This window comes from Crotalus tigris, unplaced genomic scaffold (genome assembly GCF_016545835.1).
Source record: "Crotalus tigris isolate CLP2741 ecotype Arizona unplaced genomic scaffold, ASM1654583v1 scf7180000017744.3724543626:3957646, whole genome shotgun sequence".
Taxonomy (NCBI): Eukaryota; Metazoa; Chordata; class Lepidosauria; order Squamata; family Viperidae; genus Crotalus; species Crotalus tigris.
The window spans coordinates 1,425,243-1,708,232 of NW_024096611.1; the positions used below are offsets into that span (position 1 = coordinate 1,425,243).

The 282,990-nt window shown below is 38.6% G+C and overlaps 2 protein-coding genes across 11 annotated transcripts; both read left to right on the top strand.

The window, feature by feature from the left end:
• The first annotated feature begins 1,445 nt into the window (after positions 1-1,445).
• TEAD1 (TEA domain transcription factor 1) lies at positions 1,446-242,345 on the top strand. Of its 9 annotated transcripts, none has more exons than XM_039340342.1 (15): positions 1,446-1,878; positions 2,571-2,746; positions 111,247-111,500; positions 184,555-184,619; positions 191,485-191,547; positions 191,638-191,700; positions 200,483-200,494; positions 203,850-203,984; positions 204,189-204,235; positions 206,530-206,591; positions 209,363-209,487; positions 219,160-219,333; positions 230,070-230,210; positions 231,858-232,010; positions 234,022-242,345. In XM_039340342.1, exons 3-15 carry the CDS (start codon positions 111,353-111,355, stop codon positions 234,133-234,135), a joined length of 1,302 nt encoding a protein of 433 aa, XP_039196276.1. In that variant the 5' UTR covers positions 1,446-1,878; positions 2,571-2,746; positions 111,247-111,352; the 3' UTR covers positions 234,136-242,345. The 9 variants fall into 9 exon arrangements, with proteins under 9 accessions (XP_039196276.1, XP_039196275.1, XP_039196279.1 ...); XM_039340341.1 differs by having other exon boundaries at positions 2,617-2,746; XM_039340345.1 differs by lacking the exon at positions 200,483-200,494 and having other exon boundaries at positions 1,447-1,878; positions 2,617-2,746.
• A 17,756-nt stretch (positions 242,346-260,101) lies between these two features.
• Positions 260,102-272,329, top strand: LOC120306691 (alpha-1,3-mannosyl-glycoprotein 4-beta-N-acetylglucosaminyltransferase C-like). Of its 2 annotated transcripts, none has more exons than XM_039340339.1 (4): positions 260,102-260,174; positions 265,660-265,824; positions 268,962-269,106; positions 271,081-272,329. In XM_039340339.1, exons 2-4 carry the CDS (start codon positions 265,675-265,677, stop codon positions 272,217-272,219), a joined length of 1,434 nt encoding a protein of 477 aa, XP_039196273.1. In that variant the 5' UTR covers positions 260,102-260,174; positions 265,660-265,674; the 3' UTR covers positions 272,220-272,329. The 2 variants fall into 2 exon arrangements, with proteins under 2 accessions (XP_039196273.1, XP_039196274.1); XM_039340340.1 differs by having other exon boundaries at positions 260,113-260,174; positions 265,748-265,824.
• Positions 272,330-282,990: the final 10,661 nt, after the last annotated feature.

A 282,990-nucleotide genomic window follows, 5' to 3' on the forward strand; every position in this document is an offset into this window, starting at 1 on the left:
TGGAAAATGTTGTATGGAATCTGTTTCCTACCTACCTAACAAAATGGAGGGCAATGACAGCCTCAACCAGCGAATAGGTACTCACAAGATATATCATGTGGATGCCAAGATAGAAATCCCTGCTATAAAATGAGAAGAGCTCAAGGTGAATTTCGGCTGCATTTGTGGGTGGGCTGGAGATGAGCCAAAGGCTGCAGCACAGGGCTGTATCTTCTAAATATAACCAGCATATTTAACATAGTTTATGGCTAGGTGAATGTGAGAAAGAACCTTATGATGGTTAGATGACTTCAGTAATAAGTTACTACAGGAAAAAAAATCACAATTGGAAGAAAAGCATTTTTTAAAAAAACAAAACAAAACATGAGATTTCAGTGTCACAATTACATAAGATAGCCTGTGTTTGCAGGAACCCTAACTTACCCATAGCAACTTTGATTTATTTAACTATTTTTCTGCGTTCTCAGGACTCATAGAATCATAAGCTAAACCCAGGATTATGCCAAGTTTACACACAAATGATTGCCTAGTTTGTGGTGAAGAGCGACTCCGGTGACCCACCCTTGCTCCGGCTCCCTTTCCCCAAAGCAGGATCCCACCGCTCCCGATTTTACAACGTGGCTTCCTTTGCATCCAGATCTCAAATGGTTAAATGAGATAGTTCGCTACCGAAAATCCCTAAGGAGCCCATTTCTGCAAGGGGGAAATGACATCGATTTCACCCCGGGAAGAGAAACAAGCGATGTGGAATCACACAACCGCAGCCGTTGAAACAAATTCAAAAGTGGAGGAGTTGCCGCGCTTGAGATTTTTTTTTTTTTTTTGTAAATCACACCCTGAGCAAACAAACAAATGCCAACAAACTCTCGCCCATCCTACTTTCCCTAGCGCAATTAAGGCATCCTTAACTATGATTTGTTCCCCAAGACACGCTTTCTTCCCCCATCGACCCTAAAAGAGTTATGTTGTGTTTCACTGAAACTCGGCGGCATTTTTTTGCTTCTTTCCTCCTCCTCCTCGTTGCTGCGATTGATTCGAGACAAATTCCACCTCTCGCCAGCGCGCACTCCAAGGAGCTCCAGAAAGTTTGCATCAGCCAGCCTTTTCCCCCAAGGGCGCTGAAATCCTCGCTCTCCGCCGCCTGTACCGGAGCCGCAGCTGCAGCGATCCCGGCTCAGCCGAGTGGCCTCGGCTCCGCCCTCGCGATTGTGCCTCGGCATGTGAGCAAGATCCCATTTCAAGAGGCTCCTCCGCTGCGCCTGCGACTAAGGTGGCTCGCGAGGACACCTATCTTCCCACCCCCCCTCCAACTTTTCCCCTCCCCATGTGATCTGATTTCTCTCTCCCCCCCCCCTCCTTTCCCCTCGCTCGCTGCCTCCTCCCCTGGACTTTCCTATGAGGTCACCAGCTGCTTCCTGGCTCCTCCCCTCCGCATCCCCTGGCTGTTGCGGGCCGTGGCTCCGCCTCCCCTGTAGAGAGTCCGCTCCTCGCGTTCATTTCATTCCTCTTCTCATTCCGAACATTCTTAGCATCGCTCGCGCTGCACAAGCCCATTCGAAAGCCCAGCCCGCCCTGCCGCCACCGGTTTGGGGGCAGTAACTAATCACTTGAAGGGCTTCAATAATCCCGCAAGCCAACAAGCTGTAGAGCCCAAGACGCACACACACCGTAATTTTTTAAGAGGGGAAAAAAAATTAACATCCCCCCCCAAAAAAAAACAATACAACAACAAGCAAAACACGAAGGCTAGACCATTAAAGCAAGCCAAAAGTCCCCAGGGGAAGCTGGAAGAAGTTTGAAATTGATTTGCAAAAAAAAAAAAAAAAAAAAAAAAAAGAAAGGCTGGTGGTGTTTGCAAAGGTGGGGAGTGGAGTGGAGGTAAGTTTTGTGCGTGTGCGTGGAGGGGCGAGTGGAGGCTGGAGGGAGCCGCTTCTCTTTACGGTTCGCTTTGCTTTGTGTGGCAGGGAACGGTGGAGGGGGGGAGGCGGTCCTCTGTTATTTACTTGGGAGAATCGTGTCGATTGCCCCCCCCTCTTTTCACGCCCCCCCCTTTCTCAGTCTCCGCAGGTGAACAGTGGAGAGAGGAGTTGGGGGGAAAGAGAAAATCAGGGAAAGTAGCTTTGGGAGACAGGGGAGGGGGAGGCAAAGCTGTTTGCAGCGGAGTTTAGTCTGATTTGGGTATTTAGCCAGAGCTGCAACAGGCGGCCGCCGTTCCTCTCGCCCTCTGCGCCTTATTGCTGTTGCTGCTTTAATTTAGTTGCCTGAGTCACTGCTTTGCAGCCTGGCGCGCGCGCGCGCACTCTCTCTCACACTCAACACGCGCGCGCGCGCACACACACAAATCTTTGGCATTTTTCACATTTTTCGTCGAGAAGAAATAACTTGGGAGCAGATCAGGCCTTGCATAGTAAAATGAACCCATCCCTTGAGTTCCTCGTCCTAGCGCTGAGCTTTGTAAAGTGACTGGATCAGAGATTTAACTGCCTGTTAGAGCTTTAAGATTTTGTTTTTTTTTTCCTATTTTCGTTTCTCCCCTTTCTCCACCCCCCCTTTTTTATCCCTCCTTAAAGATGAAAGAAGGAATGTTCTCTTTCGTTGCTTCTTTGCTTTCTCCAGAACTGCTGCTGCTTAATTGCACATTCAAGTGGAAAATTTTCCGGAGTCAGCAGAAACATTGTATCCCAAAAAGACAACAAAGTCACAGTTCCAACAAAGCGAAGAGATTGTCCCTGGAAAACTTCCTTCGGTAGGAGCCCGATGTTTATTTATTTTCCTCTAACCTTTTACAGGAACCTTGTGCATCCCCTCCCTACATGTTAATAGTGCTACTGGCCAAAAGAGACTCTTTTGTTTCACAATTCACACTGTCAAAGAAAAGTCCACTTACATGGGGGGGAGGGGGGAGAATTAAGTTTATCTAAATCCAAAACAAAAAATGGAAAGTGAGGAATAGCTCACTAGCCAAACTCTTGTTTTTTATTCCAATCTCTTGGGAGAGATGGACGAACAAGAAATGTTTATAATTCTGGATGGTTTTCTTTTTTTTAAAGCACCCAGCGTTATCACTGTATTAAAATATTGTTGAAACACTAAAAAATCAGTGTCACCTGTGTTTCTCAGAATAGTTAAGAGATTAGAAGTAACTACCTGCTCTGGATATGGGGATATGTTTCCATATCAAATGGCCTTCAATAAATGTCTCCAAAGTTGATGGGCACCTATCTTTCTTTATTTCTAAATGTAAATGATTGTATGTTTTAATTTCAGGTGTGAAAATCTCTGTCTTGTTATATATTTTCTATTTTTTAAAAAAACCTGGTGTTTTTAAATGATTATGTGACTTCTGGCATGATGTATCTCTGTTCTGATTTAAAATAGCCAATGAATAAAAGTAGCTCAGCTAAAACTCTTTATCAGGAACACTAAACATTCTAATCTGTAAGTTAATCAAGTTGAAGAAACATCCTTAGTTGTTGTTTTGCAAGGCAAATCTAGATAAGTATCAGTATTGAAAGCAGTTAAGTAAAAAGATCACCTTTAGCTAAACTTGCATTTTATCTGGATGTAGAAATTGTACTGAAGGACAGAAGCCCACAAAAGAAAAAGAGCATTATGTACAGTGCACTAGGAACACAAATTGTAAATAGAAATCTGGTCTTATTTCATGCAAGATTTAAAGAAATGTGCTCCTAAATTTGGAACGGTTGTCCTGAGGTACATAGTGCATTGCCATCTCTATAAATAGTTGTGGAATACCACTGCAAGGACATTAGACTATACTGCCAGTGTTAAAAAGATTCCAGATAATTCAGAGGCTGTTTTACACTACCTTACATCTGTGTCTGTACGGACAGCAGCTCCTGCTATTTTTCAAATAGAATGCTGAGAATTCATATTCTTCTTCAGAAGGTCAGGACAACAAACTTGAGGCCTAGCTGAGTTTTAGAAATGATTCCTGTGTTGGAGGAGTACTCTGTTAGTATTTTTCACAGCTCTCCACAATCTATTTTAGATTTCTTCATATTTTATTTTAATTCATGTTTGTACCGTGATGATTTGTTAATAAAGTTAGCCTTAACTCTAATTGCATTAAATATTTTCAACATTTATGGATGCATTGTTTAGCAACATAGCTCAGTCCTTATTCTCCTCTTTTGCTAAATGAAAGTAATGGAATGATACCTGAATAGATATATCATGGCTGTTAAAAATGATTATTGATGTTCAGTTCTGCTGAAAACATGTAAAGTTGTCAAAAGCAACTGCACAGGCTGTTAGGATATATGATTAATATTATTCTTGGGTCCAAACTATATTCATTAAAGTTATCACAAGGAAGAAACTAGAGTGAAGTGTTGGTTTTGAAAGAAAGTTTTGTAAACAGTGGAAAAGAACAGTTTTAGCACAACTGAGAACTTGGCCCTCAGCGAATTGCAGCTGGAAGTTTTTTAGTGTTGGAAGAATGTGGCTCTTTATGTATGATGGTTGAAAAGCTACTTTAATAATTTGAAAGTAACTTTTTTTTTTCCTTTTGCCTAGATGGTGAATACATTTTTGAAAGAGGTAGCCTTTTATGGTAGTTCTCCATTGCTAATGAAAGTTAAGATTAGAAACATGAACACAGTAAGCCCTAACACGTTTGTAAAAAGTAAAAAAACATTGCTAGAGTTCAGCAATTAAATTATATTAAAAAAACTTTTTAAAATGGATATATCTAGAGGCATTAAAACAAGAAGGGGGTGGAATTAGTATTCTAGTTGTTAACATGAAAGTGTTATGTAGAACTGCCCAAAGGTGTACCAGAACTAAATTGCAAAAACTTCTAAGCAATGGAAAGTTGAAGGAAATAAAATACAAATGTTTTTGTGTATGTATATAATAAAAAGTAGTAATTGGGTAGTCATTATCCTACTATAATTCTATATGATCTGTACTTTTTGTAAAAATAATGTATTATATTTTAAAATAATTTGGCTTATTATGAAACTTAGTATGCCACTTGTAACGTGTATTTAAGTAAGGAATGGATATCTTATAAGGGTATTTTTAAGTTTTTAATCCAGCAGGTTTTCTGGCACAGTTATGAGTTTCACACTGTTTATCTGAAATGGCTTGATACCTTGTTTCCTAAAGCTGCTTCATTAGTTTAGGATTTAAATATTTGTTGCTCCAAAGCCCTCATATTAACATAGGATGTGTGTTTATTTATGCTGTTGTGCAATTAATTTTTTGCTGATTTGATCTTTAGGATTGTTATGTTTTGTGAATTTTGAGAATTGTAATCCAGACAGTAATTTGAAAATGAGAATATACCTAAACATACAATGTGGATATATGAATTGTGAGCAAGGCTTATAATATATTTTTTTCTCATTATGGTTCTGCATAGAGATAGAGATATATTTAAACAGAAATTCATTCATACCTGCATGGTTTACTTGTAGTGGACTTTTTTTTTTTTAAAAAAAGTTGCCTACTAAATACAAGTAAATAACTCTAATATGGGTGGATTTCAATTGCAAATATGTTTGTGCTAGGAAAATTACAACACTTTATGTGGAAGCTATTGCTTTTTGTGGCTGCACATTATCTTCACTACATTTCTACAGGATAATGTAGAAATCAGAAACTTAGAAATGCAACAGTTAAATACTTTCTAGTAAAGTCTTATGGTTTTGTTAACAGTGTCCTGTTGTAACTCTAGTTCTGTGTAATTACCAATTGATCCCCAAGTCTGTAAACATCCTTTCAGATATCAAAGTCACATCAAGTTAACCGATCACTGGAATCTTCTTGACCAGAGGGTATGTGGGGGAGGGGAGATGGAAATAAGCTTGTTCAAAAGTGAATCTACTACATTCAGAAACTGATTTCTCCTTGAAGTTCTTGCTTGAAAATGAGAAGAGATCTTAATACAATACATGCGCCCACTCTTTAAAATATTCCACAACGAGGGCAAAGTGATCTCAAGCTGATGTTTTATGATAATGAGAATTGGAATTGGGAACAAATGTACCTTTTTTTTTATTTTGAAGCTTCAAAGTCACTTTGTAAGCCTTGCATGCCACTTTGGTAGACTTAACATTCTTACATCACAACAGCAATATCACAACTTGTAGTGTTGGCATGTATTATCGCGATTGGCTTGAAACTCTGGATTTATGATTGGGCTCCCAGGATCCTATCTCATAATGCTGCTCGGAGTGGAAAGACTTAATTGGGGATTTCTAGAGTAGATCATATTGTGTGTGTCCGCGGTACAGTATTACAAAATCCTGATTAGTTGTTATAGGAGGATTTTTAGATGATGAGTAGTCTGTGCTGGAAAATAATCTTCAGTGTTAAACAGATGCTTTCCTGTGAATGCTTACTCACAAATAACTGTCTCTAGGATCACAGACAGACTATATTGTAGTCCTTTTTCATAAGAAGCAGTTCCCCATCTCCAAAGAAATTTGCTATTTTATAAAACCTCAAATGGAAATTTATTGAAAGCAAGTATCGTTAATTTGAAGCTTAAAACAATTGAATGAAATGATGTGATTATGTTCTGTACAAGGTATGTTATTCTGTAGCCTTTGCTCTTAAAGCAATTATAACGTACATTTCAACAGTAATGGGTAACCAGAATACTTGGGAGCAAAAGTTTGCACCTCAGTTTTGTATTAATTGAAGAAAGATATTAGGGTAAGAATGGAGCCCTATAACACCTACTAATACCTGCCTGATATAATACCAATAAGGCCTCCTATTATATGGAGCCCTATAACACCTACTAATACCTCCTCCTATAATACCAATAAGGCCTACAGAGCAGGTTTTACAGGAAAGGTAGGGAGAAGAATTTAAAGAAACAGAGAAAAGGATATTGTGAAAATCACTGACTTCTCTTTACTTTCAAATTAGAAATTACAATAGGATTGTTTTAAAATGGCTCAATTCTTTATTATATTAGGATGCTAATAGTTCTGAGTTTTTCTTTTGTTTCAGCAAAAGATACAAAGCAATCTAATGTTTTGGCAATTTGACAACAATTTCTTTTACCAAGACCAAAACTTAAAAAACTATTAGTCAAATGATTATAATTTCATTCCCATTGATCTCTACTATCAGTGCATTCTATTATTTTATCAGTACATAAACTGAAAGCTACTATTAACAATGGGAAATGTTAATTATGTGAGAACATATTGAACTTACATTCTCTGCAGCAAACTCTTTAGTGCATCTGTTGCATTGCTTTATCCACAGAATTTCCTAATTATCATAATTCGATGTACTAGCTTTTGGAAGGAGTTCAAGATGGTATTTTAACTTAGTATAAACAGCATCCTAAAGATAATCCAAAGTGTTAATATGTTCAGTTCAATAAGAAATTCATGTTAAAAATTCTGTTATTGGCACATCAGATGATAGCAGAGATTCTTTAATTCTCTTAATTCTTTTTTGTGTGTTGTACGTTCGCTCTTACCATCCGAACATAGCTAAATTGAATTTATTTGAAAATATGTGAAATCCAGCTCATAATGTCAAATTAAATATTATAAAGGACTGTTCCATATATTAATACGTGTTTTGTGGTGAAGGTATTTGAACAATTGAATGGTTGTCCTTAAAGTGTGCTTTTAAGAACATCATGAAAACAACAACAATAAATTACTGAATGGGGGAAAAAAAATCCTTACACTCCTTCATTGTAAATCAAATGTGAATCTATGACTTCTACAGAAGGCCAGTTGTAATTCACTTTTCTCTACTACTTCTGGCACCTTACTTTTATGACGTTGGTTAAGACTATAATTCTTATTTGCTCTTAATGTTCTCAAAGTTCTTGCAGAACACAATAATGATTTCCGGTTTGCTAAAATGACATAATATATTTACAGGATTTGTCAGCATTATATAAGATCAGAGAATTAATTTCATTTACACATGGGCTTTTGTAGTTGCAAATGAAGGCTCCCCCACCCCAAAAAAAGTGTTTTGTTCTCAAAATGACTTCATTGGAGTTGGCACATAAGAGCAAGCAGAATCCACTTCGGCCATGCTGAAATAAAGGAAGCCAAGTGTTTTAAATAGCCACTCCCCTTGGCCAGAATGTTTTGAGAGAAGCTCATTGTCTCTCCCTCTGAGCTTTAGCAGTTTGTCTGCCTCTGTTAACTCTCCCAAACCAGACAGCTAGCTTTTGAAAGTTGACATCTGGTTTACTCTTTGTTCACCTGTTTTTGTTTTTGTTTTAAATGCAAATAGATGTGCATGCAATTGCCTTAGAGATTTTTTTTATTTTATTTTATTTTTCCGTTTCTTTCTCTCTTGTGCCTGGGCTGGGAAGAATGCCACCGAGGGTTCTGTCACATAATGCTTCCAGTAGAACTGTACTATACCCTGTTGTTACATTAGTAGACAAAAAAAAAAAAAAAAGTTTTGGCACCATATGGCTAGTTTGTTTTAGATAAGTTATTAATGAATTTAGCTGATCCAATAGTAATTTTATGCATTTCATGTTTGGATTTCCAAGGAGCTTGGCTATTCCAGGTGAAAATATTCCTTGAATGCTACAGATTATCCTTTCATTGGAATAGTTTATTTGCTGAAATGTTATGTAGTAACAGGCATATTACTCTACACGCAGTGTTTCTCAACCTTGACAATTTTAAGGCATGTGGACTTCAACTCCCAGAATTCCACAGCCAGCATTGCTGGCTGTGGAATTCTGGGGGTTGAAGTCCACATGCCTTAAAATTGTCAAGGTTGAAAAACACTGCTCTACAGTATAGATTTCAGTTGTTGAACTGAGTTTGCAGAGTTATAGAACCCTGGCATTTTTTTTCTTATAGCAAATTCTGGCTATAGCTTAGCTGGTAACTATGGATAGGTGCAATGCTCAGATAAATTTGGGCCCTATGGATTCTTTTGATTCTCCTGGGGGAGAGACAACTTTCTTCTCAAATCTTGGACCTGATCTGATCATCTTTTTCAAAGATCACCCCAGAGCAGGGGTAGGCAACCTTGGCTCTTTTATGACTCGTGGACTTCAACTCCCAGAATTCCTGAGCCAGCCGGCTCAGGAGTTCTGGGAGTTGAAGTCCACGAGTCATAAAAGAGCCAAGGTTGCCTACCCCTGCCCCAGAGGAACTGTTTTTGAAATTGCATGGGTTACTTAGAAGTAAAGTACTTTAGATTCTAGATGCTAAATTCATTGCTGATGAAGGGATATTCATCTAGGGAGCATATTGATTTTATATCCAATTCCTAAACTTGGGAATTGGGTATAAAATCAATATGCTCCCTTTTCAGCCCAGCAAAACAATTTAAAAACTTTTGTCATCTATTGGTAAAATACTGAAAGGATATTTAAAACTGGCCAAGGACCCACCTGCACGCAAGCAACCTAAACATACAGTGTCTAAATGTTTCTGTTTAATAGATCAAAACAGTAAATATAATTTATAACACATTTTGAGAATTCTTATGACATAAAAAACTCTTATGGAGTCAATGTTAGAATATAACTACAATAATTGAAAACAGTGCAGTGACGTGACTAATACAACCCTTTAAGACATTGGGTTAATTATGTCATTAATTTGATTTGTTTCTAGACTTCTGAAGAATTGAGAGATTTTAGAATAGGCACAGAATGCAATGGGATTTTTTTTTTCTTTGTCTATTCTGTGTTTTTGGTGTAGAAAATATTGGTTGCAACAACCTTCCGTTTTTTTAATTGAATGGTTTTAGAGTAAGACCATCCTCTGTTGCCTTCTGACTCTGCCAAACATTGATTGTCCCCGGGATTCTCTTACTTGACCCATCATGTTTTTTTGTTTAAGATTGTACACTGTACTCTTTTGTCTCTTTTCCATCCAACTTGCCTGTATTACATTCTCAAGGGTATTTTTTCTATTGTAGTTTTCTTCTTTTTTAGGGATCACTATTATTTTGATATTTCCATTTCAATTTCCCCTTAGCAGTGAATGTGCCCCCTTCAACTTCCCTTTTCTAATCTTTTTTTAATATGTCACCTGTTGCTACCTTTCTTGTTTTCAGCAGATTTGTAATTCAAATATTAGTTCTTTATGCAAAATAGATTGTTTAGTATGAGCTCTTTCTTTCTCATTTTATGAGTTGCACGGCAACATTTCCCAAATATTTAGTTTTATTTAAATAGTCCATTGAAGAAAACCTGGTCAGCTTAATATGTTTATCATTCCTAAGATCTTAATATCTTAGTATCTCTGTATCTAAGAAAAAGATATAAAACTTTTGAACCATCTTTAGATTATTAATCTGAGAAAGAAATATTTAGAGAGACAACATGTTTGAGAATGTTAATACCATGAATATAAATCTTCTATTTAGTGCGTTGACTTTTTAGAAACTACCATTATTTTTTCTTACCTTGAAAATGATCAGAACAATAATTTTTATGCATCTCCTCAAAAACTGAGTTTTAAAAATAGCCAAATAATCTGGTTTTTTTGTTCTTGAAGCCCATACTTTCTGTACTTTAATCCCATGGAATATATATTTCCATAATCTTCCAATTTATATTCTTTTAAAAGAAGTCCAGCATTCTCTTGGGCTCAATCTGATCCATGTGGTCAAATGAATATTGGATATAAGTTTCTTATGTCAGAAGCTCTTCTATGTAGGGTTAACAAGTCTCACTAGAAAGTACAATATTTGTAACCCAATGAAATGTATTTATTTATTTATTTATTTATTTATTTATTTATTTATTTATGAGACTTATATACCGCTTTAAGTGCAAGCACTCTCTAAGCGGTGTATACCAGTAAGCAATGTATATATATATTTACATTGCCCCCAACGATCTGGGTCCTCATTTTACCTACCCTGGAAGGATGGAAGGCTGAGTCAACCTTGAGCCGGTGAGATTTGAACCGGCTGACCTGCTGAACACAGTCAGCTAAAGTGGCCTGCAGTACTACACTCTAACTGCTGTGCCACCTCGGCTCATGGCAATGATATGAGATAATGCTCCTGATGGGTAAAAGTTGGTATTCAAGGTCTTGGAAAATATGTTAGCATTTTAGAGAAAGTTTCTTAGAATACCATTAAGCTTTTAGGTGAAGCCACTCAAAAGACGCAAAAATGCTACTTATTCAGTATTCTTGGTTATCAGAAGTGAGGATCTGGCACATTTGAAGCAGCTTTCACCTATTAATATAAGAACTGAGCATACCAAATCTTTAAAAGCACATGGGTACATGTACAATAAATGTTGATGGAAATTCCTCTCCTCTCTCTGATACAGTGACATTAAATTAATTTTATCTCTACATATAGAGTCATAGTTAGGAGGTCTCTTCTTCAGGCATTCAAAAACCCTAGGAAAGAACTAGCTTTTAATTACTTAGTCCTCTTCACTTATACCAGGAGTAGGCTCTTTTATGACTTGTGGACTTCAACTCCAGGAGTAGGAGTAGGAGGAGTAGGCAACCTTGGAGTAGGCAACCTTGGCTCTTTTATGACTCGTGGACTTCAACTCCCAGAATTCCTGAGCCAGCCATGAAATTGAAGTCCATGAGTTGCTTACCCCTGAGCTATACGAATAAGTGTTTTCAATCTAATACTATAAAACAGTGATCCCCAAACTTTCTGCTCTGCGGACTGGCTGGTGGCGATGGGGGAAGGGGAGAGGGGATGGTTCCATGCAAGCGAAGTGCATGCCAGCTTGTATGTGAAACTCTATTTGCACAAGTGGTGGGCATGGGCACAAATGGAGCTTTGTGCGTTCACCCAACACATGTATTGGAAAGATTCTGCTGCTAATCTTAACAATTTAATTAAAGTAGTTCCAAGACTGAAGTCATACATATCAAGATTTTCTCATCTAACAGTGGCTCAGCATTGTGACATCTATATAGATGAATCCCCAGGTCTCTTCCTAATTTTTCTGCTATATGCAGTATTGTCATTGTAAAGTCATTCCATCTCCTTCCCTGAATATGTCATCTTCTCCATCAGAATCTAAAGCTAGTTAGGAAGATTGTGTTTTAGCAGGGGTCCCCAACTCCTGGTCCATGGACCCGTACCAAGCCGTGGCATACCAGCAACCGGTCTGCACAAACAAGTAAAGCCCCATCCATGGGATGCAGGCAGCACACAAAATCACGTACTCTCAGTCTGAGGAAAAAGCTTTCTCCACAGAACCGGTCCCTGGTACCCAAAAGGTTAGGGACCTCTGGTTTATAGAATATCACAAATGGAGCTGTCAGATGAGTTGGGGCATATATATGGTATATTCCTTCCCAGGGTCATTCAGTCTCTGAACAGCCTCTAGAACTAAATATTCTAGATTGCTTCTCATGCACTCTTAAGTTCTCCCCACCACCACTGAGAAGGGAGGTATCAGGAAAGTTCACAAATAGCACAGGGTTGTTCCAGACCAGGATGGAAAGGTGGAAAGCTAAGAATCTTCACTGCAGATAAAATCCATATGATTGATTGCAAATATAATAAATACTTTTAGTTTCCCACTTTTTAAATGGCCATATGGAGGGATGATATTTGGAAGAATGCTTAACAGGGTGTCCAACAATAATGGAGGAGGCATGGTGTTGGCAGGAAAGGATCAGTGGGAGACCTTGGCATAATTGGTTACTACATAAAATGCCTGTCCTCTTGCCATGACCTTCTTGAACTTAACCTATGCAGACATGTCAAACACAAGACCCGGGGGCCAGATGTGGCCCACGAAGTGGTTTCATGTGGCCCGCGAAGCCATCAAGGAAACAGTGAGGGAACGGCCCCCGCTGCCTTGGCCCTGGCCCAGGCCAGCCGAGAGCCAATGTACAATTTTGTGGTGGCCATCTATGCTGAAACACATTCAGTCTTAGCTCCACAAGGCCATCTAAAAACAGCGAGGAACCAGCCCCTGCTGTGTCGGCCCCACCCCCTGGGTGCATGCTGGGGAGGTGTCACCCTTTGTGAGGAATGAAGAAATGGACTATGCCTTGGCACTTGCCCCGGTCCCACCCCCTTCTGCCAGAGACTCTCAGATCTGTCCCACTTCTGCCCAGGCCCCCACAGGCACTTTAGATGCAAACGATGTAGAGCTGGCCATGCCCACCCAGTAGGTCACACCCATGCCATCCACGCCCACCCAATAGACCATACCCACCCTGGCCACACCCACCCAGCCCCCCCCGAGGGCAACCACGATGCTGAAGTGGCCCTCAATGAAATTGAGTTTGACACCCCTGACCTATATGAAGTAATCCAGTGCTATGCTATTTTATAGAAGATGTAAATCACTTTGAACTGGGCATTTGCCCTTTCTGTTTCATCATTTATAGCTAGATGATGCAGAAGATAAGCGAAGCTACATATTTTAGTAGGTGAAATAGAGCTTTCTGGAAATGTGCCATGAACTACCAACCTCTTTCAGAAATGAAATGATCCGGTCAACCACATTTCCAGAAATCTATTGAATAAACAGATGAATAATCTTAGGAATAGAGGAGAGGCTGTGACAGGAAGTGAAAATGTGCAATCATAGAGGAAAGATAAGTTATTGCTAGAATGGCATCCAGGACCTTGAGACAGTGTACCTCAGAAATAAAATGTGAAGCTGCAGAAGGGAGGGAGTATAACAGTTGAAACACATTGTTGAAAAGACTGTCTGAGCTGGCAATACCCGAGGCAAGAAGAAGCACAGACCTTGATATCTGCTCTAAGGGAAGGCCATCAAAAGTCACAGAGAAGAAGAGTGATGTTAACTAATCCTAAATATCTACTTGATTGGCTATTATGACACAGTTGTAAGACTTTTCTTAGAGAAGGAAGAAGCTACAGAAACAGTCCATCCTGCTCCCAAGAAAAGATGATGGAGGGAAAACTAGGGATACTCTGAAAGTTATCTATCCAAGCCAATACATATGTGGGAGAAATGTCAACTTCTCTTGTAACAAGAGAAACAATTTCTCTTGGGCTGGAAACAATTCTTTAAAACCTCTCAGACCTCTGATTACTAATATTTATTAGACACAAGTAGTCTATTTTTAAATGAGAAACTTACATGCAGACAAGTTAAGATAGGAAGATTCTGATTCATTTTCTCACTGGGGACATGGCTTGTCTCTTTTTAAGGTGGGGTAGGTTGCACCTGTTGGTGGTTTTGAAAATAGCTGCTAGACTTCTTGTCATTGTGACAACCAGCTGTCATAGCAGGGCAGGTGCTGAGGGGGTGACAAAGATTTCCAGGTGCAGAACGAATGTGGTGGGAGGATCATAGTACAAGAACTAATCTAGTTTACATGCTAAGTCATTGGAGTGCTTGTTCTGCAGGCTAGGAGATATAAGAGATAAGAATGTTAAAATGGGAAAAGAATTGTGCCCTTGTCACCTGTGTAAGTCTGTGAAGTTGGAACTTTGTAGGTTGCTTGATACATTATGGAAGATGATGCTAATGTTCTAAAGCATCTTTAAGAGCCCAAAACCCTTCGATAAAAATACCATAATTTAACTCTCCTAGTCAATAAGTATTTTGGGGGAAGTACATAAGGGAACAAGCTGTCATCAAACTCTAGAGGAGATTATGGAAACCAATGGCTAAAACATATAAAGAATGGTTGCTGGAATTGTGTATATTTAGTTTAATGAAAAGAAGGATGAGGGGGGACATGATAGCAGTGTTCCAATATCTCAGGGGTTGCCACAAAGAAGAGGGAGTCAAGCTATTCTCCAAAGAACCTGAAGGCAGGACAAGAAGCAACGGATGGAAACTAATCAAAGAGAGAAGCAATCTAGAACTAAGAAGAAATTTCCTGATAGTTAGAACAATTAATCAGTGGAACAACCTGCCTCCAGAAATTGTGAATGCTCCAACATTGGAAGTTTTTAAGAAGAGATTGGACAACCATTGGTATGAAATGGTGTAGGGCAGTGGTTCTCAACCTTTCTAATGCCGCAACCCCATAATACAGTTCCCCATGTTGTGGTGACCCCCCCAACCACTTATACATCACTGGGTGCCAGGGGCGTGGCCAAAGAAAAGGGAGAAAAAATGGCGGACAGCCTTGTTTGGTGACCCCCGTGAAATGGTCATTCGACCCCAAATGGGGTCCCGACCCACAGGTTGAGAACCACTGGTGTAGGGTTTCCTGTCTAAGCAGGGGGTTGGACTACAAAACCTCCAAGGTCCTTTCCAACTCTGTTATTCTAAGAGATATTCTAATCAGAAACATCCTGAACCACAAAGGACAGTGAAGTTTGTGAAGTAAATGCTTGTTTGAGTCGAAGAAATCCTTTTTGGGGTTTTGGAATTCTACCTTAAAAGGACCCTTTTCTTAATGAGTGAGCAGTACAGTTGGAAGGGGATTCTCAGCAGGACATTTCACCTGTGAAGTGGCAAGTTCGTCCACAATATAAACATGTCACACCCTCCTTTGCAATCATTACTTTGTTGCAATTCTGTGAGTCTTCCATTGATAGGTATGGATTAGTGGGATTAACAACCAAAGTCTCTGAGATGACCTTTCAGATCAATCCTTTTTTTACTGTATATTTTATTATGTTTTAAAGCAAACATAAAAATTAACCGAAACTAATACAGAAAAAGGAAAATAAAGTGAAACAAAAAACAAACAGGTAGAAAGAAAAGAAATAGAAAAAAGTTCCAGTTTCTTTTGCAACAAATAAGTATGATTACAAAAAATCTTCAAAACCACTAATGATGTGTATATTTTTCATGCAAATAGTGTGTAATGAGTGCAATAAATTGGTCCTGTATTTCTTTTGATAGTTCTCTTCATATTAGTTAAGTTAAACTTTATTCATTATAAATAACTGAAAGTGTGTATGTGGGTGTATATGTATGTATGTATGCATGTATGTGTATACAATGTGCTTATCATACCTTAGGCTCTGCATTTTATGGTTGGCATATACTTGACTGGGTATTGTTTGATCTATTTGGCTTTCTCAAATGTAACTTTCAGTAGCATCACAAAATTACAGGTGGTTTTGTATCAAAAGCAAGCCTGCGCATTTTGCAGTTCCCTTGGTCAGATTGATTAAAATTACTACACAAAATTGGTGAGAAATTCCTTAGGTCTTGGTGAGATGTGTGATTTGAACAATGAAATAACAAATCTGCCAAGACACCCATTGTATTTGTCAGCTTTGAAAGGCAGGGAGTTGCTGCTGCAGGAAGTTGCTGCTGGAGCAGTGACTGTGTATCTTGAGTCTGATACTGGACTTGCTGTTTTTATCCCACCTGCTGGTGTAAGAGTTGATATTCAAACAGATAAATATTGAAGTGATTGTGTAAACACTAGCTGAAGACCTTCTCCACTATCTGTGAAGATAGCTGTTTGTTCTCCAGTGCACAGTAACACTATGAGAAAAAGTCTCAGAAGTTTCCAACCTCATCTGTACAGAGGCATACTGGTTCTAAATTGAAAATAATTAACTTGCTGCAATCCTTGTACTAGTACAGTACTCCATTAATCTTAATACATATTGCTAAACAGTACTTTGAGATAATCATACTTGGAGAAGAATGGTTTTTGATTCAGGAAGTTGCCAAAGTTACCCCAGTGATATCCTCTGGGTTAAGAGGACATCTGGGCTGTAACCCAAGCAAGACATTGGAATTGATCCAGTAACAGAGGAATTGCTAGAAATTCTGTAAATGTTGTTTAATCTAGAGATTTGAATACATGCTGCTTTATCATGATCTTATGAGTAATAAGTAGGCAAATGTGCTGTCAAAGATTCATACTGAACATGGTAATTAAGTCCCTCCAATCATCATCTTCTGAGATAGAGACAAGATTAGCTAAATAAATTTATTACAGAGAATTAGGAAGTTACACATACAAGCAAGTTCTTGTCTCATGGCACCTAGGAATCCATCCTTCCTGATCCACTAGTTAACAGGGTTAAATCTAGGGCCCCTTTCTCCAGCCTTTGAGTCTGAGGTCAGGAGGCTGCTCATTTCCTGGCCTTGAAGATCCTTGTCGCCTGCCTCTTATTGACTCAACAGCTCTCTCTGATTGTGAGAATCGGAGAACTCTGCCATACAATTTCAGCACCAATATTCTATGTGAGATATCAGTGTACAGTTTTAACTTATGGGAAATTGTTCTTGAGACTTTGGGAAAAAAGTGTCTGCTAATGAAAAGAGAAACATCTTATGGAGGCAATCCAAAAATGTCATAAACTCATGTTCACATATTTTGCAGCCATCCTGAATGAAGTATTTCAGACTTGGCCTATTTTTCTAAAATATGAAATTACAACTGTTGGATTTATCTGCTCATGACCTGGATGCAGTTTAATACTAAAAAAGATCAGACTGAAAACCGCGTGAAAGTATAATTTCATAATTGTGTCTAATTCCTAGAACTTGTGCTACAGTGCTCATAATTTTCATGCAATTTTCCAGCTGATGACCCATACTATAACTTAAAAACAATGGGTATTGAAGATTGGTCCATCTGAGAATATCCTATTGTAGAAGATGCTTATAGCATATCACTGAAACACAATTTGGTCACTGTAAACTTGTAGACTGTAGAAGACCAGATGGTGTTATGTTTTGTGCATAACACCAAGGTGACTTGATTCATCTTGAAGAAGCTAACTTGGGTTGTTTGATTAGTACTTGAATAGGAGCTCATCAGAAAATTTCAGAGATATAGATTAGATTGACAAATAAGTAAGTAAGTAAGTAGGTAGGTAAGTAAGTAATAAAAAATGCCCCAGAATGCAATGGAAGAGACCTATTCCTTGGAGGACTAACTGTTATCTTCTTGTGCTGAAAGTCTATCTCTAAAAATAGTTATGCTAATAGTGTCTGATTTAGTCATTTTAAAATATGGAGAGAAGGATAATTTGACAGATAAGTTGACAGCATGGTCATTTACCCACCTATATAATAACTGTGTTTCATTTAGATGGACTGCAGATTGTATTGTGAAAACCAGTGCCTATAGCAATGATGTGAGAAATGTACAGTCCTAAAAGCAAAGGTTAGGTTACTGTGATGTTAAATTATATGGAATCTGTCAATCTATGAAAAGCTCTAGATTTATTGTGAACTGAGCAGAGCAAAAACAATTGTTTTACTGCAGTGGCGAGACTCTTATACTATTTTGAAGTCCTAGCTTGTTGATGTGTTAATTCTCTACCTACGATTTTTTTTTTCTACTAACGCAATGGAAGGACTGACCAGGATAATTGCATGCATTCAAGATTTAATCTGTTATGTAAAAACTGTCTTATATATGTTAGCATGTCTTTTAGTTCCTTCCCTCCCTCCCTCCCTCCCTTCCTTCCTTCCTTCCTCCCTTCCTTCCTTCCTTCCTCTATTTGATAAAACAATAGAAATAAAGGTTAGACTGCAAAGGTGGGAGAAAAATCTAGTACTTTCACATTTGTTTTTCTCAAAATATGTCTTGTTTGATATGCAGATCAATCTTTGATCTGATCCAACAGCATTAAACTTCTAAGAATAATGGCATCATTTCAAATAAAATTTGTCCTTGCTTTAGCTGTCATTCCTCTTCATGCTTGAAAAATATATTTCAAAGCACAATATGATCTTTATTCAAAAGTAAACCCTGTTTCAATGCTGCCTCTTCCTTAGTAAGGAGATACCACACTGTTTAATTTTGAAAGGTTCATAAATTTGAACTGAAGCCTTCTAGCTTATGTAGAGTCAGCATCATTCCTTTAGCTTCAGGAATAAATAATTTCCTCTTTAGAAGTTCTGATGGTGACATTTATTAGTATGTGTATTGTGTAATTTATTGTAAACTGCTTGGATTCGCTTTTGAATGAAAAGGCATAAAAATACTTGTAATCAATAAATTCTATGGCTGCCAAACCTTAAAGTGTTAAACATTTTCCCCAAATGGTGTTCTTGAATATTTGACTGGGTAAGCAGAATTGTGCCTGAAAGCCAGGCCATCCGTATTCAATTCAAAGGCTTGTGTGTGTGTAAAAGATGTGTTTATATTTATGTGCTAAATATAGCATTATGTTTATATTTTATTTACGTCATTGCTACATTGGGCACAAGTCAGATAAATCTGTTATTGCCTGTACCTTTTTGTTTTTAATGATGCATTTCCTTTTTCAGAGCTGATCAGGCGGCTCTTGTCGAAGCATCTGCTCGAAGACCTTGGTACTAAAATATTGTCGAGGCTAATACCTGTTAATATATAAATACAAGTTAGCCAGGTCACATTTTGGCATATATTTTAGAGCTGCGTGTTTATGAACCTTTTCAGGTCTCAGTGAGCCACTAGCCTGACTGGTGGATTGTCATGACATGTTTTGAAATATTAAGTAAAATCAGGCATGTGAGATTTTTGAGAACCAAATGAAAGCATCTTTTTAAAATGTAGTAGGCTGCTTTTAATGTTTCTTCTGCACTGAGGAAAATACAGTATTGTGGGCTATTTATTGCTAGGCATGAAGTACAAGTTGAAGAGCCTCCAATTCAGCCAGCTAGGCCTATGTGCCCTGAGATAAACTCTATTTCACAAAGGGAATTTTGATTATGGTCTCTGGTTCTATAGCACTGTGCAGGCTTCAAGAGGCAAGTGGGAAAAGCTACTGAAAAAAAAAAAAAAAGCAAGCTGGATTGGAGCCACTAACGTCATCTAAGTAAATCTGCTCTAGGACTGAAGCCATAAAATGACTGCCAGCTTCAAATTGCACTTTGGCCTTTTCTTGTCAATGGTTACTTTTTTTTTTCCAGCCTGCTATCCTTTTGTCATTTTTTAAAAAATGTGCTTGCAATATTGTGTAGAATCTAAAAGACCCAAGTTGTCCCCTTTTTCTATCTTCCTGGTCTCCCTGTAGCAGGGCCTGCAAATGGCTTCTGCCTTTGTTCTAGAAATGTTCAGATCAAATGGGGGAACAGCATTTTTCCTTCCCAAATGTGGAAGGAATTGGGAATTTTGTATCTGCACCTAGGCTCTTCCTGTGTTCAAGAGAGTAAGTTCCAAACTTCAGAAAGGGAATGTTGATATGCTGAGTTTCTATTTTCTGGCAGATTGTTGTGAAGCATACAATTGAGCAGTCTGCAAATTTGGTGTTGTCACCTGGTCTTTGATTAAATCAGAATGGTATAAATATTGCAGATTGACATTAGCAAAAGAAGATTACATTAAAAACATGGCCTTAGATTATATTTTTTTCTTTTAATTTCTGGGAAGGGGGGGGGGTTCCATAAAAATATTTGATACCCCACCTGTCTTTTTTTTTTTTGAAAGCTGCATGCATGTAATGAAAACAGCATTATGTTTCAATTGCAAAGTCTGAATGATTAATTGGCAATCTTTCTTAGGTCTCTGTATAAATCTTCAGAATGGTTTTAGATAATACAGCAGTGGGAACAGATATATCGAAAAAGAAGCAAATGTAAATTGAAATGATGGGATTTCCCCCATCCCAGTCATAACACAGATTTGTTCTGCTTTTAAACTATGAATTAAGCCTCATTTAGGCTTGATGTCAAGTTTTTGAATCTTGTGATTAGGAGCATATTAAAACCAGTGTCTTGCTCATGAATCATTAGATGACTCAGTTCCTGAAACCACTACAAGCTTCTCAGTTTTTGGCTACAACCAAAAGCAGGAAATTCAGTGTTGAATAACTTCCTTTCCTAGTGCTGGCTGCATCAGGGTCAGTGGTTAGTAAAGGCTGCTTTTGTAAGCAATAGGAAGATGTTCATCTTAGGAACAAAGGCCTTCAGCTCCATTTGCTAAAATTATTTATGATCTGTGGTCTTGATTTTGAATGTCTAGATACTGTGACATCTGCAAAAGTGAATCAGAACTATAATCTGGATTTTTCAAGAATAAACATTTAGGTTTTTTTTTTAAAGACTCATACTTTTAACTCATACTTTTTTCCCAAAAAGTTTTTTTTTTTTTTTTTTTAGAAAAAACTTGACTGGAATCAGGCTAAAAAACACAAAAGGACAAAGAGTAGAGAAAAACCTTGGAAAAAATAAGTGATTTGTCTTCCTATTATCCTTCCTAAGATAGAAAGCCTCAGCCTAGCCTTGGTTGTGTTTACCTCAAATATAACCAAGGCCAGGATGAAGTCTGCTGTTTAACTCAGATTCAGGGGCTACTGAATCCATTTCTGTAGGTGAACAACAGATTGTATGGTGACTTGGGTTCAGCAAATGCAACTTTGTGCTGGGATCTAATATTTTTTTCCTCACACATTCTGTACAAAACATATTTTTATTGTATTAAGAGCTTTTCTTTTCTTCTTCTTTCCTTTCCCTGCAGTAGGTTTCCAAACCTGAAATTTTCTGAGCCAAAATAAATTTGACATTACAATGGTTTTCAGATTGATTAGAGACATTTAGGTGCTGTGCCTTTTGTAGTGGCCTGATAGTTGCCTGACTACCATAGAATAATTGTAAAACAATGCACCATGTGTGTTTATGTGTTGGGATTTAAAAACAACATTTGTTATTACTGATACCCTGGGGCCAGTAGGCATGTATGTATGTACATATGTATATAAACTGTTAGTTGGTTTTTGCCATTCTAAGTTCCAAAATAAAAGCTTTTAAATTACAATAGATTTATGGTGAGATCCCTTTCCTTCTTTTTGAGATTAGAGAAAATTATGTACATCTTGTGGTTTTGTAATCCTCAGTGAAGTAAGGATTTGTGATATGCTTTTCCCTGTGAGTCTCATGTAGCTACTTCACCTCGGGTTTGATTCATGGAGCAGCACAGTTATTCAAATTTGGAAAAAATAGTAGAGGAATTCCTGTTGTTTGAAGCATTTTTGAAAGGCAGGCTATTTTAACTATGAGTGTGGAAGAGAGATCTAATGCAGTATATTGCTGATCCTCGCACCCTATTGTCCTTAATGAGCATACTATGATTATTAATGGTCATACATTTCATGAATTCCATAAACTTTCCTACCTTCCTCGTCATCATTCTCATTGTTTTAGAGGTTCTTCCAGGAAAAGCTTTTAAAAGGTTATTGAGTTCTGTACCCACAAAGGGGAAAAAGTGAAGTCGCAACTCTCAAAAGAGCACTCAGAGGTGAAGGCAAGGTCAAAGGAAGGACAGAGTAAATGATGGTCAGCAGAAATTCAGGCACAACATGATCTGGAAGTTATTTCCAAGGTCATTAACAAGAGAAGTCAGAACTATAGGCAGGAAGCCGAACTGAAAACAGTGGGTTGGTAAAGCTGCTGTAGACATTATTTCAGCACCTGTCTATTCCCTTCTGAAGGCTTCTATGCCTTGCTTGTAAGTCTCCATACTTTTGGAGGATAATCAGGTTAACGTTCTCTTTGCCAAATGTAACTCCCAAATAGATTATCTGTTCCCAGATCACAGGTTCCTTTTCCTTTCTGCCTTTGTGACCAACCTTTGAAATGTCCATGTCCATGTTTACCTCGATCAAGACTGTTCTTTGGGCTCAGCAATAAGGTCAGAGCATTAGGAGATGTTGTATGACCTTTCTCTAACTTTGGAATTTGAATATGCTGCCAAGAATTGTGACTGCTATCACCACATTTCAGGGACAATGCACTTTGCAGTTGGGTTTTGGCAGAAGAAACATTTGCCACCAACCTTGCCATTTTTTAAAAAATAGCTGCATATGGCCTCCTCAAGTTGGTCCCTATGGGGCCGTTCCATCGTTTTTCTCCACCTGCATTAATATTTAATGCAGAAGAATGGCCAAGAGGGAATATTTGTGTGTGTGTGTGTGTGTGTGTGTGTGTGTGTATAAATGTTGAAATAATTCATTAACAAAATTATACTAAAATTGATTGAATCGATAGATAAAATACTTGGAGATTAGCTTAACACTTCTTACTTCAGGATTTCATGTTGGAAATTAGTTTGCAATAAATTGTTTGCTAAGATTTGATTTACATAACCATGTTTTCCAACTGGTTCAACTAGATAAGTATACTCTTCTGGCCGTATCTTCCTCGCTTAGGTAGTACTTGACATATAGCAGAAGTTCAGCCTTTATCCTGCCCCAAACATTCAGACACCTTAATGTCTTCAGTCACAATAATTAAATCACTATGTTTTTTTTTCTGTGACACAAGTTGAACACTGATGATAATGACTGAAAAGATGGACCCAATTCTGGAATAAGAACAGCTGAACATCTGGCAGATAGCATATGGAACACGACCCTATTGGAGGGTACAAGTTGGAGGTCAGCTACTATTGATTTCTCTTTCAAATTAGAAACATTTAGATTCTGAAAATCAGCCTTTATTATATAAATAGGAGCTCATCTGAAAATTTTGGGTGGGTAAGGGGAATGAAAATCCCCCAAGATACGTGACTGGAACCACTTGCTGCCACGATTGCATTCCATCTAAGTTGGAGGGAAGGAAAAACTACACAAACTTCAGTAAGGTATCTTTAATGTGAATCTGGAATAAATATAACATCTTAGAAGCTATAAGGGAAATTACCCACCCATATTTATAGTGATCTAATTAAAGCAGAGTCTATTTGAATAATTTGAAACTCTTTTTCATATGTTCTTGCCACCTGGGCTGAATTGCCATTTATTAGATTAGTTACCAACTGATTTGCCTTACATCTCTTATGGTTTATGTCAGTGTTTTTCAAACTTGGCAAGGGTAAGATGTGTGGACCAACTCCCAGAATTCCCCAGTTAATTGGTCTATGTCTATTGGATCTTCCTTTCTCAATCTCCTCACATTCCCTTATGATTCCAACTAGAAAATGAAAACAGGTATGATGCTTGATATGTGATAAAAGAGAGAAAGCAGAAATTAAATGTGGGATCTTTTAAAGTATTTTACTAACAAATGAATGCAGAGATTAGGATTTTGAGCTGCCCAAAATTGATTTGTGAGGATGAACAACTGTTATTTTTTGTATTTGGTTCTTAATGTGGTAAGAGTGAAACCTTCTTGCATACTGTAAAAGAGTGTGTTGTGTCCTGAGCCTGAAAATGTAGGCTCGGGACATTGCAAAGTTCCCGGGCAATTGCAAAAGCTGTCCGGGACCAGACTGAGTGGCGCCGACCAAGCGCGCATGCGCAAGGCGCGAAAAGTGCCTAGTGATGTTGCCATCTTGTCCGGGGAATGGGGATGTATAAAAGGAGGCCTGCGTGCCTTTGCTCATTATTGGAGTTTGAAGTAAGCACAATAAAGAGCTGTTCCAGAAACACGTGTATTCTTCATTCACCATCACTCCCAGGACTTAACACTGCCGACGAAGGTGGGATGCTTAACAAGGAAAGCTAGAAGGAAGCTTTAAGACTTACCCAAAATAAGTCCTGGAAGGGAAAACGGCATTAAATTCAGCAGCTATCCTGCCAGTACAGCGTTGTTGGAGGGTGAGTTTGGCTGAGAGACCCTTTCCCTGCAGAAGCGAGTGGTGCAGCATGAACTACAATGGCGAAAATCGGCCGCTTGTCAGAATTTGACGTCGCACACCTGGAATGATGGGAATTGTATGTTGCAAGAGTAGAGAAATATTTTAGGGTTAACCAAGTTCGTGAAGATGGGCTGAAGGCTGCCACGTTGTTGTGTGTATGTGGCCAAGAGACTTTTGAAATTGCTGAAAACCTCGTGGCTCCAGCTTCGCTGGAAGGCGTAACATACACAGACTTGAAGAAACTTCTAAAAGAACATTTTCAGCCAAGCTGTCCATCATTGCATGGAGGCACACGTTTGAACAAAGGGATCAGAGAGCAGGAAAATCTGCTAAGGACTTTATCGCAGCATTGAAGCAAGCAGCTAGACCATGTGAATTTAAAGATTTAGAAGAAAGACTGCATGATCGTTTTGTGTGTGGACTGAGAAATAGAGATTTACAGCAAAAGATCTTCACGAAAGAAGACATTTCATTCCAAGATGCTCTATGAGAAGTTACAGCAGAGGAAGCAGCAGGCGGAGCAGTAAAAAACATGCGGCTCACCAGAAGCCCTCCAGAGACTGTTGCTGTCCACCAGGAGAACGTGCAAGAAGGTTCGGAAGAGGTTCCTGAAGATGAGGTGAATAAGTTCTACCAGGCAGCCGGAAGGAGACAGAGGGATCGCACAGAGAAGGTTTCAATAACTTCACAATGTTTCGGATGCGGAGGACGCCGCAGAAGATCAGACTGCCAGTTCAGGTTCGCCACTTGCAGGGCCTGTGGAAGGCAAGGCCACATTGCAGCCGTATGTCTGAGTTGTCAGAAGGTACAGTCTAAAGAAGAATTGCATCTGAAAGGTACCAGGGTCCCCAGCCAAATTAGGGTGGGTTTCTGCACAACACGCAGAAGTATTTTGAGGACAGGCACACATAAACCCCTAAAAAAGAAGTTGTCCCTTAAAGTAAAGTTGCAAGGAGTTCCCTTATCCATGGAATTGGACACTGGTTCCGCTCTCTCCATTATTTCCCTCAACACATTCAGGAAGATTTGCAGCAGCAGTGGCCGTCGAGTGAAACTCAAGCCATCCACTATGATACTTACAGACTTTCAGAATTCTAAGGCGTGTGTTAAGGGGGAGGCCACCCTTAAGGTAAAGTACAAGGATTTTGAGGGTCCTTTAGATGTGTTGGTTTTTGGGGGTGAGCGTGCGAGTCTTATTGGACTCCATTGGTTTGAGACTCTGGGAATCCAGGTCATGGGGCTGCACCATTTGCAAATGTCTAGCCTTGCAGAAGTCTGCAGGGAATTTGCAGATATGTTTAGCTCTGAGCTTGGAACCTACAAAGGGCCTCCAGTTTCACTACGATTAGATCCATCCATAGCACCCATTAGGGTCAAGCCTAGGAGAGTTCCGTTTGTACTTAAAAACAAGATTGATGCTGAACTGGACAAATTGCTCCAGCAGGGCATTCTAGAGCCTGTAGATTCAAATCCTTGGGAAACTCCCATAGTAACGCCTTTAAAGGCTAATGGGGACATTCGCATTTGTGCGGACTACAAGTGCACACTAAACAAGGCACTACAGCAACATGCTTATCCAGTACCTGTAGTAAGTCACATTCTGGCTTTCCTAAAGGGGGGAATGGATTTTTGCGAAGCTTGACCTGGCACAGGCCTATCAACAGTTGCCTGTTGATGAGCCAGCTGCTGAGGCTCAGACGATTGTGACTCATAGAGGAGCTTTTAAAGTGAAGAGATTGCAATTTGGGGTAAATGTAGCCCCTGGCATTTTCCAGAGTATTATGGAGAACACACTGAATGGTATTCCAGGAGTCTGTCCATATTTTGATGATGTCCTCATTGCAGGAGAATCACCTCAAAACTTGGCTGAGAGATTAAGGGCTGTCTTGCTTCATTTTAGGGAAGCAGGTCTCAAATTAAAAAAGGACAAGTATAAGATAGGAGTCAATTCTACTGACTTTTTGGGATTCAGGATAGATGCTCAAGGTATCCACCCTTCTGAAGTTAAATTAAAGGCCATTCAGCAGGCCCCAAGCCCTAAGTCTAAAGGGGAACTACAAGCCTTTTTGGGGCTACTAAATTTTTACCATGCCTTTCTGCCAAACAAAGCTGCTATAGCTGAGTCATTGCACAGGCTCTTAGACAAACAAGTCTGTTGGCAGTGGACTAAGGTCCATGAAAAAAGTTTCAATGAGGTTAAGGCCTTGCTTACTTCTAATGTTGTACTGGCTCACTTCAATGAGCAGTTGATGTTTGCATTGCCTGCGATGCTTCTCCATATGGAGTAGAGGCAGTTCTTAGCCATCTGTTGGCTGATGGGATACAGGTCCCTGTAGCGTATTACTCCAGAACCTTGTCTTCTGCTGAGCGGAACTACACTCAGATTGACAGGGAGGCGCTGGCTATTGTTGCTGGCATTAAGAAGTTTCATGATTTCATATACGGCCGCCATTTCATGGTCTACACTGACCATAAGCCTCTGCTAGGGTTGTTCACCACAACCAAACAGACCCCACATATTCTTTCTCCTCATATGCTGCATTGGCCCATTTTCCTATCAGCATATGACTACTCTTTAATTCAAAAGCCTGGAAAGGAAATGGGTCATGCTGATGCTCTGAGTAGATTACCCCTTCCAAAACTGGAGCCTGATCCTGCTCCAGCCATTAATATTCTGTCCATTCAAGAGCTGCCTGAGTCTCCCCTCAATGCAAGGGATGTGGCTGCTGAAACTGCCACTGACCACATGTTCACACGTGTTCTGTCATGGGTGTTGTCAGGATGGCCTGACAGATGCCCTGATACTGAGTTTCAGAGTTTCTGGCAAAGAAGACATGAGTTGTCCACTTTCAAGGGTTGTCTGCTATGGGGAAGTAGGGTAGTAATCCCTACCTCACTGAGGACTAGAGTGCTACAGTCTTTACATGAGGGACACCCTGGCATAGTCAGGATGAAGGTGTTTGCGCGCAGCCATTTGTGGTGGCCTGGCCTCGATAAAGCCATTGAGGCTCATGTGCATGGGTGCCATGTGTGCCAACGGTCCCAGCCTGAAATGCCTCAGGCCCCAGTTCATAGATGGGAGGAAACTCACACCCCATGGTCCAGGGTACATATAGATTACGCTGGGCCCTTTCAGGGGCAATTCTTCTTGGTTGTTGTTGATAGCCATTCTAAGTGGCTAGAGGTTGTTCCTGTGTCCTCCACTACTGCTGCCAAGATTATCCAGGTGCTGAGAAGTATTTTTGCAACTCATGGCTTTCCAGATGTTCTCGTTTCAGACAATTGTCCTCAATTCATCTCTTCTGAGTCCAGGTTTTCTTCCAGGCCAACATGATCCGCCATGCAACTTCTGTTCCTTTCCACCCATCCACCAACGGAATGGCTGAACATATGGTGCACACCACCAAGGATGCCCTTAAGAGACTTAGGGTGACTGGCATCACAGGTTAGCAGACTTTCTTCTTGCACATTGCACCACACCTTGCACTGCCACTGGAAAGAGCCCGGCTGAACTTCGTTGGGGTTGCTGGCTCATTACCAAGCTGGACAGACTGCACCCTGACTGGTGGTGTCTCAAGGGTCGCATCCACGGCCACCAAGGTGTCTGCAAGTGGGTGCTCCTGTTTGGACCAGAAACTACGGGCCTGGTCATCTCTGGGTACCAGCTGTGGTCTGCAAGGCCTCGGATCCCTTGTCCTATGAAGTGTCCCTGGAAGACAGCTGCATTCTTCGGTGGCACATAGATCAGCTGCATACGAGACTGGAGTCTCACCCTTCTGCTCCTGGCTCTGCTCTGGGGGGGGGGGGAGGAAGGTTATAGAATACATTCTGAGAATCAATGTCAGCAGCCAGTGCCGATAGCTGAGGAGATCATTGATCCCCCATCCCGAGATTCTGCAAGTGCTCCAAACAAGAATTCATGGGGCAGAGAACTACCCTACACACCAAGACGCGCTCCAGCCAGGGAGTCACCCTGGGGGCATCCACATATCCCATACAGAAACAGTAACACTCCAGACAGGGAGAATAACCGGGGGTATTCACAGAATTCACAGAACACGCAAGAACTAGCAACCCAGCTAGGAAGCAGGTTCAATTCTGCAACTGCTTCCAAAAGGAGATCCTATGGAAGGGGGGCAAGCAGAGAGGCATCTCCTGACTCTGGCACTGCAGGCATGACCTTGGGGTCTGCTGAATACTGGGGCCCCCTACAAACACTTGTTTCACAGGGCACGTCTGAAAACGGTCGCTGGCTCGAGGACATAGATTCTCAGGAACCATCCAGAGTAGTTCTGGAATCCTCAGCCAACTCAGAAGGTTGGGAAAGTGCAGCTGCTCTCACAGAGCCTGGGGGAAACTCTGGCAATTCTGCCAGTACACCCTACCAGGGGTCACCTGCAAAACCTGTGCATAAAAGTCCTGGTCTAGCGAGCCCATCAGGTGGGCCGGTAGGCCAGGTGCCCTTAAGGTCAAGTCCTGGTCTGTCCAGTTGAGCAGGGGAGCTGTCAGGCCAGGCACCCTCCCTCATCCTGCGAAGGTCCCAATGGGTTAAGGCCCCTCCTAAACACCTAGATGAGTATGTAAGGTTTTTGTCAGCACAAGAACAGTACAAGTCTATGGTGAGGAGATGGAACCTCTGTGGGTAGCAACAGAACCTGCGAAGCACACATTAGAGAGTGGCAAACAAGTTGTAGGAGAATGGAGTGTCTGTAGGATGGAAAGAAATTCATTATTTTATATTTTGTATGGATTGTAAGAACAAGTACCATGTGTGTTCTAGCTAAGAGGGGAGGGGTGTTGTGTCCTGAGCCTGCAAATGCAGGCTTGGGACATTGCAAGGTTCCTGGGCAATTGAAAAAGCTGCCCGGGACCAGACTGAGTGGTGCCGACCAAGTGCGCATGCACAAGGCACGAAAAGTGCCTAGTGATGTTGCCATCTTGTCTGGGCAATGGGGACGTATAAAAGGAGGCCTGCGTGCCTTTGCTCATTGTTGGAGTTTGAAGTAAGCACAATAAAGAGCTGTTCCAGAAACATGTGTATTCTTCATTTGCCATCGCTCCCAGGACTTAAAAGAGTGCATAGTAGTATTTCATTTTATTTCTTATTTTATTTCCTTCTTTGCCAAAGATTCCAGAACTGTTTACCAGAGAACTAAATAAAACGGACTTCAATACAACCCAAAACTCTTTAAAACAAAATACAAGATGCATTCTTTTTGATCTTAAAAAGCAAGTCTTGTTTTGGCACAGCTCTAATTATATGTATAGTCAAATAATATACAAAGAACCCTGTATTTTAGAGCGCATAATAGACAATATTATCCCAAAGAAGATATTATAAATTTCAGAAATATACTGTTAATTGACCAACAATGCATTTCATTCTTTACTGACAAACGCAAAGTTCTGTACAATTTGATATGATTAAAATGTGTGCTTCCCAACGATACATGCATGACTTAACTTGGTAGAAGCAGCAAATTTGATGTCAGTTCAAGAGGTGACTTATCACTATAATGTGGATTTCAGATGGGAATTAGAAGCCTAAGGCCTTCAAGTTGTTCTTTGTCATCAGTAGCTAGTGATTGATTCATTAATTAAAATCAATTTAAATGGATTTATAAGCTTTCTATAGCTGCTAATCTTATTAACAGCACCAAAGCAGTGTGGCCTTCAAATATGTTTACAGAAAATACAGCTAGCTTGAAGAAATGTTTGCTCACATTTACATAAAGAGAAACTTTCCTTTTTGAATATATATATATATATATATATATATATATATATATATATATATATATATATGTTTTCTGAGGTTTTCGTGGGTGTTTGTATGTAGGTCTTTGGTTGTTCGGGTTTTCTCCCGCGTAAAATTGGAAGTGTCTTGGCGACGTTTCGACGAAGTCCCATTTGTCATCTTCAGGCTGGTGTTTTCAGCTTCGTGCTTCGAGCAGCAATGTGTGGTCTTAGCTGTTTCTAAAAGCTAAAAATTCGACTCTTGGGTATGTCCCTAATAAAACCAATAAATACCGATCAGCAAGAGGAAAGTAGTAAAAGTAGTAAAAAATTTAATGAGCCGAGCTTTCGTTGGGGCCACCCAACATCATCAGGGCTTTAAAAGTAGTCACTGGGAAAGAGCCTTTATACGATGTTAGCAGCCTGTATTTGGCTTCTAGAACGTGTTATTGGACCCAGCTGATTGTGCTGTATCTCAGATACGTTGCCTACGTCAATGCATGATGTTATATGTATAGCATTTTCTGCACTTGTTAGATATACAGTTGCAGTGTCCGGAGTCATGTGATCAGCTTTTGTGACCTTCTGACAAGCAAAGTCATCAGGGAAGCCATCTTCACTTAGCAACCCTGTTACTAATTCAACAACTGAAATGATTCACTTAACTGTGGTGAGAAAGGTCATCATAAAATGGAGCAAAACTCACTTAAGAAATGTCTCACTTAGCAACATAAATTTTGGGCTCAGTTGGGATTGTTAATAGAGGACCCCCTGTACTTGTTTTTCCACTAATACGTATGTTCTCTGTGTGAATATTATTATAGCTCCTTCCCATTGCCCCTTCTGATACAGTGAAGGGGGCCACACCTATAACTTTTTTTAACAGATGGTTCAGTTGCAAGATGATTGGCAGAAAACAGCAATTTTGACAAATACACAGTACATATAAACCCTTAATGTCATTTGAAGAGATAAGTGGCAGAGTGTTCAAGCAAAACTGAAAGCTGAGATCAGAAGGAAAGGCAACGTAGTTACAACTTGTTTACACCAACCCCATTCACCAGATTAACAATGGTGAATTAATCATGGGATTAATAATGTTGCAAGACCAGTAACTAAAATGATGGGCAAGCTAATTTTGGACAGCTGGAAGTTTCAAAATTTGGATGGTGAGTGGTTTTCTGCTACTGCTACAGGAACTGCACTCTCTGGCTGAACCTCTAATGTTTAAATAGAGAAGATTTACCAAAAGGAAGGCAAGGATCCTTGGGAAGTAACATAGAGTAGTTTTGATGAACAGCATTGATCTGTGGATGTGTGGAAGAACTGTGGAGGCTCTTTAATATTTCCCACCAAGGATGCTGAAGGATTCATTTGCATTCATTTTTGTTACCCAGCAATGAATTCCAGTGTACAGAAAACCTGGACCTATTCTGCTTGCTGTTTTATCAAAACTACCAGAAATTACCATTAACTAAGCTTAGTTCTTTGTGTGGGGTTTTTTTTTTTTTTGGTATATTGTTAAGGCTACAGGTAGTCCTTGACTTATAACCACAACTGGGGCTGGAATTTCCATTGTAAGTTGTTGCAGTTGTAAGTGGAGTCAGACTCAATTTTCCAGTAATACGAGTGAATGCATGGTCATAAAGTGAATCCAGATTCCCCACTAGGTGTTTCCGTCTTCTTTTTTTTTTGCCAGAAATAATAAAAAAAATAAGGTAGCAAATAGTGATCATGTGACTGCAGGATGCTGTAACCCAGTGTTTCTCAACCTTGACAATTTTAAGGCATGTGGACTTCAACTCCCAGAATTCCACAGCCAGCATTGCTGGCTGTGGAATTCTGGGAGTTAAAGTCCACATGCCTTAAAATTGTCAAGGTTGAGAAACACTGTAAAACCGGTCATATATGCAAGCTGGTTGCCAAGCACCCAATTTGCAGTCACATGACCACAGGGTGATGCAACAGTTATAAGTGTGAGTACAGGTTGTCAGTCACTTTTTCCAAGGTAGTAACTTAACTCTAGTTAAACAAATGGTTGTAAATGGAAGATTATCTGCGTTATAAATGGGTATGCATCAGTTAAATCTGTTGTGCAGTTAATGTAAGAATCCTTGCAATAGCGTACCTTTTCAGTATTGGTGCCTGTCCTCTTCTCAATGTTTGGTTTGTAAAAAGGTTTAAAATACAGGTAGTCCTCAACTTACAACAGTTCAGTTAGTGACCGTTTGAAGTTAGAACAGCACTGAAAAAAGTGACATATGACCATTTTTCACAGAACCGTTGCAACATCCCCATGATCACATGATCCAACTTTGGATGCTTGGCAACTGGTTCATATTTACGATGGTCGCAATGTCCCAGGGCCATGTGATCTCCTTTTGTGACTTTCTGACAAGCAAAGTCAATGGGAAAGCCAGATTCACTTAACAACCATTTTATTAACAAGTACATCGATTCACTGAACAACTGTGGCAAGAAAGGTTGTAAAATGGGGCAAAATTCACTTAACTGTCTCACTTATCAACAGAAATTTTGAATTCAATTGTAGTAGTGAGGACCACCTGTATTGCTTTCACAAGACAATAGGAGTAGGTTTCTATTGCAGTAGATTGAATAAGCAATACTGATATTGCTGACTTTTAGTTTTATTTGTTGGGGGGAGGGTTTGTGCACCAAGCAGTTTCAATTGGAGGGCCATAAACTTTCTATAAATGAATAAATTAATAAATAGTATTTTAAAAAATCTTAATTTAACTTCTGCAGTTATACTTGAGATTAATTCCCATCATACACTACTGGAATAATGTCAGGAAGCATAATGTCATAAAGCACCTAGGGGACAATAGGCTGTAGACATTTGCTGCAACACCCACTGAACTGTTTATGAACAGTCACGACAGAATTATGAATTCTATGTAGAACAATGATACTGTCTTTCATTGCCTGGTTCTGGGACCTTATTTTAGGCCAGTTTCAGATTCTTGCCCTGGCTGCTAAACTTGTTCCTCATGAAGAACTGGACAGGCAATTCTTTCCTATCAGGCTTATAAAGAAATATGTTAAAGGAGACAGTCTACAGGTGTATCTGTACCACATCTTTTTAATGTTTATCTTTCTCCTGGGGTAAGAATTGCATAATTTGGAAAGTCCCTGTGGGACGTTTGCATCACACAATATGAATGAGGTTGGAAGGAGGTATATGCTGTGTGTGACCACAGGGACAAGATTGGCAGTCAAGATAAGTCTCTTGTTGTTTATCTCAGGGTGGACGGGAACAGATAAGAAATCTGAAAATTAATTAAATAAAATGGGACTTTATTCACAAAAGTCAGTTCAGAAGCTTACTTCAGCTGAAGATCATGTTATTGAATTGCCAATATAGGATTGTCCACCTTTTTTTTTTTACCATATTCATAATATAACTTATATTGAGACATAAAAGCACAGCAGCTCAAATTATGCAAAATGAAAAAGAGTAGGTGCTTTTTACATTTCATTGTGCTCCCTTCCGAATTTGGATAGCACGTTCATGAACTTATTGCATTGTTCTCTCTGCACTAAACAGAGTCCTCTTACATACAACTGAAACTTCCAGTGTTTTTATGACAGACTTTTGCCCTGCACCATTCCGTACGGGACAGTTCAGACTGAAATAATTGCAAAGAAGCTTGGAAACAAAAAGATTCTAGAAGTGAGGATGACTAAATCAATAGCAATGTAGAGTAGAAATAATTATTTGGTACTATTTAAGGGCTAGGAAGAACACTTGGAAGAATGCTTGGATCTTCCCCCTTCCCCAACTTTTAAAAAAATGTTCTAATATCAAGGATTACTGTGGGAGCATTTCTTTTTTTTTTTTTTTGGCCAAATTTCCTCTGGTGGGTAAATCATGGTGTCCAAAGAGTGGAGTTTTGGGGACAGGAAGATTGCTGGTTGCAAATATTGACTTCATGCTTCCCTTTGGAAGCTAAGCTGTATTATGAGACCATCTAACCCTCAGGCTGTTAAAGACCACCCCTACCCCACCCCCGTTCAACACAATGAATGCTTTCAGTCTGATCTTGTATACGCTCTTTCAGCAGTAAGCATGCATTTAGATTTCAGTCTTGGAATGAAGAGGAAAGAATTGCAGTCAGATTTAACTTACAAATTTCCCCATTTTTTATAAAATGAAGACAAGATACCAGAAAGAAAATCTGTTTTGGACAACTGAAGACACCAAATCTGTGCATTTCTTCCTCTGTCATAGTTAATGCAAAATCTATTTAATTTCATCATTTTTTTTAAAAAAAAAATGCAATTTCTTTCTACTTTTATTAAGGTGCTTTTTGTGTGTCTATAAGGGGAAAAGGGAAAACATATGACTATCAGAAAAAAAAAATCCTTCTTCCCTGTTTATGGTTCAAGCCTCTGAAACAGGAAACTTACCTAAGGAATCATATTTAGACAAGCAGAAGCATGCATTAGTGTGAAACTCAAGCAGGTTGTAAACTTCAGCAGGTGCAGGTACAATTTATAGAAATCTGAGACATTGATTACTTACTTTTTAACATGGATTTTGGGGGGAAAACTCTAAAATTTAGATATTCCTTTCTTTTTGCTTGTCCTCTTAATGTAAATTCAATTTTCCCCATTTGTTTAATCTATAAAATCTGCTTTACAAAGTCTTAAGCATATGGGTGAGCTGATTCACAGACCTCAGATGTTCTGATGGAACTTGTAATCAGTATTGGAGACTAAAAGGGCTGTAACGTGCTTTTGGAAATATTAAAAATCTCACTCACCCATGCTGTGTAGTTAGCCAAAAGGCTGGACTGTTTCCCATCTTAATCCAAGATAGTTAGACTTAACAGGAAATGATTGCAACAGAAGAACAATGCCCTCAAGCACATAAAAAAGGGCTTATTTTCCTCTATGAGAAATCACGGCCTAGTTAAATGTATATAAGATCATGGAATGTTGCTTCTGGGTCAAAAAATTGCATATGTTTGAATTTTGCCATTCAACTTGGAAGATTCAAGACTTATTGCTTCCTCCAGTAAATGACTCAGTCTGTCACACTCTTCCCTAAGTTAGTTTCCCACAAGTTTCCTTCCTTCCTTCCTTCCTTCCTTCCTTCCTTCCTTCCTTCCTTCCTTCCTTCCTTCCTTCCTTCCTTCCTTCCTTCCTTCCTTCCTTCCTTCCTTCCTTCCTTCCTCCTACCCTACCCTACCCTACCCTGTCCTGTCCTGTCCTATCATATGCAAGTTACTTTTTATTTTGTTTCGGGGCCAGTTTCTGCAATTTGGTTTACAAATTACAGAAAAGATAAAAATACATTGCTAATTATTTTATTTGTTTAGAAAAATCATAAATGACAATTTGAAATTAATTAATTAATCAACATTAATGGTTGATGCAATTCTTTTCCTCAGTGGATCTTTCAATCTTACATTGGTTATCCCCAAGTTGGTTAATGTTTGGAAGGAATACAGGAAAAAAAAACTATTGCTTCTACACAGGCTCCATGATTCAAACATGATAATGATTGTTCAGACCCACATATAAGTCATGTTGCTCATGATGCATACACAGCTTCCTAATGAGTGACACCCAAACTATTATAAAATGCTGCTTGAAATTTGCCTAGATCAAATATATTTTAGGTGTCAAGTTTTGAGAATATCTCCTCTGGCTTTAAATTGTAAATAAAACTCAGAGGACCTAGGGTTTGAATTTAAAGATTAATTTCCACTGCCAGAATCTTTCTGAATGTGTTGAACATAGAAATAGCATGTTGCAAGGAGCATGGTGGGCAAATACGTTTTACAGGATTATGCCTATGGATGTAAATAAACATTTGTGTGATTGCTTTTATGAAAACAACCCTGGGAAATAAATGTTTTCTTTGTTCTCCCCAACTATCTGCACCTGGAATGTAAACCACATCAAAGGGGGAAAAATAACACTTTGAAGAAACTTTGGGAATTAAAACTTTACTCTCTGGGTATATGTGGAATAAGTACATGGCATTTTTGTTGCTGACCCATTCTGCGCTTTGAATCATCCATCCCTGCTTTGTAATACGCAGGTCAGTTGCTCTCATCAAAGCATTTCTTCAGCTGTGCAAGGATTACTTTCCATCAAGTGATGCTAGTTGAGGGTGGTGTTCAGAATTTGCAGCATTGTTAGTTCTCTGCACATGCCCATGCACAAAGTTCTCCTTTGAAATCCTTTTGCAAGCTAGCCCTGTAGAGGATAGTCAGCAGTCAAAAAAGTCATTTTCATGTAGACATCAGCCTGGCAGGTGCTTTAAATGCTACATGCTTATCTGAGGAGGATTCTGCTTCCAAGATCCATATACCCTCTTGGTTGCAAGTTTCTAAAATCTATCTAATATCTGGTGAACTTTCTGTATTAAGAGATCTGAAGGAAGATTATACTCTTTGTTTAACAACTACAATCTGTTCCTTAAATCGGAAGTAAGATGATCACTAAGCAAACATATAACAGAGAGAGAAATGTTGTGAAGATCACTGATTGATTACATCTCATTTAGAAAAAAAATTCTCTTGTCTTGTGCCTGACCCATTCTCTCTCTCTCTCTCTCTCTCTCTCTCCCCCCCTCTCTTTTTGCTCCGTAGCAGGCAGAGAGATTGCTTAAATAAGCTATCTCTTCCTGAGTTGCTTTTCTCCATAGTGAAGCTCTTCCCTGGAAAGTGCTGGCTGCAAGTTAACAAGCTCAGCTCTGTGACCTTAATTAATTGATTAGAGCCCTCCCCACAGCTGGTGTTGGTACCTGAAACTGACCAGATCTCAGTCAGTTTCACACTAAAGGCTATTGTTGTCAGGTGTGAGAAATTTGGTCATAAATGCATGCATTTTTTTATTACTATTGTAGCTGAGTGGTTGCTAAATGAGATAACTGTTAAACAAGGAGTGATTGTAAGTGTGTTTTCTGGTGCTTTACTGAAATCATTGCAACAGCTCTAGGAGATAAGGTAAGGTAAGATAAGATAAGATAAGATAAGATGATAAGATAACCTTTATTGTCATTTTTTTTACTGTGGGCACAATGGCACACATCAAAAACGAAATTTACCGTAGTTGCCCGCTCTAAAAGTGAAACACATGACACACACCTAAACATATTATATACAACATATGTATAGATCCACACCCCTACATATACATAATAAATAAATATTAAATACTGTCCATCTTGAACATATAATGGAAGGAGGAAGCTTGAGAGTTCACAAGGTTAATGCTGTATGGAATGAAACTATGGCTGAATCTGGATGTTCTGCTACGGATACCGTGAAGCCTCCTCCCAGGTCGTGAAGATGATGTGTAGTGTCCCAGATGATCTTACAGACCCTGCTCAAGCAACGCTTCTGTGCTATGTCCTGGATGGGAGGGAGGGAACTGCCAATGATCTTTTCAGCCACCCTCACCACTCTCTGCACCGCCTTCCTGTCTGAAGCAGTGATGCTTCCAAACCAGACTGTGATGCTGTATGACAGGATGCTCTGTGTCAGAATATTCAGGAACTCATTGTGAGTAGATGAGTGTCTTGCCATGAAGCTAGGATAATGCTTTGGATTATAATATGTCTCCACCTCCTTGTTTATATCCTAACCATAACATGTACACTGGGAAGCTAAAGGCACTCACACCATTTTCCTTCAGGAACCTGTTCACCTTGGCCTGTCCCCACTTTTAGCTCATCAGTTAAGGGAAAAAAAAGAATGGTCTGCACAAAGACTAGGCAAAACAATTCCTCTTTGGTGGTAAGTGCCTGCGAGAGATGAGGAGCTGGGAGGAGGAACAAAGCAAGAATCCTGCTGGTGGAAAACTGTTCGCTTCGGGGTCTAGCTTTATCACTGCAAATCTTTCTCAAGTACAGCTGTGTTGGAAGTTAATCAGAAAGACTATAAAAAGATAGAGCAGGGTAGGACAGCAATTCTGAATTAACACCAAATGTTTGAATAGTTGTCCCTTAAGTTACTGGAGAGTGATTTCTGTATTGGAGCAGAAGTGTAAGATGTTCCAGCTTGTGTTCCAGCTGTAGGCAGAATGAACATCTGTACAATATTGGGAGATAAAGAAGACAGGGAGAGAAGCTATCAAGACAAAGAGGGTAGCTCCAGGATATACAAAACTACACAATCTTTCCCCAGTGGATTTGTTACTTTTCCAGACCCATTAATAATGTGATCATAGGCATATAGTCCTTGACTTACAACAGTTTGTTTAGTGACTGTTCAAAGTTACAACTGAAGAAAGTGACTTATGATCATTTTTCACACTTATGGCATCATCCTCATGGCCATGTGACTTACATTCAGATGCTTGACAGCTGGTTCATATTTATGACGGTTGCCATGTCCTGGGGTCACGTGATCACTTTTTGCGACCTTCTGACCAGCAAAGTCAATGGGGAAGCTAGATTCACTTAGCAACCGTGTTACTAATTTATTTATTTTTTGTAATATATTTTATTGATTTTTTAAAAAACATAAATCACAATAATTGGTGAACAGTGTGTTGTCTGGGTTACATTTGTAAAACAGTTGTTAACAATTGATTTCTATAATCCATAATCCACATAATGGTTTTAGTTGATTTCTTCTTTTCCCAATATTTAATTTTTAATTTCCCAATATATATTTTTTCCCAATATTCCTAAAAATAATAGTCACATCAATATAATATTTCTTTTCTATCCAATCATTCTGATTGCCTTATCATAGATCCTGTTACAGTCCTTATTTTAATTTGTTTCTCCCACCAAATTCTAGATATTCTTACTGGTTAAAATTTTCTCAAAAATTAATTACATTTAAAAATGTAACACTATTTTTCCATATGAACCATCTCACACTTTTACGTTTCTTAAGGAATAGATAGAACAATGAAAAAAAGAGCAATAGTAAAGAAACATAAAAAATAACATACTACTTAAAATATATATCCCTCCTAAGTTGATATATATTTATTTCCTAAATTTCTTATTCTTTTTAACCATAATTAAAAATATGTTTAGTCTTTAAATATTCCATTTAATACATCTAGTCATCTAATCCTTTAACTTTTATTCAAAACATTTTTATCCATTATAATTTTCTTAAATTCAATCACATTTAAGTATCTAAAACATTTCCTTTACCTAAGTCATTTCAACTTTTTTATATTACTCATATCAAGAAAGAGAACAAAAAAGGAGAAAAAGCATACTATATTATTTAGGGAATTCATCCCTCTTAGAATAACATATATATTCCAAAACGTTTCTATTTCTTTAACTATATTCAAACAAATGTTTCTTTTTAAAGTATTCTCTCTGGTAAGTCCCATCATCTATTTTCTTGGTTTCCACTTTAGTATTTTTCCTTTGGCCAATATCTTTCTTAATCAATGTATTTCGCTAAATCAAAAAGTTTTTCTGTGTGTTCATAAATGTTACTGTAGATATAAAAAGTAAATCAGGTGAAGTGTCTTTGTACAGGGCTTCTGCTTTTCCATGTTTGTTGAAAATCTTTTTCCTTTTCTTTCTCTCCGCTTCTCTTATCATTTCCTTTCTCTCTAATGTTCCTGACATCTCTACAGTCCATTTTATCCAATCTGTTTTCTTGTCTTCAGATTTATTTTGTAGTCTTAACGGATAAGTTGTTTTTTCCAATTCTTGTGAATTTTTTTCCACTAGGATTAAATCATGTTTCCTTGTTTTGTTAAGTTCCATCTTTAAGTCTCTATTCTCAATTCTATATCCATTTATCTGTTTTATCTGCTCCTTCTCTGTTGTTGTTTTCTGGAAATTTTTTTGTTGTAGAGTTATATTTTCAAAGTTATTTTGGATTTCTTTGTGGTTTAAAGTCATTGTTGTTTGAATTAGTTGCACTATACTATATATCTCCTCCTGTGAAATATTTATGTTTTCTTGATATGTTCTTTCTACATGTCTCTGATCCATGATGGCCAAGAATTTTCTCTTCCTTTCTTTTCTCTGCAAATAGCTTTAGAGTCCCAATTAAATAGATATTTGTAATCCAAATAGTTCAAAAAAGATTTTTTTCCCCTGATATTTATAATTATCTCTTTGTCTACAACCCAGATTATTGTTCTTTTTTTTTGGTCACAGCTGTTCTTTGTTGTTAAAACTTTGAAGGTCACAAACACGGATTAGCTTTTCCCAGGTTTTGCCATCTCTTATATTAAAGTCATAGCTGTCATAGTTTTCATCCACCACTATGTGTCAGCAACTATTTATTTTTCACTTCCATATATTTTGATCCTCCATAAAAATATTAATTCGCCACTTCTGTTAGTATAAGGGTGGGGCGGAAATCCCCCTCCTTCCCTTTCGGAGGTATTTTGTTTCTTGGGGATCTTTTCCAGGAAATTAAATGTTGAATAGAAAAGAGAAGATCAAATTCCTCACCCAGTTTCAAGCACAGTTGTGGTGGTTAGTGCTTCGGTTGCTAGTTGCTTGGGTTGGTTGATGCAATATGGCCAGCCTTTCTCCTGTTGGATTTGAAGGCTTTCCCGAAGTCGAACGGAACGGCCACCACCATTCCAGAATTGCTGGAGCACCCTTCTTTCTTCGTCACCTCTCTGGGGCAAATTAGACCCATTTAGGATCCCCAGGCAGGGCAAAATTAGCTGTGGGGGTGCAGAGAATCCACAAGCCCATGACCGGTCACTACTGTGCAAAGCCGGAAGTCTCTCAGCAACCGTGTTACTAATTTAACAACTGCAGTGATTCACTTAACAAATGTGCCAAGAAAAGTTGTAAAATGGGGCAAAACTCACTTAACTAATTTCTCACTTAGCAACATAAATTCTGGGCTCAATTGTCATAAGTTGAGGACTACCTGTATACTAACAATGCCATCTTGATTCCCCCCCCAAAACCCCAACCATCTTCAGTGTATCATCCACTCTTCTTCTCTTCATTTATTTATTGATCTATCAAATTTGTTGGCCACCCATCTTACCATGTACTTCTCTTTGCACTTAACTGTAGCTTTATTTCCTTGAAAGTTTGGAGGTTGCTCATTGGATTCCTTGCCCTGTGTCAAACTAGAAATGCTGGAGACACATTCTTTTTGCACCTTTAAAAATAGCATGTTTGTACGACAGCTGTAAGACTTGGTCACTCAACTTGAAATAGTAATCTTAAGCAGAGGTATTACCAAGCCCTCAAATAAAAGCACTGGGATGAAACTATTATTATCCATGCATGACTTCCTTGTATGGTGTAAGAAATTTAGATTTAATTGTGCTAATCCATTTTGAATCCCGTGGACCAAATTGATTCTGACTGTAATTTCCATAGCATATGCTAAGATGAAGTACTTTTGTAATGAGCACACTGAGTCTAATATTTTGCTCCCATTTTACAGAGCAAAAAACTAAGGCTAAGAAGGGCTTGTAGCTTCAGAGATGAGTGAGGTCAGGACAATGTTAGCACTTGTAGAATGAAAAAGGTGACTGAGGAGAAATATAACCCTGGTAGGTTGAACTACAGTTCCTCTCATTCCAAGATAAGTCTGGTCAGTAATTCTGTCTGGACTGAGAATTATGGGAGTTGTAGTCTGACTGATGTGATGAAGCCTGCTCTAAATCTCTTAGTGTGTTAGAACTAGAGTCTCAGTTGAGATGTGGGTTGATCTTCTGGCTTGCTAAGTGCCCACTATCATTCAGACAGTCTTGCAAGTATTATCCTGTTCTACTCAATACTTGCAAATAGTGCTTAGGGTTTTTTTTTTCCCTCACCATATTAGCTACTTCAGTTTATGTTTACAAAACTAGTATAGTGACATTTCACAATTTCAATTAATGGACCTTTTTCCCCAGTTGAATTTATATAGTAGGATTCTGGCTAAAAGGGAATGACATTGTTGATAAATGGCTTTTAAATGACATCCTGAATAACCCCACCATTATGACTTCAGGGAATATTTTCAATTCTATGTTCATCTGTGTACACACTGTGACCTGCATTTTGTCTTGAGATGGCAGAAACTTGTTGCAAATGTTGTGAAACAGTTCAAGATTTGGAAAATTATAGTAAGTGCAATTAGTTAGCTCCTCCTTTACATAAACACATTTTTTTTAAAGAAAAGGGAGGGGGAATTGCCATAGCTACAGTTCACTGTTTGTATAAAAGCAATTGGGTTTTCTAGTAACATTTCCACGATGCTTTTATAGAAAGGTCAGTGGTATGTAATTATGTGGCGGACTATGGCAGGTGCTGGGTTGAAGCAATTGCCACCCTACAAGTTAAATGTAATAATTATGCTTTGAAAAGTGTAGGACAATGTATTACTTGGACAAAAAATGAATGCAGTGCTTGTCACAACATCTAATTTAGTAATATGCATTAAGAATAAACCAGTGTTTTTAATTTTGCATAGAGATAGCTATGTTTATGAGTGTAACATTTTGTTCAGTTGGATTGGCTACTATTCTTTTTAAAGCAAAATAGGTTTCCTATTACCTAAGCTACCTGAACAATTTCCTCCTAGAATAAAGAAACAGTTAAGAACAAAATAAAAGAATCAGTTTTTAAATATTGAATCATAAAGAGCTTTTCTTTTGAGAGAAAGCAAAACTGATTCAAAAACAGCTGAGGACCCTCCTCCCCTCCCAGGCCCTTATTGGATTTTGCATAGGCGTTCTTGTATCATTTTATAGTAGAAGTTCATTTTTTAAAAAAACAAAAGGAGGTGAATTTTTGTTTTATTTTTATGAAATGATTGTAATAAAGACCAGGGTTTATTGTTTGCTGGTTTGCAAGTCTGCAAGAAAGAACCAAAATATGGAGCTTGAGACATCTGTTAACCTGTTAAGAGGGAGGGAGAAGAAGCAAGTGCAAATTTTCTTAGGTTGCACCTTGGAGTTTATGGGTTGAGTTGTGAATAAACACTCACAGGATTGTGTAGGTAGAGACTAGTTTTTTGACACATTGGGATGAAGAAACTCCCGCTTGCATGGATAGAAGTGTACATATTTACATCTGCCATTTCCTACTACTAAAACACTATTCAAAGCAGGATAGATCATAACAAGCCGCTAGTCAGAGTCAGATTGCCACTAAACCGCAGAACTCCTTGTGCTTGGGCCAGTTATTCTCTTTCTGCCCGTTCTACTTCACCAGGTTGTTGCTGTGAGGATAAAATTAGAGGAAACTCCTGCCTTGAGTTGTCAAAAAAGTGTAGGATAAAAATGAAACAGTAGTGTTTAAAGAGCCTGTGGGAATCTATTGATAATGGTAACAGTTTTCAAGGGTATTTACTCTTTCATAGTAAATACTATTCTTACATAGTATTGAAGGAGGGTACAGATATCTTTCTTGTGTATTAGTAAACTTTCAATTGCAGGGAGGTTTTTTGGGGGGGCAAGAAACAAATTTAACACAATATGCTGAAAATACCCCTCTCCCTATAGAAAAATCAATAGGTAGCATCACTGTGTACAGTTCAAAATGTCAGTTGATAGAGTGAGGGCATCGGTCAGTTGTGGGGAATCTGAAATGTGACCATGATGCAATTCAGGGGTTAATCCAAGGGTAAGAAACCTGAAATATTGCAGCTGGCCAACAAGTGCTGACTGGGAACTGAAGTTGAAAACATCTGGTTGACAAGATTACCTATCCCTAAACTAAATGGTGCCAGATGACGATCATTTAGAGCAGGGGTGGGGATCCAGAGCATGGCTTGTTCAGGAATTCTAGGAGTTGAAGTCCACAAGTCATAAAAGGGCTATGGTTCCTCACCCCTCATTTAGAGGAACGAAAGGCATAGGACTGGAATAGGGGTATCCTGAGCCAGCATACCTCCCAATTCTGGGACTTGAAGTCCATGAGTCATAAAAGAGCCAAAGTTGCCTATCCCTGGACTGGAATAAAAGGCACAGGTTCCAAGCGGACAGGAGGGCATAGAAGGAAGCACAACTGGAGTTCTTGCAAAACTGGAGGAATGGTTGTTGAAAGGGGCAGAAAAAGAACAAACCAATCACATGCAGGTTGAGGTATTGTCACATTTGTTCTGTTCCTCTTCTTTTCTCATTCTTATGACCATTGCAGCGTCCCCATGGTCATGTGATCAAAATTCAGACACTTGGCAACCGGCAAGTGTTAGTTGCACTATGCCAAGGGGGTCACGTGATCACTATTTGTAAACTTCCAAGCTGGCTTCCGACAAGCAAGTTAATGAGGAAATCAATCCAGATTTGCTTAATGGTTCACATGATTCATTTAACAGCGATTTGCTTAACAACTGTGGCAAAAAGGTCATAAAATGGGGCAAAACGTAGTTAACTGCTTTGCTTAGCAATGGAAATTTTAGGCTCAGTTATGGCTATTAAGTCGAGGATTACCTGGATATTAGCACAGGAGAGAGGACTGCAAATTTGAATGTGGCTTCGTTGTATTTTAAATAAACTTTTACATTTTTTACTGTCCAACTCCATTGTGGACTTTTTAATGAGGAAAGAGAAATAAACTGTATAGTTCCTTTTGGTACAATTATTTATGTAAGTCTGTCTAAACACATCTTGCACTTGTGACTTAGATTTATTTTTCGGGCATCTAAAAATTAGGAAGGTATTTATACAACTTTCTGATTTGGGGTTATTTCTCTACGGTTGAATTAGGACTTTCAGCTTCAATTTATGATATTTCCAAGAAATTCAGAAAAGAATTATGCTGGATGAATGCTAGATTAAAAAAAAGTCAGGCACTAATTAGTGACAGTTTTAAGAGGAAGGCTTGCTCTATGGGTTCTACATAATATTTAAATTCATTTAAATAAGATGCTAGATTAATCTAGATAATATGAGAGAAAAATGGAGACAAATTGGTTATAAAGTTAACTATTGTCGACATGATGTGTAGATTCAAAATCTGAAGAATCAATATGTGTTGGTTTAATTAAAGAACATTGGGTTTATTGACAGAGCTGGAATATACAAATAACTTAATGTAGCTATTAAAAACTTTTGAAATAGTTGAAGAAATGGGAAAATATCAGGATATAGCAGCAATTGAATTTCTTTTAAAATACAAAAATATTGTTTCTGTTTCTCTAATTCTCTTGTTGTAAACCAATTTCCAGAAGTGTTTTAAACAACATAAAAACAGTAGTACAAGGTTAAAAGGCACCAACCCATTCAAAATATAAGTATCAGGATCTTAGCAATTAATGAAAACTATTTTAAAAAGAAAGTTTCTGAAATATTTCCTGATATGCACCAGCTTTGCTTCTCCTGCACTTTAGAAATCATCCCACGGAACTAGTCATAAAGAATATTTTTTAGTAACAAACTCACTTAAATTTGCAGAATACAGCATAACAAACTTGGAAGGGAACTTGGAGGCCTTCCAGTTCAACCCTCTGCTCAAGTATGAGACCCTATACCAGGGGTAGGCAACCTTGGCTCTTTTATGACTTGTGGACTTACATACCCAGAATTCCTGAACCAGCCATGCTGACTCAGGAATTCTGGAAGTTGAAGTCCACGAGTCACAAAAGAGACAAGGTTGCCTACCCCTGCCCTATACCATTCCAGACAAATGGCTATCCAATCTTTTCTTAAAAACCTCCACTGATGGAACATCCAAAGCTTCTGAAGGCTAGCGGTTCCACTGATGAAATTTCATTAAATATAAGAAACAATCCTTAAGAAAAATATGGGAGAAAGATAAATTTAGAAGTATAATGAATATGAGAAACAAATAATGTGATGTCTAGAATTCTGATTATTTTTATTCACATGAAATGCAGCCTGAGTCCATTCTTAATTAATTTTTAGAAATAAAAGCAGCAAAATAAACTAATAAATCCATGGAAGTAAGAAGTGAATGTATTAAAATAAGAATATAAAGGAGTTGGATAAAGTAGTAGAAAAAAACGTTTATAAAATACCGACTTTTTTTGAGAAATATTTCCAGTGATTTTTTGTTTTTTAAAAAGACATAATCCTATCATTTATAAAAATGAGCAGGGTAGAAACAGAGGTCTGCTTTGTACTGTTTTGTTATTCACTAGAATCCTGTTCTTGTTCCATATTATCTGCAGGCAACCAGCAATTGCGGCTTTATTTTGGAACTGGAGAGATCTCCATTGTACACTAGTAACAGCATAAAGCAATCCTGCTTTTCTTTTTGCTTCATTCTTCCCTCTGGAGAAACAATTTCTTTTTGATGAAAGAAAAACTGGGGAGGAAAAAAAAAACTTGCTATCTAGGAGTCTGTATTATTGACAAAATGCACCTAAAAAGAGCCATGTTCTCCAGCCAATAGCTGATTAATAGGTAATGCTAATAGTGGTTAATAAAGGAAGAGTATAAACATCATTCTCTGTAAATATAAATTCCAGGAATTGGTATAAGAGAATGTAAACATAACACATTGCATTTATGTTTAATTCTTAGTGACTTCATAGACACAGGTAGTCCTCGATTTACAACCACAATTGAGCCCAAAATTTCTGTTGATAAGTGAGACATTTGTTAAGTGAGTTTTATCCCATTTTATGACCTTTCTTGCCTCAGTTAAGTGAATCACTGCAGTTGGTAAGTTAGTAACCCGGTTGTTAAGTGAATCTGGCCTTTCCATTGACTTGTTAGAGGGTCACAAAAGGGGATCACATGACCTTGGGACACAGCAACGGTCATAAATATGAACCAGTTGCTAAGCATCATGGGGATGCTGCAAAGGTCGTAACTGTGAAAAACAGTCACTAAATGAACTGTTGTAACTTGAGGACTACCTGTATATATTTCATATACCTATACATAAATATATGTATATGTATATTTGGGTCTTCAGTTTTATGTGTATGACCTAGATAAAATATAAAATTATTCTTTGGTCAAAAGTATTTTAGCATGAACTCCTGTACCACAAACATAATGTGGTATTTAAATGCTCTGGAAAGATTTTACATTGAAGTACTCTTCATTTTCTTTGAGAGGGAAATCCATCTATTCACACCACCAAACTAATGCTAATAGAGAATTAATTTGAAACTCCTTACGTATTGGGAGGGAGCGAGGTGTATCAGTTAAGACACCAGGCTAAAAACCAGAAACTTTTAAGTTCTAGTGCTGTGTTCAGCACAAAGCCAGATTGGAGATCTTGTGCCAGTCATTCATCCTCAGTTCTAGGAAAGACACAATGGCAAGCTACTTCTGAAAACTCTTTCCAAGAAAAGGGCAGGGACTGTCTAAGCCAGTGGTTCTCAACCTGTGGATCGGGACCCCATTTGGGGTCGAACGACCATTTCACGGGGGTCGCCAAACAAGGCTGTTCGCCATTTTTTTCCCCTTTTCTTTGGCCATGCCCCTGGCACCCAGTGATGTATAAGTGGTTGGGGGTCACCACAACATGGGGAACTGTATTATGGGGTCGTGGCATTAGAAAGGTTGAGAACCACTGGTCTAAGCACTTTCCAAATGTCAAGGCTGACTTGAAGACATAAAAAAAATGTATCAATTCAGAGCTGCACTACTCAGTATTTGGAGTTAAATTTAGTGCAAGCCAATATTCTATTCCTTTTGTCTTAATGAATTAAGTGAGTTAAGTGAATTTGGCTTCCCCACTGACTTGGCTTGTTGGAAAGCCGCAAAAGGTGATCACATGACCCCAAGATACTGCAACTGTCATAAATACATGCCAGTTGCCAAGCATCTGGATTTTGATCATATGACCACAGGTATGCTGCAACTGTTGAAAAATATGAAAAATGGTAATAAATTCCTTTTTAGTGCTGTTGTAACTTCAAACAGTCATTAAATGAATGGTTGTAAATTAGGACTACTTGCATTAATTATACAAGTTCGCTACCTGTCTACTAAAGAAACTCTGCATGGTGAAGAAAATAAAGCTACAATAAATTAAAAAAAAAAATAAATACAGAATATTGAGGCTTCAATAAAACTCTTCCACCAGCTATCTTTCAGGCCCCAGTACTGTTTTGTTGCTGATTATCAACCTAAACTGCCTGGAAGAATTCTGTTTAAAATAACATAATTCTTATTAGGAGAAATAAGTATTCAAAGACAGAAATATTAAAGCCATCACACTGAGTATTTTAAAATTCTGTTGCTATTAAACCTTTAATAAACCTGAACCTATTCTGATTGTCAATGTTCATAAAGTCTTAGAATATACATTAGTGAAGTGTTTGTAAAAAGAATAGAACAGCACAGAACAGAATAGAATTCTTTATTAGCCAAGTGTGATTGGATACACACAAGGAATTTATCTCTAGTGCATAAGCTTTCATACAAATTACAAACGTACAATAAACTTACAGTGTACATACAAACATAAGCTCTCAGAGTACATATATATATATATATATATATATATATATATATATATATATATATATATATATATATATATATATATATGTAGGTCTTTGGTTGTTCGGGTTTTCTCCCACGTAAAATTGGAAGTGTCTTGGCGACGTTTCGACGAAGTCCCATTCGTCATCTTCAGGCTGGTGCTTTCAGCTTCGTGCCTCGAGCAGCAATGTGTGGTCTTAGCTGTTTCTTCCTTTTAACTGCCAGTGGGGGTATGAACTGATTGGGTGGGAGCTTGGCTGTGTTCTGATTGGGTGGAGGTGTGTTCTGATTGGTTAGGGGCGTGGCTGTGCTCTGATTGGCTGGGGGGTTGGCTGTGCTCTGATTGGCTGGGGGGTTGGCTGTGCTCTGATTGGCTGGGGGAGTGTTCTGTTTGGTTGTGCTCAGGTTAGTCTGAGTTGCAGAGGGATTCAAGATTTTGGGCTGCCCTGCCATTCCTTGGCTTCGCGTTCGTGGTCGTGCTTCCTCTTCATGGAGGGTGTCAGTTTGCTTCATGTATGGATTGGGGGGGTTTAAAGTGGCTAATGATGCAGCTGTGGTCTGGCTTCTGGTTTGTGGTCGTGCCTCATAGTCAGTGTGGCTTTGGGTTTGTTTTTTGCGTGGATGTTTGGTGGTGACATCCTGTGTGGTTTTTGTGAGTGTGGGTCTGGTATCATTTTTTGTGTTAGGGAGTCGTTTGTCAATGAGGGCGGGTTTCCAAATGGCTGGTAGGCGGGAGGTATCATCTCGCTTGTTCATGCTGTGTGGGCGTTTTTCTATCTCGATGGCTTCTCTGATTATTCTGTTATTAAAATGTTCACTTTTGGCAATGGTTCTGGTATTTTTAAAGTCAATTTCATGTCCTGTAGCTTTAAGGTGTTGGACCAGGGAAGATGTTGGTTCCTCTTTTTTGACTGAGTTCTTATGTTCTTCAATGCGTGCACTTATTCTTCTGTTGGTTTGTCCGATGTATGTGGTGGGACAAGTGGTGCATGGGATTTCGTATACTCCTTGATTTTCTAATTCAATTTTATCTTTGGGGTTTCTAAGGATGGTGGATATTTTTCTGTTTGTGCAGAATGCTGTTTTGATGTTGTGTTTATGGAGGATCTTACTGATTCTGTCTGTGATGCCTTTTATGTATGGGAGGATGGCTTTGCCGTTTTCTTGTTCTTTGTCTTGGATTTTAGTGGGGGTTTCTTTTTGGATTAGGTTTGTAATCTTATTTCTATGGAATCCATTGGATGTTAGTACATTGGTGAGAGTGTGTAGTTCGGGTTTTAGGTGTTGTTCGTCAGCTAAGCGTTTTGTTCTGGAGATGAGTGTCTTGGCTACAGAGTTGATCTGTGCTGGGTGGTGGTGTGAGAGAGCGTGCAGATAGCGGTTTGTGTGTGTTTTCTTCTGGTAGATGGTGTGTCCTAGGGAGCCATTGGATTTCTTGTAGACTAAGACATCCAGGAAGGGAAGTTGGTTGTTAGCTTCTGTTTCCATGGTGAACTGTATTTTGGGGTGTAGGCTGTTGAGGTGTGTGAGGAAGTTGTCCAGTTTTTCTTTCCCATGTGGCCAGATTATGAAGGTGTCGTCTACGTATCTGAGCCAGAGTTTGGGTTTGTGATCAGATTTTTCTAGAGCTTGGGTTTCAAAGTGTTCCATGTAGAGGTTGGCAATGACAGGTGAGAGGGGTGATCCCATGGGTGCTCCTTCTGTTTGTTTGTATTTTTGTCCATTATAGATGAAGTATGTGTTGGATAGGCAGTGGTTGGTCAGATCTAAGATGTGTTTGGGGGGGTTATATTTGTTTTGGATAGCTGTCAAGGCTTCTTTGATAGGCACTTGTGTGAAGAGGGATATGACATCGAAGCTCACTAGTAGGTCGCTGGGCTGTAAGTTTTGTTTCTTTATGATCTCTATAAACTGGAATGAGTTTTTTACGTGTGAGGTAATGGATTCTGCATAGGGCTGTAGTTGTTTGGCGAGAAATTTGGCTAGGTTTTGTAGAGGTGAGCCTATGGAGCTGACTATAGGTCTGAGTGGGGTTCCTTCCTTGTGTATCTTGGGGAGACCATAGAGTTTGGGGCATCTGGATGATTTCTCTCTGGGAATGATTCTTTGCTGGATCTCTTCGCTAATGGGGGAGGCTTTTATTTTGGATCTGGTGGTTTTTTCCAGGTAGGTGGTGGGATCTGTATTTAGGGGTTTGTATGTGGAGTCTTGGAGTAGGTTGGTTAATTTGGTTTGGTAGTCAGATGTGTTCATAACCACCGTGGCGTTGCCCTTGTCTGCTGGTAGGATTATTATGCTGGTGTCTTCTTTAAGGTTACGTAGTGCTGTCTGTTCCTCTTTGGGTAAGTTGCTTTTGGGTGGCTTGCTGGTGCAGAGGATGTTGGTGATTTCGAGTCTGATTCTGTTGGCGTCGTCGGGGTTGATTTTAGTCAGGCTGGTTTCAACTCCACATATAATGGTTTCAGTGGGGATGTGTTTGGGAGCGACTGCAAAGTTGAATCCTTTGGAAAGGACATTGGTTTCGGCTTTGGTGAGGATCCTATCTGAGATGTTATGCACTGTTTGTTTCATGTGTGGCTGTGAGGGAGGAGGGGTTTGTTTCTGGCGTTCTTGTAGTCTTCGGAGTTTGTTGGTGTGTGTATCTGTCTTGAGGGTGGTCTGTGTTTCGGCTCTCCAGACGGCAAGTTGTTTGGATTTGTCCCAAAGTGCGGGGTGGATCTTGTTGCTGAGTTTGAGGTGGAGTGTGAGGAGATCTTTGTTAATTCGGTCTAGGAGGAATCTTTTTGTGTGAAGTTCATTTCTGATTAGGGCCAATTCTGTTCTTTTCAGGATCCGTTTGGTGGCTGCAGAGTTGGAGTGGAATTTCAGTTGGAAACATGTGGGGATTAGATTTTGATCTCGGCAGTTGCGTAGGAATGCGAGGTCGCATAAAATGGAAGCTCTTTGGACTTCAAGTTTTTCATAGGTCCTGGTCAGATGGTGGATTTCCTCCCCGTAGAGGTTCAATATTTGTTTTCTGAGGTTTTCGCGGGTATTTGTATGTAGGTCTTTGGTTGTTCGGGTTTTCTCCCACGTAAAATTGGAAGTGTCTTGGCGACGTTTCGACGAAGTCCCATTCGTCATCTTCAGGCTGGTGCTTTCAGCTTCGTGCCTCGAGCAGCAATGTGTGGTCTTAGCTGTTTCTTCCTTTTAACTGCCAGTGGGGGTATGAACTGATTGGGTGGGAGCTTGGCTGTGTTCTGATTGGGTGGAGGTGTGTTCTGATTGGTTAGGGGCTTGGCTGTGCTCTGATTGGCTGGGGGGTTGGCTGTGCTCTGATTGGCTGGGGGGTTGGCTGTGCTCTGATTGGCTGGGGGAGTGTTCTGTTTGGTTGTGCTCAGGTTAGTCTGAGTTGCAGAGGGATTCAAGATTTTGGGCTGCCCTGCCATTCCTTGGCTTCGTGTTCGTGGTCGTGCTTCCTCTTCATGGAGGGTGTCAGTTTGCTTCATGTATGGATTGGGGGGGTTTAAAGTGGCTAATGATGCAGCTGTGGTCTGGCTTCTGGTTTGTGGTCGTGCCTCATAGTCAGTGTGGCTTTGGGTTTGTTTTTTGCGTGGATGTTTGGTGGTGACATCCTGTGTGGTTTTTGTGAGTGTGGGTCTGGTATCATTTTTTGTGTTAGGGAGTCGTTTGTCAATGAGGGCGGGTTTCCAAATGGCTGGTAGGCGGGAGGTATCATCTCGCTTGTTCATGCTGTGTGGGCGTTTTTCTATCTCGATGGCTTCTCTGATTATTCTGTTATTAAAATGTTCACTTTTGGCAATGGTTCTGGTATTTTTAAAGTCAATTTCATGTCCTGTAGCTTTAAGGTGTTGGACCAGGGAAGATGTTGGTTCCTCTTTTTTGACTGAGTTCTTATGTTCTTCAATGCGTGCACTTATTCTTCTGTTGGTTTGTCCGATGTATGTGGTGGGACAAGTGGTGCATGGGATTTCGTATACTCCTTGATTTTCTAATTCAATTTTATCTTTGGGGTTTCTAAGGATGGTGGATATTTTTCTGTTTGTGCAGAATGCTGTTTTGATGTTGTGTTTATGGAGGATCTTACTGATTCTGTCTGTGATGCCTTTTATGTATGGGAGGATGGCTTTGCCGTTTTCTTGTTCTTTGTTCTTTTAGTGGGGGTTTCTTTTTGGATTAGGTTTGTAATCTTATTTCTATGGAATCCATTGGATGTTAGTACATTGGTGAGAGTGTGTAGTTCGGGCTTTAGGTGTTGTTCGTCAGCTAAGCGTTTTGTTCTGGAGATGAGTGTCTTGGCTACAGAGTTGATCTGTGCTGGGTGGTGGTGTGAGAGAGCGTGCAGATAGCGGTTTGTGTGTGTTTTCTTCTGGTAGATGGTGTGTCCTAGGGAGCCATTGGATTTCTTGTAGACTAAGACATCCAGGAAGGGAAGTTGGTTGTTAGCTTCTGTTTCCATGGTGAACTGTATTTTGGGGTGTAGGCTGTTGAGGTGTGTGAGGAAGTTGTCCAGTTTTTCTTTCCCCCACTAAAATCCAAGACAAAGAACAAGAAAACGGCAAAGCCCTCCTCCCATACATAAAAGGCACCACAGACAGAATCAGTAAGATCCTCCATAAACACAACATCAAAACAGCATTCTGCACAAACAGAAAAATATCCACCATCCTTAGAAACCCCAAAGATAAAATTGAATTAGAAAATCAAGGAGTATACGAAATCCCATGCACCACTTGTCCCACCACATACATCGGACAAACCAACAGAAGAATAAGTGCACGCATTGAAGAACATAAGAACTCAGTCAAAAAAGAGGAACCAACATCTTCCTGGTCCAACACCTTAAGCTACAGGACATGAAATTGACTTTAAAAATCCAGAACCATTGCAAAGTGAACATTTTTAATAACAGAATATCAGAGAAGCCATCGAGATAGAAAACGCCCACACAGCATGAACAAGCGAGATGATACCTCCCGCCTACCAGCCATTTGGAAACCCGCCCTCATTGACAAACGACTCCCTAACACAAAAAATGATACCAGACCCACACTCACAAAAACCACACAGGAGGTCACCACCAAACATCCACGCAAAAAACAAACCCAAAGCCACACTGACTATGAGGCACGACCACAAACCAGAAGCCAGACCACAGCTGCATCATTAGCCACTTTAAACCCCCCCAATCCATACATGAAGCAAACTGACACCCTCCATGAAGAGGAAGCACGACCACGAACGTGAAGCCAAGGAATGGCAGGGCAGCCCAAAATCTTGAATCCCTCTGCAACTCAGACTAACCTGAGCACAACCAAACAGAACACTCCCCCAGCCAATCAGAGCACAGCCAACCCCCCAGCCAATCAGAGCACAGCCAACCCCCCAGCCAATCAGAGCACAGCCAAGCCCCTAACCAATCAGAACACACCTCCACCCAATCAGAACACAGCCAAGCTCCCACCCAATCAGTTCATACCCCCACTGGCAGTTAAAAGGAAGAAACAGCTAAGACCACACATTGCTGCTCGAGGCACGAAGCTGAAAGCACCAGCCTGAAGATGACGAATGGGACTTCGTCGAAACGTCGCCAAGACACTTCCAATTTTACGTGGGAGAAAACCCGAACAACCAAAGACCTACATACAAATACCCGCGAAAACCTCAGAAAACAAATATTGAACCTCTACGGGGAGGAAATCCACCATCTGACCAGGACCTATGAAAAACTTGAAGTCCAAAGAGCTTCCATTTTATGCGACCTCGCATTCCTACGCAACTGCCGAGATCAAAATCTAATCCCCACATGTTTCCAACTGAAATTCCACTCCAACTCTGCAGCCACCAAACGGATCCTGAAAAGAACAGAATTGGCCCTAATCAGAAATGAACTTCACACAAAAAGATTCCTCCTAGACCGAATTAACAAAGATCTCCTCACACTCCACCTCAAACTCAGCAACAAGATCCACCCCGCACTTTGGGACAAATCCAAACAACTCGCCGTCTGGAGAGCCGAAACACAGACCACCCTCAAGACAGATACACACACCAACAAACTCCGAAGACTACAAGAACGCCAGAAACAAACCCCTCCTCCCTCACAGCCACACATGAAACAAACAGTGCATAACATCTCAGATAGGATCCTCACCAAAGCCGAAACCAATGTCCTTTCCAAAGGATTCAACTTTGCAGTCGCTCCCAAACACATCCCCACTGAAACCATTATATGTGGAGTTGAAACCAGCCTGACTAAAATCAACCCCGACGACGCCAACAGAATCAGACTCGAAATCACCAACATCCTCTGCACCAGCAAGCCACCCAAAAGCAACTTACCCAAAGAGGAACAGACAGCACTACGTAACCTTAAAGAAGACACCAGCATAATAATCCTACCAGCAGACAAGGGCAACGCCACGGTGGTTATGAACACATCTGACTACCAAACCAAATTAACCAACCTACTCCAAGACTCCACATACAAACCCCTAAATACAGATCCCACCACCTACCTGGAAAAAACCACCAGATCCAAAATAAAAGCCTCCCCCATTAGCGAAGAGATCCAGCAAAGAATCATTCCCAGAGAGAAATCATCCAGATGCCCCAAACTCTATGGTCTCCCCAAGATACACAAGGAAGGAACCCCACTCAGACCTATAGTCAGCTCCATAGGCTCACCTCTACAAAACCTAGCCAAATTTCTCGCCAAACAACTACAGCCCTATGCAGAATCCATCACCTCACACGTAAAAAACTCATTCCAGTTTATAGAGATCATAAAGAAACAAAACTTACAGCCCAGCGACCTACTAGTGAGCTTCGATGTCATATCCCTCTTCACCCAAGTGCCTATCAAAGAAGCCTTGACAGCTATTCAAAACAAATATAACCCCCCCAAACACATCTTAGATCTGACCAACCACTGCCTATCCAACACATACTTCATCTATAATGGACAAAAATACAAACAAACAGAAGGAGCACCCATGGGATCACCCCTCTCACCTGTCATTGCCAACCTCTACATGGAACACTTTGAAACCCAAGCTCTAGAAAAATCTGATCACAAACCCAAACTCTGGCTCAGATACGTAGACGACACCTTCATAATCTGGCCACATGGGAAAGAAAAACTGGACAACTTCCTCACACACCTCAACAGCCTACACCCCAAAATACAGTTCACCATGGAAACAGAAGCTAACAACCAACTTCCCTTCCTGGATGTCTTAGTCTACAAGAAATCCAATGGCTCCCTAGGACACACCATCTACCAGAAGAAAACACACACAAACCGCTATCTGCACGCTCTCTCACACCACCACCCAGCACAGATCAACTCTGTAGCCAAGACACTCATCTCCAGAACAAAACGCTTAGCTGACGAACAACACCTAAAACCCGAACTACACACTCTCACCAATGTACTAACATCCAATGGATTCCATAGAAATAAGATTACAAACCTAATCCAAAAAGAAACCCCCACTAAAATCCAAGACAAAGAACAAGAAAACGGCAAAGCCATCCTCCCATACATAAAAGGCATCACAGACAGAATCAGTAAGATCCTCCATAAACACAACATCAAAACAGCATTCTGCACAAACAGAAAAATATCCACCATCCTTAGAAACCCCAAAGATAAAATTGAATTAGAAAATCAAGGAGTATACGAAATCCCATGCACCACTTGTCCCACCACATACATCGGACAAACCAACAGAAGAATAAGTGCACGCATTGAAGAACATAAGAACTCAGTCAAAAAAGAGGAACCAACATCTTCCCTGGTCCAACACCTTAAAGCCACAGGACATGAAATTGACTTTAAAAATACCAGAACCATTGCCAAAAGTGAACATTTTAATAACAGAATAATCAGAGAAGCCATCGAGATAGAAAAACGCCCACACAGCATGAACAAGCGAGATGATACCTCCCGCCTACCAGCCATTTGGAAACCCGCCCTTATTGACAAACGACTCCCTAACACAAAAAATGATACCAGACCCACACTCACAAAAACCACACAGGATGTCACCACCAAACATCCACGCAAAAAACAAACCCAAAGCCACACTGACTATGAGGCACGACCACAAACCAGAAGCCAGACCACAGCTGCATCATTAGCCACTTTAAACCCCCCAATCCATACATGAAGCAAACTGACACCTTCCATGAAGAGGAAGCACGACCACGAACGCGAAGCCAAGGAATGGCAGGGCAGCCCAAAATCTTGAATCCCTGCAACTCAGACTAACCTGAGCACAACCAAACAGAACACTCCCCCAGCCAATCAGAGCACAGCCAACCCCCCAGCCAATCAGAGCACAGCCAAGCCCCTAACCAATCAGAACACACCTCCACCCAATCAGAACACAGCCAAGCTCCCACCCAATCAGTTCATACCCCCACTGGCAGTTAAAAGGAAGAAACAGCTAAGACCACACATTGCTGCTCGAGGCACGAAGCTGAAAGCACCAGCCTGAAGATGACGAATGGGACTTCGTCGAAACGTCGCCAAGACACTTCCAATTTTACGTGGGAGAAAACCCGAACAACCAAAGACCTACATACAAATACCCGCGAAAACCTCAGAAAACATATATATATATATATATATATATATATATATATATATATATATATATATATATATAAGCTTTCAGTGCACATACAAACAACAAAGTGATAAATCATAACCATGAATCATAAGATACAATTGTAAATCATAAGATATAGACAACAAACTAATAAATCATAAGATACCAATAGAAGGTAATAGGAAAGATGAGAGGGATAATAGCAATACAGCCCTATTACATGGGTAAACCTCCAGCATTTGCAAATTATATGTTCAATCAGACATTCCTTTATTCCAGGATTCTTGACAAATAGAGAACAGGTTTCTGGATAATATGCTCCTTCCTTGTCCTCTGGTGCAGGAGAAATAGGTAAGAGTATAAGGACTGAATTGGGAAAACGAAACTTTCAGGAATTATAGAAAACAGAAACCAGTGCAATAGTAGAGAATATATATATAGCTCTGAGTTGATCTGTTGGGTTTTTGATGTTCTGTGAGCTTGTTTGTTTTCCTGCAGATATTTCATTATCAGGCTAGGTAGCTTCATCAGCCAACTGCACTTGTACACTCAAGATGTTACCTAGCATAGTAACAAAGCTCCTGATCAAAACCAATCAAGCTTAACGATCATCAAGAACCTAATAGTGTGAAACAATGTGCCCACAATCTGGGTTGAGATATGTGTGCTAACACTTTAAGTCATCTTTCATATGAAAATGGTAATTATCTATATTTGATAGATTGTTGTATCTATATGGGCAGGAGATTAAGAACCTGGAAAATCAGAGCCCTTGTTCATTAGGAGAGCTTCCATGTCTAGAAGCAGTTCTTCATTTCAGATGGTTGCTGCAACATCCATCCATCCATTTGTCTCTTCTATCAACTTTGACATAAATTAGTAAGTAGAATAAATAGCTTTTATTGAACTTGGGAATGTCTACATACTGTAACATTCAGGAATAGCATTTTGCATTCTCCAGTCCTTTATGCCTACTGATCAGCCAACCCACATTATAATAAGGGTCTGGATCAGGCCACTCAAACATCTTTAGAGGAAGAGTAGATATATCCAAGTTCATCCAATCCAATGAAAGAAACTGAGGACTCAACTTATAGTTGGTTCCCAGGAAGCCAGTTAAAAACTTCTTAATGGCGGCAGGAGGAAGTTTTCTAAGGATCAAAGCACAGGCCAAGAAATGATAAAATGTTGTGAGTTCCATAAGGGTTTGAATCAATTGGGTGGGAGGTCAGGTATATCCATCTTGGCAAATCCTTTGTCTTGATGGTGTATTGACACTGAGACAAGCAAAGGCTTTTCATGCACAGATGGCTTGACAAAACAAAACACTCACATTTCACTCTCTGTGCAGGTGAACTGGCTTTTTCACAGAAGAGAAGTGTTTAATGATTATATATTTTCTTATCTACTTATCTGGATTCTTTCTCATTTCTCCCAAAGAGAAATGAGTAAGCTGACATGCTTTGATTTTGCCTGTAAGAGGGCTGGCTAATTAAGTGCATTAAAGCCACACATTGGATAAACTGGTGTGAAAGTGAAAGAACAACTTGCTTGCACTTTAAGGAGATATGAGTTATGATTAAATTTGGAAAATTAAAACCTGATATTTTCTCATACTTTCATAGCCTCTAGCCAACCTCAGGATATTCCTGCTCTAATAGATATGAAAGAAAATTCTTTAGGACTATTGTGTTCATTTTTGTTATACCATTTATTTGTTCCTTGGTTTCGATGCTCTTTTTCTTATATCAGTAAAAATAATTCTCTGTGTTGGCTTTCATGTGTGTTAGGGAGAGAGCAATGGTATAAGTCAAACTTTCCTGATGATATATGTCTACAATAACTTCACCTCTTTATTATTGAAAGCCACACATTTTTTCTGGAAGATAACTTGTTCTGCAGTTTGATTTCTTAAGTTGTCAAACCCTCATTTGTTGATGAAAGATTCTGCCAGATGATTAAATAAAATCGGCTTTACATGATGTTCAAATTTATGAAATCCTCACTACACAAGTGGTCCTAGATTGCTCTGTATGATTTCTTTTCTGCAGCAGCTCATCCAGATCTGCCAGAGGACATCTCTTCAGGCTTGGTAAGATAGCAGGGAAGAAATAGAATTTGATCCAGTAGTGATAATCCATTTTACAAGAGAAAGGATATCATTGAATAGATCCCACAAGGAATTAGAGAAATGTGTAAAGGGTGAAGGTGAGGTAAACATCTGAAGATAAGAAGCATCTAGTAGCCTCTTTTGCTTTTTACTGAGATACATCTACTGATTGCTTCCATTGTTTTCAGTCCACCATTATCTTTATCGTAAGAAGCACTGATAGGATTGTGCCAAAAATTATTGCTGCAAAAATTAATATACTTTGGTTATGCTCCATTCTTGTGACCTTTTTTGTATCATTATGTGATTATGAGTAGCTGGATTTTATACTTTTCTATACTTGCATAGGGCACCTCAGTGTATGTTACATTAAAGATATAAAACATTACTCCCCCCCCTTGTTTATGGAGTCATATTTGTAACAAATTTCTAGTTTTGTTTTGTTTTGAAAGAAAATAGTAGAAGAAAAAACAGAGGAAATATAGAGATAGCTTCCATTTAACCATAATTGGGACTGGCGACTCAGTTGTTGAGTGGAGCGATTGTTAAATGAAACCACAATGATGAATGGCTGTTAAATGAGTCAGTCACTAAATGAGCACTACTTGTATACAGCTTCAGTTTTTGATGGCCATCTTACTAATATAAAGGACGACCAGGGTATGTTTACCTGCTTATTCCACTCTAGCACTCTGATTTTTCTTTTCCTCAGGAGTTCAGAATATATTGTTAAGATGTTGAAAAACAGCATAGCTGGATTCACCTATTGTACTAAGCCACATGGTTTTGACTTGTAAACCATGACTTGTAGTATTATATGCAAATCCAACCAGTGCTGACTTGTTAATAACACAGTAAATCACTCAGATATTCCCTATGATTTAATGTTGATTAAACCAGGTTTACCACAAACAGCAGTGAACTCTAATAAGGCTAGTTTACATTTTTTCCTTCTGTGAAGCTAAAAGGAGAGGTTCTCAAGCATAAGAGTTGAGTTTTAGAAACAACTGTATTTAAGCAAAGATTTCTAAAAGCTTTCTCCAAACTGTATAGGAGGGAAAATGGGCAGGACAAGCATGGACTATGTCTGGCTTATTCCCATCATGCAAATCCATGTTTAACTGAGCCTGTGAACAAATGTGTTTAATTGCATTCAGAGTGTTTATTTAGCATGGTAAACCCTCAGTTTAGTGGACTTTGGATACAATGGACAGATTTTTCTGTTTGGATTTCACTGAGGGGTTGTCCATAATTGAGGATGCTGTCGTTTACACTAATTATATAATTAGGTAAACGATGTAAATTGATGCAAATTGAAATTTAATGAACATCCTTCTCCCCCTGCATTCACCCCTGTTCATCAAGGTTTCATTATATGGGGAATATGCTGTCTATATGAAATGTATGGCTGAACTCATTCTGAGTAAGTGCTGGAATAGATATTTAGTAGAAAATCACACCAAGGGTATTGGGATTTGGGTAGTTCCTTGTTAGAACATAGATCAGAATGATAGGTTCTTTTGAATACTGTGTGGAAATTCCAGATGGTTTAGCTCCAGAAGAATAACCTCTTCTGAAATGTTGGATCCAGGAATATTTAGAGTAGGTCTCAATGATTAGTGATATCAGTAAAAATACAACTCCTGGGTACATTCATATTACAAAATAAATAACTCATGATCATCAGGAGAATCCACTCAGGAAAAACTTTTAATAAAACCAAGCTTTCATCGGAAACTTCTGACATTGTCAGGGTTAGGGCTAGTTAATGGGAGCAACCTATATAAGGCTGCCTAATGATGCAAGCATCAAGTAAGATCTTTTTCCTTTCACTTGTCAAACAGTATTTCTATTCTGTGGATCTTTTAAGGCAGCAGCCTTCAACCTTTTGGGCACCAGGGACCGGTTCCATGGAGAGAGGTTTTTCTATGGACCGGAGGGGGGGGGCGTGGTTTCCCATGCTGCCTGGCTCCCACGGATGGGGCTTTGCTTGTTTCTGCAGGCTGATTTCTGGCATGCTGCAGCCTAGTGCCAGTCAACTGACTGGGGATTGGGGACCCCTGTTTTAAGAGACAACCCTCTCCCTGACTGAAGGTGAACATTCAACTCTGTTCAAGGACACTGTGGCTTTATTTAGCTGTTTATATCTTAGCTGTAAAAGTTGATAGATACTCCAGTCTTGTTTCTTTTTCATGATGTACAATTAAGAACTAAGATGATTAAATCACAGCTCTGAAGAAATAGCTCATTCAGGTGAGCTGACCTCAATAGATTTTTGAAAAAGCTAACCAGAGTGGAGCCATTAGCAAATATTGTACTGTAGTCTCGATTGGGAAATAAAAAGAAAATCTCGAAAAAACTACCATGTTGTTGCCAAGAAAAGTACATGGGTATATCCATGTAGCCACCAAGAGTTTTGTTCCACTCAAATGAATCTAGAGCTTTTTAGAAGGAGTGAGATGGTTAAGAAATTTACATGGGGGAAAGTTTAAATGTATCAGTTTGAAAAACTATGATGGGGTGGGCAGAGCAGGGCACTTTCTAGATATCCTAAATTATCATGAAAGAGTAAAAAGAAAATATACCCTTAATCAGTCTAGATCAGTGGTTCTCAACCTTTTTAATGCCACGATCCCCAACCGGTCGTAAGTTGAGGACTACTCAACCGGTTGTAAGCTGAGGACTACTCAACTGGTGCAGCACTGTTTGCAGAATGGGACTTTTGGCGGGCTCAGCAGGGCAGAGACAGCCTGGACAATTGCTATTGGCTTTTGAAAGCCAATAGAATTAGACTCTATTCAAGAGAAAAGGGGGGGAAAAATGGCGGACTGCTTTGTTTGGTGACCCCCTTGAAATGGTTGTTCGACCCCAAATGGGGTCGCGACCCACAGGTTGAGAACCACTGGTCTAGATGGTGAAGATGAAACTTAAAAGGTGGTATGATTTTATAACTGGATCCCAAGAGAATAAGTAAAATTACAGGTGGATTTCCATTTCAAGCAGTAGAACAAGATATTGTGTGACTTTTCTATAGCAGAGAAACTGCATGTTCTAAGGCCAAGTCTGAAATGAATGAATATGTTTTTTGGTTTCTAATTATTCCTGAAACAGATTAAGCTAGCTTTATTTTATATGATTTCTTATGAACAAATTCTGTTTATATTTCCGGGGGAAAGATGACTGGACAAAAATGTCCTATTTCTGAGTAAATGTACATAGGATTTCTCTCAGTAGGCCTTGTTAAAGATGTTTTGCACATTCTTTACACATACATGTTGAAATAGGTTGAAACGGAATTGGCAAGCTACATAAGGAGCACTTTCAGGCAGGAATAGCAGAGGGTCATATACTACATCATTTTTATATGTGTTGTATATTAAGCATAGACATTCTTAATAGTTACTGTTAATTTTAGAGAAACATGTTACTGAAATATGCATTTCATATTCACATTTTTAAGAGAGAGAGACTTAAAGTATGATGATATTTTGATGAAGATTAGATTAAAATATCTAAATGAGAACTAAATAGTCAGTTGAATTTGGCATGCTGTTGATTGACCTCTTAAATTATTTTGGATTTTTTTCTTTCTATGTTTTACTTTCCTTGAGAACTATTTATGTGATTAAAGACTATTTTATTTGGGACATTGAACAGTCTAGATTCTTTAAGACTTTACTTTGTCATAAAATTCATTTCCTAGCCTAGACCATGAAACATACTGTGTTCAAGAAAAAAAAAAACTCTGGGAAGGTGTATTGATGTATTTGGTTGAATAATTCTGATTAAGTGGATTTGTATAAATATACTTCCTAAATTCCTGAAACATTCCCCCACCACCACCAAATTAAGAAATGAAAGTCTGTGTTATTGGTTTTGTGAATGATTTGCAGGCAGGCATGCAATGGATGTGAATAAACAGCTTATCTTGCCAGATGGCATACAATATTCAATCCAAATAGGCACTTAAAAAAATAACAACAGAGAAATCAGATTAGTGTTTGACTTTGCCTGCAGATGGTGTACAGTGGGGAACAGAATTGAGGATTATGTGACATAACTTTCACTCCAAGGTAACCTGTCTGATAAGGCCATGGACATTATGACAGTGAGGCTCCTTTGACTCTTAGTGGATAGAGGAATTGTTTGTTCTCTTGTATGCCTTTTTCTTTGACCCAGAAAATTGACTTATACTTCTGGCTTGTAATAAAGAAGAAATTGTTACTTTGTGAGTAAATTAAACCTATAGTTTAATTAGTCAGCTACAGTTGGAAGATACAGTCTGAGGAAAGTCATGTCTTTGAAAATGAACAAGTTAGATTTCTTCCTTTATGAGAAAGGATAGATGGGGGAAAATGTGTTTCTGTTTTGCTTTGTTTGAAAAACAGCTTAGGAAAGAATAGTCAGTTGTGTAGCAAAGTTATTCTTTTTAGCTCATCTGGGCAACATTAACACAACTGCTTGGCAGTTTAGAAAATTATGTGTAAAAATTAGACTACATGCAGAAATAAGTGGATAAATACTTCCATTGTGGACATATCAGTTTACTTCTATCCCATGCTGTGATTCCCCAGCTCAAAACTGCTGATAGGGCTCATCTGCAGAAACGTGTCATGCTGTGCCTTGGACTGGTAAGTTAAACAGCTTTATAAGTTGGGGCTAGCAATTCAAGTTGATAAGTGAAGCAGTTACTAAATGAAAATGCAACTGAGTTACAATCTTCAGCTTTCCTTTGCTTTACAGGCCTGCTAAGATTGTAAATGCAAGGACTGGTTGCAAAGTTACTTCTTCATCATCATTGTAACTGTGATGGTCGCTAAACGAGCGAGAACTGGCTGTAATTCCAAAATGCATCACTAGTACCCTTTTGGCATAGCTCATTTAGTTTAGAAGTCCCCAACTTTTGGGACCTAGGCTGGAGGGCTTGCTGAATTAAAGCACAGTTGCAATTGTGCACATGGTTAGCCATGCAATAGTGCAAATGATGGTGGTAAACTATCTGGTAAATCAGGCTGGTCCTGGGAATGACATGTAGCTGTTGAGGATTTCTGTCAAGCTTTGTCTTACTTTTGTCTTTTCTTCTGAATAACTGGGCACATTTGGAAGCAAAGGTCTGGTCTACAGCTACCCATTGTGTTATTTAAAGAATGCTTCTATGGGCATTGTATAGAGTCCAACTTTGCTTTTGGAAGTAATGGCGACTCTAGAGGTTTGGCGCTTTGCTCTGCAGCATACCAGCTTCTTTTAAAGAATGTTTAAAAAATGTAAGTACCCTTTCAAAAGTTTTAAAAGCAAACTGGGGAAGGGAACCAAGTGAGTACCAAGGGTGGTGTTTCAAGTATTTACGCTGGAAAGCTGAATGTGTGTGTGTGTGTGGGGGGGGGGAATTAGGCTAAATATCTTTTCATAAAAGAACAATCATTTATAGTAGAAAAATTCTTAAGGCAACTAGTTATTTTTAAATTCAGTTTATATACTTCATTTTAAGAGCCGATACTGGATTGATTTGCTGTTTTGATCATCTTCCAGGATCTTTTTTATGACTTTACAGTCATTCGAGGCTGCTACCACATGTGATGATTCTCCTTTGGTAATGAATCTGCAGGATTATTCATGCAGGAAGCAAAGGGCAGTTTATATCTGTCTAAACGGATGACTAAGCTATAGTTCTACATGGCTTTCTTCTCTTAACTCATATGGTCATGATACGGAATAGGCATTTAAATAATTCAAAGAGGCAAATTAAGAGAGATGTGTGGATCTTGCTGCTTTTAATGGCAATCACATAACAAAAATCTTGCACAGTCACCCCCCTTGGGGCAAGCGTTAACCCTGTGAAAGAAGGGAGAGCTGGGTTTACATATCAGGGCATTACATATCAGCTCCCCTCCCTCCCACCAAGGTTGTAGTTGGATCATGTTAAAAGTTGGAGACCTATTTCTTGATGGTAGTGCTTGATATTTGTTCCCTTTGAGAAAGATAATCCATGCCATTTTAGTTGAAAAACTCTGGAAGAGTTGCAGATTATTATAGATGAATGGTGTTGTGTTTGAAGTGAACTTTTAAAATAGTGATCTATAGAAAGATGGCTATGAAAATAATCAAATAGGCACCTTGTATTTTGATTCCTTAGGTATAAGAAAAGAAGTTGTATTTGTCTGACCTGATCTCCTCTTCTCCCCAGAGAAATATTATTTAGGCTACTATTTCTGTGCTTTTGTTTTTCTAGATGAAAATAAACCGTTTGGGATTTGACTGATTTAAAATATCTACCCAGGTTATAACTTTGCATTTCTTATTATTTTAGGTAATTAGGATTGGTGCAGAGTTTGCCAGTTTACAGCAACTGAATAGTAAAGATGAAGGGATTGGAAACTTGTTTATTTTTATTGTAAAATATTTTTTTATTTTCAATTTTTTCATTACATTCATAAAAAGTACTTCAGATAAAGAATAAAGTAAATTTATACACACAACTTTCGGTATTGCTCACCCATTTCCCCCCAAACCGCATCCACCCTCTAACCTCTTCTCTCACTTCCCTCTTTCCCTCTTCTTCCTCACTCTCCCCCTTTCCTCCTTCTCCTCAACCTTCCTACTTACTTCTCCCCTTCCTCCTATCTTCTCACTCTGGATGCGATCCAGGGGAAATGCCCGAGTAATTCCTCTCTCCAAGTTAAAACATCAATATTATATACAAAAAACCCCCAACTATTTCTACTTATATGACCTATTTAACCTCCAACCCATTCTCCCCCCACCCCCCTCCCCCAGCCCTCCTCCCCCCCAAATTTCCCAGAGCCAAGTACAGGGTTATACAAACATATTAAACATAATCTACTTAAATTTACTAATTATACAATAACCAAAATCATACTAACCCTTAACTCTCTTCAAACTTTAACATCATAATTTTATAAACAAATCCATTACTCATAAAATAAATGAAATTTTGTAGTTCCATATTTCTTCTGAACATATTCTATCCATCTTCTCCATACAATAACATATCTCTCTTGTGAATGATCCTTTAAATAAGCAGAAATTTTAGCCATTTCTGCTAAATTAGAAACCTTAAATACACATTCTTCTAAAGAGGCAGAGAGTCTTTCTTCCAATATTGACCCACCAATAATCTTGCTGCTGTTATTAAATTCAACATTAAAACAGTTTCTTTAGCATCAAAATCCACAAAAATAATTGGAGAGTAAACTTAATCTTCCTCTTAAAAACCTTTTGAATGTTCCATCAAATCATAATCCAAAAGGCTTTAATATTTTTACAAGTCCACCAAACATGAAAATAAGTTGCATCCAAGCTACCACATCTCCAACATTTAGGTTGCAGGTTCGGGTACATACAAGACAACTTTTTAGGATCCAGATGCCATCTATAAAACATTTTATAAAAATTTTCCCTCAAATTTTGAGCCTGCGTAAATTTAACATTTCTAATCCAAATTAACTCCCATAAATCCAATAAAATCGGTTCCTGAATATTCTGAGCCCATTTAATCATACAATCTTTTACTAGCTCTGTTTCCGAATCCAATTTTATTAACTCATTGTAAATTCTTGGAAACTTGTTCTGATCCCATGTGTATTGTCTGCTGCTGTTCACAATGAGAAATACACAGCTGCGTGTATGCCTTTGAACGTGTAGTGCTGCATTTATTTTGCAAAGAAATCTGCAAAAGTTGCTAGTAGGCAGGACTGTATATGCCTGCTCATCTGCATTAATGCAGCTCACTAATAGCCTGAAAGAACCACTTCTTTTCTTCTGTATCAAAGTTTTCTTGTCTAGTCCTCTGTTGGCTGTCTCTTGCTGCAGGCTAATTACAAATCTTCCACAAGTATTCCATGGTGAAGTTATAGCCTGCATAATTGCAGTGTATACTTCCTTACCATTTGCATGGATAATTTATGGACAGCCTCTTCTTCGGAGTGGCACTAATTAGCATCTAAAAACAAAATATATTAATTGGACATGTCTCCTGACCCAGAGATCACCTGTCTGGGTATACAGTACAAGTGTTTTGGGCATACTTAACAGAAATAAATGTAGTCACTATGTTGTATTAACTGAGAATGAAAGTACAAAATAATGTAATCATGACTATTTCCTCAAAGGTATCTTACAAGCAAAACATTAGCTAGACTGAAATGAAAGTCATGAAAAGATCCATGATGCTAATTCTTTGAGCCTTCACCAACCTGGCTGTGCCTGATGGGTCTTGAGTCTACATTTCCCAAGAACTTTGGATCAGTATGGGCAATAGAAGTTCTGATACTTCAGGAAGATGTCTGATTAGGGAAGTCTGCATTCCATATTTGAAATTTCTCATGATTTCTCATTACATTTTTTTCTGTGAGGGAAAAAAAGGGAAAAGGTAAAACAAAACCACCATCTGTTATAGAAATAGCATTACTGTAAATTCAGTAGAAACCATTTTTAAATGTAGTTATGAAATTGCTTTATGGAGAAGATGCATAACATTCAGTTGTAAATAATTGCCTAGAACTGGATTGCACAAGTTGTGTGCACAAAAGAAATTTTAGAAAGGTGTGTTGGAGAGTGTAATACTAGCTTGTGGGCAAGAGTTAAACTTGTTTTTCAAGTCCATCCTGCACAGCTTTGTCATACTGAAGACTGTGATCATTCCAGTAGAAGCCTAATTGATTGCAGCATGTTGACTTGCTTCACTAGTAAAACAGACTTCCAGTTCTAGAACTCTCTCATTAGATCTCAGATTTATTTTGCCAGTACAATTAATAATTATACTAGCTGCAGTTACTTAACAGACATTCATAAACCTGTATCATGGTATCTACTGGCTTCTCTACAATTCCCTAATAATTATGCATGCGTGTGTAACAAATGTTGCAGAAATTTATGACATTATTTTTCTTACATTGTTATGCAAATAAGACAGTATTTTAATCTAGTTAATTTATTAAGCAACAAAGGCAAAGCGATTATATGTGATTCTATACATTAAAGATCATATTCACTAGTCTATGTATTTAAATGATAGGAGTCTTTATAATCTATGACGGCAAAATTAGTTAAAACAAGGCTGAAGTTTTGCTGCATTTTTCCAGTTGTTTGCATTCACATGCAAGTAATTTATTTGTACTGTCTGTACAGGCATAGTCTAGTTAATATTTTGTAAAAGCTTTAATCTTTATGTTCCTAATAAAGAGGGGTGGGTTTTCAGCAAACTCTCTGTTTGGAACCCCTAAATAGCTGAACTCAAATAGGCATGCAGTTGACAGTTCATGGATGAACAAGTGTCTTTGGTACTAATGTGTCAAAATAACGAGTGCTCTTCTAGTAGTGATGAATATTTCCTCAACATCCTGGAAATCAAGTTAATTTCCAGCCAAGTTCTCATTCATTGCCAAGGATTACAGGAAGTCATGTAATCACTACTTCCATTTTCAGTTTGTATTTTGCTAGGTTACAATTGCTGATATATATACAAAATCATACATGTGCACATGCACACAAATAAACATTGCAATATTTTGATCTAGGGCAGAGTTTGCATTTTTATCAGCAACTTGAAGCTGGCTGAATCATTGCTGTGCCAGAGTTGTCTAGGAATATCACTCCCTTTGAGATCCAGGAGCAAACAACCTACTGTGGGACATAAAGAAGAATGTTTTCTTATTGTTAGATTGATCTGGAAAGCGTTCTTGACATCCATTTGCCTAGTTGATTGTGATACTTTCTTGCCCTGAATTTAAGTGAAAACAACATGGCAACTTTAATTTTTGCTATCAGCCCAACCCCGGTACTGCTGGGATAGAATTGATCAGTCTGCCTTTCTTTGGTCTTATTGTTGAATTGGATCCAATTAAAACAATCTTGACAATGAAGTGTCCATTCTCCAGCACTGGAGATGGATAATCCACGCAGTGGGTTGAGACTGTATTCCTGGCCAATCAGATCAGTCAGCCAAAGTTGCCACGCCCCGTCTTGGACCATGATCCTTTAGTCTTGACTGATCTGGCCATGCGAGACATCTACAACTTTTGGCTCCTGGGCAGGTATAGTTCCTTTCCATTAGGGGGGATTTTTTCTAGTAGCTGAAATTGCTTAGTTTAAAAGTTAATTAGAGATAATTTAATTCAATTTAATTGACCACTCAAAAATTTCCTTGCTAAATTGTAAAACTCAGGAAGTCAGATTCCTACAGGGGAAACCACCCCCACTTAAAAGGGGGAAATCCCTAACTCCCCTCCCTAACCAACCCCAGCCACCTTCCAGCAGCCGGCAGCCGCCTTAAACAAACGGGGAGGCTCGGGCAACCCCTCGCGTTTAAAACAAACAAACAAAAAAAAAAAAAGACAGAAAGGCAAGCAGTTAGCAAGGGAAGCGGAGGACAAAGGGGACGCATGCTGGGAGGGAGATTGATTAAGGGAAACAGCTGGCGTGCGAAGGAGCAGTCTTTTCACTCCAGGCTGCTCAGGATTTTTTAAACGAGGCGCCATTGTCTGCACAGCTGGAAGCACGCGCAGCTCTTTGTTACAACCGCACGTGGCATAGGCAGCCTTGTTAACACATGCGCAGTAGTTTCCTGGCAGCGGCGGCCATATTTTTTGTCCAAACAGGGGAGTTAAAGTTCCTTAAGAAAGCTAGGTTCAGCCGCTGGAGTGAATTAATAGGCAAGCAGTACTGGGGTACTAAAGCATCTATTATTCATTCAGAGACATTCAAATCAGACACATAGCTACTGGTTCCAGGACTTGGTGTCTTCTACCTAAAGTAAATAAGAACCTTTCATAACTAACTGTGTTTAGTTGCCTTTGGCTCCTCCCAGACTTCGGGTCCCCCATTAGTGGCCCGTACGCCTCTGGATTTAGTGGTGGGTTCCAGGCATCCCCAGTCGCGTGCCTGTCCTTACCCACCATAGTCAAGCCGGGTTCCAGGCATTCCCATTAGCGTGCCTGTTCTTATCCGTGCACAGTGACTAACTCTGACAATTTTGCAGAGTCTGCTCCTGAGTTCCAGACGCCCCCAGTAGTGCGCCTGTCCTTACTCAAAGTTGGAGCTCTCCTACTACCTGGGTCCCCCCTATCGCGGCCCAGCGTTAGTGGAGAATGGAGGAAGCAATCATTCCCTCCACTGGAGCCCCGCCTTCATCCTCTGGAGCACCTGCTTCAGAGGATTCGGAATCCTCTGCAGCCCCTAGAAAGGCTGCAAGGAAGTCATCAAAGAAGGCTGACAAACAGGCAATCAGAAGACACCAAGCCCTAGAAAAAGAGTTCGACAGAGCCCAGAAAAGGGCCAGAATTGAAAATAGGCAGAATGGGGGAATAGGTCCTGACCTACCGCTGGGTCTCCCTTCATCCCCACGGGCCATTTGGTCATTAGGGAACTCATCACAGTCCCAAACAGAGGGTGGGATAGGCGAATTCTCATCGCTCTCCCGATCCCCCTCCCCACGGAGGTTACAGGAAACCCCGAGGACCATGCTAACCACAGCACCTGCAGGGTCGCAGGCAATGGTCACTCCTCCTGCATTGACAGGGGATCTGCTAGCTACCCTAATAGCACAGGCAGTGGACCGTGCATTTGAGGCCAGGGCTCAAACTTCAAAAGCCAAGCCTCTAGGACTTAGAACGAGGCATCGGGAGGAAACGGAGGATCATCAGGACCTCTCCTCCATCTCAGACTCGTCGGTCTCTGAGGAAGCTTACCTGGACCAGCCAGGTACGTCACAAGGGATTCAAATGTCTGAGGAGGAGGAGGACACCTCACCTCAAGGGCCGTCCTTCAGCGGCCTGTTTAACCCTTCTCTTTTTGTTACTATTCTGCGCAAGGCTGAGGCCACAGCCCATCTGGGGCATGGGACACCAGCGGAGCCTGTCACAGTTGACACGGAGGCTGAGCCGACGTTCGCCGAAAAGGTAACCACTCAACACCGCATACCATGCCCGACCATGTTCCTAAACACAATAAGGAAACAGTGGGCAGCGCCAACCTCCCTACCGCTTCCTAGCAATGCGGAGAGGAAGCTATTTAACGTAGCAAGGGAGCTAGAGGGAACATTGGAGGTGCCGGTGGTGGACGAACCCATAGGTCCCCTGATATCGGACACGGCCATATCAGGAGATTTTGCTGAGGCTCTTAAAGCCGAGGACCGAAAGAGTGAGTCCAACTACAGGAGAACGCACCAGGCAATAGCTTGGGCTACCAGGGCGTCTACCTCTGCGTCCTTTTTCTCCGTGAGTTACAGGGCCGGGTTCCCATGGAGGATATACGCACTCACCAGGAACTCAGCAAAATGGTAGCGGCCACGGAATATGCGTCGGACGCAACACTTTTAGCGACCAAGTTTTCAGCCAAGGCAATGGCGGCAAACAACACGAGCAGGCGCATCCTCTGGCTAAAGAACTGGCAGGCGGATACCAAATCCAAGTGGAAATTGGCTTCGGCTCCGTACCAAGGGGCAAAGCTGTTTGGTGAGGCACTAACGCCATACCTGACAGAGAACAAGGACAAGCGCAAGGTCCTTAAACACATGCTTAAAAGGCAGGACAAGAGACCCGGCTCCTGGGGAAGGAAACAATCCTTTCGTACGGAAGCCAGGGTCAACTACTTTCAAAATTCCCAACCCTTCCAAGCTAGACAGGATAGGGAAAGACAGGGGGACAGACAGAACACAAGACATAGGCAAACACAGGGAAGACGGCCCTTTCGGGGGAACAACCGCCCCTTCCGCCGTACCAGATGACTCCCGCCCAGACCTTCCCATAGGGGGCAGACTAGCAGGGTTTGCTCCCCAGTGGGAAGAGACCACCACGGACGTATGGGTCAGGAACACCATACGTCATGGTCTATCTCTAGAATTTCTCTCAAAGCCCCCGAACCGCTTCCGCCCGTGCCCCTGTCCCACAAACCCAACAAAGAGAAGGCTCATGAACGAGGCCGTTCAGCACCTTCTAAACATACGGGCCGTAGAGCCGGTGCCTATGAACCAGAGAGACCAGGGGTTTTATTCTATCCTCTTCGTGGTCCCAAAACCCTCGGGGGGTTGGAGAGCCGTTTTGGATTTGAAAAGGCTAAATTTCTACATAAAATACCGCAAATTCAAAATGCAGACACTACGCTCCATCCTTGGAAGCGTAAGGAAAGGGGATTTTCTGGCATCGATCGACCTCACGGAGGCATACTTGCACATCCCTATCTCTCTGGCTCACCGCCGCTTTCTACGGTTTGCCTACAGGGGGCACCATTTTCAATACAGGGCACTTCCATTCGGCCTGTCATCAGCGCCCAGGGTGTTCACCAAGATTCTGGCGGTTCTGGCAGCACAACTAAGAAACGTACCAGTCAGAGTCCAGTGCTACCTGGACGATATTCTAATCCAGTCATCGTCCGCCCAGCAGTCTCGGGCGGACCTAAAGTTAGTGATAAAAATGCTGCAGGGCCACGGCTTCTCTGTGAACTTTCCAAAGAGCCATCTAACCCCAACTACGAGAATACTCCACCTGGGAGCGGTCATAGACACAAAGGAATGCAAGGTGTACCTATCACAGGAACGCCTCAGCAGCATAAAGAAAGCCGTAAAACAGGTAAGCCGCGGTCAGTCAGTGACGCTGGTCTGTCTTTCCCAGCTGCTAGGGAAGATGATATCGACCATAGCAATAGTTCCTTGGGCAAGGCTGCACTCAAGAGAACTGCAATGGTTCATGCTCCCGTTTCAGAGACAACAAATCAGTGCATCCCGGAAGAGGGTAGGCATACCTCTGAGAGTACGACACTCCCTCAGGTGGTGGCTATCTCCAGCTCTCCTCAGGGGGTCCCCCTTCAGGGAACCAGACAGAGTAGTAGTCACAACAGATGCGAGCTTATTCGGCTGGGGAGGCCACTTGGGGACCAAGTGGACACAGGGCCGCTGGTCAGCGGTGGATCTCCGACACAACATAAACTGGCTCGAGCTGCGGGCTATTCACCTAGCGTTAAGGCATTTTCACAGCAGCATAAAAGGCAGGCACGTACTGGTCCTGACGGACAACGTGACAGCCAAGGCCCACATAAACCGTCAGGGGGGCACACACTCTCGCTCGCTCTCGGCCGAGGCCCTCCTACTGGGGGCCTGGGCGGAACAAAATCTGGCCTCCATAAAGGCCGACCACATATCGGGGGAGGCAAACATCCAAGCAGATCTGTTGAGCAGATCAACAATAGATCACTCGGAGTGGCAACTACACCCGAGGATCTTCAGGGAGGTCTGTCACCGCTTCGGGCTTCCCCAGGTGGACCTTTTTGCCTCTCCTTCCAATGCCCACCTAACTCGCTTCTTCTCCCGATTCCCATCCAAGGGAGCAGAGCAGACGGACGCGTTACGGAGCCCATGGCCAAGGGGGCTCCTGTACGCGTTTCCACCCTTACCTCTCCTTCCGGCGGTAGTACGCAAGATTCTGCGGGAAAGGGCCGAGGTAATCCTTGTGGCCCCTTATTGGCCAAGGAGACCTTGGTTCGCAGACTTGAGGAGTCTCTCCCGCACGAATCCATGGCGGATTCCTCCGGAGAGGATCTCCCTCAAGCAGGGGGAGATCTCCCACCCAGAGCCACAATGGCTACAACTAGCCGTCTGGCTCTTGAACGGTCAATTTTAGCCAAGGGGGCTTGCTCACAGGGTGTAATTAGGGTCATACAGGCATCAAGGCGCCCCTCCACGAACCGTATCTACGAGGCCACGTGGAGAAGCTTCCAATCATGGTGCTCTAAACAGGAATTGTTACTCGAAGGGATCACAATTCCCAAGATCCTAGAATTTTTACTAGATGGCCTAGAGAGGGACCTCTCGCCAAACACACTGCGCAGGCAAATCGCCGCCCTCTCAACTATACTTTCTGCCAGCCCCGGTGAATCCTTGGGCAAGCATCCCTTAATACGATCCTTCCTCAAGGGGGCTGCAAACATCAGACCGCCAACCGTGCACAGGTATCCATCGTGGGAACTACCACGAGTACTACAAGCTCTTACCAGAGCGCCCTTCGAACCACTCAAAACATGTGACATTCGCTATCTGACCCATAAGGTAGCATTCTTGGTAGCCATCACGTCAGCTCGGCGGATATCCGAGTTAGCTTCTCTCTCAATGAGGAAGGACCTGTGCCATTTTCACAGGGACAAGGTAGTCCTAAGAATAGACCCTTCATTCATTCCAAAGGTCAACTCCCTTTTTCACAGATCACAGGAAATAGTCCTACCAGACTTCTGTCCAAACCCAGCTCATCCCCTGGAACAACAATGGCACACCTTGGACGTACGCAGGGCACTAAGACATTACATTTCACGCACAGCGGAATTCCGACGCTCGGAAGCGCTTTTCATATCCTTCCACCCTGCTACTAGGGGCCGGAAGGTCTCGTCCTCTACCATCGGTAGGTGGATTAGGGCATGCATCACGGGGGCATACCAGGCGGAGTCCTTGCAAGTCCCCAAGCATATCACAGCCCATTCCACAAGGAGTGCTGCCACCTCAGCAGCATGGGCCATGCAGGCTTCTATTGAAGAGGTATGCAGGGCAGCCACTTGGGCCTCGCCCTCTCCATTCATTCGTCATTACAAAATCGACAGGTACTCCTCTGCAGAGGCCTCCTTCGGTAGGAGGGTTCTCCAGCAGGTGCTAGACCAAAGTTGCACACGGGACCAGTCTATTCCCCAACCCAAGGGACAATAGGCTTTGGTATGTCCCACTGCGTGGATTATCCATCTCCAGTGCTGGAGAAGGGGCGTTGACTTACCTGAACGCCTTTTCTCAGCACGGAGATGGATAATCCACACCCACCCTTATAGACTAGAATAATAGGGTATATTTAGTGGAGCCAAAACGTCTTACTGTCAGTCAATGGCTGCGCTCGAGTCAAGACTAAAGGATCATGGTCCATGACGGGGCGTGGCAACTTTGGCTGACTGATCTGATTGGCCAGGAATACAGTCTCAACCCACTGCGTGGATTATCCATCTCCGTGCTGAGAAAAGGCGTTCAGGTAAGTCAACGCCCCATTCCTTTCTGAACAAATTATCTGGAGAAGTGAAGTATACCAGTTGCGTATTCAACTGATGGCTAAATAGTTTCAGGGGTTTGCTTATGATACATGATGTCAAACAATTTGGGAGATGTATAGCTGCTTGCTTGTCCTTGCCATTGCAGACTTGTTTTCTGAGATCATTGGAGAGATTCTTTGAGTGGGCAAGGAGCTTCAAATGCCATCTTGTAGTAGTTCAGAGATGAACCTTCTCCATGATCTTCAACACACCATGCAATTTCTAAGGCATCAACTATTATATCTCTTCATCCAGATTTTTACGTATGGTGTTAGATCAGTGGTTCTCAACCTTTCTAATGCCGTGACCCCATAATACAGTTCCCCATGTTGTGGTGACCCCCAACCACTTATACATCACCGGGTGCCAGGGGCATGGCCAAAGAAAAGGGGGAAAAATGGCTGACAGCCTTGTTTGGCGACCCCCGTGAAATGGTCGTTCGACCCCAAATGGGGTCCCGACCCACAGGTTGAGAACCACTGTGTTAGATGAATATGTGCACTGCTGTTGTTTTTCTTTTACTTCTATCTTTTCAATTTTTATCACTTTATACTGTTTTAATTTATTTTTCTTATGGCATTGCCTATTTTGTCAGCTGCTTTGTGATGTTGTTTATGTAGAACATAATATTTGTATAATATGGTTATAAATCTTGTTATAACATAGATTCAAACATATCATATTGGTTTATCTTTGAACTGTTTGAGATTTCAGTATAAAACAGGTTGGGTTGCTTTTGATGAGTTATGCCAGGAAATGGTTGAGTAAAATAAATAGAGTCCTGTTAACTTGGGAGACTTTTTGGCAACATTTGATACTATGGGTTGTGCCTTAGTGACGTATTTTCAGTGATCCTCTTCTTATCTCATCATGGTAAATGGTGGTGCCAGGAGGACTGTTGAATAACCATGGCCAGCCTATATGCTTTCTGACCTTATTCAAGATCTAGAGGAAATTTCTGGGAGAGCTTATCTAGAACTTTGGAGTGAAGTGTATCCAAAATGCTTAGGACATTCAATCATATTTCTACATTTTCACCAAACTCTAAAAAGAGTCAGTATTTCCTTGGTTAATATTGAGTTACACAGGAATGAGTAAGCTGGAATTAAATCCAATTCTCTTGGTCATTTGAAACCTTTGTTGAGTGAATGTAGTTTAATTTGTATCGAGAATATCAGGTTATTAGTCCAACATTGTCCTTGATTCTGTTGTGTGTCTGTCTAAATTTCCAGGGACTGTAATGGAAGCAAGGTATAGACATGCACAGCTACACTTTGTGCGCTACCTGAATTTCAGTAGTTTTCAAGTTCTATTTTGTATTTTTGGTGTTTTGGCCAACATATTCATCACACAGTTCCCTCTCAAGGCAAGCAGCATCATGCCAAGCACAGAAAAAGAATAAGAAGTATCAAACAAAAGAAACTGAAGAAAGGAAGTAAGGTTTAGCTGGACTGCCTGAAATTTCTTTAATTAGAGAATCAGTTGAATCCTGAACTTAATGCATCTTCAAGAAGTTACCACCACTCCATTCACAGGTTTAGTAGTGTGTACCATTGATATTGATAACTATTAGCCCTTGTGCTTATCTGAATTGAAGAAAAGGTTCCCTGTCTACTAAGTATTTTACTTTGGTGGGAAATGCAGGAGGAAGGTCACCTTATATTAGCTGAAAACACAGGGTAAGAGACAAAGCTATTGTGGAAACTGAGGAACAGTCTTAGAGATGCACAGAAATGAAAGCAAGTGGCTAAAAGGTGGGGAGCTTTAGCTTTCATTGGTGTGGAAGCAAACACATTAGCTGAGAGGCCTCTTCGAAATCCAGGTGATGGAGAATCTCAGTAGACAGAAAAACTGTCTATTTGTAGATGCGCAACTTCTACAGATGGCAGGAAGCAAGAAGAGAATGAAGCTAGCACACTGATTGAACAAAAGCTAGAAGATCCAAGCACTTTTTCACCAGGGGAAAAAGTGGCAGACAGAAATCAATTGAATCTCTATCAGCCAGGGTCTTGGTAGCAATCAGGTTTGTATCCCAAGGATTTCTCCCCAGTTAACTATATGCTGCAGGCTGGCTAAAAATATACAGTACTTTCCCTCGATAGCAGCAGTATATGCATGTTTTATTGAAATTTAGAGCTCCTCTTTAGTAAGAGTGGGTCTTACTAAAGAATACACCTACTACAGAATAAGCACACAGAGACATTTGGTGCTTAGCCCAGATTTCTGTTTTGTCTTTCTTATGTTTGTCCTTCTATATGCCATGGTTTGTGAGTATGTGTGTAAGCAAATTTACATTACAGATAGTCCTTGACTTACGACTATAATTGAGCCTAGAATACTGGTCATAAGTCATGCTGATGATTAACACGACTGACCCAATTTTACAACATTTTTTTGCAGCAGTCATTAAGCGAACCCATTGTCTGCAACGGGCATTTTTTTTTTTTTTTTACTGGCAGTTGGAAGTAAATGCTGGCTTTCTGGCAAAAAATGTTGTAAATCATGTAGATATGGTCACGGGACTCTGCAAACGATTGTAAATGAAGGCCAGTTGCTGAACATCCAAAATGCAATCCTGCAACTGCAGGGGGAGAACAGCCATTGAAACTCTGTATCCAAGTCATAAGCACCTTTGGGGGGGGTGTGTGTTTCATCATAACTTAGTAACAGTTACTAAGTGACCGGTCATAAGTTGAGGACTGTCTGTAATTATATAAATGGGTTGTTTTGTTTTATAGGGAATTTTAATTTTGTTAATATTAAATATTTTGTCCTGATCCTGGTTTTTTTTCCCCCCTAATGTGGCCTGTATAGAGAGTATGCATACTCATGTATGTATGTAGGTATATTGAGGGGAAATACCCAGATATACATATACAGTACACATTTTTGTTGAGGAGAAAAAATTGCAGCATTGGATTCAGTGTGGATTGGCAAGCTCAGGTGATAATCAAAGGAAGCTGGTAATGTAGAGATTTTTTTAATGGCGTTTATAGAGCTTTTTTGCTCCAACCTTGTTTGGCAGGTTAAGAATCCTGTTAAATCTTCCTTTTGGAACATTAAATTAGATTTGGGAAACTGGATATCTGTTAGTATAGTAAGAACTAAAACACTCTCATCCTGTGTCAGTCTGCCTTTCTGTTTCGGTCTTTGCAGTAACCATTAACTTGCATATTCTTATAATTTCAGATATGATTTTTCCTGAATTTTACATTCTTTGTGATTATTCATTTTGCAGCTATCACTTACTAAGCAAGCAAGCAACAAACAAACAAACAAACCTCCCCTTTGAAAAAAATACAGGAACATGACTGTCATTTGACTGTTGTTTGAATGTCACAACTGTGCACTGGCCAGTGTACAGAGCAAGGCCAACAATGTTTTGGCCTACTCCAAAGAAAATAAAATATGTAGAGGGAGCAAGAGGCCTTTTCAATTTACATTTTATTATGCATAAAATATTAATGCAACCTTGAACAGGTAATTTATATCCTGCCAGTTGCCATTTTGGAGTGTATTCTGAAATGGTCAGCAACAATGAAAAAACCAACTGTGATTGATAATCACATTTAGACTACCTCAATTGTAGATCTGGGATTAATCTTGTTGGAAATTGAAGGTCAGCAATAAAGTCTGTGCAGTGTGTGCTTCAAAGGGAGCATTCAAGTGCTGTCTGCTGTTATTATCCTTAAGAGGAATTTCAAAGTCTCTACTCTAGGGTACCAAACAGGGGGATTATATTTAGAAGAACAAAGACATATGGCTAAAGCAGCAGCTTGTTTATGTTAAACAAAACCTCTTTTAATTGGCTTTTTTGTTGTTGTTGCATTTCTCTTCTATGAACATTGCAGAAAGTTGCCATGCGTGATTTGTCATATAGTGGTGAAGATTTTTGTATCTCTACAGTTGCTGGTACTTTAAAGGTTGTGAGTTCAGAGTGATTTAAAAAGATAGATTTTGCCCAGTTTATTTCTTAGGGTTTATGATTGAAAGAGACAAGTGCTTATGTACTGCCTTAAATTTTTCTCCCAACGTGTATTCAGGCATCATACAGTTAGCCCTCGACTTACAACAGTTCATTTAGTGACCGTTCGAAGTTACAACAGCACTGAAAAAAAGTGACTTATGACCATTTTTCACACTTAACAACTGTAGCAGCATTCCCATTATAATGTGATCATCATTCCAACTTTTGGCAACTGGTTCATATTTAATGACCATTGCAGTATCCTGAGGTCATGTGATCACATTTTGTGACCTTCGGACAAGCAAAGTGTGTAGTGGGGTGCCCCAGGGCTCTGTTCTGGGCCCAGTGCTCTTCAACATCTTCATCAATGATTTGGACGAGGGGATAGATGGGGAACTCATCAAATTTGCAGATGACACCAAGCTGGCAGGAATAGCCAACACTCTGGAAGACAGGCTTAGGATACAGGAGGATCTGGATAGACTTGAACACTGGGCGCTATCTAACAAAATGAAATTCAATGGTGAAAAAAGTAAGGTTCTACATTTAGGCAAGAAAAACCAAATGTACAGATATAGTATAGGGGGTACTGTACCTTGCTCAATAGTAGTAACTGTGAGAGGGATCTTGGAGTCCTAGTGGACAATCACTTAAATATGAGCCAGCAGTGTGCTGCAGCTGCCAAAAAAGCCAACACAGTGCTGGCTGCATTAACAGAGGGATAGAATCAAGATCACGTGAAGTATTAATACCACTCTACAATGCCTTGGTAAGGCCACACTTGGAATACTGCATCCAGTTTTGGTCACCACGATGTAAAAAAGATGTTGAGACTCTAGAAAGAGTACAGAGAAGAGCAACAAAGATGATTAGGGGACTGGAGGCTAAAACATATAAGGAAAGGTTGATGGAATTGGGTATGTCTAGTTTAATGAAGAGAAGGATGAGGGGGGACATGATAGCAGTGTTCCAATATCTCAGGGGCTGCCACAAAGAAGAGGGAGTCAAGCTATTTTCCAAAGCACCTGAAGGCAGGACAAGAAGCAACGGATGGAAACTAATCAAGGAGAGAAGCAACCTAGAACTAAGGAGAAACTTCCTGACAGTTAGAACAATTAACCAGTGGAACAACCTGCCTCCAGAAGCGGTGAATGCTCCAACACTGGAAATTTTTAAGAAGAAACTGGACAGCCATTTGTCCGAAATGGTATAGGGTTTCCTGCCTGAGCAGGGGGTTGGACTTGATGACCTCCAAGGTCCCTTCCAACTTTATGATGATGATGAGGATGATGGATCATCGCACAGTCAGCCAGATGTTCAGACTGGATTTGGCATTTTGTCTACCTATCGAGTCCTTACCCAGGACCTGGGATAGGCAGATGTGGATGTTTGATGGTATTACAGTATCGTCGCAGGATGGAAGCAGTTCCTAGTAAGGCTGCCTTTTGCAATTGACTAATAGCGAATTTGTCAATGCCAATGGTGTTCAAGTGGTGCTCCAGTTGTTTTGGGATTGCACCCAAGGCGCCTATCACTATTGGTACTACCCTTGCTTGCTTTTGCCACAGTCTTTCTATTTCTATTTGTAGGTCTTTGTATTTTGTTATCTTCTCCAGTTCTTTCTCTTCTATTCTGCTGTCTCCAGGCACTGCCACGTCCACTATCCAGACTTTTTTGTCTTTCTTATCGACAATTGTTAAGTCTGGGGGAATTATTATTATTGTTGTTGTTGTTGTTGTTGTTGTTGTCAGTGGGAAGCCAGATTTCACTTAACAACCATGTTACTAACTAACTACCAACTGCAGTGGTTCACTTAACAATGGTGGCAAGAAAGGTTGCAAAATGGGGCAAAATTCACTTAACTGTCTTGCTTAGCAATAGAAATTTTGAGCTCAATGGTGGTCGTAAGTAGAGGACTATTTGTATTGGTGTCTTATGAGGAATGAGCATCCTTCGCTCTTTATTCAAGAATCTTCTGTTTCCTGTTCCTTGTCCAGGTAGGCTGATATGAAAGATGGGCACTGTCCTTCTGAATGGTACAGGATATCCTCTGATAGTCCTGTGAATGAGAATGGGAGATAAAAGTGAGTTCTGTTCAGCTTGAGGAATACCTTCTGCAACTGGATCCTGTACTTGCAGCAAGTCAAACGTAGATCTATATTTGTCTCTTGATCTCCTGAATCTGTCTCCAAGGAAGCTAGAATGTGTTATTTTCCCTCTACGCTCAGTTAACTTTTGTACGTGGAATTTCTATTTCTAGCCCTATCATTACACATCTTCACGTGTGGTTTGAGTGGAGGAAGAAATTGAGAAGGGAGGAGGAAGGCTTGATTGATTTTGAAGTGAAGCTGATAGTATGCCTGTGTAAGTCTACAACTTCTGCTTAGCTTGGATGGCTGTGCACTTACATAAAAGAACTTAGGAACTGAGTAGGGTCCGTAAGATTATCTGGGACACTACACATCCTCTTCACGACCTGTTTTCCCTGTTACCTTCTGGGAGGAGGCTTCATGGTATCTGTAGCAGAACATCAAGAGTCAGCCATAGTTTCATTCCATACAGCATTAACCTTGTGAACTCTCAAGCTTCCTCCTTCCGTTATATGTTCAAGATGGACAGTATTTAATATTTATTTGTTATGTATATGTAGAGGTGTGGGTCTATACATATGTTGTATATAGTATGCGTCTATACATATGTTGTATATAGTATATTTAGGTGTGTGTCATGTATGTGTTTCACTTTGAGAGTGGGCAACTAAATTTCATTTTTGATGTGTTCCATTGTGCCCACAATAAAAAAACGACAATAAAGGTTATCTTATTCTGTCCTGCCCTGCCCTGCCCTCTCCTCTCCTCTCCACCCCTCCCCTCTCCTCTCCTCTCCTCTCCTCTCCACCCCTCCCCTCCCCTCCCCTCCCATCCCATCCCATCCCATCATCGCAGGTAGTTCTGAATGTATGTACATGTAATCCTCAACTTACAATGGTGCCCCAAATTTCTCTTGTTAAATGACAAATTTGTTAAGTGAGTTTTGCCCTATTTTACCACTTTCCTTGCCGCACTTGTTAAGCTGATACGTTAGTAACCTGGTTGTTAAGTGAATCTGGCTTCCCCATTGACTTTGCTTGTCAGAAAGTTGCAAAAGGGGATCACACGATCCCAAGTATCATAAATATGCACCAGTTGCCAAGCATCTGAATTTTGATCACATGATCATGACTATACTGCAAAGGTCTTAACTATGAAAAATGGCTTATTAGTCACATTTTTCAGTGCCGTTGTAACTTTGAACAGTCACTAAATGAACTGTTGTAAGTTGAGGATTGCCTGTATCTTAACTATAAAATATTATTGAGTGAAGGATAATATTGATACAATACACATTCTGCTAATCAAATAATGCTCATGCCAGTAATTATATATATATACATATACATACATATACACATACATACATACATACATACATACATACATACATACATGTATAAACCACTTAGTACTGATGTTACCTAGTTGGGTAATGGAATGTCTGCAAGAAATCAAACTCAGAGAGCACCAAGGAACCCTTAGTGGATACAATTAAACATTTGGCATAGCAAGCTATATCATATTAATATTTGCTAAAATAAAAGACACAAGCCTTTTCAAATGATTAAGTAGTCACTTTGGTACAATGAGGAAGGTGGTGGCCTAAAAAACAGAAGACTCTGAGTTCTAGGTCCCCTTAGGCATGAAAACCAGCTGGGTGACTGTAGATCAGTCACTCAGCCCAGCCCACCTCCCAGGAAGCAGGAGTATTAGATATCTTGATAACAAAAAAATCTAATAATAATATTACAATATCTTCTATGCAGTTGAATAACAGTGTTGGAACTGTAATAGTTTTGTTCTTACAAAAACACAGTCCTGTGCTGAACAGAAACCTGAAAATGTTCATTTACAACAATATTTTGTTTAACAGCTTTATGCAACACTTTGTTTCAGGCAAGCAAATTTGGCAAAATAAAGTTTGCTAAATAGTAAATCAAATTTGCATACACATAGGAAATTCAAGTTATGCAAGGTAATAAAATGGTTTAATTGTTTTTATGAGCAGTGGAAATAATAAGCATTATTTACTAGGCTCTTGAAAGATAAGACATTTTATTTTTCCCTTTGAAGGACAATCTTGTTGAGAGGAGTTTTCTGAAAAGCAGCATTCCGTACGTGTTTCATGAGACAAGAAAAAATTTCTGGAATTCACGTCTTCCACAAACTCTCAAATAAGCATACATAAATCATCCCCACCCTTTCGCAGAGAATATCCACTGATCACTTCCAAGCACTACCAGAAAGGGTTTCAGAATAGTATCATACAAATCATGTTATATATATATATATATGTAACAAAAAATGTAGAAAGTATAGCACTTCTACCATAATATAATGGAATTTCAAAAAGCTAATTGTTCTTTTACTCATGGCTATGCAAAAAGAAAAGTAAAGTTATGGGAGCATGTTTAATTTACAGTTTTTCCTCATGGCTAATATCTCAAGATAATGCTAAATGCAGAATATCCAATTTATACTTGATTTTTCTTCATTTATTTTCATTGTTTTTTTTAATGTGTTTCATTTAAACGTGCAAGTGATTCTAGATGAAGCTATAGTTATTCTGATCCTGTTTGTGCAAAGCAATTCGAAGCACATGATGAAAGTTTAAAGTTTTAACCAGGAAGCTTCAGAGTTCTGAGTAACAAGTCATATATAGGTTCTAGTAGTTTGACATGCATTTTTATCTTTCTTAAATTCATTCCCTCAGGCATTCTCAGCATCTAGAATTCAAAACCAATATGGCATGCTGGTGTCTGGAAATACTGGAAACTGCAACTTCCAATATATTTGGAATACTGGCAGGACCATTGTTGGTGATACCGTAGGCCTTTCCATTCTACCATGTGACACAGAGAGGAAAAAAACATAACTCTTTGATCCATGAAAAGCAGTAAAGTCTGCAGCATGTATTTTTTTCTTATATTCCAACCACCTTTCATTTCCTTCTCTTGAGGGAAATGTTTTTTCTCATATTATTTCTAGCTACAGAAAAAAAAGTCCTCTTATTATTGTGCGGAAAGAAAGTGACATGTGTTGCAATGAAGAGACGTAAGCAGCTATATGGGAGCCATGGTGGTGCAGTGGTTAGAATGCAGTACTACAAGCTAATTCACTGCTGATTGCCAGGAGTTCGATCCTGACCGGCTCAAGGTTACTCAGCCTTCCATCCTTCCGAGTTCGATAAAATGAGGACCCAGATTTTTGATGGGCAATATGTTGACTCTATAAACTGCTTAGAGAGGGCTGTAAAACACTGTGAAGCGATATATAAGTCTAATTGCTATTGCTAGTACTAATTCCCCATTGGCATTGTTTTTTTTGGGAGGGGGTGAGGAGAACGGTTAAGGTGCTATTACAGGTAGTCCTTGACTTAGAACTATTCATTTAGTGACCATTCAAAATTATTTGCACTTAACAATTATTACAGCACGCTCACGGTCAACTAGCATGTATTTAGGACAGTTGCAGCATTCCAGCATCATGTAAACTCCATTTGTTTTGTCTTTCGAGCAAGCTTCCAACAAACAAAATCAATGGGGGAACTTGGATTTGCTTAATGACCACATGATTAACTTAATGACAGTGATTCGCTGAACAACCATGGCAAAAAGTTGTAAACTTGAGCATGACTCACTTAACAACCATCTTGCTTTGCGATGGAAATTCTAGTTCCAATTATGGTCTAAAGTCGAGAACTACTTGTACCACCTGTTTTTATAATATTAAGCTCAAAGTAACAGAAGAGAAAGGAACTATAGGTAGTTCCTATAGTTCCTCGGCTTATAACCATTCATTTAGTGACTGTTCAAAGTTACAACACTAAAAGTGCCTTATGACCAGTTGTCACACTTATGACAGTTGCAGCATCCCCATGGTCATGTGATCAAAATTCAAATTCTTGTCAACTGACTCGTATTTATGACGGTTGTTACAGTCCCAAGGTCATGTGATTACCTTTTACAACCTTCTGACAGGCAAAGTCAATGGGGGAACCAGATTCACTTAACAGCTGCAGTGATTCACTTAACAATTGTGGCAAAGAAGGTCGTAAAATGGGGCAAAACTCACTTAATTGTCTTGCTTAGCAAAGTTTATTATAGACTTAGATTGGTAGTGTGTATGGAAGAAAGAAATACTGTAGTTTGCAATGAGCATGGATACAATTTGGAGTAGAAAAAACAGTAGAAATGTTTTCCTGTCTCCTTGTATTATAGCAGATGCATTGCTTTCAGCTGTGTCTGCTTATCTTTTCTCAGAAATCAGGAATTTCTGGGATTTGGAAGGATTTTTGACATGAATGTTATTAATTTTCTTAAAAGTGACAAATAGCAGTACTTCTCACCCCCCAAAATCTTACAACTTAACCCATTCAAAAAGTAGGTAAAATATAGAAATCTAAGTAGGGTGAACAGGCTAACATAGCTGTAAAGAAAGAATGAAATTAAAGTAGCAAAGGAAATAAAATCATATACATACTTTCTTCAATATAGGAACTGTAGTTGCATTCGTAGGCAAATGCAACTAATCCATTTTTAAACAACGAATTGAACCTTGACCACATAGAATTACATTATCCAGTCTTTCCTTTTTATTGATAAAAGAGCCACTTCAAATCCTGAGAATCGACATATTTTGTTAAGGCAACCTTTGAAGTCCTTTAAGGAATGCATATTCATTTTTTTCTGCTGCAGTCCAGGCACGACATAATCAGAACTCTGAATAAATGAGGAAGGTGTGTGTGTGTGTGTGTGTGTGTGTGTGTGTGTGTGGAGGAAATGTACATATATGTGTGATCCAATCTCAAATTCACACAAATTAGAAAGAAAATTCTCATTTGTGTATAACGTTCCATTTTTTTTCTTTAAAGTTCCAGATACTTTTTTTATGATATCTAAAAAATGAAGCACTTTTTGTGTCTGAATAAGAGATAGATTTCCACATTTAGAGCAAGTTTAGTTCCTTTTATGTCTTGGGGTTCGCGGCATCGAAGCGACACACACGCACGTTGTAACCAAGTTCTTCTTTATTTATTCCACTTTACCACTCAGTAACTCAACAAGCTCGCAGGCCTTTTATAGTTTTCCAAACAGCCTATCATAAATCTCCTTTGTTTGCGCCTTGCACATGTGCGCAAGGCCGGTGCCAACCAGTCTGGTCCCAGGCAGCTTTTGGGTTCCCCGGGACTATTTGCAACATTTCTGGACCTGCTGAGCTGCCTCATCAGGCCCAGGACACAACACCCCCCCCCCAGATGACACACACACTTACAATTGTTCACTGGCAGAATATCTGTACAACAATAAGTTAACTTAACAAACTGCTCTCCCCAAATTGTAATTAGTGTGTTATGATAGACCAAGTGTAGATTCCCATCACCCAGTTATGGACCAGCAAGGTTCCTTTGTGATGACAGAAACCTCACATAGTCTCCCAGATGCTTGGGAGGGGCCTTAGCCCTTTCTGACCTATGCAAGGTCAGGGAGAGTGCCTGGCCTGTCAGCTTACCTGCCCGGCTAGGCAGACCAGGACTTTTATTTAATGGTGCCTGGCCTACCGGCCCATCTGGGGGGCTCGATAGACCAGGACTTTGATGCTCATAATTTACAGGTGACCTGCATTGTGGCAGGCTGGCTGAGTCTTCTGGACTCCATCCCAGTTCCTTGGAGAGGAGAAAATCCCCAAGCCTAATGGTGGAGCAGAGGTCTCCCCATCCACCATGGACTCCTCCTGGGAACTTAGTCCCTCGAGCCCGCTACCAATCTCTGTGACCTGCGTTGCAGCAGTGCCCCGATAGTTCCAGTCCCCCATGTAGGTGGTCAAGGTCCCAGAGTCAGGAGCTGCCTCTATGGCAAACCCCTTCTCAGGAGAATCCTTGTTTGGTGCTCTTGCAGATGCGCAAGCCAGCCCCTGGGATGGCTTCCTGTTCGGAGCACTTACTGATGCGCAGGACTCCCTGTTCGGAGCAATAGCTGAATCATGAGGATGCCCTTGCTCCTCCACTGGGGAATCAATAGCAACCTGCGGCAATCCCCAGGAACAGTAAGACTGGTTCCCAGGATTTTGACCTAAAGTGTGACCATGTTCTTGGGCCCCTCCCCCCAGAGAGCAGAGTCTGGGGCAGAAACGTCAGGAGACAACCGCCAGCACAGTTGGTCAATGTGATGCTGAAGGACGCGGCTGTCTCCCAAGGTCACTTTGTATGATAGCGGCCCCAAGATCTTGCAGATGACAGCAGGGACCCAGAGATGTCCAGGACCATAGTTCCTTGCCCAGACTGGATCGCCACCTGAGGTCTCCTAGGTGCCCACGGCTGTGACACCTGTGAAGCCACCCGGTCTGGATGCAGTCTGTCCAACTTCGTGATGAGGCAGTAACCCCAGCGGAGTTCAGCTGGGCTCTTTCCAGTGGCAGTGCATGGTGTAGTGTGGTGTGCGAGAAGAAAATCTACTAACCTGTGATGCCAGCTACCGTGCGTGATTCTTTTGAGCGCGTCTTTGGTGGTGAGCACCATCCGTTCAGCTTGCCTGTTGGTGGAAGGGTAGAAAGGAGCTGACGTTGCGTGCCAGATCAAGTTGGCCTGAAGGAAAGCCTGGAACTCAAAAGAAGTAAATTGAGGACTGTTGTCATAAACGAGGAAATCTGGGAGGCCATGGGCAGCGAAGATTCCTCTCAACACCTGGATGGTCCTGGCAGTAGTAGTGGAGGAGACAGGTACAACCTCTAGCCACTTGGAATGGCTATCCACCAGGATAAGGAAAAATTGCCCAGCATAATATAAATGTACCCTTGACCAAGGGGTTTGTGTCTCCTCCCACCTGTGTATAGGGGCCTCAGGCATTTCAGGCCGTGATTGTTGGCACACCTGGCACCGTGCACCTGGGCCTTGATAGCTTTATCAAGCCCCAGCCACGAAAGATGGCTGCGTGCAAGTGCTTTCATGCGCACAATGCCTGGATGTCCCTCATGCAGAGAGGACAAGACTCTAGACCTCACTGAGGCTGGGATAACTATTCTACTACCCCATAGCAGGCACCCCTTGAACGTAGACAGTTCATGCCTTCTTTGCCAGAAGCTTTGAAACGCAGTATCTGGACATGTGTCAGGCCATCCTGACAAGACCCATGTCAGCATGCGTGTGAGCGTGTGATCTGTGGCTGTTTCTGCAGCCACGTCCCTAGCATTGAGGGGAGATTCAGCAACTCCTGAATGGACAGAATATTAAGAGCAGGAGCAGGATCTGCCTCTATTTGTTTGAGAGGTAATCTGCATGATCCATCTCTTTTTCCGGTTTGTGGATGAGTGTATGTTGACTTTGGAATTCTGGAAGTCAGTGAGGATTAAATTTGAGGGCCTGAGTTTGACTTGAAGGCCACTACTGCTACAAATCCTTTTGAAGGTGTCAAGTGAAATGATTGATAGAGCGGACCCTGTGTCCAACTCCATCGATAGGGGAACCCCTTGCAACTTCATGTCAATGCGACGTTTTTTCTTAAGAGGCTTGTGTGTCCCTGTCCTCAGAATACTCCTGTGCGATGCACAGAAACCCACCCTATGTTGGCTGGGGACCCTGGTACCTTTCTGAAGCAATTTTTCCTGAGGTTGGACCTTTTGGCGACCGGAGGCAATGTGGCCTTGCCTGCCACATGCCCGGCAAATGGCGGAGCAGAATCTGCAGTCAGCTCGCTTGCGATGTCCTCCGTACCTGAGACACTAAGGAGCTGCTGGGGCCTTGTCTGGATGCCCCTTTGGCCTTCTTTCTGCTGGCTGGTGAAGTCTGTCCACTTCCTCTTCAGGATCCGCTTCTGAATCTTCTCGAACGTCCTCTTGATGGACGGACACGACTGCAGTAGCGCTTTTGGCAAGTCACAAGGTCTTCACAGTGCCGCCTGCTGCCTCTTCAGCTGCAACTTCGCGCAAGACATCTTGGAAGGTGACTTCAGCTTTGGCAAATATTTTTTGTTGCAGCTCTCTATTTCTAAGGCCGCAGACAAAACGGTCTTGTAAACGTTCTTCCAAGTCCTTGAATTCACAAGGCCTGGCTGCTTGTCTCAAGGCAGCAATGAATTCCGCAGCAGACTCACCAGGCTTCTGATCCCTTTGCTCAAAAGCGTGCCTCCACACGATCACAGAGAGCTTTGGATGGAAGTGGTCCTTCAACATATTCTTCAAGACTGTGTACATTACAGACTCAAGCGGCGCAGGAGCTACTAGGTTTTCGGCTACGTCGAAAGTGTCCTGGTCGCAGACGCACAGCAAGGTCGCTGCCTTCAAGCCATCTTCTTGAACCTGGTTAACTCGCAGGTAGTTTTCCACCCGGGCCACGTAAGAGTTCCAACGCTCCAGGTGAGACACATCGAATTTGGACAGCCAGCCGATCTTCGACATTGCTAGCTTCTCTTAGCCTCACTGCAACTTCGGCGGGAAAGAGGCCTGTTTGCGTACTGGCAGGTGAGTGCAGATCTGGGTGCCGACTTCCCAGCTTCCAGCTCTTTTTTAGAGGCTAGGTTCTTCAGTTGTCTTCTTCTTTGCAGCGATCCCACCTTCATCGCCACTTTTATGTCTTGGGGTTCTTGGCATTGAAGCAACACACACGCACGTTGTAACCAAGTTCTTCTTTATTTATTTCACTTTACCACTCAGTAACCCAACAGGCTCGCAGGCCTTTTATAGTTTTCCAAACCGCCTATCATAAATCTCCTTTATTTGCGCCTTGTGCATGCGCGCAAGGCCGGCGCTAACCAGTCTGGGTTTTGGGTTGCCCGGGACCATTTGCAACATTTCTGGGCCTGCTGAGCTGCCTCATCACGCCCAGGACACAACAGTTCCCATTGGCAAATGTTGGCTGTCTTAACAGTAATTCCACTTAGAAGTGAAAATCCTGCCCAGTTAATTTTATGAGAAAGCTAATCATTGGGCTAAATCATGTATAAAGTGATCAGCCAGCACTGATCATTTAGCACCTGCAAGTTTGGCAGCAAAGTAAAGCACAAATGTTGCTTGCTTTTTTACAAAGAAGGAATGATGGGTCTGCATCTTACATCTCCCCCTCCTCAGTATGTTCCCTTTAAACCAATTATATTTGCTTACTATCTTCTTCCCTTTCTTTTCCACTACAGCTGTATTGTCAGACTTCTTAAAAGGGATTCTCATATAATATTCAGAGTGACAACCAACAAAGAGGAGGCAATAGTACAACCGGAATTAAACTGTTGGGAATTGTCTCCTGTCTGTTATAAGTTCAGGTCTAATGCTGATTTACTTCTCACATTATCTTGATGGCGGCTTCTCTGCCAAGAACAGAGATATATAAACAGGTGCCCATGTTGTTATTTAGTAAAATGCTTGCTTGAAGCAGCACTTGACATTGTTTAGGTTGATTTTAAGCTAAACAAGTCATTTGAAAAATGAGTTGAAAGTAGTATTAAATTAGGCACAGGCCTCTATCGGTGTTATATACTATCCATTTCTGCAAACATATTTTATTTTATTCCCTCTAAATATATTCTGCTCTAGTAAAACATCTTAGTTATTTTCCTGGCAATATGTCTAAGATACTTTTAAAAGGCGCTCTTTATGTTTCTGTTGGACAAGCTGAAGTTGACTTTATAAGGACATGACTTTATATCCTTGTTTTCTGTGATGATGCACTCAAATGGGCGACTGTACAAACATGTAATGTTTGCTTGCTTTTTACTTCATGCATTCAGAATTGTAACATAAAAGTGCAAGAATTTTCTCTTTCTAACTTATATTTAACAGGAGTAACTATTTTGAATATAATACCTACATGTAAAATTCCCTGCTTCAGTCTTCCATCATAAGAGTCTTCTTTGGAAACAAGCACATCACATTCTCTGGTGATGAAATGAGTAAAAACATAACTTCTTAAATTGATGAACTGAAATATTACTTAGTCTAACAAATTTAGAATATGATTTCTGAAGAACTGTTAACTTTCCTAAAATATAAAATGCATCCTGTAATAATATCTCTATTTTTATATTATTGTTATGGTTGGTCTTATAGTCAGCCGAATGTTAAGACTAGTTTTGCATTTTTATCCATCAATTGAGTCCTTCCGAGGACTATGGATAGGCAGATGTTATCTGATGGTGTTAAAAATGTTGTTGCAGATTAAGCTATTCTAAGTAAAGCTGTCTTTTGCAAAATTGACTGATGGGATTCATATTATTACACATATTATTATTAGTAGTAGTATTGTGATAATTACCACAATATCCCTTGTGAGTCTTCCAAGCATCAGTTTTGTGTAGTTTAATAAAATCCAAATTCAAGTACAATCACGATTTTCATTGATATGTGAAAGGACTTGCTAAAAGTTCCTCATGTTTAGAGGCAAATTCAGGAAAGGTGAATTCTAAAAAACATGGGAATCATATATGACTTTCCAGATGTTAATGCAGCATATACATTTTATTACTACCAATACTAATCTCCTGATTCCTCAGCAATGATGCAGATGGACACTGTAGTCCAGACATGTCAAACTCGCAACGTCATGTGATGTCGCGTGACGTATTGGAACTTTTCCCCCATTGCCGGCAATGGAGTGGCCACGGTTTCCTCATGATGCATCCGGCCTGTGGGCCAGAAGTTTGATACCCCTGCGTCTAGTCAGTAACACTTGAAGACTTATATGTCCTCCACTCATATTCTACTATTTTTTACAGACCTATAAGACAGCAGAATATTACTACCAGGGATCAGGCAACATGTTTTATGTTCTTATATTAAACCTTCAAAAGAGCACATAATGTATTATAATTTTAAACTATACTTTAAACAGCAAGAGCAGCGATTTGTAATAGCTTTCAGAGAACCTTATTAATTCATCCTAAACTATCAAAAACCTTTAGAAACATCTCATGGTTTCAGTTTGTGTTACCTTCTCCCAAGAATTGTGTTGAGCTATAATTCCACAAGATTCTAGTTGTTCTTATTCACCAAGATCACAAAAAAATTTGGTGATTCCATCTTAGTTTTGTTCCTGTTGTTGTCCTGTTGTACAGTGAAAGTGTGAGTGAACATCATTTTGTTTTGCTTTGATATGTAGAAATAAGGATTCTGTTAAATAATAAAATCCAGAAGCTTGGGATGTTTTTCAAATCTTCCAAAAATACTCTCAAATCCTGTGCCAAAGTTACTTCAGCCAAAATCTCCATGAAAAAAAAAGTTAGCTGATGCAGTTTGGATCAAGTCTACATGTCTACTTTATTAACAGGACAAGTGAATGTTCTATATAATATAAAAAGGCAAGTTCATATAACCCTCCTCAAATGCTTTATTTAGATGTTAAATAGCCTGGAGGAGCCTATAGGCCCACCTTTCCACCTGGTGTTCTCCAGATGTCTTGAACTGTAATTTCCATCATCTCTGTGCAACAGAGCATGTCAAGCTCCCTGTGTAAATTATTCATTAAGTAGCCAAAGAGGTCTTTAACTGATAACTGATTTAGTCTCCTTTCGGGCTCAGATTCAAGTGAGTAAAATTTCATGATGGACAGCTGGAAGGATTAATTAAAATTCACATGACATAAAATGATAACAAAGTGGTAATGTCACCCATCTCACCAGCTTTAAGAGAGAGTCCTTGTTTAAGACAAGTATAGTGTAATGAATAGTTAATGGAATCTATAGTCAGTTTCCAGGGACAATTGTCTGCTTCAGATATGTAAAGCCTTTTAAGTAGATGACATAGACTTTTAATGAAGTCCATGTATTTCATATGTACAGAAGGGGAAATGGGGCATTTGTTTTACAGTTCCAGTTCTCTTATATGTGTGTACTTTCTCCTAGACTAAATCATTTTGAACTTCTAGGAGTTGACATGTTTATGTGTATGTACACATTGTGTGTGTGTGTGTGTGTGAGAGAGAGAGAGAGAGAGAGAGAGAGAGAGAGAGAGAGAGAGAGAGAGAGAGAGAGAGACTTGATGATTGGCTCTTGTTTTGAGATTGAATTCTTGACTTGGCTGAACTGACTCTGCTTTTTGTAGTCCATCTTAAATGTGCCGCCACGCAAATACCCATCATAAAAAAAAATTGGACATTTAGGAACTGTATTGCTGTTTCTGTATCTATTTAGACTAACCTCTGGGCAGATTCATGTGGAATAATGCCGTATTTTTTCTTTTTTATTTCATTAAGTTGAGTTATACATGGACCGAAAGATATCAGATGAAAGGACATTTGCTAACATTTCAGGAAAAAAAATGGATGTAAGTTTGGCTTCTTTCATGTAAAGCCATAATCTGAAGAACACTTTGTCTCTTTGTGTATATGTAAATGACAGAGATTGTTTACATGAGAGAGAAAAAGCAAAAGAGTCTCTTGAATGGTTTGAGCTGAACATAGCCCAAAGCTAAAGAAAAGCTGGTTTTTTTTCTTTAAAAAAACACAGATTGATTGATTTCAATATTTTATTAATTTTTTATAATCACAAATCCTTAATATTTTATCAGCAACATATTGTCTGGTTTTCAATGTTTAGCTTACTAATACATATTAAATTCCTTTCTCTCTACCTCAAAAAAAAAAAACACACATTGATTGATTGATTGGTAGGGCTGTGAAAATAATTCAAAAGAGGTGCAAATTAAGCTAGCATGTTTCTTTAAAGCAGGAGTATCCACCTTGGCAAACTTTAAGACCTGTGGACTTCAACTCCCAGAATCCCAGAGTTTTGGAAGTTGAAGTTCACAAACCTTAAAATTGCCACGGTTGGACACCCCTCCCCACAGCTTTACAGCATGAAAGTAGTAATGTTTGCAAGGCTTTCACGGCTGCTGTAGAAGCTGCTTCTAGGAGTACTTGTGAGTATCTGCATGCCCAGATTACCTGATGAGACTTCTGGCAAAGCAGTGGCAATATGGAAACTGCCAGGAATGGATTGCCCCTAATGCAGTCCATTTGAGCCCAGCACTTTTAATAATACAAAGAATGTAGCTTTATTCGCAGTAATGTGTTTTGCATAGCATCTTTTAAACATGCTTTGTTATGGGACTCCTGCACTATCCTTCCCTATGGAAACCCACAAAATTTCTATCATTCATTTTATCTTCTGTCTTCCACTCTAAGCCAGCATATAATAAACTTGCAAAGGGATTTTGTAACAGGTTGAATTGCAAGTATATGTCACTATATTAGATCTAAGTCTGATTGTAAATTCAGGGTGAGATTCAATAGGAACTTTGTATTAAATGCCATTACACCAGTCTAGTGCTATAAATATAAATAAGTGTTAATGTTAGTGAATGTTTTTCTGAAAGCTTCAATTATAAAGCTTCCATTGTCCTCCCCCCCACAACTTTACAGTCATGAAATGAAGATTTCCTTTTTAGCTAACCAAAGTTGACTTGCATATGTGAAGGAGGATTATAAATTGGACATTACTCTAAATCAGGATTCATTAATTCCATTTGCTTGCATTTGTGTCGGAAACCCCAAGGCACTTCTGTTTATATTTTGTATTTATATTTTATATTTATATTCCATTAATTCCATTTATACCTTACTATTGGCAGTGCTGATGGGAGTTAGAATTATCTAACATCTGGATAGCCGCACATATCTGTACTGTAAACTGTAGTTGAGATTTTCCATGCTTTAACTTCAAATGCAGAAGCTGAGGTATTGATAAAAGGCAAATAAGAGTCAACATACTTCCAACTTCATCCAGACCAGTGACAGAAAATAAACCAGAACAGCATGCCAGTGTGTAAATGTTCCTTCCAATTGTTAATACCGGGTTAGTCTGTTCTTTTAGTTTTATGGTAATAAAACTCTGATAGTCAGTCAGTCAGTCAGTCAGTCTATATTTTTATTTGTTTTAAAAGCTTTACATAGCCTGCCTCTTCTTCCCAGTTACAGTGGCTATAATAACTGGTCATCATAACAGAAATTCTGAAATCATAATTCCATAGCAAAATAAAACTACTGTATTTTCTCAGTACAAAAATAATTTTTGAATTCAAGATGATTGCATACCTGGAATGGTACCAGATGGAAGAAACTTGTGTACCTTTCCCTCAGCAAATCTAAGTTGGTCTTTGCATTTTAAAAAATAATTATTTGAGTGAAAATACACCACTTTTTTCAGGCAATTAATTTTAAGGTAGCAACACAAAACAGATGAAAATGTGTGTGTGGGGGAGGGGTTGAAGAGGAAAAGTTATGAATTAAAGCTGGAGGAGCAGAAGATAAATCCTGAATCATCATTTACTGGAAAGTGGAATTTTGTGAAAAGTTGTGTTTTTATAAAACAAATACTTATATGAATAAAAAAAAATGAACAAATGATGTAGAAAAGCAATTGAAACTTTGAGGAAATTCCCAGTAGAGTAATAGAGATGGAGGTTTGGCAACCTTTCCCCTCTTCTTAGCACTGATTGTAATTATTTACAGAACTTGTGAGCTTAAGATGAACTGTGTTTGCATGTGTAAAAGGGGCAGGCTGCTAAAAAAGAGATTTATTCCATGGTTTTGTTAGACTGGGGCCTAGTTTCAAAGATACAAATTTCATAGGATATGTTTCACTCGAATTATAAAAATAATTTATGCTGACATTTGCAGTTTCCAAACACTTCTCTATCCTTGTATGGGATAAAGAAGACCAATAAAATTTCAGAGGGCCTTATAAACCTCTTAAATCAGGGGTGTCAAACTGCCGGCCCATGGACCGGATGCGTCACGTGGAAGCCGCGCCGTCGTGAGTTTGACATGTCTGTCTTAAATCATGCCTGGGAAACTTCCTGATGCAGATCAGTCAGTTGTAACCCTGCTGAGCCAACTGTAGAAGCCAAAATTCCATGAAAATATCAAAGCAGCATTCTTGGAAGAAAATGCAGAGATTAAATATTTACTGGGCCATATGGATTTAAAGAAAAGAAAAGCACAATTCAGGTTGTAAAATCACGTTTCAATTCCCAGCAGAATTCACATATGTAAAATACAGTAACATTTCCATTAAGAGTTCCTAAATAATAATACAAAGCAGTCTAATGAAAAAAACAATCTCAATTTTGAAAGATTGTTGCTTGAGCACAATCGTTTTGTAAAATTGGGTGTTAAGCAAGATTGAGAATGGCTTCTTTGTCTGGAATCAGCAGGTATGTACTTTTTACCACCAATTGATTTTTCTACCCTTCCAGAAGATAGCTTAATTAAATATATTCTGCCTCTAATGGTTTATATCTTGTTTTATAATGATTTTATGAAAAATTACAATTAAAAAGATGAACATTAATACAAATTTAAAAAATAAAAGAAGAAAGGAAAAGAGAGAGAAAAAATGCCATTCTTTGCCCCTCACCCAAAGGATGGCTTGTAACACAATTTTCTCCAGCCCATTTCTTCACCAACTCTGGCCCACCCCATTTCTAGTCTGACCAGTTTAACAAGCTTCATATTCTTTTTTTAACAAACAGATGGTATTGAACAGACTCATACTCAAGTGCTCTTCCCCTCCTCAGTCTTTGCCTCCCATTCTATGGCTGTGGGTCTGTGAGCTACCTCACAATAGCTTTCTAAGCCACTCATTTTACTCATTTTACTCATTCTCTGGGAATAGGTTTTCCTTTTGCAGCAACTCCAACTCCAGCTGTTGGCAATGTTCTTGCTGCATGAGTTGACCTGTCATAGGCCAGCTTTGCTGGGCTTTTGACTCAGGGTTTGGTCCTCTGTTCAGCCCCAGCCTCTAGCAGCCACCATTAGATTGCCACCACCAGCCATTTCCAGACTATCCTGATATTGTAAGTCATCATGAAGAGAAGGACTACGGGTGACATGATAGCAATGTTCCAGTAACTCAGGGGTTGCCACAAAGAAGAGGGAGTCAAGCTATTCTCCAAAGCACCTGAAGGCAGGACAAGAAGCAACATGGAAACTAATAAAAAAAACTAAGGAAAAATGTCCTGACAGTTAGAACAATTAATCAGTGGAACAACCTGCCTCCAGAAGTTGTGAAGGCTCCAACACTCCAGCATTAAGAAGAGATTGGACAACCATTTGTCTGAAATGGTATAGGGTTTCCTGCCTGAGCAGGGGTTTGGACTAGATGACTCCAAGGTCCCTTCCAACTACTACTACTACTACTACTACTACTACTACTACTACTACTACTACTACTACTACTATCATCATCATCATCACCACCACCACTCTCTGGTTACCAGTGGCCATAACAGACCCCAAGCTCCTTTCTCCTCATTCTTATTGCAGCTTGGTTTTATCTCTTTCCCACTTTTCTCCTTTTTTCTATGCTCCTTCACAATCCACAACCTTTCCTAAACCAAACATGCATTCCTAGTTCTCAAATAACACTTTCTCTCCTTCAGTCACTTTCTCTCAAGTTTAACTTTATCCAGATTGGAAACTTAATTTCTATGAGATAATTACCAACCCTAGCTCTTGATCAGAAATTCACTGTTTCTGGATTGAAACAAAAGTCCCCTTCCCAAAGACTCCGCCTCTATTTATAGAATCGCTGAAAATAGAATGTATCCTTTTCAGAATGTATTACTTCAAGCCCATATTAATAGAGCTATATTTAGCATTAATTTCACTGTCACTGGATCAGCAGCTCCTTTGTCTGGTCAAGTTGCATGCACCAAGTTCCACTTTCTCATCTAAACATTTATAAGTGTCTTCTACTGTTTCACCTCAATGATTGATACCTGTAACATTTTTTAAAAAATGAATAAAAATTGTAATTAGACATTTTCTCAAAACATACATTTTGAAATGGTTTTTTTCACAGTACATACTAGAAAATGTATAATTTTTGAGTTGAGACAGGTGCTTTATTTGTAGAAGTGTGGCATTCAAGGGATAGCTGTATTCTGAACTATACAATACTGTATGTACTGATATATTGCAATACTGTATTCTGGATTGTGCAAAGACGGAATTCCTCTTCCATTCCCAATTATTTGGTTAATCTGAAGGAAATCCACATTTTTTTAGAATGCCTATTTTTTTTTCTTATTCTCCATAAGTTGCAGGTCCCTGTTAAATTGTGTCTGCTTCTTGTCAACAATTTGCAAATTGTTCAATTAGTTGCTTGTTAATTTTAATTTCTTCCCTTTTCTAATGATAGCTAAGCCATCCTCTCAGAGGGCATATCCAGTCAGCCATATTTTCTTCCAATCTGTGAGCTGGCAGAAAAGTTTTATGCCAAATATGGTGCATTGCTTCTCACTCTGACAAATGGTGCTCACCATCTTGATTTAATGCGAGATCATTAAGGAAAGTAATTAGTGGATTCCCCAGCTACAATTCCTCTCCCATCCAATGTCATGTTCAGATGGAAAAAATAACTGGTAAACCAATTGCATTAAACTTTTTTTTTTTTACAGTTTATCTCTCTTGAAAAAGTGTAAATGTTTGCATATAAGGAACCCACAAAAAAACCTGGCAAGCAGTGCAGTAATTTCTGGTCAGATATTACAGTATGCAGAGAGATGACCAAAACTGCCAATGAGGGCAGTGCCCAGCAGCTGGAATGGAGGAGGCATGCCCATAGCAGCATTAGGTGGCCATTAGGGATTGGATAAATCCCAACCCTCGTCCATATTACCAACCACATTATTTTGAAATATGTCTTCATAGCAAAAATGGTATTGGGAGAAGAGGGAGAATGCTACTTGAAAACTGAAACCGTTAAATACCACTTTTTAGTTGTCCTAGCTGTGTTCTGGAGACGAGAGGAAGGCAACGTCATGAGAATACGAATGTAAAAAGGTTACTGGCATGCCCTGTGCTACATTTTAGAGGCTGTGAGGATGAAGTCTTGGAGTAGAACAGATTTACACATATTACTCCGACTGGCTTAGAACCTGTTTAAGGAAGAGATACTTTTAATATTTGGAAGGAGCTGCATAAACTATTGGATTACTGATGTTATAATGGTGAATATATTCAAGCCTTCTCTTCTCTCATTCATAATGTCAGAGAAACATCACTTGCTCATCCAACATGGTTGCTATGTGCTTGAGTGCTGTAGAATGACCTACACAATTGGTTGCAGGAGTTGCATTTGTGTCACAGCCATGTGGGCTAGTAATATCTGAGATAAGTAAAATTAGATGAGTAGACCCTCTGGTTCTTAAATCTTCAGCTGATTTTTGCAACCATTTAGTCCTTTCCTTTGCTGTTTGACTTATTTATTGCAACGCCTTTGTGTTGTCTCTTTTCTCTGAGTCGCCAAGGTTTCACAATCCTACCAAATGCCAACAGAGTTATTTTTATAGTAAGCCGATACCTTAAAAACAGAGCTAAACTGCATAAGCAACGAGGAGATGAAACAAGACTGCCTACATAAATCTGAGTTGGTGACAAAGGATGCTTCACTGACAAGTGATAACTGCAAGGGAAATGTAGGCTGACTACATTTGATATTGGTTTTGGTGACTATCACTGTTGTGTGTAGAAAGGTTGATTCTTAAAAATACCACTTACAAATCATAGATGGTTTCTATGGTAAGATGGTAAGGCAGTTGCTCAAGTAAATCAATTTTCCTATTGGGGGTGTAATAATAGAATTTACTCTATGATTGTCCATGGTTTGAATATCTACATGCTGAGGGTACACGATTGTGGGAGATTTTGCTAATACTTCACATGATGTATTTATGCCGTTGTCACTTTGTTCTTGATGAGTTCTTGCAGAAGAAAATGCAGGATAAAGTAAAAGAGAACGAGAGGCATAGAATTTAATAACATAGCAGTGGATTTTTGGAGTCAATCTTTTTACTGCTGAAAGCATGAATTCACCCTCTCATCTCCTAGGAGCACATCATTAGTAGACTTGTACCTTGCAACTAATGAACACTATGTTATTTCCTGATCAGTGAAAATCTCCCCTCCCCCCCCCACAGGGCTAACCAAGTAAAACCTAATTAAATTTGCTAGTTAATTACACTATAATAATGACTAATCTTTTTATTGTCTTTGTTCTCTAAATGTTTTGTTAAGAGTCTCTTTTCCTATAAGGTGACCTTACAAAAGGCAAAATTCCAGATTACAAAAGCATTCAAGGGCTGCAGGACTGAAAACTGTATTGAAGCCATTTGCCATTCTTTCTTTCTGTATTTGTGATGTTATGTACAACACAAAATGAACAAAATGGATACAACAATGGTATTCTGATATCTCATATGTATTTGATGTTTCTGATAATAATTATTATTTTTTTGTTAAGGGATTTTGTTTTTACATACTTAGGTGTATCAAACTGGTCTAATTGCTCATGTACCTTCCTCCCAGAGCAAGGAAGCTATTTATGAAAACATGCCACTAACTATTAGCAGTATGATCTTACATTTTTAGGATCCTTAAAAAAGGCTCTAGATTCATGGTGAAATGCCTGGAGCTTTTCTATTGCTATTGACTTTGTAATATCTTCTGGAAAAGCCCTATAGCTCTTTGAAGAATTACCAGGAGGCCCTCAACTTGAAGATCAGTAATTGCCTGCAGATTTTTAGAAAGGAAATATGATGATGGTGCGTGATGGTGCAGCTTGTTTTGTTTTGTCTGCAGTGTTTTTCCCCAAGTGGTATCCTCCAGAACGTCAAGTGCCAAATTTCCTATCCAATCTGGAAATTCCTGGAGTTTCAATCACAACCCTACAGGAAGGCAGCAATTTGAATTGGAATCTTGAGCATGGTCTGGGATAGCATTTCTCAACCATAGCAATTTTAAAATGTCTGGAATTCAAGATGTTGGTTAGGGAACTCCGAGAGTCGAAGTCTAAATATCTTAAATTTGTAAGATTGTGAAATACAGGCCTAGGGTGTAGTGAATGTGGGCCAAAGAAAATCTGTTAAAGTTTTAATATAAATTTAAGAGCTCCTATATGGCTTAGAATTAAATGCACAGAGATTCAGTTACTGGGGAAAGCGAGACATTAAATATTCTCAGTAGATAAAGCATTTCTGATCTAATATATTTATTTTATTCAGTCATCATATATCAATAGTTCTACCTGCAACAGCTGCATGATTGTGAAAAAAACCAGACACAGCTCCCTTAATGAGACAGATGGATGCTCTATTTAAACTCTTGTTCATTCCAAAACACTACGTCCAAATCAATTTCAAAACATTGCGTAGCTTTAACCCATATTACTATGTTGCCAGTAGTGATCCGTAAATTGTTAAACACATGCACAGTTTGTATAGTTTTCCTTAGCTTTACAAGAATGATACATTTAGTTTTCTTTGTATACCCCAAATCTCTGTTTCGGAGAGTGGGAATGAAAAGGAACGGGTTGAATCTATTCTATTTTCTTTTAACTGTGTGTTTTTTTAATGAGGGTATGGAGAGGGTATATAGAGGTCTGGCTTGTTATCCTATTGTTGTGGAAATAAATAACTTGCCGAAGGGCTGCTGTAGCAACCTGTTCTTGAAATATTGAATACAGCTGGCAGGTTCAAAGCATGGCTGACCCACTTGGTTGGCAGGCTGCCAGAAGGCTTATATAGCTATCAAGTGTAAGACTGAGCGTTTGCACCTCTTTGCACCTGCTGCTGGAAGGCTTTTCCCACCCATGTGCAAAGCGTAGATTGGGATTTGTGGACAGCTGCTTGCAGCAGAATCTAGTTTTCTTCTCTTGCTAGGGAGATACAGCCCAGGGCACAGTGTGTGGGCGAGTTCAAAGATCCTATCTACTCATTTTGCAGCAATCAAATTTCAGCACTAAAACCATAGTTCGTGCTTTCAAATGCACAGGGAAGTGCATGGTATGAACAGGATCACTTGTCACTAGAGCCTTCTTTTGTCAAATTGCTTTGTCTTTCCTTACTGCTGGCGAAGTGGTAGAGTCTTATCTGTGCCGTGAAGTTCTTCATTGCCTAGACATCTTCGAATTATTCTTTGCATTTCTTAACTTCATGTCCCTTGGCAATCTTCTTGTCTGTCATTTGTGCAGTGCCAGTAAAAATGACCCTTGATTATATGGCAAAATCATGTAAAAATATTTTTAACTGTCCTGTATTGCTCTTTTTCCAATCCTACCTTTTCTCTTCTGGATTTGTGCATAGCTGCACCTGTTCAGAGTGGACAGTGGTAGGTCCAACTGGCATTACACTTTCCAAAAACATTTCCTGGTCAAGTGCCAAAAGTTGCCTTTTTCAATGTATGTTACATGCAGCTGTTCTACACAGTTTTCTCTGACTCAACTGGGATAAGGATACTATGTGGTCGTGATCACTTTTATATGGCTCTTCTCTAGAATCTCTACATTTGCACAATGCCTAGTAATTAAGAAAACCATTCGCTCTGCATGCTTAAGAAAAAAAAAGACAAAAGTCAAACATTTCAGGAATACTTGGTATATTTATTTATCCAGTGTAGTATTTTCCTTTCAGCCTCCTTATGCAGTAACATCATCCCAATAGAATGGGGGGGGGGCTCAATTGTGAGCCAAAACTGGTACGTTTGGGGTACCTTATATAAGATTGTATTTTGTGTACCTTATATGTCTGCCCTTTAGAATCTATTTTTAATAAACCCATTTGTTCATTTTGATCACAAAGTATTCATTATACATTTATAGGATCAAGTGTTATGTTTTGGCTTCCCAGGAAGAAAGGCCCTTTGGGATTCTTTTTAATGCTTGGTCTAGTTTTGTTTTGTCTTTGTAATTTTTTTTTCTTTTTTTGAAGTTTGTATTTTACATTTTTGAACAAAATAAAATTTGGAAATGAAAAAAAAATCTAAATTTTATTCTTACAGCATAGTAGAGAATCACCATGAAGTGTTGGAGGAAAAAGTAAATCTCCAAACACGCTTTCTTTAACCATATGTACCAATAAAGGAGAATATTTGTAGCACAGGGTTGACATGAGGCGTCATTGGTGCCCTCTGAGCTTGGTTGTTTTTTTGCAGACATTTTATTACCCAAACTAGGTAACATCATCACTGCTACCTAGTTTGGATAATGAAATGTCTGCAAGAAAACAACCAAGCTCAGAGAGCACCAAGGACTCTTAATCATATGTACTGAGATAAATCAATTCACCTCATTCTGCTATGTCAATTACCAACTGTAATAGAAGGGATCTTTATACAAACCCATTTCCTCCCAATGAACAATGGGCAGAATTTTTTTCCCTTAACTCCTTGAGAAAAAAAGATGCTAAAAAGAAGTGATGAAGAAGAAGAGTGTAGGGTTTTCTTTAATGGCCCTTGAGAGCCTAAAAGTTATCCTTGAAAATGTAACAATGCCCTTCAAATATACCTCACACGAATGATCTGCTTTACTTTTGCATCTGTCTTTACACAAAAGGAAAAAACAGACCAACCTATCAAAAATAGTGCCATAAAAAACAAAACAGAAACACAAGTTAAGATAGGCAAGAAAATGGTTAGGGAGCACCTGTCCAGCCTAGATGAGTTCAAATCGCCAGGACCAGATGGATTACACCCCAGAGATCTCAAGGAACTGGCAGATGTGATATCGGAGCCACTGAACTATATTTTTCAAAGATCCTGGAACACAGGGGAACTACCAGAGGACTGGAAAAGAGCTGATGTAGTTCCCATCCTCAAAAAAGGGAAAAAAATGGATCCAGGAAATTACAGACCTATCAGCCTGACTCAATACCTGGGAAGATCCTGGAAAAGATAATCAAACAACGAATCAACGAACACCTAGAGGCAAACAAAGTCATTACTAAAAGCCAACATGGGTTTGTCAAAAATAGATCATGCCAGACAAATCTTATTGCCTTCTTTGACCAAGTGACAAAATTAGTGGATCAGAGGACTGCTGTGGACATAATTTACTTGGACTTCAGTAAGGCATTTGATAAAGTAGATCACAACCTACTACTTGACAAGATAGAAAAATGTGGGGTAGACAGAACCACCACCAGATGGATCCGTAGCTGGCTGACGGCCGTACTCAGCGAGTGGTCCTCAATGGAACTGCATCTATATGGAGGGAAGTGTGTAGTGGGGTGCCCCAGGGCTCTGTTCTGGGCCCAGTACTCTTCAACATCTTCATCAACGATTGGGATGAAGGGATAGAGGGGGAACTCATCAAATTTGCAGATGACACCAAGCTGGCAGGAATAGCCAACACTCCAGAAGACAGGCTTCAGGTACAGAAGGATCTGGACAGACTTGAACACTGGGCACTAACTAACAAAATGAAATTCAATGGTGAAAAAAAGCAAGGTTCTACATTTAGGCAAGAAAAACCAAATGCACAAGTACAGCATAGGTGGCACCATGCTCAATAGTAGTAACTGTGAGAGGGACCTCGGAGTCCTAGTAGACAATCAGTTAAATATGAGCCAGCAGTGTGCGGCAACTGCCAAAAAGGCCAACACAGTACTAGGCTGCATTAACAGAGGGATAGAATCAAGATCACGCGAAGTATTAATACCACTCTTCAATGCCTTGGTAAGGCCACACTTTGAATACTGCATCCAGTTTTGGTCACCACGATGTAAAAAAGATGTTGAGACTCTAGAAAGAGTACAGAGAAGAGCAACAAAGATGATTAGGGGACTGGAGGCTAAAACATATAAGGAACGGTTGCTAGAATTGGTATGTCTAGTTTAACGAAGAGAAGGACAAGGGGGGACATGATAGCAGTGTTCCAATATCTCAGGGGCTGCCATAAAGAAGAGGGAATTAAGCTATTTTCCAAAGCACCTGAAGGCAGGACAAGAAGCAACGGGTGGAAACTAATCAAGGAGAGAAGCAACTAGAACTAAGGAGAAACTTCCTGACAGTGAGAACAATTAATCAGTGGAACAGCCTGCCTCCAGAAGCAGTAAATGCTCCAACACTGGAAGTTTTTAAGAAGAGACTGGACAGCCATTTGTCCGAAATGGTGTAGGGTTTCCTGCCTGAGCAGGGGGTTGGACTAGATGACCTCCAAGGTCCCTTCCAACTTTACTATTATTATTATTATTATTATTTTGTTTGTGTCATGAATTTCAAAGTACAGGAGTATGTTAGAGTTAGTGGAAAGTATTTCCTAAATGCAAATCAAATCTGGAATTGAGCAAAATGATTCCTCCCCCAAACTGGCACTTTCCAGATTTTTGGGCCTAGAATTTCCCAAATTCCTAACTAGTTGGCCATGTTGGAAATTATTTAAGCAAAAAAGAAGGGGAAAAAATTGAAAAGAGCCCTTTTACGTTCTTTGGTGTAATAAAGGAAACTTTTTTTTAAAAAAAATCCACACAATAGAAATGTATTACATACAAAAACTATTGGAAGAATTCTGTGAAGATTATATGTTGTATAAGGAATACACTACAGTTTGTAGATTGTTCAATTTCACCCTTTATTATCATGTTTTAATTCTGTTGAGGAAGAAACTGTAAACTGGAATACAGCGTTGATGTTTAAATTGATTTAATCACATTGACTAAAATTATCCTTGGAAGCAATTGACAGAACTGTGAGAACAAGATTTCAATGTTCAGAAATATCCCTTGAGAGGATCAGAAATACAATCAGTGCTAACGATGTTTGCCATTTTCATATATAAGCGTTTGCATGTTCTGGACTCGTCTGCTTCTTTCAGAATTGTAACAAGACCTCCATGTGCTTGAGTTGAATTAGCTCATATTACAGAAAAGCAGAGGAGAGAGAAATAAATATGATTGTTATTCAATCCATGTCTCTATCAGTTATAGTTGAAGATGAATTATGGGAGTCAATTGTGTCCCAAGTTGCTAGAATGAAGGAAAAAGTAAATGTTTCTTCTCTCTCTCTCTCTCTTTTTTGAAAATATAAAATACAGCTCTTAAGACAACTCTACTTCAATGTTTAGGCAAAACACAGTTTTTAATTGCATAGTTTTTTTTTCTCTGTCTAATGATGCAAAAGGTATTTGTAAAATAATTCTTTAAGCCATGTGGTAAAACCAACTTATTCTGATTTGTTTCTCTGAACATTTAAAATAAAAGGTGTCTTCTGAAGCCATTTACCTGAAATCTGACATCATTTCTGATGATACTCGGCAAGACTGAAAAAACATTTTTTATATTAAAAGTTTTACAAAGAACATAAAATCTTAATACAAACTAATAAAAAGAAAAAAGAAAAGCAAGAAAAGAAAAGACAAAAAGACAAAAATGCAGAAAGAAGAAGAAAAAGAAATGGAAAAAAGATGCTTCTGATTTCCTTTGAAGAAAATATACATAAATAAAATTACAAAGTTATATCTTGGTCTATGGTTAAAAAGAAAGCCTATCTTTTTTATTATCCACTTTTTGTCTAATCATGTTTTTTTCCCTTTTATGAAAAAAAAATCCATAAGGGGTTTCCAGTCAGCCACAATAGATATTGTGGCTGACTGGAAACCCCTTATAAATTTTAATAATAATCTTGCTGCAGTTGTCATACATAAACATAAAGTTCCATAATTTATTTTAGTTGCTTATTCATTAATCCCTAAATAAAAGCCCATTGGTTTCAATTGTATCTCAGACTTCAAAATCCTCTGAATTTATGTATTTGTATCCACTTTTTAAAAACTTTTTTACATGTCCATCAGACATACTAAAAATGTATCTTCATATTGTTCACATTTCCAGCAAACATTTGAAGTATCTTTACAGAGAGAGAGCCGTGGTGGCATAGTGGTTAGAATGCAGTATTGCAAGCTGACTCTGCTGACTGCCAGTAGTTCGATCCAGACCAGCTCAAGGTTGACTTAGCCTTTTATCCTTCTGAGATTGGTAAAATGAGGAACCAGATTGTTAGGGGCAATATGTTGACTATGTAAACCCCTTAAAGAGGACTGTAAAGCACTATGAAGTGGTATATAAGTCTAAATGCTATAGTGCTGTACATTCTAGACCAGTGGTCTCCAACCTTTGCAGCTTGGTGGACTGGCAGAGGTGGCAGCGGGGGGGGGGTGAAGGTGGAGAGGGGATGGTTTTGTGTGTGTGCGTGCATACTTCCGTGGCCCCATTCCGAATGGGGTGCGGCCCACCATTGGGCCATGGAACAGGTTGTGGACCCTTAAGATAGACAATTTCTCTGGTGGCAAAAGCCAATGATACATCATTTTATAAAAATTCTCTTTTTGAGACTAGAACAAAATGTAAATTTCAGTCTTTTCAACCACACATTTCCCATTGATTCATCTGCATATTAGTACAAAAATTTAGCCCATTTTTATACATTCTTTATTTCATTCTTCTGACATATCTCAAAAATGTATACATTTAGCAATAACATATTCATCATTAGTATATAACTCTTATTTTGTTAAAAACTCCAAATCATTTATCCACATTGAACTTTTCCTTCTATTATACATAAGAAATCTATTAACAAGTGTATCCTTTTTTATCAAATGTTCTCTTGATTTCATTTTATAATTTTCTTGTGATAATTCTAATACATCAAAGAACAAAATCACATTTCCAATCTTTGGTTTTATTGAATCCTGTGGGCTTCCATCCCAATGCAGAATGCATAATAATAATAATAATAATAATAATAATAATAATAATAATAGAGACCTAATGCTAAAAATAGCAAACTTTATATTTATATTGAATATTGTTTTAATGTATTAATATTGCTTATAATTAATTATTGCCAAGGCTAATATTAATGATTTTTAATAAAGCAAGAATCAAGGTTTGGGTTCTATTAAATCTTAATAAATCATATAATAATCTGCACTTGATAGCTTTTATTAATTGGAAATAATTTTCTACATCAGGTTAAATATTGCTAAACATCTTTGCCAAGTGTTTATCAGGATGATTTGTAAATACTTTACAGATGAATTCTGTGTGTTTGATACAAATGTAGCATCATATACTGTATATGTGGAATAGGTCATAAAACTCACTGATTTGTATATGTCGAATCTATAATTAGTTAAATAAGATATTTGTTTAAGTGAGAATGTAAGAAAATAGAACTTTTAGTTATTCTTTACTGGACTTGTCTCTCTGCATTTGAAATGTAAGGAAATGTAACAGGAATGCAATGTTCAGAACAACACAGCTTGCATAAATCTTTCAGCATTAAAAAAATAGAATTTTGCTTTTGTGAGAATGCCTCAGTTTTGGCAATGATTTAAAAAGTTTTCAGTTATAGAGAAGCTGAACAAATTTTTCAGCAATATGATGGTCCTTGAAGTTCTGTCCCACCTAATCAGTTTTTCAAGGAATTGATGCAGATAAAAAGGGTATGTTATTTCCCTAGATAATATTGTACTGAAAACAACCCAAAAGTGAACTGGATGACAAAATGTTTTTCTGTCCTTTCTGATTGCAAACAATGGGAGTTGAGCTATTTTTATCAGCTAGTTTGACCTGCCTGGCTAACAAGAGGTTACATATCGACTAAGTCATGTTAAAATAAATAGTGTAAGTTAATTATTAGCAAGCCAAGCCTCAGCAATTTGCATGTAATTAAAGCATAGCTTATTAGTGATCCAATCCAGGGATTGAACTGAATGTAGAAGTGAGAACCCAAATTCTCATAAAGGTCCAGTTTGCAACATATACAAAAGAAATGATAGAGAATGGACTGGATCTGGATCTGTTTGCAAAAGGGAAGTGAACAAATTGCAGTTCCAGAAGCAGCCTGCACATCTAGGAACCCAAATATTTCATGGACAATATTAGAAGGGGAGGGGGAGCCAAGGCAGCAATAGAAGACTATAAAGACATAAGGCATTAGATGCTTTGAAAATACTTGAATTGCACAGTAAATGAAAATTAAATTGTTTTAAATTTCTTATTTTAAAGATAGTCAAGTTTCTTCTATGAGATCAAAAGCACTCTTCTGCAAATTAATTAGCTGAAGCTGTTTAGATCAGTGTCTGAAAGGAGTGTTTTTCCCAGTTTTGGAAATTAAATTCAGTTAATATGTATGAAATTCACTTGGGTACATTATGATCTTGCATGTTGGAAACTGACCAAAGAGAGAAGCAACCTGGAATTAAGGAGAAATTTCCTAACAGTGAGGACAATTAACTAGTGGAACAGCTTGTCTTCAGAAATCGTGGGCGCTCCATCACTGGAGATTTTTAAGAAGAGACCAGATAGTCATATGTTTGAATGGTATAGGGTCTCCTGCTTGAGCAGAGAGCTGGATTAGAAGACCTCCATGTCCCTTCCAGCTCTATTCTATTCTTCTTGAAAATATGTGAATTTGTATTAAAAATACTGAACTAAGTCACCCTTCTGGTTTAAGCTGTAGTATACATAAGCAATTTAGTTATACTTTTAAGAAAAAACACTCTGAAATTTAACCTAGAAATGTTTTAATATTGACTGTTCACTAATAAAAGCATAATTTAAACATTTGGATGATGCAAAGGTTACTTTTGCACAATACTGGTGATTCACTCCAGATTAAAATGAAACTAGCAGACTGGGCTCTTCATACATAATGCTGAACTTGAAGTGATTAATCACCAAGTTCTCTGGAAATAAACAGAAGCCGTTTATTTGTTGCAAAAGAGGATGTTTGCATCTGTAAAATAGCAGCATTTGCCAAAATGGGGACTTCATTTAAAACTCTGTTCAGCTCCTGAGAATTATTTGCACCCAATAGACTAGCTGTGGCCAGCAGCTCTCCTTTCGCCCATGTAGGAGTTGGTTGCTGAGTTCTCACCCCAGGAGAAGCGCATGCTGTGCTTGCAACTTTTGCTTTGTTTTGCAGCCCCTCGCAGCTTACCTCCTCAAAACACGTTCCACCTTCTTTGGTCTGCCCTTGCCATAGAGGTTTTGGGACAGGCACATGGAAGCTGACATTGGCAAATGGCAGGTGGGGAATTGAAATGCCAAGAGAACACCAAACACAAAGGGCTTCATTGGAGCAAATCAATTTATCTCTGCTTCAATGAGAATTATGTTTCTCCAGGGCACGTCTCTTCATTGAGGCAACTCTAAATCACTTGTGGAGGGTTAATTCATAATATACAGCGGTGTTAAACAAATGATTTGGTTTATTTCCTGTATTTTCCTCTGCATTGTGAAAAAAGAGGAGGGGAAAAAAACTTTACTACTTTTTCTTAGATCTTTCATCTGGATTTTTTTTAAAAAAGGATGTGAACATTTGAGCAAACATTTCTGGAAGTTATCTTTTATATTAGTCTTAGTCTGCCCATGTATGCTTTGTCTCTAATAAGAATCAGCAATGTTTCAGCAGGTTGAGATAAATCCATTCCTGGTGCTTCTGCACTGTATTCTTCAGGCTTACCACTGTGAAGTCCTACTGGTAGAGCAGATTTTTGCCTAGAGCACACCTTTGTATCAGCAGTACATTTTCCACAAATACAAGAGAAGCAATGAAATGTCTGTGAGTCGAGTGGACTTAGCAGGTGCTGTCGTATTAGATTATTTCATAAGAAATTGATTGCACATCTGAAAGAAGAGCCATCTCTTGCTTCGTAGTTGATACAGATAAAAATCTCGTCTAGTTATTCCTTGTCTGTATTATATGGTTTATTTTCAATGGCTTGGTCACTTTCTTGTTTCTTCAGTTGCAAACTATGCCATTCAGAGGTAAAATAGAGAAAGTGCAGTATACTGGTTTTCCATCTGTGTCAAAATTCCTTGAATGTTTGAGAAGAATCAAAATAGAAAATTTTCCATTTTAAAATAGAAATGTTTTTTTTTTCCAGCAGGAACTAGTTCTAAACTTCTAGAACCCATTATAGTTGTTCAGTGTAATCAGTATATTCCAAAATATTATGTGTATTGATTACAGTTCTTATTAATTTCAGAAATAATGGACACTAGCCCCCCTGTTGCTTTAAGAAGAGTAGAACTTGACCAATTTTATTTAGTTCTCTGCATCCTTAAGTACAAGTTGTGCTTTTGTTCTATCGATTATTAAAACTAAACAAGAAAATTTCACCTGAAACTGTTCTTTATTGTTTTATAGGTTAATTCTCTTAAAGCTTCCAGGCTAAGGCTTGGACCAACCAGCCACCACCATTGAGCCCAGCAGCTGGAGCGGCAGCGAGAGTCCTGCCGAGGACATTGAAAGAATGAGTGATTCTGCAGATAAACCTATTGACAATGACGCAGAAGGGGTCTGGAGTCCAGATATTGAGCAGAGCTTTCAAGAGGCTCTAGCTATATATCCCCCTTGTGGGAGGAGGAAGATCATATTGTCTGACGAAGGCAAAATGTATGGTAAGTCATTACAAACCCAGACAGTTTTGAAAACAGTGCCTGAAGCTTCTTGTGTAGAGACATGCGAGACACTTCAAAAGCATTGGGCGTTCACATGAGTGTTCCTGAAATCAGAGGTCTTGTCTGTTGTTCATATCAGAACCTAAATGGCTCGTTTGTGGTGGATCTACTGTAGATGTACTCCAAAATCCCAGCTATTTTACTGCAGGGAAATTGCTTTTTTAACAAATGAATTATGGTAACAAGGACAGCCTGCTGTTGAACATTCATGCCTGTTGCATTGTTCAATTTCCCCCACTTCTTATTCCTTTGCAATTAGGTTAAAAAAAAAAACTGGCTGAGCTGTGTGTTGTGTATTGATAAGTAGAAAGTTTGCATTAGTTCTGAAATCTTCCACAAAACTTTTAAACGTATTCCAAGAGTGTAACATGATTAAGGCAAGCAAGCAAGCAAGCAAGCAAGCAAGCAAGCAAGCAAACAGTATTCATACTTACTAAATATGGAAAGCACTTTTTACAACTAAAATGCAACTTAGTTGTAAACATATCACAAAGAACAAAGGAGGTAGATAAAAACCCTTTTCTAATTTTAGTTTATGGTGAAGTTCTCTATCACTATCACAGTGAGTGACTGCAAAGTCTTCCCTTCCAGCTGGGGCTCCCATAAATTATCAGAAGTGCTGACAGTATTCATAAATATATTTGAAGTTTTTTTCCATCTAGGGCTAAGTTGTTAGTTTTCGGTTTTTTTCCAAGTTGCTAATCTCTATCTTTGAAAGCTTAAGCTCCTTTTCTCCTCCCTTTCTCCCCCCCCCTTTTTTTTTTCCAAAATTATTGCTGACTGTAGTTTTTCAATCCTGGCATTGTGGCAAGCAGATGGCAGGTTATGGCACCGGTCTTGTTTCTCTCATAAGCGTGGCGTGTTCAGCAATTTTGTCTTTTGTGTGGTAGGCTCCTTTCCTGTGATCAGAAATCCTCACCTGATGCCTCCATTTCTGACCATTTAGTGGAAAAACTCACTCCTCCACAAACTGCAAATATCTTTTTTTTTTTTTTTTTTTTTGCACAATGGGGTGTTTTGTGTTGAGATGCAGGCGTGCTTCACCAGAAGAGGTTCAGTCGGAATCTGCCAAGCAAACTAAAGCAGATGGTACTGCAGCTGCCACCAGCTGTGAATCTCTCCCGTCTCCCCCAGGACTGATTTGGATGATGTAATGGAAAAAAAGGGGAGAACATTCTTTCTGTGGGGTTGGAGACTCTCATAGCCTGCCAGTGTCACCGAGAGGCAGAAACAGACTTTAAGGCATTAGTTTGCAGCTGTCATGTGACCCTTGAAGCCACATGAAACAATGTCTGGAAAACAGGCTGGTGATGAAGCATCTCAGCTGCTGTTGGCAGAAACTTTCTAGAACGCTCTTTCCCCAGCTTGATTGGTTTTTCTCCCTTCCCCTCCCTTCCCAATTTATATCAAGCACTAGAGGTTTCCCGCCTCCTCTGGCTTCCTTGGATACAGTTCTACCTTTCCTTTTTTTTTTTTTTCCTTTTGAGTATTTTGTACTGGGGATTTCTGATAATTAGGGAACATTATTTTCCACTTCCCAAAGAAACCCAGAGATAAGTATGTACAAAAGTGTGCATGTATAATTAAAGCAATGTTCAGTGCCTGGCTGTTACAAACTGACTTTTAGAAATATTTTTTTTATACAGTAATGTCTTTGATGGATTAGTGATACATGCAGAATTATTTTCTTAGTTTTCTGAGCATACAAAGCATTTTCCCCTTTGCTACCATTTTTACTAGCACTTGGACCAGGAAACAGTTCTTGAAAATAAACAATGAAAGAAAAACCCACTGAAGTAGTAGTAGTAGTAGTAGTAGTAATAATAATAATAATAATAATAATAATAATAATAATAATAATAATAATAATAATAGATATGGAAGACAGCTGCAGATGGGTGCTGTGTGATAGTGATTGTTCTTTTAATCTGGAGCTAATATGATTTCTAAAAGGCATTCTTACTATCTGATATGTCATTTTATGATGTCTGAAATATGTATCCAGATTGTAGTGAATTTTGATATTTTTTAAGGTAGTAAAAATCTTCTAGGAAAGTAAAAATAATTATGTTACTAGAAAGTATATCCTCTTTTTCACTGGATAAATTTCTTTAAAGTACTTAAAGAATTTGAGAATTTACAGTTTTATAACAGTCTTACTTTTCTAATAATAAAATATTTTTATTTTTATTTAAATATAACCTTAATAAGACTTTTAATATAATATATTGTATTTATTCCAGGTGCCATATGGAATAATAGTAATAAATAAGGTAGTTTTGGATAGCCTATTCTATTTATGGAAGAGATATGACAGTATTTAACATTTTCAGAGTCGTAATTTCACAGTTGCAGATGAACTATTGAAAAAATCTTCCCAGTAAATGTTTTTAATTGAAACTGTGTTTGAATGACTTACAGTCTGTAGCAAATTGTGAAGGATTAGGTAACATTTGGTTCTCCCATTGCCTGTTAGTGTGTGTTAATTTTGGAGAGAAAAGAACTCTAGAAAACTTTGATTGGTCCTGGTAGAGTTGAGGATATTCCTATAAATATTTGAATGACATTGCATAGGACTTCATTCTGGGTTCTGTGTTGTTTAATATATTTATAAATATCTCTGATGGAATTGGGAAACATGATTATCACAGTTGGCCACAATATAAAAATGAACCAATAATAACAGTATCAATATTCAGAGGAATCTTGACATTAAGAAACTGGAGGGCATCAGAGTAGAGATGATAAAAAACTTGGAAGGGAATATGAATGTGGAATGATTGGAGGTACTAAATGACTATGGAAATTCTCAATCATCCAGGTTATAGTTGTCCCAAAGATGCTTTTTCCAGAAGGCAATCGGACATTCTTGGTTTTTCCTTTGAAAACATTTCGCCTCTCATCTAGAGCTTCTTGGATGAGAAGCAAAATGTTTTCAAAAAAACCCCCAAGAAAATCCAGTTGCCTTTTGGGGAAAAAAGAAATCTTTGGGATTGGGGGCACTAAGTAAGTTTAGCCTGGAAAAGATAGAAGGATCATGGTGCAGGTAGACTTTGGACTAGTAACTCCATTGCTTAGTGTTGCAGTTATGAACTGCAATATCATGTGACCGTTCCAACTTATGCAGCAGCTCTCCAGTTCCAGTTGTAGTTGTTAAGCGTAGTGATCACCATTTGTTACCTCCTGCCAGGTTTCCTTTTGACTTTGTTTATCTCCTCCATAGCTGAAAAGCTTCCCTATCAAAATCTAAGCCTCAGAGAGAGAGAAAAGAGTTGTCTGCAACAACCCCACCCCCAATTTGTACATAGCCTGCAAGGGGTCTTGATTTGTCTCAAGATTGCTTTTTCAAAAGGCAACTGGACCATGTTTTTTTCCTTCAGGAAGAAGATGTCAGAAGCTTCATCAGTTCTGACTAGATGGTGGGAGGGATGGAACTAATCCTTCCATCTCTCTATCCCTACCATCCAGTAAGAACTGATGAAGCTTCTTGGATGAGAAGCAAAACATCTTCTTCCTCAAGGAAAAAACATGGTCTAGTTTCCTTTTGCAAAAGTGCTTTTGAGACTTGCTAGTTTTGTATCATCATGAGATCTGGACAACATGCAGACCTCTAGCATTTTGTTAAAAAAGTCAATACATTCACTGCTTCCCCCCCCCCCCGGCAAAGAAGATGCACTGATAAGTGCCTGTAAACCCCCCCAAAAATGATTGGGATGCAAGGTATACATTTGCAGCCCACAGTTATTTTTAGTTTGTCAACTTGTACGGAGGAAAGGTTTGTCATTTTTCCTCTATACAAGTTGTGCAGGCCTCCTCTACAGTATTATTTCATTTGGGAAACCTGATACAATAAGGAGTAGAGTAGAGAAAATGTTTACAATATAATCAAGTTAGCTTTTAGTATTCATGGGATTTTGGACCAATGCAATGTAGTTTGTCTATGTGTGCTTTTGAGTCAATCTTGACAATTGTGTGGACAAGTCCCTGCAGTTTTATTAGCGGGATTTTTGGAAGTGATTTGCAAAGATTGGCTTCTTCTTTGGACTGAGAGGAAGTAATGGAACTCTGTTTCTTGGTTGCTATTCTGATACCTTATACCACTACACCAAACTTCCTCTCTGTAGCTCCACATCTGCCCTGGGGAGAGGAAATAAATACATGGAAAAGTCCCATGTACAAATTCTCCTTCTCATGTTAGATGCACAAATGGAAGTGTGTCAAAGACCGATTTTGGTAGATTGCAGTAATACCATGTTATAGTTGAAGGATTGGCTCAGAATCTGTTTCCCCATCCTTCATGAATTGATACTCTTGACAGTTTTTGGGTCTGTTCATAACTGTAAAGTATTCTGCTCATTTGTAGTGTCAGAGGACAGATCTACCATGAGGTCACAATATCATGACAGGCTGAGAATGGTGGTCCCACTTTATTGTGTCACAAACTGATCTACATATTGTAATGTATACATAGGATTTTTGATTGGAGAAATGTGATTCAGATTTCAACATGGGAATCAAAAGATAAATGTATTATCATTCCCTAAAATGACTTGTGTAGATAATGTAGGAAAGCAATTTGTAGATTGTAAAAGTAATTTCCCTCAGATTTGTCTGTGGTGAATTCCAATTGAAAGTAGAGACTGCTGACACAGTAGGCTTTTCTCACCTGCCCAAACTCATCTGGTGCTGGTATCTGATATTTTTCATATTTTCTTTAAAAGGTGTGGCTTAGACCTCTACTTCTGAGGCAAAAGATTAAATGGTGCATTTTTTTCATATTGTTATCCTTTGTAGCTGTATATGTATACTGAGACAAAACTGATCTTTGAATACTAGCAATTCACATGTAATGAATAAATGCAGTTCACAATTTAAGAAAAGAATAACAGCTGTTTGTAAATAGAGCAATTAATAGAATCTTTATGAGGATTTTGTATATTGAAACTTTCTACTCACATTATTTTATATTTTGAGAAATATTTATTAAATGTTTTCTTTGTAACTGTTTGACTTTGATATTATCTACAAAAGCTGGTATTTTTAAAAAAATATATTTATTATACTTATGTACTGAAGATCAAAGATATTGGCTGGTCTGCATTTGTATTTAAATCAAACTGTTGGCCCACCTTTCTTGATAATGAATTTCTTCTTTTGAAGTAATTATGAAGTTACCTATTGCCAAAATACTTGCCTGTTCCATGTTTTAGCTTTGGTATAGGTTTTATTTGAGTACATTTGTAAGAGGACTACAGATTTTTTTGATGTTGTCTAATTGCAGCTGTCCCTTTAGAAAAAAGCTAACATAGTCTTAAAGCACAGAAAAGTAAAATGTTACTTTGTCATATTTTTGTCTTGTTGTTTATTTGACATACAATTTGTATGTGTTGAGAAATTATGAGTTGGGGATGCACTGAGATTCATATCAAAACCATGTAAAGATGCAGATTGCAGAGAGATTCATCAAAAATCAAAGGCATGGGTAAAACAGTTGTAGGTGTTCTGATCATAAATGTTAATGATAATTATTGTTAATGATAATTATTGGAAAGTAGCTATGTTAGGAATCTATGCCTCTGTTTACTTTGTACAACTGGGAGTATGTTGGGAGAAATATAAAAGATGAATGCAGAGGCCTGAGGAGTTTAAGTGTGTGTACTAAAACTAGAAGTGATTGATTCAAGAATGTATGAATGTAGAAAGAATTTTGAATATAAAAGAAACCAGTAAAATACAACAAAAGTATGTTGTGATGGTTTGGTCATATAGAGATAATGATTGAAGATCATAATTGCAAAGCAATTATAGTTCTAGCAGAACTTTAAGTATCCCTGGAGAACAAAAGCTGGCACAACTACATGGATATAAAATTAGGTATAATATCCTTGTGCAACTTTGAATATGTATCCATTATTTATGAAAAATTGTTTATAGTTTCAGAATAAGAAAATAATGAATATGGCAGGGTTCACAAATTTGGATATCTTCTTGGCCAATGTGCAATCCTTTGGCAGAAGTTATAGCTTCCAAATGTTTCTTGTAGCCAGCCTAGCATCTTTCTGTTCTTGCTTCTAGTATTTTTTTCTTACTCTTCCTTGCAGACTCCTTCAAGGTCAGAAAGATTCTTAGACCCCCTGCATATTGCATGTGTCAAACCCCCCCCCCCAGTTTCAGTAATATTCAAGTCTGGAGACTGTTGGTCATTGCAAAAATTTTACCTTTTTCTCCTGTAAGTATTCATGAGTGATTTGAAGATATGTTTGACATCGTTGTCTTGCTAAAATCTCCAACCTATTTTCTGCTTCAGTTTCTTCACTGATGGTCCATGCATGTGAGCATGTAGGCAGTTGTTGTATGTGCGCATATGTCATCCCTCTAAGGAAGACATACGAGGAAGCCAAAATCATGCATGCTAGCACTACTTCTATTAAGATTATAGTAATAGAATCTTGCAAGTCTTAGTGCACTTTTCCCTTCTTTCTTTATTTTCATGAGAGCTAGAGAGGGTCTCGTATGAGTTGCTTTCTCCATTTTACTAAAACCTATGATTGCAAACAAATGTTCCACAGGTCACAATTCTTGCCCAGACTCAGATTTTTTTCATCTGACCATTGTCTTGGTTGCAGCTTTTCTCCCTGTTCCACAAGGTTGCTGCTTCTCCCATTACATAATGTGCTCTTAGTATGGACAATTTATGGTGACATGCCTGGAAGGGGATGCAGCTTTAAGAAGAGTAATTCTTCTTAAAGGTAATTATGGTATGAATTTTTGTACCTTGTAGCTTATGCCTACACATGCCATTCTCAAAAAAAAAAAAAAAAAACAAAGTAGGGAAAACATTGAGAAAATGGCTGCTATAAATTTTTCCAACTCCTTTGTCAATAGCAACCATAGGAAGAGTCATGGTAAAGCAATGGATAGAAGTAATATACAGGTAGTCCTCCAATAATGACCACTCATTTACTGAGTGTTCAAAGTTATGAAGGTGCTAAATGAGTGGTCCTTGGAGTTTTGACTGTCCTAATACCCCCATGGTCACATGATCACCATTTGCAACTTTCCCTGCCAGCTTGTCATAAGCAAGGTCAATGGAGAAGCTCGGAGGGAAGGTGACAAGTCATTCCTGCTCCTGCTGCTTTTTCTTCTGAGAAGCCCACCCAAAGCACTCTTTACAGCTTGCACTCTCTAGTATATGCCTGCCCACCCAGCCATGCTTGTGTGGCACCACACCAGTCACTGGTGTACCCTTACACACCTGGCAGCAGGCACCCTTTCACCTAATCACACTGTTGCAGCACTTACCAGCCTAACAGCCTGCTTGTGAGCTGCTCAAGGCTTGTGACGTCCTGTGATTTCCTCATTGACTGCTTGTTGGGAGCTACAGGAACTTACAAGGAGGTCCTTCCTTAATGCCCTGCAATTCTTGCTTTATGACAGCAACAGGGATTGTCAGAATTTCTGTTGCTAAGTGATTTGGTCGTGTGACATCATGCTTTATGATTGCCTAGCTTAGGGACAGAAATTCCGGTCCCAATTACTGCCAGACTCTCTGTATTGTGCCGGTATATTGGTTTCTACTTTCCTCTTAAGTTGCATGTATGTACTGTATTTTTAAATATATGTAATGGGAAGCATGTGATGGACTGCATACACTCCTCTCCAGCTCACAAGATCAGGACAAATTCTTATAATGGAGCAATCACCAACTTTGCAAGTTGCTGCCTAACTCTACTTTCCATAAACATGCATTAGGACAATTTTTTAGTAGTTTTTTTTTTTTTTCCTCCATAGCCTTCTGATTGACCCAGCGTATTTTTGAATTCCATCTTTCTTTTGCTGGCTTCTTTCCCACCCCAAATGCAACTCTGTTTTGTCCAGTTTTTGGAGCATTATCAACTTGACAGATAGATGGAACAAGTCAGAACCCCCCCCCCCCCGTTTACATAATTTCTTTCCAACAATCCATTGGATTAGAAAAAAAATAACAACAGGGAAAATATGCAGAAGGTGACTTCTAGAGTCCTTTCCAACTCCTTAATAATAGCTCCACTCTGGGTTACAGGACCAGGAATGATGGGGTGATGATGAATGGGGTATACTGCAGTTGGCAGTATTCCAAGCCATTGCCCATATTCTTGCTGTGGGGATTTATTGGGGACTTTTCCCCAAGATATATTAAATCATTTTTAGAACTTTTCCCTTCTGCTGGTTTATCCCAGGCCATCCAATTCAGTCCTCTTCTTTTCAATTTTAAGAGATGTTGCATTACACTGAGGAAACATCATTTTAACTTTCTTCATATGCAGAATTATTCATATGATGTTTTATACCTGTCCTCTTTGGGATCCCACCTTTAAATAACTCTCTAATGCATTGTTAAATATATGGGGGTTTCCCTGCTGATTTTAACTTAAAGGTGTTTTCTCTCTAGTACTGCTGTTCCAACAATGTAAGTCATAAAGGTTGAAAGGACAAATGTATCTGAATGTAGCAATACTATTGAGAGAGCTGAAATATTGGGTTGCATGTTTATCCAACTGTTACTGCAATCATTGCACAAAGATATAGTCTTACAATTTCTGTTTCACAGCAACATACACAAAATATACTCCAGTGATGGGGCCCCTCCCATTATAGTTGGTGGATCAGTTACAATATGCAAATTTCCAGAACATTTTTTAAAAACCTGGACGGGATTGTGTATATATGTTAATAATGTTATGTATACAGTCTCTCTCTATTGGGTACATTTGACAGTTTCTTTCCTGTCTCTTATTCCCACCAAAACCCTGTGAGGTTGGGCAGCAGATAAATTTATCCATGGCTACCAGTCACATTACTAGCTACCTAAAGATTCAAACCCAACATATTATCTATTATATTCTGCTTGAAACTGTGTTTCTCAAACGTTTTTTGCAGTATGAACCACTATATAAACATTTGGAAAATACAGGGATCACTAAATTAAACAAAAACCCTTTCTCTACACTTTTATCTAGAAGAGTAACAGGCTTCCTGTTTTTCAGAAAATAAGATCTTGATTGCACTTTGCATTAGTGTTTGCCATTTCATTGTCTCCGTTTTTAAAGATCTTTTGAAAATAAATTGTGCCCTCCAAAATTTAATCCAAAACAAAGTATTTATTTACCATTTGAATTCATTTTTTTAATCCCTTACCTTAGTAACAACTCTTAGTGTAAACATGATTGTCCAGAATATTTTTCAGTAAAAATCTCTCAGTACTAAGAAGTTTGGGATGATGGTAACTCCAACCCTATGAAATTCATTTTTGGAGAGCCATTGTCCGATTTCTATTCACACTTTCCTTTGCGGGTCATTTATACAGGATAACAGGCCCACTTAGAACAGATAAGTGGACTTACAGTTGATAATAGCCTTCAAGACCGCTGTTACTTTCCTGAACTTATTACTCGTACTGCCACTCACATAATCACTATATCTTTGATGAATCCGTTTTCAACCACAGATTCATTTTTACAAACCAGTTGAGTGTTGATAAGAAATGGGGACTGCAAAAAAAAAAAAAAAAAACACACACACACACAGACAACAAAACAAAACTGTGTGGTGGATCCATCTGCTGGACCTTCAGAGACACCGTTTGGAATCCTTGAATAGAGAATAGTAGCTGTAATAATCTGTTGGCCAAAATTATATACCCGCATTTTCCCAAAAATAAGACTGGGTCTTATATTTTATTTTTGCTCCAAAAGTCGCATTAAGGCTAATTTTCCGGTTAGGTCTTATTTACAGGGAAATACGGTACTAAATGCATCTGTCTGGCTGGTGATCTTAACTGGGGCTTATTTTGGGGGTGGGGCTTATATTACAAGCATCCTGAAAAAATCATTTTCCAGTTAGGTCTTATTTTCAGGGAAACAGAGTACTTGGATAAAAGTTTGATCACAGTTTTAAATATTTGGATAAATGTTTATCTAGCTGATCCTGGTGGCATTGTTTTTATTACAGTATTTTTATGTTGCTTATATAATTTTATCCAGTTTTTCACAAGATGCATTTTTTCTGGTGGAATAACAATATGAATCTCATTATGGATAATTTAAGTTATCTATTTAATTATTTTTCTTATGAATTATCATTAAGCTTAATGTGTGCATGTGTAGGATTCACAGTTTCACTTGCTTCCATTACTGCCTTTCTCTGCACGTAGACTGAAGGACCTTCAATCATGTTGACTGTTGATTCTCCAAGTAGAAATATATAGGTTCAGTCATACATGGCAGTCAGCCAGATTTTGCCTTAGCACATTGCATCAACCTAGTCATTGTGTTTTATCAACAATGAATGATAACTTAATAACAGAAGAGAAGTATAACCTAGCATGCTGTATGGTTGATTCATCCATCTTTTGCTGGCCACGCATCATTGGCCATTGTGTGGATACTGGCAGATATCCAAAAAATTGGAAGAGCACCAGATGGTTGACTCCTGCCATAGAGGTTTTAAAGGGAATCTCTTTGTTTATTTTAGCCACTTCAGCACTGCCTCTAATAACAGTCAATGGGCTGCATTGGAGTTTATTGTTTGAAAGTTATGAAAGAATATAAGTGAAGGTAATACTGTTCTTGGCTTAGCTGGAAACTATCAACATTTAAAAGTCTGAAGCACTTAAAACGTGTGTTAGAAAGCTGTTGAAATTAAGATTAAAATAATTCAGGCACCATTTCTTTTCCTCACTGAGATTGATTTCTCTGATTTAACTTGTTATTTTGTGGCAGCAATTGTGAAATTTTAAAAAATCTGAATCTCCAAATATTACAGTTATGTAGCTCTAGGAGAAAAGAAAACCAATATTAAGATTTTGGAAATGTGTCCAGGAAAATTTATTAACCCAGAGTCAGCATTTAGGGAAGTATATAAGTGATCTGAGGCTGGGGAAGGTGAGGAAATACCCGATTACAGTTTGTGGAATTTCTCTTGCAGTGCAAACAAGATACAGTATAGGTGGTCCTCGTCTTATGACCAAATTTATGTTGCTAAGTGAGACCTTTTGTTAAGTGAGTTTTGCCCCATTTTACAACCTTTCTTGCCGCAATTGTTAAGTGCATCTGGCTTTCCCATTAACTTGACTTGTCAGAAGGTCACAAGACATGATCACATGACCCCAGGACACAGCAACTGGCAGAAATATGAACCAGTTGCCAAGCATCCGAATTCTGATCACTTGACCATGGGGATGCTGCAACAGTTGTAAGTTGAAAAATGGTCATAAGTCACTTTTTTCAGTGCCGTTGTAACTTTGAACGGTCACTAAATGAAGTGTTATAAGTCAAGGACTACCTGTACATCTAAAATAGTTTTGGAGCAGAAACTGAATACTCAGTTCAGTGGTGTCATTTCTGAGCCAGCTCTCTGTGTAGTTTGATTGAGCTGGGAAGAATAAGGAAGTCAACTATTCCTTTATTTGTGTGCTCAATTTTTTAAAAAAAGGTTTCTTAGTTGTTCCAACTAGTTTTGAGTTCACAGAATTATTTGTTGGGAGACTCATCCTCCAAGCAGATTGCAAGACAAATTCCCTCTGAATCCCTTCAATTAGTTTTCAACCATCACAGCCATCAAATGTTTGTCTAACTCTTGACTATCTTGGTTTTTAAACTTTTTATATTTTTCATATTATTTCTTTTCTTCTGTCCTCTGACCTGTACTTTCGTCTAACTGTTAGGTCCTTAGTTCTAGGCTAGTTCTCTTCTTGATTAGTTTCCATCCATTGCTTCTTGTTCTGCCTTCAGGTGCTTTGGAGAATTGGTTGAGCCTTCTCTTTGTGGCCGTTTAGATATTGTAACACTGTTTTCATGGTCTAGACCAGGAGTGGGGAATCTTGGCTCTTTTATGACTTGTGGACTTCAACTCCCAGAATTCCTGAGCCAGCCCTGGTCTAGATCTGTGGTAGCGAACCTATGGCATACGTGCCACAGGTGGCACACAGAACCCTCTCTGTGGGCACATGCGCCGTTGCCCCAGTCCTAGGCCTTCAGCTGGGTTTTATAAAACCTTTTCGCTTTAGGTTCTGCCGCTGTGTGCAAAAAAAAAAATCAATCAATTTCAACTTCTCACGGGGGAAAAAAAAGATCTCGCAAAGTTGGAATTGATTGATTGAATTTTTTAGTCCCATCCAGTCTGCCGTTACCACTGCAGCCATGCCCACCCAATGGGCCACGCCCACCCGGCACCCGATGATACATAAGTGGGTTTTGGGTTGCAGTTTGGGCACTCAGTCTCTAAAAGGTTCGTCATCACTGGTCTACATTTTAGGAGTCCTATATACCACTGAGATCATAATTCAATTCCATTTGCTTCCAAGGGTGATATCTCTGTAACTTTGCTTGGTGCTATATAGAAATACATTTTTTTCCCCTGGACTATTAGACCGCATGGTATCTGTCTTCCCATGGTATTGATCAGTGGGCACATACCTCTTTAGACAGTCCAGGGCCTATTGATACAGATCATTATACACATTTTTCTCTTTGCTTTCAAGCACTTCACTAGAATCTGGAACAACTGAATAATAGCATCTTCTATAGCAGGGATCCCCAACCCCAGTCCATGGACTGGCACTATTCTGCGGTATGCCAGAAATGGGCTGCGCAAACAAGCAAAGCCCAATCTGCAGGATACAGGCAGCACCTGAAACCACTCCCTCTCCAGTCCACGGAAAAACCTCTCTCACTAGAACTGTCCCTGCTGCCCAAAAGGTTGGGGGATGCTGTTCTTACAGCATCACATATCCAAGACTTTTCTCTTCTACTCTATTCAAGCAGCTCTCCCACATAATTGTAACCCTGAATAATCACTTGAGCAGAAATCGCCATCATCTTCCATACAATCTGTGAGGCCTGCATCATCAGAGGACCCTTTTTTTCAGTGCCTAACTAGATTTCTGCAGGGATTAACAGTCTAGTTGTAAATTTCTATGACAGTTACTGTTGTACTTTCTTGTAGAGCTATAAATCAGACTTCAGTTTTGTGTCTAAACTGCTAGTGGCCTAGCAGTAATAATGTAGATAAGTCAGTCTGATAATCAAAAACTGAATAAAATGGTCAGGTTTCAAGAATAAGATATCTGGCCCAGTTCGTGGTCATAAATTAGATACTTCTTCAAGGTAGAGCCAAACACAGGAAGAAAAAAATAATCACCCCACTGAAAGAGGCTTAATTGTCCAAAACTTATTGACTCTCATCCAGATGCAGCAAAAATGGAACAACCCCCATCAAGCAATCATTCCTTTGCATTATCATAGATTCACTGCATTTTGTTATTTTATCAGCATTTTAGTGATTTCAGGGGTATGTCTATGAACCCAAATCATCTATGTTTGCGTTGGATTTCGATTCCATTAATTTTTTGGGGGTCTGAATCAGGCTGTTTTGGAAGAGTGGAGAGGAGTGAACTTTTTGACTGACTGCTTCCCAGTGGAATAGGTAGAACAATTTCATATTTTTTAATGTTTTGAAATTTCTTATAAGTAAGACAGCTTATTGAACATTTTTCATCAATAGCTGATTTACAAATATTTATGGAGTTTTAAAAAATGCTAGAAATATGCTATCCACTGTAAGTTTTAAATTGTAGAAATAGTGTACAAAAGTATTGGAGGCATTTGGTCCTGGATTCAATGCACTGTGTTCTTATATATCCCATGTATTAAACTTCTGTGATCTAGAAAGAGCTCAGCAGGAAAACATTATTCATGAAGAAAAATTAGGTGAGTTTTGCCTTCTAATTAGCTGCTAAGAACTACTGACTTTCTGCTCCAAAAACTGAATCATCAGCTCAAAAACATTTATGTTCCCATTTATGCTTCTTAATGTGATGAACAAATAGCTGTTCATTTTTTAAAATAAAACCATGAAAAGCAAGACTCCAATGTTAAAAAAAAAGCAATCTGTGTATGTGAAATTAATTCTCTCAGGATGCCAAAAAGGCCATACATTTGTCTACTCTGTAGGAAAACTACATAAATGGTGCAAAACATGTACCAGTGAGGTAATTTGTCTTTTACATTAGTCTCTTGAGTTGTATTATATGTTGCCTTAAAAAAAAAGACTCGCCCGTTTCATGGTTTTTCCTTAATACATATTATTTTTATATGCAAAGAAAAACTATAATTCCAAATCACTACGCAAAAAAATCATTGGAGTTTGAAAACATTTTCTACTCTCGAGCAACCAGGACACACTATCCCTGGTGCCAAGTCCCCTCTCTCCAAGATTCGTAACATCGTAGCAGTTACTGTTTTTGAAAAATGGTTCTGAATAGAAAAGATTGTCTTGGTACTGATTCCTTTCACCATAGATTTCTGCCATAAGGCAAGAGTAAGCAAAGTGTTATAATCCCTTGCCACTGGGTAGCTGACTGAAGTTTAAGGGAGTGGTAATTTAAAATACCCAGAGAATGCCACATTGTCTAACCCTGCCTTAAGGCTTGGATTAAAAATGTGGTTGAAAAATAAATTCATCATTGAACTTTAAGTGATTTCTAATTCACTGTGAAAAATCCTACTAAGTGAAAGAAGGTTTGTGCAAAGAAAACTGAATGCTCTTTTCAATAAAAAAAGTTGTGTTTACATGAAAGAGGACTACCTTAATAAGTAGATTTCCCCTCATGCCTCTAACACAGTACCTTCCACTCATCAAGAGAACTTGAGCTACTGGTTGTTGCAGATGTTCTGCAGAAGACAGAAAAAGTTAAATGGATTGTTTTCTACTTGCATCTGTCATAATGGTAGAAGAATATTAAAACACCTAAATAAGAATGAGTAGAGTTGAAGGTACATTGGATTATCAGTGTATTGTCTATTGATTGGGCAGCTGTCTAAAGTCCTAGCTTCCCTGACAACACATATCAAAGATGATCAGATGGCATGGCTGAGTGAACTGAAAATTTTACATATCTGTGGAGGGATGTTTCAGCCCTTTGGGTTCCCAGAAATACTAATTTGAAACCAGTGATTTTTATATAGTTTCTTGCTGGAACAAACTGAGGTCCATCTTGTTCAAATTTCAGGTGTGCCTTCAAGTTCAAAAGTAGAGTTCTCCTCTGCAATCCCCAGAACCATATTTCATCCAACTGTATGGAGGTTTCATTTGGACTATCTACTAATATGAAAAGGATTCAATTGGAAAATTAGGGCTGATGGGAAAATCACTGGATGAATGGGACAGGCAAAAGTTATCTTGGATATATCTTGCCACCCTCACCATTTATGCATTCCTGCAAGACTGATCTGAGATCTCAGCTAATTCTGACTTTTGTCTTCAGCAGTTGGCAGTCAAGGTTTTTGCTCATTGAATTACCTCTCTAGGTTTCAAATCTTTCTTTGTGCACTTACTTCATTGTTTCTTAATATATTTTACAAAGCCTTCATGGCTACTCTACCAAGCGCTAGTCATCAGTGTATTTCTTAACTACTTGCTCCTTTATTGTTGATGGTTGATCCTAAAAGGCAGAAGCTACTCAACATTTTGATATCACCAGAAATAATCATTATTATTTTTGTTAAAATCTAACTACTGTAAAAATATTTAAACATGTACTAGGAAATAAACTTTTCATCATCAGAAGCTTAGAATAAAATGTTGTCTGAAACTGGATGTAAGGCAGAAAGGGAAAGTGAAAATTTAGTGAAAATTCAAGGAGTGGCGGGGATAGTGTTGTTTATCTTCTCCAGGACCATTGTTTCACTGGTTGTGGTACTTAAAATTATGCTTTCCTGTATTTTCTAATTTACAAAAAAAAAAAAAAAAATTACCACAGACTCTATCAAACTTTGCAAAACAGCAAAACAAAACTCTTTTCTATGTTTGCTTACGTATCCTGTAAAGATTTTATAGCAGGATAGTGAGGGTTCATATCTTATTTCATTGCATATCTGTGAGGTAAAGTAAACTATGAAAAAGAGATATGACTAAGTTAACCTAAGTTTCATGGTTCACTAGGGAATCTACTCTTTTTGTGTACAAATGCAATAATCTATCGAATAGATCAACCTGGATCTAATAACATGTTTTATAGTTTCATGATTCAGTCCTCAGAATATAGATGGATTTCCTGTGTTTAGGCCCTTCCTCAATAAAAAGTCTAATAACATCCAAAATGTAATAAAGGCTGTTTATAGGGAGCAAGTTTGTTTCAAAATGACGTGTTTCTCTGGAATTATATATTTTAATTTGCTCTGTAACACATCAGTAGATGTAAAGGTAGTGTTTTTAGTTTTCATATAAAAACAAGGAATTGCTTAAATAAGGCTTAATGTTTTAGCTTGAGTGTTCTTGACCAACTGCATTTGTGTTCAGTGTTTATAATATTTTGATTAGTAATTGCTCCTGATGGACCAAATCTGATTAAACTCCAAGGAATGTGTTTCCTAAGATATTTTGTAAATGAAACAAAGATCCAGGTATTTCAGATATGGAAAATGTGCAGATTGCTTAAGATGTACAGTACGACATTGCTCACTCTAAGATACAGAGTCCTGTCTGCCCTTAAAACCCTTTGTTCTCTTGGCTGAATGCAGTTAATTAGCAACTGTCTCCATAGCAACTGCCTCATAGTCCAAAAACATTGCCTAGTTTTTGCAGTTTAGCTTATCACACTGTTTACCTGAAGGGCTTTTCACCGCGCTGGGTCTCATTTGAGTTGGCCGCATGCCTGTCCATGGAAGTGAATTGTCAAGGCAGAGAAGAAAAAAATAAATAAAACTCCATGGCAGCAAGATGCTGTAGGGGGAACTTTTTAAAAAAAGTTTCACAGAAACAAAAATTTGGAGTTTTACTGTGCTTTACATTAAGCCTTAAATTATTGGGCTTACTAAGATTGTGTTGCATTTTAATAGATTCTTATTCATCCCTTCCTGGGTGCCAACTATAATCTGACCTATTGAAAGTTGCCTTGTTTTTAAGGACATGGAACAATTAGCAATCTTACTGACCTGCTTTTCTGCAATTAGAACACCTTCCATTCACTGAACAATAATAACATTCCCACACAACATAACCAACTTAAAAAAAACCAACACATTATTTGAAGAACCCTACCATTTCAAAAGCTCCTTTCTTGAGTGCCAAGGAAGGTTAATTGTCAGCCATTTGTTTCAAAACTGCATTCTTCATAAGCTTTTGTTTTATAAGGTTATACCTGAAACATATTGTAATAGTATTTTTTAAGTAATTCATTGGCATCTATCACTTTTCTTTCTTTTTCCACAAGTACACTTATAGAGGTATCTCTGCCTTAATTATCTGAATGACATAATGATTTATTCATTAGCAAATAAGATATATAGATTTTATATTTTCATCTGAAAAGGACTCAAAATTTTTGGTCTCTCTCTCTCTCTCTCTCTCTCTCTCTCTCTCTCTCTCTGTCTCCCTCCCTCCCTCCCTCTCTCTTTTATGAACCTTTGTGGAAAAAAGTATATGCCATTAGCTTTTTCAGGTTCTTCAGTTTTAACTTTAAATTATCCTAAATTTGTGATTTATTTGCTGTCAGTTTACTGAAATGAGCAAACCAGAATGTGAAGAATATAAAATAATTGAGTCAACCATTAAAGCAGAGAAGTAATGCAGAGAATGTGGAGTTCCACTTTTTGGTCTACTCTGTGATGGTTGTTGGTAATAGTGTGAAAAATCGTTGGGTTTTTGAAAATCAGATGGTTTTCACGCAGTAGTAGTCAAATGGGTTCTAGATTGCAGAAAATTTGTCAATAAATAGTTCTGTTGTGTTTTGTTGCTAGTATGGCACATTTTTCTAGTTTGTGCAATCTGAAGGCTTCTACAAGTTTTGGGGAGCCTGAGGCATTTAGATCCACCTTGGTTCTTAAAAACTGCCAGGATAAGAGCTGTGATTTGGAACTTCATAAATTATTTTTAGGGAAAAGAAATTATGTCTAGTTCTATAACATATAATTATTTTTCAATTTCAGCATGAAAATCATTCTTGGTTATAGGGTTAATAACAGTTTTATTAATGAGATTTTTAACATTCTGAATCTAAACTGCCCTTAAAAACATTAGTCAAGCAATTAAGAGATTATGATTATGGTAATACAAAGAAATAAATGATGGTAAAGCACTCCCTTGCTCAAATCCTCAACTCTAGTTCCTAAGGTAGCCAGAAATGGTTGTGTAGCTCTAGCTAGTGCCTCATTGGAGCCTTTTCTTTGTACAGACAGCTCTTGTTTAGTGACGGTTCGTTCCATTCATAGGTAATGAGAAAGCAACTTTACGACCAATCCTCACCTTTATGACCTTTACAGATCTGTAAAGCAAATAAAACTGAAGTAATATCTCAAGCACTGTCACAGTTCAGTTAGTGACTGCTTGATTTAATGCCCGAGTTTCCAATCCCAATGTAATCTAAATAAGAACCACCTGTACACCTCCTTCGTATATATATTTGGACCAATGAATTATGTTCTTTCTTATTGGGATGAATAGTGGGTCTGTATTTTATTTCTGTCTTGAAACACTTCCTTTTTAAAAACCTAATGCCTTCTTTTGTGCAATGTTTGTATACCCATTCTTACATACTGATATGACATTCCCCCCCCCTTTTTTTTAAGATACTGTCCTTGTGTTAGGTGATGAAATTTGTTTTGCTCTTTCCTTATTATACAGTTACTGAATTGACATTTTGGCACTGTGTTAATTAAAGATCAAACTATTTTTGTCACTTTCTTGTTATATGACCCTAGTCCAATCACATAAGAGTTGTTTGAATTGGCTTCTGCAACTAGGCAGAATGCTAAAGTTCTCTGTTCTAAAGGACAATAGAAATGTATTGCTCTGAGGCAATGTTTGTTGATTTAGAGTGTTGATGTTGGACTAGAATCTCATTTTCTCCACCCTGTAAAGCAGACCTGGCAAGTATCCTAGTCTTCCTAACTTAGAGCAAGGTTAGATGTCTTTGGATAGACTGTAATTAATAAATAGGGCTTTAGTTTACTTCCCTAGGCTTTCTGTTAATCTGAATATCAGTAGATAAACCTCGACTTACAACAGTTCATTTAGTGACCGTTCAAAGTTACAACAACAGCACTGAAATGACACTGACTTATGACCTTTTTTCACACTTACAACCATTGTGGCATCCCCCAGGGTCACGTGATCAAAATTCAGATGCTTGACTCATATTTATGACCGTTGCAGTGTCCTGGGCTCATGTGATCACCTTTTTGCAATCTTTTGACAAGCAAAGTCAATGGAAAAGAAACCAGATTCATTTGACAACCGTGTTACTAACTTAACAACTGCAGTGCTTCACTTAACACTTAACACTGGCAAGAAATGTTGTAAAACGGGGCAAAATTCACTTAACAAATGTCTCACTTAACAACAGAAATTTTGGGCTCAATTGTGGTCATAAGTCGAGGACTCCCTGTATAGTGTTTGTATATCATCTCATCAGGGCAGACTAAGGATTTTGTCATCATGCTAACTGAGAGGCTGTTGTTCCAAAGTTAAGCTACGTGAGGCAGAGAAATACTTCAGTCTATGAAGATAGTGTACTTCATTGTCAAGGTATGAAGGTTGTTGTGTCCTGAGCCTGTGAAGGCAGGCCCGGGACGTTGCAACGGTCCCGGGCAGTTGCAAGCTGCCTGGGACCAGACTGGCTGTCGCCAGCACTCGCGCGCATGCGCGAGGTGTAAGCGCGCCAAATGTTGCCAATTGGCCCGGGGATTGCCTTTAAAAGGAGCAACTTGGGCGTTGTCGGCGTTGTAACCAGCATGCTGTATACCAATAAAGAGGCTCCTGAGAACTACCAACTGCTTCATGCGTTATTTGCCATTCGCTGAGGACTCAACAAAGGTCATGTGAAGCACCTTCTCTGGTGTTTTCGTTAGCTAAAAATGGTCTTCCCCTCCCCCATATAGAATCCTGTAAGCCAGGGGTATCAAACTGCCGGCCCTCGGGTCAGATGCGTCATGCTGAAACTGCGCCCACCTCATTGCCAGCAATGGAAAAAAGTCACGATAAGTTGCGACACGTAACATGATGTGGCGAGTTTGACACCCCTGCTGTAAGCAAAAGTTTCTCTGAAGACTTAATGTTGCCTTACCCAACACTTGTGTAGGTTCATCTTCTATTTTTTTAAGTGGTTCAGAAAGAGGAGGAGGAGGATGCAGGAGGGGGAAGGGAGAGACTTTTAACATTTCATATCTTTGCCTTGACCAGATAATTTCCTATGGAGGTTTGCAACTTCTTCGCTGTAAGAATTGTGATCTATTTAGGTATATAGCAGTGTTTCTCAACCTTGACAATTTTAAGGCATGTGGACTTCAACTCCCAGAATTCCACAGCCAGCAATGCTGGCTGTGGAATTCTGGGAGTTGAAGTCCACATGCCTTAAAATTGTCAAGGTTGAGAAACACTGGTATATAGTCTTCCTTCAGAGGCAAATTGATAGGAAGAATGCTGATGCAGGGGAGAAAAAACATTACCAAATTCAAAGACAAGAATCATTCTTAATTGGTCTATTTTGTGGCAGTGAGACTAGCTAAGAAAGCTCTCTTGTGCCCTACATTAATACTCACAAATAACCAGTCTGCTCTCTTTTCTTTTATGAACCCATTTAAAAGACAGAGACTAGTTCTTTCTGATTCATCTTAAACTAAATTTGATAGAGACAGCTAAGAAAAACAGTTGTATTAACTGGAACTGTCTTTTAATATTAAATTAAAGTGTTGACTGGTTGCTTAGTAATAAAAAAAGCACACAGCTTATTCTTAGAAACATTTCAGAGACTCTCCCAATACTAAATTTTCATTGCCTTACAGCTGTGTTGATGCAAAGAAGTGCATGTATATGGAAGAAAATGTTTGATCTAATTTTCTCTAAACCGTTTCTGAAGTTGTAGTTTCACACAGTTTTGGAGAGATAAGATATTTTTTTTCCTGGATCTGGGGGAAACTGAACAACAATGATTATTTAAGAGATTAAAATAAATTTAATCTTCCTTCTCATGTTATGGAGTCCTGTGGCCACCTGTAGTACATAAATATGTGGATTTTCCTATTTGCTTAAAAATATTCTAAGTTATCATTAATATTTTTATTTAATAGAAAATGAGGAAAGCATTTGACAATGCAGAAACACATTTTAATATATTCTGTTCTATGAAGCCATTTTGTACTTGTTATACAACCCTGTCCTCTGATTTCTCTGAATAACAATTATTGTTTTAAAATATTACAAATAGTTTTTGTGTAATAAATACATATTAAGTCAGAGAAGAAAACAAGGAAATTACTAGACTTTTGGCAACTGGACGACAGACTTGTACAAAATTCTAGCAAAAAAAAACTATTCTAGAATTTGCCTGTTTTATAAATAAAATATCAAATAAATATTTATTGCACAGACACAAACCAAAAATAAAATCTCAATAAGTCTTGAATGAAGATTCATCAAGTATAAGTTTAAGTTAAATAACATTGTGAAATTCTAGCATTAAACATATATTGTAAGTCCGTATTGCTGCCATCCTTATATTCGAATTCATTGTATAGTTTCTGAAATACTGCTGGAATGTATCTGCTAGGGGTTTGTGCCCTTTGTCTAGAACTGATGAAAGTTTGAATCCAACAGTCTGTAAGACATTGTATTTTTTTGTAATGTTGTATTTTTTTATGTTAACACTAATAACTAGGTTTTCTAATTCAAAAATAAATCAACATTCCCATATTTCTTTTACAAATTGGAATATAAATATTGTTAAAACTCTGTCTTTTTTTTTTTATAGAGAATGAGAATATTGTTCCAGTTTACTAAAATATACCCAGTTAAGCACACTTGAACTGCTAAGCAATGAGTTACAAGGTTAGGGTAAACATCAACTGTGCATACTTTGATTTGAATTAGACTATTTTTGAAATACTCAAAAGCTCCAATAAACATGTCAGTATTCTCTGGGACTGTCCCTTCACCTTTGATAGAAGACAAATCTACTTGAAAGCAGCTTTGTGTGTGCCTAGTTTTGACTTCAATTCAAATTATGTGTGCATTGGATTGCTTGGGGACCCAATAACACAGCAATCATCAGTTATAATAAGAGATAACAGCTGTATTTGCATTAAAAAAACCTTCTTGCTTCTAACTGTTGTTATTTTTCTAGTGCAGCGTAAAAAATATTTAAGAATGAACTCTATCCAGAGTGTTACTAAACATAGTTGTTTGGAGTTGGGTGGCATCAAATCAATTGATCACCTGTAGGCCTAAAAAAAAGTTATACTAAGGTGACCAACTTTTTTACAATGAAAAGGAAGACACAAACAAATTGAAGAAAAAATATCGTAAATAAAAGAAACATTTTATTCATTGCAACAATAATACAGAATACACTATAATATGATAAATGCATAATAAAAAACATTTGTAACAATAACATTTTATATTGTAATTATGCTTACATGCCGTGCCCCTGCCTGCAGCCACCCTGCCAGCACTGTTGCCCCGCTGTGTAGAGCGGGCCCCGCGGCTCCCAAAGCACCAGCTGCGTCGGCTCCAGCCCCGGGGGGACAGCCCGCCATCGACACACCCCACCTGCAGCCGCCCTGCCATCACCACCGCCCACCCTGCACAGCCCCGTGTAGAGCAGGCCCCGTGGCTCCCATAGCATGGGGGGCACCACCACCCCTCACACCCCCGTCCGCAGCAGCCCCGCCGCCCCTGCCTCTTGCACCCACAGCCATTATTGCCCTAGCAGGGCCGAAGATCAAGAGAAAGTTACTGTGGCTTTGCCGCTCCAGTCTCCTCCAGGTATCTTTGGGACTAACTAGGAAATGGTGTAGTTGGGTAGCAGGGAGGGGTGCAAAGTTCCTGCCAATTTGCCTTCGCTGCAGACAACTTACATGTGCAAAGTTTACCGGCTGGGTGTTTTGGCGCGCTCAGCAGCAATTCCTATTGGCTTTCAAAAGCCAATAGAGGGAGTAGCACAGCTCATGCAAAAATTGAAAAAAAACATCAAAAAAAGGTGCTGGAATGCCATTCTGAGCATTCTATGAGAAAAACAAAAGCCCTGCAGATTAGTCTTCAAATATCGAAAAGTAGGACATGTAGGAGGACACTTTTCGAGGGAGGACAGAACTCACAAAAGGAGGACGGTTGGTCACCTTAGTTATACAGTATGTCTCCCACAGCATTTCAATGTTGCTGTTTGGCAGCAACCTGAGCAACTAGGCCCCTAGCAGTTAAAAAACCCAGCTCTTGGATCTCACACCAGGTTTTCCTGCATTAGACAACTTTGTCAAAACTGAAGCAGGGAATGGATTTATTTACAAGAAGAACACAGGTCTTCTCATATCAAGGTATATTTGCTAACTGAATTGTGAAATGGGACAAGCCTGTTTGAATATGGGAAACATAAACAGTCCCTAATATATTCCATTTCACTACATTTTCCGTGCTTCCCTGGGCCAATAAACAATCCAGAGCCTGTTTACAGGAGCTGCAATTCCTAAATCTAAATTATCCGGAAGCATTCCTATTATTTTCAAGTTTCCTTGTTAAAACAATTCCTTATTTCTTTATTCAAACAAGTATATCTGGAAAGGAAATCTTGAAAGGGAAAGTTGAAACAAAGTGTCTTCTGAAATTTTGATATATGAATAATAGTCTAATTAAAAGACTTGGAGGAGAGTGAAAACATTTGAGTTACCTTTCTCAGTCTGATTCTTAATCAGATCTTTGGCACTTTGAATAATTCAGTCAATCAGCAGAAGTAACATGGGACTCTGCAGTTATAATTTCCATGGGAATTATAGATGGTTCTACGTTTTATTAAAATATTAGGTGAGTTTTCTTGAAAGAAATATTGGGTTAATCTTATTTTTAATTTAACTGAATTATTTGATTTACTGAAGTAGACAATATGTATTTATTAAATGCAGAAGTACTATGTAGCATCATTTTAAAGGACATTGTAATGGAAAACTTTTATAAAACCACATTGTATAATTTTCCCAATTAATATTACTTTGTGTCATTTTTATGGATTATTAGTATAAACTATAACATAGTGGAATATGACGATGCATTTGAAGTAAGACTACACAAATACATCTGTAAATGTTGCACAGTCTAAGCTGATACATTTTCTTCATGCCACAAACGACAGTTATTAATTAAAAAATGAATGTAAATACCCACATGTTGCAGATTTGGTTCTTTGGGGAGAGTGCACTATATTCCAGAACAGGTTAAATATCATTCATTTGGACAGAAAAATTATCTGCCTTATCTGAATTGAACTTTAGCTCATTCACCCTTATCCAGTCCATACTGAGGCAATGTCTGACTTGGAAGCTGTTCTTTGCTTCACTTGGTCCTCAAAAGTAAAAGAATAATGACAACATATCTCAGACAGCTGTAATCTCAGTCACACCTTCATGTTAAACAAGTTAAACATCAAGGAAATGAGAATGGAACTTTGTGAAACTGTACAGAAAAATAGAATGGGTTTGACTCCATTTTCTCCTCGAAATGGTTATCCAGGTGCGAGCAGAGACATTGAAACACTATTCCAGCTATAGCAAATTTGGATAACCACTCCAAAGGATACTGAATACTCTTGAGAGGTCCTAGAAAATCCATAGGATTGCATTCTTTTATGTCTCTCTTGCAAAGATCATCTCACAAGGTGAGTGAGGCAGTTCAGTGCTAAAACCAGGTGTAGACTTTGAAATGGATATAGAAAATCCATTTAAGATATTTAGATCTAATCAGCCACCATTTAGATCTAATCAGCCACCATTGGCTTAGGAACCTTGCCCAAGAAGTTAATGTTAGGTAGCCACAGGTTTATAATTGTTTGGATCTTCTGGGTCCTACAACATCTTTCTTCAATGGAGATGGAATTTATAAGTGCCTCAACCTATTTAAGGATCCACTTCCTACTTGAGATAATAGGCTATAATGGTTAAGATTGAGTAAGTATATGGTTGGGTGAACCCTATTGAGCACCCATTCCGTGTCTATAAGTGGAAAACTCATCCAAAAGAATCTGATTAATGCTTAGGGCACTTCTATACATAGAACTGCATTTTATCCTCAAAGTTTATAGACAATTTATCACAGGCTACAGCTGAGATCGCTGTGTTAAAGAATTTGTCACACAACTTAATGTACTCAGCATTCTCTGTACATAAAAGTGAAGTTCCAACATCGAATAATTGTCGCTCACAATTCTAGAAGGAATAAAATATATGTGGAATCTGCAAAGTGTTTTGCAGCCAGCTGATTTGATTCACAGCATTGACGGCAGTCTCTATTTCAGTTTGTCAATTTATTTTGATGGGGTGATTTCTGTCAAAAGCTTTCTCAACCTGAAGTGTCCATACAAAGCATTGCACAGTCCTATTTAACAACAGAGGCAACAAATTATTTCACCCAATGGAGTTTTATGTCAATTGAATGAGGGGAGGGAAGGATTTTTCTGCATTTATCATTTTTCTTGTAACCCTCTTGTAGCTGCTTCAGAGATTGGGTGACTCTTTGCAACAATGTAGGAGGCAGTGTGTTGAAGTGGGAGGCCAAAAGTGAGGGAATCATTGTCTTTTCCTGGTAAATGGTTCTTTATATTTTTTAAAATATATTTTGACATTTTCTTCTAGCTTTCAAAAATTCTAAGAATTTTTGGTAAGCATCAATATTCAAAGTATTATTGCATTTATTGTGGCGAAACATACTTGCTAAATTTTGTTTTGAAAATTAATTTTGTTTTGAAAATTGGAGTTCCAAGGTGTATTTTGTACTGTGAATCTGACTTTTTTTTAAATGAAAAACAACTTTGTATATTTGTAACAAGAAGAAATGGCAAGTTTTCTAATTGTAAAGTGAACATTTAATTTAAAAACTAGATAAATTCAAAATCACTGTCATTTCTTTTGAAAAAATATACCCAACCTTCTTTATAAGAAACCTTTTTTTAAATTTCTGACAGTGACAGATTTTACAGTCTTGTGAATACCATTTTTTTAAGGAAGAATAGTAAAGCAATTTAATTGTGAGATATTTGAATATATGGTATATTTATTCAGAAGATCAGTATTCATAATTGCTTTAAGTTAATAGATTGTAAAATATTTATGATTGGAAAAATAATATATAAATTCACCCACAGAAATTCAAGGAAAACCAAATACTACATCAAGTTAGACTTCTTATCTGCTATCATTATTTAGCAGAATATCCCTTCTAATTTGTTATTTCTGTTTCTCTTCCATTTTTGGAAATAGAGGCAAGAATATAAATAGAATAGGCATCAAATGTACAAATTAGAATATGCAACCATCTGTGTCACTTTGCACCTTTGCACCTGGAAATAAGCTGAAATGTTGCAGTAATGCTATTAAGGCTATGTAGTGCTTCAGATTTGCAGAGGAAATGATGTTTCAGAGTTCATCAGGTGCAAACGAAGCTCCTGTCTGCCACTTTTAAAACCAGGATTGCAGTCCCACATTTCCACTGTTTTTTGTCTCCAAGTCAAAAGCACTCCGTAGCTATTACAATTATTCTTTGCATAAGAGAAATTCTTATAAATGGTGTATTTATAACAATTCTGAGCAAATGCTGTGACACTAAAGAGGTAACATTCACTATGAAATGGTTAATCTCAGAGAGTGCAACTTTTTTTTAAAGATGATAAGTACACCTGTCCTTGGCATGTAATAATAATAGTAGTAGTAGTAGTAGTAGTAGTAGTAGTAGTAGTAGTAATAATAATAATAATAATAATAATAATAATAATAATAATAATAATAATAATAAAAGCTAGAAGGGACCTTGGAGGTCATCTAGTCCAACCCATTGCTCAGGCAGGAAACCCTATACCAGTGATGGTGAAACTTTTAGAGGCTGAGTGCCCCAAAATTGGCCCCGCCCATGCTCCACCTCCTGCCCCACCCCTGCCCTGCCCCCACCCTGTCCCCCACCCCGCCTGCCTGCAGGGCCACTCACGCCTTCAGGGCCCGCCGCAGATCGCCCAGGCAGCCCAGCAGTGCCATGGCGGCCACACCTCTGCCCGCGCCCCACAGCATCAACTGTGCGCGATGGGGCATGAGAGCAGAGTCTTGTCTACGCTTCCTGGCTGCCATGTCCTTGGCTGCGCTGCTCCGTGTGGGCCACGCTCGGGGGCAACTCTCCTCCAGAGGGGCTGCTGATGAGGGGGTCGTGGGGGGAGGCGAGGCTGGGGCAATGGCACATGTGCCCACAGAGACAGCTCTGAGTGCCGCCTCTGTACCATTTCAGACAAATGGATGTCCAATCTCTTCTTAAAAACTTCCAGTGTTGGAGCATTCACAGCTTCTGGAGGCAGGTTGTTCCACTGATTAATTGTTCTAACAGTCTAATTGTTCTAAATGTAGGTGGCCATACTCAAAATGTAGGCAGGCTCTGAATAAAGAAATAGGTGGGGCCTAGACAAAAATTAGTGTAATTTAAATTCAAGTTTAAATAAATAAAATAAAATACTGTTAATGTGGTTTCTGTCAATCTATTTAAGAGCCAAGCCTATATCTTGAAAAGTTGGACAGTCAGTCAGGGCCTTTGAAGAAATATATACTATTCTGAAACAACAGATGTAAACCAATGTTTTATAAACTGTCTCTAGGAATTTAGTTTTTTTGTCTTTTTTTTCCAGTTGATGTTGTAGTAGAGACTCCATTACTTTATGCTTTTTTGTGTGGCGAATGAAAGTAACCTTTTAAAGTATAGTTGCTGATTTCATCCATATTTTGGAGCACATTCTCTCAAATTGCACTGCTAAGCACAAATCAGCTACTTTTTTTTTTACTAGTAAAAGCTGTACCATTAATTTAGAAGCTAGGATTGGAAGGGAGGTTTTAAGTCCTACAGATTGGAAAGTTTAAAGCAGGGGTGTCCAACCATGGCATCATTCAGACTTATGGATTTCAACTCCCAGAATTCCCAAGCCAGGAATTGAAGTCCACAAGTCTTAAAATTGCCAAGGTTAAATGCTCCTGGTTTAAAGGTTAACAGCTGTCATAAGCGTGGGGGCTCCATGACTCACCTCCTGTTTTCAAACTTTGTAACCTTCCTGATATCACCCATAATTCCCTCAAACTTCAAAAATAAATTTCAGTCTTCCTTCTGTTACAGAGAAAGGACACAGATTAGAGGAAATGTCTGTAAAGTTAAAATTAAGAAAAAAAATTCTAATGCCTTACTTGAAGTCCTCATACGTAAACAAAATATTGTAAGATTGTATATGTAAAGCAATTTTAGCATTCTTTTAACCTCATTTGTTTTTTAAATATAAATAAAAAAATTCAGGCTTCTGATTTAATATCTAAGAAATGACTGTAATAGAGTACAGAGAAGAGCAACAAAGATGATTAGGGAAGTGGAGGCTAAAACATATAAGGAACGGTTGCTGGAATTGGGTATGTCTAGTTTAACGAAGAGAAGGACGAGGGGGGACATGATAGCAGTGTTCCAATATCTCAGGGGCTGCCACAAAGAAGAGGAAATCAAGCTATTTTCCAAAGCACCTGAAGGCAGGACAAGAAACAATGGATGGAAACTAATCAAAGAGAGAAGCAACCTAGAACTAAGGAGAAACTTCCTGACAGTTAGAACAATTAACCAGTGGAACAACTTGCCTCCAACACTGGAAGTTTTTAAGAAGAGACTGGACAGCCATTTGTCTGAAATGGTATAGGGTTTCCTGCCTGAGCAGGGGGTCAGACTAGATGACCTCCAAGGTTTCTTCCAACTTTATTATTATTATTATTATTATTATTATTATTATTATTATTATTATTATTATTATTATCACAAACAGTTAAAATGTAAAAATATTTTAATGTATTTTCTTCCATTTTTAAAAAAATCTATCACCAGTTGTTCTGAACATAAAATAAACTAATGACAAAATACTCCTTGTTTTAAGATGTTTTCTGTTTTCAAAAACTTCAATAAAGATTTCTTAGTTGGCTTGACGGTGTATTTTTTGTACTGCTAGTATGGTAGACTATTTTTCACTGAAATGTAAACCCTGCCCCTTCCTATAGGCAGCCTGAAGGTTTGGTTTTTGTTCCATATATTTGAAAAGCTCTGCCCTTATTTGGCTCGCAGTAAAATACAGCTATTGCTTGACAACGCTGTCTAATTTCATGTTGCAATAATTGTTTAATGATCACAATGAGGCTTTTTCCCCAGGGATTTTTTTTTCTGTCGCTGTTTCTTACCCACTCAGTGTAGTTATTAACAGCCAACAATGCTGTCATTTGTTGCAGTGACATAATGTATACCTGTCATCTTAATGAAAATGTCACAGATAGAAAAAGGGCATTGGGTGGCGAAATGCAGTTGCTCTTAGAATGCTAGAGCCTGGTTTATACACAGTCAAGTATACACACGCACGACAAATGAAATATTTCAGGCGCATATTCAATCATTTTAATTTTTTTTGTTCAAGAATGGGAATTGAAATTGCATCTAAATGTTCATCACTTGTCTTTACCATTTTGTGCATGAAATAGTTTAGATTACTTTAAAAAAGTTTAATGCTTATTTAATTCAACTGTCAAAAAGGACTAATTATATATTTGCAACTTTATCTGGATTGAACTGAATTCACATTAGGATTTTGTTATTGCCTGTAGAATGGCTGTGTCTGTTTTTCTAGTAGGATTAATCAGGTCTGTGGACTAGTATATCAACTAGGCATACTGGGCAGTGCAAATTCTAAATAAAGAATGCTTTGCATGTCTCATCTGATGTTTTTTAAAGTATTAAAGTGTGTGATTTCAAATTGTAGCATTTTAGATCCTCAGCCAAAGAGGCATCACGAAGCTAGAAGCATTAAAAATGAAAGCATTACAGCAAGATTTTTTATCTTCAATTTAGTGGAACAATGGCCCATCAGTATCATAAATATGGCTCTTTATGACCCTTGGGCTGAGCAAAGCTATACTGTTATATTTCATTTGAATTGAAATTTCATAATTACTTCACTATATTGAACGTGTGAGGGTCTCTGGAAGTGTAAGTGATCTAGTAGTAGCAAAAATAATAATTAATAACACATAACATATAGCTGCCATATCTTTTGCCAAATCAACATATTGCTCCTCTGTATTTTTATCCAGTGCTGTGTGCCCGCTCTATATGCTTTTTCATGGCATTGGTTGAGTGTCCCAGTAGTACTGCTACCCTGCATTGACTTGTTCTTCCAAGCCTACCTATAACAAAGATGCTGCGTATGCTAATAACAAGGACAGAGCCTTGCTTCTTTTATTGTTGATAATGCAGTGATACAAAACAGTCTAATAAAAATAAATACACAATCACCCACAATCAGATGTCAGAAGCAAAATGTCACCTCTTCTCCTTTCTGGGCAGAGAAATGTTGACTGAGAAAGTAAACTTAGTTGCAATCAGGTTATTGTATTATAGATACTGATATGCAGCCTTTGTAATACATCCACAGCAAAATATAGTGTTAAAAAGAGAGTGGGGGAATATTTCAAGGAAACAACTTGGCAGTTATTAGGACTGGTTTGCATGGTAAGTTTCCCTCTGGGTACTTGGAGTCCCAACATTGGAACTCATTTCAACTAATTGGACACACACTTATCCAGCGGTGACTGGAACCAAGGATAATACAGTGAGAGATTGTTGGACAGCCCAGTTTAGTTTGGGATTTGCAGACATGAATGTAAATCAGGGACATCTTCTGCTATTTGCATCCATGAAATTCATTTGTTTACCTGTCATATTTTTGGGGGGAGGGAAGGGTGTGAATGGTCTAGATCAGTGGTTAAGTGGTCTAATGTACATTGATTTAGTAAACTGTTTTGGAGGTAAGTATCTATTAAATCTGAATCGATAACATTTCTGTCAATGTACTTCATCTGCATACTGATGCAGTTGACATAATCCTGTCATTTTGCAGTAAAGCCTTGGTTTAGTAGATCTTAGTCAGTTCACTCCTAAAATTATTGTGTTAGATTAGTAAATTAAATTCATCTTCTCCATAAATAAATTTCTCTATAAGTGAAATAGCTTTAGCATACCATGTTTCTCCAAAAATAAGACCCAACCGGAAAATAAGCCCTAGCATGATTTTTCAGGACGCTCGTAATATAAGCCCCAATTAAGATAATCAGCCAAACGGACACATTTAATACTGTATTTTCTCCAAAATAAGCCCTAATGCGTCTTTTGGAGCAAAATAAGACCCGGTCTTATTTTCGGGGAAACACAATACTTCCTTCATAATGGTGACTCAGTTTTTCAGCCATTCATTCCTGACTATTTTTCTTCTTGTTTAAGAGGAAGATTAATTCATTCTTAATGCTAAACAAAACAGCTAATCACTACTTTCTACCAACATTTGCATATCAATTTCTCCATCTATATTTTCCATCTTTAATAATCATTAAACCAGAAGATTATTCAATTACTTGCTCTAGTTTTTATCATTTATATATAACTTGCAACATTTTCCATGTTGGTTTCCAGTTGAATACTCTTCGTTCCATCCTATAATCTCTCTTAACATATTTGTGCAAGATTTCCATAATTTATACGTACCCATTTTATCTTATACTTTTTCTAATTCAACAAACGTGTACTAAACTTCCTGACATGAAGCAATCGAAATGTTGATCATATTATAATAAATGTTGAATTAGAAATTAATCATGACATATTCAGTGGCAAAAAGCATATGAATTTAAATTAGGAAAAAAAATAAATCCCTGTCCATGCTATCGTATTCTCAGTATAAGCATATTTAAATGTTTGCTTATTAAATTTTTATGCTGTTCATCTCTCCTATAAGGTGACTCTGGGTGGCTTAACATAAAATAACATGTATCTACCATTCTAGGGGAAGCCCAAAACTGTTCTATATTTTATACCCAACCTTTTGGGCACCAAGGAGCAGTTCCATGGAGAGAGGTTTTTCCGTGGACATGGTGCATGGTTTTGTGTACTGCCTGCATCCCGCAGATGGAGCTTTGCTTGATTGTGCGGACATGGCATGCCGCGGCCTGGTATGGTCCACGGACAGGGGGTTGCGGACCCCTGTTTTAGATGAAAGTGCCAAGGGGCAGATTGATTGATTGATTGATTATATGGCATCAAGTTGGTGTGGCATCAAGCTCATAGATAGATTTTCTGCAAAACAGCAAGAAAAAAGGAAGTTCTGAAAAGGAAAACATATTTTAGCTCAGGAAAATAAAAGGATAGAATGGTCTGCTTCTCCAACCTAGAAGACAGGATTAAGGCCAATATTAAAAGGAATTCAACCACATGTCCACAATTTATTACCTGGTTGCCTGCTGTATTTTTGATGAAACCCCCAAATTTCACTGCTTTGCTGGCTGTTGGTTATTTCCTAGGCTTGGGCCTTCCAAGTAAAACAGCTATTACATTGAGGACTGTTAGACTAAAACATTATGTTTACTTTACCTTATGCTTCTTAATTACTTTTCTCATATCCAGACTCACCTATTAGTATGCAAATTATGCATTTTTCTATCCACATGTTCCTCCTCTGCACCAAAGCCATGTTTTCAGACTGTGAGATCATACAATCTTCATCTGAAATTTCAAGAATCCTCTCTTTAAAGAAGGAAATTTTAAAAACAAGTTCTATCACATTATACCAATAAAGCAAAATGTGAGACTATTGTTGGTAAAATGTATTGATTTTCATAGGTTTATGGCAAAGCTAGTAAAAGTTAATGCCAATTTTCAGAGGTCACAACACTATGTGATATTGAAATAAATTTTGTTCATTATAGCAATACAAGAGTAGTATTTGAAAAAAATAATATGGGAACAATAAGTCCAGTGTAAGATATACTTAAAGCAGTCATATAAATCCTTCCTGAGAATATTTGTTTATATAGTTATATATGTTTTTAGAAATTCTAATAAAGTTTGTATTTTTCCATGGTTTGATATGCATACTATTAAAGAAAAATAAACAGCAGGATATTATAATTATGAGGAACTGCAGGTCTGTTATCTTTACAGCTTCGGAGTATCTTCTAATAATGTATAGTGCCTCTCTTATTTATTGTCTAACAATCTTTTCCATAAGTACATCATATATCAACTTTTATTGTTTGAAAGGAATAAAGAGAAAAAAAACCCAAGTATGGATTCTTTAAAGCAGTGGTTCTCAACCTGTGGGTCGGAACCCCATTTGGGGTCAAACGACCATTTCACGGGGGTCGCCAAACAACGCAGTCCGCCATTTCCCCCCTCTTTTCCTTAGCTGTGCTACTCCCTTTTATTCTATTGGCTTTTGAAAGCCAATAGAATAGACTCTCTTGAATAGAGTCTAATTCTATTGGCTTTCAAAAGCCAATAGGAATTGTCCAGGCTGTCTCTGCCCTGCTGAGCCCACAAAAGTCCCATTCTGCAAACGGTGCTCCAAGTTATCTGCAGTGAAGGCGAGCTGTCTGGAATTTTCCACCCCTCCCTGCTGAGCAACTACTAAAAATGTAAGTAAAAGAGGGCCAGAGGTGGGAGGCCGGCGGGCGTAGGGAGGGTTGCTGGCACGCATGGGGCCTGGCGGGTGCCTTACCTGCCTTGGGCTGGGCCAGCTGGTGGCCCAGCCGGTGGTCGGCCTGCTCCATCTCTGCCGTTTGCCAGCTACGCCTCGGCCAGCGCAGGGGGCGGCACCACACATGCGGGGTGCAGGGAAAGTCCTCAAGTTACGACCGATTGGGTAGTCCTCAACTTACGACCGGTTGGGGTCACGACATTAAAAAGGTTGAGAACCACTGCTTTAAAGTAAACTTTGATTCACATCACCATATGGTTTTTGAAGGAAAAACTGCCACATCTATGGCTCCAAAAAATCCTTGCAAGTTTAGAATTAATTCAGGGGTTTTTTGAACCTTGTTCACAGCATCCTGAAAACATAGATTTGGTTCTGAAAATTAAAAATCAATTTCATTTAATTCAAACCTCAGTAGCCCCCATCATTGTCCCTTGTTGCAGGATCCAACCTGGGTCAGTCACTCAGATTGGATCTTGCAACATTATCCTGGGACATGTATATTCGCCTTCATTGTCCCATGTTCCTTATTTTTAGAGCATCAAGAAATGGCCAGACCAACGGAAGGTTATTTGTAAAGATGTTACTACTGATTTACTTTTCTTTCATTTTTAGTATTCCTAGACAGTGCTTGTATATTCTTGAAAATAGAAAGGTAGAAGAGAGGTACTAGATCCACAAGGAGCAATGCAAAGTTCAGAAGGTTTTCAGAGGTCAAGGTGCTCAGTCAGATGGGATTCAAATATGTGAACAACCGGTTCTCTGTGTGGATGCCGCTTCTGGAAGTCCATTCTTGGTCTGGGCAACAAAAAGTTAGTTACCGATTCTCCTGAACCGGTGCAAACTGGCTGAATCCCACCACTGTGCAGGCCATAATTGAGCCCAACATTCATGCTGCTAAATGAGACATTTGTTATGTGAGTTTTGCCCCATTTTACAACTTTTTTTGCCACAGTTGTTCAGTGAATCATTGCAGTTGTTCAATTAATAACTCGATTGTTAAGTGAATCTGGCTTTCCCATTGACTTTGCTTATCGGAAGTTCACAAAAGATATTCACATGATCTGGAGACACTGCAACCATCATAAATATGAACCCGTTTCCAAGCATCTAAATTTTGGTCATGTGACTGTGGGGATACTGTAATGGTTGTAAGTGTGAAAAATGGTCATAAATTACTTTTTTCAGTGACGTAACTTAGAACGGTCACTAAATGAACTGTTGTAAGTCGATATATATATAGCAACTCTGCTAAAGGCCCCTTCACCTTTGGGTGCTTCCAGCATTCATACTCCATCAGTATTCTGAGTAAAATAAAACAAGATTTAACCCAAGATTTTTATAGTAAGACTTGCTACTGCATGAGGTTTGCATTGAGAAGCCCACTCAAAAATATATAGTTTGCATCACTGAGAGCATTTGAGTGGCCCTCAGTTCCAGAGCTCTTTAGATTTCATGGTGCTTGTCAAAATACACGGTTAAAACGCTGTAAACATTAGTCACCCTGTGTTTTAAAGAACACAGGTAAGCATGTAATTATTGCATGGACCTGTTTAATGTATGCCTTTTAGAAGTATATTTGTGAAATCCTCAGAGCAAAAAGTGATTATATGCTGTGCAAACTGCATGGATATTATACCCTGAGTGGCATTTTGATGTTACTGCTGAGCAATCTGTAGGATTTATTTTTAATGATGTTTACAGTGCATTGATACTGTACAACCAGATGATTATGGCTTATGCTAATTTTTATTGACATGTACAAACATTTCAGAGGAGACCAAGAAAAAAGAATGCTAACAATTACAAATCAAATACTTGGAACCTAATTTCTCCCCGGTGTCTCTCCATCTCCTTCAGTTTAAGCTTTTCAAATTAGCAGTCTTCACTATTAAAGCCTTCCAGCTATATTGGACTACAATTTCTAAATCTAAAGAACATCAGGTTGACTGGAAGAAGATTGTCTCAGATAGTACATCAAATTTGTTTTTGAGCAGATGTTTAAGGTTCCAATTTGTCATTCATCTAAATCAGTGGTTCTCAACCTGTGGGTCGGGACCCCATTTGGGGTCGAACGACCATTTCACGGGGGTCGCCAAACAACACAGTCCGCCATTTTTTCCCCCTTTTCCTTAGCTGTGCTACTCCCTTTTATTCTATTTTCTTTTGAAAGCCAATAGAATAGACTCTCTTGAATAGAGTCTAATTCTATTGGCTTTCAAAAGCCAACAGGAATTGTCCAGGCTGTCTCTGCCCTGCTGAGCCCGCCAAAAGTCCCATTCTGCAAACGGTGCTGCACCAGTTGAGTAGTCCTCGACTTACGACCTGTTGAGTAGTCCTCGACTTACGACTGGTTGGGGGTCGCGGCATTAAAAAGGTTGAGAACCACTGATCTAAATCAAAGGTAATCCTTTAAGAAGAAAACTATTCACTGAAGACTTCAAATGACTGTTGCATTTGTTCCCTGCTGCATCATTTTTTTTTATTGGATATTTTTCTTCCTGATGATTTGGGACTCAAGATTTACTTGTATGATGTCCAGAGAGATGTACAGCTAGTAAATATGTTGTTTTGAACTCGTTCCCTTCTCTTCACCTCAGGATAAAAATATATAGAGAGAGATGGTAACAATTCACGCTGACTGCTACCAGCAAGTCAGGTTGCCAAAAAATTGGCAGGGAAATATCATTCCCATTATTTGCTGATCTTTACCTCATGCTACCTTCTTTGAATTCAAGTACAAGTGTATCCCTCTTTCTTGGTCCTGAGGGCAGGCTAAGTGAAAGGAATGTGAAATACATTATTTATTGTCTTTCTCTTTAAAGAAAAAGATCTTAATCTCCCACACATTCCTTTCAGATTAAGTACTAAAGGGCAGGAAGACATAGGGTAACATGAACTGCAATCACCATTACTATCACTAAGATTTCCCTAGAAAAGTACTTTAAAATAAAACTGCACTTCATCTATGCGCACTCTAAACCTAACCTTGCAAAGAAAAATATGGATTGATGCCCTTCATTCCAATATTAAAAGTTGACCTACAAATAAATTTGTCAGTCTGGTGCCAGAAAAAAGAATTCCACTTTCTGCCTAATAGAACAAGAATATTCATGGGAAAAAAAAGAGCAAACTGCCCAGGTCACACCCTAGAAAAGATTTTTTTAAAAAAAAAAAAAAAAAAAATTCTTTTCTAGCTGCCAGCACTTGCAAATTAGTAGCATATCAAATAAAGGAAAAATCATGAGTCTTCCACTTATTTTTGCATAGCAAAATAACTTTTTTTTAAAAAAATACACTTGGTGAACCAGCAAGTTCAAACATGCCTACATAGCAAAATGCACCATGGGTTGTGTTAACTCTGCACAAAAGTTGAGGACACACACTTAGCTTAGCTTAACAGGTCAACCAGATAAGGTCTGGTGGCTTTGTGTTTTGCATTGTTAACTGCACACTGAATTTTCCACCAACAAGTAGAGCAACACGTAGAATGTTTAAGAATATAGTGATGAATTCCTAAAACTGAGCAGATTATTTCAAAATTTAAAAAAATCAAGTTCAAAGCATCCAACCAAATCAAAGTAAACCCAGCACAAGAAGCTTTTTCTTTTTGGAAACAAAATGTTTCATTGAAGGTTTGCTAAGCTTAATTACATATGTGTACTCTGTGCATGCTCTTTTCTCCTGTTGAAGGTGGAACTTTTACTGTGCTTCCAAGGATGAAAACACAATGCATCCTGAATGTCAACATTAACCTGACCAAGAGGATCATTGAGTGCACCTGGGCAGACTTTCATACTTGTTTCTAAGCTTATCAAGCTCCTCAGAGCTATCAAACCCAATAGGAATAGCACTCCCACCTGATCCCTCAAGTAAAAATGTGGAGGTAAAATTTCACATCTGGTTATCTGTGGAGGAGCATCTCCAACAGTCTCCTAGGTGACTGTAGTCTCTCCGTGAAATCCAGATGGGCACGTTTCTGAGATGGACTTATCTCATTAGACATGCCAAATTAGACCTCTCCAGAAGATTGGATTGAGAAGCCTTATTTCAAGCTGATTTGGTGTTAAGCAGCAGCAGCAACCATAACTGCAACAGCGGCAAGAGGCCAGATTTGCTGAGGGTCCAGTGACCAGGCATTGGGGTTGATTCTTGAGTACTGGAAGGCAAAATCTATGCTAAGCATTGAGTGGCCATCTCCTTTTCTATCATATCTCCCTTGACCATCATAACTGAGATGCTCTTGCCAGCCCTATCCTCTCCCCCCCAGACCTCTCTCATTCCCTATAATTCTTCTAGGCCCTTTTTCACAACTGAATAATAAACTCTCACAATCTCAGCAGCACGTATCCTCCAAGTTACGTCTGCCAAGCATTCAGCAACTTCTTGGTCTCAAACAGTCTATTTCAGGGGTGTCAAACTGCTGGCCTGCTGGCCAGTTGCATCATACAGAGGCCGCGCCCACCTCAGCTCTGGCAGTGCAAAAAAAAAAAAAAGTCACGATACGTCATGACATGTCACGTGATGTGGGGAGTTTGACACCTGTGGTCTATTTGTTCATACAATCAACTGGAGTTGATACATACCTAGTTAAATACCATTGAGTCAGGACTGACTCAATGGTGTTTAACTATGTACCGTATGTATCATGCAAACAGGCTAGCTTCCCCATAACAACTCATTAAGATACCCAGTTTTGACATATGCTGTGGGAAGAGGTTTAGAAATTCTTCCTCAGACTGTTTTTTGTAAGGAGAAATTGTAAAACCATAAAAACAACCTTGGGTTCAATTATACTAGTTTCTGCCAGAAGATTAAGGTGTTCAGAAAAAGACCTGGTAGAATTTAAGAACTGTGTTTGTGTAGCTTGACTATTTCCTGCTTTCTCCCAAGTAAAGAAGGGAGAACTTGGGTAACTCTAGTTTCCCTCTGTTGAATGTAATGACATACAGGGAAGGAGGCCTAATATCAATCTATGAAATTTCTGATTTTTTCATCTTAGATAGTATTTTGTCTTAGATTATGAAGGTTTTGATGTCGTGTACATGCATGTTTGTGGGTATATACATTATGTACTTTATCTCTTCTAAACCACTTTTAGATATATATATATAAAAGCAGACACCAATTCATTATCTGTGATTGTATTCTGCAGTACATGTTAAAATACTTAGAAGGATAAAGAACTTACCAATCTGGCAAGCTGAACAGCTCTCTTTTGCAGAGGATCTGGCTCATCAAAATTGTACATTGATTTACGACTGAAAGACATGTGATAAAACCACCTTTAACAAATCAAACATCCACGGGGGATTTTCTACAAAATGCAAGCAGAAAAACTCAATGTTGTGTCGAGTATGAGAGATCTTTGCCTGTCGTTATCTTATTTTCCTGAAGATGGTTTGCACAACTGCTGAGAGGTGGCAAAATTTCATCTGTCTTGATAATTAGAATATGCTTTGCTAGTGGGCTGCAATTGATCCGATTAGCTAAGTATACATGCTGTACATTTAAGGCTTCTAATTAAATTTCCTTGAGTTACTTTCTCTCCATGGTGTATATACCTTCCCTGAGGGTGAGCCTCATAGAAATCTTACACAGAAACATTGATTTCCAGTTTAAATGAATCACACAAACTTCAAAGTAAGACATGTTGAAAAGAGGCCAGAAGGCGAACATATCTGTGCCTTGTGAATTATTAGACTTGCATCCTCATTCGGCCTCTGGAAGTCACTCAGCCAAAAATGTTAAATGTGACTGGCAGTTCAGTGTTAATTATGTTAACATTACATACCTATACACACAAACATGCCTTAAATATTACTCATTTAAATATAGTTTGACCGCTTGCTACTCTATTTGTCTGTCTTTCATTTTTATTTTTACGGAAGATCTTGAGTGAATCAGATCTCTGAGTGATATTGTTTCGAACATGTTGATTTATTCTAAGCTATTGTTAGCTGCTTTGTGTCTGAGGTCACTGCTGTTGAACTTATATGCTTTCTCACTCTCTTAATATTTCTATAAAGCAAAAAAATAGAAAGTTTTCATGATGATATTGCTTTATAGAAAAAAATTCCAGCATTCTTATATAGCCGTTGTGTATGTCAGGCAATTAGTAAGAAGCTAAGAAGCAACAATATACACTTCACTCACAAAGAGGCATCTAAATAATTCTCAACAATGCAAACCTATAAACCTATTCATTTTTTATTTTCCTTTTTACTGGTTGCTTGATTTCTAGATATTTTTACTATGCATTTATTTGAAATTTATACCATGGAAAAAAATACTTATAGCATACATTTTATGGAATACTGAATGTGAACTATATTGGCAAAAATGGATGGATAGGATCAAGAAACTCAGCAGAATGAAAAAATTCTAGATCAGGGGTGTCAAACTGCCGGACCACAGGCCGCTTGCATCATGCGGAATCCATGCCCATCCCAGCTCTGTCAATGCAACAAAAAGGTGTGATACGTCACGACACGTCATGTGACATGGCGACCCCCGTGTTCTAGTTTGTTACTAGTGATCAGGAATATGGAGTCTGTGTGTTCATACAATCACCTGGAATTGGACCTGACTCAATGGTATTTAATTATGCATCATGCAAATTGACTTATATGTATTATAGATTTAAAAAGAAGTTATCAAGAGGCTGCCAGGATGGTTAATGATCAGTGTCAGAGAAGAGCAAGAAAGATGACAAACCAGCTTGGCCAGGTGAAATCAAGCACACAATCAAGAAGGAGGTGAATTTTAGGAATATCTTACAAAGAAATTGAGAGATACAGGAAATTATCATGTAGTTAGCTTAAAATTTTCATCCATATGGGAAAAAAGACTTTTTTGGGAAAAACAGTTGAAATACTATAAATTCTATGAAGGACAAATATGTAGACAAGAGTGCTTTAAATGATAACTTATGTACATGAACTTTTAAAAAGTCTTTATCAAAATTCCTCACTAACCTCATTCAGAGAAACTTAAACTTAAAGCTCAGTGCACTTTTCTTTACATAGTGGTATCACCTGTAATCCTTTATTGATTTCCAGAGTTTCTTATTCTTTATCTGTGCAAAACAACTAATTACTTTTTAATACATTATTGTAATATTCTCAATTGCTAGCCGCTCCATTGTTCTGTTTTGAAATAATCTTTATGTATCATACAAATTGTTTCAAAAGTCAAAGTGGTAGCCTTAAATATACATACTTTTACCTAGGTCTTGGTGAAGTCGATTTTCACTAAATCTGAATTGGACAGTGACAAAGTGGAATTGTTTACTTGACAGTTATAAAAAAATAAAATACATTTGTATTTCATTAAATCTTTAATATATTAGAGCCTAACATAAGCCAATTTATTATTCTACAAAAGATTCATTTTATGATTGGACAGGCAGTTCTCAATTATGCGTTCTTCCTATGATGTGGCAACTGGAAGAAACAGTTGTTCTAATTGTTCCTTCGTCGGTACCGTTGTTAAACAGTAAACTCTTGTGATGCTGTTAAAGAGCCGTATGTTCATATTATTCTCTGCGCCTTTGTTTAATAGCTTCTTATACAGTAGATAATTGAGTCAATTAACTCTTTGGCTTAGGAATAGAATACTGTATGCTTTTCTAGGATAAAAACTGGGGTGTGTCTATTCGAAGTAAAAGACACAAGCTATTGATTTTTCTTGGTCAATGCGTGGGCTAGTTTCAAATTTGACATTTTCCCCTGTTAGTTTTCTTTTTATTGAACTTCAGTGCAAAAAAACATGAGCCTGATAAACTGATAATTTTAAAGGTTAAGTGAATCTATATTATTGGATCCAAAGCAGGAAAAAAGGAAAATTATCACAGCAATATTATTCAGAGGTCTATTTCAGCTCAAAATGCAAATGTAAAAATAGCTGAACTTACTATTAATTTGCTTTTCATTAATCTTTAAAAATCCAGAGGAAGTAGTAAAATGTGGCGAACTTTGGTTCTTAAGATAGTTAAGTAGTCTCATCTGGTCAGTATTTTGACGGGAGATCTCCTATATATTCAAGTTAGAAGTAAAAAAGAAAAAAGAAATCTTAGAAGAAAGCACGTAGTTGGAAAACACTTTGACATACTTTTCTTCACATACTGAAGTAAACTACGCAGGTGTGCCTATGTAGTTCTCAGGAGTAGTAGTGGAATTGAATCAAAGAAAAAAATCTTTGTTTAATTAGTGAAATGTGTGGCTGTCTTGCAGTTTAACAAGTAGAAAGGCAGAAAACATTTTGAAGGTTAGTGGAACACAGATTTTTTCTCTCTCCCTACCCTTCCTCTCCATTTTGTTCTTCTGGCTGCATTTCTTCCCTATTGGAATATCATATTTAAAGTTGATCACACTTATATAATTGCCATTGATCAATTTTTGGTGCTGAGTATGAATCAGCAGTTCTGCATCCAAAACTGCTGTATGTAAATTTAAAACAGCTGTCCAGAAAACATGTGCATTCTCATGACACCAATAGCAGGCTAGATGGACCAGTGATCTAACTTGACTTAGAACACCTTCCCATGTCCCTCTGTATCTTCTTTGGATGGTCCTGAAGAAACATTCTGAAAATGACCAACATTCTGAAGCATCAATGCATAATCACTCTTGAGGCAATGTCCATGTTGCAATTTGTGTTTACTGACTGAAACACTAATTATTTTAGTCATTTTTTCCAGTACCTGACAGATGACTGATTCTGGCAAAGGTTAAAATTATCAGGTCCAAATTACTCAGGGGAATGTTTGTTTAACTAAAGAAACACTATGTTTCACCATGCTGTGCAAGCTTTAAGCTTGGAATTAAGCCTTATTGATATGTCCATTAAAAAAAACCTGTTTTTTTTTTTTTTTAAATGGGTGGCTTTGGTTTCTTTACAACTAACATTTACATTTACAACCTTTGAATTTAATTGGGTTTTTTAAACAGTTTTTGACAAATGTGAGATCTAGAGTTACCATCTATGAATGTAAACAATCTTTCCTTTAATGGATGGAAATAGATCTATTAGTTGCTCTCACTTGGTTGATGATTACAGCATCATTAACACCCATCATACTTATGGGGAAATTTCCCCAAACTTTTAGATCTTATATTGAAGTCAGTTGGGCTGCAGCAAGATAGGTAAATCAGCAGCAATTGCCATTTAAGTCCAACACAGTCAAAAGTGCCTTTGCAGTGTTCTATCATGTACAATTCAAGATCCAACTTATTGCTTTTCATTAAATTGAGACATATATTGATATTTGTCAACTGAGAATAATTTATTATGCATTTGAGAAGACAGACTCTAATTAATACAGCTTTGAGTTACACTGGGAACACTTGAACTCTTTGTGAATCACTTTAGTGCACAAAAATGCTTAATTTTGGTTTGTTTTTTTTCCCCATGATAAAAGCCATGGTTCCTTTCATATATCTACTTTTGTCATTTTGTGTTTCCTAGCTGGAAAAATAGATGACTCCCAAAGAAGTGGGGGAAACCTCATTCTATAATGCATCATATTTAAAATTTGCAGTAAATAAGTAAATTTTATTTTCCTATACCTAATCAGATCTTGTTAGGTCTTTGAAATGAAATACAAAATAAAATGACACATTAATGAAATCATAAATAAATTGATGTATTCCTACTTCATAGAAAGTGAACTGTGCTAATGAGATTATTTCTGAATAGAGCTGTTCAGAATTTGTGTTGGTTACCATTTATCAGAATGTGATGCTCATTTGTACTCTTGGGGTCAATTTTTAATTTAAAGCAAAATTAATTAACTGATTTCATAGCCTTAGGAGTTACAGCTGTAAAAGTTCTTAAGGGATTATGTGAATGCATGGTCTTGCTTATAAAGTTTTACTGGTAAAGAAAGAAAACTTCTCTTATTTCAATTCCATTCCTTGTAGAAAAGTGTTTAAGTTATTATGCTGTGTTCCTAGTAGGACTCTTTTTTTTCTTTAAAGCAGACAAGCATTTCATTTTCTTGCTGGTTCTTGCACTAATCATTAATAACTGTTCTGTTGTCACACCTCAAAAACATTCCTATTGACACTTCAATCATTTTTAAAGCTCTTGAATTGTCAACGTGTATACAACTAACCTTTTGCACTCTATTAAAATTTAAGAACTGCTTGATTCTCAGTGAATGCCCAAGCAAGTAGATCATGAAAGCATTACTTTGTGCCAAGGGCATGATGCAGTGCACCCGTTCCCTTTTAACAAATAATAAGTTTGACTTTTCATTTACACATTCTGCCAATTGCTAACAAGTTTCCATCTTGTTCAAACACTGAATTGATCCAAAGAAATTGAAAATATTGATTTAACCCTCTTCCTGATTTGTGCTGAGGGCACCTGCTAGTGCAGGCTTAGCACATTACAATTGGCCGTAATTCCTCAGGGGACCACTAATAACTACCCCATTTGTCTTTTCATCTTCTGAAATTATGCTAGCAGTTGTCCAAGTCAATTGCGATTCATTTGATACTGCACTCCTCCAAGACATATTGCAACCAAATAGACTTGCTCACTAGTAATATATCTGATGACATAGTTAGTTCTAGTTAATTGACAGAATGATTCAGGCTTTTATAGATGGCATTAATTGGTCCCCAGCGTCCATGTTATAATTGACCAGACGTGTAGATTACATTAGACTCTATCCAGTCAGAATAATGGTAAGAGGAAGTAAATGGGGTACCAATGTGAAAATGATTATATTTTAAATGAAACATTTATAAACTATGGAAACAGCTGCATGAGTAGGGTTTAAATAATGGCACACATAAAAATGTCCACACACAGATTTTTTTTTCCTCAGTTAACCTTAGTTGCAAGTGGTATTTTGTTATGGGGAAAATAGGAGGGAGAATGTGTGTTAGATATGTTTGCCACAGTGAGTTATTTGTAAAAATATTAAAGGGGGGAATACAAATAAATAAAATAAAAAATAAACATTAAGATGCTTAATATGGTGAAAATGGTGTAATGTGTAAAGACAAAGACTGAAAGACAGTTTCTAGAAATTTTGATGCATCTATCACTACAAAGATATAATTAATTCATAATGTCAGTTCTTATTTATGCCTAAAAACTAAACAAAGCTATCCACATATCAATTTTATTTTAACAATTTGAAAATATTTATGTATTTTTAGTATGCTTTAAAACTGGAGCAGACATGTTATTTACTGTAGCACCAGCAATGTTAGTGTTCGCCTTAAAAAACTTGATTTGATTAAAATCATGTTTAATGTGCTTACCTTTTCATTTCACCACTGCATGAACTTGACATTCAAAGTTAAGAAAGTAAAACTTGCTGAAGAGTACAGGTAAGTTTAGGCAGATACTTTATAAAGAAATCTGATATTTCTCAGTGCTTAGCTTGATAGTAAAGCCACAGGCAAGATTTCAATTGACTCTCTTCAAATTGTCAAAGATTATTGATAAAAAGTGTTTGTGAATAAGTCAAATTTTTAATGTTCTAGTTTCTGGTTATGTATTTCAATTTAATTGAGTGAAAAACTGGGCAGGCTTAAAAGGGATTAATTGAGTAATAGATTGCAAATAGTATAACTGCCTCTTATTATATTAAAGCTTTTATTTGCTGATGCTTATTGGAATGGTGTGTAGAACTATACTCACACATTTTGCTTACTTCCTTATACTCCTTTAACTTCAAGTTAAACATCTTTGCAGTTTCAGCAGCAGGACAAGGAGGCCAGAAAGTATCTGCCTATGATACTCTAAGAAACTTGATTCTCATCCAAACAAATCCTGCCAAATAACTGCAATCAAATAGCAATCGGGGATGTTGGGGTATTCAGTATAATAGACTGAGTGCCATATATATGACACTGCTCAGTCTGGAGCAATGAGCTCTTTGCTCCCAAGGAGCATATTACTCCTTTAAAGCTTTGATAGTTAATTTGGAGGCATAGGAAGAAACAATGAATGGTGGCAAAGGCCTTTGAGGTGAGGTAGCAGCATCCCACTACAATTATGATGCCTCATTAAGTCATTAAGAATGAAACTGCTAGATCAGCTAGAACAGGACTTTTCAACCAGTGGTACGGGTACCACCTGTGGTACATTGGCACCTGGCAGGTGGTACATGACCATCCTATAAAAGTGGTAGCAGGGGAGGAGAATGAGCTGAACTGGTGCCAGCACTGCACAAGCCTGAGCGAGAGATGGCTGGAGCTGCAGAGCTGTCAGGGCTCAGCGGAAGCGCCAGGATCAGTGCCGTTTTCCAGCTGATCGGTGCTTCTTCGGGGCTGTCAGGGCTCAGTGGAAGCACCAGGATCAGTGCCAGGCTCCAGCTAGAGCTCGGCGCTGATCCTGGTGCTTCTGCTGAGACCTGAAGAAGCACCAATCAGCTGGAATGTTGCAACATCTCCAGGGTCTTGTGATTTACATTCAGATGCTTGGCAACTGATTCATATTTATGACGGTCACAGTGTCCCAGGGTCATGTGAAGTGACCAAAACCTGCTGCAACCACCCAGCAGATGGGGGGAATAAAAACCAAACACCCCCCACCCCCCACTGTCAATCCTCAACAGAAATGCTCACAACAATGAACACCTCGGACAGGAGGAAGAGCGCTGCCGGGTGGGGCAGGCAGGTGTCTTGCTCGGCTGTGGCTTGGGGGGGGCACTTTTTTCAGTGCCATTGTAACTTCAAATAGTCACTAAGCGAACTGTTGTAAATCAAGGACTACCTGTACTTTATCACTTTTTTCCTTTTTTTTTTTTTGACACCTTGCTAGGTGACTGGTAGTACTCAGATATTGCCATATCCTAAAAGTGGTACAATGGGTGAAAAGGTTGAAAAGCCCTGAGCTAGAATATCAAGCTGAGAGAGAGGGACAGGAGCTCTTAGAAAGGACTCCCAGTTTTTGCAGAGATATAGTCCCTGAATAGGGAGGCTCCTAGCAGTCAAATATACAAATATACCATTAAAAAGTATAGACAAAAGAAAGTGTAATACACATGATGAATAGCCTCCCTGATACAAATGCTATGGACATCATGTGCCATCTAGGTAATTTGGTAGGTAATGCTGTTTTTTAAGATCAACTATCAACAGGAAAGAAACCAGCAGTCAAGAAATATGCCACAGACTAGCACTTCGTACAGTAGCAATGAAGGCTTTTGAAAAGTTGATCAGATGTCAGGATGTCAGGATGTCTTCAAAGATTAAAATCAGGGTAGACAGAATACTGATGCTTTTGAATGTTGGTGTTGAAGATGACTCCTGAGATGGATCATTAAACAAATCAATCTGGGATTTTCATGTGAAGCACATATGACTAAACCTAAATTATGTTAGTTTGGACACATTAAATGAAGACCTACTTCTCTGGAGAAATCCATAATGCTGAGAAGTTGGAAGGAAAGTGTGACTATGACAACAAGGAAATGAGTTCAACTATAACAGTCTGTGTACTATTTGAAGACCTGAAGGGCCAGATTAGGAACAGTTCGTTCTGGAGAAGGTCTATCTATGTGGTTGCTATTAGCTGACCCTGGCTTGGTGGCACATAAAAAAAGAGGGATGAAGAAATAGCACAGAAACTGAGACCAAATTAGGAAGGTTTAGTATGGGATTTAGTATAGTGCGTAAGCTCACTTTTTCAGAAGGAAGTTTGGACAAAATAACACAAATCAAAGGACAGTTTTTGCTTTTAGTGACCTTTCAAAGTTATGACATCACTGAAAAAGGAAACTTATGACCGAGCCTCAAAAATCTGGCCATTATTGCATTTCCATGAGCATGTGATTGCAGTCTGGGGGCTTGGCAATTGGCATGAACGTACAACAGTTGCAGCTTATCACATCATGTGATCACCACGTGCGATCTTCCTTGCTGGCTTTCCACAAACAAAGTCAATGGGGGAAGCCAGCAGGAAAAGTCACAAGTTGCTCTGATAGGTCCCCCGCCCGCAGCAGTACACACTATCCATCCTTCACTCATGCAGCTACTTACAGGTCTCTTGTGAACCCTCCTTTATCTGACAATAACCATCCTCAGCTCCGTTGTGCTTGCATCATGATTCATGGGCTGCTCACACATCCTTCCCTACTTTGCAACAATGACTGCTGGCATGTGCTTGCACTGTGCCTTATTTGCCTTCCAGCCTGCTTGTAAACCACCTGGAACTTGCTTAAGACAGAATTTATGCTAATATATTTACAATAGAGATATTGGGAGAATGGTGAAAACCCTGGTAAGATTTTGGCTAATTGCTTAGAGCAGAAGAAAAATAGGGCACTGATTCCTAGTATAAAACATGGAAGAGATGAAATATATACAACTTCAAAAGATATAAATTGTCAATTTTTAGAATTCTGTTCAGAATTGAGCAAACTAAGGAATATATTGAATGATGATACAGACCTACTACAGTAGATGATATACAATAGCAACTTTTATTTTCTCCACTATCGGAAGTAAAGATGAAACAAGTAATTTTAAAAATGTCAAGTGGTAAAATACCAGGATTGGATGGATTTCTTATAGTGGAATATAAAACATTTGTAGATCTTTTGGTGCCAATTGTACAATGTGATACTTGTTAAGGAAATATTGTCCGAGGCATTTGACCAGGCTTATATTGCAACATACCAAAATTAGGTAAAGATCATATTTAATGTGCTAATTGTCATCCAGTCTTACTGATTAATGTTGATACACAGATCTTAACAGCAGTGTTAGCAAATAGAATCCAGCATGTGATACTGCTTGTTATTAAGAATGATCAAGCAGGGTTTAAAAAACTAGGCAAGCAGCAGTCAATATTATGTTAGCTGTAGATTTAATAGACTTTAATAAAAAAAATAAAGACTAATTTGTAATTTTATTGTTAGATGCTAAAAAAGTTTTTGACGAAATATATAGACAGGAAATGTTTGCTATACTAAACAGACTTGGATTTACTTGGAAATTCATAAAATAAACCAAGATATTATATGAGCCACCCACATTTCAAGTAAAGGTTAATGGTATGTTTTCTGCTACTTTCCCATTATTTAGAGGAACTAGGCAAGGACAACCACTTTCACCCTTACTTTTTGATATTTGTGTGGAAGTTTTGGCTTGTGTTATTAGACAACATATAGAGATTAATGGAGTAATACACAATTCAGTTGAACATTAACTGATATTATTTGCAGATGGCATTCTTCTGTTTATTTGTAAAGCTCACACTTCTATTGCAGTGTTGATGCAAATCATAGATGCCTTTAGTAAAATAGCAGGATATTCTATTAACTAGGCCAAATCAGATGCCAATAAGTGAAAATTTGGTTACCTATCCATATAAGGAATATCAATTCCATATTTGTACTGAATCCATTGATATATCCATTCCAAATAGTTGATATGTGCTTACTAAAAGCTATAACTCAGTAATTGTAATACAAATAAAATATATAAAGTGGTTTCTTCAGATATTGATAGATGGGAATCATTAAATCTCACCCTTTTGGCAAAATGAATGCTCTCAAAATAAATATCATTCCCCAATTAGTTTATATTCTGAGAGGAACTCCTGTTGAAATATCTGGAATATATTTTCAGTTCTTTGTTTAGAAAATTTCAGTAGGGTTCTTCAATTCCAAAAATATCTTTACAATTATCAAATAATGGGGGAGAGTTCATTTTCTGAATCTGAATCTGTATTATCAAACTTACTTATTGTTAAGTATTAAATATTGTAAACCAATAATCTGGTATTAATTTTCTGATTCAGGTAACTTTGAATTATATGTTTATAGCATCTTTGGTTGGATGGACTGTATTAGGATCTAAATACAGTAGAACTCTAGAACAGCGGTTCTCAACCTATGGGCGCGACCCCATTTGGGGTCAATCGACCATTTTTCGGGGGTCGCCAAAGAAGGTGATCCGCCATTTTCTCCCCTCAGGGGGCGGGGCCACGCATGGGGCACCGCCGCTCATGCGTGCCCGCACGGGGTGCCACCGCGCATGCGCAGAACGTTTGTGTGGCGGGGGTCACCGTCACACAAACGTTGAGAACCACTGCTCTAGAATCTTTGGAAACAGTTCTGTCAATTAGAAAGCTATAGAATGTAACATCTCATTAAAAAGATTCAGTCCTTTTCCCATACCAAAAAGATGGAAAAAATGATGAAAGTGGGGATATTGTCTTTGGATCAATTGATAGATAATGGAGATGAAGTTTTAATATATGCTGTGTTAAGAGATAAATCAGATGTAACCCAAGAGCAATATTTACAACTACCATACTTGCTAACAACATGGTTTGGACCAGCAACATTTTCACCTTCTGAGACACTGGAACAACTATAAACTAAAAAAAACCCCTATTATTCATTTTTATAAATATTTCTTAGGAATAAATTATTTTGATATGCAAATAGTGAATAGAATAAACAATAAGAGATTCCTATTTTGCCTAGACCAGAGGTCTCCAAATTTAGCAACTTTAAGACTTGTAGACTTCAACTCCCAGAATTCTCCAGCCAGAAACCCTGGTTTAGGAATTCTGGGAATGAGGTCAACGCATGACTGGTTAGAAATTCTGGGAGTTGAAATCGACAGCATGACTGGCTAAGGAATTCTGGGAGTTAAAGTCCACAAATCTCCACAAGTTTGGAGACCCTTGGCTTAGAGTCTTAATTTCTATAGCAAGAATGTCAGTGTCAACGCTGCAAATATTGTATATTTTTGCTTTTGACAATATGTAGAATTGTTTGGTAATTATGGGGTTAATACAGAGCAGAAGGGGGTTGGGGGTAAAGCCCGGGAAAGAAAGAGGAAGAAAACATTTGACCTTCACACTAATTGGATAATGTGAGATATGACGGTTAATTTAGGGAGGGAACATGCTGATAATTTAACTGCTCAGAGGAAGAGAACTTAGCATCCCTCCGTTGTGCCTGTGCGGACATTTTGTAACAATAAAAGACTTTTAGGAAAATAAATGCCTGGAAGTTCTTTGGAATGTTTCATTAGCCGGAACCACAACATCATGCTAGGATCCCACATTCTTTTCAAATGACCTGGGGTCCGGAGCCCCATCCACGATCTCTATGCTTGAGAGGAGCTGATAAATATTCGGGGAAGATCTCATTATGGAGAAAGAAAGATTGTCTGAGGCCAACCCCGTGGCTGCAACAGTTTCCCCGGGGGGGGGAAGTGACAGCCAGCTCCCTGATGGGAGGGACTCTTATCATACAATTAACCAAGCCTTTACGCCTAGAAATAGATGCACACTGGGAGTTTATTTGCTTTCTGGTGGCTCCAAAAATGACTGAGACTGTGATCCTAGGGCTAGCCTGGTTAGACAAATGGAAGCCATTTATCTGGTGGGAGAAAGGAATGAGAACTGTGAGACTACCTATAGGGCCTGATCCCCCCATTGATTCAACAGATGTTACTGGGCATCTTAGGCCATCCAATGAGCAAGCGCACATGGCCGCCTCACTGCCTCCAGGTGAACCAGTCATCCCCAAGGAATACTTGGACCTGGAGGAGGCGTTCAGTGAAAAAGAATGTGATGCCCTACCCCCTCACAGACCTAATGACTGCTCCGTCGAACTGGTGCCCGGAGCCAAATTCCCACGTCCGAGGATGTATGCTATGCCCCCCCTCGAAATGGAGGAGATGCAGCGATACATGAACAAAAACCTAGTGAGGGGGTTTATCGAATGGGCCAAATCTTCCGTGGGAGCCCCTGTGTTGTTCAAAGAAAAAAAAGATGGGTCTCTTCATCTCTGCATAGACTATAAGGGACTCAGTGCTGTGAGTGTGGAAAATAAATACCCCCTCCCCCTCCTAAAGGATTTATTGACCCATCTGGCTAAGGGGAGTGTCTTCACTAAGTTAGACTTAAGAGAGGCATACTATCAGTTGAGAATAAAAGAGGGAGATGAGTGGAAAACTGCCTTCAACTGTCCTATGGGGAGCTTTCAGTTCAAAGTCATGCCATTTGGATTACAGGGGGTCCCAGCTGTATTTATGCAGTTGATTAATGAGGTTCTACATGATCACTTGTACAAAGGGGTTTTGGTGTATCTTAATGATATCCTGATATACAGCACGAATATGACTGATCACATAAAGCTAGTGAGAGAAGTATAATAATAATAATAATAATAGTAGTAAAGTTGGAAGGGACCTTGGAGGTCATCTAGTCCAACCCCCTGCTCGGGCAGGAAACCCTACACCATTTCGGACAAATGGCTGTCCAGTCTCTTCTTAAAAACTTCCAGTGTTGGAGCATTTACTGCTTCTGGAGGCAAGCTGTTCCACTGATTAATTGTTCTCACTGTCAGGAAGTTTCTCCTTAGTTCTAGGTTGCTTCTCTCCTTGATTAGTTTTAAAGAAACTATTGAACGCCAAGCTTTCTGTCAAATTTTCGAAATGTGAATTTCACCAAACCTGATTAGACTATCTTGGCTACCAAATTTCCAACAAGGGTATTGAAATGGATCCAGCCAAGGTGAAAACTATAATCGAATGGCAGCCCCCAAGGACCCGCAAACAGCTCCAGAGCTTTCTGAGTTTTGCCAACTTTTATGGTCAATTCATCCCCTCTTTTGCCAAGATTGCCCTACCTCTTACAGAACTACTCAAAACAGGCAAAGGAGGAGGGAAGCCACAACAGGGCCAACCACTAGCATGGACAATGAGCTGTCAAACAGCTTCTGAGAATTTAAAGAGACTATTTGCTGCTGAACCGGTTCTAAAGCACCCCTGCCCAGGGGAACCCTTTGTGATTCAAGCTGATGCCAGCGATGTGGTAGCTGGAGCTGTGTTACTGCAAAACAACAAAAATGGGATCCTGCAACCCTGAGCCTACACCTCTAAGAAATTTACTGAGAGCGAGCGGAGATGGGCAATCTAAGAAAAAGAGGCCTTTGCGATTAGATGGGCGTTATTAAACTGGCAGCACTATCTGGAAGGGAGCAAAGTGCCATTTGAGGTATGGACAGATCACAAAAACCTAGAAGCACTGAAAACTCCCTGCAAATTGTCACCAAAACAAGTACGGTGGGCACAGTACTTTAACCGCTTCAACTTCACTTTAAAGTACATACCAGGAAGAAAGAACTTCCTAGCTGATGAGCTATCCCAGTTACCCCAGTACAAAAGCGAATGAGAGCAGGTTAACAGGGCGATTATTCCCAATCCACAAACTGTCGCTCAACTTACACCTCGCAGGGTCCCCAATCCTGATGACCCTGGAGCGAAGAAAATAAAACGAGAGCTCCTCACCGACCAATGGTTCAAAGATAATCAAGCATCCCTAACATGCAGGGATCACTTGGCTTACAAAGGGGGGAAGCTATATTTGCCAGAAGCACTCTGTTTTAATGCTCTCAAACACAGCCACGATGTAAAGCAGGCTGGACACTTTGGATATTTGAAAACCCTACACCTCACCCACCGGCAATTCTGGTGGCCGGGGCTGAAAAAGGATGTGGAAAACTATGTAAAAAGTTGTACTGTATGTGCCACAATGAAAAGAATCCTGGGAAAAACTCCTGGGTTACTGCAACCCATGGCAGACCCTTCTCAACCATGGGAAGAAATAGCTATGGACTTTATAGTAGACCTACCTGAAAGTAGGGGAAATACTGTCATCTGGACTGTAATAGACTTGTTCTCGAAGCAGGCTCATTTCATCACCTGCAAAGGACTCCCATCTGCCCAACGCCTGACTAAACTGTTCCTGAAACATATTTACCGGCTGCATGGTGAATAATTTCAGACAGGGGGGTGCAGTTCACAGCAAAGTTTTGGAGACGTTTTCTTAAATTAATTGGATCATCTCAAGGTTTATCATCTGCTTTTCATCCGGCCACCAATGGGGCTGCAGAAGCCGCTAACAAAATGGTGGAGCAATATCTTAGATGCTACGTTTCTTGCCAACAGATGAACTGGACTGATCTCCTCCCTTTTGCGGAGGTGGCATACAATAATTCTGTGCACAGCAGCACCGGCTACACGCCTTTCAGAGTGGCCACAGGAAAAGAGTTCAACCCAATACCTGAATATCCTCAGTTGCCCTTCGCTTCCCAGACACTTGATCAGTAGGTGAGAGGGTGGGAAGAAGTTTGGAAAAACACAAAACTGCTTTAAAAAATACTTTTGAGACCTATAAAAAGCAGGCTGATAAAAAGAGGGCTCTCCAAAGAACATTCCAAGTTGGGGAAAAGGTCTATCTGTCAACTAAATATCTACGCCTCAAATTGCCCAGCAAGAAATTGGGACCAAAATTCTTGGGGCCTTTCCCCATAGTAAGGATCATCAACCCGGTCACAGTAGAACTAAAACTTCCTAGACTTTTAGGGAAAATTCACCCAGTTTTCCATTGTAGCTTATTGAAGCCTTATCGGGGGTCTACTTTAAGACCTCCTCCGAAGAAGGCGCCTGGGCCCCTCATAGTCGTGGGACAGACCCACTATGAAGTAAAACGTATTCTTGATTCTAGAATTTTTAAAGGGAAATTGCAGTACCTAATCCAATGGAAGGGATACCCGTTGTCTGAAGCCACCTGGGTGAAATCCAGTGAAATGAAAGCTGACAGATTGGTCAAAAGGTTTCATATGAAACACCCCAACAAACCGAATGATAACCCTTAACATAAGCTTTTGTTTACTTTACAGGATCTGTCCTTCTTGTAAGGGGAGCCAGATATCAACGCTGCAAATATTGTATATTTTTGCTTTTGACAATATGTAGAATTGTTTGGTAATTATGGGGTTAATACAGAGCAGAAGCGGGGTTGGGGGTAAAGCCCGGGAAAGAAAGAGGAAGAAAACATTTGACCTTCACACTAATTAGGTAATGTGAAATATGATGGTTAATTTAGGGAGGGAACATGCTGATAATTTAACTGCTCAGAGGAAGAGAACTTAGATCCTAGCATCCCTCCATTGTGCCTGTGCCGACATTTTGTAACAATAAAAGACTTTTAGGAAAATAAATGCCTGGAAGTTCTTTGGAATGTTTCATTAGCCGGAACCACAACAGTCAGTGGTTTTTAAACTCTGACTTACACAACAAAAATAATATTTAGAATTTACTGGACACCATTTTTTGAATAGGACAGCATATTGTTGGAAATATATTAAGGACAATGCTTTTTTAAAACATATGTTTTTATAATATCCAATATTTACCAAGGTTTGGGAGAAAGTTGTGGACCTTATAAATGTGATTCTGTGAAGAAAAAAGTTAAAATTTTCAGAGGATAATATTCTTTTGATTTACATACCTAGTTCATGGAATTTGACAACTGGACAATGCAAATGGATTCTTTGTACCCCTACTATGACTGAGACTAATACTGAAGCATTGGAAAGTTAAATATATAACCCCATTTACTCAAGGGATTGAAAACCTGATTAAACTTGGTACCTGTGAGTGATTGCCTATAGATGTAGACTTTGTATGGATATATATAAGGAAAAATGGGAATTGGTTATACAAAATACAGTTATGTAAGTATAATGACAGTTATGTAAGTATAATATATATCAGACATATCAAACACAAGGCCCAGGGGCTGGATGCGGCCCGTGAAGCCATCCTGGAAACAGTGAGGGAATGGCCCCCACTGCCTTGGCTCTGGCCCAGGCCAGCTGGGACCCAATGTACAATTTTGTGGTGGCCATCTTGGCACTTGCCCCAATGGACCATGCCTTGGCACTTGCCCTGGTCCCACCCCCTTCTGCCTGAGACCCTCAGATCTATCCCACTCCTGCCCAGGCCCCCGTAGGCCCTCTTGACACGAATGATGTAGAACTGGCCACGCCCACCCAGTAGGCCACACCCACTCCATCCACACCCACCTAGTAGGCTGCACCCACTCTGGCCATACCCACCTGGCCTCCCCAGGGCAACTGCAATGCTGATGCGGCCCTCAGTGAAATTAAGTTTGACACCCCTGATATATATGGTATGTGCATAATATTTACATTAGATAGTTATATATAAAACTGTAGCTGTTGACTTGTAATGACATATTATACTTTAATTGTTTTCTGTTATATTTTTCTCGCTTGTTTTTTAAGCACATGTATTTTGCTCCTTTCAGTTTTTTTCTTTTTTGTTCTCATTTTAAAAGCAATAAAATAAAACCCAACCATCTGTGATCCTCATTTAACGATGGCAATGGGATTGCCATTGCTATGCAATGTGGTCACGTGACACCACTTTATGGCCATATCACTTAGCAACGGAAATTCCAATTCCACTTACCATCATTAACCAAGGACTACTTATAATGAGAAATGAAGTGATAAGCCAAATTGGCAAGTTAAGAATAAATTCCTGGGCCTGCTTCTCTATTCACTAGAAGTTGTTGGTCTTTTCACTAAAATTGTACAAACTTTGGTATTTTTTTTTTTTTTGAAGGTTTGGAAAATAGAATGACTCTGATTTTTAATAAGAAATAAAGATAACTTAACATCTGTTAAGTTAAGGCAGATAACTTAACATCTGTTCTGGAGGATTTGGTTGAAGGTATTATTAAAGGGAAGTTAAGCCCAGAAGAATGAGTTTGCTGAAAGGCAAACTATGTGGTTTCTGTTAAGCTGTCTTGTCTCACTAGCTTCCTGAAGTTTTGAGATGGAAAGCACATGAACAAGGATATCCCAACAGATATTATATTTTTGAATTTTCAAAAAGCCTTTGAGACAGTCTCCACCTAATCTTTCTGATCTAATTCAGTTGCCCTGGGTTAAGAAATTAAGTGCTGTCATGGATTGGTAACTCATTAAAAAACAGAAAATAGGAATAATCACTATTCATGCTGGTAAGATATACCAAGCGTGGTTCACCAGAAATAGTGGTTAGGGCCAATAATTTTTTATTTGCACATAAATGAATTAGAGTTAGGAGTTGAATGTTGAGTGGCAATTTTTTTAATGGTACAGTACCAAACTGCTTAATATGCTGGAATCAAAAAGTGATTGTGATTTTTCTTAACAAAAATAATGGACTTTAAATGGCAAATGGCATTCATTGTAAATAAATGCAAGGCGATGCTTGTTGGTACTAGGAATTCAAAGTTCACCTGTACATTAATGGGACTTGAGCTCTCTGTGATTGATAAGGCAAGGGATGTTTGAATCACGGTAGAGAGCTCAATCAAAATGTCAGCTCAGCAAATAGCTGCCACTTTAAAAGTGGAAGGGATGTGTGAGGAGAGGCAGGAAAAGGCAAAACACATCCTTAAAATTATTAGGATGGGGCTGAAAATAGAATTGCTGATATAGCAATAAAATATGTAGGGAAGCTATGCTTGGAATATTGTGAGATGCTTGTAGGCACCACAACTTAAGAAAGAACTAGTAAAGTCCAATATGGGCAATCAAAATGATTGAGCAAAGGAGCAGTTCCCCCAAAACAAAAGCAATTGAGATTCTTTAGCCTGGAATAAAAGGAGATAATGCCTGAACCATAGGAACTTGATTTAAATACTGATTTCTGGGAAATGACAGTACAAGAGAGCTATCCTAATACATTCCAGTGGGAGATTTTTCTGGCTATTCTTCAGTGAGGAATGCTTAACTTGTGGTCTGAACCAATATAGCTCTCTATATGTCAATCTTTAAATCAGTGGTTCTCAACCTTTTTAATGCCGCGACCCCCAACCGGTTGTAAGTCGAGAACTACTCAACCGGTCGTAAGTCGAGGACTACTCAACTGGTGCAGCCCCGTTGGCAGAATGGGACGTTTGGCGGGCTCAGCAGGGCAGAGACAGCCTGGACAATTCCTATTGGCTTTTGAAAGCCAATAGAATGAGACTCTATTCAAGAGAGTCTATTCTATTGGCTTTCAAAAGCCAATAGAATAAAAGGGAGTAGCACAGCTAAGAAAAAGGGGGGAAAAATGGCGGACAGCCTTGTTTGGTGACCCCTGTGAAATGGTCGTTCGACCCCAAATGGGGTCCCGACCCACAGGTTGAGAACCACTGCTTTAAATTATCAGTATGCTCACAAAAGTGGCTTTCTAATTAATCTTTCCATCATAGCTAGAGAGCAATACTACCTCAGTGTAACTATAGAATACAAGAAGCTTTATGTCTTCTCCTACTGTGATAACCATTAGAGCTTGATAGCAACACCAACAGTGATATATTGCCACATATGTTTTACTCATATCTCCCCCTAATCCCTTACACCAGGGTCACCAATCTCTGGTCTGTGGATCAGCACCGGTCCGCAGCATGCCAGAAAACAGTCCACCAAACAAACAAAGCCCGATCCACAGGATGCAGGAAGCACATTAAACCATGCCCCTTCCAGTCTGCAGAAAAACCTCTCTCCATGGAACCAGTCCCTGGTGCCCAAAATGTTGGGGGCCACTGCCTTACCTGCTTTACCTTCCTTTTTCCCCCATGTATGCAACATTAAAACAATAGCTTTGTTCATTGTTGGCTGTCAAAGAAGTACTTTTGAGGAATTCTTTGCCTTTGGCTGAAAATTAATTTCGGTGGATGTTGATAATAAGTTGTTTCTTAATTGTTTCTGCATTCAATTCAAGAGATCCAGTTTGGTATAGTGGTTAAGGCACCAGACTAGAAATGAATAGACTGTTTCCACATTAGGCATGAGGCCAACTAGATGGCCGATCACTTGGCCTCACCCCCACAAAGGCAGAGAGAAATCACTTCCAAAAATCTTGCCAAGAAATCTGCAAGGATTAACCCAGGCAGTCACCAGGAATCAATATTGACTTGAAGGCACCCCCCAAAAAAAAAAAATCCATTCATATTCCAATTTTAATTGTTGATTTAATTCTTTATTATAAAATAATTTCACTGGGATAGGTCATCCCTAATTGGGTTGCAATCCATTAAATATATTAACTAAAACCTGCTTCCAGGTCCTTTGGGCTGAAGAGTGGCAGATTCAGTTGGTTCAGGCCATATCACAAGTGATTTTATATTGGTTCAAAGCAATCTAGCTTGACAAAGATGTCATTTGAAATCTTCTCTTTGTATTATCCAGAATAGCTTGTTTTCAATAAAAGATGTAGGGCAGAATACAATGTTATGAAGAAAGAGGGCTGGGCACTTGAAAGCAGTTGTCCCTTACTGTCTCTTCCAATTGTTCCATAATAAGACAAAAGACGTGACACAAAGGCATTACATGATTTCCTTAAGTCTGACAACAGTTATTTGGGAGAAGGATTGCTGAAATGTAATGATACTGGCTTGATTTGGGGATAATGTTGTTGTTGTAGTTAGACGTGTTGATTTTAAGTGTGTCCATCCCTTCTCTTAGCACTACTCTTAGCATGATTACAAACTCTTGTTACTTTAAATTCCTCTGTTCCTCACAAACAACGGAGAGAAAACAATGAAGGAGCTGATAAGCCAAAATCACTGTACTATATTATGTCCAAATTGAAGTGGTTGATTCAATTGATAAAGTTAAAATTCAAATTATTTTTCTTATTTGATGAAATTGGTGTGGCTACCAGTATTCTGGTTAAAATTGCATGTGGATGTAGGTGGATGTATATATTTCAGCCTCTAATTCTAACTTGTGAAATTATTAATAATTTATGCTCTGGAGATATTTGTTTCCTTTGATTCTGGGTGATTTTTTTGTTTCCCTTCAAAAACTAGGATGTTAGTTCTCAACATTTTAGATAAGTAGACAGCACTGAGAATTGGCTAATATTGTATGCAAAATAGGGCAATGTGTTCTCAACAAGTATTTCACAGTTTCTTTGGATGAAACCATTATGAGATAGTGAAGCTATACTGTTTAAGAATTTTGAAGTCTGAAACTTAACATATATTCTCTAACAAGGCTGAAGTACATCCTACTACAACCTCGGTTCTCAACCTGTGGGTCGCGACCCCTTTGGGGATCGAACGACCCTTTCACAGGGGTCGCCTAAGACCATCGGAAAACACATATTTCCGATGGTCTTAGGAACCGAGACACCGCCCCGCATCCATCTCCGTATGGCCTCCTCCGCCATTTGCAGAGAGAGAGAGACAGAGAGGCACTTTCACTTCCCTTCTCTCTCTCTCAGGCGGACTTACCTCCTGCAGGGCTCCTGATTGGCCCTGTGCCTGGATGCCCCACCCCCTGGGAGAAGCGCGGCCAGGGCCTCGTGTCCTTGGAGCTGCCCAGGGAAGCCCTGGGTCCCTGCTGGGAGCGGCTCGCTGGAGGCTCTGCTGAGTGGGCCAGCCATCCCACAAGCCGCGGCCCAAGGGAGACCAGCCCCTGCAATCCCCAGCCAGCCTGACCATTGGCCCCGCTGGCCAGGAAGGCGTGCTGGAGTCCAGGCTGCCGGGAAGGAAGAAGGAGATGCAGCAATGGTAGGAGAGGAGAGCCTGCTACTGGGGCCCGGTGCTGGTGGTGGCTTCCTTACCCTCCTCTTCCTCCTCCCCATCTTCCTCCTGCTGCCCCCCAGGTGGCTCAGGCAGGCACTGGGACAAGAAGGGTGCCTGGGGTGAGCAGCTGGGCTGGCGGAGGGGCTGGCAGGGGCCACGCAGCACCAGCCCACACCACGGCTCTATCGATGGGCGGAGGGCGAGGCCGGGCAGTGCGGAGTCCCAGCTGAGGTGGCTGCTTCCTCGCCCTCCTCTCCTTCTTCCTCCTGCTGCTCCCCAAGTGGCTTGGGTGGGCACTGTCCCCACCGCAACTCCATCAATGGGCGGAGGGCGAAGCTGGGCAGCACGGAGTCCCAGCAGGGGCAGTGGCAGGGCCAGGGGTGGCGGGGACCCCTGACAATGCAGGCGCGCTACCACCGGAGCCACTGCCTCCCATCCTGCTCCCCCTCCCCGCCCATTCGGCTGAGGATGCAGCGGAGGCCGGGCTGGGGGTGGTGGGGACCCCTGACAATGCTGCCATAAGAGAGAGAGAGAAAGAGAGAGAGGAAAGAAAGAGAAACAGAGGAAAAGAGAGAGGGGGGGGAATGGTGCTTCTCCAACCAGGCTGGGCGGAGCTGGCGGAGCGGCCTTCCTGCCCCCCTTCCCCAGCCAGCTGGATGGGGGGTTGGGGGTCATCACAACATGAGGAACTGTATTAAAGGGTCACGGCATTAGGAAGGTTGAGAACCACTGTACTACAAGCAAGGTTTTAATATGTCTTTTTGATAGTAACATGTGTGGCTTATCATTAGAGCAGATTAATAAGCAGATATATCAAAGTGTCATAATAATACAATAACAACAACAAAACAACAACAATAATAATAATAAAGTTGGAAGGGACCTTGGAGCTCATCTAGTCCAACACCCTGCTCAGGCAGGAAACCCTATACCATTTCAGACAAATGACTGTCCAGTCTCTTCTTAAAAACGTCCAGTATTGGAGCATTCACCATTTCTGGAGGCAGGTTGTTCCACTGGTTAATTGTTCTAACTGTCAGGAAGTTTCTCCTTAGTTAATCATCATCAACTTGATTTTTCCCCAGAAAATAAATTACTATGTTTGTTATTTGTAAGTATGAATATGGCCTGAAATTTGAAGATTTTATTAAAAGTGTTTTTTAATGGAAGTTCCTGAAAAGAAGCTTAGAGTAGATTCTAATTCTTAAATCAGTCTGCAATGTTAAAAAAAAAGACTGCGGTAAGAAAACCAATTTTGAAAGAGACCTTTGTTGTCTTTTTATATTTATATTTATTGTTTATTAAAATGACAAAAAAAGCAAAAAGCAAAACATAAAGATAATGATAACAAATGATTAGCAAAGAAAAGAAAAAACATAGAAGATGCTTTTAATAAATTTTAATAAGTATAATGTATTATTTTAACATTAAATAATTTCAATTCTATATATTGTTATCTAACGCAATTGTTATTGAAGTACATATATGTTTCTAATATGTTTACATAACTATCATGTTTTATAAATATGAATAGAAGAAGTGTTTTATAAATATGATATGAATGGAATAAAGAATCAGAGCTTTCTAGATAGTCTAGACCAGTGGTGACAAACCTATGGCACGTGTGCCAGAGGCGGCACTCAGAGCCCTCTCTGTGAGCACGCGTGCTGTGCCCCAGAAATGGCGAGGGACTGGCCCCCACTGCCCTGGCCCCACCCACCCAGTCTGCCATGACCACCGTGACCACGCACACCCGGCACCCCGTGATAAATAAGTGGGTTTTGGGTTGCAGTTTGGGCACTGGGTCTCTAAAAGTTTCGCCATCACTGGCCTAGACAATGGGACAGTACACTGAAATTAAAATCTTTACAATAAAAAATAATATTTAGAATGTTTAGGACTCTATTACATATGTATAGAAGAGGACTATCAAAAATAGCATTTTGCTGGAGATGCAATAAGGACAATGTTTTAAAGAAGCACAATCTACTACACTTACTAAGTTTTGGGAGAAAATAATGGATTATATAAATATAATTGTGCAACAAAAATTAAAATTTTCAGAGAATATTATTCTGTTGAACTATATATCAAGCATTTGGAATTTGAGAATTGGACAGTGTAAGTGATTCCTTACAGGAAGAGAATAGAAACAATCAGCTAATAGCAATAGCAATAGGACTTATATACCACTTCACAGCCCTCTCTAAGCAGTTTACAGAGTCAGCATATTGAAGACTGAGTCAACCTTGAGCCAGTCAGGATTGAACTCTTGGCAGTGGGAATGCAGAGTTAGCCTGCAATACTGCATTCTAAGCACTGTGCCACTATGGTTCCATTGTGGGTCTCTTCCCTTAATGAGGTATACCTGACAAGAGCCAGAAGAAGGGCCTTCTTCATAGTGCCTCCTTCTCTTGGGAACATCATCCCTACGGAGATTAGACTGCTTCCCATTTTGACACTCTTTCACAAGGCCCTGAAGACCTGGTTTTGCCAACAGTCCTGGGGAACTGGGATAGAGTGGGATGGAGTCTATCATGTGGCTTGTTTGATAGTTTGTTGTCAACATATATTGGGTTTTTATTTTTTGTAAGACACCTCAAGTCACTGAAAGTGAGTGGGCGGTCATATAAATTTTCTAAATAAATAAATATTGCAGCATTGGAAGGATAAATGTATGGCCGCTTTCACTCAATGGATTGAAGACCTGATTGCACTTGGTACCTATGAGTAGATTGCCTATAGATCTTGTATGGATGTATAATGAAATATGGGACTCACAATAGGTTAAAAAAATAACCTTGTTGCTTTAAAATAAGAAGATTGCATGAGGTATGGCGATGGCTATGGCACTTAAGTTGAGCTTGATTGCAGAACCCAAAGCAATAAAATGCCTGGTTGAAGATAATTTTTGTGTTTGAGAAGGCAAGCTAGTTCAGCAACAAAGCACATGGTTTGCAAGTTAGAATTCTAGGATCTGAGAAAAATAACAACTCCATCCTGCACTGTTGATCCAGTAGTCACTTCTATTCATGCAGTAAATACTTTACAAAATGGAACTATGTGCTAACTCTGTTTAAGGTAGCTCCCAATGTGACTTGGTTACAAACATTTTCATAGTAACTTTCATAATGAATATACTGTATATCCTTGTTCTTGAAAGGGGTGAAAAGAATTTAAGATCTTGTCTTCATACATTTATCTTCTTAGACTACTCTAGATAGAAACCCCTCACTTTTGAGGCTGCAGAGAAAGTCTGTTTCCTTTTTGTGAAAAGATAAAATGGACAAAATGTTATTTCAGTTTTGACTGCATTGTTTCTGTTGATAAACTTGTTTGAGTTAATGTTAAAACACGTGAGCAAGCTTGAGTGTTGCAACAGTTATCCAGTCTGTGAAGTAAAGACAATTGAGAGTTGTGTCTTGGAACATTATAGAAACAACAACAAAACTTATAAAAGTAAAGGTGAGAGGAACTATATAACTGGATCAACAAATGTATGTGTAAATGTCTGCTTAAAGGGTAGTTTGCATTTAATTCCAGGTTAGCTGTAGCAAACATGATTGCTATGGGCATTCCATTATCTGTTCTTGATCTTGTCACAGCTTTCCTCTCATCACCGTCACAGAGTTTTTCTAAATCTTTGAAATGGAATTATTTGCTCATCTTGAAATATCACTTGTTCTTGTCAAGATCTGAACCTAAAGCCAGGGCTTTGAAGGCTTTGAATGTGAGTGAAAGAGAGATACACCATATATGGAGTAGCATTACTCTTGACTGCTCATTCAGTGAATTGTATCATGCCTTTGAGACATTTCTTGAGACACCACAAGAGTTATTGGACTCCTCTTTTTCTATGGTTGCTCATAAGTTTCCATCTACTGCTTCTTGTTCTGCCTTCATAAATTGCCTCCCTGCCCCCAAATACGAAAATACGGACTTGCATGCCAAGCTAGTTGTCAACCCTCCGGCTGGTGAATTCAGCATTCTCTGCCAAACACCTGCATTGGATGATCTTGGTTCTTACAGTCCATGGATGGCTTCTTGAAACTCCTGTTTCTTTCCCCTCCTGTTTCTATGGCAAGTTGAGCAGCTATAGAGATTAGCAAGTATCTTAACAATTCAATCTTGACACTAGTACTATCATATCACATTATGTTGAGATATAAACCCCTTAACATGGTGGTTTATATCTTTTTATACATTTATAGTTTATGTAAGTAGAAGAAGGGCAATCTGGAGAGAAAGCTATGTCTATAGATGCATTGTCACATTGCTTGTTAGTATTAATGTGAGAAGTCAACAGAAAAACAGGCCAGCAGAAAGGGCCTAGGTAATGATTTCACAGAGCATGAGCTTACAAAAACATAAAGAAGTGGTTCCTGACAGACAGTCTAAGCAGAAATAAAACTGGGCATCCTTTTTTCCCCCTACTTTGTATCTTCTCTTATTTGTATTAGATTCATTTATATACGGAACTTTTGTAGACTTAATGCTTGAAAATTTGGGCCAGGATCACATGAGCTCAATGAAAAGAAACCGAATATGTATGTGTTCTGCCAGATGTGTTCAGGCAGAAAGTCTGAAAGAAAACCCTATAAAGTTTGCACATCTGGCTGTAAATAGGCCTTAATTCAGGTTCTAGATCTGAGAGAACCTGAGAGAACTGTACTTGCCATCAAGCCAAGAAAGCTAGCATTTGTCCACATTTCTGCCTGAATATTAGAAATTGGGAAGAGGTAAATGTAGGCTGTGGAGGGGGGGAGGGGAGGAGAGGGGGGAGGGAGAGAGAACCTCATGATGAAGTAGTGATCCACAAAATTATGAACTAAATTTGTCAGTTTGTAAGATATCAGAAGGCTACTTACTTCTCCTCCTCTTTATTGGTGGCAAAAGGCAAATCCAACTGTCTTTCTGAAAACTAAACCAATGTGTATAGCCCTTTTTTCAGTTGTTGTTCCATAGTTGTATATAGAAGCAGGGCTTTTTTTGTCATAGAACGCCCAGAACGGAGTTCCGGCACCTTTTTTGGATGGAACCTTGTAGGGTAGGCAAGGCGGGTTGTATAACATGCGTGAGTTCTGGCACCTTTTTTTTTTTTTTTTACAAAAAAAAGCACTGTATAGAAGTGAAAGAAACCTATTTATTTCACCCATCTGTAATCTGGAGCCATCGTAAGTGTTGTACCATCATGCCAAGACCTATTACTGTCAGGCTTCCAAGTGGGATTGAAGTATATCTGTGCTGAACTTCTTCTTATTTCATATATTGCATTTATTAACATCCCCCAGTCAATCATATTCATCCCACTTTCCTTATTTCATAGTTGAACAAAGATTAAAGTTATCTTGCTTATCCACTGTAATGTCCTGAAATTTTTGTGGTATTATTTTTTAAAAAAATGGTATTGTCATTCACATTTCTCCAAATCCTTTATATGCAGGAAAATACCCAAGTGTCTTCATTCTAAACATATATTTCATATATATTTGCCTAAGCCATACTAATGGCAGAACAAATATTCTCTTTTTAGCTTTTGAGAAAACAAAGTTAGAGTTTGGGAATATAACTTCCCTTCACTGGTGACATACTTTCCACTTGGCGCTTGAAATTATCATTGTCTGTAATCTGAATCTAAAGTCCTTGCACAATACTAGGCAAAATCAGATACCTCTCTGCATCCATTAGTGGGGATATACCCCATGTAATTAACATTAAATTGAAGGGTTTGGGGCATAGAAAAAGGCATTCTAATGATCATAGAATTAGAATTCTATGGGTCTAATATTTTTTGTGTGATGAGTCCAACATTTGATTTTAATTATTATTTTTTATTCTTATATAAAAGGATCATCTCTTTCTAAAACCCTTTCTGGCCATTAGCAGTGTAAATGTGTTTGAATGGCAAAGCTCTATGCTGAATTGCTGTTATACCTTTGAATCACCGTATTACTGTATTACTGTTATACCTTTGAATCATCATTCCTGTATTTTTACAAAATGATGCACAGGTAATAGTCATAAAAAAACAAGAAGAAAAATCTTATAATTTTTAGACATTTATTTTAAGTATGTTGCTGCTTGGCTTGTTGGATTTAACAAAATGGAAGATATAAAACTGCTAAAAATAATTTCCCTTAAGAAAGGTACACTTTATATCTGAATTGTACGAGGAAAGGAAGATGTGCTGAAAGGCATTTCTATTGAGCAGTAAGTCTCATTGGAAGCTAAAGCCCAGCAGGTATATTGGATAGTAGCATTAATGTAATTAATGATTTCTGATATTATTAATTCAGTTTGGTGTAGTGGGTAAGGCATCAGGCTAATAACTGAGAAAATGTGAGTACTAGTTCCACCTTATGTCAAAGCTGCTAATATTGAATATTCTTGCTTTGACAAAATATGCAGAACTGTCTGGTACTTTTAGAGTTAATTCAGATGAGAAAGAGAGAGGAGAGAAAAGCCCCCCGGAAGGGAACGGAAGTGAATCTTTGCCCTCCAGGTTAATTGGAAGATGTGAATCATGACCCCAAAATAGGGGAGGGGAAATGCCTGGAATGTTATGTGCAAAGGAAGGGAAATTCAGATCTTGGCATTCTCCATGCCGTGCTGACACTCCTTTTACACCAATAAAGGCTTTTTAGGTTAAACCATGCCTGAAAGTTCTTTGAATGTTTCATTAGTCAGACTCATGACACCTTAGGCACAAAGCGAGCTTGTTGACCTTGAGCCAGACACTCTTCCCCAGCCCTACGATGGTGGCAATGCAGGGACTAGTACAGGCAGTCTCAAAATTGAATTGAAGAAAAAAAAAGTAGCTTATATAAATATTTTCATATAAAAATTGTGTGATTGTTTTCTTAAAATAATCTCATTTTTAAGGCTTTTCTCTCCAAGATGAAGTTTTTTCTCCTAATTCTTGAAAGGAAAGAACTTGCTTAAATTAAGTTGATGTTCTGTATAAAAAACTTACTAAAAAGTAAAATACAGCTTATTATATGTTTTGTATTTTAGTAGTTACCATAGCAGTAAAAATGGTAGCTGTGGTCTTTCTAAAATCAAATATAAACCACATATACACACAAACACATGCACAGAGGGAGTTCTCTAGATGGGGTGCCAAATTGCTGTTTGCAGATTCATAGTATTGTTGAGTGTATAAATGCATTTTTCTTGTGAGAAAAGAAAATAAATATTCCTTTGCATGAATGTCTAAATAGAATAATATATAGTTCTATTCCACAGATAGGTATATGTTTGATAGATTGGATTAATTTAAATTTAAAAACAAATACTATTACAAGTACTGAAAATCTAAATCAATGAATATAGAAGCTGAGATGCCCCTAAACCACAATTTTATCTTATTCTTCAGAGTGGAGAGATTAAATTGAAATATAGGTTTGCAGAAGAAGAATTTAGCCCCCCTTCCTCCCCCAAAGAAAAAATTGTGATGTAACCTTAGAGCAGTGGTTCTCAACCTTTTTAATGCTGCGACCCCCCAACCGGTCGTAAGTCGAGGACTACCCAACCGGTCGTAAGTCGAGGACTTTCCCTGCCCGGGAGCGCCGCGCGTGCGTGGTGCCACCCCCTGCGCCAGCCGAGGCGTAGGTGGCAAGCGGCAGAGACGGATCAGGCCGACCACCGGCTGGGCCACCAGCTGGCCCAGCCCAAGGGAGGTAAGGCACCTGCCGAGCCCCACGTGCACCAGCAACCCTCCCTGCACCTGCCGGCCTCCCACCTCCCACCCCTGGCTCTCTTTTACTTACATTTTTAGTAGTTGCTCAGCAGGGGTGGAAACTTCCAGACAGCTCGCCTTCACTGCAGACAACTTGCAGCACCGTTTGCAGAATGGGACTTTTGGCGGGCTCAGCAGGGCAGAGACAGCCTGGACAATTCCTATTGGCTTTTGAAAGCCAATAGAACTAGACTCTATTCAAGAGAGTCTATTCTATTGGCTTTCAAAAGCCAATAGAATAAAAGGGAATAGCACAGCTAAGGAAAAGGGGAAAAAATGGCGGGCTGCGTTGTTTGGCGACCCCCGTGAAATGGGGTCCCGACCTACAGGTTGAGAACTGCTGATCTACACCCTTACATATAAATATTAATCACTGTCCATCTTGAGTACATAGCGGAAATAGGAAGCTTGAGAGTTCACAAGGTTAATACTGTATGGAACAAAACTGTGACTGAATCTGGATGTTCTGCTTTGGATACCACAGAGCCTCCTCCCAGAAGGTAACAAGGAGGCCAAACACCATGAATTTGGGAATAAGTGAGTTCTAAATCTGTTCTATGATAAGTTCCTTTATTTATGGTTTTCAAGAAATTTTGTCTTGAGGGGTAGAGCACAAAAAGTGAAAAAGCCAAGGGTTACGAAACTGTTCTATTAATACGGTTTTTATTCCAAATAGTATACGGTTTTCAAAAAGGACAGTGAGAATACATATCATTTGCATCAGCTTACATGGTATCCTATTAAATAACCTTTCAAGTAGTAACTAATTAAATTTTCATGACTTAAGTGGACAGTAAATGAAAACATTCTGGTATAATGTTAAAAAAAAACCACTATAGTTGTTACTTAACATTACTTTTTTATGAGTGCTGCCAGAATGCAAAACCTGACGACAACAACAACAACAACAATAATAAAGTTGGAAGAGACTTTGGAGGTCATCTAGTCCAACCCCCTCTTCAGGCAGGAAACCCTATACCATTTCAGACAAATGGCTGCCCAAGTCTCTTCTTAAAAACTTCCAGTGTTGGAGCATTCACTACTTCTGGAGGCAGGTTGTTCCACTGTTCCATTGTTCTAACTGTTAAACTGTTATATTAAACATATATTTGACTATCGGACCAGTGGTGGTAAAAGAAACCTGCTTCCTCCCAGTTCAACTAAGGAATGCAAATAAAAATTAAAATACAACCCCCCTCCTCCAAAGACCAAACAGTATGGCAGAAAGATATAGTGAATTTAACTATTCAAGAGTGACCCCTCAGTATTTCTCCAGGTATGCTAAATCTCTTGTAGCTACTAAATCCGATTTGCAGTTGAATGAAGCATCAGCTGTGGCTGGACAAGCCCATTTGCCTTTTATAGGCAGGGCTTAGAAGACAATTGATATGTTTTAGCACTTTTGGGATTATTGTGATTAAGAAGAAACCACTCTGAACGATAGGGAAAAGGGTGTAAAAATACACAACGCACAGCTGGTAAGCAGCATGTGTTTGCTATGAGGGGAGGTCGTGACTAGCTGATCCTGCTGGTTTTAGGGTTGATTGACAAATAGGAAAACTTGATATAATGAAGTAAGGGATTGCCTGCTTTGGTAGCTCAGGGAAACAGTTGTCATAATTCAGTAAACATGTTTAGGATGCTGTCTGGCAATTAAAATTATAGCTGCGCAATTTTTTTAAAAAGCCCGTAAAAGTCTTCTGATAAAGCGCAAAGGAGGAAAATGAAATGATCAATCTAGTCCTTTGAAGGTTGGCTTCAAGGGAATGGTTTGGTGATTGCCTTCCTGGATAATAGAGGTATTTATTTAAAGGTAGAGCTATAGAACAAAATAAATGGATATATCAAAATTAATTTTCTCCAGCGTGAAAATTGTTTGGCTCCAGGAAATGCAGTATTTGTTTTGTTTTTATTTTGTTTTTATTTTTTTTATTTTTGGTACACGTTCATTTATACAGGAGAAAACCCTTCAGGAAAAAGCTTTTCTTTAAACACCTGCCTCAGAAAGCAGTGTTGTTTTGTATCTGCTTTCTTTCTCTTATTACTATGGTTGTTAGTTGAAATTGTACTTTATAATATACACACATACATACATAGAGTTGTCATATGTTCAGACACAACCATTTGCAAATGTGCATGACATTTTTGAATATCCAGTTCCTTTTTCTTCTTCCTCTTCTTTTTTTTTAAAAAAAGAATGGGGTTGTACCTCTTTCAAAATGTGAGTTTAGCATACCGCACAGGAAAGAAGACAAGCTTGCCAAGTCCTGCTGAGCGTTTTTTCAAGCCTGTGAAAAGAATGAATTATTCAACAGTAAGCATGCTTACAGCTGGCCATTTGGGAGCTTTGATGTGCGAATCAGGCGGTTGCATGAATGCCCTTATTGTCATGTTATGTGTACACAGTGTGTGAATTATTGAAAATAGTGAGGCCTGAGCCTCATCTGGTAGAGATTACAGTGCAGGCATGCTGGGTGAAGGTCTGTAATTGAAAATCCCCAGATGCTGTTTATTTGGCCTGTGTCACATGACCTTCTGCCGTAAGCTTGTCTGAACAAAACACAGCCTGTGCTGGGAAGGGCTGCCCAATCTCGCAGGCTTTTAGTCCCTGCTTTTCCGTAAGGCTCAGAAAGGGGACGACTTTCAAAACTCACTGTAGGGAAGGCTTAACACCTGCCCATGCTGTACTATTTTTGAAGGCATAAAATAGATTTTGCTCACGGCTTTTAAATAACAAGTCTCTCACCTAGCAGAGGAAACTGTTTGAACCGTTGTTGACCTGTCTGCAGTGATTTCTTTTTTGCTAATTTGGATTTAAAATGTAGTCCTCCCCATCGTGGCAACTCAATATACACACATAAATGCTTGAAGGGGAGTATTTTTTTTTTTTTTTTTGCAATATACACACATAAATGCTTGAAGGGGAGTATTTTTCTTTTTTTTGCTTCTCTGATGTTACACAGTTCAATCCTCTTCGACTGAGATGCTGAAATTTTTGAATGCTGTACTCTAATCTAATTGGTTATCTTAAAATAACTTTTCGAATGATGCCACTGAGAAGCATCTCTTAAACACCACCAGTCCAAACACTATTGGGATGCACACTAAAAATCTGCAAACTGCTAGAGTTAGGGTTCAAAGATAAAATTATGTAGCTCCAAAGCACTTCAAAAGAATTCTGATAAAATCCATACTATTTAAAAATTAAAATTGTGAGAGATAAAAGTTCACTTGGAACGGCAATAGCAGTAGCTTGATTTAATTGAAAATAATATTATAAAATTTCAACTTCATGAACAGAAAGCAACTGTGAAAAGAAAAACCCTAAATGTGAATAAGATGCCCAAAATATACGCCTCAAAACGTGAATTGGAATCTTCTGTGATGCTGGAATATATGAAAATAAATTTTAGAAGAAAGAAGGAGTCCTGAGGGGAAGAAATTTAAGAAACACTCGATTGGGAAGAGCTGGGAGATGGGCCTCTACAAGTAGTGCTCAACTTATGATCATGATCGGGACCAGAATTTCTGTTACTAAGCAAGGCAGTTGTTAAGTGAGTTGCTTCCAACTTTATGACTTTTTCTGCCAGGGTTGTTAAGTGAATGACTGAGGTCATTAAGTGAATCCAGTTTTCCCCCATTAACTTTGCTTGTTGGAAGCTGGCTGGGATGGTGGCAAATGGCGGTCACATGAGCCTGGGGTGCAGCAACCATTGTAAATACATGCCAGTTGCCAAGTGCCTGAATTTTGATACATGACTGTGGGGTTGCTGCAACAATTGTAAGTGTGAATACTGGTTGTAAGTCACTTTTTATTGTTGCTGTAACTTCAAATGGTTGCTGAATGAATGTTGTAAGTCAAGTACTTCCTGTATATACTAAAACATCCTTCTGATGGAAAGACAAAGAAGTGAAGTTAAACCAATGATATGGCCTGAAAGTTTGCTGTTTGTCTCCTTGTTAACTTGATTTACTGTGGATAATTGAATCTGCAGTAAAATGTAAGTCTTGCAGTAACCTTTCCTGCTAATCTTGATTGGAGTCAAATGTTTTCAGAATTCTCTTACTGAGAACCACATGCCAGCATAAACTACTATCTAGCCCTTTGTTAACAGGCTATATAACCTCTTTTACATCCTAGAACACATGGTCAGAGCCAAGCCAAAAATGTGATTTAATATTAATTGTAAGCTAAATTTAAATGTAGAGAGCCAGTTTGCTAGAAACCAGGAGACCCCGAATTTTAGTCCCATATTGGACCCAAAGCCAGCTTGGTGACCTTGGGCCAGTCACTATCTCAGCCCTAGGAAGGAGGGACTGACAAACCACTTCTGAAATCTTGTTTAAAAAAAAAAAACTTGGAAGAGAGTGGTCAGGCAGTTGCCAGGAGTCAACGCTGACTCAAAGGCATGAAAATAAATAAAGTGTTATATATTGTATATATATTGTATTTTCAATAATCAGATTATGCTTAGTGACAGAATTTTGTTCACTTTGTAACAGCTTTTGTCTGAATTTTTTTCCAGCTTTTTGTCTGCAATTGTTCTCTTTTTAATATAGGTAGTCCTCGGTTTCTAATGGCAATTGGGACCAGAGTTGCTATTGCTAAGTGATGCGGCCTTAAACCGTGATGTCATGTAACCATGCCTCTTAGCAATGACAGGTCTGGTAAACCCAGTTGCCATAGTTAAACAAGGACCACGTGAGTTGTTAAGTGAGGACCTCATGTGATTGCGACTTCCCTTTTGACTTTGTTTGTGGGAAACTAGAAGGGAATGTACAAAATGTGTGATCATGCAACTGCTACTCGCTCAATACTATAATCATGAACTGGGCACCAAGGGCTTGGATTATAATCACAGGACCACAGGGGCAGTGCAACAGTTAGAACTCTGAGGACCAGTCCTAACTATCACTCGTTCAGTCCTGTTGTAAGTTTAAATGGTTGCTGAACGAGTGGTCATTAAACAAAAGCTATCTGTGTAATAGTTTAAAATTAAAATAATTTCCCATATGCCAGAACTATTTTAGCTGAAGTACAATTTTTGGACAAAAACAAGGGTAAAAATCCAATGATACATAGGCATTCACTTATTGGATTCTCCCATCGACTAATAACAAAGGAGTTTAAAAGATGGGGAAATGCCATTATGAAAAAAAAAGTTTACTCAAACCTTTATTTTCAAAAATATCCTTGAACCATCTTTTCATTGCATCTATTTTAAGTTATGTTTTGATGTGTATATATTAATGATGAATTGTTACTTTTAGTCTTCATTGTAATTTCATATTCATTTCAGGTAGGAATGAACTGATAGCCAGATACATCAAACTTAGGACGGGAAAGACACGGACCAGGAAACAGGTAAGACAATCCTGTAGAATAGAAGGTGTGTGCCAATGAATGAGTGAATGCAGCAGACACAGAATGGTGTTTACAAAATCTTGGGTTTGCTTTGAAAAATAGTGCTGTTTGTACCATTCACCACTTCCATATAAATTACTTAGGCACACAGTACACTTGCAGGATTAAAACTCCTATAGATCTGTAAAACAGTCTGGAACTCTTAATCTATTAGTTTCACAATAAATACTTTGCTGAGTTGGCATGATGGATCTGTGTTTTCTTAGACTCCTGGCTTGTTCCCACCTTATTGTTCTCATCTCAAAAGAATTAGCACTTGTAAAAACTTTTTACAGAACCACATAACTTAGTTCTTCCTTTTGACACAATGCATTAGCTAGAACTTGTTGAAGACCTACATAAATATTTGGACTTCAAGCGAATGGATCCAGTAATAGTAGTATTGAGAAACTTCAAGGCACAGAATCAGATTTAAAAAGTAAGATATATTTATTAATTGGAATCAGAGTTCACGTGATATTTAAGAGAAAAAGAAAGAGAATGGTTCAAAATTAGCAAAACTATATGAATAATTAGTAAAATGCTTGTTTTCTTTGGGACAATAATCTGCTCAATGTAAGGCTTTAAGTTGAATAGGCCAAATTCTTTTTCTGAAACATTTCAAATAGAAAGAGCTACAAGATTTTGTCTAAGGACAAAATAAGAAAATAAGGAAGTTTATCCCATGATTAGCAAGTAGCCACTCAAATTTATACAAAGGATCCTCTAAGATCTATTAAAGAACCTTACTGATATATTAAGCATTTTCTCGAGGAATAGAAATATGTTTAAACATATTTTGAAAGAAGAACTGAGCAAACTGGTGACAGAAATGACATACTAGTTAAAGTTAGAAAAAGTTAAAAATAAATGAAATTTTTGTTCTTTTAATTTAATTTGTGCTTGACTCCACAAGCTTACAATTAAAATTTTACAGTTTTACAATTATTGTAAAAAAGAATATATATATATCAAACAAAAACAATAAAACTGTCCAGAAGACCAATCACATATCATTAAATAATCAAAATATACCAAAATCCAAAGAAACTCAACCATCCTCCTTACCCAATTGTTTCTGTGGAAACAATCAGGTTTTTAGCTATTTTGCAAAAAAAAAAAAAAAAAACCCAGTCAGGTGGGAGCAGTCCAGATGGTCATAAAGAAAATTATCTCTGGCTGACAAAGAATATCCAATTGATCGTAGCCCTATTATGGCATTGCATATAGAGCACTTATCTCCTTCACCTGAGTGCCAAGGATGACCCATGTTGCCAGTGACATCTAGAAAAAAAGTGGATGGATCCTGGATTCCAGATGAATTCAAAATCTATGCGATCAGGATTTGAGCTTGTCAAATTACAGAGCTGGAATGGGGCTTTTAAGCTATTGAGTCCAACCTCCTGTTCAGTGTAGGAATCCAAATTAGAGGATCCTGGACAGATGGTTGTCTAAACTCCTTGAATTCATTCAGTGAAGAGGAGTCTACCATCTGTCTGGGTAATTGGATCTTATGAAAGAAAATACCCATATAGTTCTATAGACAAACACCTTTTTGATGCAGATGACCTTGCTGTGGCATAAGTGCCTTCTCTGGCTATATATCTCCAGCCTTTGGAAGGGAAAAGGCTGGTGAAAGTTTATCCCCATTGCTCATATGATGATTAAATGTCCAAAATATAATGTTTGAATAGGAGACTTATGACGTAGGAATTTCTTTTCTTTTTTTAAAATTATCTATTTTCTTGAATATTGCTCTGTGATCACTTCAAGCCTGTATAATTATCAGACATATTTATATTTTTATGATAAAATAAATTCATGCAAATAAATTCATGCAAAGTCCAGGTAGATAACATTACAGGACAATTGTTCATGTTCATTGTTCAGTTGCTTGCAAATACTTCATTACTCAGCTAATAATACTATCTGTGTCAATGAGTGTGGGGTTTGCTACCTGTTTACATGCTACTGCTTGTCCTGCCAGTTTTGCAGTGGATATAGTTTTCTTTTTGGTAGTTTGTTGATTAGAGTATTGTTTTTTGCCTGTTTATTAAAAACATCTCAGAAACAACCAACAGACTGCTATAACAACATGATATTACTATAACACAAAAACCAATTAAAGTCCTCCAAAACCTCTTAAGCAAACCAAAAGTAGTCCAAGAAAAGAAAACAGGAATTATCTACAATATACAACAGCGACCATATAGTACAAACAGGTAGAAGACTAGCAGAGTGCATCCATGAACACCAACTATCTTTCAGAAGACATGATGAAAACTCATTAACCTTACAACACATGAACAGAATCAACCACAGTTTCAACTGGGAAATTATTATCATTCTAGACCAATCTAACTTAAAAAATGCTAAGGGATTCCTGGAACTTTGGCATTCAGACAAATCAGCCATCAATATATATATACACAAATAAACCACATTTATATACCATTCAAGAGGTAATTAAAAAAATACCAAAACAAAAAAGAAACAAAAAACTAGAACACATCCCTTCCAGCAGCCAACATGCAAATAAGCAGGGGTCAGCACCAGAGAACAATTAGGTAGAAAACAATATTCAAAGAACCACCAAGGAGGAAAGTCTACCTCTACTAACACTATCAGAGTAAGCTACTATATATAAACAGGCAACTCAAACCAATGGTGTTACCTAGTTAGGTAATGAAAACTCTGCAAGCAAATAATCAAACTCCCAGAGCACTAAAGACTCAACAATTAAATTCTCATTTCAGATGTTACCTTCCAGTCCCACTGGGAGCAACAGAAGTATGTATGGCCATCTGATAAATTTGCTTCCCATGTGGGTCTTCTCCAGAAATAAATTGAGACTTTTGTTTTAAGAAAGACCCCCCCCCCTTTTTTTTTTTTTTGTTCCACATGCAAGACAATGAAAGGTGTGTGTGTTTGTATGTGTGTTGTAGGCCTTCTGTCTTTGGAACAAAATGGCATTGAACATTCACAGAGAAAATTAAATATACAGAAATCCTGAATGCATGTCTTGGTTGAATTGCAAAATACTTTACATGTATTGTTTATGGTACCATAAAACTAATGACAGTTCAGCCAAAAAAAGAGAAACAGGGAAATGGCCTAATGTCACTGATTCATAGTCATCTGCATTAAATATTTTTTTCTGGCATTTTTTTTCCATGGAGAGAAATTAAATTACAGTCACTCTTAAAGCTGAGCTCTAAATTGCAATTAAAAGTAGATATACTGTAATTTCTAAAATTACTTTATGGCAGCATTTTAATTCCCATTAAGTTCTTTTGACTATTCAAAAATAATATTGCAGAAATATTTTATTTATTTACAGTATTTTTCCACACATATTTCCCAAAAGGATTATAAGAGGTAATCCATTTGTTTTATTGAGTTTATTTCTAACATCCAGCTAACGAGACGTAGGAAAACTAATGATGCCTTAATGTGATTCCTAGCTTAATGTGATTCAATAGCTTTGAAATGAATTTCCAAATTCTAACTTGGACTACCAATCTCAATTGGTGAACTTAGTTACAGGTTACAGTTCTTTTTCTCTCTCCAAATGTACCGTACCTAAATTTTAGAGGGCTACTAGCAAGAAAATAAAATGAACCAGCTGTGGATTACCTACTCCTGAAATTGTACTTTGAAAGTATGTAGTTGCATAATTACACTTTTCAAGTACCTAAGAATGTTGCACAGAAGACTCAGATACGCTCTCTGTAAATCTCAGATCAAGTCATACAGTAATGGATTAAATGACAAAAAGGTCGATTCTAGCTTAATATTAAGGGTAAAAATCTTTAATAATCCTATATCCTCTTGCTACATGAGCTCATTTGGAGGCTAGAAAATCTTAAATTATGGATGGTTTAATTTGGGAACCAGCATGGAGCAGGAGGTTGGCCTTGATGACCTAAATTGCTCCCTTTGATTCTAAGATTTTAGATTCTCTAATGTCTGAATTAGGGTGTTTCTGAATCAAGGTAAAGGCACAGATGTCAAGGTCAGTTTTGAAGTGAAGAATTTTGAAGCTGAGCAGGGTTACTGATCCACCTAGTTTAGAATTCTTTCCAAATATAAGGTGTATCAAAAATCAAAAAGGTCATAGGCCTGTCACGGTATATTTTATTAACTTTTTATTTTTTTTCCAAAGAAAATGTTTCTGTAGTTAGGAAGTTTAAAAGCCATGTATCAAAGAGTAAGGAATTGTTTAAAAAAATAGCAACCAATTTGAACATTTAATTTGTATAGAAAAATGTAAGTTAGACAGCATCACCACCAGATGGATTTGTAGCTGGCTGACCAGCCGTACTCAGCGTGTGGTCCTCAATGGAACTGCATCTACATGGAGGGAAGTGTGTAGTGAGGTGCCTCAGGGCTCTGTTCTAGGCCTAGTGCTCTTCAACATCTTCATCAATAATTTGGATGAGAGGATAGATAGATCAAATTAGCAGACAACACCAAGCTGGCAGGAATAGCCAACACTCCAGAAGATAGGCTTAAGATACAGGAGGATCTGGACAGACTTGAACACTGGGCTCTATCTAACAAAATGAAATTCAATGATGAAAAAAGTAAGGTTCTACATTTAGGCAAGAAAAACCAAATGTACAGGTATAGTATAGGTAGTACCTTGCTCATTAGTAGCAACTGTGAGAGGGATCTCAGAGTCCTAGTGGATCTATCACTTAGATATGAGCCAGCAGTATGCTGCAGCTGCCCCAAAAAACCAACACAGTGTTAGGCTGCATTAATAGAGGGATAGAATCAAGATCATGTGAAGTATTAATACCACTTTACAATGCCTTGGTAAGACCACACTTGGAATACTGCATCCAGTTCTGGTCATCACAATGTAAAAAAGATATTGAGACTCTAGAAAGAGTACAGAGAAGAGCAACAAAGATTATTAGGGGACTGGAGGCTAAAACATGTAAGGAATGGTTGCTGGAATTGGGTATGTCTAGTTTAATGAAGAGAAGGACGAGGGGAGTTACGATAGCAGTGTTCCAATATCTCAGGGGCTGCCACAAAGAAGAGAGTCAAGCTATTCTCCAAAGTGCCTGAAGGCAGGACAAGAGGCAATGGATGGAAACTAATCAAGGAGAGAAGCAACCTAGAATTAAGGAGAAACTTCCTAACAGTTAGAACATTTAACCAGTAGAACAACCTGCCTCCAGAAGCGGTGAATGCTCTAACACTGGAAGTTTTTAAAAAGAGACTGGACAGCTATTTGTCTGAAATGGTATAGGGTTTCCTGCCTGAGCAGGAGGTTGGACTAGATGACCTCCAAGGTCCCTTCTAACTTTATTATTATTATCATTATCATTATTATTATTATTATTATTATTATTATTATTATTATAAATCAAATACAAATAAAGTATAGATAAAAAATTAAAACCTCAGTCATATATTTATTGCCACTCAGGTAATTTAATAATTCTTAAATTTTACTTCAGTTCTCACTACAGGATCATTTTTGACACTACACTTTCGATTGTACTAATGACAAAACCCAACATAATAATAGTTGACACATACTTAATGGAAAACAAGAAATGCAGAAAATCTGAACATCAAACCAATGATCTTATTTGTAACCTATAGGTGCAGAGTGAATGTAAAATTTAGTAATTTTGATGATGTGTCAGACATAATAATTAATTGTCAGTTATAAATGAACAGATCTTAATATTTGCATGATGTAATATCTACCTGGAGACAGCCAGGTAGATTTGTGAGACAACTGCTTTAAAGAGAGAGAAAGAAGAAATGAGACAATTGGGTAATTTTTCTGCCCTTACAGGACTTAATGGAGGTTTAATTCTTACTACATACTTTTATTAATAAATATTTGCATTCTGAATATAATCTTACTTGGATCTTTTCTGCTTTGTAGCTAGTAACATTGTAGTGCCCTTCATAATATTATAGTGTAGATCAAACCAGGAAAACTGCAGTGAAGTAATTTAAATAATCCTCATATATCTGTATTAAAATCCTTGGATTAAAAAAAATGATTCCTAGTATAACCAGTCTTGCAGTATATTGATTATTTTTAATTTCCCATTATGACAGTGTCTGTCTCAGCTTTTTTTGGGGGGGGGAATAGCATTCTCCCCCAAACTCAGACTTTTTTCTTTAATGTAATGTGAAATAATGTCATGAAATTAGGTTAGATACAAGTTGGCTAGAATGATTACCATGCTGGTAATATATATGTAAGTTAAGTGTCATAACAACTACAATAAGAATATACATAAGTATGTGTTTATAAAAATGTTTAATTGAAGTGCTGTTGGGCCATTTAAGTGCTTTAAGTTATTTATTTTGGGACAAGATATAAAGCTTGCTTACTATTGTGCTCGTGTGTATGTGTGTGTCTATATAAATATCTAGTATTTCCATATAATTAAATTTTAATTTGTTTATTTTTTGAAGAGCATCTGCAAATTTGAATATCATCAGATTACAGTTGCACAGACTGTAGTCAGAACAATTTAAAGAAAAGAGCTCAAGATGTAGTAGTATAAAACTTTTTCTTCCTTTAAATCACTGCAGCGATGACCAGCGCTGATAAATGTTTGTGCTACGAAATATGGTGCATGGCTGGGAAATACGATCCCTTAATAGCAAAATTTACTGACAATGCAAAATACTTTCCCCAAAGAAACTTTCTGGGTTTTTTCTTTCTTTCTTTCTTTTTTCCAGACATAAATTTGATTTCTTGTGTTCTTTTTTTTATTTCTCTTCTCTCCCGTTCCCCTTTGTTCCCCCCTTTTTTTCCCCCTTAAAATTCCAAACAATGTAGGTGTCTAGTCACATACAGGTCTTAGCCAGGAAGAAAGTTCGAGAAATTCAAGCTGCCATTAAGGTACGTTTGGCTTGCCCAGTTGTAGGGGGCTTTTCATCTCCATGGTTACAGGCTTTTCCTTTGTTTTCCCTCCCTTCCCCTACCCTGCAGGTGTCTAGTCACATTCAGGTTCTTGCCAGAAGGAAATCTCGTGATTTTCATTCCAAGCTAAAGGTATGCGCTTTTCTGCTTTGGGGCTTGTGGTTGCTATGCTATACTTCCTGTGTTCCCTGGTGATTGGAGGAATGCCTGGGGCTGTGATTCTTGTAACCTAGTTTCCTTGCATGTGGTAGCTGTTGACATTTCTTTGTGTTTAATCTCCTTCCCTCCCTCTGATTTCTGCAGTAGCATCTATATTAAACTATTTTAACACCTTGGAATGCTATTCACTGTTTGCATGCCAACTTTAATAGGGAAATATGTCCTTGTTTTGTTTTTTGTTTTTGCTTTCAAAATCTCATTAGTAGATAAGAGTTTGTAAGATGGAGGGGGGGGGGAAACACTGGTTAAATAAAAGAAGATCAAGCACATATCGTAAAAGCTGAGATTTAAATCAGTATACCAGTTCTTCTGTATTGTTTTTAAAGATACATTTTCAGATGAGTGCTAAATTCACACTTTTCCTTCAGGGATGTTATCCTTATCTGCAATGTCCAGAGTTTACCTTTGGCAAATCGTTCTAGCCTCCACACTTTTTATATTGGCCAAATGAAGCCTGATTGGCTTCTTCTCTAGAAAAGTTAGCCATGTGCTTAATCTGCACTCCCTGAAGATGTGGAAATCTTTTGCTCAGATCTGATAAACGTGGGCTTTGCAGAGGAAATCCTGCATTCTCCTTTTACACACTTAAGGTCCACAGAGCACTGTAAGACTGGCTTTTGTGTACACAGAACGAAGATTGGGCTGCACAATTTCAGTTTGGTAGTTTTTTAAAGAGTATATTCTGGAGAAGCTGTGCCTCGCTTCACTTGAAATTAAGAAAGAGGGATGATCATTTTTTTTCTCTTTCTAATTTCCAAGAACAAACAAACATAGCAAGCAAGGCTTCATTTTGTACATGTAAGAAATGCAAATTTTGCATTGCAAGCTCCTGAATATTTTTTAATGGGAAAGCTATTGGGGAGGGGGGAAATGACAGGTTAGGTGGATGGTTTTTTTTCCTTTTGTTTCTATCTTTTTTGTAATCATTCCTTTTTTTAAAAAAAAAAAGAGTCAAAATACCTTAACAATTCAACCAAAAGAAACACATTTCAGCATATGAATACTGTGTACCAATCTTCTCAAATCTGATGTGCTCCAACTATGATACACTACAAATGATATAATCCTGATTGGGACAGGAATTATGAGAATTGTACTCCAAAAACTTTGGAAGGCACCAGATTGGGCAAGGCTTCATTGTCTGAAATACTAAATACCATCAGTGGGATTTGCCCCAGTCCTGGAACAGGAAAAGGTCAACCACAGACTCACTTTATAAGTGTTCTGTCAGGAGCTTCTGGTTTGACTCTGCTGCGGGCAGCATGCTGGCAGGCTTGTGTGGCTGTTGGTGGCTGGCTTTTGAGCTGAACTGGCTGATAGTTGGGTTTGGTGAACAACTAAGTCAAGTTAAACATGTTGCTTGTTAACCCGGGGTGCAAAGATAGAGAAGGCTGTAGCGTTTCAGACTAAAACTATCCAATCTAATGACTAAAAGAAGGTGTTTTAGCTCATGTTTGGACGATTAAAAGAGTGTACTGACTTTAAGCGCACACCTAAATTAATACTGGGCACCTGCAGCCTCCTTTGTGGACAATAAATTCAGTAATTTGTTCGTGTTATACCTAGCAAATGGCCTATTCTTAAATTTTTGCATTTACATTGTCATGGTTCTGTTTTATGGAGAAACCATAAGATGTGCTGTTGTTTTTTACCCACACCTAAAATAGTAAAGTTTCCTTTTAGAAAATGTGCCTATTTCTTACTTATGCACTTCCTTTTGTTAACGATGGTGATGGTGATGGTAGTGGCAAAGATGCCTTTTTTTTTGCAGAACAAATACCAATTATGCTTACACGTCCTCTTTCCCAGCAGGTACTTATTTGTTGCCTCTCTACTGTTTAAAGTTTAGGAATCCTTTGTCCTGAATGCCCTCGGTCTAAAGAATATTTTAAAGAATCCTTTGCTGCATTTTTAGAATTTTTGCCATTGTCACAATTGTAGGACATGCATCAGTGCAAAGAGACAGGCTGCCACAGCAAAATGAGCTTTGAGTGATGTGGGGAGTATCTCCAACTGTGCAAAATTCATTTTTATGTGAGGTAAATGAAAGAAAAAATGTTCCTCTTATTAAGGAAAAGTTGGAGGACTAAATCAGATGGGATCCAGCCTTCAAGATTGGATCTATGTGAAGTTTGGGCTGGATATGGGTTTGTACATTAAGCCTATGGGTACTACAAAATTGGAAATGTAGGGTTACCTGAATACTCTAGAGTAAAACTGTTTAGAGAAAATCTGGATCCTGCATCAAAATAAATATAAGATTATGATTCTGTTAAATCAGAATATATGTGTGGAGAGACTAAAAAGATAGATGGATAGAAAAAAATGGTCACAAAGTTATGATAAGCCTTTTTTAAGAGTTGTTATTTGCTAAAAAAAATAGTTTAAGTGCAAGATAGTAGGCAACCTATTTTCTGTGTGCTTTAGGGAGAATATAAAAATATATTATTTTAGTACAACCTGAGTCCTCTAAGAAATAATGGTCATTTTATATTCTTCACTTGTGACTATGTCCACTAAATTAAAAGAGGAGAGGAATGGAATTTTTTTTGAATTATTAACATCATATGAAAGACTTTCTTTCACCGTAACTTTCTAAACATGAAGGAGGATTTGGACAGAGGATAAAATGGGCAATAGGAGATAATCTTTTATATGTAGCATGCAAATTTTAAGATAAATGCATACTCTGCTCTGTAGCAGATTCCAATGAGTTCAATGCTACTTGCAGTTCTGTCCATCTATTCAGTGTGATTTACTGAGGGATGAAAAAGCCATCTATCTAATCTGAAGACTGTAAATAATTCCAGATCAACTATTGCAATTTGGAACATTTTGCATAACATAACTTGTGTTGCAGTGTTTCTTAATGTTCTGCACAATACTAGTGTTCCATGAACAACTTCCATTGAATGTAAATAGTTTATATTTATATTTAGTACTGCTAAATATAATACACTTAAGCACACCTGAATGCTGCATTACTGAGCAACTATTGCCTGCTCATATAGCTGAGGAAACCTTAAGTGAGATGCTCTGAGCATCTCTTCAAAAGTGCAGAGAAACTATGGTCCCCTTGCTGCAATTCCATGCAAAGTGAAGCAACTCAAAGGAGTACACCCAGCTAGTTCACTGTGGTGGAAATATCCTTTGCCCTTGCGGATCATTCCATGTTCCAGATGCTGCAAAGCAAGGTGTTATTTTCCCAGGTGTGCTTTCAGGTTACCTGGAGGAAGATTTCTTCACTGCTCATAGTTTCATCAGGCTGAAATATCTAGTGAAGGAAGACAACGTATTTTTTGCAGCAGCAAATTTGCAGCAGCAAATTTGCAGCAGCAATTTTTAAAAGACATTGAAAAATTTAAAGACAATAATGAGAATAAAAAACAACAACTTTTAAGCATTAAAAGAGGAGGGAGGACAGCCGTAGCATCTCTGCATTGTAGTATTGATAACTACGTACATTCAGTCATTAGAAAGCAAAATCTGTGTTTCTGAATTATGAGAATTATAAGAATTCAACTGTCAATGTTTAGGGGTTGATAGTGGGATTAAAAATACAGGCCCACCTCTGACTTTCATACATTGAGTAGATGAACTGAATATTCTATAGCTTGCAGTTTATACAGCAGCTCTCTTTATAGGTGACAGGGTTAGTTATCCAAAAGCTACGTAGTGAATAGGTACTAGAAGGAGTCCACTGAAAGGGCGTAAGTATTGCGGAGTATTAGGAGCATGCCACTGTTCTTTGCACTTTTTTCATTATTGTAGAAAACAATTATCCAGATCCAGGATTTTTAACTATACTATATAAATATGCCCAATATAGGCTAAAGCTTTTTGAACTCAGTTGATAAAATCTTCAATGATCGATTCGGAAATGTGGATTGCTCCTTTTCATCCACCTAGGAAATGCTGCAGCTCCTCATTTTGCACTGGTCTACAGTAACATTTAATTAATATTTTTGCTTCGTTTTCAGTATCCATTAGGAACTCATTAAACGAAGTAAAAAAAACATGCCTACAGTTCACATGTATGCAATGATTTTATATCCATTAGTGGGCATTCCATACTGTTTGCATGTAAAAAGAAAATACTGTTGTCAGTTTTCCAAAGATAGCTCTATGTAGCTTCTCTTTTTTGAAATAATAATAATAATAATAAAAGCCTTGAAAAATTCTCTTTGATGTGAATGGAGTCCTCTGCATTTTGAAATACAATAAGATGGATTAATTGCTCCTCATTAAGCAGCAAGTTGGGACAGCTTTTGAATGTGCTTTCTTTTTTTCAGCTCTGGCTATTGCTGGCTGAAATAGCCAGCTTTTGTGTCTTCTACCGCCTTCTCTGATAATAAGAAAATTGGAGATCATGGCTACAATTATTCTACTGTCTTTTGTTTAGAACAGTTGTGTACTTCATGGCACTTTTTTTCCTTCTCCTTCTCCTCCTTCTCCTTCTCCTCTTTCTCCTCCTTCTTCTTCCTGTTTTTCTTCTTCCTTCTCTATTATTCAAATCTATACTATGTATGAACAGGAATAAGATTTCTGAAATTACTTATTAGGAAATTATGCTCATATTTTCTGCTTCAATATAAAATCCATTTTTAATAAATTTCAGGTTGTTTTTTCTTTTCTTTTTTATCATACTTTTACTTTTCAAATTCATATGTTTGTGTGCGTCCATATATATTATTATAATATTATACACCCACACCAATATATGCTTTGAAATTTTAAAATTAAATATCCTTTTTATCTTACTGGAATACAAAATTAATTTCCTAAAGGCAGATTGGACTTATTAAATTCTTTAAGGGAGAAGAACAGTTTTACATTTTAAAAAATTGAGTTTCTTGTTATATAACGTCCAGTAAATATTCCCATGGTTTTAAAAAAATGGAATGACTTCTGATCATATTTTGTTTTTCTGGTATTTTTTTCAAAAGCAATGGAAACCTTGGAATCTGATTCATTAAAAATTATTTAATTATATTATGTATGAATACATTGCATAAAGCAACTTCCTCCCACTTGGTTACATTGAACTACAATTCTCATTCCACATCACATATCAAATTATCAAGCTGGGGATTATGTTGTTTTTCAGTGGTTTCTCAATTTTTTTTTACTCCTGATCCCAAACACATTTGTAAATATTCAGTCCCTTTGCTAATTGAATGTTTCTAATCCCAATTTCTTCCCAATTTCTGTTTTTTATTCACCAATTTCTTTTATTACAATGTATAATGAAGGATTATGATTATGATTTCATCACCAGTTAATTACAAAACTGTTAAAATTCATACGATATTTATTGGTGAATAGTGCTATTTGTAATAAAAAGTTTAAAAAAAAGTAAAAAAGAAAAATCCCACATGTATTCAGGTTCCCAGTTTCATAGGAGGATCTATACATGTGCAAATATAAGTACAGGTAGTCCTTCGACTTACAACAATTCATTTAGTGACAGTTTGAAGCTACAAAGACACTGGAAAAAGCGACTTATGACTGATTTTCACACTTATGTTCATTGCCAAGATCATGTGATCAAAATTCAGATCCTTGGCAACTGACTTATATTTATGATGGTTGCAGTATCCCAGGGTCCTGTTATGACCTTTTGTGACCTTACGTCAATGGGGAAGCCAGATTCACTTAACAATTGTGTTATTAATAACAGAATAACAGAGTTGGAAGAGACCTTGGAAGTCTTCTAGTCAACCCCCCTGCTCAAGCAGGAGACCCTATACCATTTTAGACAAACAGTTGTCCAATCTCTTTTTGAAAACATCCAGTGTTCGAGCACCCACAACTTCTGGAGGCAAGTTGTTCCACTGATTAATAGTTCTAACTGTCAGGTTCTTGGTTCTCTCTTTGGTTAGTTTCCATCCATTGTTTCTTGTCCTGCCTTCAGGTGCTTTGGAGAATAGCTTGACTCCCTCTTCTTTGTGGCAGCTCCTTAGATAGTGAAACACTGCTATCATGTAACCCCTAATCCTTCTTTTCATTAAAAACACTAACTTAATAGTTGCAGTAATTCATTTAACAACTGTGGCAAGAATGATCATAAAATGGGGCAAAATTCAATAACTGTGTTGTTTAGCAACAGAGATTTTCAGCTCAGTTGTAATCGTAAATCCAGGACTATCCGTACATGGAAAAACCCATATCTCAATTTCAGTCCATTACATGCATATTTTGAACTACAGCAGCTGTTTTGAGTCTTCGTTTTTACCGGTATTCACATTATGTGTGAATCTGAACTCAAGTAAAGAACTGTAGATCAATTGCAACAGTCTGAATGGGCAGGCAATCATAACCACCAACAATTTTTATTTTTATTTTATTTTTTGGACTCCTGCTTTATAAGGTCAGTCTTCATACATTTGACCAAACTTAATCCTTTTTTTCCTGAAAAATGGGATGCAACTGACAAGAGACCAGAATAGTGCAGGAGAGTATGCTACTGCATGTGGTTTCACTGGAGATATATTTTCTTTGGGAAATTTAGGGTATAGAATATTTGTCCGTGTTTACTATTTTAGGAAGCATTGTGATTACTTTGGTCAAAGCAATTGTTTTAATAGAGCTTAAATATTTATGGATTTTTTTTAAAAAAAAAAAGCAAAAAAAAAAATCTTTTCATGGCTATCCAAGGAAATGCTACTTTGCTCCAAGGTTTTAAGGAAGATTAATTCATAATTTAATGATTTAATAGTTTAATAATTCATGTCAGGTTTCTATTCAAATTTGCACTAGCAACTTCATAATTTTTACCTTATTCTAATTAAGCTGTTTCATATTAACTGCTGCATAACTGACAGCAAAAATAGATGCAGGTTTTCTTAAGAAGTCAAGGTTTTGATTACTTGAGTTCATTAAAGATCCCAGTGCACTCAGAGGTGGAGAATAAGGGTGTTAAGTCATGTATCTTGGCCAAATTCCAGTTTAGGTAATTACTGCTAATCTCCTTGCCTAAATTCCCCATCCAGTTTTAATTGGACGTAGACTTCTTCACTAGTTGCTCAAACATCATATAGCATTTTAATGACTGATTTAATCAGTTCTTAGGAGTTACGCCAGAACTGCAGATTAAGACAGAAGGCCAAATCTTCTCTCTTCCTTACTTTCAAAGCTGGGAGGTCTGTTTAGTCCTGCAGATATCCCCAAATAAATAAAAATTATCAGGAGAGAGGGTGGTGATCCTTATTGGTTCCAGAACAAACAAGGACATTATCTACTAGAGATAACTTTATGCCAGAAATCAAGCAGGCAAGCCAACAAGCAGAGGCATAGCAACAAATATTACTTGGTAGTATATATCTTTTTTAAAAGGTACAAAATCTACTATTTTGCTCTTACATACTGATAAAGATATAGCAGTGCTAGGCTTCTAGAATCTGAATCAGTGTACTAAGTCTGAAAATGAAACATTGCAAAGTAAGTTGCTTTGTTACTTGCTCACACAGGTAACCTTGTTAGGACTTAATATTATGGCTTAATATTTTTACCTGGAGCTCACCTGCTGCGTCTGAGAATTATGTGCAGAATAGGATTATTGTTTAGTCAATACTCCAGATAACTGTGATTTATTGGTAAGCCAAGATTAAAAATGTTAGCTTAGTGTTTCAGATGAACCCAACCATTACATTTTCCAAATATGAAAAGGAATCTGCATATTTGACCTTGCTTCCCCAATTAATAATTGTTATGAATCCCTTTGATCTCTTTAATAGAAATTGGTATAGTGGTTAAATGCTGGTCTAGGAGCTCTCCCTTAGGCATGAAAGCCACTGGGTGGCTTTGGGCTAGTAGTCACTCTCTCACAGCCCAACCCAGCTGGTAAAATAGGAAAATAGGAGGGAGGTATTAGGTATTTGTGCTGCTTTATGTTACAAATATAAAAAGGGGCATAATAATAATAATAAAAACATTATTTCTTTGGAGGCTTAGTTGCTGAGATGAATGTCCATAGCTCAACTCTGGCACTCAAAATTTTGTGTAGATAGGTTTTGGTTGTGATGTATTCTACAATAAGTGTACAGAAAATAAGACATGATTTAGAACTAGCACTGTTTATTTTTCATATTTAAAATTATAATAAGAGATCCAAATGCTTAGGTAACAAAATCAGTCAGAGGGTTGGTCAACCTTTGGAATAGGTACTTTCTCATCCCTGCCAGTATATTTTCTGGTTCTTCTGCAGCCATGCTGTTCTCAGGATCTCCTCTCTGACTACAAGGGCAGCTTAGAGAAGGGACCACAAGTGTCAGGGCCATTTCTGGAACATTAATACCTGATCAGATTTCGGTTTCATGTTCTGTGCAGGATGGACGGAAGAACACAACTATAAGCAGCTGCCATCAATCCCTCCCCCCCCCCTCCATCAGCTAGCTTAAAATAGGCAGCATCTCATTTTTGATACAGGAGCTTCCACCATCAGTGTTTAAGTCTAATGAAGACCTCACTGTTGCCAGAACGAGGTGTTCAGTTTTATTAAAGTTATCAACATGACTATTCTTAAATCCCTTTTTTCCTCTTTTGATGAATCAGGTTCTAGGTAAAAATTTAACATTCCTGTAAATATTGAATGAACTGCAACTCCCTTCTATTTTTTAATTTGCTGTAGCCTATTTTGCTAAGAAATTGCACTTATACAGATAAATTTTAACAAACTTTTTGTTGTTACATCCAGGTAACAAGCATGGTAAGTATTATCAGTAAAACAAATATATACTTTAGCTATGCTTGGCAGAGATATGTGTATACGTATGTATGCATATGTGTATGTATGCGCACATATATATGTATACATATATATATATATATTTAGTAGCTTTAACTATACTGTTAGCCTGTTCTGCTTCTAAAGGAGCTGTTCAAATTAAAAAAGCTGCTCACTTCTCATTACTCTGTATGAGCTTTCAAGGGAATACTTGTGTGAATCTGTATTCCATATTGGATGGCATGCATTTCTAGCCAGCATGCTTGCAACTTTGCTTGTAATCATAGGTTTGCCTTTTAGTGCTTCTGTCCCTTCATTTTTCAGTCTTACGTCCAAAGTTGAGCAGTTCCTAAAACCATGATTTATCCCATGATTTTAAACTTTTGAAGTAAAATGTAAATTCTATTTAAATCACTTCCATTAAAATCAAATTTGCTGTTGTTTATATAGCAGCAGTAACAAATGATCTCTGAGAAAAATGTGAATGAATATAATATAACTTCTATTTGTCAATAAATCAGTGCCTGGCTAGTATTTGTTTGGAATATTGCCCATTTCAGCCCATTCATGCACAGCTTGTAACTCCAAAGATGCTGCCACTCAATGGGAAAACCCCATACAGGTGGAATCTATGTGTGAATGGCACAAATGCATGGATGGTATCAATCAAATCAGTGGTGGGATTCAGATGTATGAACAACTGGTTTTCTGTGTGGATGCCGCTTCCGGAAGTCCGTTCTGGGCTTGGGCAACAAAAAATTAGCTACTGGTTCTGCCAAAGTGATGCAAACTGGCTGAATCCCACCACTGAATCAAATGCATCTCTCTGTAGCAGTTAGCTTTCTCCACATCATATGAACCCCCAATCTTTTATCTGTAGCCTCTCGGCAGCCATATATCCAAGCACGCCCATTTTTTTTCTTTCTTACTTCAAGATTTATGTATTTATTTAGTAGAGGCTTAAAATCACAGTAAAAAAAGAGAAAAGGGATTATAAATAGTATAAGAGTAAATAAAAAGCTGAACTAAGATTAATCCTCCCTGTTAAAACATTGTGTTTAACCCTTTAGAAGTTTTCTAAAATCTAACTATTAGTCAATAATAATCACTTTAATTTCAATGAGTCAGAACAATGAATTAATAAAAAATTCTGTCTAATTCAAGAATCCTGTCCTTATTTAACAAATCAAACAACAATGTAGATATTAAAAGTCTTAAGAGAAACATAAAATTCAAATGCAGTGTTAGTCCATATGTAGAATTATAATTCATAAATGGTTCTTAGTTTTTACCTTGATGCATAATCCCATAACTTGATATGTTACTCTTCAGATGTGCCGATTCCTATGTGGGCTTGTATATAATGCAGTATAGGGATCAGCCATGCTGGCATTATTCCAGTCCTACACAGAAGTTGCATGCATTTGTTTAGCAATGACATTCCCTTTTAAAACAGTTATTCTGTCTTTCTGACATAGGAACGAAAATGTTAAAACTAGCAATTCTTGCTGTGCAACCACTGACTAAATGTTAGAGACTGTTAAGCCAGAATCCAGACCTCTTGATCCAAAGCTGGAACTTGGGCTAGTGAAGTTCTATGATTCAAGAGTGGGCACCTATGAGAATATAAGTGATTGCCTTTGTGTGATTAACAAGGCAAGTCTTATATCTTAGGACGGTTAGGAAGTAAGAGACAACAAGTGGCTGTGTTCATAAATTCATTATTAAGCAAACTGGAAACAAACCAGCAAAATAATTGTGGCTTCATTAGCTAATTCCTAGCTTGTTTCTTCTCTTTTTAGCTGTTCTTTTCTTGCATCCTCTGGATTGATTAGAGGATTAGGCAAGGGATAAACCCAGAGTAAGACAGAATCCCACAAATCATGTATCCCTGTTTGCACATAGTGCTTGAGATAGAATTGGAGTCAGTAAGCCAATAACAAACTCTTATTTAAGTCTATAATTTATTATCCTAAAATAAACCACGCTTTATTCATTCAGATTTTTTATCCAAAGCTAAACCAACTACGTTATAATTTGCTACAATGTTCTCAGGGCCTGATTCTTGCTCTAGTTGCCCACAATTGCAGTATAGTCCTGAAGGAATCGAGTCATATCTCTCTATTTCTAGACGTCCTTCATTACTAGAGCCAGTTTGGCCTAGTGGCAAAGACAATAAGCTAGAAAACAGGAGACTGTGAGTTCCAAGTCCTTCCTTAGCCTTGAAAGCTAGCTGGGTGGTCTTGGGCCAATCTCCCCCCCCCCTCTCTCTCTCAGCCCAATCCACCTCACAGGGTTGTTGTTGTGGAGAAAATAAGAGCAAGAAGGTGTGTTGGATATGTTTCCACTTTTGAGTTATTTGTAAAAATAACAAAGATGGGATAAAAAAAATAAGTAAAATAAATAATTTTAATTGAATGATGTTTGGAATAAAATGTTTCCCAGTGTCTGGATATTTATTCTATGATTCTTCCTGTATAGATCAACTTTTAAGGTAGAATCCACTCTAAGTATTTAAACCAGGGGTGTCAAACATCACGTGATATGTTGCGACGTATTGTGACTTTTTTGCCATTGCCGGCAGTCGGGTGGGCGCGGTTTCGCTATGATGCATCCAGCCCGCGGGCCGGCAGTTTGGCACCCCTGATTTAAACCTTGTTCCTTAGGAAGATATTCAGTGCATATGTATATTGTATATTCTTTAAAGAAATAGGGACTTAACTATGGCTGGATTCATTGAATTCTGTGCTACATTTTCAACCACTTAAGATAAGACTTCCTCTAATTCTTGTAAACTCCTGCCATGCATTGTAGTGCTGCTCTATTTCTCCTTGCAGTACAAATCACAGCAGCCTTTAAAATGACTTTTAGGCTTCCTGAGAGTAAAGAAGTTAGATGATGTGCAAAGGATTTGCATTTATTTTAGATTTTACAGATGTACATATTTACACCAAGACTTTATTCTCAACTAGCAATGGGAGTTTATTGCTGTTTCAGAGTTTCATTTTCGGCTCAGCAAAGCATCTTTCCTAATTTGTTGTGGTACCATCCCAGTTTTCAATTCTCATTCAGTCAACTTCCTACTTTTTTTTCAGTAGAGAATCTTTTTTAGAATTAAACATAATAATATTGAGCAAAGAACTTTGCCCTGATGCAGTTGGAATGTATTTTATTCCCCCCACCCCCCCCCAGCTACATTTTTCTGCATGGTATGCTCTGTATTTTTCACATTTCCTGTGCCGTTTAATTTTAGCACATATGCTTTCTAACTGTGCTTGCTCAGTGTGCTTTGTTGGGTCTGGAGTATTAATGATTGCCTGTAATTGTCATGTTAAAGGATCAGACTGCAAAGGACAAAGCACTCCAGCACATGGCAGCCATGTCCTCCGCTCAAATTGTGTCTGCAACAGCGATTCACAATAAGTTGGGTTTGCCAGGAATTCCCCGTCCGACGTTCCCTGGAGCACCTGGAGTAAGTTAATTGGCTAAAATAAAAATATATTTTCACCCAAAAGTGATTGACAGGATATGCCTAAAATCAGTTAACTTATCCATAAAAGGTTCTTCCCCTTTTCCATTATAAATCTTTTGGCTTAAAAATGTGCTTTAATGAAAGCAACTTTTATTCTGTAAATCTCTGTGTTTCATTTTTCTCTTTCCTTTTGCCCCAATCTAGTTTTGGCCTGGGATGCTACAAACAGGACAGCCCGGATCTTCTCAGGAGTAAGTAGGAAATCAAGAAACCAGCATCTCTGGTTTTGTATGTATGTTTACATGTGTTATAGTATGGAATATTTGCCTGATTGCACTTTCAGGTAGCAATTGCCTCATTTAGTGACTGTTTGCACTTACAACAGTGGTGGAAAAAGTAACTTAGTGATCAATTCTTGTATATACAATCTTCACTAGTCTGTAAAGCAAAGGAAAGCTGAAGTAAGATCGTAATTACAGTCACAGTTTTATTTAATGACTATTTTACTGAACGATCGAGTGTCAACTGAGGTCTCTAAACAAGGACTACCTGTTATTGGAAATGATGCTTACTGGTCCAATAGAATTTAGTCCCTTTCTCAATAAATGAAGAAAGTAACAACTGGTATATAGTATTTGCATGATCAAACTTTTCTGTAAAAATAGTAATTCCTGAAATTTAGAAAATGTCCCAAACATTTCTACCTTACTCAAGTTACAACCACTTGTTCAATGACCATTCAAAGTTATGATGGCACTGGGCAAAGGGAATTTATGATTGGTCTTTGAAATCACCTAATCAATTACTAAAAAGATATGAGTATTTCTGGTTTATGCTTTGAGTAATTTGACTTTGTGCATGTGTTTGACTAATGAGTCACAGTAGTGAACTTGGCACCCTAATTAAAGTAACTTGAGCAGCTGAGGGGATGGGTGAGGGAAATCTCTCTCTTTTTTTTTGTAAAAAAAATATTTTCAATTTTACAATACATTACATTCTTAAAAATACTTCAGATAAAAAATAAAACAAATTAATACACACTATTTTCGGTATTGCTCATCCGTTTCCCCCAAACCGCATCCACCCTCTAACCAACTTGCCTCTTTCCCTCTTCTTTCTCTTTCTCACTCACCCCCTCTCCTCCACCTTCCTACTTACTTCTCACCTTCTTCTATCCTCTCACTCCGGATGCGGTCTGGGGGAAATGCCCGAGCAATTCCTCTCTCCAAATTGAAACCTCAATATTATATACAATAAAAACTATTTCTACTTATCTGAACTACTTAAAATGGGTTGAAATTTAAGTAGGGAAATCTCTCTTTAGTAGGCCCAAAGGAGATAGTTTGTGTATGCCTTGGCAAGTCACTTTGCAGACCAGAGGCAATGCAATTCCTTCTCCTCAAAACAAAAAGGTGCATTGGGAGAGGTTGTGCATTGCTTTAGGCCAGGGGTCCCTAACCTGTGGGCCACAGCCAGGTAGTGGGCCATGGCCTGCTGGTCACCGGGCCGTGGGACAGGCTGGCCAGTGTACGTGCATGTGCACGCACACCTCTTCACTTGTGCTAGCACTGCGGCCACCTCTCTGCCTCAAGGCATGAAAACAGGATGCTGCCGCCATGCTGCAAGGTGCAAAAACGGACATTGCCATGCCACAGGGCATGGAAATGGGCCACTGTTGTGCTGCAGGACACAAAAACAGGCTGGCGCCACACTGCAATGTGCAGAAACAGGCCGCCACCGCACCACAGGGCACAGAAACAAGGCGCCATGCAAGAATGGGGCAGGATTAGTGAGTATCACGTGGGTGCTAGCCCTGCCCCATTTGTGGCACGCGTGTGCTCGCAGCCCCATGCTCATGCACACACATGCATGTAAAATGCTTCCCCCTCCCTTTCCTCCAGCCCACCAACCGACAAAGGTTGGTAACCTCTGCTCTAAGCCTCTTTTACTACTTAACTGTAGCTGAAAGAGACTTCCGTACATGCACAATGGAGAAGCTTCTTCACTCCCTTACTGGGATCTGCCAGAGGAACCCTCAGAGTGAGATAGTGTGGCCAGTCCACTTTGCAGTTAAAGGTAACACGGGAATAATGAATTGCTTTGCTGTCATAGCAAAGCACTCCTATGAAGCTTGTGCATGGCCCTTGTTTATTGTGCAAGAAAGAAGGAATCCTGCCACCTTAAATCTCCCAGAGTTAAAACTGGGTCCATATGTTACCCATAAAAAGGCAGGAACAATGGCAGATCTGTGATGCAGATGATAACCATGTTTCCCAGTAAGGATCCATAAGCTCTATTTGTGGTTAGCGTGCAGCTGAGTTAAAACTTATATCAAATGCTCCTTAACAGAATTTGCCCGACCTCTTTTTTTTAGTCAATAGTTTAGTAAACGCATTTACTAAGTTTCTATTTTCAATGTAAAAGAATATCTACAATAAATATTGCTGCACTGGACTGAATTACAATGAGATGAAATATACTTATTTTTATTAATAATTATTCTAAGTAATTGTGTGTGATTTCATTGTCTATTGGTTTGTTTCAGCATAAAGCCATTCGTTCAGCAGGCCTATCCTATACAGCCCACAGTCACAACTCCCATTTCAGGTAACATTTATTAATTTGTTTTATGCGGGTCAGGGTAGATGGAACTCAGCCCATATTTAACACTCGGCACAGGTTGTGGTTGTTAAACATGTATCAAAATACGTAGGAAAATTTGGTAGCCTCTTTATTTAGTTTAACAATAATGAATCTATATGTATGTGAACTTGTGTACATAATTATTTGCACATTCATCAGTAGTTATAGAATATGCATGGGGCTTGGTTAACAATTGCTCCCACTTCTGAGCACAGCGGTAGCTTGATGTGTATTCCAAAATTCTGCACAGTGGAAGCATTAATGAAGGAGCAACTCAGCTAGAATCGTTCAAACTGTCCTTGTTGGCAATAACAACAACAAAAATAGTGAAATCAAATTGCAGTGTCAAGTTGACTCGTAAACAATTGCTGTTCTTCTTAATTTTTAAATTTTATTCCATGCATTTATTTCATTCCACTCTTCCTCCCAAAGGAACTTTTAGAAACCATTCAAAAGAACCTAGTTATTATAAAACAAGCTCTCATACAATAATAGAATAGCCCGATTGGAGTACCAGCATGAAAAATGCAGCTCAGTTCAAAGACAGCTGAATAGGCAGCATAATCTTGGGACAGTTGTCATCTTGCAAATAAATGTCTGAGTAAACAAATGTGCCTTCAATTGATCTTTAAAAGACAGCATGAAAGCCAACCTTAATTCCATCAGAAAAGTGCTGTTTAGTAGCTCTTTCTGTCCACCATCTTGCAAACCACACCCACTGATCTTCATACTAATGTGAGAGGTGATAGGTCAAAATTACAATAGCCAATAGAGTTTTATAGGCTAAAGTCAGTAGTTTGAATTGGTGGTGCCTGCAGCCAGGGAATGCTTAAAGTAGCGGTCCCCAATCTTTCTGTCTTTTTGGACCGGCAGTGGTGATGAGGGAGGAGATGGTTCCAAGCAGCAGCAGGCAAGCACGCTCCCACATGTAGCTCCAATTGCCAAGCCGCGGGTGCATACACCCGCCACTCATGCAAATGGAGTTTCACACATGAGAGTGCAACACATGCAGCTTGTGCAAGTGGAGCTGTGCATACTCGTCTGCCCCTTGCGTGGGCCGGTTCTGAATGCATTGGGCGTGGTACCAGGCCACAACCCAGGGGTTGGGGATTCCTGGCTTAAAAGACCAGTTTCCCATTAGAAAACAGTCTGAAAGTTTTCAAGAGTTAAATTTGATAGGTGGACAATGTAAATGGACTCTGTGCCGTTACAAAGCTTAAAGACTGATTTTGCAGCACTGAAAAGAAAAATGTATGACTCTTTTCACTCAGCGGATTAAAAGCTTGATTGCACTTGCGGATTGCATATAGATGTGGACTTTGTGTGGACAAATATAACAAAATAGGGGATTCATTTATAGAAAATATACTAGGTTAACAAAAAAAATCCCATGATAATTATATAAATGTATTAGAAATTTATTTGCATTTGAGTAACATTTGCAATATATAGCTACATATAGAATCATAGCTAAAAGTAGTCCTCGACCTACGACTATTTTATTTATTTACTGTTAAATTTTTATACTGCCAATCTCACTAATACAGTGATTCTGGGTGACTATAATGGAGGCTGCCTATTATGGTCACATGTCATTAACAGTGATCGCCTTGCTTAACAACCCCACAACTTGCTGTCCCTGATGTTATGTGGAACGTGGGATGCCTCAGATAGGGGAGCCTCTGGAAGGTCTAGCAAAGGCCCACCTGGCCTGGGACTCCAAGGCCTCCACCACATCCTGAGACATCCTGTGTTTTGTTCCCCAACCCTTGGGGTCCCCATAACCCCATGCGTTTGTTTTTCCCCTCATCACTGGGTCTCCGCAGGCCTAGTCCCCCCCTAACCCTGCAAGGCTTGGGCCTCCTCTGTACCCCCTGTTAGCCATAACCCACTTACATTTTGAAACACTCCAGATCTCCTGGCCTTGCAGTAGAGAAGGAGGGTAGACTACTCCATCCCTCAGCCTTCCTGGACTGATCACCGTTGTTCTGCACTTTGTAGCTACCTTTGTATTTTGGGCTAGTTATTCTTTCAGAATTTGCTCCCTTGTTTGTTGCAGGCCCCACTTGCTCATTTCCATGGGCTCCCCAAGATGATAATGCTCTAAGAAATCTTAAATATCAGTCTTGCCTTAATATGTACATATATGGCTGGTCATGGATGTCTAGAATATACTATAATATATCTGCCAAAAATGATTATGTGATGTACCAGTATTTTAAAACTTACCGTTAACAAATGAAGGAATTATAAAGACCCTGAGCAACAAAATCCTTAATAGTTTCATTGGTTCACAAAGAAGAATTAAAATTTGGAAGTAAAGTAGTATACATTTAAATGTTTGCTTTAAAATTAAAACGGATTCTACAACTGTACTGTTTCGGTTTATCACAACTATTAAAAGCAAGCTAGAAAACAATTTAGCTTGTAGCCATTTACCATCTAGAGCAGCGGTTCTCAACGTTTGTGTGACGCCGTCACACAAACGTTATGCGCATGCGCGGTGCGGCGCGCGTGGGGGCGGGGCCCCATGCGCAGCATGCATGCATGGAGCCACCCCATGCGAGGCGTGCATGCGCAGCGGCGCCCCCGGAGGGGAGAAAATGGCGGATCGCCACCTTTGGCGACCACCGAAAAATGGTCGATCGACCCCAAATGGGGTCGCGACCCATAGGTTGAGAACCGCTGATCTAGAGCAACAAATAAATTCTTAATTTTGTAACAATTTTTTTTAGGATTTGAACCCACGTCAGCTCCAGCACCTTCTGTTCCAGCTTGGCAAGGTCGATCTATTGGAACAACTAAACTCAGACTCGTAGAGTTTTCTGCTTTTCTAGAGCAACAAAGAGATCCAGATTCTGTAAGTGCTTCTCCAAAGTATTCGTTCATTCATTCATTCATTCATTCACAAGTAGTCCTTGACTTACCACCACAATTAAGTCCAAATTTCCAGTGCTAAACAAGACAATTGTTAAGTGAGTTTTACAATCTCTTGCCATAATTGTTAAGTGAATCACTGCAGTTGTTAAGTTAGTAACACATTTATTCAGTGAGTCTGCCTTCCCTATTGACTTTGCTTGTCAGAAGGTTGCAAAAGTTGATCACATGACCCTGTCAACCTCAACTGTCATAAATACATGTCAGTTGCCAAACATCTGAATTTTGATCACATGACTGTGGAGATACTGAGTCGGTCGTAAGTGCGAAAAATGTTATAAGTCACATTTTTCAGTGCCATTGTAACTTTGAATGGTCACTGAATGAACGTCTGTAAATTGAGGACTACCTGTATTAAATTTTTATGCCTCCCTTCTCACTGATGTAGTGACTCCGGGCAGCTTACAATATAATAAAAAGGTTAAAAAGTGTAATACAAAGTGATTAAAATTAAGAGGATTAAATGGAAAGCTAAAAACCAAGGGGATGGGTGACATGAGGGATGGGGATTTTTTCTTTACCCTATCAGCCACCCTCAATGTGTCATGCCCCTTTTGGGGTCCCAGGCCAGTAAATGGAGCCAAGTTTTCAGGCTCTTCCAAAAGGCCAAGAGTATGGGAGGCAGATCTTACCTCCAATGGTAGAATATTCCACAATATTATTCTCTTGAATCTTGCCAACCAAAATTTATGGGCAGATGGAATCTGAAGTAGGCCTTTTCCTCTGGAGCTAGTCCCATTGGGATGAGACATGGGTTTATACCATGGGTTATTATCCTGAACCCATGCCATAAAGGGCTTTAAAGGTAATGACCAACAACTTGAATTTATTGGTAATTGAATTGTATTATAGATATGTTTTTTAAGAGCTTGATTTTTCAGCTTTTGAACCTTTTTTTATTAACATTTAATGTGCAATAACTGGTTAGTAAAACAAGTAATTCCTGGCAGCATAACTTTTGTTCTAGTTCTGTAGATAGTGTCTTACTTATTATAGTTTTTGCTGATTTAATTTAACCCAGTGCAACCGCCCCACCGCTCAAAAATCTCTACGAGATTTAGCAATATTCAGCCAAAACCTAAAATTAAGGATATACATTAAACTATTATATTATAAGTGATTTTAGGGTCATTTATTAGCTATGTTAACATGGTGAAATTATACATTAGGCTTTCGCTTATCTTTCATCTTAATTTAATTTAAAATTTAAAAATAATTATTTCAACATAACTGTTAGAATGAAAAAAAAACTGCAGAAGAGAATAAGTAAATACAGAAAACTGACCAATTTGGAATCAAACACAAAAAATTAGATGTTTTTGTGCATTTAAAGTCATCTCTGTCATTCGTCTAATCTTGGTCAATCTTGTCTTTTCAGTTTACTTTCTGCTTAGTTCAGTTGTTTTAAATCTGTGTCTTAATCTCCTAAAGTCTGTACCTACCTTTTCACTCCACCTAAACTATTTATTAGGAAATCAGATGTTTCTGCTTTGTACCAATTTTCATAATTCTCTGTTAATTTACTGTAAATAAATGGATGTATTCACATGTTTATTTTTTTTTCATTTATTACACTTACCGTATATGCCGGCGTATTAGGCGACCCGGCGTATAAGACGACCCCCGTCTTTATAGCCGGGCCGCATTCCTAGAAAGTTGTCTTATACACTGGAAACTACCAGTGTATAAGACGACTCGGCGTATAAGACGACCCCCATCTTTGGCGTCGATTTCAGCGCTCGCAGAAGTCGTCTTATATGCCGGCATTTACGGTATATGCCACCCATTTCACCAAAGTTGACTCTGTATTTTAAACTATACTTTGAATATTGGTTTGTCGAATAAATGACTAGGGCTGAGTTCATATATAGAGCAGTGATTCCCAAATCTGTGTAAATTATCCAAAATTGGGTAAAAGTGGGGTTTTGGGGGAGTGTAACTGCACACAAACCACACACACACAAAAAATCAATCCCAATAGGGACATTTAAATAAGAACTTTCTGATGAGTGATTTTGGGTAATGAAGGAAAACGTTTGAGAAGCACTGACTTAGAGCATAAATCGTACTTTATGTGGCTGGCTTTATATTATCTCGCTAATGTGATTGGTTTAATCTGAGCTTAGAAGGACATATGAATCCTCCCAATCACCCCCTTCTTTCCTCTTTATATCATTTTCTACCTGCTGGGATCTCTCAGTAGCCTGCTGTTAGTCTCCCGTTATTCTTGATGATTATCTCCTGACTAACCTCATCAATACATCTCTGTTAGGATGATCATAGTGTAGATCTCTCAACCTCTGTTCATCTCCTGCTGATATTCACTTACGTTTCTCACCACCTTCTCACAATCAGCATAACAGATTGAACAAATCTTTTCTCCTGAGTCATATTGTTGTTGATTATTGTTCAGATTGTTCTTATCAAGAGATTTATCTACTTGACTCCCATCCTCCCACCAAAAATCTGATCAATTCTTTTTTGGTGGTCTTTTTTCTTTCAAATCATCCATTGTTAATTGGTATTCCCTACACCCAAAAACAAACAAACAACCCCATAACATGCTGTGGTCATATTATGCTTTGATTACCAATATTTGTTCTCTCTGGGTCTCCTTCCTCATACTTTTATTTCTGTTGTTCTCTTCTGCCAGCACTGTTCTTTTCTCTCACTGCTTTAATATTTTGGATCCCCAGGATAGGATGTGGTCCTCCCAAACCTTAGGTAGAATCTCTCAGTACTTACCCAAAACGTACCAATGATGCAGATTCAATCTGGGTCGGTCACCAGGACCAGAGTTTTTGACTTTCAGCCTTTTAGACTCGTGCAGGACACCTTCCTCTTGAATTATGAATTTACAGCTTTACATCATGCAAGTGAGAAAATGTAGAAAAGATCTTACAAGTTTTTTATGTCAGAAATCTTAGAAAAACAACATCAGCTTGAGTAGACAATATTGCAGTAAGTGAAGCAATAGCCAGACTTGCTCTCAATATGGATTTCTTAAAATTGGAGATTAAGAAGTTAGAAATTATTCTGTAGAATGTTTATACTATAAGACTTGCAAAAAACTACAGCAATATTAAGAGATCTCACTTAATGACATTGTACATAATAATTATATATATATATATATATATATATATATATATATATATATATATATATGCTGGAAAATTTACATAAAAATACGACTCCTGGGCATGTCTATGGTACAAATAAAATACGAACACCAGGAGAGTATAAATATAAAAATATACTTTACTAAAAGCTGCCGAAAGCTTGGCAGCTTTTAGTAAAGTATATTTTTATATTTATACTCTCCTGGTGTTCGTATTTTATTTGTACCATATATATTTGGCGACGTTTCGACGAAGTCCCATTCGTCATCTTCAGGCTGGTGCTTTCAGCTTCGTGCTTTGAGCAGCAATGTGCTCAAAGCACGAAGCTGAAAGCACCAGCCTGAAGATGACGAATGGGACTTCGTCGAAACATCGCCAAGACACTTCCAATTTTACGTGGGAGAAAACCCAAACAACCAAAGACTACATACAAATACCCGCGAAAACCTCAGAAAACATATATATGTATGTATGTATGTATGTATGTATGTATGTATGTATGTATGTATTAATTGGCTTCTCTATGGGATATTACAAAAGAGTAAAAATTGTTTTATTTAATTTGTTTTCCCATAGAGAAAACATATTCAACTGAACATTTTATAAAGACCCCCCCTCCCCAAGGAGATTCCATGAAAACATGGAATTTTTGATCTTAATTTTATTCAAAAGTTTGTGAATTACAATAGCGTACAGAGGTATTTTGAGCTTTTTGTACGTATATAACTGTTTTCTCTGAGGCAGTGAGTATATGTACAAGGAGATATTATCAAGAGTGTTTTTAGAATATTAGAGATCAGACATGAACCCCTATAACCTTGCCTAAGAGGAATTTTTACAACAATAAATCTATGAATAAAAACTAAAAGCACAATGGTAAGAAATATTAAAGGAAACAATGGTTCATTTTTTTAGTGCTGCTTTTTGGAACACTGAATAAATGTTAACATTAGAAGTAAAGATAATTTATCTCTTTTTTTAAATAAAAATTTTATTGGTTTTTTTTCATCAACATATGTTAATTTTTCCAATCAATGTTGTTTGAAATTTGCTATGCTAATACATGTTCAATTCCTAATCCTTCATTCTTTTCTCTAACCAAGAATAAAATAAGTTCCAAATTTGATAGTAGTCTGTATCTTCTTTATCTTTCAACCTCATAGTCAATCTGTCCATCTCTGCACACTCCAATATTTTCCCGATTATTTCTTCCTCTGATGGCAGTCCTTCATTCTTCCAGTATTGTGCAACAATTATTCTCGCTGCTGTAGTGATGTGTAAGATTAAATATAATTTCTGCTTATTAGTCTTTTCAGGCATAATACCTAGTAAAAAAAGTTCAGGCTTAAAATCCACTTGTTCACCCAATATTTTTTCTAACCACATATGTATCTTTCTCCAATAAGCCTTTGCCTTACCACATGTCCACCAAATGTGATAATACGTGCCTATGTTATGTTAAGATGATTTATCTCTTATAAGCTAAGATATCAATGTTAAGTGTGCCTATTAATACTTTGAATTAATGATGATACATGTTTTAAAGACTGAGATCCTAGTCTCATGTTTGCATTGTTCTGGTATTTGTTGGTAGAAAGCTAACAGATCAACCTGTATGGGTGATTGGCCATTACCTGATCATCTCTTTTTCAGTCAAAACCCAATATTCCCTTCAGTCAGAGAATGTGGAATTAATTGAATTTAGCACAGTATTGCTGTGATTGCTTCTTTGGTTACTGATGACAGCCATACTGCAAATAAAAAGAATCTGAGTAAAGGAAATAACTAGTTGGCTTGAAAAGTTCATGAACAGAAATAAGATTGACATAAGGAAAGAATAATAGTAAGTATTTCTTCCCTGTGTAATTTAAGAGAGACTCAGCAGAGATGGTGTGCCATAAATAAGAAGTTATTTATGCCATAAATAAGAATGTTATTTGTTTATATATATCATACGCAGAAAACTATTCTGGCTGTAATCCAGGAAGGTTCTCTAAAATACCTTTGGGGTGGTATTATTGTTGGAATAATCATTAAAATACCACTGGGGGAAAATGTTGGAAAAGCCTTCTTACATTACACTTTGACCTAGGTTTTCTTGGTGGAAACAATGGAATTGGTTAATTTAGGCCACAGCGATAATGAATCTTACATTTCTATTTTCCTCTGTAGAACGTTCTGAAACAAACACAATAGATAATCTTTTTTATAACTATAATAAAAAAGCTTGTAATGTTTATGGCTTCCCACTCTTCTTGGATTTGGATTGTGGTAGTTCTTTAAAAACAATGCCATTTCTTAATTGTATGTTAGTAAGTAAAACAAATGCATCACTAGATAATAATGATTTGTCTTCCTTCCTTTGAATTTCTAAATGGGTTATATATGTTTTTATCCTAGTATTATTTCACAAGAGCCACTATTCCGCATTCTTCAAATATAAGAACGTTTAGTAAGAAGCTGCCATCTCGAGGCTATATGGGTTACTTTAGACTATGCATTCATGAAAGTATATTGTCAACCTCTTTATACTTTCTGTGCTCCCTAGTGCGACAATTTAACCTTCTTTTAAACAATGGCTACAACAGTAAAACGGCTTAGGATGTTATATTGAAAACAGTGAACACTATGGTGGGCAAATATCTCTTTAGAAATGGATGTTATTTTATCTGGAATATTTGAGATTGAAAGAACTGTGACTGAATGACATATATTCATGATCTTTTCAAAATCCAGATATTTTTGATGGAAGTTGTAAGGGGTTTGTAACTGGAGTTTTTCCAGTAACAAACACTATTCATGTTTCAGCTAACCATTTATAGTTTATGTGTCAAAAGTAAGAACGAGTGGAATCCTTCTGTGCCTTGACAATTTTGAACAAAAGCATATCTAGATTTCTAACAGAAAGGATGGAAAAAGAGGAAGAAGTTTGATAGAGCTTTCTTTCCCAATTCCTCATCATCACTTTAAAGAATCCTTTTGGTATAACCTTCTGTTATTGAACATCAATTTGGAAGGAAAATAGTAAGGAGTAATTTAGCTGCTCTATTCCCCTTTTCAAATTTCCCAGCTTATATCTTCTCCTTGTTAGTGTATGCAGATCTTCTAGGCTCCTCTCAACCATGTCAATGATTTCTGAAGTATATGGACAGTTGCCTCCAAGTTCTGTTTATTGTTCACTAGAAAAATTTCATAAGTAAAGGAGTAAGACATTCTGTAGAGTATAGTATTTACAGTAATGCAAGAAGAAAATAATCATTCATGTAATGTCAAATAAAACATTTATGTTCTAAGAATATTGTCAGATGAGGCCAGACCATCTGTTGCTTTAAAACATATTGGATTTTTTTTTTTTTCTGCTGCTACAGCAGCATCTGGTATTTTCAGAAAGATCTGCAAACAACTGTAGTAGCTTTACAACTGTCTTCAACTTAAATTGCACTGCCTTCTGTAACAAATCCTTTTAGTTTCTGAATTACGTTTTTCTAAACTGATTTTCCTGGACTTAAAAACAGAAGCAACCAGCCTGAGACATGGGGTGTGTAAATTCCTCTGACCTAAAATCTGCTTTGGAGTCTGCCAACATACATGTTTCAAGACAAACATGTCATAGCATGGCAATTATTTTCTGATGTTTTGTTGCTGCCACTGCTGCTTACTTAAACCCAGATGGGACAATTTTATTTACTTACATTGATAAATAAAGTTTATGGAAAACTATTGCTACTGTGTGCCTAAGAAAACTAAAGGAAAAACTATGCCAAAATGGCAGAATCAAAGTATGCTTGTATCTTTCTTTATCAAAAGGCATAAATTTAATGTTTAAAACAAATCTATACCAGTCCAAGGTTACTTCTAAATTATGTTTGCAGTTTTACAGTTAATCAAATTTTAATGCATGTAGAGCCCCAAACATTTTGAACAGAGGACATGGATATGTATAGGCAGCAGTTCAAAATGGACACAACAATGTCCTTCATGTTATGTAACCTTGCAAGTTCCCTTTGTTTAGATTAGCTCTACCATCAAGGTAAAAAAAGAAGTAGGGAATTGAAATATTTTGGAGACACTATTCATATGGATTAATGGTTCAATTGTGCTTACTATTAAGTATGAGTACATGGGATTACATTCCAAATCTTACACTGCACTAAAGTATTCAAGATTATAATATCCCCAAAGTTATTTTTAACATATCAATCTGCATTTGTGTACAGTATATATGCAATAGTTGTAACATAGCTGTGGGGTTTTCTTCTCTTAAAGGAGCTATTTAGAAGTGATAGAACTACTAAGGGTAGCAACTGAGTCAATAAATCCTGGGTTTGGTGTATCAGACCACATGGACATGCTAAGTCATGGTGGCCAAGTGTGGAATGTTCACTACCAGTCTACAACTGGTAATTACTATAAATTCATACAGTTGTCTTCCACGGGTACCAGAAGATCGGTAGGACCAAAGACAGCCTTCTCATTAATGAATTGATTAATTCATTCTTTCATATGTGTGTGTGTATGAGAGAGAGAGAGAGAGGGAGAGGGAGGGAGGGAGAGAGAAAGAGAGATTGTTGTTGTTAATTGCGAAGTCGTGTCCGACCCATCGCGACCCCATGAACAACGTTCCTTCAGGTCTTCCTGTCCTCTACCATCTTCTGGAGTCCATTTAAGTTCACACCTACTGCTTCAGTGACTCCATCCAGCTATCTCATTCTCTGTCATTCCATTCTTCTATTGCCCTCAATCTTTCCCAGCATTAGGCCCTTCTCCAGTGAGTCCTTCCTTCTCATTAGGTGGCCAAAGTATTTGAGTTTCAACTTCAGGATGAGAGAGAGAATTGGGGAATTCAGATAAAATGCTAAGCCAATATAAATTATATGTTTAACATAGTTTATAGCCACATTGTTTTTGATAGAAGAAGAGTGGTGGGATCTAAATGCAATAAGATTGCTGAAAAGATTCTCAGATAATATGTGAATAAATCTCTTCTTTCTTTGAAACAGTCTCTGTCTTATCCATGGGGGATTCTATATAAACCAAAACAAAAATGTTAAACTAAATTCCTAGCAATTTTTTAGACCTGCTAAACAGTATGCATGCAACTTCATAATCCTGTGTTGGTTCAACATCCAATTAATCTGAAATTCTTGAAGTGTGCTTAATGTAGCATCTTAATCCAGAATTCTAAAGATACTGTAGAAAGAAGCCTGAGAAGTTATCCAGCTAGCATCCCTATGGATATTTCAGTATAAGTGTTTGGAAACAAGGAATATGAAGCCTAACTTTGGAACTGACTTATTTTTATTAAAAAGATACAGCCTGGTACATATTATAAGTCTTTTACATACATATAAAGTGAGTTTTTGAAGTGAGCATTAAAGAGCTTAGTAAGCTTGTTGCTTCTGAATTGTCCCATATTTGCGAATTTGCTGTATGGTAATTACTTTGAGTTACAGAATAGGATGATAATTACTGTAATTCTTGTGTAACTGATCGGTATGCAAGTTAAGCCTGCCCTTTCAAAAGCTTTTGCTCATAAGCATTCATTCATTCATTCATGCATTTGTTCATTCGTGCGTTAGCTTCTCCCACTCATTTGTTTACTTTTCTGACCTATATATTTTGTTCTTTAAACCAGAGATACAGTACCCTTTCTCTAGCTCTCTAATCTAGAAGATAGAAATATTTTCTACTTGTGCTTGGTGGATAGTGTGATTTTAGCAATTAAGAAAGAAATATTTGGGGGGGGGTAGGGGGAAATTCAAATGGTGAAAAAAAAGAACTAGTTCATAATTGTTTAAGTTCAATTTAGATGTCATAAAATGCTGCTCTTGATTCTGAAATAAGAAACTATGATAATGCTGACTATAGATACACATTTACATTATGCACTGCATGGGTCAGAAAGAGAGCTGAGAAAACATCAACAGACCCCCTCACATCCTGAACATAAATTGTTTCAACACCTCTCCTCCTCAGGATGCTGCTATAGGGCATTTCATGCCAAAACAACTGGACACAAAGACAGATTTTTTCCCTTGTGTCACCTAATTACCATAGCACTGTCTTATGTCTAAAGATATTTACCCATGTAGTAGAGCTGTATTACTATTATCCTTCTCATCTTTTCTACTACCTTCTCCATTGGTATCTTATGATTATATGCTTTATTGTTTGTATGTACACTGAGAACTTATGCACTGGAGACAAATTCCTTGTATGTCCAATCACCCTTGGCCAATAAAATATTCTATTCTGTTCTGTTATTAAATGAAGGTTATTTAATAGTAAAGTTTCTTAGGAATATGAAAACTATACTATATCAAACTAAAGGCTATCTAGCTCAGATTGATTTCTGTTACATTGCACATGTAATAGTATACTGGCTATTTCCTTTAAAACAGAAAGATCTTCCATGTACATCTAACTTTTATGAATATATTAACAATATAAATATATATTTTTTTTCTTTGTAGTATAACAAACACCTCTTTGTGCACATTGGACATGCCAATCACTCTTATAGCGATCCATTGCTGGAATCAGTGGACATTCGTCAGATTTATGACAAATTCCCTGAAAAGAAGGGAGGCTTGAAGGAATTGTTTGGAAAAGGACCCCAGAATGCCTTCTTCCTAGTAAAATTTTGGGTGAGTAAGATATTAAGCAAGTTTTAGCCATGTGCATCTTTAGTTTTGTGTTTTCTGAATGTTAAAATAATCTTGGCTGGTATACAGAAAGTTGATGGAAGCACTTTTCTCTCTCTCAAGGAATAATTCAGTCTTACCCACCGTCCTGATAATAGATTCCAAAAGACATAGAAGGTACTTCACTTGGATTGGCTACTCACAATGTGCTAAGGGCTGTAGCTGAAGTGGTTTCTAAAAGAACAGACATATGGAAGACAAGCCCACTACTATATTTTAATCATGAGTGGAAGAAATGCCTATTTCTAAGAACCAATAGTAGGAAAGGGGCTGTTACCTTTGGGCTCTGTCTGGGAACTTTTCAGAGGCATCTGGACAGCTAGAACGGAATATTAGTCTAGATTGGATTTCTGCCATAATAAAGAGGCAGTGTTGTATAGTGGTTAGGGTATTAAGATGTTGAATTGGGAGGGGAGGTTCATATTTAGTATCAGCCATGATGCTCATTGCATTACTTTGGAAAAAAACACTATTTCTTAGTGCAGCTTTCCTCTCAAAATATTGTGGTTGGGAAGAAAAATGGAGGAAGAGATGTTAGAGTTCTCATATTAAGTTCTTGAAATCATTTATTACAATAATTCAATAATTATGTTATTTGTTACTTTCAAGTCTTATCATAATTATCCAGTGCCGCATATCATCCATTTAATTTAACACATTTTAAACTTTTGGCCCTGCTGTATATTTACCAATGTTTTAAATATATATTTACCAAATGTTTTGAATATATACCAAAGTTTTACCAAATGTCCTTACAAAAAGTTAACTTATGATGCAAATCAGTTATGTAGTTCGAGATCCTATTTCAAAACTGAAATGGCATATATTACTTTTTGTCTTTGTTTCAGAATTATAGTATGAGCAATTTTCAGTTTCACAATCTCAACAGGTCCAGGAAATACACGTACAATTTGCAGCTATTTCTAGCATATTTGTTGGCAATATATTTTTAGAAGAATATTCTGTACATATACTAACAATATATATATATATATATATATATATATATATATATATATATATATATATATATATATATTTTTTTTCTGAGGTTTTCACGGGTGTTTGTATGTAGGTCTTTGGTTGTTCGGGTTTTCCCCCGTGTAAAATTGGAAGTGTCTTGGCGACGTTTCGACGAAGTCCCATTCGTCATCTTCAGGCTGGTGTTTTCAGCTTCGTGCTTCGAGCAGCAATGTGTGGTCTTAGCTGTTTCTTCCTTTTAACTGCCAGTGGGGGTATGAACTGAATCGAGAAATGACTCCAATATATCATTATACATATTATAACTGTAGCACACATTGCATATGTGCAATGTTGGAAAAGGGAGAACATACCAACAAATGCAATGATTGTATGTAAAATATTAGACTGTGCTGAGATGAACAAACTTTCCTTAGAAATAAAAGACAAAGAAGCTACAGAATTTTACTCTGTTGAGCCTCCGCACTATCAGTCCCTCTACCACAAAGATCCTGCAAGACCGTGGTGGCGAACCTATGGCACGTGTGCCACAGGGGGGAGGCAGAGCCCTCTCTGTGGGCATATGTGCCATTGGCCCAGTCCTAGGCCTTCAGCTGGGTTTTATAAAATGTTTTCATTTTAGGCCTCCACCGCCGTGTGCAAAAAAAAAAAAAAGGTTCAATCAATCAATCAATTTCAACTTCTCGCAGGAAAAAAAAAGATCTTGCAAAGTTGGAATTGATTGAACTTTTTAGTCCCACCCAGCCTGCCATTACCATCTCAGCCATGCCCACCCAATGGGCCATGCCCACTCAAATGGCCACACCCACCCAATGGTCTACGGCCACCTGACACCTGACATAAGTGGGTTTTGGGTTGCAGTTGCACTCGGTCTCTAAAAGGTTCACCATCACTGCTGCAGGAGAAGGGCAGTGTGGACAATTGTGGGATCTGGCAGGGTGAGAGCTGTGAACCATAAACACAAAGCTTTCGCTGTGTCCCTGCACAACAGATACAGTGCCCTTGCTGACCAAGTCTTGATAGACTTGAACATTGGGTGCTATCTAACAAAATGAAATTCAATATCGAAAAAAGTAAGATTCTATATTTAGGCAAGAAAAACCAAATGCACAAGTATAGTATGGGTGGTACCTAGTTCATTAGTAATAACTGTGTGGGGGATCTTGGAGTCCTAGCGGACCATCACTTAAATATGAGCCAGCATTGTTGCCAAAAAAGCCAACATAATTCTAGGCTGTATTAATAGATGGATAGAATCAAGATCATGTGAAGTGTTAATACCACTTCATAATGCCTTGATAAGGCCACACTTGGAATAGTGCATTGAGTTTTGGTTGCCATGATGTAAAAAAAAAAAAAAAAATAGAGACTCTAGAAAGAGTATAGAGAAGAGCAACAAAGATGATTAGGGGACTGGAGGCTAAAACATATAAAGAACAGTTGTTGGAATTGAGGGTGTCTAGTTTAATGAAGAGAAGGGTGAGGGGGTGACATGATAGCAGTATTCCAATATCTCAGGGGCTGCCACAAAGAAGAGGGAGTCAAGCTATTCTACAAAGCACCTGAAGGCAGGACAAGAAGCAACGGGTGGAAACAAACCAAAGAGAGAAACAACTAGAACTAAGGAGAAATTTCCTGACTGTTAGAACAATTAATCAGTGGAACAACTTACCTCCAGATGTTGTGAGTGCTCCAACATTGGAGGTTTTTAAGAAGAGATTGGACACCTATTTGTCTGAAAAGGTATAGGGTTTCCTGCCTGAGGAAGGGGTTAGACTAGAAGACCTCCAAGGTCCCTTCCAACTCTGTTATTCTGTTAATTTAGTGGCCATGTGATAAAAGGAGCTATCCTTTTAACTAATCTGATTGCTAAGCATTCAAAAGTACAGAAAGCAGAATATGAATAAATAGTTGCTTCTGAGATATTTTGATGTATGTTAGTGTCATCCTTTTCATGGCATGTGTTGGTTGAGCTGATGTGGGTTGAGTGGTCTGTGGGTATATATTTTGTTCAAAGATATTGTGTAGGCGGTCTGTTTCCTTTTTCTGGTGTTCTGGGTGGCTGCATTGTGTTTGTACTTATCTGAATAAAGATCTTACATAGGTTGGATTCTTACTTTGGTGGATGGAGCAATTGGTTAGTGTGAGTTTTTTTTCTCTTGCATTTCTAATTTGCCATCATTTCTTCTACTGATAAGAATAGCCCAGAATGGTAGGTTGTTGTTGTTTTCTTCTTCCCTTGTATCTTTTATTCCTTGAAACAAAGAAATAAAATGGTTTGAAATAAAAAAAATGTTCAGGAACAATCAAGCAGAAAACAATATCCTAGTCAAGAACCACCAAGGAGAAAACCACACCCTATCAAAACTAGCAGAGCAAGCTAGTGTATATAAACACTGATGATATTACTTAGCTAGGTAATGAAACATCTGCAAGCAAAGAACCAAGCTCAGAGAATACGAAGGATTCCAGTCTTTCCAATATCCTACCATTGAGAGGCAAATGTTTTTAATCCAGCGAATATTGTCTACTATTGACATATTTAAACTATTATTCAAGCTGGTTTATCAGTTGCAGGGGTATTTGTTTTAATTTGATTGGGTGCCAGTTATATCTTTTTACCAATAGGTTTTAATAGGGTGTTTAATTTTATTCTGTCTCATTGTAATTCTGTTTTGTCTTTATTGTTTTTAGATACAAGACAAAATAATAATTGGCAATATCTGCCACTGAGCCACACCTAGTAAGTCCATTAGTAGTAGAAATGAGAGATTGGGGTATTTTAAATAAAAAGAGATATGCTTTGAACTGAGTGAAGCAGAACAAGACATAAACCTTGATCAGTTTTATATATTCACTAGCAACTGGCATAGATAGCTGACCCATTCATGTTTACAAAGGAATAAACCACACTGAACACAATAGATCTCATTCCTGAGTAAATATACTCAGAATTATGCTATTACAGTGTTAAATTGCTGTGGTACTGCTTCAGAATAATGCAAACGTACGTGTCAGAGAAAGCCTGTGAAACAGAGGACTCTGAAGAACTATTGATTAATATCAATAAGTATTTTAATGAATACCTAGTTTTCAAGAATCTGCATTGCAAAAAAGTATTCTAGAAAATAACACATGCTGTAATTAGCAGTTTTCTTTTGCTTTTTTTTTTCTTTTAAAGATGCTTTGAAGTCCAAAGCATTTTTGAAATTCAAATGTAGAACAGAGATAAAGGAATCTGCACAATAAAAGGGCATTAAATCATGTCCAAAAACCTCTCCCATTTTATAGATGTAAATATATGCCATAATTAGTGGTAAAGTAACATGAGTTGGATGGTTAACTTTATTCCTTTTCTTATCATGTAAAATAGATGTGACCTGAAAAATATAATGCTGTTTCTTTGTCTCCCATTGTAAACAGTAATGAATTCAGTATAGTTTGTGTTCAGAAAGAGTTCTGCCACATGGTCTCCTCCCACGTCCCTCATGTGTGTCTGCTGCCCTTTTTGGAGGCATGTCAATTCTTTGTCTCCATTCACAAAAAAGCCATTGTAATGTTTCCCCTCCTAAGATGTCATTTTTATTGCATAACTGAGTAAGGCTTGGCAAATCAACTGCCTCAGAGAGAGGAGTTTAGTCATGCGGCCTGGTCATTTTGACCCAGTTTTGCAACCTATTTGAAGTGAAAGGAAAACTCTGCTGTTTGCCCTTTCCAGTCACCCGAGAGAAGATCATTCCTGCCCAGGGACCTTCAGGACCTGAATACAAAATTCTTGATACAAGAGTGTTCATTCTTGTGAATGAATTAGAGAGCAGTTGGGAAGTACAGTTGCTTGGCTTGGGCAGCAAAAGCTGAGCCGTGTGGCAATGCAAAGCCGGCAGCAAACAGAGCCAAAGTTCCAGATGCTGCACTTGAAAAAAAAAATAGAGAAAAGAAAAGAAATTGGAATGAATCTCTGCCTTTGGTCCACTGTTCATTGGAAGGAAAAGAAGCATAATGTGCTCATATAAATGACAACTCATTGCAGCTCATGCTAATGGTAGGAAGCCTCAGTGCCATTTAGCAAATGTCCCTCCATGTTCAGTTTTAACTACTGCATATTTTGTTTATTAATTATGCTGCTCTCTCAGGAAATGCAGTCTAGGATTTCCCCCATACAAACACACCTGTTCACAGCAAAAGAATCCCAGTCTCTTCTTGCAAATGCTGTTGGGGGGAAAAAAAACCTGAAGCAAATTGTTTAAGTAGGCTGTTGTAAAACACACGCAGGCAAATGCCTTCTTTTTCCAGACTTTAGTCTTTTCTTCACTTATAGAGTAGTCTTGTTTTGAGCCAGCTCTCTTTCAATGCCTGCTGTGGGCCTTCATCAGGAGCTGTTTGCATGCATCATGTCAAGCAGTTGATAGGCTTGGTATGTAAAATTTCCAGCACTTCGTACTGACAAGCTGCATTATATTGATGGATGAATACATTATATGTATCAACAGGCACAGAGAACAAGTGTCTGGGAAATGGCCAGTTCTGTTTTTCAGGATGTTGCTGAAGTATTTGCATTAAAAGGAAATCTAACACTGAAACTCTTGTGTTGTGATTTTAGACTATAATTTGCTACTACTCTTGCCTTTAAAATATGCTGAAAGCAGGAAATAATCCAATTCTCTGTTTCCAGTTGGATTTAATCATACAGTTCAAATCTTGGATTAGATTTAGATGTTAAGATGTTTTTTCTTCCACCTTCGCCTTTTTAATTTGAACGTACTTTTGTAAATATACTAGCCAACATAACAGAAATAGAAAAAAGTAGCATCCAAAACTTTCAAGAAGTACGCTGATGAAAATATATTTTGTATAAGCTTCAGTATTAGTATTCATGCAAACTCAGTACTAAATGGACTAAATTAAGGAGCTGAGATGATTGAGTGGACAAAATCTCCTGGTCCCAAAGAAACTCATCTCCTGGATCATATAGAGAGCCTCAGCACCTTCAACTGTGCCTAGAAATCATCAATGTGGCTCCCACAGCAGTCGTATTACAGGGCAACAGTGAGACTGCCCAGTAAACATATGGAGCATTGCACTTTGCCCTAACTGAAACCTAATCCTAATAATGTCATTAGATGTCCATTCCCACCATACTTTTAAAAAAGTTAAAATCCAATGGTTTCCAAACAAGGAATTAAAACAAAAAGATTTATAAATCCAAAAGTTTCCCAAATTATCCTTCTTTTATGCCTCTATCTATCTTCACAGTCAGTTTTAATTTCCCCTAAGCTTAAACTGCCACTTATAGTTCAGGAGGGAGGGGTAAAGAAAGTTTGGGGATTTCTTGCTTTTGAATGCTTTTTCCCAGAACCGGTATTTTCACTTGTAGAGAGATAAGGAAAGTAGTCTCACCTGGATCAGCTGTTTTGCTTTCTGCTTTTTAGAATTCATTGTCTCTGATGATCAGCGGCTTCTGGCTGACCGCATGGGTGTGGTCAACCTTTCTTCTTGCTGTCCCCAAGGGCTGCTTTGGATCAAGTGGGTCAGCTATCGCTGGCCCACGATCTGCGAAGTTTCACTCTTTGACCAGTCGCCTCTACGGGGCGACTTTCAGTTCTATTGGACTCTCCAGCTGGTAGAAATCGGGCTTGGGGAACGGAGCTTCATTCCCCAGCGCCCATGTTGCAGCAATGTCACCAGAAACTCCCCTAAACCTAATCCTAATAATGAAAAGCCTAACCCCAACTCTCCCCTCACAACAATTAACTGGAACTTTAAAATGATGCCTGCAACTTCCTCAATTCTTAGCTATTTTAAAGGATACTGTGACCAACAGTATTCCAGAAAAACAAGAGTAATCATCTCCCATCATCCGTACCTTACCGCCAATGATCCTTGAGGGTGACCACTGCAGTTTTAGTCTTATGCCTAGGTCAGAATCCTGACTGTCTTCAATCTAGAAAATGTTTTTTTCCACAACATTCTCTGAAGCTGTTTTCCCTCACCTGTTCTTTCCAAAGAGAAAGCATATATGGGATAATAGTTGTCTAATACAGTATACTTAAACTCAAAGAGGCACCTCTTGAAGAGTGGGCCTCCTGCTAGTATTTCTAGAATCCCATACATGATTTGGTTTTATGATCTTTTCCTCAGCATGAGGCCTCTAAGATAGCGGTCCCCAACCTTTGCATCTTGGCAGCTCAGCTGGGGGGGGGAGGGGAACTGGCCTGCACAAGCAGCGGCCTGGCATCACTTGTGCAAGTAAAGCTGTGTGTGCACTCTCTGGCCAGCCACTCACTTGGCCCAATTGACCACAGCCCAGTAGTGGGCCTCAGCCCAGAGGTTGGGGACCCCTGCTCTAAATTATACATGTTGGAATGATGAAAACAGGATGATAATTTACCTCAAGAGCATTGCTACTTAAGATAGTGACTAAGACCAATAATATTCTGACAATAAAAACAGATCTGCCATTGTGACCAAAATGACTACTCCAGATAGAAAGATGATTCATACACCACAGAATAAATATATTTAATACAATGTTTTTTAAAAAATAGTAAGATGACTTTACCTGATAAAACAGCTGTCCTTATGTTCAGATATATCATTTACTCAACTGTGACAGCAGATTGATAGCAGATTGATTTCACTATTTCTTAGGAAGAGTCCATAGCAAATTATTTGAGACTCTACTATATTAAAATTATACTAGTGGTAGAACTAGAAAAAAAATAATGGTGGGGTCATGTGGCAGTAGGAAACAAAGATTATATTACATCACTTTTTCATACTTATTTTAATCTAATGTTCTTAATAAAATGTTCTTAATAAAAATGTGGTCCGTCTGTAAAGCTTTTTCATCTGCTTTACAAGACACATGTTGCAGTCTAAACTAGAAATAGTTATTCAGATCTGAATGTCTGGTCTTTGAATAACCAGTCCTATGAAGATTTGCAAAAAGATGCATTGCTGAGGAAATCTCAGTAATGATACTTCTCTTCCAGTTAGATTCAAATTCTTTCTCTTTGGAGTTAACTAACTAGTGACAGGAATACATGCAAAGCCACCCCAAATCTTCAAATGCCAATCTCTGGGCCCCTGTATTCATGATTATTAAAATAATGTGGGAGCACAAACATTAATGAAGGCAGCACGATGGTTCAGCGGTTGAGATGCTGGGCTTGTTGGCTGGGACATCATCAGCCCAGGTTCAAGACTTGAGCACCACATGATGGAGTGATATCCCATTTCTCACCCCAACTGCTGCCAACCTAGCAGTTTGAAAGCATGTAAATGCAATTACATGAATGGTACTACTTTGGGAGGGTAACAGCGCTCCATGATGTCATGCTGGCCACATGATCACAGATATATCTTTGAACAGTGCTCAATGGCCTAGAAATGAGGATGAAAACCACCCCCTAAAATCAGCTATGGCCAGCAGAGTAAAATCCTCAGGGATCCCTTCTTTTATAAACATAACTACAAATTTCATACAAATAGGTTCAGGCTGATCTTATACTTTTTCCTTTACTTCACTTGTGCCTTTTAATACAATTGGAAAAAAGGGGTAATGCTGTACCTTGGGCATCATTGCAATACAAATATCACTTCCTGAACTTGTGCTGATTTTATAGTAAAGGTGTGTTACTGGGAGTGGTTCAACACAAAGCAATCATTGTCTTTATTCTTCATAATTCCTCTAGGCCTCACATTCTTAAGAAGTCAAGATAAAAGATGGCCAGAGGGCTGTGCTTTATTTTAATGTGCTCCTACTACTTCCTTTCCTATGAAAGGAGGATATACACCAGTGCTGGGATTCAGCCAGTTTGCACCACTTTGCCAGAACTGGTAGCAAATTTTTTGTTGCCCAGGCCCAGAATGGACTTCCGGAAGCGACATCCACACAGAGAACCGGTTATTCACATATTTGAATTCCACCACTGATATACACCAATTGCCAGATAAAAGAAAAAGTCAGTAGAAATGGGACAGTTAGTGGGGTGAGGGTGGAGATTAGAAATAACTTATTTGAGGAGAAGGAAAGTCCACAGTTAACAATACTAAGTGGAAACTCCACTTTTAAAGTGTGATGTCACATGACCACACTGACTTACAACAAGAGTTCCTGCAGGCCTGGTTGCAATCGTTAAGCAAATCCTCTGTGGTTGTTAAATGAGAAGTCATGTGGTCACCATTTGTGACCTCCTGCTGGCTTCCCCATTGACTTTGCTTGTTGGAAGCTGGCGATAAAGTCACAAATGGTGATCATGTGACTGGAAGATGCTGCAATCATCATATTTACAAGTTGGTTGCCAAGTGACCAAATTACAATCATGTAACTGTCGGGGTGCTGCAACTGCCACAACTTTAAAGATCAGTTCAATGTCCTAGCATCAGTCACTGAGAGGGGAGTTGCAAAATATAACTGGGAGTCTTGCATGTTAACAAAATTCAGGAGAAAATTGGAAAGGAAAATATTTGAGTGCTGAGCCTAAAAGAGAACTATGTGTTTCTGGGATGAATACATCACTTTTGTTTGAGAAATTTGAGGTGAAAAAGAATTGAGGTGAAGGATAATCCTGAATTATAATAAGTACTCAAGATAAATTTCTAATTCCGTGCAGTCAGTTTCTTTGTTTTTTAACCTCTGAAGTTTACTGTTCTCTGGGATTACCTCCATCTATCACAAGTGCTACCAATCATCTATGGAGCATCTTCCATTTTATGATAAAATCTCAGTTAATTTCTCCAGACAGCGCTGTCTGCAAAAAGTTTGGATAGTTCTATTATATTATAAAAACATTCTATCTTTGCTGTGTTTTATAAGTGTGGTGTTGGATGGGAGGATTTGAATAGGAGATTTTTCCTGCAAATGTTCACATACTTTCTCCAAGCATATGCTAGTGTGTCCTTATTCTTGTTTTGTGTAAGTATTTACACTCTACAACAGGTTGTCCAGTGTCCTCTTCTCTGTGAGCTGCTGAGAAGTTTTCAAAGGGTGTGGTTGCAATTTTCAGTGGGTGTGTTGAAGAATATCGGGCAATCTTCCTTACTCTTCAATGACATATGACATGTACAGTAGCTATATTTTAATGCCTGTGAATTTTTATCAGTAAACACTCTGAGCTATTTTTACAAGTTGCTATAATTAAATTAATTATAAGAAATTGGATTCCCAGTGATCTAACCTGTACTTGTGTCACCTGAGTTTGGGAAGTTATCATTATTTGTGATGGATTATAATACAGTGTATGATATGATTCATTATTGGCATATGGAATTATTGAATGTTCTCTTTAAAATCTTATTTCCAAGCATAATAAGGGGCTAGCTGTATATATTTCTAGCTCTTTTCATTTCAAAGGATGGCTTATTTATATGTATCCAGTTCAAGTTGGGGGGGAAAAAGAGATATTCTTCCCATTGAATAGCTATATCTTCTTAATTCTTTAAATTAGAAACTGGATAGTTAAAATAGTCAAAAGCTTTTATGGCCCAGCAATTTTGAATCCAAACCTTAAATGAAATAACCCTGTCTTTCAAAACTGCAGTGGAAAGTCACTTGGCAACAAACAAACCTGCAGTGAGAGTCAAGGTGATATATTACTTTGAATACAACTGGACTGTTTGTGGTTCCAGAGTAGCCTGCATAAAGGGAGAATGCTAATTGCTAATTGCTTCTTATATAAATGCTGTTTTTCTTACAGGCGGATTTAAATTGCAACATCCAAGATGATACAGGAGCATTCTATGGTGTAACTAGTCAATATGAAAGTTCAGAAAACATGACAATCACCTGTTCCACCAAAGTCTGCTCATTCGGAAAGCAAGTGGTGGAAAAAGTAGAGGTAGTGATTATTGTTGCCATCTCATACTTCTCTTTTTTAAAAAAAAAATGCCTTTTTTTCAAATTGTACATCTGAACCAATGCATCTACAGTTGTGTTAATATAAAATTGTTGTGGTGTACATTTTTTCCAGGTTCTTAGGTATCCTTTTGGGGAAAAAACTGACTAGGGAAGTGGAATATGCTCCTTGCTATTCAACTTGAACTAATTTGCGAGGAGAATTTTCTTTAATGAGTGCCCTTTAAAATGCTTAAAGCAGTCTGGCTATTTGGCACCAGTAGTATTTTGCACTGCAGCTTGCTCGTTATGAAATCTCTTTGTGTCTCGGACATGTAAGCATGCATCCCTGTAACAGCCTTTTTCACTATTTTTGGAGAAGTCTAAAATTCTAGTTTTAGCCTACATATTTCCTCTGCCGAATCATTTTATAGGGCTTAGCAATGACACTTAGACTTATATACTGCCCCATATTGCAGGGGTCTTCAAACTTGGGCCTTTTATGACTTGTAGACTTCAGCTCCCAGAATTCCTCAGCTAGTGTACCCAGCTGAGGAATTTTAGGAGTTGAAGTCCACAAGTCATAAAAGGGCCAAGTTTGAAGACTCCTGCCATAGTGCTTTACTGCACTCTCTGGGTGTTTACAATGTCAGCACATTGCCTCCAATAGTCTGGGTTCTCATTTTACTGACTTCGAAAGGATGGAAGGCTGAATCAACCTTGAGCTCCATCAGGACTGAACGCTGGGGCTGTGGGCAGAATTTGCTTACAATATCACATTCTAACTGTTGTGCCAACAAGGCTCCTGATATACTTGTTTTTAGATCAAGAATTAAGAAATCTTACCTAAATTCCTGGGACTATGGATGATCTGTTTTATAGATTTGAGGACTCACCACATACTGAACAGGGAATATTTCAAAATCTTCCTTAATGTTTTCAACTGATAAAATATGAATGATGATATAGTATCTGCACCAAAGGCATTCTGTTAAATACACTTTTCCATTGCACTGTATATGGAGCTTCATTTGGCAGCCAAACAGACTATAACAGTGTGGCTTGTTGCTAAAAATGCATCTGTGGCTTGTAAAATTTAAAATTATTAAATTAAATTGGGATTGGCTTCTCGTGGGCATTAGAGTGTTGTGCTATTCTTATTTTGGCTTACTGCGATTATCCAAGCTTAAGATGATGGGTTAAATAATGCAGTATTTTCCAATATATCTTTTATGATAATGTAACAACTCCATTGTTTGTTTAATTCAGTAGAATTATATAATTAAGTAAGAGCCACGGTTGACAATATATGAATAATTTCATTTTATGCAAATGGGGTTTCCCTTGCTCTCCTGATTTCTTATATTTTCTCCTGATACTCACCCCTAGCCTCTAGATTTCTTCAGAGGGTCTTCCCAATCTATTTTAGACAGTTGAAGATTTGTATCGGGTTGCAGAGGGAGAGGAAGTGAATTCCATGGGTGGGTGCAGTCTAAATAAATACTCTTGACTTGTCATGCTATTACAGTATTTAATTTATCATATCTAAGCACTGGTTTAATTTAATGGGAAAATCAAATGATTTTTAAATAATTATTTGAAATACCTACCGTAGTTCAATTTTCAACTTTCTTTTTGTTTTTCTTCTTAGACTGAATATGCACGGTTCGAGAATGGGCGGTTTGTGTTTAGAATAAACCGCTCACCAATGTGTGAATATATGATCAACTTCATCCACAAGCTCAAGCATTTACCAGAGAAATATATGATGAACAGTGTGCTGGAAAACTTTACAATTTTGTTGGTAATAACTTTCTTCCCTTTGCTCACTGTTCTCTGGAGTATGTTGGGAGGAGATAGATGTTTCCTATGATTGGTTTTAATGAGTTACAAATGCCACGTCCTTCGGTTGAAATGTATGTCATTTCAAAAGAGGGTTCTGATTTTAATCTTGCCTAATAGGACAATATTTGAAACTATTTTTAATAAAAATTTGTAGGAGGCAAAAACTGAATTCCATACAACACTAACCTAGGATTTTTAAACATGTTTTTTTTTTTTGAACAAGCCATTGTGCCTACTCCAAATATGAAATCAAGGCACAATTGAATGGTTGCACAGGGCACTAAATGAAACAAAAAGCAAATTACAGCTTAATATTACATGTGAATTTAGGCCAATTTGTGCCTTTATGGTAGAAAGTTGCTTGTGTTTATACTTGTAGCAACCTGTACTTCTTTCTCTTAGCCCTCATCTGTGAAGGCTAATGGGAATGAGATACCGACATTCACATAACCCTGTTATACACTTTCAGATCTAATGTGATTACTAATTATGTTAGCAGTGGAATTTACATGTTTTCCTTGGACTGGGTACCCAATGTGTTTATCTCATAGTATTTTGAATGATGGAGTGGGATTCGGGGAAGAAGCTGGCACCTCTTTAGTACCAAGTGCAAGGAAGGTAATGTTTCCTTACGGCATTTGGCAGTTTACTCATTTCAAGCAATGTTTGGTATTAGCTATCTATTTTCAATAGGCTGTATTTCAGAAGCTCCTGAAATTCTTGAGAACTTAGGAAGATTGGATACCAGGACATCTGATATAATTCAGATCCATCTATGTAACTTACTACACCTTTGCTTTGCCTCTCTTCTCCAATACTTCTAAATCTACCCCCTTTCTGAGCACTTTAGACATGTAGAGAAGCCATCTGTTGAGCTTGCAGTAGAAGAGAGTAGCTGTGTGTATCCTCTTGGGGCTTTAAAGCAAGATAGATAGAATGGAACTGATCTATAACAGTTCCAAAATCCTAAGTTTTAGTAGGTTTTCTTCCATTCAAAATGTGGTTGGAAATTCAGATTTCCAAATGTTAGGATGAAACAGGTTATTAAAAAGTTAGGTGGTTCTACAATTGAATTATTATATTCTCTCTTTTTCTAAGGGCCACGATAGCGTAGCACTTAGAGATATTGAGCTTGTCAGCTGGAAAGCTGACACCCTGGGTTTGAGCCCCGAGTGCCACATATGAGCTCCCATTATTTGCTGCAGCTCTTACAAATCTAGCAGTTTAAAAGCATACAAAAATGAGTAGATAAACAGGTAGCATTTTGGTGGGAAGGTAACAGTGTTCCATGTGCCTCGGAGTATAGTCACATTGGTCATGTGTCCACAGAAGTGCCCTTGGACAACAATGACTTTTTTTGGCTAAGAAACGGAGATGTGTACTGCCCCCTAGAGTCAGTCACAACTGGAAGGGGAAACCTTTATCTTTATTCTCTTTTCAAAAAGTAGAAAATATCTGTGAACTGTTTTTTTAATCTTTATGAAAGCTTCCATGCTATTAGCCCTCATGCTATTCCCAAAGATATCTCAAAACATCTGGAGCAAATTTTGGAGAAAGGTTGCAGAAGAAAAAGGAACTAGTTATGTTCCCACCTCTTTGTATTCATGGATGCTTCAGATTTTTTTTTAACTAGTTAAGGGACATGGTTTAACAATTAGTATTTTCTTAAGAAAATTCCAAAAATATTCCTTCAGAATTTGACTTTGAACCAATTCCACTTTGCCTTGTTCTCATGTGCAAACTATGTCAGAGAGGTAGAACTGAAAAAAAATCTAACTTATAAACTGCTTGTTTAACAGACTGGATGAGTTTAGAAATATGTATTTGTTGATACACAAAATGAAAAAAGGTGTCTGCTTTTGAAATTATATCCTTTATTTTTGTGTCTCTATGGCAATATACAGGTTTCTAACATGTCATCTTTCTTTCTTTCTTTTCTTTTCTTTTTTCATGTAAAAAAACCCAAACAGGTTGTAACGAACAGGGACACTCAAGAAACGCTCCTTTGCATGGCTTGTGTATTTGAAGTTTCAAACAGTGAACATGGAGCACAGCATCACATCTACAGGCTTGTAAAGGACTGAACAGTTATTTATAGACACCTTTTCAATATGACTTCTTACAAAAACACAGACTGTCAACCTCAACACTAAGTGGCAGTTTTCTTTGGCTGAGCTGTCCCCAACATTTTTCTAAACCTCATTGGGAGTGTGTTGATAAATATTGTAGCTGTGAAATTCTGGTACAGTTGTACAAATTCTTTCTTAAAACAAAGTGTTCTTTAAATTTATAAAGCCACCCTTTTGGAGGGAGACTATATTTAAGAATTTGTGGAAGTTTTAATTTGTTGTGTTAGAAAAATGTAACACAGAGCAATTGCCATGGAAAAGCTGAACAGCAGTTATAAGAATTTATGAGGTGTTTTGCCTAAATTAATAAAATCACGTTTCTAAGGTGCAAGAATGAATTTTGACTAAGCATAAATTAGCACACAAATTCTTTTTTAAAAAAAGTATCTTCCTAACTGATTACTGTGGAAAATGCAGACGAATGTAAATCACTAAATTATTTTATACTGCAACTCAATTTCTGTTTGAAGCCAAATGACAAACTTAGCCTTAAGAAATGCCTGATAGGAATGGACAGGTCCTTAAAGTAGGCAAAATATATTTTTTTTTCTTTCCCTCTATATTAAAACTAATATTCTAATTCACTGAAACTTTCAAGCAGGTATTGCAAAGCGAGAAGACTTCCTTTCTTTTACTAATTTTATCTAGTGCATTAAAATATAAAATATTTGTACTAATAAGGACATTTGATTATTTAATTAAAAGATGGCTCGTTTTGCAATAACTAGACAAATACTGAAAGATTAGACTTACAGTGTATGTAATCCTGTGTGCGTGATTATATATTATATGAAATGGTTTTGTTTTGTTTTTCTTAACAACTCAAGAAATTGCAACACCCAAATTACCAATTATATGGGATTTGAAAGTGCTATTTTTTTAATTACATTGTCAGATAAAAGCCACAACAATTATTGTAACTGAAAAAAAAAACAATAGAAGGTCTAAAACAAAAGGTTCATCTGTTTTAATGTCTTTAGAATCCTAGAAATATCTGACTTTGACAAAAGACTGACTGGTTTCCTTAAGCTAATCTTGCTCAGTGTGATCCACCAGGCTACATATGTAAAATATCAGCTATTCGTGGAAGCCACATTAAGGGCTTAATATATTTCAGAACTGTTTTACACTGACTCAGATCACTGTTTCACCTAGCTCAGGTTTGTCAGTAGGAATTGAAAGTTATTCTCTAGGATTGTGTACTGGCTAGAGAATTCTGGGAGTTGAAGTCCACATATCTTAAAGTTGCCAACATTGAGAAACACTGCTCTAGGATATCAAGCTTTTTTTTAAAGATAGATAGATGATAGATAGATAGATAGATAGATAGATAGATAGATAGATAGATAGATAGATAGATAGATAGATAGATAGATAAAAATAAGAGTCAAGACTGGACCTTCTATATATAATGCCAGCACATGGCTATATCCTTTCACCTTCTCTGAAAATTTGGAATCAGTCTGAGGGCTGTCAAGCACTTGGCTGCCCAGAATACATATTTGGGGAGCTACAAGTGGCTTGGTAGACTCTGTCTTAATGAGATTGTGTCTTAAAATTGCCATGATGAATACAGCTTTCCCCAGCCTTATGTCCCTTCAGATGGGTTGGATTATAATTCTCTGAATATCCAACCAGCACTGATGGTTGAATTTGTGACCAACTTTTCTTTTGTAGACTTCTCAAAATATTTGGCTCTATCCTTCGTCTTGTTGATCATTATCCATGTTTTTCTTTTCCTGTCCACAATTCTGTTTGTCAGGAAAAGGAACACAGCGCTCGTGCCAAAGGTCTGAACAGATTATTTGCCTAGAGCTTTCTACACACGATCTACACTTAATCTCTTCATTTTGGATCCTGTACTACAATTTCCTTTTATCTGAGCTTCCCCCACTTTTTAGATACACTATATTTCATATTGTTTAGGCACACAATCTGATTGTATCTATGTGGGGATTGTTTTTTCCTTCAGTAACATATTATGTACAAAGTCTAGGTCTTCAGACATGAGCAAGGCTGAAATGTTGCTTAATCAACATTATATTAAGACATGCAATTTAGGAAGGGTACATGCTCACAAGATGGTTAGATACATGCTTTAAGCAACTACTCTGATTCTAAGCCATCTCCTTATGTGCCATAATTCAACTTGCTGGTTTGAAATGCTGGCACAGAAAAATATTAACTACAAATAACAAGTCAGTCTGTCTTTGTTTCTTCACTTGTGGAATCTGATTTACTTGAGAGGTTCCTAGAAGCATGGCAGTAGATAAATGTTGGAATGCAATTTCCATCCTCACATATTTGCATTCCAACATCTGAGACAAGGACATAAGTTGTCATTTTTCCATCATGATGTCAATTTGCACATTTTGTCACTACACCCCCTCCCAGCCCTTTTGTGTGGGTGTTCTTGCACCTGGCAGTTCTGCTTCATAGTTCCCATTCTAAATATAGGTTTCTTTGATTTGGGTTTTGGGACTTTTTCAGGCATTTAGAATGAAAGTTTAGCCTCCAGCTATCCAAAGCTGAAAATTGAGAAAAGTTCTGGAAAGAAATACGGACACTTTCCTCCTTCATATTGATTTTACATTCATGATAGAACAACAATAGTTGCTGCTCTTGGAGTCAGAATTCCCTACAGTTTTGAAATTTTGGAGTCACTCTTAGGGGTAAATACTATTTATAACATTTTAGGCACTGTGTTAATAAAGCTTTCACAATTAAATACATGTGCATTAAAGTCTGTGAGGATGTATCAAGGTACAGTTCATCTGGAAGTTTGCGTTTTACTTCATTGTTAAAGAAAGATTGTGGTGCTTAACATCTGGAAGGCTACATAATGCTGTGGCCTTCTGTCCATGATTACATTCACCCGTCTGGTGGATTGTTACAGCACAGGGTTCCTCAAACATTTCTAACATTTGCGTTCACAAAGGTAGGAGGTTAGGCCAGCAGTAGAATGGAAGGCCAAGACTTAGAGCATTGGAAGGCTTGGTAAACTGAGCATCTTGGTAAACTGAGCAATAGATGTTAAGGCAGATGAACCTCTTGGGCTGCAATCCTGTACACACTTAACTGGGTGTAAATCCTGTTGAAATAAATAGGACTTACTTCCAGGTAGCTATGCACAGGATTGTGCTGTCAGTCATTTTGTCTGAGAGCACTAGAACCAAACATTTATGGTTGGGTGTCTTCACCTGTTTCTAACACTAGCAAAGTATCTAATAGAAGCACTGCAGGAGGAGCCCTTTATTTGAAGCACTTGGTGTTAAACAGGTCTAAAATTCTCTTTTTAACAGTCAAATATTATAAGGCTTTTGGTTTTGATGGATAGATTTATTTTAGGGGGAACAAAAAGTTTTAAAACATTAGGGTCACTTTTCACACATGAAACAGAACAGTTTGCAAAGTAGGCACCGTTTTTCTTCTTCTTCTTCTGATAATGCCTCCTGCAACATAACGTATGTAATGACTATAGAGTCTGAAGCATCCTGATGTTTCTTGATGTTCGTTTTTTGTAAAAATGTATGGGGAACTGTTTGCCTTGTCAGTCACTTATTTGTGGATGTAAACGATTCATCCCCTGAGCATGTTTCTTCCTCAAGCCTTAAGTCTGTCAAAGGTTTTGTGTGGAATGTGTGGTCCCCAAAAGCTGCCTGGCAACTGTGAGCTCTTTTGTAAGCTGGAAGCATCTCTCTTGTTACTGTTATTTGTGGTAGGAACTTCTTAATTCCAAGCTGCCAAAGCATTACAGTATGCAGTGCCTTAGTGCTATAGTAGGAGTACCTTCTAGCCTATCATGCCAATCATATGTAGTCCATTAATTTGGTTTATTTATGTATAAAAAGAATAATCTCCTAGAGGAAACCCTTTTGGTCAAAAGAAACCTTCCTAGATAAGTCAGTCCCCATTGCTACATAGTTGGAATCTTTATACCAAAATGAAACAAAACAGCTCTAGAATTTTCTGCAGAAAGTGAATTGTATAAATAATGCTGCCTTTTCCAATTCTCATGACCAAATACTTAGTTTGTGACTCTGCACTCTTGCATGCAAGTGCCTTTGGTTTTGAAGTTCCAGCTTAGAAAAGTGCTGCCATAATAATGACAAATAGTAGAGACCAAAAATATTTAGAGATCACCATAATGCCTTTGGTTTATTGGACACAGTCAAAACTAACAGGCCTCCATTCTCAAAAGAGTATCTTTTTATACTAGCATGCTTTTTTCAAATCACAGGAGTGCATAATTCTGGAAATTTAATTTCCCTCTTGTTTCTGAGGCTTTGATAACTAGCATTAAAAAAAAAATCAGTATTTCACCTTTGCCATGTCTTTCTCCATCCAGTTTGACATTTCTTCATAATTAGCAGAAAATTAAGCAAAGGACAAATGTGATTTTATTAATGTACTAACTCGTTCTGTGAAGATGGCTGTTTTTCTCCATCTTAAATTTGCACTTATTTTGTTTACAAACTTGAGCAATCAGATGTCTAAAATTGAAAAACATGGGTCAAAATGTTTCTGTCATTTAACCCATGCTTTTTGGCACCATTTTTTTGAGAAATGAGTAAGAAATATTGTTGGAAAATCCTTTAGACTGGTATTATTCAGTCTGTTACTGTCACACTACTAGACAGGCAGCTTCTTTAAATAAAGGGTGCCATTTAACACGATTTGTGAATTTGAAGAATAACACTTATTTCAAGAGGCATTGACAACGTTGATACTGATGTACTCATTCAAGAAGGCATGTGTGCATATGTGTATACATGCAGACGCACACACATGAGAAAACTGATAGCAGTAAAACCAAAAGTTGGCAGAGGGAATTGTAGCTATTCTGGTTTTAATAGTTTTTTTTTAAAAAAAAATTATTGTGCAGCACAAAGTGGTAACATTTGTGATTGTTCCCCCTCTCTCTTTCACTTGCATTCATATTAATTTTCTTGTTCTTCAAAGATTTAAATCTCCCTCACTCTCTTCTTGCATCTAATCCACTAAGGATTGTTTGGCCTCAAAAGTAAACTATATATATTTACAACTATTAAATATATCTGCTGAGACAGATATAAGTAAGGAAGTGGGTGGAGTATATTTTATTGCAAAGGAATCATTTTTATTTATTGTCTTATGTATAAAATTGAGAGAAAAAGAAATGGTACAAGTTGTTGCAGTTGAAACATAGCTTTTACAAATGTAATTTTATACTTACTTGAATTCTAGAATGGCTTATTTAGGTACTGTACCACTATGTTGTGTAATTTGCAAGTTTGATATCTATTTTCTCACTTGCTACTAGAGTCCATTCAGTTTGGCAACTCCCTTGAACTCAATCTTCCTGTTTTTATCACCTTCAAGTAACAGAGACAATTAAATGGAACAAAGGCAACCAAGAATATGAAGGTGATTTATAGAATTTCAAAAACTGCAAAGTGGTAAATTTTACAGTCTTGGCTCAACTCTTAGGGTATGCTTCATTTTTTCTAGTTTAGACATCATGCCAAACCAGGAAGAAAATTTAATGATGTTCTGGACATGGTTCACACAGTAACTGATTTAAGTTTTTGTTTAATCATGATTGTCAAATAAGCCATATTTGGCTTGATTTATGTTACACATTAAAGCATAACACACAATTTATAAAACATGTTGGCTTGGATCCCACATTGAACTAAGTAAAAATAAATCATATTGTAGTGTATGAACCAGTTTTTAAGTAATACCAAATTTTATGAAATCTAATAATTTTCCAAGTACACAGAATCAGAATTATAGAGTGGAGTCCTATATGAATCGATGTTTTATTCATTCTATACTTGATAAAACATCTGCATTGATGGCCTTTTAGTAAAAATGTCTCTTATTCAGCCTGCAGAAGCTATGCATCACAGACTATACTGTCAAATCTCTGAACAATCATATATAGTAATCAAACAAAATAACTCAGAATCATGATTTGCCTACTATATTTTATATCTCAAACCATTAATTAAGCTACCTAGAGTTGGTAGTACAGCATAGATGAGTATGAAGCAGCCATTATTAAACATCACAATTAAACACGTTAAAATAAAAACAGGTGAAATCTCAGAATCCCACGAATCTCACAAGCTGTTAGTTGGGAAGGCCAAAACAATACAAACAATTGCTTGAAGCAAGGGAGAAGATTGATGGACATTTCATGTAATTTCATTATTTTCCCCTCCTGAAAGATTTTGTATTTCCAAAAGACTGCCTGCAAAAGTTGCTGTTCAATAATTTGGATTCTAGATTACAGGGAACGAAAACCATGGTTTGGCATGTTTTCTAAACCAACCTTGTCTTTTGGCAGTTTAGGAAAATCAGTTACAAATCAATCGACTTTAACCCCATGCAAACAATCAACACATATGTGGTTCTGCTACAGGAGCGGTCAACCTATGGGTTACAACACCTCATTTGCAGTCTCTCATGGCTGGACCTGAAATGTGGATCCAGTTTTTGAGATAGTGGGCTGAAGGGTGAAGCCTTGTACCCATTTCACCCACTAAAAGTCCTCTAATCCCTCCGCCAAATGGGATCATTCTTCCCATGTTGGTGGGGGGGTTTAAGGGTAGAAGAGGCAGTATGGGCTTCTGCCTAATACTGAAAAGCAAGGTTGAAAAGTGGGGCTTCACCCCACTCTGCCCATACTTTCTACAGCCCCTGAGCATGATGCAGATACCAAGGACATCCACACAGGCTAAAAACTGGCCCATCCCTGTTCTGTAGGACAGATATACATGGCTTGTGTTGCCTTCTGCTGAAGCTGGGAAACTTCCCTGAATGCTAATCCAGGGAAGAACACTCCACCTTCTACAATATGTAGGGATCTAATTGCTTGCAATGCTCACACTCCAACTGTGTAAATAGGGATTGGAGCACCTGAGGTGGCACTGAAGCATCACTCCCTGTCCCCCTCCAAGTGGGATGTCCATAACAACATAAATTGGTTCCCATCTTTGTCTCAGGTTGATTGTTATTAATATTATCATTGCTATTATTATTTTGGTGACTACATGGTAATCTTGTTTGGTTTTCTTTCTCCCAGCCATTCCCATGAATAGAAAGACTGAAAAATTGAAAGTACAGTGTAAATTTGGATTTGTTGCTCTCCAACTGAGTAGTTACTATGGCTGTGAGAGTTTCCCCCAAAGTTGTTGTGCTGTATTGAAATGTACTCGCTTCACAAAGGACATACCTCCTCACACGGTGGTTTTCTTTTTGTTTCTCATTTTGTTTTCTTTCTTTTACATGGGCCTCTCAATCAAGGCTCCTGACTGCAAAAGAAAAGCCTACAATATGTGCCTGAAAAAGACAAAATAATTTTATAACAGTTTTTAAAACCTGAATAGCCTTTAATTTTTTAATATCAGTACATTTTATGTAAAAAAAGGTTTTCTTTCTGTTTCCTTTTTTGTTTTTATTTGACACATGCATTTGTTCACATTTGTAAATGACTTAATGGAATTCTCACTTTGTTTATTTGTGTAATGTGTATAAACTGGGTTTGTGACTTAAGCATATTCATATATGGTCAGTGGTTATTTTAATATTGTACTGCTGCTGGTTGCTTTGGGAATAGGGAAGTCAATCTGCCTTGGATGACAAAGTACCTCTTGCTTGGGCATTGAGGGAAAGCTCTATTTTAAAAGAAAAATGAACCTTGGCAAATTGTGTCTTAACATATTTTGAAGTTTTCAAAACAACTTTCTATCAAACCTTTTGGCAGTACAGTATTCTTGTGTTTGTTGTCTGTGTGTAGGTACTGGTACCTTCTTTGTTTTTAAAAACGTTTTAAGTGTCGGCTTTAAAGTGAATTTATCTTTAGTATGATAGTAATATGAAAATTATAGGGTTTGTGTGCAGAGAATTTTTTTATAAAAGTGCTTTGTAAAAAAAAATGTATTCTAGCTTTCGCGGTACATATGTGTGATACCTTTAATATCCATGACAGTTAAGTGCAATTATTTCATCACTCTAAAAATGCTATTTTTGTGTCGGTTACTGCAGGTGTTCATGTCTTTGCAAAGTGACACATTTTGATGCCTTCTTGATAAAGTGGTAGATTTTTTTGTAGCTTTCTAGAAAATTTGTATTCCTACAGTATTGATTGGAAATAAAGGAAATAAAATCATTGTCAATTTTGTTTTAATTCGCTTCAATATTGCCAGTTAGGCCCTGAGGGAGGGATTCTTTACACATCAAGTGTCCCTGATGAGCGTGCAGGCAGAGTTTGGCTGGTAGGTTCTCAGATCTTACCTGATACTTTTATCTTCTCAAAAGATAAGTACTTTCCAAAGGTGAATGTTAAATAAATCATAATAAAGGATCTTTCTATTATACATTAATGCAGGGGTCTTCAAACTTGGCCCTTTTATTATTTGTGGACTTCAACACCCAGAATTCCTCAGCCAGGCACGCTGGCTGAGGAATTCAGGGAGTTGAAGTCCACAAGTCGTAAAAGGGCCAAGTTTGAAGACCCCTGCATTAAAGCCTTATGAACAACATCTTTCAACCATCTTCAATGGTGGTAAAGAGCAAGGCATACCAACTGTATCTTACCTACATCATATCTGTTGAGTATCTCTGATGTGTGCTATTGTTGTTATCATCTTGTTGCTTGTATTGGCTTATACACAGCACAAAATTCCTCCAGGATAGAGATGAAAGGGTTGTGTAGAGGAGAACAGATGAAAATCAGACAGTGTTTCATAGAACTTGCAGAAGTTATATGAAGACCATTAACAAAACATGAGCTCCATCTGGGAAAACAAAATAAAGGTGGAAAACAATCTTAACAGCAGTCACACCTTGTCTTTCTTTCATATAAGAGGGAGGAAAGGGGAAGGGTTTTCAATGTCTGGTTTTCAATGTGTTGTTATTATAAAGTTGGCTTCTAGTATTTTTTGTGGAGTTGTTTCCCAACCTGGGCTACCTTGAAGAACTGAAAAGAACTGGCTTATCTGAAGGATATCATTGAAACCATTCAGTGTGCATACATACCTCTCTAAGCAAAGGATCACATGGAGATACTTTCCATAAAGGTACAATAGCTCAGCATACACAATGTCAAGAATAGAGCTAGTTAGTTATTTTTGGTCTTGTTCACATCTTTGGAAATGGTTGGGAATAATGAATAGGGTTTATTTCTGAGAAATCATTTTGGGGATTAAAATTAAAGAGTTCCTAAAACTGAGCCAGTTCTTAGTGAACATACTGATACATTACCCATTTTTCTTGCAAGTATGGAGGTGCTTCACCATGCTGCCTTCTGGGAAATTTATTTAGGATTGGACTGCTTGAATACTTTAAGATGATTTCATCTTCAGTTCAATCTTTACTTTATGGCCACCCACTTTCAGCAATAGACTCTCTCTTTTTTAGATTTGGGTCTACTTTGCTGTTCCACAAATAACTGATGGGATCTTTTCAGCTGAAGTGACTTTCATCTGGGGAAGGTGGGATTTGCTGAGTCCATCATCTATTCTATGACAACTCTTCCAAATCCACCAAGCCTCCAGAACAGATTTAACAATGCTTTCAGGAGAAAGCTTGCTTTGTCTCTTTTATCACTAGCAACATCCTGTGATCGGAGTTCTGTGCAGGATTTTGCAGTTCAATCTGGCACCATAAACTTCAAAATTCTAAACTACCAGAATACAGGGTCTGGATCTCAACCCTCACATGCTGTAAATAAGTCTGTAAACTAGAGATGATGATGATGATGATATATGATATAAAGTTCAGGAAATAACCAAAGAAGGTACAATAATTGCAATAAGCATAACATGTGAATTCTTTTGAATAAAATGTCACATTTTACAATAGCCTCTACTGTCCCCTGACAGATGGAAAAAGAACTGAGACAAGGCCATGCTAGAAAAGCTGAACACATCAGGTATACAGAGGGTATGTTCACAGGGTATGTTCACACAACACATTAAACAAGCCTGTGTAGTTGATTTGACTGTATGTACCATGCCCAAACTCTATCCTGAACAGCAGTTTCACCATGGCTTACAGCTGTTTTCTGGCTATATCCTTCATGCAATCGTAACGGAGCAATTTCCATTTCGGTTTAATATTTGACCAGCGTTAGAAGCCCAGTGTTTGCAAATTCTGGTAAACAACACCTGTTCCACACTCATATGCATGCTTAACCATAGGGGAGCTATGCCAGATATGGATAACAATGCATTACAAATATGTGATTTAAAATAACACATGAATAGAACTGGTGAAATATCTCAGTAAAAATGGGCAGGCAGACTTAAAGCTTGGACTATACAGAAAAGAAGATACCTAAACTCTATAGTATGCTAAAATAATTTCAAAAGTAATCCTTCCAGAACAAGAACCCCTCAAAAGCTGGAAAAGCATCTAAATATGTGACTTTTCCCTAACTCCTGCACTGCTCACTCTTCAAGCTGCGATAAGATAAGCATCTCTTGGAGGTGTAGACAAGAGCCTATTCAAGAGATGAGATTATCATGGACAGGGAGCATAGAAGGCTGTTTTTTTTTTTTAAAAAAACTCTATTAAGGAAAGACACATTCCATATATGCAGAGACCTTTAAAAAAATCTCCCTACTTTGTAATATGAATCGATTTTCATTCAAATGTAAACTATACTCAAGAAATGAATTTAGACTATTGAGGCATCCCCAGGCAATATCTATAGGATTTATGTCTAAGTAACATACCTATAAGAGTCAGCTTGGTGTAGTGGTTAAGGCATAAGGCTAGAAGCTGGGAGATTGTGCATTCTAGTCCTGCCTTAGTCATAAACCCAGCTGAGTGATCTTGGGCCAGTCATTCCCTCAACCCTACTAGGAAGGAGGCAATGGGAAACCACTTCTGAAAAATCTCACCAAGAAAACTGCAGGGTCTTGACAGTCTCCAAGAATCAGACATAACTGAACAGAAATGAGATTGTACTGAAAAATATCTTGGCATAACAATATTTCCGTATTGCTGTGCATCTCCATTTCATCCTATTTTCATGTAGGAAAGGGCCATTATAAAAAACATAATACTAAAAATAATCAAAATCCTTTCATATTACTCACTACTGTTTTCCTTTTAACTTCCAGAATCCTTTCTATTGTTTTCCTTAGAATTTCTCTCCTATGCCAGTTGCATATTGTTCCTGCACAGGAGCCATCCAAGAGCCATGCCAGACCAACAGTTTACTTCTCACAGAAGGCAACCAGATGTTTCAAATGTTCAGAAGTGGAAAGGGGAGATAACCCCCTCTTTCTGCCATTGTTTTCATGAATAAAGTATGCATCATCAAACTTCTAAGCTTTTTTTTCCTCCCCCTACCTTTTTATTCGATTTTGTTTTGAGATTACTATTATATTTATTGCATAGCTTGGTAACAATTGGATAAGCCCATTCTTTCTCTTGAAATGTTGCATAGAGTTTCAACAAATATGTTTCATTAGAATAACTTACATTCCATGAGAAACAATTGTGTTTCAAAGTAGTAAAGAACACTGGAAAATTTCAGAAATGCTGGGCTTTTCATATCTCACTATATAGTTCAGAGAAGATGATTTGGCTTTGTTCCAAAGTATTTCTGTATTTTTCTGTTTCATTCTTATTGACAGGATGATAATAATTGGGAGAACCATGTATTTAGAGGAATGCTGGAGAAATAATTACAACTGACCTATATGTGTTTTGCATATTTGTTTTGCTTTTGCTTTTCTGTTCAATGTTTTTTGTATTTGCTTTGTTTTCTTCTCCAGATCACTTTGGTTCATTCTGCCAAGAGATGCCAAGGGGAGACATCACAATGGACAGATCCAAGGTTTTCCTACTCAAGCTTTAAGTACTATGTTTATTGTTTTCTTGGAGACGTAATATTTGTCTTTTCTGTCATTCCTCTTAATTTTCCAGATAATTGTGAATACTCACAATGCCTGGGTTACCACAGAGGAGAACGTCAGATCCTAGAAAGTCTCAACTCCATTCTGCATGGACAGCAGCAAATCTGAAGACCCACTGACTTTACAGTATAGTTGAACTCATGACCTGTTCTTGAGAGCAAGCAACAGCAATCTAGAAGTTCTGATGAAGGGCATCCAGTTATTGTAAAAGCTTATGTCTCCTCCCTTGCTACCTCTCTTTAATCTGCTGAAACACCTTTAGGATTTCCTAATTGCCTACGATCAAATAATCAATGTAACCAGTCAGGTATTTGAACCCTGAAATTAGTGGCTTAACCATCTCAATATTTTTGCAGCAGGCATAGTGGCACCAAAGACCAATTAAGTTCTTTTTATGTAGGGGCACACAATCAGAGGCCCTAGGGCTGTGTAACTCTCTGAAAACTTTTGGGCAGTGCCTCTGAGACAAACAAGCAAATAAAACCATCAGTATATCTGTGCAAGAAATGTGACGTTGGGTCAACTTTGGATGCTCATAATGGAAAGACATCTGTTAGAATTGTCCAGTGAGTGAGGGTCTTGACATGGCTGAGCCATGAATACCTAAAGAATGCTGGGCCACTGATGAGTAACTGTTAAATTTAGTCACCAAAGCAGAAGAATCATGTACAGAATGTGTATTGATTCATAATATCACACACCAAGAGACTGCTGAAGAAAGTGGCTGAGAAAGCAGCGGTGTAGCATAGAGTTTTTGACCATCCAGATACTGCAAATGTGTCTTCCTTGTGTGACAGCAGCAAAGCCTGCCCTAAATCCACACAGCATTTTCTGACTTGCCAGCATGTGCTTAATATAAACTTTGTCTTAGCAAGGGGGAAATAATGCTTTCATGGCAAAAAGAGCTTTTCATGACAAAAATCAGTTTATTTTACAGCAGGTGTCTCTCTTTTAGAAAGAGCTTTCCTTTAGCATGCGAATGAACTATATGGGAAACTGGGGGAGAACAGAAGCCAGGATACTGAGGGAAATGATGTTTTACAGATACCAGATAAGAAATACAGTAGTTACTGTCTGCAAAAGGTCATTTGCTGTGATTCTGGCTTTAAACAAACATGCAGAAAAGTACCTTGTGTACTATAAATACAGGGGCCATTTTTTCTTGATACAAATAAAGGATAAACCTGAAAAGAGGGCTCATCTAAATAAGTTCATCAGGATTAAAAAAAATTGTCAGGTTTATAACATTACTTTACAAAGGAAAATTCAAGAGCAAAACCAAGAAAAGCTTTTAATAAACCATATTCTAATAAAAATATCAAAAATTAAACAGTAAAGAGTCACTGGATAGAGAGGCGGGTGGAGTGTACATGTGAGAGAGAGAGAGGGGGGGAGAGAGAGAGGGAGAAAGAGAGATGAATGATACTTTTAAAAAGACAATTCAATTTCTGTATTTTCACAGGAACATGAAATCCTATGCACAAAGTGGTACCATTTGTATAGTAAATGTTAAGTCAAAAGTGAATTTTTGAAAAAAAAATCTAAAGGACGGGGTTCTGAAATAAAGAGTTGTCTTTTGTAATAAAGGATGTATAGTTACTGTAGCTATTCATGTACTTATTTGTAGGCTAATATTTGATTCATTTTTAATTTGGTATGTCACAAAAGCCCTGTATTATGTGGTGGTGTTTTTTTTTTAATCTTTGCTCTTCAAAGTGCTTTAAGGATTTAGGGACAGAGTCATAATTTTACTGCCTTTCTTTTTTGTTTTAAAATGCCACTTGTCTCTCTCTAGAAAGTCATGCAAATAAATGATAAATGAATCCTCCGTGTGGAAAACAGAGACTTCCTTTACATAGACCTCTTATTTTCATAAACATAGATCATAATGGAAACTAAAGCTGGAAGCAACTTAACTGTTTATATTTGATTAAGCATTTCCTTTTAACCTTTTTACACTCCATAAGAATGCAGTGTAAAAGAATACTTTTACTATTTTTTGTGACAATTGTATGTGGCTGTAAGGAGATCTTAGGGCATTTTGGTTTCCTTTTTGTTAAAAAAATGTGCTATATAAAAATATTTATAAAAATGCCTTTACAAATACCAAGTCAGATATCCATATGGGAAGTTTTGGAAACAAAAAGACACACACAAGGTTAAAACATATTAAAGAAAAGCAACTTCTCTGTGCTTGAAATGAGATCTTTTTTTTCCTATGTCATTAGAAAGCATAATCAAAGTGGTTTCCAACAACAAAGTCCCCCCTTAGAAATCCTCCCCAGCCCATAAAATGAATGCCACTTGCTACAACTGATGCCCATGAATGAAGCAAACTCTTGATTCATGAGCTGACTAATAATTAACTGAGCTGTAACATGAATCCAAGAATATTCCTCTAATATCAGATGCTTCCTTCAGCAGAATTTCACTCCTTATTATTGAGTTCCCAGTTTATGGTAAGAGATATCCCAATTTACTGGAATCAAAGAGTGTGGTGATTGCAAAAGTGAACAGCACCAAATCTGAGGTGTCATTCTATCAGGCACAAAGGCAGGATGGAATTCCATGTAGCTGAAGACTTGGAAAGCGTAACATACTCACTTGAAGGAACTGGTCAAAACAACTCTGTTTCACCCTGCAATTTGTTTTCATACAACAGGCCAGTGTTGGCAGGAAGTGTATTTTCAACCAAGGCCTGGGAGACAGCTGCTCTCGGAAGAGCCACACTTGGAATGCCTGACACGGATAACAATGAAGAGCCTCCTTTTTTCACAGCTGAATTCCACTTTTCAAGAGCAACAGATTGCAAAGCATCCAGCACAGGACTCTTATGTGGCAAAATGTGCGGGGCTGCACCAAGCTGGGCTACATGTGGCAATATGGCCAAACAGATTGCATAGCATTAGCACTGCTGACAAAGGGGCATTCATTATAAGGAACAACAGGGTCAGGGAAGAGTTTGACGGAACGTCATTGGCCAGGCTCGGCTTAGCATATGTAGATTAGAGTGACATATGGCAGCTAGTGACTCTCCTGTCATTGATATGAAAGCTTTTGTTTTGATAGAGTGCTTCACGGCCATCCAGTATATTTTTTTTCTTTCCTGTTTTATGGGTGACCAAACCGAAAAAGTGCAAAGTTCACAATCTATGCTTCGGTTTGGATTGCAGGAAATAAGTCTCTCTTTTTTTTGTTGTTTTCTCTGGCAATCTGTTCATCACTGCTGAAATTCTGCTCACTGTACCAACCTAATGGAAAAGTAAATTGAGCTTCAACCATGTGGAAGCCAGCCTCTTCAATGCCTCTTGAAAATCACGGATTGATTTTTTTATTTTCCTCTCAGAACTTATTAGGCAGATATATAAAAATATATATTTGGGGTCGGCTTCCAAAAATATGCAGGCATTACATTCATTAGTAAATTATCCCTTCAGAGTTGATCACTCTCTAATTTCTCTTTAATTCATATGAATTTTAAACCAATGTTTCATTGGAGTATTCCTTTGTAAAAAAAAAAACCCCACTTAATGCTGCTAAAGTGGCAATTATTATAAAAGGCATATTTTGTATACAAAGGTGACAATAATGGTATCCTAAATGTCTCTTATTTGCCCTAGATCAGACATGTCAAACTTGCGATGTCATGTGACATCCCGTAACGTATTGGGATGGTTTTACAGCTTCTGGATGACGCGTCCGGCCCACGGGCCATCAGTTTGACATCCCTGCCCTAGATAGATGATTAACAGATTAGTTACTCCAAAAATGTGGCATATTAAAATGCATAAAATGTGAACTGTATTCATTTTTAAAAGAACAATATTTTTCATCTTGGCAGTGATGAATTTCTAAAGGGCTAAGAAATCTTTTCAGAAGTATTGCTCATTGTAGTAATTGTCAATAGAAAAAAATACTCACAAATTCTTGCTTTACATCTTACTTTTCCAGAATGTTTCCATTTAAATAATTGCTAGTTCCCTGTGTGTGAACAAAAGCCAGTAAAGTTCTCTTTAGTTACAAGTTGAGATCATAAACATAAACATCGTAGTGCACCTGACAATATATTCCTTTATTCCTGAAAGACCATCTGTAAGCAGGAAAGGATAATTTTTTCCCTCAGCCTTGCGTCTTTCTTGCGAACATTCACAAAAGTGCCTATTGTTAAAGACAAGTTATACTGTAATTCATAAAGCAAAATGTATTGTATCATTTTTTCCCCTTTTGATCAAAGCAAGAGACAAAACAGAAGTGTTTCTGATCAAGAATATAACTTTGTACTCTTAACTGAATATGATTTCAAAATGAATTTGATGATATACAGGACATCGCACAGCCCTGTTTGTTCGCCCCCCCCCCATCTACTATAGAGTGTTTAATAGTTTTGGAGTGCCATCACATGAACTGTTAAAAGAAGCTGGCATACATTAATAGTTAAAATTCCTAAGCTAGGAATTTGGATATCCCTGCTAAAGATAGCCCTTGCTTAGCAGTGGTAATCCGGGGCAGAATTTCTGTCCCTAAGTGATGTAATTATAAAGTGTGATGTCACATGACTGCATTGTTTAGGAATGGCAATGCCGCATTCCCCATTGCTGCCATTAAACAAGGATCGTGGTTTGTTAATCCAGTCCCAGAATGGCTTTCAAGCTGCCCAGCAAGCAGGTAAGGAGCTGCTTCTGCTGGGAGGGAGTGCAAGCGACTTGCAGGATCAACTTGTGATCTTCTCTGCCAGCTTCCCTATTGATTTTGCTTGTGGGAAGAGAACAGGGAAGGCTGCAAGTGGTGATCAGGTGACCATGGAATGTTGCAATCATTAAGTGCAAACCGGTTGCCAAGCGCTCAGATCATAATCATGTGATCATCAGGTGCTGGGATGGCCAGAACTTTGAGGACTGGTCATAAACACCAGTCATTAAGCATCATGGTAACTTTGGTCACTGAACAAGTGGTCATTAAACAAGGACTACCTATATGAATTCCATCTTGCTATGATTCTCCTTAAATCAAACCATCCTTGCCAGGCCTCCATTTCTTCTATCATTTACAAAGGGAAGTTCAAACAGGGACATTGTAATTAGCCCTGCTTCTAATGCTTGGAAGCAATTTACAGATGTCATTGCTGTGCGCCCTTCAAAAATGGTTAGGGGGAAAAAAATGCTTTGGACCTAGCACAGTTCTGTGCGTTTTTAGCAATGGGCCAATCTGATCTGGGATGTGTATAATCCTTGTAGACTTGTGTTGGCAGAATTGCACTATAAACTTTGTGCCTTTTTTTTTTTAGACATTATGCTGGGGATGGGGGGAGCAGGTTGAGAGGCAGGAAATAGCAGGGGGCCCTTTTAGAATCTTGCACATAAGGTCAACATCAGTTAAGGAGAATACTTGTTGTCAACAGTAGCTTTGATTACCTAAGGTTGAGCACAAACACCATCGTGGTCTCCCTAGGAGATTCAGGATGCATCTAACTGGCTGTAATTCCAGAGACCCTGTTCATGCAAACTGATGAGGTTGTAAAACTTCCCAGAGTGCATCTTTTAATTTCGGTTATGAGTGATTAAAACAGGGCAGGCCAATAGGCCAAATGAGACATCTGTTGCAAACAGCTGGTTTTAGTGTCCTTAAAGGGCAGCAAATAATTATTAGCTATTTACACAAGTGAGTAGTCTGAGATGCAAAAGACCATGATTAATATCATTGCGAGTTGAAAAACACTATGGATTGCATTAGAATTGCATCTGTATAATGAAGTGCCGGCTCACTGTGATTCAGCATACTGTAATTGTCTCCATATGTATTATTTAAACTGTTGGGATTATAGAGCATCAAGCCTGAGCAATGAGCTGCTAGTGCCTTGAATGGATGACTTGCTGTGGAAATGGGGCCATCTAGTGGCTGTCAAGGTTACCTGACTTCAATTACTTCTAATTTCAGTTGCCCTGGTCTTCAGAAGGGTGCAAAACCACAGTACTCCAGTAAACTGGAGCATGGAACTCTCTGAAATCAGGAATCAGAGCTGGAACTACCTGAAACAAGGAGTGCGTTCCCAAGTGAGCTGTTTGAACTAATTCTCAAGAACCTATTCAGCTAAAAAAAAGCTTACGATAAAGGGAAAGTTGGCATTAGAAGACAATGTGCCTCCAAGTGCTATTAACAAATTCCTGGGAAATCATTTGTTCAATCTTTGGCTTTGCCAAATTTCTGCCAGAACTAAAGACGATCAGAAGTTTGTGAAAAATAAACATACAACTGCTCCAGATTTTTACACGTGTGTCTGGTTATCAATCTCACTTGGCAACAGCTGCATAAACTCTTACCTGCAAAATAAATATACATTTAATGATTTAGATTGTAGCCCAAGTTTATATAAAGAAGCATAGCTTCCAAAATGCTAAGCTAACATGGAAATAATGACTTTCTGGCTACTAAAGTAGACCCAACCAGGTCTGTTCTCTATTAGTTTAATCCCTTTCTCATATTGGTTTGTTTGGTGCTCATTCGGTTCTGTTACTAGTTAGTTCATGTTGATGTCACCATCTTTACTCAAACCTTGTGTGACCACAGACTCTAAGAGTAGCCTTGCCCATCTGTTGTGGCAGCCAAAAGAAAAGAACTGACTCAAAAGAAAAGAATTAAAACTTTCATCGGCACATTTTATTGTGGCATCAATTTCAGAGGGTGGGCATATTTATGTATGCGTGTGTACATGTCAATAGATGGATGGAGATAGATAAGGGAGAGGGGGGGGGCGCACAACTGGCTTCCATGGCTGCAGAAACAAATATTGTAGGGGATGAACCTTCTTCAGGCACAAGTATATAATATAATTCTTATTTGGAAATCAAATCAAATAGGAATATAATATATTGTAAAGGTTATGTTTACGTATGTGTTAGTCTATGCCCATAATCAAGATTTGATTTATGTTTACATAATATGCTTATTCATTGTTGACTATAATTCATTCAAGGGGACTGGAGGCTAAAACATATAAGGAATGGTTGCTGGAATTGGATATGTCTAGTTTAATGAAGAGAAGGACAAGGGGGGACGATAGCAGGGTTCCAATATCTCAGGGGCTGCCACAAAGAAGAGGGAGTCAGCCTATTCTCCAAAGAACCTGAACGCAGGACAAGAAGCAACGGATGGAAACTAATCAAGGAGAGAAGCAACAAAGAACTAAGGAGAAACTCCCTGACAGATAGAACAATTAACCAGTGGAACAACCTGCCTTCAAAAGCGGTGAATGCTCCAACACTGGAAGTTTTTAAGAAGAGACTGGACAGCCATTTGTCTGAAATGGTATAGGGTTTTCTGCCTGAGCAGGGGGTTGGACTAGATGACCTCCAAGGTCCCTTCCGACTTTCTTCTTCTTCTTCTTCTTCTTCTTCTTCTTCTTCTTCTTCTTCTTCTTCTTCTTCTTCTTCTTCTTCTTCTTCTTCTTCTTCTTCTTCTTCTTCTTCTTCTTCTTCTTCTTCTTCTTCTTCTTCTTCTTCTTCTTCTTCTTATTATTATTATTATTATTATTATTATTATTATTATTATTATTATGGATCATCGCACTGCCCACCAGATGTTCAGACTGGATTTGGCATTTTGTCTACCTATCGAGTCCTTACCCAGGACCTGGGATAGGCAGATGTGGATGTTTGATGGTATTACAGATATCGTCGCAGGATGGAAGCAGTTCCTAATAAGGCCGCCTTTTGCAATTGACTAATAGCGAATTTGTCAATGCCAATTGTGTTCAAGTGGTGCTCCAGTTGTTTTGGGATTGCACCCAAGGAGCCTATGACTATTGGTACTACCCTTGCTTGCTTTTGCCACAGTCTTTCTATTTCTATTTGTAGGTCTTTGTATTTTGTTATCTTCTCCAGTTCTTTCTCTTCTATTCTGCTATCTCCAGGCACTGCCACGTCCACTATCCAGACTTTTTTGTCTTTCTTATCGACAATTGTTAAGTCTGGGGTGTTATGTTGCAGGTGCTTGTCTGTTTGAATTCTGAAGTCCCAGAGCAGTTTAATTTTATCATTTTCTATGACTTTCTCTATTTTATGATCCCACCAGTTTTTGCTTACAGGCAAATGATATTTTTTGCAGATCTTCCAATGCACCATTGTTGCTACTTTGTCATGCCGCTGCTTGTAATCAGTCTGTGCAATCTTCTTGCAACAGCTTACCAAGTGGTCCACTGTTTCTTCAGCTTCTTTGCATAGGCGGCACTTACTGTCTGTTGCTGTCTTCTCAATTTTGACTTTGTATGCATTTGTCCTTAAGGCTTGGTCTTGTGCAGCCAGAATTAGTCCCTCGGTCTCTTTCTTCAATTTTCCTGCTCTTAGCCATTGCCAGGTTTTATTATTATCTGCTTTCCCAGCTATTTTTAATGTATTGGCCATGTATTATTATTATTATCAATCATCGCACAGTCAGCCAGATGTTCAGACTGGATTTGGCATTTTGTCTACCTATCGAGTCCTTACCCAGGACCTGGGATAGGCAGATGTGGATGTTTGATGGTATTACAGGTATCGTCGCAGGATGGAAGCAGTTCCTAATAAGGCCGCCTTTTGCAATTGACTAATAGCAATTTGTCAATGCCAATGGTGTTCAAGTGGTGCTCCAGTTGTTTTGGGATTGCACCCAAGGAGCCTATTACTATTGGTACTACCCTTGCTTGCTTTTGCCACAGTCTTTCTATTTCTATTTGTAGGTCTTTGTATTTTGTTATCTTCTCCAGTTCTTTCTCTCTATTCTGCTGTCTCCAGGCACTGCCACGTCCACTATCCAGACTTTTTTGTCTTTCTTATCGACAATTGTTAAGTCTGGGGTGTTATGTTGCAGGTGCTTGTCTGTTTGAATTCTGAAGTCCCAGAGCAGTTTAATTTTATCATTTTCTATGACTTTCTCTATTTTATGATCCCACCAGTTTTTGCTTACAGGCAAATGATATTTTTTGCAGATCTTCCAATGCACCATTGTTGCTACTTTGTCATGCCGCTGCTTGTAATCAGTCTGTGCAATCTTCTTGCAACAGCTTACCAAGTGGTCCACTGTTTCTTCAGCTTCTTTGCATAGGCGGCACTTACTGTCTGTTGCTGTCTTCTCAATTTTGACTTTGTATGCATTTGTCCTTAAGGCTTGGTCTTGTGCAGCCAGAATTAGTCCCTCGGTCTCTTTCTTCAATTTTCCTGCTCTTAGCCATTGCCAGGTTTTATTATTATCTGCTTTCCCAGCTATTTTTTTCATGTATTGGCCATGTAGTGCTTTGTCTTCCCATGCCTCTATTCTGTTCTTCATTTGGTCTTTCTTGTAGGCCAGTTTGGTCTCTCCAGTAGTTAGTAAGCCTTCCTGATATACTAATTTCAGTGCATCTTCATCATTGTTCTTCAGATATTCTTCCAAAGCCATTTTTTCTTCTTCAACCATCTGATGTACTTGTAGCATTCCACGCCCACCTATTTGCCTTGGTAGATAAAGTCTATCAATGTCACTGCGTGGATGAAGGGCATGATTCATTGTCATTATTTTTCTGGTCTGCCTATCCATTGCTTTTAGTTCTGCTTGAGTCCAGTCCACTATTCCAGCTGTGTACCTAATGACTGGGATTGCCCAGGTGTTGATTGCCTTTATGGTATTTCCTCCATTGAGTTTGGACTTTAAGATCTTCTTCACTCTCTTGATGTATTCACCTCTAATCTTTTTCTTGACTTCAGTGTGCTTGATGTTGTCAGCTTGAAGGATACCCAAGTATTTGTAGTATTCTTCCTCATCCAGACTCTTAATGTTATTTTCGTGGGGCATCATTATTATTATTATTATTATTATTATTATTATTATTATTATTATTTAGTCCAGTTTCCAGAGTGAACACATTGGGCCATAAAAATCTTCTGATTGTTTTTGCTTATCCCGTAAAATTTGGCGGGATCAGCATTCTCCAGATCTCATCAACGAAGAATCCCAAAGGCCGAGCCTTCTCTGTCACTGCCCTTGCAGCCCCTCAGCTCAGATGGTCCTTCAGAGCAGTAACTGAGATGGGGAAAAAAACATATTGATATGCAAAACTCACTAGTCTAACTATGTGATTGACTAGTTTATGGTTCAGTGTTCCTGTTGAGAATCCAGCCTTTGTCACTGTTGTAGGTTAAAAAAAACAAACCCTGAAGTGCTCATTCAAAGCAGCAATAACCAAGCTAACACTTTATGCAGCAAGAAACTAATGACTGAATTCTAGTATATTTTCCAGCTCAAGAAAAATATACACAAACACAAGCATAAAATTAATCCTCAGAGTGCCATATTATATATTCTTTGTTCTTACAACTGAAAAAATAGATGGCTATCACTAGGTGGTAGCTCAAAAAATTTCATTATCGGTGAGGGCCCTTTTTTAATTGAAAAATAATTTTAGTAATAAAAGTACATAACTTTTTTTTTTAAAAAAAGTATTCCACAGGTTCAATCCTTTGATATTGTTGTCCTCAGACTCAGGTCAAAAATGCAAGAGATGGAGAAGAAGCAGATGAATCCAAAATTTTGGGCTAATCTTGCAGTTCTGAATTTTTAGTACAAACTGAACCAATTAGTCAGTTGGTGTGTATTACAGAGATAATTACACATAGCTTCCTAAAACAGATAAACAATCACACACAAATAGCCTTTCTAAAAATGTAACAGCCTGGAAATAACTCAACCCTTACCTTGGGTAAAACATGTAAACTGAGTTTGCAGAACATAGTGGGACATGTTTATTGACCTGTGATTTCTTCAATGAAGACATGGATTCCTCATAATCATCTATCATCAATTATGGACTGGTGGATTCCAGACCACAATGGTTAGAACACACATTATGTTAGGCCAAGATACAGTTGCTGTATTTTGACTTAACATGCTGGGTGATCCCCACAAGTCTTAGGCTAGTTAATCATGACGTTTATATGAATAAAATTGGAAGTTAATTTAAGATAGCATTCTAGCAGGGGAAAAGTCAGCTGAACCCAAACAACAGAAGAATATCTACTGGTAGACAGCAGTTAGGCCTTCAAAATGCATAATGCGTCTTCAGATCATGACGACTCATATTTTTCTCATGGTTACATTGAAGACTAATGCATTCAAGTTACAGGGAAAAAAACATTGTCAAAGAAAAGGCACAAAGCTGAAAGAAAGAATGTTATTCATGCATGTGGGGGAGAAAATAGCTTCTACTGCAGAGAATGGGACGAAATAGAAATGCCAGAAGGCCCTGTGCTGGATGTTGTTTATAACCACAAAATTGCTGAGTGGCATCAGTTCTATTGTTTGCATTTTACTCCCTTGTTCCCAAGGCAATGGAACGAGCTGTGGAAGCTACAGCAGGGGTCTTTATGAAACATTAAATCAATGAGCTGCATCTGTTGAAATCCTTGAAAATTTGGTGAAGCCAAATTTCAGATGGCAAACGCAACAGGAGCCATGTGGCAAACCTGTGCACTCAACACTGAAGTTTGGCTTATTAACGACATTGGCTGACCACCATTTGGAGGGTCTTCAGTTGGAACCCGAGGAGCAGGTTTCAACTAAATAAAAGTCCAGTGATTTTTACTTAAAAAAAAAAAGGAACTATAAGTGAAAAAGTGTTTTTTGTGATGTGGCATTTAAAAGATTAGTCTGAAGACTTCTTCACACAAATTACTTTTGACGTTGAAAGTCATAAACCTACTTCAATCAACAATAAAATTAAAATGTTTCAAGGAAGCAGGCCTTATGGTGGCCCTGTGGGGTAGAGGAATGGCGCTTCCAGAAGATAGAAAGCTGTTGACACAAAAGACTCAGTTTTTAAATTACCATTTAAACCTATTTTCCTATTTAAATTGTTATTTAAACCTATTTTCCAAAGCACCAGAAGGCAAGACAAGAAACAATGGATGGAAACGAAACAAGGAGAGAAGCAACCTAGAACTAAGGAGAGATTCCCTAATAGTGAGAACAATTAAGCAGTGGAACGGCTTACTTTCAGGAGTTGTGGAGGCTTCATTACTCAAGGCTTTGAAGAAGAGACTGGATAGCTACTTGTCTGAAATGGTATAGGGCAGGGGTGTCAAACGGCCAGCCTGCAGACCGGTTGCATCATTGCCCTGCAATGTGAAAAAAGTTGTGATACACCGTGACATGTCACATGATGCGGTGAGTTTGACACCCATGTATAGGGTCTCCTGATTGAGCCAAAGGTTTAGACTAGAAGACTTCCAACTCTGTTATTCTGTTATTGTACGTAGAAAATCTGCATGGTTCCATAATGTTTCACTGTAGCTTGTCCTCTTTTAGTGACTGCCTTGTTTAACAACTGTTCGCAGTTGGGATGGTGTGAAAAAGTAACTTCGTGACCAATTCTTGCATTCATGTCCTTTGCAGATCTGAAAAGCAAAGGAAAGCTAAAGTAAGGTCATAAGCACAGTAACAGTTTCACTTAGCAATCATTTCACTTAACGATCAGGTTGTCAATCCCAATTATGATCACTAAATGAAGACTACGTATACTTTTCCAGGTAGTGCTTAAGAAATTAATCAACCTAGCTGGATTATAGTAATGTAAAGTTGCAAGTGTTAAGAAAGAGTCAAACCTGGGTGAGAAAGGAGGAGATGCAACATATTTTAAGGGTGATTATCTTTTCTGATATCTATCAAATATATATAACACTATATGAAAATTTGATCACTCCCTTAATAAAGGCTTTTTTTTTTACTTTCCCTGAAATATTTTTGGTTCTTATTGTTGGCATGTGGTGGTGATGAGAAAAATCCACTTTGCAAAACTATTGGGTGTCTCTTAAATTTAGGAACCAGGTTCTTTCCAGTTGCACACCCACTCGAGTGTCTTGAGTTTTATGGGTAACACACTGAGTTTCCAGAAGATGCGGCTGCTTTAACTCTTCAAGGAGATTGGGCTTTGCTCATGCCAGGTTCTGTGAAGCAGTTATGTCAAATGACTTGTTATTGCTAGCCCTGTGTTCTGCTTGATTTCAGGGTCTGCTTGTTTTGCACAGCCCTCGCTGCAATTCTTATGGTGAAGCTATTAATATGTGATGCAAGGAGAAGTTTAATTTTTCAGCCAGCTTGTCAAAGAAGCTAATTTAGATGAGAAGGAGTAACTTGCCCAAAATTACCCAGATACTGTCTGTATCTAAAGCGGAACTAGAAATAGGATTTTCCCACTCCTACTCCACCAGCTTAATAACTACATCATTCTGTCTTTCTCCCATTTCAAATGGCTTGCCTTGTTCTTTTTTCCTAAGTTGACATAAGGCTGGCTTGTGAACTTTGGCATCAAAGAACCAGCTATAAGCAATTCAAGCATCCCAACATTATAACTGGGATTATTAACACAATAGCCTTCCTATAGTTCCTTTCCCTGCAAGACTGTGGGTAGTCTAACACCCCCTCAAAAACCCCCAACATTTAAATGATCCCATAAGTCCACATGTTATTATTTTGATAAGAATCTTAAAAGTTGTATAGAGATTCTCAGTCATCTAGGATTAGGTCATGGCTGTCCCCAAAAGCACCTTTAGGACTTAAAAGTTGTCCTCTACTTGGTCTCAATACATTAAGGTCCGGAGCTGAGGCATAATGTGAATCTACTTAGTGACAAAAGGGATTGAGTAATTTTGACTCAGTAAGTATGAATTCAGCAAACTGTAACTTAAACAATTGTTTGCTATGATCTGCAAAAGCCATTCAAAATTGTAGGCATACATGTATGTGATTTTACTATTGTGGCCTACCCTCACTCTACAAAAAACATATGGTGAGCATAATCCTCATTTGCAATAAACTTAGGCAGAGAAGCAGAGGGAGTGAAGGGAAGACTACTTTTATTCAGATCCTTTGACTTTACAACAGTTCAGATGTGATTAGGATTAGGATCTAGCAACTATGTAAAAGCAGCAGCAAAAGAAGAACCCAAGGGAAAGTTCTTGTCCTGTTGATTGGCAGATAAATTCTATGGCAGTTGGTGGCTTCTGGAGTGCAGTGACTGTTGATCTCTGATGAAAATTGTTGCTGATTCAAAATCTGCATATAGAATAATCATTGGTAATTATTTGGTGATGTGAGCCATTTGTGAAGTAAGGGTTTTCTTGAGTTGGGGGGGGGGATAAGGAAAAAAGGCAGTGCTTAAAAAAATTATTAGCTGGCTATGATGAGAATTGCAGCCCACCCCCAAAAGGATAGTAGGCTGTACAGCATATCTGATCTTTGTAGTCTCCAATTCTCTATGACAGCAAAAGGAACAATCTTTAACTTTTGTGATGCATCTATCATCTCTCTTTCTCATCTCTGTCTGCTTATTATGCATCGATCAACTGTCTGTTGATCTATCATCTTTCTTTTTTTAAAAAAACATGTTTTATTGGTTTTTTGATTTTTAAAACAAAGTACTCAAGACACACCGTGGTGTTAGGGTAGTCAAACATCCAAAGACAAAACATATATACATAATTCAATCAATACATCAAATACTCCCTCTCTTTTTCCCTTAAGTAACATATTTTATTTAAAATAGTCCAATTCTAGCTTAAATTTATTCAACCTAAACCTGTTTTTAAGGCTTTATAAATTTACACTACCATAATCAAAATAACTTTAAGTATAAACATTATCAGTTCGGGTATCCCTTCCAAATATATTCTAGTTCCTTAATTTTATCATAAATCTTATTTATTTCTTCTTCCAGTAATATCCCTTATTTAAAATAAAATATTAATCTATCCTATACATATCTAATCCATCAATCAATCAATCTCTTTAAACTGACAGAATAAAATCAGACCTTAAATCATTTCAATCCATTCGACAGAATTCAAATTTCACCCAGTTAATTTTCATAACTAATAACATCCATGTTATCAAACAAACAAATCATTTTATTAGATTAACTCAACATTACATAATAATTTTCTTACAAATAAACCTATCGTTCTAAAAAAACACATTCTTAATCAATTTAATATATATATATTCCATTAATCGCCCCTTTTTCTCTTACTTCTAACTCACAATCTTAGACCTTAAATCAATCCATAATTCCAGATTATCTTTAATCCATTACCTAAAAATATCTCCTTTTTAAGCTAAAATATTTATCTATCCTATACATATCTAATCCATCAGTCAATCTCTTTAAGCTGACAAGATAATATCAAACCTTAAATCATTTCAATCCATTGGACATCAAACAAACAAATCATCTTATTAAAAATAATAATTTTCATATTGATAAACCCATCAATCCAAAAAGTACATTCTTAGTCAATTTAATATATATCTTCCATTAATTGCCCGTTTCTCTTACATCTAACTCATAATCTTAGTCCTTAAATCAATCCATAATTCTAAATTGCCTTTAATCCTTTACATAAAATTTTAAATTTCACTTCTTTTCAGTCTTATTCTGGCCTTCTTCTTCTGCCAGGTAGGTTTCCATAACAGAGCTTCTCTTCCAGCTGATAAGTCTCTCTTTATTGCTTGTAGTATCATTTGGATCCATGAAAACCATCTTGGCCTCTGCATTGGCCCTCTGTTTCTCTTAACCATAAAGTTTTGTTGCTTTGACATTTCAGATCTCAGTCTTTGCTTTTCCTGGTCCTCAAAACCATAAGTGAACTGCTTATCAGGCAAAGTCAATTTCTCTTTATTCTCAGTTAAGTCCTCTTCTTGTGTAGTCTGTTTTATAGAATAGTCAGAAGTAGTCTGAGAGTCAATTTTGAAGTTTAAAGGAGAGATTCTGGCTCTTAATTCTGTAGTAAACTCTTTCATTGTAACACACATTTCTTCTTTAGCCTCATAGATCTTTTCCAGAATAAGTTTACAATTTAAGTGTGAATGCGACTCCATTTTAAAAGTTGTTCAGCTGCATCAGGTTATCTTTCTCTTTAAAAAACAGTTTGAAGGCCAAAACCATCTCATCTCCAAATAGTCAACAATTACAATATTAGCTTTTGATCAGTAGATGTCCTCAGTAAGCTAAAAAATCTTTTTCAAGAGTCATTTTTTTCCTTTTTTCTATTTTTTAAGGAAAAAGTGGAGAAGGATATACTCTTCCAATATAGGATAATAATACTGCTCAACAAAAAAAGAACAACAGCATAAACTGATAGTACAGTTCTTAAAAAAAATTTCAGTACCCCAAAACCTATATATATATAAAAGTAGTCTTTAAAATTTTGTTCTATTCTTTTGTTCAACGCCTTTCTTCCCAAACATGTAGAAGCTGCTTTTCCAAGCCAGGGAAATAATTCCAACAGAGCTGTTAGAGGCAAAAAAAAAAAAAAAAAAAAAGCAAAGTAGAATAAAAAGAGGAGCAAAGAAAAAAGTCTCACCCAGATTCACCACAGTGGGTTTTCAAGCTTAGATGTTCTTTGACTTTATATTAGGTGTTTATAGCGGCTAGGTGATCGACCATTTTACTGGCCGGTCTTCTTCTCCGTCAGCCTTCAGAGTTGGCCCGGACAGCTGGAGGAGCCGCCGCTCCTCCACAGCAAAGCGAAGCATCTTTGACGAAAGTCACACCCTCCAGGGCAACTTTCAACCCACATAAGGGTCTACCGGCGGAGGGAAACTAGCCGACGAGGAGACAAGTCTCTTTGTGCGACTAGAAGCGCCACGATCCAGAACTGGAAACCTATCTATCATCTTTCTCATCTATATATGTCTATATGTTTATCATCTACCATCTATCTAACTCTATCTCTATTATCTATCTATCATCTATCTTACAGTTTCTGTAATCCATATACTTATATTTATGTTGCTTTCGTATTTCCCATACCAAGTGAAGGTATGAAGAAGGGCACTCTCTCGACACAGCAGAATAACCAGTAAATGTAGAAATTAGATGATGATCTGGGTCAAGGGGAGGGAGAATTAGAGAAGCAAAATGTACACATAGCTGTACCATTCACCCAATTGCTCAATAGTCACCCTAACGGTACTAAGATACTATTGAGAAATCCCAGAGATACAAATGTGTGATACATTTACATGCATATTGTCATTGTCTTGATGAGGCAGTTCAAAACTTTGTGCTGCCATAACACACTTTGATCTGCATTGGATTTAAGATAGGCCCAACCTGTCAATATAGAGTTTATGACAGTTTTGCTGTCATGGACAAATCATTAATCAAGTTATGTTTGGTTGCAAGTTGGCTCTACAATGGATGGAAAGGAATCCTATGCTATTATTTACTTTCAATGACACACAGATCCAGACGGTGTCCTTGTATCTTTATGGAGATTTAATTCAGAATTGATCAGAGGATCTGCCACCATCTTGCTAAATGTTCTCAGCAAACTGTTTACTCCTACATGCTTTTATCCAAATGTAGAATATTTCATTTTTTAAAGACTTAAGCATAATGAAATGGAAATATTTTGCAGGCTGAACATTAATAAAAGCACATTTTATTCTTCAGTGCCAAGAGCAGCAGGGAAAAAAACCATTTCTAACCACTCTTCAATCTGCACAACATTGATGACCAGAGCTCTTTCAGGTGATCATTAACGTACCTGACACAGAGCAATGAGTTGGAAACTGAAATCTTTGGGGCCAAGTTTGCATATACACTCTGGAGCAGATAAAATATTTGTACCTCCTCTAACTTACATACTACAGTTTTGGCAGAATTAGAGATGGAAAAAACACACTATTATCTAACCCATTGTTGCTATGGATAATTTTGAGCTCATGTGACTGAAGATACTGACAATCTGCTAGAAAATTGTCAAAAAATTACACATTTGCTATACTCCTCCTCTTCCAGCTACTGATACTATCTGGGACAAGCTTATAGTACTGACCCATAACAATCAATTTCTCATAACGAAATAAGTTAGCTTTGGAGAGGCAGGGCTAAAACCAAGACAGAAGAACCCAGTGGTGTAGGCTAAGGTATCAACAAATATGTGGTTGACTGACCCAGTCATTCCATTATTTAATCTAAGGAAGCAAATGAAACCCTCGGGCCAGAACTGGTATGCAATAGAATAAATAGAGATCTCTAGGCTCCATGGCAAGCCACCAATCAATCAGAATAGAGCTGGAAGGGACCTTGGAGGCTTTTAGTTCAACCCCCTGCTCAAGCAGGAGACCCTATATAATTTCAGAGAGGTGACTGTCCAGTCTTTTCTTAAAAACTTCCAATGATGAAGCACCTACAACATCTGAAGGCAAGCTGTTCCACTGGTTAATTGTCCTCACTGTTAGGAAGTCCTCCAATAAAAATAATATTCACCTTTATTACAGCCAGTGACCTAATTTAAACATAGTTTGATATCTAGTGTTGTTTTTTTTCTTCTGTTCAATTTTCTGAGATTACTTGGACAAGTCCCTGAGGTTTCTTGATAAGGCTTTTCAGACATGGTTTGCCATTGTCTGTCATAAGACTACATATTCTGTAGCTGTTTAGATTGGCATCCTTTTCGATTTCAACCTAATCACACTGCTAGCTTCAGCCTTTAAACACTAAATGGTTTGGGCTGCCAAATCAAAAAAATTAGCAACATGTAGCTGAGCTTATTCAAGGCTTCAAGAGAAGCCCAGTTCGCTATTCTCAACCAAAAGGTTGGTTCCTGTCTACTTAGAATAAGTACCCTCATTTAGAAAGTCTCCCCTAGGATACTGCCCCATAATTTGGGAGATTAAAACACATTAAGACAGCACCCCAAAAAGGAATCTAAAATTAATTATCTAAAACAACTGTCCAGAGTTGAGATCTGGGAGAAAAATCTGTAAGAAGCTATTTGTATTCATTAAAAAATACTCAGCCGAAGCTGTGTTTTTACGTTCCCTTTGTTTTAAAGAGTAATTGCATTGTTGTATGCTTTGTAATCTTGAAGTTGCTATGTTAGAGGACAATGTACTAAACAAGTGGATTTTTACAAGCTTTCTCTGAGCTAACACACTCCTAATAGAATAGATTATACTATGGAGTCCTTGGTGCTCTCTGAACTTATCTGTTTGCTTGCAAACGTTTCATTGCCCTACTAGGTAACATCATCAGTTTGAGTAAGTGGGGTTTTCTTCCTGTTTATATACAGCAGCTTGCCCTTCCAGTGTGGGTGGGGCTGTGATTTTCTCCTTGGCAGGTCCTTGATTAGGATATTGTTTTCTACTTGATTGTTTGCCTGTTAATCCTTGTTTATCTGGGTTTTGGCTGCTGGAGAGAATGCACTCTGGTCTTTTTATTTCATCCTTAGCTGTTTGTCTTTTTTTTGAATGATATGTAAATAAATATTATACTATAAAACCAATCATCATCTTTTGGCAGCATTAAGGCAAGGAATTGGGGGAAGTAGCCATCATCTCACTTCTCTAGTTTTAGAAAAGCAGATATGCATGATCAGCTCTTGAGAGTATAAATAAACATCTCCCTAAGGATTTTTAAAAATTATGTTGCTTTCAGAATTTCTTCAATAACAGCCATTAACATTTTGCATTGAAATATAAAAATATCAATTAAAATGTAATTTTAGCTTTACTGCTGTAGAAGATCATTCAGGCTTGTTGTTTGCATTTAAAGGGAATAAAAACTACAATGAAATCTAAGAATGGACGGAACTCCCTAGCCTGCACTTGTGGAAAAATAATCAGACTATGGTTTCTCTTAGGACTCTTTATATTATTAGCTATGATCTGGAAGCAAAGCAAAAAGAGTTGCAAATGCCCCAGAATAACATCATTCATGGTAAGTATTTGAAAAGAAGAAGAAGTTGTGGACCCAATTCTGCATAGTGCTTTTTGTGAATTTTAAATGTTTTATGTTCTTACTATTGCAACTAAAAATGAAATGGTGTATTCTCATTTTGGGTGGTGTGGGTGGCTCAGCAGTTAAGACACCGGGCTTGTCAGCTGGAAAGCCAACAGCCCGGATTAAAGACCTGAGCAGCTCCTGTCAACCTAGCAGTTTGAAAGCACGCAAATGAGAGTAGATAAATGGGTACCTCTTCAATGGGAAAGGTTACTGCATTCTGCATTTCTATGCTGGCCACATGATGATGGAAGTGCCTCTCAGACAGTGCAAGCTGCCTTGGCTGAGAATTGGAGATGAGCCTTGCCCCCCTGAGTTAGTTACGACTGGACAGGGGAAACTTTTAAACCGTGTATATTTTCATTAAGACATTTGTGTTTTGTTTTGCTTGATTTGTATTCTTCAGGGAGCCTGGCTTTTCTCTGTGTATGTGCATGTGGTACATGTGACAATATATGACATTGTATTACAATTATAGTAGCACTGGAATTAATTGTGCTTTTTTTTTTCTTCCATTCAATTGTGTCTAATTCTTGGAGACTGCGTAAACAAGTTCCTGCAGTTTTCTTGGCAAGGTTCTCAGAAGTTGCCATTGTCTCCCTCATGGGCCTGAAAGTGACTGGCTCAAGGTCACCCAGCTGGCTTTGTGCCCAAGGGAGGATTAGAACTCATGGTCTCCTGGTTTCTAACACCCATACTGCAACTACTACACCAAACTATATCCCTTGTATTAAATATGTATTACTCTTGTTAAGTATTTCAATATAAAATGTAGGCTTAGGGTAACTCTGCAGAATGTCTGTGGTCTGACAGCTGATGCACAGACTCACTTGACTGTAATTAGTAACACTGGGCAAACATTGGCATAGATGGAAACTTTCAACTAAATGGAAGTTTAGAATATAGAATTGGGAGGCAAAGGAGTCTGTGCAGATTTTGCACTGCTATTCGTTTCTGACTTTAGGGGGCAATGCTTATCTCTGTTTCAAGGCCGTTGAAACAGCGCTGTCCAAAGACATTTCCATGGTCATGTAGCTGGCATGATATCACAGAATGCTGTTACCTTCCCACTGAAATCTACTTTATCTAATTGCATTTGCTTGCTTTTGAACTTCTAGGTTGGCAGGAGTTGGGGCATGGACCGGAGCTCATTCCGTTGCATGGCACTCAGATCAAACCTCTTGTCCAGCCGTCTTAACCACTGACCTACCACACTGCCCCAATATAGAAATTGGGTGGACAATATTTCCACGGGAGAGAGACTCTTCCTGATGTTTTCCTTTAGGATTTTATTACAGCTGGGAAGTCAAGGAGGCTGCAGATCAGGAAAGAGAGAGCTATGCAGTAAAAGACACTCCTTGGCCAGATCATAACTTTAAAACAGGGGTGTGAAATTGCTGGCCCATGGGCTGGATGCGTTACCAAGAAACCATGCCCACCACATTGCCGGCAATGGGGAAAAAAGCTCCAATATGTCGTGCGATGTCATGTGACATTGCGAGTTGGACATGTCTGCTTTAAAAGGTCAAGAACACCATATTCTACCCTTAAGGCTTTCTCTAATGTGAAATCCTTTTCCGACATGAAATCATGTCTAAAGCAGTTTTTCTTTCATCAAATTAAATGTGAGTTTGAATAAAAAATACAGGATAATTTTTCTCCCTGGTGCTAGTATTGAGAAGCTAGCCTAGTGGTGGCGAACCTATGGCACAGGTGCCAGAGGCGGCACTCAGAGCCCTCTCTGTGGGCATGCGTGCCATCACCCCAGTCCTAGGCCTTCAGCTGGGTTTTATAAAACCTTTTCACTTTAGGCCTCCGCCGCCGTGTGCAAAAAAAAAAAAAAAAAAAAAGGTTCAATCAATCAATCAATTTCAACTTCTCGCAGGGGAAAAAAAAGATCTTGCAAAGTTGGAATTGATTGATTGAACTTTTTAGTCCCACCCAGTTTGCCGTTACCACTGCAGCCATGCCCACCCAATGGGCCATACCCAGCCAATGGGGCACACCCACCCAGCATCCGACAATTCATGTGGGTTTTGGGTTGCAGTTTGGGCACTTGGTCTCTAAAAGGTGTGTCATCACTGAGCTAGCCTAATAGCATATATAGCTCAGCTTCCCATAAACACTTCCCAACACTGGAAATTTTTAAGAAGAGACTGAACAGCCATTTGTACAAAATGGTATAGGGTTTCCTGCCTGAGCAAGGGGTTGGGCTAGATGCCCTCCAAGGTCCCTTCCAACTTTACTACTGCTGCTGCTGCTGCTGCTGCTGCTGCTGCTGCTACTATTATTAAGTTCCCAGACCAGAAAAATAAAAATAACATATCATAGCCCCATCTTACCTGATTTCCATCTAACCACTCGAACAAAGTAGCAGCAAACTGTGTTTACATAATGCCAGGAAAGCTATATGGTTATGTCTCTGTTAAGTCACCAGGGGCTGAGTTTGACTTGACTTAAGGTGACTTTTTAAAGATGTATTAGGAATCAAAGACAGGAGTAACACTGAAGTGAGAAATAAAGGGGAAATAATAATAAAATTAGGAAATAAAATATATAAGATAGAAGTCAAAGAGGATGTAATAAAGAAACAAGGAGAGCATAATAATGGAATTAGTGGTAAGAAATGAAGTAGGAAAATAATAACTGCAGTTATAAATCAGTAAAGCAGAAAGCAAAGCAGGTCCTGTTTACTTTCCTGTTCTGGCTCACCAAAGTTTGATAGGAGGTCTTGTCAACCTCTGAAAAAAATCAAATAATGATTTCTGACAAGGGTTCTCAACTTTTTTTTCAACATGGACACCCTTTAAATATCTTTTGTGGCCATGGACCAAGGCTAAGGACCCCCAAGACTTAAGATTTAAATCATAAAATTTCTTCAAGCCTGCACGGACCCCCAGAGATGATGTCGCAGGCCCTCCCAGGCGTCTGGGACCACAGGTAGAGAACCACTGACTTCTATTGTTCCAGGATACATAGATTGACATATTAACTTAAAGGTGATGATAACGCTCAGTCTTCTACAAATGCAGATGGGGGATGCTGGAAAACAAATATGCTTTTTTACATTTAAGGATCCAGGAAGAAAGAAGATAATAATTCCAGAGAATTATTTTTGGAAGAAACCAAAGAATCTAAACATCAGCGTACCTGAAAGCGCTTGGGGTCCTTTACCCATTACATATCAATACCTTGTTGGATCCCCTTCCTCTAAAATGAGTAAGTATAAGCTGTTTCTCTATAACGCTGTTATTAAACTCATCATTCTTTTCATGAATGCATTTCTGGAGTGGTGCTTTGCTCAAACTTATTATTCATTTATTTTATTAAATTTATATCCCATCTCGCTGTCCTGAGACTCCTAAAAATCTACTTCTAAGTACTCCACATAACTTTGAACAGTTGGTGGGCTATATTGTATAGTTTGATCTAAGCAACATACTGGCTAAATCAACTCATATTTAAGACTTGCCACAGAAATCCCTCTTCCTCTGCTTGCTTTATGATCAGCCATGTTGCTGTCTATATTTGGAAACATACATTCTATAAGTTCTTAAATCCATGAAAGCTTATGACAAACAGTGGCCAAAAGACTGCCTGTGGTCAAAGAAACTCTGCCAAGGGCCTCTCTGAAACTTTAGAACGGTATTTCTTAGCCTTGGCAAGTTTAAGATGCATGGATTTTGACTCCTGGCTGGGAATTCTGGGAGCTGGAGTCTACACATCTTAAAAGTGTTAATGTTGAGAAACAGTGCTTGATATATCAAGTATAACCCTAGAATAGCAATAGCACTTAGATTTATATACCAGTTCACAGTGCTTTGCAGCCCTCTCTAAGCAGTTTGCAAAGTCAACATATTGCCCCCCCCAAAAAAAAGAATATATCTGGACCTTCATTTTATCAACCTCAGAAGAATGGAAGGCTGAGTCAACCTTGAGTCGGTAAGGATTGAACCCCTGGCAGTCAGCAGAATTAGCCTGCAGTACTGCACCACTGTGTCAACATTGAAGAAGGAAGAACGCTTTCGTGATACAGGACATTTTCACGTTTCCCCAGATTTTGATGGCTCTGCGAGGTCATAGAAAAGATTAGTCAGGAAAGCTGTGAGATGTTAACACTCCTCATGCTTTTCTAAATCCATCCGTTGTATGTGAGGACATACAAGATATGTACACTGAGGGGAAAAAAACCCTTGAAGCTAGCACTAGATATCAACAAAAGGCTACATTTCCTTATCTAATGATAATTTGGACTTTTGCAGCTCAGATATGATATGCAATTCCAGCTGGCGGGGTCCAGGAAGCATCTGCCATGGCTCCCACCCTTTGAAAGATCTTGTCCCCCCCCCACCCCAAGATGAGATCTGCTCCCACCCTCCTGGCCTTCTGCAAAAGCCTGAAAATCCAGCTCAGCCAGTTGGTTTGAGGCCACAAAGGGGGACTATCATGTTGGAGATGGTTGATGGATTAATAGAAGATCCCATCTTTCCCCCACCCCCACCCCCAAACATCCTATCCCTCCCTATCTTTAATTGTAATTTTTTTATTGTTACTAGAAATATCTATTTTTCATGGTTTTATTGCTTTTAATGTTGTAAGTCACCCAAAGGCACCAGTGGCGAGATGGGTGCCAAAGTAAATTTAATCAATAAATCAATAAATAAAATAAAAAATAAAGTCTATTCTTGTATCTCATCCACAATTTGAGATGGGAATCTATTCTTGTACTAAAGAATAATCTATCTAACAGAGGTTCCCAAAGATTCTACTGTGATAAGTAATACTTGTCACAAAGAAGATTCTCCATCTTTGCTATAGATCAGTGGTTCTCAACCTGTGGGTCGGGACCCCATTTGGGGTCGAATGACCATTTCACGGGGGTCGCCAAACAACGCAGTCCACCATTTTTTTCCCCTTTTCCTTAGCTGTGCTACTCCCTTTTATTCTATTGGCTTTTGAAAGCCAATAGAATAGACTCTCTTGAATAGAGTCTAATTCTATTGGCTTTCAAAAGCCAATAGGAATTGTCCAAGCTGTCTCTGCCCTGCTGAGCCCGCCAAAAGTTCCATTCTGCAAACGGTGCTACACCAGTTGAGTAGTCCTCGACTTACGACCGGTTGGGGGGTCGCGGCATTAAAAAGGTTGAGAACCACTGCTATACTGTAGATGCTTGTTTTATCTCTTTTATTCCAGGCTTCTTGAGCATTGGAATCTCATCGATCTATAAAAAGAAGGAACAGCATTTATTGGGGACAGTTGAGTCCATTTTCAGTCACTGCTCTGCAGAAGAACTGGAAAAGATCCTCCTAGTGATATACCTTGCCAATAATGATTCTCAGATAAATGTCCAAACGGCCAAAGACATTAAAGCAAAGTTTAGTGAACATGTTGCTGAGAAAAGATTACTTGTTATCCAAAGCTCTACAACAAGTTATCCTCCATTAGGGAATTTGAAAGTAGGACAGTGGGACAAGAGGAAAGACATCGGCTATGCAGCCAAACAAAACGTGGACTATGCTTATTTACTTAATTTCTGTGCCAATCTGTCCCACTATTATTTGATGTTAGAAGATGATGTTGTTTGTGCCACCAATTTTGTATCCATCATACAAAGTTACTTACATGATACCAAGTTACACTGGACCACAATATCATTTTCGACACTGGGCTTCATAGGGAAGCTCTATCATAACACCGATCTTACTAGGTTAGCCCGATTCCTCTTGATGTTCTATCGCAACATGCCTGGAGACCACCTCCTTGAACTGTTTCATAAATCAAGGGCGCAAGAAATTCTCATAACCTTCCGGCCTTCCCTTTTCCAACACGTAGGGAGGGTTTCTTCATTTCACAATATTGAAATGGAAATCAAAGATTCGGAGTTTGACGAAGATTTCGGAGACTGGGGAGATATCGTTAGTGCTTCGTGTTTCACAAACATTCCCATTGTTTTAAATTACACACCGGAAAATGTCTGCCCTCCTGGAAATGAGGTCTTCTGGGGCAAGGATGTGACAGCAAATAGCTTTTTCCTCATTGTTTTTGGGAATCCAATTATTGCCCAGAAGGTTCTGATTTACACGGGGTCAGCTGAATATAGTAAGGACATCCTCTATGGTGGTCTTGTCGAAGAGGGAAGACTCAAAGTTTATTTAGACGAGGGACAAACATGCCTGATTTTCAGACAAATAGGAAAATTTAAGAATGGACGTTTTGAGTTCGAAGATAAGCAAAGAAACAAGGAGATAGAGTGTCTTCGAATTCAAGTCACAACGCCACAAAAGGAATGGCTGAGAATAAGGAGAATTAATATTTGGGTGAAGAAGTATTGAAATGCACATTCTCTCATTCAAGCGAGTTGCCTTCATTGTAACTGTAAGTTCTAACTCTTGATTTCTCTGATTGAAGAGCAGTTCTGTTTCTCCTTAATTAACTTAAAACATGGAAGGCAAAAATAATAATAATAATAAAAGGAAAAGAAAAGCAACACTGTAGCGTGAGCAGTTTTTCACAAAGACTATGGCTTTGAATTTTTTTTTTTCTAAAAACATCTCATTTCTGATTATGGCAGAGCATTTAAATATTCCTAAATGGGCTTTCCAACATGATACTATGGTGTCATTGTGGCTGTAGACCTTTCCTTGGGCGTGTTAAAGTTGCACGCCTCGTCAAAGTGTGTTTTAATAAAATGGTCAGCTAGTATAGCACAAAACAAAGGGCTGCCCTCAGATGAAATCTTTGTTTCTAACAGTTTCTCCTGTGCTTTGCATCTGTGGAAGAGGGGAGGGAAGATACACGTTTAAAATATTAATATGGTGGCTTCAGCCATGCAGTTGACAGTCTTTGCTTCCTATTAAAAAGGGGGCAAAGCTTCAACCATACAGTCCTGGCCACCATTTTGAGTTTTTCTAACCTCTTCCCTCCAAAGATGCCTGTGGTATCACATCTTATTTTAGACAATAAAAATGATAAGTGAGTTGCAAAGAGATGCCCTGTTTCAAAGTATACCCACTTACCTGGAATAGAGTAAGTGATTGTGGGACAAAAAAAAAAATCTTAAAGGCTGAGAAACAGTCCCATAACCGGTGGTCACAGTTGGAACCAGCAACTTTGTCACTAAGAGACACAGTCACTAAGTGAAAAATTAAGTGACCAGTGGAATGTCACATGACTGCGACTGTGGTCACAAATGGTGATTGCGTGACTGCAGGATGTTTGGACTGTCATAAATGCATGCCAATTGCCAGGCACCAAAATCATAACCATGATGGCTGTCAGTTTGTGGGTTGATCACAAATCCATTTTCAGCACTGCTGTAAATTTGAGTGATCACTGAATTAGGCAGTCATTAACCGAGGGCAGCCTTATTTTGTTTGCTAATAAATGGGTGTTCTATGACTGTGCCCAATATGGCATATATTTGTGAAAATATTAATAATATGCTCTCAAAGCTGTGGTATACCTAATACCTGCCCAATAACATATACTTTTTTGGAGCAACACTACAGATGTAACTTCTCTTTTTTTTTTTCCTTTTTCCTTTGTAATCTAACCCAGAGTTCCCCAACCTTTTGGGCACCAGGGACCGGTTCCGTGGAGAGAGGTTTTTCCGGAGACTGGAGGGTGCATTGTTTTGTGTGCTGCCTGCATCCCATGGATGGGGCTTTGCTTGTTTGTGCAGACCGGTTGCTGGCATGCCTCAGCCCGGTGCCAGTCCACAGACTGGGGGTTGGGGACCCCTGATCTAACCTAAAGCCCTGGCATTTCCTTGAGATCAACAGCTCGTTCTTGCTTAGTTTCTAAGCCTAGCCAAGGTCAGCCAGGGGCTGCAACCTGCCGAGACATTAAATAAGAGTTTTGTTATAAGGAATCAGTAGTGGGGAAAAATCCACATGGACAGAAAATAAAAGATGTGCCTTGTGAGTAAAGATAGATTTTGATATTTGTCTCCTAGACATAAATGACATACCTCTTTGGTGATGCATTATTTATTTATTTTATTTAAGAAAATTTGTATGGCCTCCTACTCACTCTCAGTGTTTTACAAAAATAAAAAAACCTATATAGAAATAATAAAAAACAATAACCCCCCCCTGGCTACAACAATCAATCGAACAAGCTCCAACCCACTCTGGGTTCCCCAGGCCCATTGGCAAAACAAAATCTTCAGGGCCTTGTGAAAGAGTGACAAAGTGGAGGGCAATCTAATTTATCCAGGGATAATGTTCCAAACGGAAGGAACCACTAGGGCGAAAGCCCTTCTTCTGGGACCTGCCAGATGTACCTCCTTAGGAAAGGGGACCCACAACATTCCCTGCCTCCCCATTCTGGTGGGTCAGGTAGATTTGACCAGGAAAAGATGATCCTTTAGATCAGTGGTTCTCAACCTGTGAGTCGGGACCCCATTTGGGGTCGAACGACCGTTTCACGGGGGTCGCCAAACAACGCAGTCCACCATTTTTTTTCTCCTTTTCCTTAGCTGTGCTACTCCCTTTTATTCTATTGGCTTTTGAAAGCCAATAGAATGGACTCTCTTGAATAGAGTCTAATTCTATTGGCTTTCAAAAGCCAATAGGAATTGTCCAGACTGTCTCTGCCCTGATGAGCCCGCCAAAAGTCCCATTCTGCAAACGGTGCTGCACCAGTTGAGTAGTCCTCGACTTATGACCGGTTGAGTAGTCCTCGACTTACAACCGGTTGGGGGTCGCGGCATTAAAAAGGTTGAGAACCACTGCTTTAGATAATCTGGTCTCAAGCCATATAGGGTTTTGAAGATGATAACCAGTACCTTGAATTGTACCCGGAATCAGATCAGCAGCCAGTGCAGCTCCCGCAGGAGAGATGACACCTGTGCACATCTACATCTGCACAAAACCACACAGGCCGCTGCATTTTGAACCAATTGGAGCTTCTGGACACTTTTCAAGGGTAGCCCCATGTAGAGCGTGCTACAATACTGAAGGACCTAAGAATTGCCTGAAGGACAGCCCTGTGATCCCATAGACTAGTGTTTCTCAACCTGGACAATTTTAAGATGTGTGGACTCACGAATTCTGGAGCAGAATTTCCAGAAAAATCAAAATGTCTAGTACGCAGGAGAGGGTCTCTTCTCCAGTATGGTTCCCAAGCTATGGAGAGCTCTTCCGTGGGAGTTGCATTTAACCTCTACTCTTTCAGTATTTAGTGAAGGGAAAAACGCATCTCTCATCTCCTGTGTGCTCCTATGCTGTTTTATTGTTGTAATCATACAATCGTGTCCTGCTTTACTGGCCATGCTTACAGTAAATTACTGAATAAAACAATCTCTTAGCCCATTTTCAGGATAGTCAGAATTCTAAGTACAGATTTTTTTAGGCAAATAAAGATGCTGTTGCAAGAAAACTTTGTATTCGCACCCGGTGCACTGTTGCTAGCAAGGTAGCCTAAGCACAATTATAGACCTTTGTAATCAATTGTATGTACATTATACTTTGTTTTACATACAGTATTTTCTTTATGACATCTGCATCTGTGACTCATCCTGAAGTTTGATCTGACGTATCTCTACCCAAAGTTTAACTGTCAGTTCTGTTTTGTGTGCACGAGGGAGTAAGGATTCATTTTAGGGTGCTATGAGGCACCCTATAAGAAAGTGGACATTGTAGATTTCCTAGCAGGATGAGCTGAAACTCATTAAGCAGCCATAAACAAATTTAAATACTCCCTCTAAGTAATTCACTGTAGGAAAATTAAGACATTCATTCAGAAGAATCCCAACAACTGCTCTATATCAAATGTGAGGTTGGTTTTTTTTTAAAATAATCAGGGTTTAACCTTGCCTACATCTTTTTCTCTCATTCACTCAACAAGAGTTAGAATTAGAAATTCTTTCCTTTTGGGTGTGATAGAATTTCCATGTAACCCTTTGTGTTGATAAGGGCCTAATCAAGAACTAACCTCCCTACCCATCGTCTCTGGGACTGCATCTATTTTCCATTTTAATGGTGTCAGACCCAGCACACTACCACCCTGGCCGCTGCCAACCTGGCCGGCTGCAGCCTCCAGCCTGCGCCGACGGCGAACGCGTCCTAGCGGTTCCGGCGGAACGGCACCCACACCGCCGGCGTGATCCGCGTGCAGCCAGCTGAATGTGCATGTGACGACATCACGTGAAAGCCAAAACGGAATGGGGGTTGCGGGCAGGAGCTATGCATTGACGCTGGGTCTGACAGGATCTAATATCAGTTAGGGCGTGGGAACCGGACTTGTTTCACGGGGCTTACTGCTGTGGGACTGACTGACTGAGGATTTGTTTCATGGGGCTTGCTACGGTGGAGGTTAACACAGGGTGGGGTGGATGGGTGGATTATAGGCGGGGTTTCCTTATAAGGCTTGATGAGGGTGTGTGCTATGGGTGTAGTCCGGGACGGCATATAGTGCGCGGGGTTGGAGCCTCCCCCAGGGTAAACTTTGTTTCCTGCAACGTGCAATAAACTTTGTTGGATCCTGGAACGTGCCTGGTGTATTGTTTGCCTGATTCACTCAAGGACGTTCCTTACAGTAAGTTTACCCTCACTCATCCTTTTGCTTGCTGCTCGACGCCGGTTACCTGCAGTGTTATGGCGGAGGGAACACAAGGGGCAGACCCGGTGGAGACCGCAGAGGCGGCGGAACCCGACGAACAGCTGGAGAGCCCGGATGTCGGCAGCGCGGCAGTCGAGCAGCCAATAGTGCGGCCAAAGGAGAGGGTTCGCATTCCGGAGATGCTGGAACCAAGTTTGAAGCCGCAACGCCCGGGGGGGGGGCGAGGCCGACTGGTGGCTAGGTTCGGCGTGGGGAGGACCAGAGAACAATAGGGGGCGGCGGTTAGCGCCGAGTTTCACCGGATGGAGGGAACGTCGGGTGACTGGGGATCTAGAGGAGGAATGGAGCTGCTCCACGGCTCCAGGACAGTATACCTTAGATGTGCTAAGAGAGCAGTTTGGAGAACGTCTCCACCCCGCAACACTCCGTAGTCCTGTTAGGGACAGTCCGTCCTATGCCTCCCGTTTCCGTCTGTCCAGTCCAGGATTGGATTTAAAATCAAGCGACCAGTTTGCGTTCCAGGACCCTGGCCCGGGGCGGGTTGAAGCGGAACGACCCCGTTATAGCCTGGGACCACGCCCGGCGGCAGGACAATCTTTAGGTACTGACAGACAAAGGGCAGGGTCCATGGGGGAGGGGTTTCGCCCTACACCTCACCCGGGGATTGCCCCCTTCGGAGGTCAGGCGCCAGCCCCATGGCCACAGAACATGGTATGGAACCCCCCCCCGATCGCCCTCACATTCGATGGTGACTCAGATCGGCTAGCAGTGTTCCTGAGCCACGTGCTAAACCACTTGGACCGCTATACCACCTTATATTCCTCCAATTGGGCGATGGTGGTGGCGGTCACAGCATGCTTGCAGGGTGAAGCCGCTGCTTGGGCCGCGGATCTATACAGCGACCAGGCCGGAGAGTTGACCGACGTAGGGCTGTTCCTCGAGGCGCTGAGAGCAAGGTTCGACGACCCAACCCGGTTACAAAGAGCTGAGGCCCAAATAGTGGGGTTAAAGCAGAGGGGTAGACCGGTGAAGACCTATATCCGCGAATTCCAAAAGGCAGCTGGGAGGCTGAGGTCGTGGCCGGATCGGTTACTGATTCACCACTTCCAGGCTGGCTTGGATGCGGACATACGTCGCGCCTGTGCGGTGAGAGGAGTTGTGGGACGCCTGGCTGACTGGTTTAAAGCAGCCCAGGAGTTGGAATTTGGACTGAGGGACCGTCCTGACGTACGTGCCGACAGGCCGCCCGCACGTCGTGCTCCGGACCGATCCGGGGAGGGCAGTACACAAGCCATACCGGGTACCACCCGGCCGAAGCCCGTATTCAGGTGCTTCCGCTGTAACCGGCCGGGTCACCGGGCCGCGGAGTGTGGGATAACAGATCTAACCGAACTGACCGGGACGCCAACGGCAATCGGAAGACCGGGCGTTACGCCGAAGAGAACTGCGGAGAAGTCCCGGGTTGCATCCCAGACGGCTCAGACATCGTTCCACCAAACCCCTGGTGATACGACCCCAGTGCTCCACGAATATGAGGAGGAAGGCCAGGTGGAGGATCCTATGGTAAGTGAACCGATAGTCCCGTTTAACATTCCGATAACATTGACTAGCCCGGTCACTGGGGAGACAAAATCATTCCAGGCTTTGGTTGACACTGGCTGCACCAGATGTCTCATTAGCAAGGAGGTGGTGTCCCAGATGCATATCAGGGTGACCCGATTGAAGTCCCCCATTCGCTTCGAGCAGGTGGATGGATCCGTATTAGGAGGGGCCCCGACTACGCTTGTGACTGAACCCGTTAGGATGGAAGTAGCCGCGCATTGGGAGATGTTGAGATTCATAGTAGTTCCATCCATGTCAGAGGCTATTATCCTGGGGTTGGCGTGGTTGGATAAGTGGACACCAACCATATGGTGGGCAGATGGCTCCCGCCATCTACGCCTCACAGCAGGCCCTCAACCACCGGTCCCGGAGCGGTATAATAGCAACATGAAAGGGGAAGGGGCAGATCACATAACGGCACCCACACCGCCGGCGTGATCCGCGTGCAGCCAGCTGAATGTGCATGTGACGACATCACGTGAAAGCCAAAACGGAATGGGGGTTGCGGGCAGGAGCTATGCATTGACGCTGGGTCTGACAGGATCTAATATCAGTTAGGGCGTGGGAACCGGACTTGTTTCACGGGGCTTACTGCTGTGGGACTGACTGACTGAGGATTTGTTTCATGGGGCTTGCTACGGTGGAGGTTAACACAGGGTGGGGTGGATGGGTGGATTATAGGCGGGGTTTCCTTATAAGGCTTGATGAGGGTGTGTGCTATGGGTGTAGTCCGGGACGGCATATAGTGCGCGGGGTTGGAGCCTCCCCCAGGGTAAACTTTGTTTCCTGCAACGTGCAATAAACTTTGTTGGATCCTGGAACGTGCCTGGTGTATTGTTTGCCTGATTCACTCAAGGACGTTCCTTACAAATGGAATGAATGGGAGGATAACCTAAAGCTACAGAAAACACAACACTGAGAAAAGTTGGACAGGGAAAAGGGAAATGTGTTTCCTTTCCCTTCACTCTGTGTGATGAACTCCAGCAAGTTTGGGGAGTTGATAATTTGCCCACTAAACATTCTTCTCCAGTGGTTTGCTCTGTTATTCTTCCGTTTGAAACCATGCCTGTTGGCAATATTCCAGGTCTAGGTTTTTAACATGACACTTCTCTGAATCCAAATGAAACAATTCTTTGAGTGGGCTGATGGAAGATGAGCAGAATCAAGTATTTAACACTTGAGGAAAGCAAACCACAACTCGTCCTAGCCACAAGGCTGAAAAGCTTTTAAACAAAATTCTCTTTTCTCTCTCTTTACTGTGATTCGCTAGAGGGCAGCAAATCTACATCAGAGAACTTCCTGAGGATAACCTCTTTTTTTTCCACTACTTCAATAGCTTCATTCTGGGAAGGCATCTTTTTTCAAATCCACAATTCAAGGCAACCTAAAATGTTTAACAGCAGCACAAGGTAAGGGTGATAAGAATTGTGGGAGTTGTTAGATGAATAAATTTCTTCTTAAACGCAGAATGCATCAGCATATCCCCAACACACACACGCACAATTCTTTTTTCTTCATCAGTGCAGATAACTAAGGAAAATAGATGTATGTATATACAGCATATCAACCAGTAGCTTTTTGCATTATACTAATTATCTTAAACTCAATGTAATATTTCACAGTATAGGTCCTTAGGCATTAAGTATTATTATATATTATTCTGGCTATCAGACTGTGGTTACTGATTTTAAATCTTCAGTCTGTTTCTAGTACAGGCATCTGCCGGTAGGGAGGAAAAGGCATGAAAATCACAACAAAAACCATGATGTTGTGATACAAACCATCTCTTACAAACCTGCATCTATATTGTAAAGTATGTATAAGAGTCTAGGAATATTCCTTCCTTCCTTCCTTCCTTCCTTCCTTCCTTCCTTCCTTCCTTCCTTCCTTCCTTCCTTCCTGATGGTGTGTGTAACCTGTACCATAGTATGGTCTCTTTGATTTTAACTGTTGCTTTAACTAAGCCTAGGTAATTTATACTGGTGGCTCATAGCTTATTATCTGTTAATTGAAAAAGAATACTGGCTTTCACTACGTGCTTTATAAGTCCTTTGTACTGTGATACATTCCAACTTAGGCAGCTACAATTCCAAAGTACACTCACATCTTTAATCCACATTACTATTTTTAAAAGTTTATTAATAAATTCATGAATGTCAAATCACACAAACATGGCTGTGTAAATAACCTCTCCTTCAATATACGCTTCCAACATAATTGTTATTTTTTATTTATTAAATTTTCATGAAAGAAAATTTTTATGCCACCCATCTCTCCTATAAGGCAACTTCTGGGCAGTTTGTAATTATAAAAAGACCATAAAAATAATTAAAATATTAAAACTATGCAAACTAAAAATGTGAAACTATACAAAAACCAGGACTAAGAGAGGGTCAGCATGGGGACAAGGTCTTCTTACCCCATCAACAGCTTCTAGTAATGAGCATCCCCCGGGACCTCATGTTTTAATACTCTTCTGGAAGGCCAAAAGGGTGAGAGCAGTTCTCAGCTCCACTGGCAGAATGTTCCACATGACTGGGCCACAGCAAGAAAAGGCTCTTCTCCTTGACCCTGCCCACCAGAATTCCTCAGCAGATGGGATCTGTACAGACCTCCTCCCACTGGCATGAGTAGGGCAGGTCTAATAATGAAGTTAGAACTTGAAGTATGGGCAGCATTCAACATTAAAAACAGCATAGAAAAATGTAACATTTAAAAAAAAATGCACATCCAGAAGAGAAAAGACTCAATATGCAGAAGCCTATAAGAGGCTCACTACCAATTCTAGTGCAAGGCTGAGATAACAGCTCAATTTTTAATTACCCTTTTAATGTGATCAAAGCAACATCCAAGTAGATTTTGCAAGGAATGTTGCTTCAGAGGGTAGGGCCACTTCCTGGATCCCAACAGGCTGAATGGCTTAACTGATGAAACACGGACATGCTGACTATGTCAGAGTATACTTTATGTGAAGAGCAGAAACTACTGGAGGTAGAGAATCCCTCAGATAGCCAGGCCCACGATATATAAGATTTTATAGATGACATAACTAGCAGCTTGAATTGTATTTGGAAGACAAATGTTACAGATGTTACAATGAGTATACAATGGCATGTCCACTACTGCCATGCTGCTGTATTTTGGACCAGCTGTAGCTTCTGAGTGGTCTTGAAGGACAGTCCCATGTGCAGCATCTACAGATGAGGTGACTATTTGAAGGGTAGGCTAATCCTTCAGACTCTTTATCACTGATTTGTTAATATAAGACATTTAGAATTCTTTGTTCCAAAACTCTTGCAAGTAACCAACATTTATTTTAACAATACTTTACAATCATCCCACATATTTTTAATCCAATAATAATTATGTCGTTCTGAAGCCACTAGTGTGTCTGGACAATTTTCTGAACTCAAAAGATACTTCAATTGGACTTAATGCCAATCCCCAATTTTGGGTTATACAAATTGCTCTTACAACAGTTCAGGTGGTTTTGAGAGTTGATCAGAAATAAATTAGTATAACATCTTAATGCCCCTATTAGCTCATACATATCTAACAATCTTTGCCTACAATTTTCTGGTATAAGCCTATAGAGGATATAAGAGAGAAAATTAGAGGCTTTGCCAGCAGTAAAAAGGCACACATCTGAAAAATAAATAATAAACTTCAAAATATATCTTGTGGTCTTAGTGTTAGAAACACAATGAGATCATGACTCGAAAGAGAACCAAATACCAAGGGGGTTATGTAATAACTATTTGTGCTCACAGAGATTTTTGGACTTGATCCATTAAAACAAAATAAAATATAAGCCCCAAAATAAAGCTGAAGATTTGAAATTCAGTCATCCCATAGGTTTATTATAATTTGATAAAGAAAATCAAGGGGTTGTCTTTCCCCTAAAACCTCCTTAATTACCTGTTTCAAACTCCGTAAGGACTTGAGATATTTTACAGGATACCTCTAAATATACCTTAAAAATAATTCTCTATAATTCATGTGCCAAGATTTCTGTCAATATTGGTGGACCAGAGGAATGCTGTGGATATAATTTGCTTGGACTTCAGTACGACATTTGATAAAGTAGACCACAACCTACTACTTGATAAGATAGAAAAATGTGGGTTAGACAGCATCACCACGAGATGGATTCGTAGCTGGCTGACTGGCCGTACTCAGCGTGTGATCCTCAATGGAACTGCATCTACATGGAGGGAAGTGTGTAGTGGGGCCCAGTGCTCTTCAACATCTTCATCAATTATTTGGATGAAGGGATAGATAGGGAACTTATCAAATTTGCAGATGACACACAGTTGGTAGGAATAGCCAACACTCTAGAAGATAGGCTTAAGATGCAGAAGGATCTTGACAGACTTGAACATTGGGTGCTATCTAACAAAATAAAATTCAATGGTGAAAAAAGTAAGATTCTACATTTAGGCAAGAAAAACCAAATGCACAGGTACAGTATAGGTGGTACCTTCCTCCATAATAGTAACTGTGAGAGGGATCTCGGAGTCCTACTGGACAATCACTTAAATATGAGCCAGCAGTGTGCTGCAGCTGCCAAAAAAGCCAACTAGGCTGCATTAACAGAGGGATAGAATCAAGATCACGTGAAGTGTTAATACCACTTTACAATGCCTTTGTAAAGTGGTATACTGCATCCAGTATACTTGGAATACTGCATCCAGTTTTGGTCACCACGATGTAAAAAAGATGTTGACACTCTAAAAAGAGTACAGAGAAGAGCAACAAAGATGATTAGGGGAATGAAGGCTAAAGCATATAAGGAATGGTTGCTGGAAGTGGGTATGTCTAGTTTAATGAAGAGAAGGATGAGGGGGGACATGATAGCAGTGATCCAATATCTCAGGGGCTGCTACAAAGAAGAGGGAGTCAAATTATTTTCCAAAGCACCTGAAGGCAGGACAAGAA

Bases quoted from the DNA above. Each gene is read 5' to 3' on its own strand.
- LOC120306691 (XM_039340339.1), top strand. From the start codon at position 265,675: ATGAAATCTAAGAATGGACGGAACTCCCTAGCCTGCACTTGTGGAAAA. The intron at 265,825-268,961 runs GTAAGTATTTGA...TTTACATTTAAG, and splicing joins CCAGAATAACATCATTCATG to GATCCAGGAAGAAAGAAGAT. The intron at 269,107-271,080 runs GTAAGTATAAGC...CTTTTATTCCAG, and splicing joins ATCCCCTTCCTCTAAAATGA to GCTTCTTGAGCATTGGAATC.
- TEAD1 (XM_039340342.1), top strand. From the start codon at position 111,353: ATGAGTGATTCTGCAGATAAACCTATTGACAATGACGCAGAAGGGGTC. The intron at 204,236-206,529 runs GTAAGTAGGAAA...GGTTTGTTTCAG, and splicing joins CAGCCCGGATCTTCTCAGGA to CATAAAGCCATTCGTTCAGC. The intron at 206,592-209,362 runs GTAACATTTATT...AATTTTTTTTAG, and splicing joins AGTCACAACTCCCATTTCAG to GATTTGAACCCACGTCAGCT.